This window comes from Malaclemys terrapin, chromosome 3, assembly GCF_027887155.1.
Source record: "Malaclemys terrapin pileata isolate rMalTer1 chromosome 3, rMalTer1.hap1, whole genome shotgun sequence".
In the NCBI taxonomy this organism is placed as follows: domain Eukaryota; kingdom Metazoa; phylum Chordata; order Testudines; family Emydidae; genus Malaclemys; species Malaclemys terrapin.
This window is the reverse complement of record NC_071507.1, coordinates 110,909,107-111,187,414: the sequence shown is the minus strand read 5'-3', so window position 1 is coordinate 111,187,414 and position 278,308 is coordinate 110,909,107. Positions and strand designations below refer to the sequence as shown.

General features: G+C 42.4%; 2 protein-coding genes across 5 annotated transcripts; one reads left to right on the top strand and one right to left on the bottom strand.

Annotated features, from left to right (window-relative positions):
- Positions 1-44,307: 44,307 nt before the first annotated feature.
- TMEM244 (transmembrane protein 244) lies at positions 44,308-66,380 on the bottom strand. The gene is made up of 6 exons (XM_054022874.1): positions 66,348-66,380; positions 55,709-55,794; positions 55,032-55,105; positions 47,808-47,933; positions 45,995-46,039; positions 44,308-44,402 (listed from the first exon to the last, which is right to left on the bottom strand). The coding sequence occupies exons 1-6, from the start codon at positions 66,378-66,380 to the stop codon at positions 44,308-44,310; spliced, it is 459 nt and encodes a 152-aa protein (XP_053878849.1).
- Positions 66,381-111,819: 45,439 nt separating this feature from the next.
- Positions 111,820-275,975, top strand: L3MBTL3 (L3MBTL histone methyl-lysine binding protein 3). 4 transcript variants are annotated; one of them, XM_054024216.1, is made up of 23 exons: positions 113,719-113,786; positions 115,607-115,666; positions 122,158-122,269; positions 150,022-150,133; positions 157,492-157,651; positions 158,723-158,861; positions 161,380-161,464; positions 164,709-164,800; positions 168,766-168,870; positions 170,609-170,744; positions 180,712-180,803; positions 182,595-182,746; positions 203,082-203,158; positions 209,111-209,196; positions 212,604-212,714; positions 218,579-218,693; positions 228,099-228,201; positions 241,668-241,808; positions 250,051-250,215; positions 263,850-263,941; positions 270,010-270,173; positions 270,497-270,559; positions 274,008-275,975. In XM_054024216.1, the coding sequence occupies exons 3-23, from the start codon at positions 122,168-122,170 to the stop codon at positions 274,149-274,151; spliced, it is 2,436 nt and encodes an 811-aa protein (XP_053880191.1). In that variant the 5' UTR covers positions 113,719-113,786; positions 115,607-115,666; positions 122,158-122,167; the 3' UTR covers positions 274,152-275,975. The 4 variants fall into 4 exon arrangements, with proteins under 4 accessions (XP_053880190.1, XP_053880193.1, XP_053880191.1 ...); XM_054024215.1 differs by lacking the exons at positions 113,719-113,786; positions 115,607-115,666 and adding an exon at positions 111,820-111,892; XM_054024218.1 differs by lacking the exon at positions 115,607-115,666 and having other exon boundaries at positions 113,554-113,786.
- Positions 275,976-278,308: the final 2,333 nt, after the last annotated feature.

Sequence of the window (278,308 nt, the reverse complement as noted above, 5' to 3'; positions counted from 1 at the left end):
CCTATTTCATCCTTGTTAAATTGTTTTAAAAGTCACTCCCGCTGTGCAAAGTATTGTTATTTGTTAGTCTTTTCATGCATGTTACATTGAGGATAAAATGATGCCAATTTGGACTGAACAGTCTGTATTAATGAGGGCAGGGTAATGTCTTCAGGATCAAATGCTGAATCTCTGTGCTTGAGTTCTGGTTAGTGACTCAACTTGAGATACAGGAAGTTTGGGGAGAACTATATGACAAAACCTATGCTTTGGACCCAGGTCACCTCTGGCTAGTGAAAATCAGTGTTGAGGAGCTAGGCCCATTTTCAGTGCTGACTGTCAATACCTCCATTACAGTGGGCAAATTACTGCCTTCTCTTAAGGAAGCTCTGAGAACAGTTTTAGTTCAAGAAACTACCACGTGGCCCTGACTAATGTGGCCAATTATAAGGCTAAACTAAATCTTCCAATTTTTGTTAACACAATTCTTGTCATCTTGTCTTTTGAATATCCAACCGCCTTAAATCTCCTTAACCCAGTCAAGTCTGGGTTTTAACCTGGGTATGGCATGGAGAGTGCACTGGTTGCATTAGTGGCCAATGATGGATGCAGATCAGGTGTCCATTCGAATACTGTTCTCCATGAGGAGTTGTTGATTTGCCTGCAGACTGTAGCAGGTATGGGGGAGACTGCTCAGATACTTTCTTGCTGCATGTTCCCAGAGGAAGGTTTTTGTGCAATTCCTTTCTTGCACTGAGGATGCTCTCACATGGGGTTTCAGAAGCTTCTATTTTATCTCCCTTCTTGTACAATGGGTATATGGGACCATTGTTAGGATCAGTGTGAGGCAGAAGCTGTGATGTATTCAATATGCTGATAACTCAAGTCTGTGTTTCATCCAATCCAGCCAGTGAACTGAATGCTGTATCCAGTGTCTGGTGGATACACTGGGAGTTGGATGAGAGTTAGTTGGCTCAAGCTTTAACCAAGTCAGATGGAAATGATGCTGGTAGATAGGGAGAAGCTATCTGAAAAAATCCAGATGATATCTGCTGCTTTGATTAAAGATGTGTGTCTGCCACTTGTTAATATTCGGTTCACAGGAAACCTGTGGATACAACTAGTTCTCAGGCCGGTCTTGGATGATCAGGTCTGAGGGGGCCACGCTGGCTTTTGTCAATTTACATCTGGCTAGGAGTTAGCAACTAATTATTTCAGATGCTCACTTTGCAGTTTGGCTCTGTCCTCTTTTCTTTGTTACCCCTCCAATTTTGCTGTTGCCTGTATATTTGATCACAGCTGAATGTACAGCAGAGAAACACCTGTTAAAGTAAAACATGAAGCAGCCAGGCAAGATAGAAAGGTGCTTTTTTTTTTTAAGCTTAGTCGGTCAAAAAAGCCTATGAAAATAGTGAGTTCTGGATTGGGACACAGCTATCTGGAAATGTCGCTGTGTGAAGATAATAGATGCTTCAAACTGCGAGAGAAGCAATTGCATGGACCACCATTGGTCCAATGACCACAGTTTGAAAATCATTGCCCTAATGAGGAGTCCGGTGGCACCTTAAAGACTAACAGATTTATTCAGGCATAAGCTTTCATGGGTAGTCTTTGTTGTTTTTGTGGATACAGATTAACATGGCTACCCCTCTGATACATTGCCCTAATGGGATAATATCTATTCCTCAGAAGTATTCCTCTGATCTACTACTGGTCTTAGTGTCCTAGAGAGTTGAAGTCCCCAAATCACTGCCAGTCTTGGGTTTCCTGACAAGTTGCCAGACTCATTCTTGCTACACTTGCAGATTGTAGAAATGATCAAATGAAGAAATCCAAGTAATGTATACAATATTACCATGCCTTGGGCGTAAATTGGTTCTGACAGCACAGCTGAGCACTCAAATTTTACAGTTAAGTTTGATTATAAGTATCTAACTTTATGGCACTTCAGTTTTTTGATTCTGGAGTTGAATTCTTAGTACAGTTTCTTGTAGCTAGAACTGGTCAAATATTGAACAAAAATATTTGCATACATTCATCAGAATAAAAACTGGGACTTTCCTTTGATACTATTTGTCCCCTTTTATTTGCTTTTCACAAGCATTCATCTGAGTGAAATTTATTTCACATGAATATTCATAGGAAGGAAAATCACTGTGAAGAATTGTGCAACTGTTTGCACTAGAAATCATGATGGGCATATGCAGATGGCTCTTTGTGGGTTTGGTAATCAGCAAATCCGCTGAAAAAATACCACTCATACAGCATGAATTGTGAATCATCAAAGTGACAGCTATGGTGAATTGTGTGTAGGCTAACACAACCATGTAAATTATTCACAAATAATTTTAAATAAGTAGCAGATTTGTAAAAGTTAATCTTGTTAACAGTCAAAGATTAAATTTTTGTTTGTGGCTATCTTGCCCAGCTCTGCTTACAACAATACCCACCCTATTGTGATAGGATAGGAAAGCAATGTGATAATAGTATAGGAAGGAACAGAAAAATATAGGGCACAAGAACATTATTAATGTCAGGTATTCTGGATGTAGTAAATTGAGTTACAAAAGGCTAACTTAAAGAGTTTGATCAGATGCAAACTGTGTGGTTTCTGCAGAGACAACTATTTATAGGGTTTACTTAAGATTTTCACAAAAAAAGGTTTCTGTGACATTAGTCAGACTTATTTTGACTGTCAATGTAGTAGCTTAATATTTCCTGGCTCTCACACTATCATATATTTACATGAGAACATATTGCTAACCCTGAGTACAGCAAACAGACAGCAGAAAAGATGAAACACTTGTTACAAATTTTACTTATCTGCATGCGCATATATTGCAATATATATATGCACACACAATATAAGAGTAAACCCACCCTTCCAGGAGGGAGCTAAGCAGAGGGCATGGACTGCTGCTGAGTGTTTAGTATAAGAGACTACTGCGCTCACTGGCAAGCAAGACTCAGTGAGCAACTACAACATGCTAATGAATGCATTTCTTTGCCTCACTTTGGAGGAGGAACCACATGCACCCCCCTGACCAGTACGTGCTGCTGATTCCATCACAGGTAATAGCAAATTGGGAGGATAATACACATCCTCCCTAACCAGTGGATTAGATCTTTCTGTGACAGGTGCAGTGACGGGAACTGTAGTTAGCACCCCTTCCTACAACTCTCTTCAGTGCTGTTGTCAGGGTTCCCTCCCCACTGAACTCTGGGGTACAGATGTGGGGACCCGCATGAAAGACCCCTTAAGCTTATTTTTACCAGCTTAGGTTAAAAACTTCCCCAAGGCACAAATCCTTTCCTTGTCCTTGGATGGTATTGCTGCCACCACCAAGTGATTTAGACAAAAATTCAGGAAAAGGGTCACTTGGAGTCCTTGTTCCCCAAAATATTCCCCAAGCCCCTTCACCCCCTTTGCTGGGGAGGCTTGAAAATAATATACCAACCAATTGGTTACAATGTGAGCACAGACCAAACCCCTTGGTTTTTAGGACACTAAAAATCAATCAGGTTCTTAAAAGAATAATTTTATTTAAAGAAAAAGTAAAAGAATCACACCTGCAAAAATCAGGATGGAAGGTAACTTTAAAGGGAATAAAAAGGTTTAAAACAGAGCATTCTCCTCTAGGCTCAGCTTCAAAGTTACAAAAAACAGGAATAAAACTCCCTCTTAGCACAGAGAAAATTCACAAGCTAAAACTAAAGATAAACTAACGCATTTCCTTGCCCGAACTTACAATTTTTGTAATCTTAGATGCTCATTTCAGGTATGTTTTCAGGAGATGTTTTTCCTGCCTGGTCTCTCTCTCCGTCCAGAGAGGGAACAACACAAAGAGCACAAACAAAACCTCTCCCTCCCTCCCCCACCTGTACAGAGGACCTACACTGTTGCTTTGGCAGGTGTAGGAAAGGGAAGTTGAATCATGGCCCCATTTAAGTCAATGGGAATTTTGCCTTGGATTTCAACCACAACAGAGCCAGGATTTCACCTGGGGAGAGAAGACCATTCCTATGCAGCAGATGATCTCTCTTTATATATGTATCTGAGTGAATTTAAATGTAAAGCCCTGTAAAACAAATTGGAAGAGGACCCTAAAATCTGGCTACTAAGACTCTTCTCCAACTCAGTATTTACCCAGACCCTTGCACTGCCAAATATTTAGAAATATAAATGACAATCTGCTTCTTCCTTCCCAGCCTGTAGGAGTAATAGATCAATTAGTTCACAGTGTGTTTGTTTGCTTGTGTGTGCTGGAGGTGTGGGGTGTGAGACCTTACTAAGGGAAAGCGAAATGGAACAATGAGTTTTCTATTAACTGGAAGTTAAGGTTTGTGAAAGGAGCGCCTCCTTTCCAACTAGTGAATGTCATCTGTTCAGCAATAATTCTGACTGTCTATTTTGACTGGGCTTCAAAACTCCTTTATTTTTACTTCTGCTGTTTCTGTTGACTGTCTTTGCTTACTTCCCATCTGCACAGTTTTAGTCTTGTTGATTTAAAGATGCTATTGCTCAAATTTTCTTGGAGCAAGATTCAAAGTAAGAATGTATTATAATATTTGTAGGATGTAGTATTTAGAAAGTAGACGTTAAGCCTGCTTGCAGCCTCTTTAACCATCAACTCAACTACCCTGAGAGAATCTAGCAGTTATTCATTTTGCTTTGATTTGGAACATTTTGCAAAAGTACACATATGGAGGCAATAATTTACTGTAGCTTTAATTTGGTTGCCATGTGCTGGCTGAAATATCAAAGCTCCAACCAAACTGAAGTACCCTTGCTTTACAAGAGTCTATAACTTTCTCAATTTATAACAATGCCATTAATGAATATCATGTTGTATTATGTTAGCAAAGCATTTCATGGGGTAATCCAGTCATATTCACATGAAAATGATATTGCTTTGTTTTGGCCACCTGTGACGGGGTTGGGACTCACCACCTGGCACCTCCTACTGGTTGTCTCGGGAATTAGCTCTGAACAGTGGCACACCCCCTTCTGGTGGTGTCCCGCTCGTCATCTCGCCCTCGGTTGGCGTGTCCAGACCCGCGTTGCTCCCAAGCTCGCGGCGTCCTCTTCGAGCCACTGCCCTCCGGCAGTGCTCCTTAGTCCATCCTCGCCCCCTTCTGGGGGCAGGGGGGGGGATTATTAAGCTGCCTCTCTGCATCCTGGCAGATGTGGCCAGCTGCACCCTCAAAGTCACTCCCCTCTTGGCAGGGGGTTGGTACAGCTCTAGATGGCTGCTCCATCAGCTGGGTGCAAGGCAAGGGGGAGGGGGGGGGACCCAGGCCTGCCCACTACTCTGGGTCCCAACCCAGGGACCCTCTAGTGGCAGCCGTCCTGCCTTCCTTCTCTCCCTCCATCTGTCCACGTCCCTGGGCCGCTTCCCCTTTGGCCCCTCACACTGGCTAGGCCCTTCCCCTCAGGGCCTGCAGCCTGGCAGACACCGGGCTGGAGTTCCTTTCTGCTCCCCCGGGCCTGCCCAGCACTGCACTGTCCCGGGTGCTAGTCTCCCAGCCTGGAGACCGACCTTTCCCTCTTGAAGGCCTGGGATAGCTTGCCTGCTCCTGTCCTGAGCAGCCTTCTTATAGGGCTGAGCCTGGCCCGGATTGGCTCCCTCCAATCTGGGCCCTGATTGGCTCCCTGTCTGTGCAGGCCCACTGGCCTGCTGCAGCCCCAAATTCAGGGAGTGGGGCAGCCGCCCCACTACACTGCCCCAATATGGTAATACCGTATTATCTGGATTTAAGAGGGCAAACTACAATATCCTGAGTTAAAGGTTAAAGTCCAAGAGAGATGGTGACATGTCTCTTGCTCACTCATGCAGTGTCTGTCGACACAGCCTACCTATCAGCTGTAGTTTACAATATTTTTTTTACATTCTACCTTTTGCTTAATTAATGCTACCGTAATATTTGTGATATTTCCTCTACTAAGTAGAGGAAATATTTTAACTTTTTGCAAATGCCATTTGTAAAGATTTTAAAAACAAGCAGTCTATCATGCATGCAGATAGCTATTAGAGTACAATGAGTTCATTGCTACATTTTCCAAGAGCTGGTTGTTGAAAGATTAGTTGCTGTATTTTTGCTGATTGTGAAAATCTATATTTGCAAGGAAGATTGTTACTGTTCATTGCATCAAAATAGGAAGTTGTGGAAATGAAACAGCCTAATTCAACTGTCTTGTTTTAGAATCTTGTCAATTGTTGAAAGACCTCAGAGAAATCCTGGCCCCATTAAAGTCACTGGGTAAAACACCCATTGACTTCAGAGGGGCCAGGATTTCCTTTCAGGCCAGTTCAACACCAATCAATCACGTTTTTAGCATGTTCTGGTCCACATCTGACTGGTTCCAGAACATGCTAAAAATATGCTTGCTTGATGGGCTAAGTGCTGAAAAAGCAAAGCAGTTGATGAAAGTGAATTAATGTCTAAGAGCAGGTACAAGAGACTTGTAGGCATAAGTAGTTAGTAAACGGTGCACTCAGTTATGTTCTTGTCTTTCTAGCTTTTCCTTTGGGACAATATTTGTTTGATTTTCTTTGTTTGTTTGTTTGTATGTTTTTGAGGCATAAGTGTGCTTGTGAGATGAATCACATAGTATATTCCTGGGTTTCGCCTCATAAAACCTTGTGGCATTTTTTACTGGATATGTCAGTGTTTTTAACTATTTCTTGGAAATGACACCAATCCTGCAAATAGCTCAGGTCAACCCTGTGAGTCCCTAAAGCAGTGGTTCTCAAACTTTTGTACTGGTGACCTCTTTCACATAGCAAGCCTCTGAGTGTGATTTCCCCCTCTCCCCCATCAAAACCACTTTTTAATATATTTAACACCATTATAAACGCTGGCAGCAAAGCAGGGTTTGGGAAGGAGGCTGACAGCTCGTGACCCACCATGTAATAACCTCATGACCCCCTGAGGGGTCCTGACCCCCAGTTTGAGAATCCCTGCCCTAAAGCAACTGAAAGGAAAAAGCAGTAGGAATTGGGGCAGGAGTGAATATGAATGTTTTTAAAAGGCAAGCTTCTCTTCCCCCACCTTTTCTCTCAACTATCCACAGATTCACACTGCCAGGGAGATGAAGATAGTCCCAGAGGCAGCACATGTGGGGGAGGAGCAGGGCATGAAACGCTGCAAGGTTTCACTCATTGAATTTTCCCCCAATTCTTCCACTGAAGGGAGGGAGAATCAGGGTTTGTTCCCTCTACTATCTTCTCTCCTGGAGGAAAAACTAAAAGTTCAGGTTGTGATTTTCTAAAGCACACAAATGACTTAGGGGCATAGATGCTGGAACTAGGGGTACTGGGGGTGCGGCAGCACACCCTGATTTGAAGTGGTTTCCATCATATACAGGGTTTACAGTTTGGTTCAACAGCTCTCAGCACCCGCACTATACAAATTGTTTCAGCATCCCTGCTTAGGTGCACAACTTCTGTTGAAAATCAATGGGCTTTGTGCTCCTAAGGACTAGTCTACACTTCAAAGTTTTGCCCCTGTAACTATGCCAATGTAGTTAAATCAGAAAACAACCCCAGTGTAGATGCAGTTATACCATTATAACAGTGTTTATACTGGTATAGCTTATTCCAATGCAGGAACCAAAATAAACTATACCAGCATAAGACACTCTTATACCTATAAAACTGCATCTATACTAGGGGTTTAACTGGCATAACTATATCAGCAAAAAAAAAAAAATCACAGCCCTCCCCCCACACCCAACTGATATAGTTATGCTGGTAAATCTTGAAAGGGAGACCAGCCATGAGTCACGCAAGGTGTTTTGGAAAATCTCACCTTTCAGCATCAAAGCCTGTGACTCTTAGGGATCTGGCAGAGGCAGAGGGCCACCAGCTCAGAGTCCACGTGCCTATGTGCTGCCTCTGAGACTATCTTCATCTCCCTGCTAGTGTAGATCTGTAGATAGTTGAGAGAGAAAGGAGAAGCTTGCCTTCTAAAACCATTCATCCCCCCACCCCCCATCCCTACTGCCTTTTTCCTTTCAGTTGCTTTAGGACTCACTACAAATTTAATTAAAAGTTGTTGTCAAAAATGATTACAACAGATTTGACACTGAAGAGCCCTTCCTTTTTAGAGCCCTAGCTTGAGTATTATCTATTTGTGGAAGCCTCAGGTTCTACACCTTAATCTATGCAAAGTGAACTTCATTAGAATAATCATAGGAAGATATTTTCATAAGGAATCAGCACTGTGCATAATGTGTAATATAACATTATGCAGAAGTGTATATTTAGTATATAAGCAAAATAGTTATTTCATTTCTTGAATGCTGTCTAACGTACTTGTTACATAGGCAAAAGGACACCTCTGTTGTTGCCCCATGCAGCAGGTACATCATTTCTGAAGTGCTGACATGCGAGTGGAATTCTGACACCTTAGAACGCTGTCACATTCTGCCTCCGAGAATGCCTGCCTCCAAGGGGTTAAATGTTCTGCTTGTGGATATTTGTGGAAATACTTTACATTCCCCACCCTTAACTCACTTTTATAACATGTAACCTAGTTCAATAAACCTGATTCTTCTGACTACAACTGAAATTCTTCTAGAACGGTAAGGCTGGCACTTCCTAAAGGGGCCTTAAGGTAGTTAGGCCCTTTTTGAAAATCCCAGTCTAAATTTTTGTGCACATCTTGTGTTCAATGTTTTTCCCATTTGGGCCACTGCGGACAATGTGGTGCAGAGGTTTAACTGTGGTCAGATGTGGGCTGAAATCTCCATTGGAAGTCAATAGGAGTCTTACTTTTACCTTTAATGGGAGCTGAAGGCTGACCCTCAGACCATTTAGCTTTTATTTTAACTGGTATCACTGCAGTTTGTTTCACTGGCATTTGTTTTGTTAAGAACCACAGAATGTGAGCCATTGTCTTTTTTATTTATCTCTGAAGTGCCACACTCACTTATGGCACTGTATGAAAATTGGTATCCAACAAGAGTCTTTAAAATTACTTTGTATACCTGCAAACAAGCCATTGTCCTTGGATATTCCACCACTCAATTAACTATTTAAGAAGTATGCCAAACAAAAAACTGTTATGAGAATATAAAGTTTGTACAGTTAAGCACTCAATAGTCAATAAATAATTAAATGTAGTTTGTATGCTCAGACTCAACTCTCCCCCTTGTGTGTGCATTACTATAGTCTTTATAGTTCTCAAATATTTACAATATAATGTATTCAGGGGTGAACGTAACATAAATGTCTTACCAGTACGGGGCCCCGACTCTGGGCCCCTGACTCCGGGCCCCCGGAAGGGGTGTGGCCTTGGGTGGAAGAGGTGTGGCTCTGGACAGAAGGGGTGGAGCTAGGAGGGGTCAGCCTCCCCAGCCAGCCCTTCCTTGCTGCCTGGCCTGCGCCGTCCGGGGCTCAGGCGGCGATTTAAAGGGCCCAGGGCTCTGGTCATTGCCACGGTAGTGGCGGCGGTGTCTGGGAGCCCCGGGCCCTTTTAAATCACTGGGCCCCGGGGCAGCTGCCCTTTTTCCCCTCCACCTCAGCGGCCCTCGGGGGGACGAAAAGGGCAATGACGTTAAAGCTCTGCCACAGCAGCACTTTAAGGAGGTTCTTTAAAACGCTGCCACAGCAGCACTTTAATGTCAGCTGTACACGGACCCGTACGAGTGGCCACTGCTTACCGGTACGCCGTACCGGCCCACTTTCACCTGTGAATATATTCTACAACTTTAAATACTCAGGAGTAGCATTGTCTGTGCTTTACTTTCTATATGCCAGATTCTTTTAAAGTCACTTATATTACAAAGTGCACGGTGAACTGTTCTTACACAACATACTCCAAATTAAGGACAACACCACAGAGTAATAGTGAAAAACTGTTGGCATATATTGGCTACCTGATTTCACAGCCAGGTGATTTTTCTAGTGAATTTTCCTATCCCCCAATTCCAGCTAATAGAGGCTGGGCTGATTATTGAAAAGAAAATATATCAGTCATGATTGCTGACTTAGGGCCTAATTTGGCAACCCTTGCTTATGCCAGTGATGCCAATGCCAGATACCAAAGTGGCAGGAGCAGTACACTGACCTGAATAGCTGAGAGTAAGTAGTAATCGAGTTGCAGAATTGGTCCCTAAATTAATAAAACACAACATAGCTTAGAGGAAATAGAACTAATTGTATCAATAGTCTAAGTCAGCAAGGACATACACTATTTTCACTGTCATCAGGATCTAGTAAGTGTACAAGAATAAAGAAATTACAAGTATCTAAGCCTGTAGTAAAAACTGCATATTATATTTGTATTTGAGAAATATAATCAAGTCAAATTAACTTGATGGGGGTAACCCTTTTAAATGTTTTGACCATAAATTTTCTTATTATACAGAAGTGCATCACCCATGCAAGGAGCCTAAGTCTGAGCACATTTAATCTACTGTCCCCAAGAGCAAGATCCTAAAAGTGACTCCCAAACCTGGATTCTCCCTCAAGTGATGTTCAGTTTGACCTTCCTTGCAGAAATAAAAGCAATTCGACAGCTGCATCCCCTGTAGCTGCAACTTTTTAAATACAGAATTAACATTGTTGGCATACTTATCTCCAGCCCACAGGCTTTTCTCTAAACTGCAAGCCAAAAATTTAAGCTCATAGTGAATTTTCAATGTTATCTTAATTTCAGTGAATTATGTATTAGCACAGTAAATATGCTTTTAAATTTGAACACATTTCAGTGAGGCAATACTGCAATATTTTATGCTCAGTTTGTAAAGGTAAATGTCAGAGTTGTTAATGGGCAAACAGACATCTAAAGATACAATGCCCTATTAATTTTTGACTGTTTGGGTCAGTTGGGTCCACTTAATAGAACACTTGTTAAAGGAATACGACTGATTGAATACATTTTACTCAAGTAAAATATAAATGCCTTGAAGACCATTCCATTGAGCACCTTAAAAAGGGACAAAACGATTAACTATAAAATACCCATATAGATGGTCAGTTTCTGTATTCGGAAAAATTACACATACACACTGAGTGAAGCCTAATCCTGTTCCCGTTGATTTTTCTTTCCTTTTTTTGTCACTAGGATTGGAGCCCAGGGATATATGTTAAATAAAATTATATTTTCCATATGCCAAACCAAGGTAAATGTCACAAATCAAAAAAGCCCTCTTAGGAATACTTACAAAAACAGCATCTGTTTAAAAACACATTGGCTGTGGTTTTATTTAACGGGTTTTTAGTATAACAGAGTATACCATATTTCAGACGTGGTAGCTTGACTATTAGAACAATTTCTACATTCTGCAATATCATAGAATCCGTGACTGACCCTATTATTATCTGCTATGCTCTGTGATCCTTTTCATATTGCCCCAACTGTTCATGCATCTATGCTAAGAGTCATTGTTGGGAGCAAGCTATTAATTTATATTGAAACAGTACTGCAGTATCAAATGGTTTGCTATGCAAACATTTTTCGCATGAATGTCACCACTGTGCATCCAAAGTCTTGCTAAAATGCAACTATTTTCTATCTACAAGTGGGTGTAAAGTTCAATCTACATGCCCATTCAATCCATGGCCTCTCTGCTGAAAGTGGCAACAACTAGCTCATTCAGCTGCTCAGAGCATTCCTTTCAAAAACAAAGGACAAAATTCTGGCAGGTGCAATAGGAAGGAGAGGAGGGCAGAAGGAGCCCCTTCTCCCCTTACGCTTCCACTTAGGAGACAGCCATGATCTGCCTGTCTGAACTCCGTGATTGCAGAGAGGGTATTGATTGCATTTCTGGCAGTGCACAGTGACCAAAAGGGGGGCATGTCTTGGCAGGATATGGCTATGGTCCAGTTGTCCGCCAGCAACTGTTGGGAGCACCTCAGTGGGAGGGAGTCTAAGAGCCACCACTGAGCAGCCTTCCCCAAGTCATTGGGCTTGCTTCTGACCATTGTGGGCATAATGCCTACAGTCATTGCTGCTCACACAATTAATTTCCTCCTCCTTTGTGTCTGAAGCTCTGGAATCCTTAGTTTGGTCCGAGACTATGTTCCTAGCCTTACTCTTGCACAAGTCTGGTATTGCCAAGGGTAGAAGGCTACCACCTGGATTCAAGTTGGGACTATTTCTAGGCTTTATTGGTCTCCGAAAATAGGGTTTTGGATAAACAGGAGTATACTGTATGTATTCCACAAACCTCCACTTTGTCCCAATCCCTTCCTTGTCCTCCAAGTATCTTATGCTGGGGGATAAGGAAGAGATTGCTGTAACATGGAGGTTTGGGTATTAGATCAGAGACACCTGGCCAGTGCTGCAAGGAGGAGGAAGACGATGAGCCTTTGGCCACAGGAGAGGCCATCCTGCTGCTGAATGACTCCTGCGGCAGCGCAGGGAGCCCTCTGCAGCTCGCTGCCATGGGAGTAAGTGAGTGGGGCTGTGACAGCAGGACTGCAGAGGGCTCCCTGCACCGCCTTAGGGTGATGACACCAATCCCTGCGGGTGCAAGGTGCATAGAAAGCTGTAGTCCTGGCAGGGAATCAGAGTCCTGTCCGGAAGTCCCTGCTCAGCCCTGGGTCTTGCAGGGGTTGGGTGTCACCAACCCTTCGGCAGCATGGGGAGCCCACTGCAGCACCACTGTCATGGGAGTCGGTGAGTGGGGCAGAGCAGAGAGCCCCTGCCAGGACTGTGAGGAGGAGGAAGATGAGCGCCCAGCTGCAGGGAGGCCATCCTGCTGCTGAATGACTCTCGTTCTCTTGATTTTTTCCAAATAAAAGCCATCTCCCCCATGCCAATTGGATAATGGGGAGTATGCTGTATGTCTATATTTTGAGTTCAAAGGATCTCAGTTGGAATTAAGCTGCCTACATTTATGGAGGCTCACCTTCATGGATTCTAATCTTTTATCATAAGAAGTGCCACGGCTCCTCCTTTAAATCCCTGGTTCTGCTCTTGCAGGTTCTAGAATATTTTTTTTATTTTTTTGCATGAGCCTGAAATTTGCCACCTTTGTTCTCTCTCCTGTATATTCACTCTGCCTTTCTCACTGTGACCCCAGATCAACTGTACAAAACAGCTCCTTTCTGTGTTAAGGATAACTTCCGCCAATCCATGTATATGTGGCCACTTGTCTGAGAACCATGAACTGAAGATAATGGAGATAATTTTTTAATTATATTCATAGACTATCAGGGTTGGAAGGGACCTCAGGAGATCATCTAGTCCAACCCCTTGCTCAAAGCAGGACCAATCCCCAATTTAGCATTAAAGGGCATCACTAACCCCTCCAAAATCAAGAATTGTATCTCCTGCACTATTCTACAGGAGAATGTTTTTTTCTATTTAAGAACAAATGGTCTCTAGTCAACACTGAATACCAAATATAATCAATACATGTCATGAAGACATCCTGCAGGGATGATGAACACAGAAGAGACAGATAAAAAGAGGTGTCATCTCCTTCTCCAGCTCCAATTCAGGATGTAACATCTTTTGTGGCTTGCAGAGGCTCTATGATCATCTACCTCTGTCAAACCTGCAAATGACTAAGCAATATGATATGCATTTCCTCTTCTGAAGTACTTATTTTGTATCTTCCACGTGAACTAATAGTCCATGGCTCTCCTGTGACTCGTTTTGGATTCTGTTGTGCCAGACAGCCTTATATATATATATATATAATTCATATAACTTGAAGAAAGCTTTGGTGTAGAACCACATCCTGTTCTGGGTGCACATACTAAAGTGGATGCCAAAAAGAAATAAGAATGTATTGTGTGCAATAAGGCTATGCATTTAACTGATTTCTACTGTAATAAGGAACCCAAATGTATTAAATATAAAATACAGCAGCAGCCACTAAGCTCATGGTGCAGGCAGCAATTTGCCTGCAGTTTTCCCATTTATTTAAATAGGTGATAGTTGTCTAGTGGTAATATGAATATTGTTGTGAAGGAGGGATTACAGAATTCTAGTCATCTTAATCCTAGTGCATAAGCATTAATGGAGACTTTCCTTGCATTGCAAATGACTAATGTGGAGAAAACTGACATTCGCCTGAGCTTCTGAAATCTTAACTAAGATTCTGTTAGCTGTGTTATAGATAAAGTAATGTTTCATTTAGTAAATATGTCATGCTTGGCTTCTAGGACAGCCATTTTTTTGTTTTCAAAAGCCTTTCAGATGGATGGCAACAGTTTAGCTAAAGCATGTCTAAACAGTATCTGCATATTGGGTTTAAAGACACATTTTGAAAGAGAACATAACACTCCTTAGTGGAAAAGTACTGCACTTAAATCCATTATATATAGTCAACATTATTTCCTCGTAAGCAAATTAACTGACTTTGAGGCTGACCTCGTACAGTGTATGTTCTGCTTGTTGAGTGAACAAATGCAAGGTAAACTGCTGAGAACTGGCATTCGTGAGAGTGAAGTTAAGTGGTTCAAGAGGGGAGTGAATACCCCAGCGCCGTAAACCAATTTTTCTCCAGACCTGCCTGTTCTCCAACCAGATCTCATGCCATTTTTACCCTGCATTCTAGAAGGTAAGGGAGTGGGTCTTTGTGGATCCTCTTATGTACTGTGTGTGTTAAATATCTCAGAGAAATTGATCGTGTATTTCTTTAAATAACTAACCTTAAGACATACACTAAATTAGCTTGTATCACCATTGTATCTGACAAAGGTAGTTTTTGGTTTAAAAGGTCTTTACTAATATGAACAGATACTCCTAAACTTCACTTCTTTTTAAAATAATCATTTAGATCCTTTCAGCAACTGATCTTTATAATTTTCCCCAGCTAACAGCATGGTTCACTAATTTTGTTTCACTGATAGCAATATTACGTGTATCATTTAACAGAAAGAAGAGTATTGCTATGCCATTGGTGGGGGAGGGGAGAGGAAAGCCAAGGACCAACTTGATAGTGGAGGTAGATCAAAGGATTATCACATAGTCTAGTCCTTAAGTTTTATTAGAAATTGATCCCTTAACTGACTTAACTGTCCACTGCAGGCTTTTTCCAAATCAAGTTTACTTCTTAAGTTTGGATGGTAACAGATGGCAGTCTTTAAAGGTTATTGAAGGTATAAAGCATTCCATCTTACATAATTACAAATCAATACTGGGTCTCTAATTCCCAGATAACATGTTCTTTTCTCTGTGACCCTGGTGTGCTTGTATGTTCCTAAGGCTAGTTCTAATTGCACTTAATGGCATGAAGGCACAAAGCAGCAGTTAGTGGCGGTGTTGATCTGCAGCCAAAGGTAGCTACCAAACAGAGGGTCGTACATAACACTCTGCTGTGGAGAGCAGAGGGGAACAAAGATGACTTAAATGGAACAGAAAAATTCCCATTGGAGTAGAGGTGGGAATCAAAACCTCTCTGCCATTTCCCTAGTCCACTTTTGGCAGCCCAGATTAGTCTTTCACAAGTAACTTTGAGGGACCTGTGCAGAGGAAGGGGTGTTCATGGAGTGAAAGGGTAGGACTTGCCCCAAAGCATACTTCCTTCCTAGCTGGTGGAAATATTGACTTATCAGTTCTCTTTCTTCCTCTCCTGATCTATCCTGCAGTGCAGATTGTAGTTGGAACTCATTCTTCTATTAATCCCAAGTTCCATTCTATATCTGAAGCATTACTAAATACTTTTTAAATTTTAGGTCCAATATAATAAAGGTATGTATGGCTTTTTTATTTGTAAAAGTCCTGGGAATTACTTTCCGACGGTGATGATGTCATGATTGTTCTCAAGAACTCCTCCAAAAGAACACCGAATTTCGTGCTTTTCTAATAGTCAAGAATCTAATAGCCACCCCCCGTCTAAATTTTAATTGGTGAAATATTTTGCAAGAGAAAAGAGGGTTCTGATTCTGCTATTCCTGTGCCAACTGTACCACTTAATGAAATGATTTTGTATGCTTGATTTAATAGTGACTGCAGCAGAATGTCTCTTTGACTCCCACAGTCAAGAGTTAAATGTTTATTTGCAGCATCAGTGATTTCTGTGCCAAAAAATATTGTTCCAGACATTCAAGTACATTCACTCGAGTTGAAGCTTTTCCAGAAATACTTTGTTTTTTGCCATGTTCATTCATTTCAGAGATGCTGCTCTTTTGGCAATGAATAATTTTCTAAACGTCATTGCCATATCAAGCATCAAAATAAATCTCATTCAGTGCTCCTCTCAATATAGCCAAAAGGACAAGATGATTTTCATTGTTCATATCCACTAGAATGGATGATAAAATGGAGTTATTATGGACAGCTTATGCCTTGTGATAATGAGCCTGAACTTGCTGAGTTTGAGACCACAGCCACCTCTTAAGTCAAAAGTACTTATGGCAGTGTCATCAATCAAGCCAGCCTTATTACAACTCCAAAGAGATACAGTGAGATTGTTTTATTTAGGCTATGTCTACACTACCATGGGATTGATTCTGCTGCAATCTATGCACCAGTGGTTGATTTAGTGGGTCTAGTGAAGAACCACTAAATCGATGGTAGAGCGCTCTCCGGTCGACTCTGGAATAAGGTAAGGAGATGCTCTCCCGGTGACCCAGCACGGTGTAGACCCTGCAGTAAGTCATCCTACGCTGCATCAACTCCAGCTATGTTGTTCACGTAGTTGGAGTAGCGTAACTAAGGTTGACTTACCACAGTAGTGTAGACATAGCCTTAGTGTGAAAATTACCCCAGTGTTGTGGCCCTGCCCTAAGACCCAGATTGTGAAACTTAGCCCTAGTCATGAGTATAAAGCAGCACCAAGTCTCAAATAGGCTGCTTTTGGAAGAAAAAGGAAAGGATCATGGGAATAGATATTGCTGTTTCCCTTTCTTTAGCCCATGAGAAAAGGGAGAGAAGATGCCCTAGCTCTTACAAGAAGAACCTGCATAACATGGGGGTGAGTGAGCTTGAGGGGACAGGTGTGTGTAGAGGGCGTTGGAGGGGCAGGTCATTGGTTTGGCATTCACACTTTTGGAGGATTTCTTAGCTCTTTAGGACTGCCTCAGAAATCTCAATGTTGCCCATAGCATCACTGCCATGGGATGCCACTGGTACAATGCCTACAACCATTGCAACTGTGGAAGCGACACTGAATAAAACAGAATCAAATAGAGGAAGAGCAGTGAGCTGCGTCCTGTCCTATCCTGTGAAGGCTGACCACAAGGCAGATGTTTAATGAATTCTTAACCCCACAGTAGTCTTCATAAGTGATTTTTTTTAAAATCAGTTTGTGGGGTTTCTTTTCCTCTTTTCTAGAAACAATCGCTTTTACTGGATGGCTGGCACCGCTCCCCTAGTGCTGGACCTCTTCATGTCAGTGGTGCAAATTCAGATATTTTTGGAGGAGTGAAGGGTAAATTCCAGTCCCCACCCTTCCCTCGGGGGGGGGCGGTCCTGTTCTAATTCCTGCTCATCCCCCGCCTCCTCCTAAGGGACCCTGGATCTCCCTTTGCCTGGGAGTCTCCCTTCTTGGTGGCTGTGCTGTACAGGTACAGATTCCTCATGCACCAGGTCATGATACCATTTGGCCTGGTCTCCCCTCCGTCTGAATGGCGGGGCGACCAGGCAAATTTGAGTGGCGTTGTAACCCCGTGCACCAGGTCCCAATGCCATTCACTGAAAATTGCCCTGGCTGCCCCTTTGTCTGCACAGAGGGGTACCTGGGTCAAATTTCAGTAGAATTGTGACCACGCAGCCAAAGCAGCACTCAAGGTACTGCACACTAGCAAAAAATGACTAGGGCTTTGTCTACATGGAGAGTTCAACGAGGTTAAAGGTATGGATTTAAATAAGTGCATCCTTCTGGGTGAAAACGCTTATTTTGGTTTGAGAGGCTTTTTTTATTATTATTATTTTGCTTAAGTTGATAAGGAACAGTTTTAAGCTAAACCAAAGTAAGTCAAACTTAAACTGAACTAAGGGTGCAAGTTTGTGTGTAGACAAGACCTAATCCCTCAGCTCTTATGGGCTCGTCAAGGGCTTCTTCCTGTGCTCAAGAACCTCTGAGGAAAAAGACATGGGAGTTGTTGTGAGTACCTCAGTAAAGATGACTGACCACTGAGCAGCAACTTCAGTTGGGAAAGCAAATAGATGGCTGGGCAGATTCATAGCAGCACAGGGAAGAATACAGAATTATAATAAAAGCAAAAAACCTGTTTAAAGAACACTAAGGTTGTAAAATTAAATGGACAAGAGTAAAAACTTCTGAAGTTAACAGGTAGCCATAACTATGTCTTAACTATACTTTTGCACGGGCATTATAATTCAGTATTTTAATTGTGGTCACATACAGTTTCTCAAACAATGCGATTAAGGGCCTTTAAACCCTAATACTAGCAAGAAAGGACTAGTAATGTGACTCAAGTTTGCAGGATCAGGCTAACACAATTCTGTTTTTTCTATATAGTAAGGGCCAGAATGTGGCCCGTCCTGCATGCCAGTGCAAGGCAGTAAGGCGGCTTAAGGCTCCCCTTACTCCCTCACACCAGTGTGCTGTACTGGGTCTTCCAGGGTGCAGCGGTAGCAGACTCTGCAGAGCCACTACATGCCCCACTTGTGCAGTTGGGCCAGAATGGGAGGGAATGGCTGGAAGTGGGTGAAACCTTGGCTCCACCCCCACAATATGGCCAATGGCATAGTTATGCAGGCCAGTTGGGGAACATACACTTTGCCAAGTATAGATCTCTTGCCATGTACTCCCTAGCAAGAGCAGCAGGGAGACTGGGAGGGTTATTTCTGGAAGGGAAGCACCACAATGCTGAGCTAGCTCATAACATCATGATCTACCCTAAGCGGCACATCCTACAGTCCTTACTCAAGCAAAACTCCTGTCTAATTTAAGTGGAATTTTGTGAGAATGTAAGAATTCAGTACTGGAGCCAGAGGTTGAGGGATGAAGGAAGACCTGACTAATGGCACAAAGAGAAAAGTACATTTTATTCTCTGACTCGTTTTTCTAAAAATATAAATAAAAAAGGGAAACTACAAAATCTGGCACTCTTGTGACCACTCCACAACAAAAGACCTGGCCTTAGTCTGGCTATTTCAATATATAATCTTGCAGCATTTCCTAAATTCACGTTCTAAAAATTCTAAGCCACTTTATAACAAAACATACAATTAATGCAAAATCAATACTAACATTACATTTTTTACAAAATAAAATGTATCCTGTTGTTTTCCTATTTCTTTAGCTTAATGAGTTTTAAAAACCTCCTAAAATAAAAAGAAATAGGACCCCACACAACCATGCTCTCATGAATTTACAGTCTCCTTTATATGATATACTGGAGGTATATCTTTGGTAGCATCCAGTGGCCATTCTCTCCATGAATGCTGTCTTGTCTTTATGGGTTTATTATGTCTTTGTAGTATTCTGTTTGTTTAGTGTTTCTTGGTGTTGTGATTTGGGGCTGTTCTATCTGCTTCTGTCTCCTTTGTCTGTTGTTCTCAAGTATTGATGGGCATCTGTTTCGATTTATTTAATTATATGTTATATTTTCATATGGTGCAAAATATTTATTCTCTCAGTAAATAATTATTACAAAAAAGAAAATACATGAAACCATCTGACTTGTGCTGAGTTTTTTTTCCAAACAGCCAATTTTCACAGCACAGTCAGCTATGGGAGCCTTATTTAGAGTTGAGAAGGATTTATATTTTTATTGAAGAATTAAAATATAAAGTTGTTTTGTCATCTATTTGTTTAAACAGATAGCAAGACAGTAATAAAGGTTCATAAAAATCACATCACTGGCACAGAACCTAAATATTTCCTTTTATAGAACATGGTGTAACAAGATGTTAGAAAAAAATCTTTTCCTAATAATAATAATTAATAATCTGATTAACCATGAATTAAAAATAGACATTATGGCCCAGATCCCAAAATGTGTTTAGGCATCTAAATCCCATTGAAATCAATAGGTGTTAAGTGCCTAAATACCTTTTGAAGATCAGGACCCAAGTGTCTGGTCACGTCCCACTGAAGTCAATGTTAATTTTACCATTGATTTCAATAGGCACTTTACCATTCACCTCTTATTGAACTTGAGCCTATAACATCATCAGTCCAAGTAGGTGTTTGTGTCAGGTATCTACCAAATATTCATACCTGATCTGCTTATATCTGTTAAAGAGGTATGTTTATTTTTGTTTTTTTGTTTTTGTTTGTTTCAGGAAGGATATTTTTGAGAATGTCACTGCATCAGGCAATATCCTGTTGTTCTTGCAACTACCACCTTTGGGACCCTATTTCTGGGTATATTAACTACAGCAAAGTTCAAAGGTGAATCAGGTAGGCAAAAATCCAAACATCCTTACATTAGAAGGTGCTCATAGCTCTCATCAGTAGTTATTCCTATGTGGTGGTAACCTCATTCTATTTTTCAGTAATTACTGAATATGATCTCTATATGACAATCATCTGTGACATCTGTGCTATTTCCGTAGCATAGGCTTATCTTGTCACAAATTATGTAGTTAAAATCTTATAGGATAGAATCCATGTCATCCAAGTCCTCACTATCTAAACATCTCTTTCTATTGAAATGCCAGTGTAATGTTTGTTGTTTACTTGCATTGTAGTAGCACCTACAAGTCCCAGTCATAGACCCCACTGCGCTAGACAATATAAGCTCTTTGGGGAAGGGATCATCTTTTTGTTATGTACTTTTACAATCTAAGTATAGGACAACACACACCAGCTAGGAGCAGAAGTTAAAAATGAGACAATGCTGATCAGCACAAGGCATTGGTCTCAGCACACCAATTGCCCAGCCATTCTCAAGTCACCAACATAGCTTCCTGTTCTATTGATTCCCTGCCTATTCATTTCCAACAACCCACATTCTGGTTTATATAAACAGACATTATATTGCCCAAATTTTGGGTAAGCAGAAACCTATTCAAGGTTTTTTCTTTGTTTTTTTTTTTTTTTTAAATCATGGCTCATAAATGACTTTTTTCCTTTTAACTTCCAAATGATACTTTATTAGTACATGTCTCCTCTTTGCTTTATTGTATTCTGGGTTTATTCTTATTACATTACAAGTCACTAGATAGTTGCAGCAAGTATAAGCACAATTTTACAGGGAGCCTAAACTATTGAAACTGAGTAGTACTGTTCAACTAAGTTTAGATAATAAAATATCAATGTTTATTTTTACTCTTGTCTGTTTTACAATTAGTGTCTTTTAGGGTTACAAGTTTCTTCTCTAATCTTTACTGGGAGATGAAGGGGACACACCCAAAGCAATTTATTGATTGAATGTGGGTACATGGCAGGTCACTGCTGCTGTGACTCTACCAAATTCACAGTCATAAAAAACACATTGCAGGCTGCGAAATCTGGTATCCCCCCGTGAAATAGTGCTTTTGTCCTATACTATACTGATTTCACTGGGGACCAGCATTTCTCAAATTGGGGGTCCTGACCCAAAAGAGAGTTGCTAGAGGGGGGTCACAAGGTTATTTTAGACAAGTTTCAGAGTAACAGCCGTGTTAGTCTGTATCCGCAAAAAGAAGAACAGGAGTACTTGTGGCACCTTAGAGACTAACAAATTTATTAGAGCATAAGCTTTCGTGGACTACAGCCCACTTCTTCGGATGCATATAGAATGGAACATATAATGAGGAGATATATATACACACATACAGAGAGCATAAACAGGTGGGAGTTGTCTTACTAACTCTGAGAGGGGGGATCATGGTATTGCCATCCTTACTTCTGTGCTGACTTCAGAGCTGCGTGGCTGGTGAGCAGCGACTGGTGGCTGGGTGCCCCTCTCTGAAGGCAGCTGTGCAAAAGTAAGGGTGGCAATACCATACCATGCCATACTTACTTCTGCGCTGCTGCTGGCGGTGACTCTGCCTTCAGAGCTGGGTGCCCAGCCAGGAGCTGCCACATTCTGGCTGCCCAGCTCTGAAGGCAGCACCACCACGAGCAGCAGCGCAGAAGTAAGGGTAGCAGTACCATAACACCCCCTACAATAACTTTGCAACCCCCACACCCCCGACACACACACATATCCTTGTTGGGTCAGAACCCCTACACTTACCACACTATGAAATTTCAGATTTAAATATCTGAAATCATAAAATTTAAGATTTTTAAAATCCTATGATTGTGAAATTAACTAAAATAGACCATGAATTTGGTAGGACCTTATTTATAATGCTTAATCAGCTCGTGACTGTCTGGCATGGTTAGGACATGGATGTCCCTATCACTTTTGTTATGTGGATGGAACAACAAGATTACATAACTATGTTAAAGAATCAGATTACAGGCCAGGTCTAGACTGTAATCCATGCAGGCTCCTTGGGGATGCTTGAGTAGCCTTCCTTATCCTGTTATAAATCAAAGTATGAGCTGTACCTTCTGCTGTATATTGACTCAAATTACACCTTTACTTGTCACCTGCCTTCAGATATTGCCACCCTCCACTGCTCCAAGAGTGCAACATTGTTTTCTCTGGCTGCAGTTTTGCTCCACTCATGCCCATTCAGAATGCTGCTGCAATGATCATTTTCCTAACCAGTAGCTTTGACCGTGTCTCCCCACTCTTTGCATCCCTCTACAGGCTCCCTTTTCTCAATCAGATCAAAAATAAGCTACTTGTCTTCATTTGCAAGGCCCTTTGTGGCCCATTCCCTACCTACCTGCCATCTCTCATTCACTATGGGAATGTCTGCTCCCACCTCCAATCAGTCCACAATGCTTTCTGGTGCGCAGCAAGCAGGTGCTTGGAAAGGGGAAAGGGGCAGCACGTCCGGCTCTTCGGCAGCAATTCAGCGGCGGTTCCCTCAGTCCCTCTCGGACTGAAGCGGCGGTAGAAGTGCTGATTGCAGCTTTTTTTTTTTTCCCGCCGCTTGGGGTGGCAAAAACGCTGGAGCCGGCCCTGCTTTCTGTCGTGCTGCCCCTCATGCTTGGGAGAAGCTCCCCATAAACCTTAACAAATCTAACTCATTATGTGCCTTTAAATCTCTTCTAAAAAAACCTCTCCTTTTCACTAAAGACTACAAAAAACTAGACAACGGTTAGGCTGCCAGTGTGCTCAGACCACTGCCTATCATGCTGACCAGCATTGCCTGTTTCCTTGTACTCTCCCATCCGTCTGTCTGTATCCATTTGTTGTCTCTTGTTTTATACTTAGATTGTAAGCTCATTAGGGAAGGGACCATCTTTTTGTTCTGTGTTTGTACAGCTCCTGGTCCATCGCTAGGGCTCCTAGGGACTACGGTAATACAAATAATTAATAATAATAATAATTAATAATAAATCCAGAAGCTACAGAAGGCCCACATTGCAAAGGAGCTGAGATCAGAAGGATCTCCATAGTGTCCCATTCCACTGGAGTGTGGAGGAGTGAGGCATGATAGTGGAGGTTGGAGCACAATGAATGGATCTGCACATTTCACAATTTTACTGACCCACAAATACACACAGTGAAGGAGCGGGAGCATACAGCTGCAGTTCTTGCCCAGTACCTGCATTATTTATTGATTTGACAAAAACAGAGCCAGATTTTCAGTTAGACCTGTGCAACTGCACAGATGCATTTGCGTGCTCTTAATTATTTGGGCAAATAGGCAAAGTGCACTTTTGGATCACGTATTTGTGTATTTGTGCATACACGTTCCTAGTTAAATGTCTAACTGGACGTGTGAGTGTTCATGTGCAAGACCAGCCATTTGCTTACCTGATTTGTCAGGATAAAGTGTGTGCATGCAAAAGTGTGCACACATTGTGTGTTTCTAACTTTGAAAATGTGTGCCCTAATTTCTCTTTACATATAATATTGTGCTCCCCACATTCCAATTCTTTCTTAGAAAATATTCGGGTCCATGATTTTGTAAGTATTGATATGCTCCAGTTAAATATGGATAATACCAATTTCAAAGGAGTGTTGTGAGGATTAATTTGTTGTACTCTTAATATTTTCTTGTGACATCAGATTGCTTCAGCAATTATTCAGCACCTTTAAACTTCTGTAAATAGACAGTTCTTGTGGCAACAAAATGGGTCAAACTAGAAGCAACTCATATCATGGACAATTAATTCTCTTTTGAGAACAGTGTCCATTGTAGTTATTTAGGGCCACTGACTTCAATGGGAGTTGAGGACTCTCAGCATCTCAGAAGAAGCCCAGCGCCTTACAGGAAACTTTGCAGGATCAGTTTTATAAAGTTATCCAAAATGCATACTCTAATCACTTCACCGCCCAAGAAAATGAAGGTAAGTCTCTGGTGGAATGACATGCCTTTACAATCTATATAAAATCACTGTTAATATTTAAAATTTATTTTAAGACATCTATATATCAATATTCCAGGAATCCAGCTTAAAAATAACCAACAAAAATAACTCAAATTGACCATCCAATTGTTTGTTCGGTGGTGTTTTTTCATTTATTCCTTCTAAAGATAACTGATTTTTATAAGTAAATATTTTTTAGTTAAATCCAACATTTTAATGCATATTTTCTGTTTTGAAAATATTTCACCACAAATGTCACTGCTTTTAGAAACTGGATTTCTTATCAGGAATATGCTCCCCTAAATTCCTTTGATCTATGACTATTGCAATATATGATCGTTTACCTGATCACACAATACATGCTTGTATATTTGTACCCTTACTTTCTGTCCATGGGCATCAACAATATTTATGTTCATATTTCAGATTCTAAAGGGAGTAGTTTTAAGAAAAATTGGCTCAGCAATGTTGTCTCTCCATGGCTATATTTAAAAGAAAAAAACTGAAGCATGCTTATTTAATCATTTTGTTATAAGCCAATTACACGATTATGCTGATTACAGACCTCTGTGACATAAAACAATAGCTATCACATTTTTTAAAAAATCCTTAAAAAGAACTATTTATTGTAATGAGTTTTCAATAAGCTAATCATATAGTATCAGATAATAATATATTAAAGCAATTAAGTCAATCATTTTCATTTTTTTCTCCTTATAAATTAATGCCCTTCACAACTACAGGATATGACATGGAAAACAGGCGTGATTTTTCACCTGTATTTCACTAAAATAGAAGCAAGTGAGATGACAGCTGCAAAAGTTGCTCTCCAGTTTTCTATTTAGGAACAAGGAGCATGCGGAAAATAACCTACCAGTTACAATTGTACTTGCAAAGCTAGTACCGCATAGGGGGATCTATCCCAGGTTGCATTCAGCAATCATCCGAGGAGAGAGTGGGTGGCTGTGTGGTGGCAACTGGGCGCGGTGCATTTTGTAGGAGGGGTGGGCGTCTAGGCAGAGTGGAGGTGTGGGTGGGTGGCAAGGGATGTTTGGTGGTGGGAGCAAGTGTCTGAGTGTTGGGGTGTGTGTGTGTGTGTGTTAAAGGTGTGTGTCTCAGAGACAAATGTGTCCTCTTACCTTAGATGCAAGTAGTGCACCAGCTTGGTTACCACAGTAACCATCTTGCTGGAGTCCAATTTCTCAGCCTGTGGCACGGGAATCCCAGAACCAAGAGAAGGTCAAAGCTGCCAGTGGGCTCCTCCTCCCCAGGCGGCTCGCTCCTGGCTGCTGCCTTCCTCCTTTGTCTCCCTCAGGACCAAGCACTACGGGGACAGCGGCGGCGGCTTTGCCTCTGACGCTTTCACCTGCCCTGCTTGATTAGCGCCGCTGAGCCCGTGCCTGCTGCTCATCCCTGCCGCGCGGACAGGACCCGGAGGGCAGAGGGAGGAGCGGGGCTGGCACAGCTGCGGGCGTGTGGCAGGAGCTGCAGCGAGCCCCCCTCCCAGGCAGAGCTGCGCCTCGACCCTACAGCACCGCCTCTCCCCCTCGGGGGCAGCCCTTTGGACCCCAATTAGCACCCAAGACCCCCGCCCCATTTCCTCTGCAGACACCCTGTGGCGCTGGGCTTTGGCTGAACCAGTCAGATCTGATCCAGTTGTTGATCCAAACGCTTTGATTCAGCATTCATTGAAAATGTGTCTAACACAATATTAATGCAGGTTTCAGAGTATTAATGCAGTGCACCTTACACGAGCAAAGCTTAAGCTGGCATGACTGAAATCTTCACAAATCCACTTTGTATTGTTATGGGAAACACCCTCCATCCCTTCCCTCCCCTCCTCTCGGTGTCTTTCTATTTTCATGCCTCAAACTAAAAGCCAGGCACCTGTACCAGGAAAAAGGGGAAGATTGTAAGATTTGCGGAGTCAGGCAATAAGCCTAGGAGTGACTGAAGTGACTTCTAACCAAACCTCCCCGCTTGAGCACCTGAAAGCTGGGTGTACTTGTTGCCTACTTCACTTTATATTGTGCACCATAGGGTGCCTCATGGGATAGGTGTGTATCTATAACAGCTTTTGCAGTAGCTAAAACTACAGATTAGGTCAAGATTTTCATTCTCCATTTGTTCGGGCATGCTCACAACTTGCAGTAGAAGTGTAAGGTATCTTTCCCAGGCCTGAAGAAGAGCTCTGTGTAAGCGCCAAAGCTTCTCTCTCTCTCGCTAACAGAAGTTGGTCCAATAAAAGATAATATTTCACCTACCCTGTCCCTCCCTCCCTCCCCTCTCTCTATAGATATAGATATATATTACAGACATAAAAATTAGATTAATATATATGAAAGGATATATAAGCAGGGGGATATCAAGTAGAAGTAGGAAGGTATTGTTACTACTGTATATGGAATACTGTGTCCAGTTCCAGTGCCCACACTTTTAAAAGGATTTGGAAAAACTGGAAAGGGTTCCGCAAAGAGCTACAAGAATGATTCAAGTTCTGGAAAACCTAGCCTACAGTGAGAAATGAAAGAAGTTCAATCTATTCAGTTCAACAAAGAGAAGGTTTAAAAGGTGACTTGATCATGACCTGTAAGTACCTACAGAAGGAGATTTGTGATAGCAGCGATCTCTTTAATTTAGCAAATAAAGGCATAACAAGAACCAAAGGCAGCAGAAGCTGGACAAACTCAATTAGAAATAAAGTGGGTTTTTTTGTTTGTTTGTTTTTTACAATGAGGCTATTTAACCATTGGAATAATTTACATAAATATGTGGTGGATTCTCTATCACTTAGTCTTTCAATCAAGATTTGGGCATCTTTATAAAAGATATACTCTAGCTAAATCAGACATCATGAGCTTGATGCAAGAATTACACGGCACATTTCTATGCCCTAAATGATTGTAATGGTTGCTTCTGGCCATAAAATCTATGAACATCTATTTAAAGCACTCAAAAGTTAGGAAATGTCAGATTTATAGTAGTTCATGGATCTTAATTCTGACTCCTTATGCATCCTGTGTGCTGAATGTGGCAGGAAAAATAGAAAAAATAATATGTAATGCAATTAAAGAGTGCATCATAATGTATACACACAAAGAAGAAGAATTAAGGTTGCATGGACATCCATCTGGCATTTTCTAACTTTAGATTACTTGACTTTACAACCTAAACTGTGTTGTTTTAATGTGGATGGGGTTGTTTAGAGGTAAAAGCAAATTATATTATTAGTGCTGTCAAGCGATTAAAAAAAATTAATTGTGATTCATTGCCCTGTTAATAATAGAATGCCATTTATTTCAACATTTTTGGATGTTTTCTACATTTTCAAATATATTGATTTCAATTAAAACACAGAATACAAAGTGTACAATGCTTACTATATATTTTTTTACAATTATTTCCACTGTAAAAAACAAAAGAAATAGTATTTTTCAATTCACCTAATACAAGTACAGTAGTGCAGTCTCTTTATCATGAAAGCTGAACTTACAAATGTAGAATTATATACCAAAAAATAACAGCATGTTTTATTTTTGAAATGTAAAACTTTAGAGCCTACAAGTCCACTCAGTCCTACTACTTGTCCACTCAGACAAACAAGTTTGTTTACATTTGCAGGAGATAATGTTACCCCCTTCTTGTTTACAATGTCACCTGAAAGTGAGAACAGGCGTTTCCATGGCACTGTTGTAGCCGGTGTTGCAAGATATTTACATGCCAGTTGCGCTAAAGATTCACATGTCCCTTCACATTTCAACCACCATTCCAGGGGACATGTGTCCATGCTGATGACAGGTTCTGCTTGATAATGATCCAAAGCAGTGCAGCCCGACGCATGTTCATTTTCATCATCTAAGTCAGATGTCACCAGCAGAAGGCTGATTTTCTTTTTTGGTGGCTTGGGTTCTGTAGTTTCCACATCAGAGTGTTGCTCTTTTAAGACTTCTGAAAGCATGTTCCATACCTTGTTCTTCTCAGATGTTGGAAGGCACTTCAGATTCTTAAACCTTAGTTACAGCACTTGATCCGTCTTTAGAAATCTCACATTGATCCCTTCTTTGAGTTCTGTCAAATCTGCAGTGAAAGTGTTCTTAAATTGAACAACATGTGCTGGGTCATCATATAAGATTGCTATAACATGAAATAAATGACAGAATGAGGGTAAAACACAGAACAGGAGACATACAATTCTTCCTCAAGGAGTACAGTCACAAATTTAATTAACATGTTTTTTTTTAACAAGCATCATCAGCATGGAAGCATGTCCTCTGGAATGGTGGACAAAGCACAAAGGGGCATACGAATGTTAGCATATCTGGCACGTAAACATCTTGCAATGCCTGCTACAAAAGTGACCTGTGAATGCCTGTTCTCACTTTCAGGTGACACTGTAAATAAGAAGCGGGCAGCATTATCTCCTGTAAATGTAAACAAACTTGTTTGTCTTAGCAATTGGCTGAACAAGAAGTAAGACTGAGTTGACTTGTAAGCTCTAAAGTTTTACATTGTTTTGTTTTTGAGTGCAGTTATGTAACAAAAAAATCTATAATTGCATGGTAGAGATTGCACTAGAGTATTTGTATGAGGTGAACTGAAAAATACTATTTTGTTTATCATTTTTACTGTGCAAATATTTTTAATAAAAAATAATATAAAGTGAGCACTGAACACTTAGTATTCTGAGTTGTAATTAAAATCAATATATTTGAAAATGTAGAAAAACATCTAAAAATATATAATACATTTCAATTGGTATTCTATTGTTTAGCAGTGCGATTAAAACTGTGATTAATCGTGATTAATTTTTTTTAGTTAATCATGAGTTAACTGCAATTAATTGACAGCCTTATATATTATATGTAACTATAACAACCACCCAAGTAAAGGGGTCACTTCCAACTCCTCTGATAATTAGAACATACAGATATAGATATGTAGCATAGGTTCACAAACATTTTCTAGTGTGGATCACTCTTCTGATTCATGATCCCATAGCCTACATCCTTCCATACCACATGGACCACCTCTTCTCCCAACCATAATAGCTTATTATCTCTGTGTGAACTACAATAATTGCTAATATACAGAAGTAATATTAGGGAAGAATCGTATGTGGGTTTTTTTATTCTTGTAATGAAATTCAGTTTCTAGAAACTAAGAGCCAGAACCATATCATCATCCAGGTCTTTATCAGCAAGCAGTCCATGAACCATTATTTGAAAACATTTAAATATATAATCTCATGCAGGTAAACTTTTAACATTATTTGGAACAATGTAGCTAAAAGCAGGACTCAGACTGTGGCACAGTTGTCATTTCTTTTTTAGAAGTGGTTTAGATTCTGTACACTGCATTGTAGTTTGGCTGGGATAGCCCATTGGAAATACCCAATAAACCGCTGGAATTTCAGCGTCTAGTTTGTGGTCTGTTGTATGAAGCAATAACCATCTCTTGCTGCCCACATATCTTTGGCAATACTAAAATACTTGTATAAAAAACATCAGAATTGGGCTTTGTTTCTGGATCAGTAGATTAATATTACATATAACTAAATTGTAGCTTTTTATTATAATTTATTTGCAATGGTTTGTAGTGTTGTTTCTAGGTTATAGTCCTCGTATCTCTGACATTCCACCTTCTTGTTTTCACTGATAAGGTCTTTCTAACTCTGCTCATACCTCCTGCACTTCTCAGCTCTTGTCTCCAACTGGTCCCACCTATGTGCCCCTCATTCTGCCTACTCTGCTCATATTGATGTTCTTTGCTTCTTAATCCACTTACATTTCTTGTCCTGCTTTTCTTCTCCCTCTTTAGACTAGCACAGCCTGCTTTTTTTCTTGTGCTTAATGAGCTCACTCTGCTCCTTCAAATTCTCCCTCAAAACTCACTATTTTTGCTAGCATCCAACAACTAATCTCCGTGGGGTCACTATGTGTAGCTTCTTCTGCTCATAATAAAATTATAACACAAAAACATTAATATTTTAAAAAAAGAACAAGAATTATCTATAACCTAACAAATCACATGATCATAACCGAAAGTTGCTCTGCACAAAATACAGGGGTATATAGGAATGGCCATGTTGGATTAGACAACAGGTACAGCTGGTTGAAACTTGGAATTTCCATTCCCCAGGAAATTCTGGCATTTAACTGTCCTTTCTAACTAGAATTGGAACAAAAAGTTGAAATTTCAAAATTTCCTGTGAAATAAAATCCCCCCCCCCCAAAAAAAAATATCTAAGCAACCTTATTGAAATGTTTCATTTTGGAAAGGTAAAAGCATTTTATATTATAATGTAATAGTCAAAATTAAACATGTTGACCTTATAAAAACTAAGCACTTCTATAATTCTTCATCAGATTTTGACAAAATTGATCCATTCCCACTAAACATTTGATGTCATTGAATTTGCATTTTCTGGTGGAAAACTTTTATGTTGGGAAAATTTTCAACCAGCTCTTACAACTGGTCCATTTATCCCAGTATCTTCACTATGTCAATGGCAAGTACCAAATGCTTCTGAAGAAGGTACATGGAAGCCCATAGTGGATAATTATGGCATAATGTGCCCACAAGGGAGATTTGTTTGTAATCCTGTTATTTAGTAGTTTATTCCCTAAAACCATGAATTTACATCCTTTAAAAAAGAAGCTTTTGACTTACTTATCTAATGTAACTGTGGACGTTTTTGTTATTTCTACATTTTTGGAGTGTTGCTTATGATTCTCATTGTGTGGTCCATGAATGAGCATAACAGAAGAGACAGATGATGTAGTTGTTGAAGAGGAAGTTCAATATAACAGACAGCTAATTTGGAGGTTAATATAAACAATTGTGGGTAATATAAATATAAACATTCAGAAAAAGTTCTAAAGGCGAACCAAGAGAAGCACCCTCAATTACTACCCAGTAAGACTTTCTCAGTCAGAGCTGTGGCTGCACGCTCAGAAAGGGATTCTGAAGAGGTCCATCCACAGGAGGAATAGAGCTTCAAAGGTATTGATCCATTGAACAACAGGTTCATAATATCATTACTGATTTTAAAAGAGATCATGTGGTTAAAACTTTTCAAAATCTAGGGGAGTATGTGGGATATCACAAGTATTGAACATATCACGTGCTCTCACATAAAAAATCCAGTTTCTCTAGGAAACTGACATCCATTATTTAATACAATCTATGGACATAGCGCTAAAGAATAGATAGAAGCAGATTCCAATAGCAAAACTGAGTTGCTTTTTGTAACTTGAAGCAATTTGCATTATTTGTAAGAGGCTTATGTTCTATAGCAACAGTTGTTGTCATTATGAGCTTGTACGGTTTATGTGGGATTTAGTCTTGGTACTTTTTGCATTCTGAAGAGTTTTTAATAGGGATAACAAGCTTCAAAATAGAAGCAAACCATAAACTAATAAGTGTACACAATGTTCTGTTTTTACTGCAGCTTCAAAAAGTGACCATTTTTAATGCAGTTTGTATCATGACATTTTTATGGATAACAGGATATAGGTAAATAGGTTATCTCTTAGTAAAAGTAGACAGCTGTTAAATGGCAATTTGTAGTGTGTATTTGCAAATTGGCCTTGTAAATAACACAATACTTCATAATTAGCTTTCCTCAGTAATCTGAAGGACATATTTCAAATGTTAAAATGGAATTACTGTTTTGAAAAGGCAATTGTATTTTTTAAAAAATCTGGTTTTCTAAGAATCTCACATAGCATATTTATGGATTTAATTCCATGAAAAGCATGTGGACCACAGTATTTTCTAAACTATTTCTGAATAAATGATTCTTGTTTCACATTTGTCAATCTGTTTCTTTATTGGTAGTCAGTTGTCACTTACATTCGCTAAATTCACAAGATGCAAGATGCAAGTAGAATCCATATGAAAAGAGCAATCTAACACTTACATGTAAAATGAATCTTCAGGGGGGAAAAAGGCATTTTGCAAAGAAAAAGGTGCAGTCTCACGGTAAGAGCAAGACATCAGTTCTCAGTGCTGGAAATTAACATAATGTTTTACATAATGATACACTTTATTGATCATTAAAATAACATAGTTACCTGGGCAACTGGAACATTCTGCTAATGTTAACTAGGGATATATAATTCTAAAAATATATATACAACAATATGAGGTGTTCCCCCAACCCCGCCTTTATAGGGCAGAGATTTTTCAATGAAAAATGCCTTTTTGACTAAGCAGAAATTTTTGTGGAAAAATTCAATTTTCATCAGTCTTTAGAGTCCCCATAAAAAAAAAAAACAAGAATTTTTCACTTCTTGACCAACTAAAACTGAGAAATTGTTAACTTGAAAAACTTCAAAGAAAATGAAAATGTCAATGAAAATGAAAATGATTTTCACAGGTAATAAAATACACTTCCTGATCAAGTTAAATATTGATATGCTTAAAAGCTCCTGGGCAACACAGCCTACCAAAATATTTAACTAATTAATTGGATTTATAGCCATTTCTAGTATTCATCACTTGAGGATCTGAACATCTCACGGACACTGATGAATTAAACCTTGCCACAACCCAATGAAGTAGGAAAGTAGTATTACTATTCCCATTTTACAAATGGAGAAACTGAAGCCAAGAGAGTTTTAGTGCCTTGTCCGATGTTGCAAAGGAAGTCTGGGACATCTAGGGATAGAACTCTGGTCTGCTAAGGGACAAGTTAAGTTTGAATAAGTAGAAAAACAATACTAACAAGTATTTTATAGGCAATAGCAAAAGCGAAGAAATATTTTACAAGAGGCAAGGTTTCTTGATTGGGTGGGTCAATGCATTCTAGTCTTTCATTTTCACTTTGGGGCAGAGAGCTAACTGAAAATCTAGTAAAAAGTCATCTCCAGCTACATCTATCTATCACAAAGAGCCTGGCCTCCCTCCCCAGACAGGTTTCTGCTCAGCACATGGAATGGAAATGGCTTGCTGATTAGATTATTTCTTGCCCATAGATGGGGGATATGGTCAGTTCTTATTATTAAATTGTATTGTGGCATTCAGTCCCCAAGATGTAGCTTACTGAGAAAGAACTGAGCTAGCTGAGATCCTTGCTTTCAGACTTCAGCCTTCCTGAGAAAGAGTGATGATGGGAAATTTCTCTGCTACTGGCTTGCTCATCTGTAGAGTCCCTGAAGACATCCTCTTAAATATCTACATGAAGCCACTAAGGTATTCTGGCTTCTAATGTTACTGGGCTCTATCTTTCACTCTTTCTGACAATAATAGTACTATTGCCCAACATTTCAGTTCCTGGCAAAGACTGGCAAATGGACAAAAGGCAAATGGCTGAAGGTAAGCCGAAGTAAAACACAAGTGATATAGGGTATGTCTACACTACGGGATTAATCCAAATTTACAGAATTTGAATTTTGGAAACAGATTGTATAAAGTCGAATGAATGCAGCCACACTAAGCACATTAATTCGGCGGTGTGCGTCCATGTACCGGGGCTAGCATCGATTTCCGGAGCGTTGCACTGTGGGTAGTTATCCCATAGCTATCCCATAGTTCCCGCAGTCTCCCCCGCCCATTGGAATTCTGGGTTGAGATCCCAGTGCCTGATGGCACAAAAAACATTGTCGCAGGTGGTTCTGGGTACAGCCTCACCCTTCCCTCCATGAAAGCGACGGCAGACAACCATTTCGCGCCTTTTTTCCTGGGTGAACACTGCAGACTCCATACCACAGCAAGCATGGAGCCCGCTCAGCTCAAGACAACAGTCATGAACATTGTAAACACCTCGCGCATTCTCGTGCAGTTTATGCTGAACCAGGACCAGAAAAACAAGGCGAGGAGGAGGAGGCGGCGATGGCAGCGCAGTGACAAGAGTGATGAGGGCATGGACATGGACACAGAATTCTCTCAAACCGCGGGCCCCGGTGCTTTGGAGATCATGTTGTTAATGGGGCAGGTTTTATTTGTGGAACGCTGATTCTGGGCCCGGGAAACAAGCACAGACTGGTGGGACCGCATAGTGTTGCAGGTGTGGGACGATTCCCAGTGGCTGCGAAACTTTTGCATGCGTAAGGGCACTTTCATGGAACTTTGTGACTTGCTGTCCCCTGCCCTGAAGCGCCAGAATACCAAGATGAGAGCAGCACTCACAGTTGAGAAGCGAGTGGCGATAGCCCTGTGGAAGCTTGCAACGCCAGACAGCTACCGGTCAGTCGGGAATCAGTTTGGAGTGGGCAAATCTACTGTGGGGGCTGCTGTGATGCAAGTAGCCAAAGCAATCACGGAGCTGCTGCTATGAAACGTAGTGACTCTGGGAAATGTGCAGGTCATAGTGGATGGCTTTGCTGAAATGGGATTCCCTAACTGTGGTGGGGCGATAGATGGAACCCATATCCCTATCTTGGCACCGGAGCACCAGGGTACCCAGTACATAAACCGCAAGGGGTACTTTTCAATGGTGCTGCAAGCACTGGTGGATCACAAGGGACGTTTCACCAACATCAACGTGGGCTGGCCGGGAAGGGTTCATGATGCTCACGTCTTCAGGAACACTACTCTATTTAAATGGCTGCAGCAAGGGACTTACTTCTCGGACCAGAAAATAACCATTGGGGATGTTGAAATGCCAATAGTTATCCTTGGGGACCCAGCCTACCCCTTAATGCCATGGCTCATGAAGACATACATAGGCAGCCTGGACAGGAGTCAGGAGCTGTTCTACTACAGGCTGAGCAAGTGCAGAATGGTGGTAGAATGTGCATTTGGACGTTTAAAAGGTCGCTGGCGATCGTTATTGACTCGGTCAGACCTCAGCCAAAACAATATCTCCATTGTTATTGCTGCTTGCTGTGTGCTCCACAATCTCTGTGAAAGTAAGGGAGAGACCTTTATGGTGGGGTGGGAGGCTGAGGCAAATCACCTGGCTGCTGATTACGCGCATCCAGACACCAGGGCGATTAGAAGAGCACACCAGAAAGCGCTGCGCATCAGAGAAGCTTTGAAAACCAGTTTCATGACTGGCCAGGCTACCGTGTGAACGTTCTGTTTGTTCCTCCTTGATGAAAACCCGCCCCCTTTATTGACTCATTCTCTGTAAAGAACCCACCCTCCCCCTTCGATCAGAGCTTGCTTTCAAAGGAAATAAAGTCACTATCATTTAAAAATCATGTATTCTTTATTAATTGATTATAAAAAGAGGGAGAGAACTGTGAAGGTAGCCTGGGTGGGGTTTGGGAGGAGGAGCGGAGGGAAGGAAAAGGCCACTAAAAAAAGGTTAAAATAATGACAGTCCTTTGCTTGGGCTATCCACTGGGGTGGAATGGGAGGGTACACGGAGCCTCCCCCCCCCCCCCCGCGTTCTTACACATCTGGGTGAGGAGGCTATGGGACATGGTGAGGGGGGAGGGTGGTTATACAGGGGCTGCAGCGGCAGTCTGTGATCCTGCTGCCATTCCTGAAGCTCCACCAGATGCCAGAGCATGTCTGTTTGCGCACGCAGCAGACCCAGCGTTGCATCCTGCCTCCTCTGATCCTCCTGCCGCCACCTCTCATCTCGAGCGTCTCTCCTCTCCTCACGTTGGTCCCTTCTGTCCTCACATTGGTCCCTCCTGTCCTCATGTTCACTGGCATCTTTCCTATACTTTGAAACCGTGTCCTTCCACTCATTCAGATGAGCTCTTTCACTGTGGGTGGATTCCATGATTTCTGCGAACATCTCGTCTCACGTTCTCTTTTTCCGACGCCTTATCTGAGATAGCCTTCGGGACAGAGGAGGGAGGCTTGAAAAATTTGCAGCTGCTGGAGGGAGGGGAAAAAGGAGAGAATTTTTTAAAAAGATACATTTTACAGAACAATGCTTATGCTCTTTCATGGTGTACAACACTATTCACATTACATAGCACATGTGATTTCTGTGCAAGGTCGCATTTTGCCTCTTAATATTGAGTGCCTGTGGCTTTGCTGGTAGAGATCACAGATGCAGGTCCGGGCAACAGAATTCGGCTTGCATGCGGCCATGGTAAGCCATTGTCTTTCGGCTTCTGCACCCTCCTTTCCCACATACCAAGCAAAGCCCGTTGAGTGCTGCGGTTTTCCTGTTAACCTTCAGCAGCAGAAAACAAACTAACCCCTCCCCCATCCAATTCTCTGGATGATAGCTTTATCCCTCCCCCCACCGCGTGGCTGGTATCAGGGAAGATCCCTGCAGGAACCAAACTAACACCCCCACCCCGGCCATGAATTCTCTGGGATGATCGCTTTACCCCTCCCCCCACCACGTGGCTGGTATCAGTGAAGATCCCTGCTAGCCAAATGCGAAAAGCTCAGGGCCAATTCCTCCCCTCCCCACCCCCCGCGCTTGGCTTACTGCAGGGAATGATTTCTTTTCAGCCACAGGCAAACAGCCCAGTAGGAACAGACACCTCTGTCCCCTTAATTAAATTCCTGTATTTCAGCCAGGTTACCATGAGCGATATCACTTTCCTGAGGATTACATAGCGAGATAAAGAATGGATGTTGCTTGAATGCCAGCAAACACTGGGACCATACGCTGCCAGGCTTTGTCATGCAATGATACCAGATTACTTGCTACTAGCATGGTGTGGTCAAGTGTCCTACCATGGAGGATGGAATAAGGCTGCACTGCCCAGAAACCTTTTGCAAAGGCTTTTGGAGTACCTCCAGGAGAGCTTCATGGAGATGTCCCTGGAGGATTTCCGCTCCATCCCCAGACACGTTAACAGACTTTTCCAGTAGCTGTACTGGCCGCGAATGCATCCCAAGTCCTCAGACCAAAGTAATCATTAAAAAACGCTTGCTTTTAAAACAAGTTTTATATTTTAAAAAGTAAACTCATCTGAGGTCCCTTCCATGGGGTCATGGTCTTGGATACTGGGTTGGGAGGGTACTTCAGTCAGGCTGAGAAAAAGATCCTGGCTGTTGGGGAGAACGGAGTGCTGTGTGCTCTCCGCAAGCTCGTCCTCCTCCTCCTCCTCTTCCCCGTCCGCAGAATCCTCAGGTGTGGCTAATGAGATTACCCTCGCCTCGGAATCCACGGTCAGAGGTGGGGTAGTGGTGGCGGCCCCCCCTAGAATTGCATGCAGCTTGGTGTAGAAGCGGCATGTCCGCGGCTCTGCCCCGGAGCGACCGTTTGCCTCCTTTGTTTTTTGATAGGCTTGTCTGAGCTCCTTGACTTTCACACGGCACTGATCTGAGTCCCTATTGTGGCCTCTCTCCATCATGCCCTTGGAGATTTTTTCAAAAGTTTTGGCATTTCGTCTTTTCAAACAAAGTTCTGCTAGCACTGAATCCTCTCCCCATATAGCAATCAGATCCAGTACCTCCCGTATGGTCCATGCTGGTGCTCTTTTTCGATTATCGGCCTGCATGGTTACCTGTGCTGATGAGCTCTCTGTGGCCACCTGTGCTGTCCTGTGCTGGGCAAACAGGAAATAAAATTCAAATGTTCGCGGGGCTTTTCCTGTCTACCTGGCCAGTGTGTCCGAGTTCAGATTGCTGTCCAGAACGGTCACAATGGTGCACTATGGGATAGCTCCCGGAGGTCAATACCATCGAATTGTGGCCACACTAACCCTAATTCGAAATGGCAATATCAATTTCGGCGCTACTCTGCTCGTTGGGGTGGAGTACAGAAATCGATTTTAAGAGTCCTTTATTTCGAAAGAAATGGCTTCGTTGTGTGGACAGGTGCAAGGTTAATTTGATTTAACACTGCTAAATTCGAATTAAACTCATAGTGTAGACCAGGCCATAATGTTGGTGGGAAAGGTAAGACGGTTTGAAGATCTAGTCACCACTATAGCATCTTCCATGACTGAGGGAAACTGCCCTCAGATAGTCAAGTTGGTTCATAGCCTAGGATTTCTTCTGAACTTCTCATTCCTGGGCACTCAAAGAGCTAAAACACCTTCTTCATCTGCCTTTTCCAAACAGATGTATCACTTGCTGTCAGATGCCACCTTTCCTTCTCTCACCATTACTGCTATATTTAAAAAAAACCCAAATCCCACAGAAATATACACTTTTGAGATAGTGTTATGGTAACTGTTTAGAAGACGGCTTAATTTTAAATAGTCATAAATAATAAGTCAGCTCATACCTGATTTTTTTTTTGAAATCACATATGTAAAAAATTTGACCACTGACTAAGTCAGGGGTCGGCAAACTTTGGCATGCGGCCCATCCGGGTAATCTGCTGGCAGGTTGCGAGACATTTTGTTTATGTTGACTGTCTGCAGGCACAGCCCCCTGCAGCTCCCGGTGGCTGCGGTTTGCCGTTCCCAGCCAATGGGAGCTGTGGAAAACGGTAACCAGCACGTGCCTGTGCTGCTTCCCGCAGCTCCCATTGGCCAGGAATGGCGAACCGCGGCCACTGGGTGCTGCGGGGAGCCATGCTTGCGGACTGTCAACATAAACAAAATGTCTCGTAGCCCACCAGCGGATTACCCTAGTGGGCCATGTGCCAAAGGTTGCTGACCCCTGGACTAAGTTCTCCCTTTACCTTCAATAGGAGGCGTCTACAATTTTTGCACAGTCAACCTGTGGAACTCCTTGCTAGAGGATGTTGTGAAGGCCAAGACTATAACAGGGTTCAAAAAAGAAGTTGATAAGTTCATGGAGGATAGGTCCATGAAGCTGGGAATGGGCAACGGGATAGATCACTTGATGATTACCTGTTCTGTTCATTCCCTCTGGGGCACCCGGCATTGGCCACTGTTGGAAGACAGGATACTAGGCTATGTGGACCTTTGGGCTGACCCAGTATGGCTGTTCTTATGTTCATTTACTGCCATATGACCTACCAAGCAAATTTGTTTCATATTTATTATTTTAGCCCCTATTTAAAAGTATTTCTGTGTCAGAGCCCACATTTCTTAGGGATCTTGAAAGTGGATCAAATCGAATATTCTATATATATTAAAATCTATATACAGAGAGATTTGATATAGATCTTCCAATTTAGATGTAATTTTGATTCAGGGATAACTATAGACCTTGATATGAAATGGGGAAGATGTTACTTTGTCTTTTTCCTCACATAGATGTTTTATTTAAATGACATATAATTGCTTCTAAAAGACTGACCATGGAATAACTAACAGAAGAAAAGAGATATAAACTAACCTTGTGTATTGTCCTCCTGTTGGAGTTTGCCATTGGCCTCAATGCTTATGAGTACATAGCAGCGGGGAGGTGTGATTCCCAGTGCGGATAGACAGATTTGCTCCAGCTAGCATGCTAAAAATAGCATTGTGGATGTTGTGGCACTGGTGGTGGCTCAGGCTAACCACCTGAGTCCAAGCCGGCCTGATTTCCAGGGTCCAAATTCAGGTGGCTCGCCCTGCCAGTGCCATACTGTCTACACTGCTATTTTTAGTGAACTACCTCAAGCTGAGTTAGCCCAAGTATGTCTCCCCACGCTGGGAATCACACCTCCCAGCTGCAGCACAGACATAGCCAATGGGAGCAGAACCAGACCTTTTGTCTCCAAGACTTTTTGAAAGAGGATGGCAAATTAATTAATTTAAGGATATATTTCCCTGATCCATATGGAAAACTAGGGTTAGATTGTTGTGACTAGCCTTTGGGTAGGTGCGTGGCAGTGAGGGACACTCCTCCTCTTGCATGCTCCTCAAAAAGTCCAATCCCTCCCTTGGTCCCCCTGGGACAGTGTGACTCTGCACCACTCAGGGCTATGCCTTTAAAGGCACAATCTAGCACTGAAAGGTTTAAAGCCAGTAACCAATATATTAATTGCATCATCAAATTTTACTGTCATTGCTAAGACTCTTATCCTCTATGACACCTAATGAGAGAGTGCACACTGTCTGGGGCGGTGATTACCTGACAAAATGGAGAGATTAAAGCATTAGTCATTACCTGAGCAGATGGGTCATTGCATAGGGCCTTAAGCCAAGAAATAAACATATCAATTAAGTCACATTTTGGAAGCTATAAAGTATCAGGATAAAGTCCTAAGTATATATAAAGATTAATAAGGATCTAATGTTATGGTGTAACTATATGCACATTGGATTAAGGTATATAATATGCATAATGTATCACCATCTTTTCTCCATTTATAAACTTTGCTTGGTCAACATTGTTATTTCTAGATCAGATTCTGTGGGCCATATGGTCTTCTACAGGAATTGCCTGCTTAGGAGACTGCAAACTCCATGAAGTGCCTTATCCACTAATTGCTGATTATCTGGTACAATTCATACTGTTTTACAGATACTCTGATACAGTATTTGATTCATTGTTTCATGCATGCATTATGAAGACAGATTGATGTTACTGCAGATAAATTGGCACTGATTAGCTTTTTTAAATTTGGACTCATTGCTGCAGTCCAAAATATAGAGCTACAGTGATATTTGATGATCTAGCATATGACAGAGATATGCAGGTTGACTATTGAATAACTAGTTCTTTACAGCTATGAGTTTAAACATTGTCTAGATATTTTCTCAAGTACATTCCAAATCAAATACTTTATCTCATTGTTTATATTCTGTGGCATGTTATTTTACTGATTGGTTGGTTAGAACCAAGACCAGAATTAACTGCTTGCTTTTACTTTTTGAAGTGTAATATAGTTTAGAGTTACAGTAGAACCTCAGAGTTACTAACACCTGAGTTACAAACTGACCTGTCAACCACACATCTCCTTTGGAACTGGAAGTATACAATCAGGCACCAGCAGAGAAAAAAAAATTAAAAAGTAAGTACAGTACAGTACTATGTTAAATGTAAACTATTTAAAAAAGTAAAGGGAATCTTTTTAAAAATATATTTGACAAGGTATGGAAACTTTCTGTGCTTTTCATTCAAATAAAAATGGTTAAAATCAGCATTTTTCTTCTGCATAGTAAAATTTCAAAGCTATATTAAGTCACTGTTCAGTTGTAAACTTTTGAAAGAATAACCATAATATTTTGTTCAGAGTTTTGAACATTTCAGAGTTATAAACAATCTCCATTCAAAGACAGTAAAATAACTGTCCAAATATAACATTTTCTTTACTTTCTTCTTCATAGATAGGCCACTATAGCACATGAAGAGAAAGTGAACACAGCCACTGGAAGGGTGGGTCCCTGAATTGGGGAAAGGTGTGATCCCACTCAGTGGGTAGCTGGACTGTGTGGAAGGTGATGGAATTCCCTTAGAAATCTTTAAGGTCAGTTCTACTCTTAAAAGTGATTCTGTTAGCCTGGCATTGTGAGGCTCCGTGTTTAATCTCATTGATTTCCATGCCAAATGTGCTCAGTTTACAACTTGGAACTTCCTTTCCTGCAAACTCAATTTGGGATCTCAGAATGGAGATGGGCTCACTCTTATTCACCACCCGTAATGAAAGTTCTTCCAGCCAAATTGTGCCCTTGGCGATACTCTTAGAACAGTTTTCTCTATTGTTCTAGTAGCTCTGCTGTTAGTGCTTCTGGGGTGACTGTGGAAGTGGGAACAGAAGTAGCAAAGATTGGCAGAATGTCATCATTTAACATTGCCACCTCACACACATAAATTATTAGCATTTTATCTGAATTGCAATCTATTAAATACTGCAGCTTAAGCATTATTACTAGGTAATGCATACCCATATGCTTTAACCAGTTTAATAATTTTTGGTGATGAAAAATAATGTATACGTGAGCAGCAAGATGAAATAGCAAAAATAATGATGGCTTTTCATACTGCTCACTCTTTTTGAAATACTGCAGACTGGAATGGTTTTCAATAGTAGGGCTACAGTTTTTAATCCTTTATGGATCTTCTGATCTGATCCTTTCCTTAGCACTGGCCTGGTTGTACGCACATTAGGGAAACCCTGTGGCTGGGCACTTTTCACTTTAAACCAGCAATGTTTCTTGCTGCTGATTTGATTTGATGTTTTAAATAGAAAACAAAATTTGCACAACCTATTGAAAGCTGCAGCTGGGTTGCACTCTTACTATAAAAGCCTGCCAGTTTAAAAATAGAAACTTGTTCCACTCATGGATTAATTTGTATCCTAATCCACTAATACACTGTGCCACATAGCTCCACTGCCCACACACAGACTGTGTACAGACAAGGGTAAAGCCAGGGCAGATATATTATTTTATATTAAATTGTATTTCTTCCCTGTCCAAGTATTAATACAGCTTTAAACTGGAACAAATAATGCAAAAACCTTCCATAAATACAACATCGGTCGTAGTTACTTGGACCCTAATATTTATATAGATGTGGCATTCTAAAAATGTTCTGGGGTTCAATCCAAATCTCACTGAAGTCTATAGAAAGACCCCCATTCAGACTGGATCAGGCCCCTAATAGGCATTCGTTTGCTGTCGTCCTATATTTGTTTTGTTTGTTATAGCATATAATGGTATGAACTTTGAGATATGATTTGCCTCTAAATATACTTGTGTGTCATTCATAAAAGCTAAATACACCTTGTTTGGGGAGTCCTCCAGAATTTCCCCTTTACCATGTGCACACTCGTACAACAATACAAGGTTTAGTACTCTAAAGCCGTGGTTCGCAAACTTACCCAGTATTTGATCGCGCCCCCCTTTCTTTGTGTCTGTAGTTTACACCCCGCCCCCGCCATACAAGCACATATACAATAAAAAAAATCAAAATGCAACTCTCCCTAAATATTAAAAACAGCAAGGCATTGAGTCAAACAGAGCCAATGATCCATTGTAATAAGAGCAAAAGCAAAACTGTGATTGTGGTCAATCCTTACAATTAAATGTTCACACCATGTCACAGCAAACGGATTAGTGTACAGATGGCAATGACTTTGTATAATGCTATGCAAGCCTAACCAAAATCTGTGAAAATGTACAGCGCCATCTGAGAACCTGATATGTCTGGAGGAATCAGCTATGCTAGCCATTCAGTGCTGTGGGTAAAATGTGTGCAGTACATCTTTTTTCCCCTTAAGCATCTCATGCCCCCCAGATTACATTCCATGCCCCCCAAGGGGGCCTCCCCCAGTTTGAGAACTTCTGCTTAAAGCAAATGTGAGCATTTACAATGGTCTAGTCTTGCTACCCTTACTTAGGCAAAACTCAGGCCAAATTCAGTCCTGCTGTATCTCTACTCAAGTCACTGGAGTTGCATGTAAGATGAATTTGGCTCACTGGGAGTTGTGCTTAGCATGAACTGCAGGATCAAGCCTATTATATGTAAATAGATGAAGATTCATGTCAAGGCATTATTGTGGTTTTTAAAATAATTACAATCTACAGGCTAGATCATAGGGATTGGTCATGCACCTGGCACAACTCAGGGAGTGAGAAAGGGATGGGTGCAAAAGTGACTGTAAGCTACCCTTGCCTTTCCCCATTCTAGCACCACCAAACATTTAGTGGATCAGCAGTGCAAGTTAGAGCACCCTTAGGGCTGCTCTATCATACATTCCACTCTCTATGCCTCCCTTCTCCATGCATTGCTTTGGAAGCCAGGGATCAGCTGGAGGTTGTTGCTCACTGGTTATGTCCCTTTTAGTCTTATATACCTCCTGCAAGAGGACTGCAAGATGTGGTGGTATAGAGCTGGCTAAACTAGCCCTATGCTATTCAGGGATTCCTCTGTGTGAAGGAGACCCACAGTGAAGATGGTTTTGAAATTTCTTTGTACCACTGAAATGGCACAAAGAAGCCTTAATTGAGAGGCAGACTCCGGCCCAAGATATACTGACACTTCATAAAAGAAATTTTATTTCACAATTTACAAAAAAACCCTGGAAGCTTGAAACTGATGTCTCTTTGCTTACCAGTTTTTTTCCTCTCTTCCTTGCATGCACACTGCTTTGCTGTAGGGTTGTACACAAGTACTGTGCTGCCGGCATTGATCTCTTTCTCACTTTTTGGTTGGTTTGTTTTTAGGAAAATGGGAGCATATTTAAATGTTTGCTTAGGGGAAAATGCCCTCACAAACAGCCAAAAGTAATTGCATGGAGTTTGTAAACAGATGTAAGAAATAAACGGTGCAGTAGGCTAAATATTGGACTAATAGTCTTTGTTAGTAATGTAAATTAGATAATAGAAATAATATAGACTCAGATACAAATGCCTATTTTTTGCTTTTCAAAAATTATCCAGGACTGGGTAAATGAAGTTGTCCTTGAATAAGCAGTATGCTAAAACCTGTCCTCCACAAATCATCAAAATTAAGCCAGATCCTGAAAGGAAATGTAAGAATATTCTGTATTAATATTGGCATATAAAATTTACAAGAATAATTAAACTGATCCTATTTTTATAAGCAACCATATTTAAAGAGAGTAGTTTTTGTTACTCACACACTTCTCTGGTATTACAAAGAAGAAAGTGAAACTCCTCATGCCAATGACTTTGTTTTTTCATTTTGAAAACAACATTGATTTTTCTCTTTCATTTCTAATCATGAGACCTTCTATTCTTATCTTTTTGGCCTGATCCCTCAACTGGCTCTGTATGGTCACTGGTGTCTATGCAGAACAAGTTGCAGGATTTTGTCTGCGCACTGCTGTCACTGAGGGTTTCAGCACAGCTTGGCATTCTTAACTGCTCCTGAAGAACTGGCTACCACAATTTTTCTAAATCTCAAAGTAATGGATTCCCATGTAGAGGGCAGGGATCCCTAATCTTACACTGAAATCAGTGGGAGTTTTGCCATTCACTTCAATGGAAACAGGATAAATCAGGACCCGAATCAGGCTCACCTTACAGTTGCAGTCCTGATGACTTCATACTGTTTGGTAGAGTCCAATAGATCTGTAAATGTGACTTATTAATGTACATAAGGTGAGCAGGATTTGGCCCTAGAATATAAATTTTAAGGCTTGACAAATGAACTACTTGACTGAGTCCTTTTTAAAAATAATATCAACTATTTGGAGCACATGTTACCATCTTTCTTGTTTGTTTAAACCTGTTAGGCTGTGCATGAGGTCACACACAGACAGGTTCAGGGTCTCTTCTCCCTTCCAAAGTCCTTTCGCTACTTGAGAAATTTACTCCAGCCTTTCTGAGTTCTCCACTGTGGGGGTCTCCCACATAAGGGTACACTCAGTCTCTGAGTTTCCGAAAAAAGCTCTGGTTTATTTATATATGGCAGCCTGGCACAGCTGGACTCCCAGTCAGGTTTTATCTTCAACCCCTGCCCCACAGTTATCAGCTTGTCCTGGTCTGGTAAGTCTTTGTAAGTGGGGGAGGTTTGTCAGCTCTTTCCCTTTCTGCTATGAGCTATAGCAAGAGTCAGCTATTTCAGAAGCATGGCAGCTTTTTCCTCCTAGTTACCACTTACCATACCCTCCTGTGACAAGCTGCTTCTTAAGCTTGCTTCCTCTAGCTGGAGCAGGCCCTGCAGAAGGGCCTATTTGGTAGTGGTTGAACCCAGAGGATTTCATTAGCCGCCTTCTGATTGGGATGGGGGTGTCCACCATCACATACCATACCATACATTTGATAGAGAGGGAAATCTCATAACTGGAACTGGATGAATAATGGATGTTTCAACAGTTTCAGTGAATCAAAAAGTAAAAAAAAGTTTAATTTAGATTGAGTGTTTTTAAACATTTTTCATTTTAAAAAATCTAAAGGAACTTTCCAAATGGAAAGTCATTAGAAAAAATTAAAAAAATTTTTTTTTGACTAAATGTTTCTGTGTCATTGAATCTACATTGAATCTACAGGTTTGATCAAAAAATTTCACCCAACTCCATTCATAACTACAAATACTATGAATCTACACAGTTTGTGATTATTTCAAAGTTAAATAATTGACCTGTACCTAAAGCCATCCACCAGTGCAACATCAGAGGGAATTCAGACATAACTGTAAAATGAAAAACATTACATCATAAATTATTTTAGGGTAGTTTCTCACACGAAGAAAAGCTGAGTCTTCTAAAATAAAAATATAAATGTAGATACAGTTACTAACATTGTAAAGTCTAATGAAATGTAAGCTCAGATCCTGCAAACACCTGCCCACTTGACTAACTTTACTACTGTGAGCTGTCCTATTGAAAGTTAAATACAGGTGTAATTATTTGCAGGATTGAGGGCTTAAAATGTAAACTCTGAGGCAGAGACTGTCTCTCTTTCGTTATATGTTTGTACAGTACCTAGCACATCGGTGGATGCTGATCTCACAGAGCCCCAAAGCAACATTAGCTAGAGTCACAAATGAGATGTAAATGTTGCAACACCTACAGCTCAATTCACAAAAGGATTTAGGTGCCTAACTGGCACTTTAGGTGCTTAAATCCCAGAATCCGGCCCCATCAGGATTCACAAAATCCCCACTCAGCAGCCTCAAAACTCTGTAGGCATCTAAAATCACTCAGCAGTAACAGTTTTTGCAGTAACTGTTCCTTTAGCACCTATGTTTCTACAGCACAAATAAATAATAATAATCTAATTATTTTGTTTTATTTTCTTAAAGAAGATCTGAATAAGATACATAAGATAACCATGGAAACCATCCTCCTTGGTAACTCCGATATGGTACAGAGTTATTGTAATTTTCCTTTAAAATAATTGTTTCTAAGGAAGGAGAAAATTATTTAGCAGGATTAACAGGGATATAAACTGCAGTGATGGGATGAAATCCAGTAAAGGAAATATTATACCCTGATCCTGCAAGGAGGTATTCCAAGTGGAACTCATTGCAGGATCAAGGTTTTTAGTCTGTATCAGGAAATTGATCCTAATAGTGAAGTCTATTGATCTCTAGAACAATTTCTCTTGGGAAATGGTGAAGTCCCATCCCTTGGGATATTTAAAACCAAACTGGACAAAGCACACAAATAATAACCAGAACCATTGTGCATTGGGAGGGATAGGTGATCTAATACTTCTTTCCTATTTCTAATTTCTAGGATAAATATAATAGGATGGATAGGCGAATCCCCTAAAAAAGCATTGTGATGGGATCAAGAGACCCCATGTTGGCTCTGGCAAGGATGGGGTTAAACATCTCTCCCAATCACCCATCCCTGCTAACCAGCATGGGTAGATCAGCAGGTGTTCCCAGCAAGAACTGCTGATGAATCTCATTTGCAGCATGCAGCTCTTTCCTCAGAGGAAAGAGAGAAAGTGACAAGTGAGGATGCTGGAGCAGATCGTAGACTCTGTTTTCGTTGTTGGGACTTAGCTGAAATGAGCCCCAACTTAGACCTTTTGTGTTGGACTTGGCTGAGGCAAACTTCAGTATTACATTGAACTATGGCAGGGGTATTTATGTTTGAGCCTTAAAGGGACAGGGCATTGAGGGCAATATTACTTCTTTGGTTTTATAGCAGTGCACACCCTCCAAGCTGAAACTGCAGACAGGCTGCCCTGTTGCCAATACAACCTCTAAATACACTGCAAGATAATTTAACATTTGGAAGTTGTTGCAACAAAAATGTATTAAGATTTTTAAATGGCAGTAACTCATCTACATGTGGCGCTTGAATGCAAGAAAGATGAAAATTTGAGGGAGAAACTTGAAGGAAAAAAGGCAAAATTAGTCCAATAAAAAAATTAGATCGATAGTATTTCACTAGCTCTATTCAATTTACTGTACTGCACATATATTTAATAACATGCTCACTTACCAGCTGCAGTTATGATAATATGAATAGCAGTAACTGTTATAGCATAATCCCATACCCATTCTTCCACAATCAGGACAAACAGCAGTCCACAAATAAAGTAGGTTATCTCCAGTGAAACCAGGAGAACTATAAAGGAAAACAGGGAATTTACTCCAAGCAGAGTTTTGGAAGGGTGGTTCCCATCCTTGCAACTAATGGCAATAGGCAGTTCTGATTTCTGAAGTTAACCTGTGGCCTGGTCTACACTAAAAAATTAGGTCACTTTAACTACCTCAGTCAGGGGTGTGAAAAATATGCAGCTGATCAACAAGTTCTTCCCCTTAATGGCTAAGCTATATCCCCACTCCCCTGTGTGGAACAACATGGGCCATATTGTGCCATCAGTTTGTAATGCAAGATCCCCACTGAAGCCAATAGTAGTTCTTAAAAACCAATGGTACAATCACCCAGTGGCTCCTTAGTGGAAACAATAGCCGCTATAATGAGGAGGGACAGGAATAGTGTCAGGGTATCCTATATGTTAGGTTTTTACTTTCCTCCCCGTGCAGTGCAGTGGAGGGGACTGTAGTGGGGCAACTGCCCCACTCCCGCAGAACAGGGATTAAAAGCAGCCCTGGAGAGGGCTGTAGCTAGGAAAAGGCTGGGAGGCAGCCAATCAGGGCCAGACTGGGCCCTATAAAAGAGCTGCAGGGCCAGAAGGCAAGGGAGTCTCACTCTGGCCTTGGAGGGAGATGGGCCTAGCTGCCTGGGGCAGGGTACTGGACAGAGCTGGAAAAGGGCAAGAGGAGCTTGGAAGCTCCAGCCTGGCAACTCCCCAGGCTGTGGCCTTAGTCAAGGCCTAAACAGGTACTGGAGCCTGCAGGGATGTAGCCTGGGATTAGGCGGAGGCAGCTAGTCCAACCTCCTGGCCAATGATGAGTGGCCATGACAGACTGCAGTCTGCCCCAGTGAGCAAGGCCTAGATGATGACTGGCAGTAGCCACTGAGGCAAGGTGGGTTTAGAGGGTTGGGGGTTCCCCAGGGAGGGGAGACCCAGAGAGTGGGGATACTGCTGGGGCAGAACCCCAAGGTAAAAGGCACCGGGATCCTGGAGGGATACGGGGCCAGCGGCACGTGAGACACCTGGCCAGCAGAGGGTGCTCTGAGGCTGGAAAGAGCTAATTCCCAGACAACCAGCAGGAGGCGCTGCGCCGGTGAGTCTTGCTTCGCTACAGGACCATAGGTTCCCAGTCTAAATATGAAGCAGTGACCTAGAAGGGAATGGCTCTATATTTCATTACTAATCAAAAATCTCTGTTACAAAGTTTCTTTTGGGGGGAGGGGGCAAGCGGGGGCAGGCAGAAAACATTCTGGCTATTTCTCAGTTACCCAACAACAAAAAATGAAGTACAGTCCACTGGTTTTAATTTATAATTTGGTTTTATAACTTGAATGTGCCTTTGTTTTTATGCTAAAATGGCACAGAACTATTGTCTATATTGAAAACTAGTAATGTTGGGTTTGTTTGTTTTTTAAACCACAACTTTGTATATGATAGTGTCTGCTGCAGATGAGCACAGTTATGTGCTAGATCGACAGGAAGACATCACTAAGTAGGAACTGAATGGACAGACATATCCCTTAGTATCCTAACTGTCCATAAAATAAAAATAAAGCTGTCTTTTAAGAAGTCACTATTATGGATTTTATAAATGTAACGGTTCTACAGCAAAACCAGTTAGGAAAATGAAACATGTTTTTAAAGAGCCAGTATTTAATCTGAAAGTAATTTAAGGCCCTGATCCTGCATATCCTTATGCATGTGCTTAATATTAAGTATGTGACTAGTGCCACTGAAGTCAATGGGACTACTCATATGCATAAATGTTTGCAAGACAGGACCCCACAGAATGGGCCATAACAGCTACTTTGTAGATGGTAGGGTTCTTTCAAAATATAATACATTCTTTTTCTTTTTAAAGGGACATGGTCAACTTAAAAAAATCCTACTTCAAATGTTTATCCTACCGTTACTGCAAGTAACAGTTAAGGTTACTACGACAAAAAGAGAGTAGAGAAAAATATTTTTGTTTCTTCAGTTTAATTTGTGCATTTGTATATTGTCAGTTTCATTCTTTCCCTTATATAATAATTTTTTTTAATTTCCACTGTTTTTGCAGATCTTTCACACAGCAATGTGGGCGAGAGAAAAAAATTAAAAATCAGGAAAAGGTGATTGTAAAACCACATACCCAAAAAATGACAGAAACACTTGTGTGAATGGAGTACCTGAAGCTCTTTTTAGCTCTTTTTTCTTTAATTGACTAGACTTCAAGTTGATTGTGTCCCTTTAAATTTTACTAGTCATTTTAGTGCTCATGAAAATGGGTAACTAATTTGAGCCAGGTGTAGTGCAGGGAGGTGCTGTATAAGCTTCCCAACACCTCAATCTTGACGTCTAATCTCCATTTTCAGCTTCGGGCTTCTCTTTTCTTTGGTCACAACTCGGTTTTGTAATGTGCACAAGTGAGGCCCGCTATAAGATGAGCAAGATCGCATTCATTTGTGACCTCAGTCCTACACTTTGAATCTTCTCTATCTCTGTGTCAACAGACCTTCAGCAGCTATTGTTATAGTTTTTGTTTCACACTGTTCTGCTAACAGATAAATGCTTTCCAAACTAGGGTGACCAGATGTCCCAATTTTATATGGACAGTCCCGATATTTGGGGCTTTGTCTTATATAGGGTCCTATTATCCCCCCACCTCCCGTCCCGATTTTTCACACTTGCTGAGTGGTCATCCTATTCCAAACAGAAAAGAGAATAGTGCACTAAACCGTTAATCTCCCAGTCAGATTTAAAAAGGGATCTTATTAGTGAGTTAAGGTACCCACCAGCTAGACAAATTGCATTGCTACCACGTTAGGCACATATATAGTGGTCAATGGTGTAGTTTTTCTATATCACGTAATGTTTAAACATTATCAGAATCTGAAAAAATAGCTCAGAGTTAAAATAGTCTATTTTTTTTTACCCAAATTGGCAGAAAGCTTTTAAATACAATTGATAATGCAACCATGTCCTCAAAATAGTACAGTTTTGGAAATTTGGGGAAATATTTCACCCCAGATTATATCTTGTATGTATTTTCCCATACTTTTTTGCCTTTTTCTGTAGTCTCATGACAGTATGAGCTTGTTTGTACCATGTTCCAGTGTGGTCATGTGGTTTATGATAGATGGGGTGGTGTAAATGTAGTAGAGTCACACTTCTGGAGGAGGAGAAGCCAGATATATCTCATGCCCTACTTGATAGACGGGGAGCAGTATACCGGACTGCCAGACCTTTCAGTGGTGTACGGCACAACATGGCTATCAAGCAAGGTCTCAACAAGTACTGTGGGAAGCATCAGCATCTTTGCACAAAGGAGAAGGCTCTGACCAAGTATTACCTGACTGTGCATTTTATGGTAGCTATAACAGCTATGAAACAACAGATGCGTGGAATGCAGCCTTCAGCAACAGATCTCCACAAAGAAGCTACCACAAAGTGCTTGACTACAGATGACTCTGCTGTCCGAGATATAAAAAATGTGACTGAAAGAATGACAAATTCTTTTAGCACTGAACCTGAAACAAGGCCAGACAACAGATAGCCACTTGTGAGTATTGCAAGTACAATGTCTGCTGTGCACCCCACCTGAAATCGCAGAAAGTTTGTGCATGATAAGAGAGACTGGCACACAAGAAGTGAAGCAGTTTGTAACCAGTAGGCTGCAAAGGGATGAGATAGACCTCTTTGATCCCATAAAAAGGCATCATCTCAAATCATTTGGTAATCTCAACAAAACAATTGAACAAAAGAAGCACAAGCAATTGCTTGTCAGATATTCAGCAAGCTGACAGTTATTGCCCAGTCCAGAGATGCTGATATCCAGGGTTTGATGAAGTATGAGCTGGCACCTGTCCCATTTCCATCTTTAGCTTGAACAGATCGCTATGAAAGACCCAAAAGAGCAACACGCTGGCTTGGCTGGAGAAAAATCAATCAATGTTTGAGCTATCCGCATCTGATGAGCCAACATTAGCTATTATACATGGTATGATGCTGCTGCAGATGGTGTGCACTGATACTGCCAAGTGAAAAACTTTTGGGGAGCTGTCTGATCAGGTGTTAAATATTATCCTTGGACTAAAATGTCAATACACTGCTGTTGTTGGTGACAATTTTATGCAAATGAAGAATCAATCAAATCTGGTGAGAGCCTGCAGAGGGAAAGTCCAAATGCAAGAAGTTCAGAACCCCACTGTGTTAACACCACTACCAAAGCAAAACTTGAAGATGATATCAAATCCACAGAACAAATCAAATCTCCTCCAGGGAATTGGATTGTGAAGTGTGACCAGAGATTTCCACCTGGTCATGAAGTGTATTTTGCTGGTGGGTTTCACACCATTGCATAAGCAGTGAAAGTAGCACCTGGCACCCACTCTGCAATACCAAAACTCGAGGCAGAAGACAAGGAAGCATATTCATGCTATTTTTGTATGTTGCTCATGCAAAGCAAATACTTGGATTAAACAGGGTGCTAATGCGGAGCTTGGACACTGATGTTGCATCTACATACCCATCTATTCTTGGGATAGATTAATTCTATTTCAAAACTGGTGTTGGCCAAAGGAAGAGATTCATTTTCATGCATAGAATGACTATGGAGCTGGGAAGAGACTTTGGCAGTCTTATTCTGCCAAATATTCATGCTTTCAGTGACTGTGACTACTTCAGCTTTCAGTGTCAGGGGAGAAAGAGAAATGGCTGAAGACAGAAGCTGAGTATAGAGCTCAAGGAGGGTCTGAAACATCTTGGGAGCAGTGCATCTCAGATAGAGGAAGAGACAGACGCAGCCTATGTCTCACTGGTATCTTGATTGTACTGGGGTAAGAAGCAAGCATCTTCGGATAACGTGTGCTATAAATTGTTTGCTAAGAAGAACAAAACAAGTGAGAAACTACTATCAGCAATGGACTCCTTCAGGCACCACCTGAAATGTGCAAATTATCAGTCATATATGTAGTCATGCAAACAGTTCAGTATCTTCAAGTGTCCCCTGTCAGCAACAGATAAATGATAGATAGCATTGGGCATCTTGTTCCTAAAATAATGGTACTGCCACCTGTTCTAGAAGCCATCCTCACCTTTGTGCAGCATGGCTGTGAGAGTACCTGTGCAACAGGGAGATGCAAATGCCACAAGGAGGGTTTGGTGTGGTCCAATTTATGCAACTCTGACAGTGACAAGTGTGGCAACAGAGTACTGAACACATCAGATGCAGAGTCTGAGGGGGAGTAGAAATGTTTCAACAATTTGCAAAGTACTGTGACTATTCTGTGGGTAAATATAGCTTGAAGTAGTGTTGCATTACACATTCAGCAGCTCATAGTTACACATAGGGGTTACATAAGAGTACCTGGTTATACTTTTGTTATTCACATGATATTCACACAAGACATTCTACGCCCTTACGTGAATTGCCATTGTATTCAGTGATCATTACAATTATACCAGGTGTGCTTTCTGCTTATGTCTCCGGCTGAGCAGATATCAAAAATAGGTTTTTATAATTGGGGTAAGGGTATTCTTATTTGCATAACTTCATAAAAATAGCAGATAGAAAAACTTTTCTCAAATCATTCCATTCTACAAATAATGACAAATATTTTGATGTAGTGTATGGTATGCTGTCGTGACTGCAGACTTTTGCTTTAACCGAAGACAAAAAGTATGGGAAAATGCATAAAATATATTGCCTGGGGTTTAATATTTCCCAAGCTTTCCAAAATAGTACTATTTTGAGTACATCATTACATTATCAATTGTATTTAGAAGCCTACTGCTAATTTTGGTCAAAATTAAACAGCTTATTTGAGTTATGGCCCCTTTTGTGATTGTATTGATTTTTTTCAGATTGGATGGCTGATAACATTTACTTTAGACGTTATGTGATATAAAAAAAACACACTACTTCTGGCATCTACATCCACTCTTGTGATGACCACCACATATGTGCCTGCCATGGTAGCAATGAAATTTTTCTAGCTCCTGGTTTACCCCAATGTACCCAAAATGGGTCCAGGCTGGTAGACTATATTGCACAAATGGTTAATATGTTTTCAATATATCTTGTTTAGCACCCTGCACGTGAAGGCATGTAACAAACTATAATGTTATAATTTAAATACAAATCCTATCAATTATGTTGAGATTCAGTATTTACATTGGCATTGTGCAAATGTACACTAGTTCACACTGTGTAGGATCTATATTTTTTCTAGTAACCCATTTTTCTGCTAATCTAATTGAAATGTTCTTTTTTTTTACATCTAAAATCAAATCAATAATGGCACTGAACAAGCATCCCTGCACTTTCTATTCCTGTAAGTGTTTAAGATTATGATCTAAACAATTTACATTTGAACAGCTCTAATTCCAGCTGACATGGTTTTTCTTTGCAACAAATTCCAAACCTGATGAAGCTTAATTTATGTAAATGCTTCTTTTTTCCCCTACAGAGAAACAGTAATAGCTTTGGAAAGGGTCACATTTTTTAAGATCTTGGACAAATATGTATAGTGATTTGTATTCGCTCAAACTATACTTTATTCTCCATTAGTACACTGAACTGCCATTGGGCCAAATCCTGAAGTCTTATCTTACTTTGTATTGACTCTTTGCACTGGCAAAATTGCCATTGATGTCAATAAGAGGTTTATGTGACTTAAGAATTTGGCTTATTATTTATGAGGCCCTATTGGAAGTTGGTTCGAATATGGATAATAGGAAGCTTTACTATAGTAGAGATTAGATTCAGTAACCTTACACAGAATAATTAATAGTTTTATAATGAAAATTAAATGTCTTCTTCATGGTAGAACAATTGGTTTCAATTGAGAGATGCAAATTTGGAAGAGAGAGCATGGGAAAGGCTATGGGTTACTGAGAGGACAAGAAATATGTTAATTTATAAAGTGACCCTGTGGAAGAATTATGGGGAAAATGAGCAAACACTTAAAATTCAATACAATTAAAACATCATTAAAAATATTGAAGCTAAGTGGAGAGGCATTATTAGAATGTTTTAAAAATACTTTGTACATATGCATGGGGGTGGGGGAGAATTTGGGTTTATGTCTACAAAGTGTCTATTTTCTTAGTTCTGCAAAAACTAAGAAACAAAATCAAGATACCTATGTAATTTGGGTTAATCCATGAGGGATTTATCTTAAAATCAAAAGGTGCCAAACCGTCCAACATTTCCAACCTGTGGAGATTTAAAAAAAAAAAGTTAATCATTTGCATATGCTATCACAATTAATGTGTTAGTTACATTATATAATGTAGTTTACTCTATGAGCTCTTTTAAACAAGATTACAAATCGAGTAATCTGGAATAGAGGAGTTCACAAGTGTCTGTGGTTTGCTGCCAGTGTGTGACGTAGGCTTGCCTTCACACACTGTGTCTATACTCTTATTTAATATCAATTTGACATCAAAAGTGCTCTTAATGACTTCCTAAAGCAATACAGCTAGTCTTTCTGTCAGCCACAAAAATCTTTTTTGAAAAAAATGTTATCTTCCCCTGGTGTTCAGGTTTTCGGTTAGTATATGTATGTCAACTGGTTTGATCAAAAATAAAGTGTGAGCCAAACTGGCAACTAAAAATATTTTTATCTATCCAAGTGCTAATTTGTTCATCTAAATGGAAGTTCAGGCACTCTAGCGTGTCTGATGCTGAAAACTGTGCCTACAATATAACTGAGGTCATTTTCTAGACTTCTCCCCCTCCTTTGCTCCACCAGGTTGTAAATCATAAATGCCCCATTTATGTTCAATCACATTAATTATGAATGCTAGAAATTCTTACCTAAATGCTGTGAAACAAATGCTTAGGACCACATAGTACACAGTGTAGAAAACTACTACACATATCAACAGGTTCAGCAGCACAATCTGTAAAGATAAAATGAAATTAAACCTACTTCCTTATCTGCATTTGTTAGGTGGGGTGCCAGGCAAGCGATGCTAGATTTCTATTTAGGAAATATTTTTTTGAATGTTTAAGGGGAAAGAAGTATTTGGGTATGATTTTTTTACCTCATCTTATATAAAGTCCTCAAGTAAATGACACAATGTTGTTATAATGTGTTTTCAAATAACCCACCCCCTAAAATTTATCATTTTTTTCATATTTTTGAAAAGAAATATACAGTGTAATGAACATTCCTTTCTTATTATGTATCCAGAGATTAACTGCTAGAGGCCTATGTAATCAAAATGGCCAGTGGAAAACACATTTCCTGGCAGTTAATGATCAGCAGGAGGAGTTGAGAGCCTAAGAAGATCCAGAGGTTTAATCAAGCCTAGTTATTAACCGCCAGGAAATGCCCTCCCTATAATTGCCATCATGAGGTGTATCTATATATACATATAGAAAACCATACAGTAGTGATGCTTTTATCCTGTCTGTGTCCAGAGATCCATGTGATGCTACTATATAGTTTCATTGACAAGGACATAGACTCTTAAAGGACATCTCTCTTAAAACATAAAACAATTTAAAACTTTATTGAGGCTATTTGTAAAAAAAAAATCCAAGTTTTTGAAAGCAACCATTATCTAATGGTCAAAGCAAAGGTCTGGGGGAAAAAAAGAAGGCTGGATTCCATTCCATGCTTTGCTACAGACTTCCAGAGACACCTTGGGTACATCATCTAATGCCCGTGTTCCTCGCTATCCCCATATGTAAAATTGAGGTAACACTACATCACAGCGGAGTTCTGGGGCTTAATTTGTTAGCGTGTTTAAAGTATCTTAAGATCCTCTGGTGAAAGCTGCTAGAGACATGTAAGGTATAATAGTTCACAGATTAGACGGCCAGAAGGGACCATTGCGATCATTTAGTCTGACCTCCTGCAAAACACAGGTCATCAGACTTCCCTGAATTAATTGCTGCAGGTATATTGTATTTTATAGGCTAATATATTTTGATAGTAATAACAGATGCTGGCCACTGGAGTCCACTTTGGTTTCTGTTATTCTCACTATTATGTATGATGTGCTCTGAGGTATCCATTCACCCCTATATTTAAAAAAACACACCTTGAAGTCAGGGATTTGCATGCATAAAAAGCTGGTGTGTGCATTAGTTTCAAATGCACACTTAAAACCAGCAAGCAAAAAAGTAGCACCAGATGTTTACAGCACAGTGTGGTGGGCGGGATCATCCTGGAGCAATAGAGTCAGGAAATATATGTTCTCTCCCTCAACTTCCATATTGTCTAATGTTTTCTTATGCTGGTCAGTATTTATGTCCCTCCCTTTCCTTTTCTTTAAAAAACAGCTTCTTCTTTCCTCTCACTGTTACCCATTTCAGATTTATCCCCATCTTCCCTCCCATTTTACTTTTATTCTTTCCCCTAATTCCTCCATTTTCATCTCCTGTGTCCTATTGCCTCTCCTCCACTCCTTCCCAGCACTTTCTCTCTTGGCCTCTGCACTCTCTGCAGTTCCCTGTCTCTTTCTTTCTTCACACAGGGGCACCTTTTTCTTCCTACAGAGTCTAACCCTTCTCTTTTCCTCATGTTCTTCGTCTCCCACCCTATCTCTGAGAATAAATATAGGTGTGCATGTTTAATTCTGCCACATGGTCAGGTGGCTGCCTCTCTCTAGCTCTTGCTTTGACAGCTCCTGCATTGTGCAATGACTGAGACAGATACATGCACAGTGGGAGCAGCAGACAATGAGCCCAACCGGAGAAGGCGACTGACACTCACTTACCTGCCTTGTAGTTGGAATGGTGGATGAACATTTGTTTGTTTTCTGAACCTAGTTTTTCTTCCATTGCACTCAAAGACCCATACAAAAACCAAAGGGAGATTAGAGCTCTGAGTGTTTTTAAGTATTTGCTATTAGTATCAACTTTGTACAGAGCTGAAGGCATTTGCAGCTTGGTAAATTCCAGTAATTATTTTTATATTAGTAGGCAAGAAACAGGGTTCATGCTCTGGGCCTAATTCTTCACTGCTTTTCACCTTGGTAACCATTTACACCTGTGCAAAGTGACTGTAAACTGCTAATATTCTGGTAGCATTTTACACCCACTTTGCATAGGGGTAAATGACTGCACAAGGTGCCAGGTGATGGAAAATCAGGACCTCAACATAATCATGTTAATCTTTGTTACCAGGAGCTGTCATCTATCCTGAGGGGAGATTGACTTCAATCCTCCTGGGAACAATAGGAGATGATGCGCAGTTTTGCTTGTTAGCCTTTAGCGTAACTCGTATTGAAAGCAATAGAGATGGCAGCAAGTTTGAAAGAGGGCAGTACTTTGTGGAATTCTTTGTAGAAGAACATTCTTCTTCAGCAAGAACTACAGATATTCAACAGAGAGGATAGGCAAATCAAACTTGGGGGTAGGGTGAAGGGCAATTTGCAGACAGGAACGAGAGTGAAGGGAAGGGTTGGCATATGCACAGAAAACTGTGGAGGTCATGAAATGGGGAAAACTAGCCACTTGCTTTGGTTGCTTTGTTCTGATCCAAAGTGTCGTAAAGCAGCCAGAGTAATCTCGTAAATCTGGCACTAAACGTTTTGTTGTTTGTTTGTTTGTTTTTTCTAAACCCACAATCACAAGTTTGGTACTTGAGCTGGTCAGAAATGTTTTTTCCCCACAGAAAATGTCAATGTTTTGTCAAAAACTGACATTTGTTTGGTTTGCAGGTTTTGAGGGGAAATTTTTGACCAGCCTTGCTTGACACTATATGCACGGTTAAAAACACACACACAACCTTAACTCTGTCTTGAATGACAACACAATGAAAAACCTGAACAAAAGTCTGTCTTTAAAATTCAATTTCATCTAATCTGCAACTGCAAACACAACTATACACTACTTCTAATTTCATGGTTATTGCATGGTATCTCTAGAGGGAAGAATTAGGGTTGTTTGGGTGCTTTAGAAGTACATTTCAGTAACTTAATACGTCTGAATTTCTTTTAAATTTAACTTTTAACTCTGAATTAAATATTTGGTAACAGTTGGCTAATGTGTTCTGAGCTGAGTTGTTCAGTTTCTGAAAACTCATTTCTATGAGGCCCACAAATGTTAAGCCTTATTGGCATTATGCCATGAACGTTGCACATTCAGGATCCCAATTTAAAACACTACCACACTGGTGTAAGTTATTTCCATCATCTAGGTCTGCTGGTGAGTTTTAGGGTACATCTACACTACAGCGGGGAGTCGATTTAAGATACGCAAATTCAGCTACGTGAATAGCGTAGCTGAATTCGACATATTGCAGCCGACTTACCCCGTTGTGAGGACGGCGGCAAAATCGACTTCTGCCGCTTTTTGTCGGCGGCGCTTACTACCACCTCTGCTGGTGGAGTTAGAGTGCCGATTCGGGGATCGATTGTCGCGTCCCGATGGGACGCGATAAATCGATCCCCGAGAGGTCGATTTCTACCCGCCGATTCAGGCGGGTAGTATAGACCAGACCTTAGTCTCATCTATTCCTGTCTTTTACATAGTCCGTGGCACAGAAGCTAACCATGTCTTCATCTGTGTCTGGTACAGTTCCAGTGCTTAAAAACTAATGGTATGCTGTACAGGGTTTGAAATGAAGGACTGCAGGGGGAAATAGTTTCCTTTTTTTTATTTACTATATGTGAGGAGATGAAAGGGAATAAACGTTCCTTTCATTTAAGTCTTGCTGGAACTTTTGAACTCCTGCTAGATTCCCACACATTCATAACAATAACCGATAAAAAGGAGATTCTTCCTTTCATTACACCATAATTAAAGAGGCTTAGAGAATTTTCTTTCTTAAAAATTACTTGATATAAATGTTTGCTCTTAAATTCTAGGTAAAGAACATATCTCATCCAGCGTATGGAGAACAAGAGCACTATATGAAATGAATACATATATTTATTATATATATATATATATGTATTCATTTCATATAGTGCTTTTGTTTTCCATATGCTGGATGAGATTGTGTGTGCGTGTGTGCGTGTGTGCGTGTATAGGTAGATAGATAGATCTCTCTCTCCATATATCTTTTGCAAAGGTAAATAGGTCACAATGTCACTTCTGATAGTAGTTTAATTTAATTTAATGTGGTTATTTACAGGTATGGGATGAGTTAGACTCAGGAAGATTTAGGAGTACGTTTTCAAAGAGATGTATGACACAGACACAAATCCTTTCCTTCGTTAATAAATCCTGGGCATGTAACATCCAACATTCTGCTCTGTACCGTCACTTCAGTGAAAATACCCCTTCTCTTGCAAAGAAAATGATACTTTCTCCCTTTATTTTATTAAGAGTGCTCTTCTGTTACATCTTTTCTACTAGCTTTAGATGAATCATAATGTTTGTTTGGTTTCAGCACCCTCATGATCTGACTCATGGAAAGTTGTAGAAGTTTGTTCCTTAAGAGTACATCTTAATACATACTAGAAAACTGATCAGCCAATCTAAATGGTAGTTGATAACCTATCAAGACATCTTATGTTATTATAAGTAATCTGGGGCCATCTCATAAGTCCCTGGGGCCATTGAATTACTAAGATTAGTGTTAGTCTTTTTTAACATTCTTTATGATCAGAGTGGGGGGAAAAGCACATTAACTAATTATATTTGTATATGACCCTAAGTGAGAACAATAACAATACAAAGGCATCTAGAGAGGTTACTGTTATGGGGCCTAATCCTGCAAGTTGCTGAGCAATTCTGTAAAATGCAAGACATGCTCAATTCCTAGTATCAGCTGATCTGAATTGACATCAGTGGAAGTCAGGAAGCCTCTGTTCCTTTCTGGATCAGTTCTATGGGCAGGAAAATTAAATTGAGTTTCAAACTGGAAAGATGCAAATTGATATAGAGAAAAATTCCAACCACAGATAACACTGGTCTACAATTTTTGAGAAGTCGTCTGTTTCAGAGATAAAATGTACTATTTATTATGTATTTTGATGTGCTGAATTCAAATATGACAATTAAAACAACTGATTGGCTACTGTTTCTAAGATATTTCAGTTTTTACATTTTAGGTCTATGTATATTGTGTAGATAGTAGAGTTTTAATCATAAATTGTAAACCTAGGTCTTTTCATGTGTTTATGGTTGCTTTACATAATAATATTTCACCTGTCCTGTTTATGTAACACTTTAAATATCAGCAAAAGGGTTATATAAATAAAATTTATTATGAAACAAAAGGCAAAACACTATTATGTACATAGTTTAGTCCTATTCCGTGTCTACTCGGCGCTTCTTGGCTTGTCTCTTGTATTCATTAAATGGAGCATCTCTTGTCACTGTCCAGCAATAGTCTGCAAGCATTGATGGGCTCCATTTGCCCTGATAGCGTTTCTCCATTGTTGCAATGTCCCGGTGAAATCGCTCGCCGTGCTCGTCGCTCACTGCTCCGCAGTTCGGTGGAAAAAAATCTAGATGAGAGTGCAAAAAATGTATCTTTAGTGACATGTTGCAACCAAGGCTTTTGTATGCCTTGAGGAGGTTTTCCACCAACAACCTGTAGTTGTCTGCCTTGTTGTTTCCGAGAAAATGTATTGCCACTAACTGGAAGGCTTTCCATGCCGTCTTTTCCTTGCCACGCAGTGCACGGTCAAATGCATCATCTCGAAGAAGTTCACGAATCTGAGGACCAACAAAGACACCTTCCTTTATCTTAGCTTCACTTAACCTTGGAAATTTTCCACGGAGGTACTTGAAAGCTTATTGTGTTTTGTCAATGGGCTTGACAAAGTTCTTCATCAGACCCAGCTTGATGTGTAAGGGTGGTAACAAAATCTTCCTTGATTCAACAAGTGGTGGATGCTGAACACTTTTCCTCCCAGGCTCCAATGACTGTCGGAGTGGCCAATCTTTCTTGATGTAGTGGGAATCTCTTGCACGATTATCCCATTCGCAGAGAAAACAGCAGTACTTTGTGTATCCAGTCTGCAGACCAAGCAAGAGAGCAACAACCTTCAAATCGCCACAAAGCTGCCACTGATGTTGGTCATAGTTTATGCACCTCAAAAGTTGTTTCATGTTGTCATAGGTTTCCTTCATATGGACTGCATGACCAACTGGAATTGATGGCAAAACATTGCCATTATGCAGTAAAACAGCTTTAAGACTCGTCTTCGATGAAGCAATGAACAGTCTCCACTCATCTGGATCGTGAAGGATGTTGAGGGCTGCCATCACACCATCGATGTTGTTGCAGGCTACAAGATCACCTTCCATGAAGAAGAATGGGACAAGATCCTTTTGACAGTCACGGAACATGGAAACCCTAACATCACCTGCCAGGAGATTCCACTGCTGTAGTCTGGAGCCCAACAGCTCTGCCTTACTCTTGGGTAGTTCCAAATCCCTGACAAGGTCATTCAGTTCACGTGTGGTTCAGAGGAAGAGGATGGGAGAAAATGTGGGCCCTGTGACATTGATGGTTCAGGACCAGAAGTTTCATCCTCTTCCTCGTCTGACTCAAGTGAGACTGATTCTGGTGAATCAGGAACCGGCAGTCCTTCTCCGTGGGGTACTGGGCGTATAGCTGATGGAATGTTTGGATAATGCACAGTCCGCTTTTTCTTCTTTGACACACCTTTCCCAACTGGAGGCACCATGCAGAAGTAACAATTGCTGGTATGATCTGTTGGCTCTCTCCAAATCATTGGCTCTGCAAAAGGCATAGATTTCCTTTTCCTGTTCAACCACTGGCGAAGATTTGTTGCACAAGTGTTGCAGCATATGTGTGGGGCCCACCTCTTGTCCTGATCTCCAATTTTGCAGCCAAAATAATAGGCTTTCTTAACCATAATGGTTATACTGCGCTTTTGTGATGCAAAAGTCACTTCACCACAAACATAGCAGAAGTTATCTACACTGTTCACACAAGTACGAGGCATCTCTGCTCACTTTGGCTAAACAGAAATGTGTCCATTTGCAAAATCAAACACTGACAAATAAGAGAGCACGATACTGTATGATTTCTAGAGCTGATTTAGGGCAATTTGTTCAGCAGAGTGATGTAAGCTTCGTTATGATTGCATCATCCATGACTTATAGGAATAACATGATGCAATTCATATCATGTATGATGCAATAGCAGCTTCAGATTGCATCATTCCTTGTTTTGCCTAAAAAGCAAGTACTGTCCAAACCCAGTCATAGATTTATTCATAGATCCAGTCAAAGATGTATTTTAGTCATTTCTGGTTTAAATTGAGATCCCTTCCCTTTATAACTCACTTATCCTCCGCCATTCCCAAGTCAAGGGTCGTATATACTGACCCAATAGCATATCTTGAAAACTAGAGCCAACTAACAATTTTAAGCATCATTTTCATTCTCAGTGACCCAGAATTAGTAAAGGTTGACTACATTTATTTCAGAAGCATTTTGGCTGTAGAGCAGTGTTAGTGGGTGCGAATTCCAGGAAAAGGAGCTATGCAAAAAAAAAAAAAAAAGACCAAGAAGTGATAGTATTCAGGAATTGGCTATGAACTTGCACTATAACAGAATGGCAAAAATAAGTGACAGTATGATGACATGTTGCAGCAGAGACCAGAGAAGTGAGTCCCTTTCTGTGTGACATTGATGACACCACATATAGAACAATGTAAATAATTTTAGGCAACACCAGAAAGACATTAACAAACTGGAGGGAATTTAGAGAACAGCAGTAAAAATTAATTAAGGGCTGGAATTGACTTCTGAAGAAAGAGTAAAAATTAAATGTGTATAATTGGGAAATGATAATAGTATACTTAATATTTGAAGAGGGACAGGAATTGTTTGGAGTACAATTAAGTGTCATGAGTGGAAACAGAGCTGGTCAAAAATAAAAATTCATGAGACATTTTGAAATGTCAAGTTGTTTCCATTTTGTGGAGATTAAAGGGGACTCATTTTATTTTGATCAAATTGTTCAGAAAGAATTTGATCAAAATCAGTTACTGAATATTTTCATTTCCCCTAAATAGGATTTTTGGCAAGCAGAACATTGGATTGTTCTTAAAAAAAACTTTAAATACATTTTCAAATGTTGCTAACACATTTATCCAAAACCAAAAAAAGGAAAAAGTCAAGTTTGTAACATAATTTCTTAGTTTTGAAAAAAGGCTATTTTCCAATAAAATTCAGCCACTTCCAAAACTTAATTTATTTTGGTAATTATTGCTAGATCTTTTTGAATGATCTTCTACATAGTGGAACTCATGCCTACAGAATGGGGGGACGGTATCCAGGAAGTAGTCACTCTGAATAGAATGTAGGGGTAGTACTGGAGAGACAGCTGAAGATGAGCTCCCAGCATGATCCTGTGGCAAAAAGGGCTAATGAGATATTTGGATGTATAAGCAGGAGCAGTGAGTAAGAGAGGGGAGGTGATTTTTACCTCCGTATATGGCATAGGTGAGACCGATACTGGAATACTGCATCCATTCTGGTGTCCACAACTTTAAAAGGCTGTTAGAAAAGGTACAGAGCAGAACCACAGAAATGATTCAAGGGCTGGAAAAAAATGCCTTTCAGTGAAAATTTTTAAGGAGCTTAATCTGTTCAGTTTTCCAAAAAGAAGATAGAGAGGTGACTTGATTTTGCATGGGGAGAAAACAGCACGTACTAAAGGGCTCTTTAACTTAGTGGAGAAAGGCATAACAAGAGCCAATGTTGGGGAACTGAAGCCAGACAAATTCAAATTAGAAATAAGGCACACATTTTTAACAATGAGGATGATAACCATTGGAAAAAACTACCAAGGGAAGTGGTGGATTCTCCATCTCTTGATGTCTTCACACCAAAACTGGATGCATTTCTGGAAGATATGCTTTAGCTAAACATATTATGCTCTTAGTCAAACACAATTTATTAGGCTCACTACAGGTGGATGGAATGCTATGGCCCGTGATATACAGGAGGTCGGATTAGATTATCTAATGATCTCTTTTGGCCTTAAAATCTTTGAATGTTTGAGTTACAAAGCGCTAGAGAATATAAAGAGAACAATCCTGCATTGGCAGAATCATAGGCAACACAGGCAACCTGAACCTAACATTTTTTTCAGAAGGAAAGCAAAATAAATCATGTATTCTGGTGCATGGCTTTCAATCCAAAAACTTTTGTCCTAGCGCAGTATGACAAAAAGCATGCCCATCATGTCTGAAGCAGGTTGATTTTTTTTGTCAATCTTTTATAATTTTGTGCACCAGATAAAGTCAAAAATAATCTCATCCCCTCCCAACCAGCCAATGAAACAAGCAAGTAAAATTCCTTTGTCTTGTACAGACTGAAACCATAACCTCCCACTCCTACCCCGTGGGACTTCTCCAAATTAAAGTTGGCTAAATATCTCTTATCATCTGGTCAATTCCATATAATCCTCCAACTTTTGCTTAAATGTAATATTATGAGACTTCACTGCATCCCCTGGCAGTCTATCCACCATGCTATAAAAAAAAAAAAAAAACCCAAAAAACAAAAGTACAATCTTTAGGACAATTTTGTAGATGTAGTTTACATTGCACTTAACTAATTAGATGTGCATTTCATGGAGGTCTTAACTTTATATTAGCAGCTGAATTAGGATGGCATTACATTTTATCAGCTGTGATGCAAGATTGTACTGTAATGAAAGCTGTGATGCAGGGGGAGGAGACATGGACTTAAGTGAAAATATCAGCTCCGGAGGAAAGGTGTGAGCTGATGTCTTGTTGACCCTTACATATCCTCGGTTAAATTCGGACCCTATTGAACTTCATGACAAAACTCTCATTAACTTCAGTGGGGCCAGGATTTCACCCTTTGTCCCCAGCATATCCTTAGCCACTACTTCAAGAATGGAGTAGTCTGTTATTTTGCCTTGATTATGCTCAAGTAGGCTAGGGAAATGCATTTACTTAGATGCCAGGAATTTACCACTAAAAGAATGACATCAACAATTAAAGCTCTGTCCAGAAGTATTAAATTCTGCTTCAGTTTTTAAAGAAGTATTTTGCCATTGAAATTTAAATGTAATTGTTAAAAAGTCTCAAAAATCCAACATTTAAAGTTCCACATATTTCCCCCCTTTTTAAAATATCCATTAAAAATGCATTTTCTTTAAAAGTAAAACCCACAAATAAATTGTGAGTCATAGAGTTATTTATTTAAATGTTTATGCAATTTAAGGAAAGAATGGAAGAACCTGAGGTGATATCTTGGAGAGCTCAAGGTTAGGGTTTTATTAGGCATTTATAAGAATTATATCTAGCAAACTGCACCCTCTTTACATCTGTATCAGATGCATGTTGTAGTATTCACTATCAGCATTATAAAGGAGGTAGTGCACTTTTCACTTGCTTTTTCAGAAACTGAAAACTGGAAAGTATGCTGTCACAACACAGGCAACTGTTTTTGTTTTAAATGCCTACTGTAATTGCGTAATGTCATAAGTACTATAACATGACCTAAAATGTAATACAAACTCAGTTCTTTTTACCTTGGTCTCAGGAAGGTTGATCTTAAGAGCCATGTACGCATCATAAGTAAAAGGAAGTGATGCAGTTATGTTCCTTATGTCAATGTCAGCTGGAAAAAGAAGCTATTTTTCACTCAAAAAGTGCTCCTGTAGGTGCAGTATAAGACTGAGTAAAGCAATGTTATTGGATTAAACTGGACCAAGACACAAGCCATCTGTGAGCTAACTATAAGCTGCTGTGGCCCAAACAGAAAATCCTTCCTAGCTCATTAAATGCTCATACTGTTTGTAGAGATGGTCAACCAAAACATGTATGTCTCGATCAAGTCTGCAAATAGAAAGCAGCAAATGATAATTTCTATTTTCTATGCAATGTTCTTTGATTACAGTTAATAGCAGTTTTAAAGTCTCCCACCTCCAATTAGTTTTACAGTCCTTAAAATTAATTTTATACTCCTATTTACTTTAAATCTGGAAGGGTACATTCTTTTTGTTCTTTGTTAGCACTTTTCTGAAAGCTACACTGTATTACATCAGCTAGAATTCACATTTAATCAGGTATGGTTCTGTTCTGTTCTGTGAAGAAATGCTAGTCTTGTGATATTGCCTTTCTCTTTTTCCTGAATCTTATTTTGTTCTTGGGTGACATGGAATTTAGCAGGTTTTGTAGCAGATCCATCCATTACTGAGCAGTTCTTTAATGGATTTGGATTTCAACTTTGACAGGTGACAGCTTGCTATAACATAGCTATATCTATTTTTAGGGATGAGACAATACAATGCAATGGTTCCAGAAGCTGAAAATGAATGGATTATTAATTGAATTTCTTTACCGTCATTAAAATCTGAGAAATTATCATTAAAATTTTTGGATTTTTATGAGACAAAATTAAAATGATTTATTTTAAAACATAATCTATGCTCTACAAACAAGAGTTCCTGCATGTGTATTACACCTCTCATGGTATGTGTAATCTCACGTTGTAAATACTGTAGGGAAATAGTTACATTTTTGTGGCAAATTCCCCCCAATGCCAAAGGCCAACACAATGCCTATGCATCTCTTAAGGCCTAATTTGAGGATATAAACAGTGCCCAGAGCTTGTTCTGGACCTACAGGAATAGGTTGTAAACAAGCATAACCTGGAATTAATTCACATAAATTGTAGGATTAAATAGCAAATTAATTAGTAAAAATCATAATGAATTAGTTTGTAATAATCTGACTGTTTGCAAACAGAACAAAACTAGTTTTTTTTCACAAGGAACGAATTCTACCAGCCCCAAATTATAAACTGAGATCTAGGTGCCCAACTCTCATTGAAATGTAATGGAAGTTGGGTGTCTAGTTCCTTAGGCTTCTTTGAAAATCCTAGGTTCAATTTACTTTACACAGTGTCATAAATGTCAACATTTTTAGTAAGGTGGCAGCCTGAGGTAGACTCAGAAAAGCCAAATATTCATAGAATGCCTTTGATCCTAAACGAGCCTAAAACACTTAATAAGCTATATACAGACACTGCCACTGATATGATTGTAGTCAGGTGGCACGAAAAATGCTGCACCACAGGGAAATTTTTCCTAAGACTCTTATGACGATCCCATGGCATTTTCATATATGTCCACATAGAATCCAGATCTTGTCTGCCTTGAGGTGTCTTAAATATGTTCGTTTATTCACAGTGAAAAAAGTACAGATGGGCAATTTTTTTTTTTTTTTTTGATGAATAGTAATGCACATTTTGGATCACCAAATCTATTAATAAATTTGAGTTGAATTTGTGAATAATTTCAGCTGAAAAAAATTGGATTTTTTTTTTAAAGTTGAAATGAGTCATTTCATCTGTTTCAGAATGAAACATTGAATTTTCATTTCGGAACAGCCTTTTGTTTAGAAATTGGGCTTTTTTAAACAAACAAATTTGAAGGTTAAAAAAAAAGACCAAAAACAACAAGAAAAAAACCTGAAAAAAATATTATTTCAGATCAAACTAAACATTTTTTTGTTTCAGCAAGAATAAGTGAGGGAAAATCAGTTTAGATTTAAACTGAACCATTTTTTTTTTTCTTCAGATTTTTCAGTTCGGCCCCATAATGAGGCAGAGTGGCCTCATTCCAGTACAGGGGGGGGGATTTAATCACCCTGTTGGGCTCAGCAAATTCTGTGCCACCCCCCACACAGGAAGTGTGGGGGCGGGGCAGTAAGTATAAGAACAGGGCCCTGCAGCTCAGTTGGAGCCAGCCATCCCTCCCAGGGAGCAGAACTGCCAGCAGAGCCCATGACCGGCTGTGGCAGATGATGAATGCCCTGAGCCAAACTGGAGAGTAGACAAACAGCTGCCCCAGGAGATGGAAAATCCTGAAGAGGGAATGGAAAGCAGGCTCCCCAGTAAGGAGACTGGGAAGTCCCAGCACCCATGAAGCGGCCCCACCAAATGCTGATAGGAGGTAGCCCAGGAGAATGAGACATTGGGTCCTGTTGTGGTGCCAAGAGGTGAGGCAGCGACCCCATATTTTCCCATCATCCCTGCGATGGGTTCACCTGTCACTTCTAGGTCTCTGGGCTGGGACCCAGTGAAGCATGGTGTGCCTGGGTCTCCCTACCTCCAGCCCCACACTCGAACCCTGAGATCGAAAGCCTGAGCTGCTGGTTCCTCGCAGCCAATCAGGCAGTTCAGATATAGCTCACCTGTGTTCATTAGTCTGCCTGGAGAGTGAGCTAGCTAGTCCCATGCTTAGCTGCAGGCCTTCATTCCTGACACCTTCCTAACTTGCTGTCCAGACGTATTGTTTATACATTTTATGAGTATTTCATATAAGCCCACAATTGTTCATAGTTTGGTCACAAAACTAGTCAATAACTAGAGGAACCATTCCTATAGTCATACTACATATATATCTCACTGAAGTTAATGGATGTTTTGTGCTATGCAGCTAGCAAGATATGGCCTAAGATACAGAGTTAAGACCAGAAGAGCACTTGTTTGGTAATGTCAATAAACTAAATATACCTAAATTAATGGACAGATCTGTAAATATAGAAATTCAATAACATGGAGGCACTAAAAAAGAACAAGGGTCAACCATGTGGAGATTATCCAGATTCTGTGATGGAAACTTGCTAGTGTTACTAAAGGATGGCAACATCAGAACACATGTACAGCTGTCTCCATCTGCGGATAGGGAGGCTCTACACCTACACATCTAGGGTAGCAGAATATAACTTGAAAAGGAAATTTTAGTACCTGCTAATTTTCTGTTTTTGTTCCAGTGACTGGCAGATTCCGGCAGCACAGCTGAGGGAACATGGTGAAAATCCATGTTTTAAGAATAATAGTCAAATTTTATTTAATCTGTATGTTGAATCACTATCAGGGATTAGTTTAGTTTATAAAACCACAGACTTCTTGGTTGTGACCTATTGCCGATGAAGGTTGGCACGTGCCCAGGCCACCCAGATCAGGATGGAAAATTGGGTTTTGTTTTGTTTTTTTGTAGTGTTGGCAGGTTGTACCCTCATATAACATATTTTAATATATTCTTCCCCCAGGTTGCTGGTGAGTGTAGTTTGAAAAAGGCTAGGAGAATGAGAACTGAAACAAAGTGTTCTTTTGGTGAGTGGGTCTGCCTGAGGCCAGCTCTAAGGGAGACTGGCACTGTTGGGTGAGGGCTCTGGCTGCATTAAAATTTTGTTGGACTGTTTTAGGCAATGTGGTCTTGCCTCAGTCCTTCAGATGCCTTTGATGTTACAGTATGAAGGAGGCTTCAATATATTCTGAATTATGTTAATAAGATGTGGCTATCAGGCTCAAAAAAAGTGTTCAATTTGGCCTCTACTGAGGACACCTCATGATCTCTACTGCACCCAAGAAGTTAAAAGAATCAAACTTAACTCATAAATGTCATCATACATTTTTCATTTACAACTTGCAAACAAATAGGATTTTTTTTTTTTTTTTAGTGAAGAATAACCCCAGTGGGTTATATGTCCCTAAGGAGTTGGCTTAATAGGAAAAATAGAAAACAGCATCTTTTGGTTGGTTGGTTATTGACATTGCTGGAATTACACTTTCTCTGAACAATTTAAATGAAGGCTTTGAAAATGTTGGTTGAAGAACTAATTTCGTAGGAGTTATTTGTTCAAATGTAGAAGTAAATTTTGTCGTTTGTGAAAGGTGCACTATTAACAGCACTGAAAATGAAGTCTTCCGTTTATCCAGAGAGAGGATATAGTACTGTTGCCGTAGTGAAAACTATCTACACTGGCTCCCTCCTGTGTGCCTAAACCCAAGTTAATTATCCATGTCAGAAAATTCAATATTTGGCCTTTCTGCTGAGATTCCAACCAATATACTAATTATCATAGGCCCAAATTCTGAAGTCCTTATTTTATTCTGACAGAACTCCCATGGGTGTCAGGGGGAGTTTTTATGAGGAAGGACTAAGGAAAAAATTAAGGAAGGGGCTTCAAGATTTGGCTCACAAAAGAGAAGAGATATGGGTAGCAAAACTGTTGCTACCTGCTCCATTCCTCTGACAAAGTTTGCTTCTCTCCTTGGTTTGGCAGAGCCAGAATCTGGCTGTAAGGACATGGTGGGAGTGAGAATGGGATATATTTGTTATGCTGAATACCTTAAGGGAGTTCTATTTTCTGTTAATGTTTGCTAGTTAATACTGGTATTGTTTTTAATATTTGTGCATGCGCCCAGAAACAACTGTGGTGGGCACAGTTTTAAAGTAAATGAATAAAATATAGAGCCTTGAACCTGTAGATAGCCAGTTCAAATCCATCCTAGGTTGGTAGTGAGTGGAATTTACTACCATAGGATAGTTGTAGAGACTATGTGAAAAGGCCTGGGACACTCAGTCTAGTTTATATTACACAGGTGCCCTGGCACAAAAATACACTGCTATAAGCACCGCCCTTTTTGGCACTCTAAAACTAGAAGTCAAGGTTGATCAGGCATGAATTCCTTTTTTTATTCTTCAAGGTGGTCCCACCAACTCAAGCTCTGAGGCACATTGGTAGGACAATATTAGGAAGCTTGCACTATCAATACCCATGGTGTACTTGTTAATAAGTAGAAGATTATCCTTTATTTTCCCCATTAATGTTTTTGCTTTTGTTCTCATAAGCAGGAACTTAAGTAAACTTACTTGAGACTTTTTACTCTGTGCTTTTAGGATACATAATAAATTGCATGGTACATAATTTGCCCCTTTCATGCTATCTTCCTTTTGTTGTTCATTGTTGATTGGCATCTGAGCTGGGTGATTGTTCCAGAATAGCAGGTCAGGGAGCAAAAAGAGGCTGCATACACCCAGCAGTGACCAGGACTGTAAGTTCTTATAAAGTGGAAAGGCTCTGAAGGAGACAAGCATGCATATTTATGATTATTATATTATGATTCTTGCCTTCAGCTCAGCAGTTTAATTTAATGTGATAAAGAAACTATCAACTTGGCTTAGGCTGCAGCATAAGCCATGTCAGAAATTGAACTGAAAAAATTCTCTTATCTTTAATTGCCTCGATACATAGCTATACTGCTCTTAGATTGAGAATGAAAATGTATATGGCGCCTTAACTTGGCAGTGTGTGCAATCATGCACACTTACTCACTCTTCTCTCATACTCAACAGGTCTGAAACATGACTGTAAAAATGGCATTGGATAGTTGTCCATTAGTGTTTCTATGGCTTATAGATCAAATTTCTGTGGTTGACAGAAAGAAACTCTTTTTACTTAACTTTCAGCCCTCCAAGCTCAGCTGGAATCTGAAAGTCAAACAGTGTTCTCTGTGCCCATCAACAGAATACAGACCAATTCTGCCCTCAGTTCCACCTGTTGAACTTCAGTTTATTCAGCTTTGCCTTCAGCTGAGTGTGTGTGTGTGTGTGTGTGTAGATAGACAGATAGGACCCTTCATTTTTGGTTTTTATTTTATTTATTTTTCCCAGGAATATATCCGTTTTTATTACTACTACAACAAAAACAACTGAAAATAGGTGCAAAAAAACTATTAATAATTGTATGGGTAATATCAGGGTTGATGTAAGGACAAGGGGAAAAAGTATTCAGTAGATTAATGCTTTGATGAACGGAATTCAATGTGGTTTGCTGCAGAACTAAAACAGAACTCAAAACACAATGCCACCTCTGAGTTTAAGAAAACAATCTCCAAATAAAACTTTTTGTTTGAATAAACAGTTCACTATTGTAGACTTAGAACTATTAGCTTATAAACATTTACATTTAATAATTGGGCCCAATATTTTAAAATATTTATAAACATTCACTGTCTTATGGGAAATCCTTCAGTGTAATTTCCAAAAGTTCTGTGTAGCATAGGCTCACAGCAATCTTTTTAAGGAGTCTTTTTCAAGGCCCATTCTCCTACAGTCTTGGATGTAGCCAAATTTCAAAAATACTCTCGCCACATCAGGTGAGCCAGGTGGGACACTGAGGATGCGGTGGATTTTCCACTATTCAAGAGGAGTGATGGAGCGGCTGTCCAGGGAAGGCACTGCCATGTAGGCATGGAATTCACTTTTCAGTTTTGTACTTTCTTCATTTAGACGCCACAAAGGGGGAGCATTCTCTTTAAATTTATCAGCTGAGGCCACACTTTTACAATGAGGGTCAAATAGTACCATGATTTTCCAGAATGATGATTCACTGTGAAAAGCTTCAGGGGACATATTGCAAGTGACAGTAGCTTCCCACTTCTTTGATAGCTCTTCATAAAAACTTTGGAAAGCTTTTGCGAAGTTGTCCTGCTCAGTGACTGGCAACACAGAGAAAAGATCTGTTTTTTTCCCTGGAATCTCCCCAGATGTGCTTTTGCGAGAAAGTTTTGAAGAGATATTGTTAGCCAGAATGCCATACACCTCTGTATTAGAAAATGTGCCATCTGTTAAAGAATTGGATTCCAGTTTCTTCTGTGCTTCATGTAGTGGTTGAAGTGTTTCACTCAGGAATTTGAGTTTTGTTCAAAGGTTTTACTTAATTTCTTGCATAGTTGCTTGAGATTTCAGCTTTTGGGCTTTTCCACTGTTGAACTTTTTGTGATCTAAAAGTTGCACTAAGACACCCCATGCCTTCTGAACAATCTGTGCAGCCAAATACAGACTAAATCATCTATTTGCAAACATCATAGAAGAGTTTTTTTGTTTTACTTGAATGCTTGAAAACTGCACCAGCATCTATTACGAATGTTTTAAAATCAGCCATTTTGGGAATACCTAGTGCATGAGAGACAGCAACGTGCAGTGGGTGAGCTGGGCAAGACAAACGAAGCAATTCAGGTTTTTCTTTCAGCTTTACATCTTGTGTGGACTTTGTGCAGTAAGAAGCTGAGTTGGAATTCACTGTTGCAACGTACTTCCAGGTAACTGCATATTCATTTAAAGTGTTAGAGACACAAGCTGCAACTGTTTGACTGTTTGCTGACTTTACAAACTCCAAATCTGCCAAAATGAGTTCAGGCTTCTCCACAACAAAATCAAAAAAATGAAAACAAAATCACCAGGATGGAGCAGTCAAGAACATCTGGCAAATCATAAAAAATCAAACAACTAACTATATTTCCAGCCAACCTCTCTTTAATTTTGTTGGTCAGAGCAACATCATTCTCCTCCAAATATTTCTTGGTCAGATTGATTGAATTTGGCAAGGATTTTGCAGCTGGATAGAAATTTCATACAAAGTCCCCCAAAGGACCATCAGCAAGGACTAGCAGCTGCCCTGAAAAGCAGAGGGTATGTACAAATTCACTTATTACATCGTGTTGATCTCGCTCTTTCTGCTGTGCCTGAACAAATGCTGATTCCAATGTTTGCTTGTTTCTATTTTCGCAGCCTTGTTTTAGTCTAAAGTGTCGTTTGCTCTCCAAATGTTCTCTAATCCGGTCAGCCCGAGTGTCAATGTTGATGCCACACCGTTTGCAGCGCATACACTCAACTTCATCCTTTTCTCCCGTGTTTTTTTTTTTAAACTTTCAAATATTTTTTTGTGTTCTGAAATGGATTCTGATGCAGATTTTCATTTTCTTTCCATTTTAGTGTGTCAGATTTTTAAACCATTATCTTCTAACAGCTTGAAATGTGTATATGGTGGACGTGAGATTCAATAGTACGTTCAAATGTGCATGCACTTCAGAGCTTGTGTGCATGCCTGTTTGTTTATTGTGTGTATCTTCTAGACTAATACATAGCCTTACTTCAACAGGCAGCTTTGCATATACACACAAACTAATGTATTATCATAATACATATATCTCATGCAATGTATTGTATTTTCCTAATAAAACAAGTTTTTTATATATATTGTGTATGTGTGTATATATAAGTATTATTCATTTCCCCCCCACACACAATTTTCTCCCTACTTTGGTATCATTCAAATTTATATAAATTATATAAATCTGAATGATACCAAAATAGGGAGAAAATTGAGGGGAAAAATGAATAATACTTTTTGTAAAGCCTGGGATTATTTTGTTAAGAATAGTTTAAAACTGAAAACAAAGAGGCGTGTGTGTGTGTGTGTGTGTGTGTATATGTATGTATATATATATATATATATATATATATATATATATATATGCAAACCCACTGACTTGACCCATCTGGCCCTTCACTTGGAACTTTAGTTAACAATTCGAATAATGGTGCATGGGTCAGAAAAGAATTGAAGTCATTTTCTCAAAGCTGGGTTGGCTCTGCAGGGCTAACAGGTACAGAAAGTAATGACAAAATAAGTTCATTTGTTTTTTTACTAAAGTAGACATAAGTCACTGAACACAAAAAGGGAGCAGTTCAGTAAGACCGTGGCACTTGCTACATAATCACTTCTGACCATAACTGCATTGAAAAGAGATGTATTAATGAGCCCATACACTTGATGAATTCTCTCATCTGAGTAACCTTTTATTCAATGTCTTGTTGTTACTCTGACATCAGATCCACCCTTTGATGTTCATCTGTAAAATAAGGAATTCATTTTAGAGAAATGAGTTTTGTAAATGCTTGTGTACATTTCTTATTTGACAGAATTATTGTTACCTGGCTTTCCAAAGTGTGATATTCAATGACATCCTCTAATACATATCTCACCACCCTGAATCCTCCTTAAATCCACCCTTTTAACCATAATACTGCTTGAGTCCAAAGCGATTTTAGGATTCCCCTGCCTACTTAGGAAACTTCTAATATTGGAGGACTGGTGTTTCTCTCTGACCTTTTGTCACGCTTTGTTCTCAGCTATTTGCTTAGTTTAGCTGCAGCCAGTTATTTGGCTTGTCTTCCGTATTGATTGACGTCAATTGGCTTTCAAGTCTTTAGTCTCCATGATTATGGAATCGGCTCCCAGTAGAGTTAAAACATGCAGAATAAATACCTTTTACTCTTTTAAAATTAAAATGAAAGAAACTGAAGCTTGATTTTACTTTTAATAGCTTTAACTTGTTGTGAAGGACATTGGGACTATTTGTGAAGACTGGGTGTATAAAAACGTGCTCTGCACTTGATGTATCTTGAGGAAGGACGGTTCAGTGGTTTTAATGCTAGCTGGGACTCAGGAGACCAGTGCAACATTGGCACTTGGTTGGTCAGTGACACAGTTCCCCATCTGTAAAAAGGGTAGGGTAAGTGCTATTTATTCCCAATATTTATTCCCACTTTATAATAAGTGCTATTTATTCCCAATCTCCACTGGGGTATTCCAAGGATAAATACATTTAAAAAGTATGAGGCTCTCAAATACTACAGTAATGGAGGTCATAGAAAAACAACAAGGAATCTGGTGGCACCTTAAAGACTAACAGATTTATTTGGGCATAAGCTTTCGTGGGTAAAAACCTCACTTCTTCGGATGCATAGAGTGAAAGTTACAGATGCAGGCATTATATACTGACACATGGAGAGCAGGGAGTTACTTCGCAAGTGGAGAACCAGTGGTGACACGGCCAATTCAATCAGGGTGGATGTCCACTCCCAATAATAGATGAGGAGGTTTCAATTCCAGGAGAGGATAAGCTGCTTCTGTAATGAGCCAGCCACTCAAGCCCCTATTCAAGCCCAGATTAATGGTGTTAAATTTGCAAATGAATTTTAGTTCTGCTGTTTCTCTTTGAAGTCTGTTTCTGAAGTTTTTTTTGTTCAATGATAGTGACTTTTAAATCTGTAATAGAATGACCAGGGAGATTGAAGTGTTCACTTACTGGCTTATGTATGTTACCATTCCTGATTCCGATTTGTGTCCATTTATTCTTTTGCGGAGGGATTGTCCAGTTTGGCCAATGTACATGGCAGAGGGCCATTGCTGGCACAAGATGGCATATGTAACATTAGTGAATGTGCAGGTGAATGAGCCCTTGATGGTGTGGCTGATGTGGTTGGGTCCTCTGATGGTGTCGACAGAGTAGATATGGGGACAGAGTAGGCAACGAGGTTTGCTACAGGGATTGGTTCCTGGGTTGGTGTTTCTGTGGTGTGTAGTTGCTGGTGAGTATTTGCTTCAGGTTGGGGGGTTGTCTGTAAGTGAGGAATGGCCTGCCTCCCAAGGTCTGAGAGTGAGGGATCATTTTCCAGGATAGGTTGTAGATCGTGGATAATGTGCTGGAGAAGTTTTAGCTGGCGGCTGTATGTGATGGCCAATGGTGTTCTGTTATTGTCCTTGTTGGGCCTGTCCTGTAGTAGGTGATTTCTGGGTACCCGTCTTGCTCTGTCAGTCTGTTTCCTCACTTCCCCAGGTGGGTATTGTAGTTTTACGAATGCTTGATAAAGATCTTATAGGTGTTTGTCTCTGTCTGAGGGGTTGGAGCAAATTCGGTTGTATCTTAGGGCTTGGCTGTAGACAATGGATCGTGTGATGTGTCTTGGATGGAAGCTGGAGGCATGTAGCTACATATAGCGGTCAGTAGGTTTCCGGTATAAGGTGGTGTTTATGTGACCATCATAAGTAGTAGTACTATAGAAGTACTATAAATTCCTCAAATTACAGAAAGAATGGCCAAAATTGGTTTAATTAAGTCTAGAATTAAAGGTATAGAGAAGAAATGCAGGTACTATGCTTTACCCAACTATGCTTATGCTCTGGGTTCTGCCAGAGGAGTCCTTAGCTGGCCAGCCACCACCAGATTCTGGCTCCTTTTCATTTTCTGAGCAGCTTAAAAGGAGCTGGGAGGGTGGAGAATCTGTTTCCCTCTAAAATCCAGCTGTGAATGTGCTGTGAGCAGAATTCCATTGTGTCAAATCCTTTAATGGCCTCTATCTAATACAAACCATCAGATGGGAGAAAATACTCCCTGTAACCATGTGAACTGTCGCTATTGCAGTCAATGGTACTACCCATGTGAATAAACGGAACATGATTTTGCCCAGTATCAGGCAGTATGATCAGCTCTAATGATCAGAATCACTTTTTGTGGCTCTCAGTTAGGAGGGCAAGAATGGATTCTTGTGGATTCAGTGTGGATATTTTGGCACATCTCCATTCATGAAAGACACTGTATCGAAAGCATAGCCCAGCATTATGTACAAGTAGTAATACTGCAACTGTTCGAAATGTTTTAACAGCAAACAGCCTAAGTCAAGGAAAAACTCCCCCATATGAATATACAAAGCTGGCATGAGGATGCGGTGTAAATAAACACAAGTTGATCTTTTCCTTCATTATGATATATTATGAAAAGCTCTGGAAGACTATAAAATGGCTTTGCTAAAGTCTTTGCAAACTTCAGATATTTTCAAATGTATGTTGTCATATAAAATAACAGCTTCTGCTAATAGTGTCAAGTTGTGATTTGTGTTCAAAATAGCTGCCACTAGATGGCAAGCTGATTATATATAGTGGGCTATAACAAAGGAATTTCTCTATGAATATGCTATGCTGCCAAGCATACATACTGCATCAAATTCATCCCTTGTGTAATTCCACTCAGTTCGGTGGAATTGCACTAGGGAAAATAGGGCCTATTGAGCTTTGGTACTGCAGCACCTATGTAAGATCATCCACTGTCCGATAATGTGGCAGAAGACCATACCGGCTGCTGTTTGCTTGTTTAAGTCAAGGCTGTTATACTGAATTGTTTTTAAATTCAAAAGATTTAGTAAAATGCAAGAGTTAGGCGTCTAAATCCATTTTTTGGCACCTACGTAACTGGCCTCATTCTTCACAGATGCTGAGTAGCCACAACTCCTATTGACTAAGAGAAAAGAAGCTTAAAGATTCTTAATAGTTCTACTATCATATTTAACACACAGGTGGGGCCCAATCCTTCAAGCTGCTCCATGTAGATGGGCTCCTGTGCCTCCACTGTTTTCAGGGGGTCTCTGCCTGGGCAGAGGGATCTAGCCACACAGAGTATCTACCGGGGACAAGACTTTACTCTGTTGTCCCTTCCTTTCCTCTGACTCTGTTGCTTAGGAGAGATGTTCTATTATTAAAAGATCTTGTGATTACAAGATCCTACAGATCACAACATTTTCATGCATACATGTTTGTGCATATTCTCATGTGAAAAAAGCATCAGCCTAATCCTGATCTTGTTAACATCATTGTTACATGTGTACAACTCCATATTTTCCAGTTTATACACCTTACTGCTGGTTCACTCATATTTTAAAAACATTGAGAGTATGCATCAGCTGTATTATTTTATGCCTCCAGGTATGCAGTTGTACAACAACAGCAGGAAACAAGCGGAGGCCACCTCTGAAAGGCAGGAATTGACCAGGGATTTCTTTCTGTAAAATTAGCATCTTGCTTACCATGTTTGTGTTCACTGACATTAATGGAAGAGCTGCCATTGTCTTGTGGATATACGGACAGAAATATCTTTGATTGGCTTCAGTTTGACAGCCAGATTCTCACTTAAGAGTTGTACATGGAGCATCCAGGGGATCAGTGGACAGTCCCTACGCATGCTGAGGTGAACTAAATAGTTCCTGAAGGTAAAGGATCAACAGCTGCTTCATAGTTTTTGTTGTGGAAATAAAGTCAAATCATTCTGTCCTTGGATAGATTTCTGACATCACCTTGGCTTGATGGGCTTTGTGCCACAATGCTGCCTCACCAGAGGGCAGATTGGGATCCTGGTGCTGGTAAAATTTCTCCTGGGGATGCAACTTGACAAAGTTAATAATTGACCAGAATATGGGTCCAACAGCTCAGTCCAGAGGGCTTGTCTTGGGAGAAATAGTAAGGCATCCTGGTACAAATCTAAGATATATTTGGGCAAATAAACCTGCTAGAGCATAAACTAAATACAGCTCTGTGTTCAACTGGCCAAGCATTACCACACAAGATCCTGTATATTTGCAATCAGAAATAACTGATCTGCTACAAGGTATTTTGCACCATGGAATTACATAGATTATTTTACAAAGTTAGAAATTATTGCCTCAAAGGAGAAAAACAAACTCCGATTTCCTGCTGCACAGATTAAAACTGCTTGTTTGAGAAGAAAGAAAGCTACGTGGATATTTTTTTCTCTCAAGCACAAGTCAGTTTTTCCAAGCCTTCTCCACAACTAGTTATAAAGGAACACAGAAGCTGAAACTAGCATGTTTTCTGGTGGGTTTATCATAATGTTGAAGCTGAAGTATCCAGATTTTCTGGTCAAAAATCTGGAACATAAAGCTATGTCATAGTTGTGGCTCTCTTCCCTTAAATATCCCCACGTCAGTACTGGGAGAAGTCTCCCCTCTTGATAAACTCTTTTTCTGTGGAAAGGATACCACGTGTCCCCATCCAGTTCTCTCTTTCAGTTTCGGGAAGCTCTTTTAAAATAAAATGTTTTTAAAAGCAACAGAAGGTATATGGAGTCCAAGAGTAAATTATTTCTCAGGATGTTGTTTTCAGTCCAAGGAGCTGTCCTAGTCAAAGAGAAAATCGCCTATAGAAAAATACTACACTATTCTATTCATTTCTGTACTGTTGTGCCTGTGACCCCTAGTACTGGATCAGGCCCCATTGCACTATATGCTGCACAGACACAGAACAAAAAAGCAATTCCTGCCCCAAAGAGATTACAATCTAAGTATAAGACAAAGGACAACAGTGGATACAGACAGACACAAAGGAGAACAACAATGAAGCAATATTGCTCAATGGGATAGGCAGCGGTCTCGGCACACCAGCAGCCAAACCATTGTCAAGTTTTTCTAGAGCAGTAGTCCAAAACACTACCGTCTGCAATAGTGTTTTTACAGTGTTTTGTGTTGGTATTTGGAGCAGACTGTAGTCACTTTTTAAATGAGAGATTGATAGCCTTTATTTTGATATGATCACAGAACTGTATGTGCACATTTAATTTAATACTCACATGCTTATTTGGTATAGCACCATATACTTCTTATTATTAGGTTTCAGAGTGGCTGCCGTGTTAGTCTGTATCCGCAAAAAGACCAGGAGTACTTGTGGCACCTTAGAGACTAACAAATTTATTTGAGCATAAGCCCTGAAAGCTTATGCTCAAATAAATTTGTTAGTCTCTAAGGTGTCACAAGTACTCCTGGTCTTCTTCTTATTAGACAGCCATCCTAGAAGGGGAGGGAGTGGCCTTGTGTTTAAAGCACGGAACAGGGAGTCATGAGTTGAGCTTTTTACCTCTGGTTCTGCCACAGACTCTTTGTGAAATTGAGCAGGTTTCAAACCCTCCGTGCCTCAGTTTAATCATCAATAAAGTGAGGATGATACTTCCTCTTTCATAGGCGTGTTGAGAGGCTTAGTTCATTAATTTGTGAGAAATGATTTGAGATCCTCTGATGGAAGGTGCCATGGTATGTAAGTGTGTTAGACTGGGTACACTTTAAAATGAAGGGACAGAACAGCTGCTAGTTTGGGTTCTTAGCACTGTTGCTACTGCCTTAGTACAAATCTACACTAAACAGACAAATATTGCTTTGTTACCTCCAATCCCCTTGTCAGTGAATTTGACCATTTTCTTTAAATGTGTGGGTTGTTAGAGCATGACCCGTAAATATCACACCAACATTAATATGCCCTACATGTCTGCAGTTTTAGCAGTTTAAAATCAGCCATGTTCATGTTTCTCCAGGTAAGCCAGTCTTTCAGCATGAAAGTGGAAACAGCATGAGTTATGCAGTTAGGAGCTTAGATGAGTGTGGTAATACGAACCTAGACAACTAAATAGATATAAGAGACTGTTTGGAATCTTGTCTTTACACAGTATTATAAGAAATTCCCTTCCCCCTCCCCTCCCCCAACACTTTTGGACTGAAAACATTGCTGTTTGCTATTACTTTGCAAACCTCCATTGTATAACTAAGAACTCAAGTCTAGTCTTCCTGAACTTGAAAATGAAATGAATGTGCAGTACTTAAACCATTGTTCCACCAAAATGATTGTCTACAAGTCATTTTACTGTAACTCCAAATCATTCTTTGGTTTCTGTCCAAAAGTGGAGAGTTCTATTTTAGTTACAAAACTAATTACACAGGTTATTCACTAAAAGCTAACTATAATGGTTTTCTCATTCCAGAACCATTGTTCTCTCCTTCTGCATTTAATCCAAGAACCTAGTTGATCCCCTGTGTGAAATGAATGGCCAGATAACCAAAAAGTTGCAAGAAGCCCTCTAGGATTTAGCTAACTGTTCAAGCTAGAATAAACAAATCACTGTAGTCGTCCATCCGTAAAAGAATTGTTTATTGAGTTATTCAGCATGAAATTTACTGTGAAATAATAAAATTTAAATTTTGTCTCTTTTGAAAGAGATCTGACATTGCACTGTATTTTTAGGTTTGTAGTTACTGGAAGAATAAGACTTATACATAAGACAAGCATCTATCAGTTTCATCTGTCTTGAAGTCAGTGAGGGACACCATTTTCCACCTGAGGAAATGAAAACTAGGCATGCTATGGATTTATTCTTTAGTGAATTTACATATTTAACTGATTACAAGTTGGATGTTTGAATTAAATGGTATATAATGTGTATATGTATATTAAACTCACAAAAACATGTTAAAATAACATTTTCAAAATTGTGAAGACTAGCAATCAAATTTAGCAAATGATAGAATTAAGATTGCCCATGCAACCTCAGTTTGGCCCCTTTGTGCATATGCATTATGATATAGTCTTTAATTACATGATCACATACTATGTTTTCCACAGGACTCCTACCTCACTCAATGCACAGAGTGGATGGTGCTCACTTACTGAGCAGCTATTCAGTATTTTGTTTTCTCCTTGCTGCTCAATATATGGCTCATGCCTTATTTACTATTCAAGCCCTGATCTGAAGACAGAATTATTAATGGGCTTTCCTATAGCACTCATCACTATAGTATCTGAGTGGTTCCCACACATTACCTATTTTTCACAACATTTCTGTGAGATGGGTGGAATTATCCCCATTTTATAGGTGGAGAATTGAGGTAAGAGAGATTAAGCTCAGAAGTATTCACTAAATCTGGTGCCCAGTATGAGACATGTAGGATCCAATGTTTCAGAGCACTTAGCATGATATAGAACTTTGTGTTCAAAGTAGGGCTGGCAATTAATCACAGTTAGCTCTCGTGATCAACTCAAAAAAATTAATTGTGATTTAAAAAATTAATTGCGATTATTCACAATTTTAATTGCAGTGTTAAACAATAGAATACCAATTGAAATTTATTAAATATTTTGGATGTTTTTCTACATGTTCATATATATTGTATTCTGTATTGTAATTGAAATCAAAATGTATATTTTTGATTATAAATATTTGCACTGTAAAAATGATAAAAGAAAATATTTTTCATTTCACCTCATACAAGTACTGTAGTGCAAGATTTGTTGTGAAAATGCAACTTACAAATGTAGATTTTTATTTGTTACATAACTGCACTCAAAAACAAAAAATTCAAAACTTCAGCACCTACAAGTCTACTCAGTTCTACTTCTTGTTCAGCCAATCACTAAGACAAACAAATTTGTTTACATTTACAGGAGATAATGCTGCCGTCTTCCTATTTACAATGTCACCAGGAAGTGAGAATAGGCATTTGTGTGACACTTTTGTAGCTGGCTGCAAAAGGGAGAGCAGATACCCACCAGTCTTGGGAGTAACACTGAAGTTAAACTCCCCAACCAGTGGTTCTGATTCCCCACACTGGTTATCAAGAAGCAAAAAAGAAATCACACAGCCCCCTTTATTGCATTCCAGTTCTCTGGCTCCCAGTCAGCACATAGATCCAGTACAGTGAGAAATTATTTGAAAAACTCTGCTCACGTATACAAAATGTTGTTCTGACCTCAAAGGGTCAGCCACATTATTAGGTCAGTATAGGTTTGGATCTTACCCAAAATACCACACTGCCAGCCAATCCTTTAATATCTAAAACTAAAGGTTTATTATAAATTAAAAACAAAGAACAAGAAGAGAGATGTTAAATGGTTAAAACATTCACATACATGCAAAGACTCCAAAGTCCATATATCAGGTTCCTAGCAGTATTGGTGAGTTTGCTTGCTTGAAAGTCCTTCTGGAACACATCCACAGCTTGGATGGGTCATTCAATCCTTTGTTCAGAGCTTCAGTTTGTAGCAAAGTTCCTCCAGAGGTAAGAAGCAGGATTGAAGACAAAATGGAGAAGATGCAACTGCCTTTTATAGTCTTTTGCCATATGGCCTGTGCTTCCTTTGTTTCCAACACACTGCCCATACATGGTTTGGAAGCCTTTTTTGTCCATAGGCATGCCCATGCATGCCTTGCTGAGTCATAAGGTGTATCCTCTGCTTTCTCTCAATGAGTCAATTGTATAGCTGATGGTCCTTAATGGGCCATCAAGCAGTTAGGCAGAACTGATGCCCAAACTGTCTGGGGGTGACAGCCAGAAGCGTAGCCCAAGTTTTGAAATACAGACATACATACATATCTATAACTCCTAACACAAAAGTGATACAAACATATAAATGAGATTATCATATTTGGCAAATCATAACATTTTTGCAGATATCTTACATGGCATATCTGGCACAACTCATTGCAATTTTACAATATTGGTATTCATAGTATCCTAAATTGTCCCCCAGATTCCATACTGTGTCACAGTATCAATGTGAGATTTCTAAAGACAGCTACAGCACTTGACCCAGAGTTGAAGAATCTGAAGTGCATTCCAAAATCTGAGAGAGACGAGGTATGGCGCATGCTTTCAGAAGTCTTAAAAGAGCAACAGTCCAATGCGGAAACTATAGAACCCTAACCATGCAAAATGAAAATCAACCTTCTGCTGGTGACATTTGACTCAGATAATGAAAATGAACATGCGTCAGTCCTCACTACTTTGGATTGCTATCGAGCCGAGCCCATCATCAGCATGGACGCATGTCCCCTGGAATGGTGGTTGAAGCATGAAGGGACATCTGAATCTTTAGCACATCTGGCACATACATATCTTGTGATGCCAGCTACAACAGTGCCATGAGAACGCCTGTTCTCATTTTCAGGTGACATTGTAAACAAGAAGCAGGCAGCATTATCTCCTGCAAATGTAACCAAACTTGTTTGTCTTAGTGACTAGCTGAACAAGAAGTAGGACTGAGTGGACTTGCAGGCTCTAAAATTTTACATTGTTTTATTTTTGAATGCAGTTTTTTTGTATATATTTCTACATTTGTAAGTTAAACTTTCACGATAAAGAGATTTCACTACAGTACTTGTATTAGATAAATTAAAAAATACTATTTCTTTTGTTTTTTTACAGTGCAAATACTTGGATTAAAAATAATTATAAAGTGAGCACTGTACACTTTGTATTCTGTACTGTAATTGAAATCAGTATATTTGAAAATGTAGAAAACATCCAAAAATATTTAAATAAATGGTATTCTATTATTAACAGTGCGATTAATCACAATTAATTTTTTAATTGCTTGACCGCCCTAGTTTAAAGCACAGTGTTCATTAACTTTAGTTGCAGCTGTAAGTGCTCAACACTTTTTCACATCAGACCCAGACACCCAGAAGATGAGGAAGACCATTAGAGACCATCTGTGAAAAATTCAGTGTAAGTGACTTGCCCAGCATCACAGAGGAACTCTGTGGCAAAGTCAGGAATGCAATACAATTCTACTGATGTAACCATGACACCATCTTTCTCTTCCTGTAATTTACTGCCTCATTCCCTACAACCCTTCCAACTTCTATAAAAAAATGAAGCCGTGTTCTGATAGACAACAGTCTCCTTCACTATACAACCTTGGTTCATCCTTAGAGCTGGTCAGTGTTGCATACTGAATGGAATAGGGGCCCTATGGGGGGTGTGATACAGCATGGCCGGAGGGCAGCAGGAGAGGGTTAGAAGGGAGCCTTATTCCCTGTAGAGGGAAGAAAGTTTGCTATAGATTAATTAAAGCACCTGAAGCCAATTAGAGCACCTGAAGTCAGTCACCTGATTAAAAAAAACCCTGCTTCAATCAGACAGGGGAAGGAGTTGGAGCAGAGAGGATTGGTGTTGGAGCAGAGAACAGTTTGAAGGAGTAGAAACAGAGTGAATTGGTGTTGGAGCAGAGAGCAGTTTGGAGGGAAGGAGAGGAAAGTTTGGAGAAGTGCTGTGGTGGGCTAAGAAGACCAAAACCCTAGGTAAAGGGACATCTGGCTTGTGCAGAGGGAGGGCAGGAAGCCCCCACAAGCTGAAGGGCAGGAGAGGGAAGTAGCCCAGGGGAAGGAACCGCTAGTTCAAGTGGTTTACCGCTATCCCTAGGGCCTCTGGGCTGGGACCCAGAGTAGAGGGTGGGCCCGGGTCCCTCCCTCTCCACCTCTAGGACACTAGTTGGGCAGTTAATATCCCAGTTCAGGGGCAAGAAATGGCACCCTGAACCCCCCCCCCCCCCCAGAAGAGAAAGTGCGAGACCCATCATAGTAGTGCCAGCAATTTGCCACAAGGGGAAAAAGTATATAATCATGTGATTAAAGACTGTATGCTAATGCATACAAGCACCTTAATTCTGACATTTCTTAACTTTTAAATTCTTGACTTTGCAAGCTTAACATTGTTCTTTTAGGCCTTGTCTACACTGCAGAGTTTTGTCAGCAAATGGCAGCTGTTGGCAGCAAAACAGTGGAGATGTACACACTGCAATGCCACTTTTGGCGACAAAACTCTTCAGTTTTGGCAACAAAATAAAGCCACCTTGACAAGACACATAGGGCTTTTTGAGCAAAAGTTTTGTTGACAAAGTGCCATTGTAGACCTGCGCTTGATTTTATTGCTTTAATTGGCCTCTGGAAGGTGTCCCACAATGCCCATCCTGACCGCTTTGGTCAACAGTTCCAACTCCACTGCCCTGCAGCCAAGTAAACAACTATCCACCCCTCCCCTTTAAAGCCCTGGGAATTTTTGAAATTCCATTTCCTGTTTACTCAGTTTACTCAGAGAGCTCACATCGCATGTTCCCAGCTGATAATGGCAGCTCCATGCAGCAGATGCTCTCCCCCTTGGACCACTGCAGAGCTGGATCTGCTCAGTATTTGGGAAGACGAGGCTGCGCAGACCCAGCTGTGCTTGAGCCGTAGGAATATCAATACCTACAGGCAGATTTCTCAAGGCTTGTGTGAAAAGAGCTATGAGCTAAGAGCAGACACACAGTGCACAGAAAAGATCAAGGAGCTGAGGCAGGCATACCAGAAGGCAAGGGAGGCAAACTTTCGCTCTGGTGCTATGCCGAAGACCTGCCATTTCTATAAAGAGTTGGATGCTATCCTCAGTAGCAACCCCACTTACACCGCCAAGAGCCCCGTGGATACTTCATCAGGGCTGGAGCTGGTGGAAGTAGACCTAACCCAGAGGACGAAGTCATTGATGAAGAGGTGGCATTAGTGGACTATGTGGAATCCACAGCGGGGTCACCTGGTGGTGCGTCCAGTCAGGAGCTGTTCTCCACTCCGGAGGTGTCTAGACAGTCTCGGCAGTTGCACTCCAACAAGCAAGAAGCAAGAGAGGAGACCCCCCCAGTAAGTGGTTTTGCTTTGTGAAGTGTGGAGGGGGTTGAGGGCATAGAAATGTAGAAGGTAGGCTGTGTTTCTGTGTGCTGGACATTGTCCTGTGCAGCTAAGCAGTACGTTGGAACAGGGTGTTGATGTACACCAAAATTTCACGGGAATCCTCCAGAGATCTCTAGGAAACTTTCCTGGAGGTACTTGGCAATCCTCTGCTGAAGGTTCCTTGGCAGAGCTGCTTTGTTCCTTCTCCTATTGAAGAAAACTTTCCCACGCCATTCTGAAATCACTTGTGCAGGGATCAAAGCAGTACACAGGCAACCGGCATAGGGACAAGGTCAAAAGCTGCAAGCATGCAGTAGATGCACCTTTGCTTCCTTGCTTACTCTCAGGATATCTGCTACAATGACCCGGGCCTGTGGAAAAGGGTGTGAAAATTTAGAATATTGTGCCTAGTTGACTGCACTGCGAACCTTTCATATTGCTTTTCTCTCCATGTATAGTTGTGACAAAGTGGGGTTTTATTCACCTTGTTATGTGGCATGTGAGTCTTACTGTCCTACACTAATACAGCGTGTACCTCAATTTCCCTTTGTATTGCACCCATGCCTAGACGGTGGGAATTGGGTGTGAAACTTTTGCTGAGGCCCTGAGGACAAGTGAGGCTGTTCAGAGATCTGCACATAGGTGATGGCCTATGCCTTTTGTAACGTGAGACCCAGGAGGGGGATGCGACCAGGTGACACCTTTTGCCCAGGAAGCAGGGCAAAAGACCGGAGAAGCAATGGGCATGTCGGAGGCCAGGCCTGGGTATCCAGGTCAATCTGCTGTGAGGGACTGGAAGATGGGGGAGTCCAGGCTGTCTGGCCCGGGGTTCCCCCAAGATGGACTTTGTTGAAAGTCACTGACTTCTTAGCTACCAAGCTTTGTGCTATGCTGTGTTCCTTTTAAGCAATAAGCCCTTCTGCTTTACAATGCTGGCTGCGAGGCACTGAGGAGTTGGAGTGCAGGGCCCTCTTGCTTCTCCCACCAAGGGGAAGTGTGCGGTGTGAACAGGGGTGCTGAATGCTCTGAGGTCAGACCGGGAAGGTTGTAGCTGAGGAGGCTTTTTGCCCTGGACAGCGTGACCTGAGGGGAGCCATGCTATCCAGAGTCCTGGCTGGCTTCATACCGAGCAGTTCCAGAGCATCGGATCTGTGACTCCTTCACAATGTCCCCCACCCCGGGGTAAACTCACCATGCTTGGGGTGTTTGCCAACATGTGTGCTTGTCAAGTGATTGGTATGTTACTAGAGGTGTATTTTACTATACTTGTTCAATGTTGTGCATGTACTTAACAATCATGCTTCTGTGTATTGCTCCTTGTGCTTCTGCAGATGTGGCCTTCAGAGGCACCCCATACACACTGGCAGTGGCAGAATGCCTCCGCCAGATAAGAAAGCGCCCAAGACAGAGTAAGGAGGACATGTTCTGGGAGCTGCTGCAATACTCAGCTGCAGAAAAGAGGGAACGCATGGAGTGGAGGGAAAACCAAAGGCAGGACAGAAAAGAAAATGAGGCCTTCGTTAAGGATGCTACTGAGAGGATGATTAAAGTTATAGAGGAGCAAACTGAGATGCTGAAGTCCCTCATAATGCTCCAGTCTGAGCAGATGCATTCCCGCCTTCTTCTTTAGCACATTCAGAACTCTTTCCTATGCCCTCCTTAAAATCCACCTGTGCATTCCTTTCCACTTTCTGGGACTTCTCACTTTCCCGTTCACTCCACCCCTATGGAAACCTTTTCAAACGATAGCTGGACTTACACACAGCTCTGAAAGTCAGCCCTCCCCTGGTGCCTCCTCTCTCACCACCGAGTGTGTGTGTGTGTGTGTGTGTGTGTGTGTGTGTGTGTGTGTGTGTGGTGTTTTCTGTGCAATAAAAGCAAAGTTTTTGAATGATAAGTAATCTTTATTTGTTTCCTGCAAATTGTGATAGCAGGTGCCAGTAACACATACACAAGCAGTTTAATTGCATACATGGAATCCTAGGCCACAAAAATCAGAAGTGCTTTCTAGCAAAACTTGATTTCATTAAGCATTGCAGTCCCGAGCATAGTAATATACATTAGGGCTTCTCATTTTCAAAGCATTGCCTCAAAGCCTCCCTGATTCAAATTTCCCCTCTGTTGTTCCCCTCTGTTGTACCCTGGTATCTGGCTGCTCAAAATCAGGCCAGGCGGTCTGCCATAGCAGTCCATCCCTGAGCAAACTTTTCACCCTCACCTTCGCAAATATTGTGTAACGTACAACACGTGGCTATGACCATGGGAAAATTATCCTCACTGGGGTCTCACCTGCGATAAAGGCATCACCCGCGCACCCTTAATCTGCCAAATGCACATTCCATAGTAATCCTGCGCCTACTCAGCCTATTGTTGAACCACTCCTTACTGCTATCCAGGTTTCCTGTGTAAGGCTTTATGAGCCATGGCATTAAGGGGTATTCTGGGTCTCCCAGGATCACTATGGGCATTTCAACATCCCCCACTGTAATGTTTTGGTCTGAATAGAAAATCCTCACTTGCAACTTTCTGTACAGGCCGGTATTCCTGAAGATGCATGCATCATGCATCTTTCTGGACCACCCTACGTTGATGTCAGTGAAATGCCCACATTGAACCACGAGCGCCTGCAACATCACAGATGTACTCTGTTCCAAGGTGGTCCGGTGCCAAAACTGGAATATACATGCCATCTATCGCCCCTCCACAGTTAGGGACACCTATTTCTGCAAAGTCATTCTCTATTTCGCACACATTGCCAAGAATCCCGGTCCTTTGTAGCAGGGTGCAATTAATGGCCCTGCACACTTGCATTAACACAGCCCCGGTGGTTAACTTCCCAATTCCAAACTGATTTGTGACTGACTGGTAGCAGTCTGGAGTCGCCAGCTTCCACACTGCAATCACCATGTGCTTCTCCACCGAGAGGGCAGCTCTCATTTGTGTGTCCTTGTGCCGCAGTGCTGGGATGAGCTCTGCACACAGTTCCAGGAAGGTGGCTTTCCTCATCCAAAAATTCTGTAGCCACTGCTTGTCATCCCAGACCTGCATGATGAGGCGATCCCACCACTCAGTGCTAGTTTCCCAAGCCCAAAAGCAATGGTCCACTGTATGCAGCTGTTCCGTGAATGTCAAAAGTAATCTAGTGTTGCTTCTATCCATGTCAAACAGCACTTCAGGCAGCTGTGAATCCTGTTGAGTTAGGAACTTCATGATTAACTGCATTGCCATTCACGATGTGTTACTGACAACTAACAGAGCATTGGAGAGCAGTGTGGGATCCATCCTTTCACACAAAGATGGCTGGGCGAACAGCAAATGATGGCCCTTGAAAAATGCTGCGAACCGAAGACTGAGGCACCTGGAATGCTGGGACATAAAGCAGTGCATCATGGGATGTTGAGCCCAGATCCATGACGCACTTCATTCCACTCTGCCTTCCTACAAGACCTAGCAGCAGAAGGTGGTGAACTGAACTGTAAGATAGCTACCCACAGTGCACTGCTCTCACTGTCGATGCTAGTTTCCCAAGGGTGGGTGCGCTCTGACAACAGGGGGAGCGCAGTGTGAACATGCAATGTCATTTTTTTTTACTGCTTTTTGATTGTTGACAAAACTTTTGCTGACAAAACTCTGCAGTGTAGACAAGGCCTTAATGTAGTATTTCTATGTTTAAAAAAGCACTGAAAAAACAGAAATTCCATCATATTGACATTCTAGTGGGTCATCAGCAGCGTTGGAACCTTTAGATCCACTGCATAGTCTTCTGACACTTCAGCTAAGCATATAGCTGTTAGCAATAGTAGGTTGCTGTCCTCTAGTGGACCAGCACTAGAGTGGGATGAGGGAATGGGGATGCTACATTGTGAGTGTGCTTTGTGGATTTTCACTAACAGCTAGAGCTGGGGTTTTTTCATTTTTGTTTTGTTTTTGAGATAGACACACAGGAATAGCCAATAGCCCAGTGGTCAGGGCACTCACCTTGGGTGTGTGAGATCCAGATTCAAGTCCCTGCTCTCAATCACTTGGAATGGGGGAAAAGTGTCTCTCTGGGTTTTTTGATGAACAAAAACAAATTCTGAAACCTCAATTTTTCGCAAACCAGAATTCTTGTTTTCTGGCCAGCCCTATTTATGGCAGAGGAATGAATGTGAGACAAAAATTATGGGATCTCTTCCAGACTTTGCAGGAGAGTGTTTTCCAGTGGGCACAGACTCTTCTGTCTGTTATTGCCAAGCTTGACCCCCTTTGCCCCATCCTTTCCAACCTCCCCATCCACTCCCAGTCTTTTCCCCCCATTCAGTCCCAGTCTCCTTGTTGAGCCATTCCCAGTTTCCCCCCAGCTGTATCTCCTCAATCTCTGTGCCCAGCCAGTCCCAGTTCCCCATATCCTGGTTCCGTATCTGATCTCTCTCTCTTATCCCCACTCCCAGGCTTCCAGTCGCACTATTGTCTCCAATTGAACTACTTCTAAGATTCCAAATCTTTGAGTAGCTTCAAGATTGTTACTTATAAAAAGACTGTAACCCACACACATGCACACACAAATCCTCCTTCAAATGTTCTTTCCACTCCCCAGAATTACTGAGGCCTGGCGACCACCCTTGTACCAACCTGCAGCATTATGAGATAGATATATCTGATTGTTACAGACAGCTGCAGCGGCACAGGAGCCAGCAAACAGAGCTGTAAACAGGGGAGTTTGAGTGGGAGTTTGCAAGGGGAGTTTTGGGGGAAGACTAGGAGAACCAGGCAGAGGAACAGACAGGCTAGTGAAGGAAGTGTGTGGTGTTCTGGCAGTGTTGTGGTGCTCATTGGGTGTTTGTTTTGCTGTGGGTGGTGGCGTTTTGATTTGGTTTGGTTTGGTTTCCAAGGGTATGTCTACACTACGGGATTAATACGAATTTATATAATTCGGATTTGAAAAACAGGTTGTATAAAGTCGAAATGAATGCGGCCACACTAAGCACATTAATTCGGTGGTGTGCGTCCAAGTACCGGGGCTAGTGTCGATTTCTGCACCGTTGCACTGTGGGTAGCTATCCCATAGCTATCCCATAGTTCCCGCAGTCTCCCGCGTCCATTGGAATTCTGGGTTGAGATCCCAGTGCCTGATGGGACAAAAAACATCGTCGCAGGTGGTTCTGGGTACAGCCTCACCTCCTCCCTCCCTCCCTCCCTGCATGAAAGCAACGGACGGCAGACTACCATTTTCGCGCCTTTTTTCCTGGGTGGGTGAACACTGCAGACTCCATACCACGGCAAGCATGGAGCCCGCTGAGCTCAAGACAGCAGTCATGAACATTGTAAACACCTCGCGCGTTCTCGTGGAGTTTATGCTCAGCCAGGACCAGAAAAACGAGGCGAGGAGGCAGCGGCGGCGGCAGCGCAGCGACAAGCATGATGAGGACATTGACATGGACATGGACACGGACACAGAATTCTGTGAAACCACGGGCCCCGGTGCTTTGGAGATCATGTTGTTAATGGGGCAGATTCTATCCATGGAACGCCGATTCTGGGCAAGGGAAACAAGCACAGACTGGTGGGACCGCATAGTGTTGCAGGTGTGGGACGATTCCCAGTGGCTGCGGAACTTTTGCATGCGTAAGGGCACTTTCATGGAACTTTGTGACTTGCTGTCCCCTGCCCTGAAACGCCAGAATACCAAGATGAGAGCAGCCCTCACAGTCGAGAAGCGCGTGGCGATAGCCCTGTGGAAGCTTGCAACGCCAGACAGCTACCGGTCAGTCGGGAATCAATTTGGAGTGGGCAAATCTACTGTGGGGGCTGCTGTGATGCAAGTAGCCAAAACAATCACTCAAGTGCTGCTACGAAAGTTAGTGACTCTGGGAAATGTGCAGGCTATAGTGGATGGTTTTGCTGCAATGGGATTCCCTAACTGTGGTGGGGCGATAGACAGAACCCATATCCCTATCTTGGCACCGGAGCACCAAGCCACCGAGTACATAAACCGCAAGGGGTACTTTTCAATGGTGCTGCAAGCACTTGTGGATCACAAGGGACGTTTCACCAACATCAATGCGGGCTGGGCGGGAAGGGTTCATGACGCTCGCGTCTTCAGGAACACTACTCTGTTTAAAGGGCTGCAGCAAGGGACTTACTTTCCAGACCAGAAAATAACCGTTGGGGATGTTGAAATGCCAATAGTTATTCTTGGGGACCCAGCCTACCCCTTAATGCCATGGCTTATGAAGCCGTACACAGGCAGCCTGGACAGGAGTCAGGAGCTGTTTAACTACAGGCTAAGCAAGTGCAGAATGGTTGTAGAATGTGCATTTGGCCGTTTAAAAGGTCGCTGGCGATCATTATTGACTCGCTCTGACCTCAGCCAAAGAAATCTCCCCATTGTTATTTCTGCTTGCTGTGTGCTCCACAATATCTGTGAAAGTAAGGGGGAGACCTTTATGGCGGGGTGGGAGACTGAGGCAAATCGCCTGGCTGCTGATTACGTGCAGCCAGACACCAGGGCGATTAGAAGAGCACACCAGGAAGCGCTGTGCATCAGAGAAGCTTTAAAAACCAGTTTCATGACTGGCCAGGCTACAGTGTGAAATATCTGTTTGTTTCTCCTTTATGAAAACCCGCCCCCTTTATTGACTGATTTTCTGTAAGGAACCCACCCTCCCCCTTCCCCCAGCTTTCTTTCAAACCAAATAAAGTCACTATCATTTAAAAATAATTTATTCTTTATTAATAGATTAGAAAAAGAGGGAGGGAACCCGGGTGGTATTTGGGAGGAGGATTGCTGGGAAGGAAAAAGCCACAAAGAAAAGGTTAAAAAAATGACAGCCTTTTGCTTGGGCTGTCTACTGGGGTGGAATGGGAAGGTGTACGGAGCCACCACCACCCCGCGTTCTTACACGTCTGGGTGAGGAGGATACGGAACATGGGGAGGGGGGAGGGTGCAACAGGGGCTGAAGCGGCAGTCTGTTTTCCAGCAGCCGTTCCTGAAGCTCCACCAGACGCCGGAGCATGTCTGTTTGCTCACGCAGCAGCCCCAGCGTTGCATCCTGCCTCCTCTGGTCTTCCTGCCGCCACCTCTCATCTCGAGCGTCTCTCCTCTCCTCACGTTGGTCCCTCCTGTCCTCACATTGGTCCCTCCTGTCCTCACGTTCACTGGCTTCTTTCCTATACTTGGAAACTGTTTCCTTCCACTCATTCAGATGAGCTCTGTCACTGCGGCTGGATTCCATAATTTCAGAAAACATCTCGTCTCGCGTTCTCTTCTTACGACGCCTTATCTGTGATAACCTTCGGGATGGAGGAGGGAGGCTTGAGGAATTTGCAGCTGCTGTAGGGAGGGGAAAAAAGAGAGAATTGTTTAAAAAGCTACATTTTGCAGAACAATGCTTATACTCTTTCACGGTGACCAACATTATTCACATTACATAGCACATGTGATTTCTGTGCAAGGATTTTGCCTCTTAATGCTGAGTGCCTGTGGCTTTGCTGCTAGAGATCACAGGTCTGGGCAACAAAATTCGGCTTGCATGCGGCCATGGTAAGCCATTGTCTTACAGCTTCTGCGCCCTCCTTTCCCACATACCAAGCATAGCCTGTAGAGTGCTGCGGTTTTTCTGTTAACATTCAGCAGCAGCAGAAAACAAACTAACCACCCCCCCCCTCGCCATGAATTCTCTGGGATGATCGCTGTACCCCTCCCCCCACCGCGTGGCTGGTATCAGGGAAGATCCCTGCAGGCACCAAACTAACCACCCCCCCCCGCCGCCGCCCCCCTCCCGCCATGAATTCTCTGGGATGATCACGGTACCCCTCCCCCCACCGCGTGGCTGGTAACAGGGAAGATCTCTGCTAGCCAAACGCGAAAAGCTCAGGGCCAATTTCCCATCTGCGCTTGGCTAACTGCAGGGAAGGATTTATTTTCCGCCACAGGCAAACAGCCCAGTAGGAACGGCCACCTCTGTCCCCTTAATTAAGTTCCCGTATTTCAACCAGGTTACCAGGAGTGATATCACTCTTCTGAGGATTACACAACAAGATAAAGAACGGATGTTGCTTGAATGCCAGCAAACACCGGGACCATACACTGCCAGGCTTTCTCAGGCAATGATACCAGATTACTTGCTGCAAGCATGGCGTGGTCAAGTGTCCTACCATGGAGGAGGGAATAAGGATGCACTGCCCAGAAACCTTCTGGCAAGGCTTTCGGAGTACCTCCACGAGAGCTTCATGGAGATGTCCCTGGAGGATTTCCGCTCCATCCCCAGACACGTTAACAGACTTTTCCAGTAGCTGAACTGACCGCGAATGCAAAGTCAGGCAAAGTAATCATTAAAAACCGTTTGCTTTTAAAACAAGTTTTATATTTTAAAAGGTAAACTCACCTGAGGTCCCTTCCATGGGGTCAGAGTCTTGGGTACTGGCTTGGGAGGCTTGGGAGGGTACTTCAGTCAGGGTGAGAAAAAGATCCTGGCTGTTGGGGAGAACGGAGTGCTGTGTGCTCTCTGCAAGCTCATCCTCCTCCTCCTCCTCCTCCTCTCCCCCATCGGCAGAATCCTCAGGCGTCGCTGATGAGACTATCCCCGACCCAGAATCCACGATCACAGGTGGGGTAGTGGTGGCAGCCCCCCCTAGAATTGCATGCAGCTCGGCGTAGAAGCGGCATGTCCGCGGCTCTGACCCGGAGCGACCGTTTGCCTCCTTTGTTTTTTGATAGGCTTGTCTGAGCTCCTTGACTTTCACGCGGCACTGCTCAGAGTCCCTATTGTGGCCTCTCTCCATCATGCCCTTGGAGATTTTTTCAAAAGTTTTTGCATTTCGTCTTTTAGAACGAAGTTCTGCAAGCACTGAATCCTCTCCCCATACAGCGATCAGAGCCAGTATCTCCCTTACGGTCCATGCTGGTGCTCTTTTTCGATTATCAGCCTGCATGGTTACCTGTGCTGATGAGCTATCTGTGGTCACCTGTGCTCTCCACGCTGGGCAAACAGGAAATGAAATTCAAATGTTCGCGGGGCTTTTCCTGTCTACCTGGCCAGTGCATCCGAGTTTAGATTGCTGTCCAGAGCGGTCACAATGATGCACTGTGGGATAGCTCCCGGAGGCCAATACCATCGAATTGCGGCCACACTATCCCTAATTCGAAATGTTAAAATCGATTTTGGCGCTACTCCGCTCGTCGGGGTGGAGTACAGAAATCGATTTAAAGGGCCCTTTACATCGAAATAACTAGCGTCGTTGTGTGGACGGTTGCAGGGTTAATTCGAATTAAAGCTGATAAATCCGAATTAAAGTCGTAGTGTAGACCAGGCCCAAGACTAACAGGCCTTAGGTGGGAAGACTATGACAGATACAGAGGCAGCAGTGGTAGTGACCTAAGCAGTGGAAGACACAATGAAGATGATTGGATGTGGAAGCTGCAGTATGTACATGATCCTGGAAGGGGTACCTGAAAAGAGTTTCGTCTGCAGGAAGTGTCTCCCGATAGAGCTGATGGAAGAAAAGATCAGAGGATTGGAGATGCAGGTGGAAACTCTGGCTGAGTTTAGAAGGGGGTTCGAGCAGATGATGGAGCAAAGACATGAGGAGGCTGAAGGGAAAAGCTCAGTCTTGCAGATGGAAGCAGGACCAAAGAACTCTGAGGGGAGACTGCTGGGTGAGGAAAGTGGACAGTGGAAGCATGTGACTAAGAGAACTAGGCAGAGGAAAAGACGGGCTAGTGAAGGAGAAATAGAGCTCAGGAACAGGTTTGCAGAGTTGGAAAATGAAGAAGGGGCACAGCAAGTGATCACTCAAGGTGGGAGGGCAAGGAAGAAGAGAAGAGCAGCTAGTTCTATAGGAAGAGGGGAAGAGTCATTGGAGATAACAACACCAAATATGAGCCACAGGAGGATACAGAATGAGTTGCAGAGGATTGCAAGGGAGAATAGGAATCGAGAAGACTTGCAGCCAGAGGGAACAGGGGATAGACTGGAGAATCGCACCATCACTAGGAAAAGGCAGGTCTACATGACTGGGGACTCCTTACTGAGAAGAATAGACAGGCCTGTAACCAGAGCTGATCCAGAGAACAGAAGGGCGTGCTGTCTGCTGGGTGCTAAGATACAGGATGTGGACCTGACGCTGAAGAGGATCCTAACGGGAGCGGGAAAGAATCCACTGATTGTCCTTCATGTGGGAACAAATGATATGGCTAGATTCTCGCTGGAACGTATCAAGGGAGGCTATGCCAGGCTGGGGAAGACGCTCAAGGAAATCGAGGCTCAGGTGATCTTCAGTGGGATTCTGCCTGTTCCTAGAGAAGGGCAACAAAGGTGTGACAAGATTATGATGATCAACAGATAGTTCAGGCAATGGTGCTATAAGGAGGGCTTTGGGATGTATGGCCACTGGGAGGCATTCGTGGACAGAGGACTGTTCTCTCGGGATGGACTTCACCTGAGTAGGGAGGGAAATAGACTTCTAGGATGGAGGCTGGCACAACTGATTAAGAGAGCTTTAAACTAGGAATTTGGAGGAGATGGTTGGGAGATGTCCAGGTAATCTCCACACCGGATTTTAACATTGAGAGGGAAGAAAACAAAGTAAGAAAGCATACAGCTGTGGGTAGGAGAATGGACATAAGGAGGAAGGGTAGTGTAGATACCAGTCCAATAGGTGATACTGGCGGTAGAATGTCTGTGCCTAATCGGGTAAAAATTAAGATGTTTGTATACCAATGCGAGGAGCCTAGGTAACAAAATGGAGGAACTAGAGTTACTGGTGCAGGAAGTGAAACCAGATATTATAGGGATAACAGAAACATGGTGGAATAGTAGTCATGACTGGAGTACAGGTATTGAAGGGTATGTGCTGTTTAGGAAAGACAGAAATAAAGGCAAAGGTGGTGTAATAGCATTGTATATCAATGAGGAGGTAGACTGTAAAGAAATAAGAAGTGATGGAATGGATAAGAAAGAGTCTGTCTTGTTGATCTGAATTTGATGGGTTAGTTTTTATGGCTCGCCACTCATCGCATCCGACCAAAAGATTTATAGGTTCCTATCCAATTCAGACTACAGAGTTCAAGAACTCAGAGAGTTCTATCTCGGGAGAGGATTCTTGGGGTGCTTGGCAAGAACACATACACTGAGGACAAATTGATAAAATCTTTATTGAAATTAACATAAAAATTAGAAATGCAATGAAACTTATAACTGCAAAACAGTAAAAGAATTCCAAAACTCCTGATGGTAACATTTCCATTATAAGTACCTTAACCTAACATACTCACACCCTTCCTTGAGAGCCCGGTAATAGGAAGTGAAGAACCAGCCTCACTCCTGGCATGCCCGATTATATGATGGTGCTGGCTTTCCCAATGGTTAGGAATGTTGAGTAGTTATACTATACTGCACAAACTGAGCTGATAGCGTGATAGAAAATAGAATGGATAGATAGAAGAAGAAAAGAACTAACTCCAAAGCAACTACAAGAAGAAGGTTTAAGAAAAGAACTCCAAAGCAGCTACAAGAAGGTTTAAGAAAAGAACTCACTAACTTAACTCTCTTACAAGGTATTTTATAAGATCCTGACCTATGTAATTCTGGCCCAACCTACTCTACCCAAATCTTGTTTTTGTACCCCAAGAAATGTATGGGTACCCTTCTCCTATAGGTTAGTGGATTATGACACTTACTTTCTAAATATATTAATAAGGATTATCTCACTCCAAAACTGCCAACCTAGGCTCTCTTGATGACCTCGAGTTGTGGTGTACCCTGCGGTTACCAACTGGTTGTAGAAGCTGGATAAACCTGTGATGTGATGTGAATAATTCCTCCCTTTGTTCCCCAAAGTTCAGGGACCATTCTTATCTGTGCCAAAGGTTGCCAGCTTTTATGCTGACATATTTATAACTAATTCTACTTTTTGCTATATAGCAGATCTTACCGGATCTTACAGGCCTGTAGGCTTCTTGCATTTCAGCATTTGAGCAAAACGTATTATTAGGAAACACATGCCTCAACACATTCTAATTTCCAAGGAATTAATACTGATAAAATATAAGAATAAAATGGATTAATTTGTGAAAAAGAAACATATTAATTGATACTCCTGGCTGGATTAATAGGATATAATAACTAGCAAAATAATCCTATGGGCTACAGTCTGGGCAAAAATCACATTGGGGAAGAAAGCTACTAGAGCCTCCCCTGGGATAGTACTTGGGGTGTTTTATAGACCACCAAGATCTGATTTGGATATGGATAGAGACCTCTTTAATATTTTTAATTAAGTAAATACTAATGGGAATTGTGTGATCATGGGAGACTTTAACTTCCCAGATATAGACTGGATGACAAGTGCTAGTAATAAAAATAGGGCTCAGATTTTCCTGGATGCGATAGCTGATGGATTCTTTCACCAAGTAGTTGCTGAACCAACAAGAGGGGATGCCATTTTAGATTTGGTTTTGGTGAGTAGTGAAGACCTCATAGAAGAAATAGTTCGAGCAATCATGAGCTAATTCCGTTCAAACTAAATGGAAGGATAAACAAAAATATATCTGTGACTAGGGTTTTTGATTTCAAAAGGGATAACTTTAAAAAATTAAGGAATTAGTTAGGAAAGTGGATTGGCCTGAAGAACTTGTGGATCTAAAGACAGAGGAGGCCTGGAATTACTTCAAGTCAAAATTGCAGAAACTATCAGAAGCCTGCATCCCAAGAAAGGGGAAAATATTCATAGGCAGGAGTTGTAGACCAACCTGGATGAGGAAGCATCTCAGAGAGGTGATTAAAAAAAAGCAGAAATCCTACAAGGAGTGGAACATGGGAGGGATCAGCAAGGAAAGCTACCTTACTGAGGTTAGAACATGTAGGGATAAAGTGAGAAAAGCCAAAAGCCATATAGAGTTGGACCTTGCAAAGGGAATTAAAACCAATAGTAAAAGGTTCTATAGCCATATACATAAGAAGAAAACAAAAAAAAAGAAGAAGTGGGACCACTAAACACTGAGGATGGAGTGGAGGTTAAGGATAATCTAGGCATGGCCCAATACCTAAACAAATACTTTGCCTCAGTCTTTAATGAGGCTAATGAGGAGCTTAGAGATAATGGCAGGATGACAAATGGGAATGAGGATATGGAGGTAGATATTATCACATCCGAGGTAGAAGCCAATCTTGAACAGCTTAATGGGACTAAATCGAGGGGCCCAGATAATCTTCATCCAAGAATATTAAAGGAACTGGCACATGAAATTACAAGCCCATTAATGAATCGCTAAACTCGGGGGTTGTACCATATGGCTGGAGAATTGCTAATATAGTTCCTATTTTTAAGAAAGGAAAAAAGAGCTTGGCTTGTTTAGCCTAACCAAAAGAAGGCTGAGGGGAGATATGATTGCTCTCTATAAATATATCAGAGGGAGAATTACCAGGGAGGGAGAGGAATTATTTAAACTCAGTACCAATGTGGCCACAAGAACAAATGGATATAAACTGGCCATCAGGAAGTTTAGATTTGAAATTAGATGAAGGTTTCTAACCATCAGAGGAGTAAAGTTCTGGAACAGCCTTCCAAGGGAAGCAGTGGGGGGAAAAGACATACCTGGCTTCAAGACTAAGCTTGATAAGTTTATGGAGGGGATGGTAAGATGGGATAGCCTAATTTTGGCAATTAATTGATCCTTGACTATTAGCGGTAAATATGCCCAATAGCCTATGATGGGATGTTAGATGGGGTGGGATCTGAGTTACTACAGAGAATTCTTTCCTGGGTGTCTGGCTGGTGAGTCTTGCCCACATGCTCAGGGTTTAGCTGATCACCATATTTGGGGGCGGGAAGGAATTTTCCTCCAGGGCAGATTGGCAGTGGCCCTGGGGTTTTTTTGCCTTCCTTTGCTGCGTGGGACACGGGTCACTTGCTGGAGGATTCTCTGTACCTTGAAGTCTTTAAACAATGATTTGAGGACTTCAATGGCTCAGACATACGTTAGGGGTTTGTTGCGGGAGTGGGTGGGTGAGATTCTGTGGTCTGCGTTGTGCAGGAGGTCAGACTAGACGATCATAATGGTCCCTTCTGACCTTAAAGTCTATGACTTTATTACTCTATTATGTGTTATATTCACACACATACATTATAAAGCTGAAGTCCTGTCTGTTTTAATTTAGACACTCACCCAACTCCAAGTTCTTTGGTAGAACAGGTATCCATACTACAGAAAACATCACTGCCCAGTTGGCACTCTTGTTGGCAAATGTTCAGCTGAGATGCCAAGGATTGAATGGACATTGAAATGCAGCTACTCTCTTACCCCTCTGGGGTGATCCTTCTCACTCACAATTAAGGAACATTGGTTGGACAGTGTGTGGGAAATTTGCACTGCCCTTTCTATGCAGTACTTGTTCTGTTAGATCTACAATTGATTCTTTAGTCAACCAAGATCTGAGCATATGTGTCTGTTTCAATAAGCATGTGCTGCTATATTATAAACTATTATAGCAGGAGAGGAAACAAGGCAGCATGTGCAATAGTTAAGGTTATGTAACAACTTCCATTCTAATACCATATTTTTCAGTCACTCATAATTTACCTATTTATCTTTGGCGAGAATGAGCAGAAAAATACTTTTTTTCCATTAAAAAATAATTCTTGCCATTTTTTTTTAACCCACACCACTACAGCCAATATGGCTGAGGTTTTAAAGGCAGAAATTGGCATGGAAATAGTCTGGGAGAAATTAGTTCTGATTTGACTGAGTTATGAGCACTTGTAAGTTGGCTTCTGAGCATATGTAATAATATTTAAATTTCTACAGATTGCATATGTGTGTGAAGCTAATTTGGGGGCTGATCCTGCATGGTACAATTGTTGCTGACTACCAAGAAGCACAGGATGCCCTCAACTCCCACTTTGCCACTTTGCAGTATCTAGCCTTCAGCTTTTCAGTGAACTGGAACTTTAATTGGTTGTAATGTACAATGGCATCTGGGACTTAGCTAGGACACCTGCAGACTTTGAAAAGTGCACAGGGGTAGAGGCAAGAATTCCTCTGGAGAAAGCAAGAAGTGCACCTACTAGCTCTGGTTTAAATTTTAACTGAGCATGTAACATGGCTGCATTTATTCTCAGCCAGTCTGCCTAGGTGTAACTTCCCCAGCTGCAGATTTCCTGGTATGTGCAGAAAAGTATCTTCTAGAGATATGCCCTGATGTATAATAATGTACATAAAACGGTGCAATATTCGATCTGATTTGAGAAATAGCTTGTGATCAGACCTAACTCAGATTGTACTTTTGTTATTTTAGGTTTCCACTTTTGGTCAAACCACATCCCCTTTCATGGGCTCTTCCAATGCAAATGCAGGTAATGATATTCAAACTTGGAGATCAGTCTGTTTTGTAGTGTGGCATTATACCAGAAGAGCAAAAAGATGTGAAGGCCGTTTACTGGCATTTACACAAGTAAACTGCCAAATTTCAAAGATCCACATTATAGATTTCCTATTATATGGGTTTTTTAAAATAGAAAAACAGTTATATAGATACCTTCTGATTTAGGGAAATGCCATTTTATTATAGTGTGATCCTGGCACTATAGATGTGGGCTGGCCTCTTTTTATGGGAGCTTATATAGCTCAGCTAAAATATCATCTATTCTGAGCTGAAACTTGACTTATAGTCTGTAGAGGGGAACAAACCTTTTCCTGTGACTTGGAAAAAAATATTCTAGCATTTTTATGTATTTAAACCCACTATAATTTTAAACTTTTCTTCCTCATTCAGACACATTTGGCTCATATCCCTTATTCCCTGAATGGATGCTTGGAGCTTCCTCATTCTTATGCCAGTCAAGGCAGAAATCTTGTGGGTGGGTAGAGAACATCACTGTTATGGAGTCTGGTTTGTGGAGAAGATTGCTAGGTTGGAAACTTAAGTCCCCAATCCCACAAACACGTGCTTGTGCTTAACTTTACTCACGAGTGGTCATATTGACTTAATGAGACTGCTCATGTGCGTAACATTAAGCAACATGTGCACAATGTTCCCAGTATATTCAAGTTCTCACCAAAACTACAAGTCACTTCCACTTCTGCCCATAAGGGAAAAGAAAGGAGAGACGTATCCCAGGCTTGGTGCCAAAAGCCTTAACAGCTTCTTGGATGCCAAAGATCTAAACCCTCTTTCATACCTTCCTGGGTGCTTAGAATCCTAATTGTTCCCTGACCATTTGCCAAAACCTCCAGCTACAATAAATGTATGCATTGTCAGTACAAATACCTATTGAATATAAAAAATGTGGAGACCAGGTAAAATAGGTTAGATATATCCAGCTGAATGGTGCAGTACCATAAATGTTGCAAGCAACAGAGGGTCCTGTGGCACCTTTAAGACTAACAGAAGTATTGGAGCATAAGCTTTCGTGGGTGAATGCCCACTTCATCAGATGCAAGTAATGGAAATTTCCAGAGGCAGGTATAAATCAGTATGGAGATAACGAGGTTAGTTCAATCAGGGAGGGTGAGGTGCTCTGCTAGCAGTTGAGGTGTGAACACCAAGGGAGGAGAAACTACTTCTGTAGTTGGATAGCCATTCACAGTCTTTGTTTAATCCTGATCTGATGGTGTCAAATTTGCAAATGAACTGGAGCTCAGCAGTTTCTCTTTGGAGTCTGGTCCTGAAGTTTTTTTGCTGTAAGATGGCTACCTTTACATCTGCTATAGTGTGGCCAGGGAGGTTGAAGTGTTCTCCTTCGGGTTTTTGTATATTGCCATTCCTGATATCTGACTTGTGTCCATTTATCCTCTTGCGTAGTGACTGTCCAGTTTGGCCAATGTACATAGCAGAAACTGCTGAGCTCCAGTTCATTTGCAAATTTGACACCATCAGATCAGGATTAAACAAAGACTGTGAATGGCTATCCAACTACAGAAGTAGTTTCTCCTCCCTTGGTGTTCACAAGTCAACTGCAAGCAGAGCACCTCACCCTCCCTGATTGAACTAACCTCGTTATCTCCATACTGATTTATACCTGCCTCTGGAAATTTCCATTACTTGCGTCTAATGAAGTGGGCATTCACCCACGAAAGCTTTTGCTCCAATACTTCTGTTAGTCTTAAAGGTGCCACAGGACCCTCTGTTGCTTTTTACAGATTCAGACTAACACGGCTACCCCTCTGATACTTGACATAATGGTTGTGTTATTCATTTTGTATTCAATCAAATCCTCCATTTTTTTTCCAATTTACTTGGAAGCTTCCAGAGAATTTTCATTTTGCACAAGAATCCCTCACTGGGGTATTATTCAGAAACCAGGAGTCTTTGATGCAGAATTTAAATGAAGTTTGCTGCTGACCATGTGAAAATAAACTACTTTAATAGCTGAACCCTTAGTATATAACAGTTTTGTTGTCACTGGGTACTACATTCAAGGTAAATTGTAAAGATAGAGTAACATAACATAATGGAACAGGCTATTATGTGTACATTAAAAACACAGACCTAGTAGTACCCTAATTTGATCTCTATGGGAAAACAGTAATATCATACATCTAAGGCTGCTTTGTTTTGGTAGGTGTGGTAAAAGGAGGCTGAATTCTCCACTAGAATTGGTCCCTCTTGACCACTGTGGCAAGATTAATTCACTTAAGCTGCCACACTGGAAGATAATTTCTAATGTTTAAGTTCCCTATGCACACTATGATCATAGTCTAAATACCAGATGACATTTTGGCCAAATTTCATCCTTATATGGCAGGTCAGTGCAAAGCCTCCTTGCCAGTAAAGATCCAGAGTAAAATCCTGGCCCCACTGAAGTCAATAACAAAACTCTCATTGACTTCAGTAGAGCCAGTATTTCATCCCTGGTGTGTCTACTCCATTCCACTGCAGGAAATACAGAGGAGCAGTCACTATTCTGGCCCAAAGAATTCTTAGAGTTTCCTGCACACAACCTGATGACTCAGACTTGGTGGCAATTGTATGTAATTTTCACCCATTCTGAATAGCCAGTATATAGGAGGCAGAGGAAGAATATCCCACTAGGGTTCTTTGTTTACTGCCTGTCAGAAGCTAATGGAATGTTATTTCTGTGTATGCATGTGACATGACATCATTGGAAGAATGTCAACAAGAAGGGGAAGTGCTTCCTGTTGTTCTATATTGGGTGTTGGGTTTAATAACTAGCAGAGGATATTTTGTCTTTATTTTTCATTAGAAACACATTTCATAGTCCCAGTGGATACCTTTTTTGTCATGATTCCAATTCTGCAGTCCTTACGGAGGCAAAAGTCCTATTAATGTCAAGCAAATCTTTATTTTGTTGGTCTCTTTTGGTACTTCCTCAGGTATTCAGCCTCTTGCCCTTACTCATCTTGTGGTGGGATCTCATGATTCTTCCACTCTTAGTCTGGGATCTGGGGACACTACCTCATGTATACCAGCCACTTATCACTCTATAGGCCAACTGTGTTTTGGGCACTTGCATTTCCTCCCTTTGGAAACTTGTGACCTGTGATATAATTACCAACAGCCTTCTTAAAACAAAATATTTTTATTTAATGATTGGAACAAACCATTCAAGGGAAAAAAGGATATAAAAATAACAAACAGCCTCTGTGCATACTTAGTGTCATCTAATCTTACACTTCGCTACAAGCTAAGTTAGATAGTTTTCCTCTTAAAATATAGGAGCAGAACCAATTCACATTCTCCTAGCAGGCCCAGATCTTCCTTTGTCTGTGGGTTTCTCAAACTGGTTCTCTCCATCTAACCCCCTGTTCAAGTTGGTTTCATTGCTCCACAAAGAGAAGGGGATAGAGCCATTAAGGTTACCTGCGCTGTTATTTCTTAATGACCTTTAAATTTAAGGGGTTAGATGACTATTATGGAGGGCCTTCTCCCTCTTTCCCTCAGTAGATAGGCTCTGCTATTCTGTCAGACCCCTAAGGTAAAATATCCATTGCCGTATATGGTCCAGATTCACTATTATTAGTTATTAAAGAGCACCCCCACATTTGTCACAAATGTCAATGGGAATTTTTGCTGAACAAGGACTGCAGGACAGAACCCTTATTAATGCAGCTGTGCCCTTGAGAATGTTGTTTGTCCCTGTGCTGCCTCATCAAAATGCCTTTCCTTTCATGTATTTAAAAATACAGTCCTAAATTTTCAAAAGTGACTAGTGATTTTCAGGTGACTCAGTTTTGAGCGCAAAGTTTGAACAAATCTGTCAATGTCATGCTCTGCTGCATAACAGATGTCTCATATGTAGGATGACCAGATAGTAAGTGTGAAAAATCGGGATGGGGGTGGGGAGTTATAATAAATAATAATATATGGAGATATACCTATCTCATAGAACTGGAAGGGACCCCAAAAGGTCATGGAGTCTAGCCACCTGCCTTCACTAAGCAGGACTAAGTACTGATTTTTGCCCCAGATTGGGCTCACAATCCTGGGTTTAGCAGGCCAATGCTCAAACCACTGAGCTATCCTTCCCCTTCTATCTGCACTGAGTATGAGCCTATGGTCCTCATCTGCCCCAGGTCAAGGGGCCCCTAGTGCCTAGTAGAAACAAACATAGCAGCAGCAGGGTTCCACAGAAAGCTAGAGGGAACTAGGGTGACCAGAGAGCAAAAGTGAAAAATCAGGATGGGGGTGGGGGGTAATAGGAGCCTAGATAAGAAAAAGACCCAAAAATCTGAACTGTCCCTATAAAATCGGGACATCTGGTCACCCCAGTGGGAACATTAATTGCTTTTTTTGAGGAAGAGGGCAGAATTTGAATTTTTGTGAAGCAGGGCAGAGGCAATATCTTCTTGAAGGGGAAGGGGTATTCTGGAATTCTCCATACCCCACCAGGCATAATTTGTTGCCTTTCCAAACCCTCCCCACTTTTCTTTGTCTGGCTACAGGCCTGCCTTGGTGGAGTGAAGGACAGATCCCTTAGGTGTACTGGGAGTTCTGTGCATCTCTATGTATGACAGTTTTTGCCAGTGAGAGTCCATAATCCTTCCTACTAGGTTCCTTTTCCCCTGAGCTAGTGAGAGTGGGGGGAGGGTACCATATGGGGAGATCAGCTACAATCACTGCTGAGAAAATCACATATGGAACTGCACAGAACTTGGCAGCTATACCTGAGTGACCATAAAGGGGCCTGATATTCAGAGAGCTGGTGCTCAGCACTTTCTGAAAATCAGGTCCTCTTTAACACATTTCAAGTTGGGTGCCTAAAAATGGAGGCATCCAAAATCCTTACGTCATTTTTGAAAATTTAGGTCATTTTTTTTTTTCTTCAATTTATCTTTAGATATTTGCACAGCTCCCATCTCATTATATAATGACATAATTCTAGTATCTAGCCTGAATCGGTAATACAGACTTCTTTTATCATCTTGGTATTTAAACTAAGCTTTGGGATTTGTAAGCTTTGTGAGTTCATGCACGTACTCTTTAGAAAAATGATCAGTATTTGGCAACAGCATCAACACAAACACCTATTCAACTAGAATCAAAAATATTTGCAGGGAAACCAAATTTAGCTATTCCAAACACTGTCAGTAACAATACTCCCAAAAATCACTCTAACCACCATGCAGGTATTCAGGAAATAAGTGTTCAGCATTCTCTTATTCTGAGTACAAGTGGAGTACTTGTGTTATATTAAATGGTAATGTTAAAAGAACACATTTAAATAATTAATATATTTTTACTCACTGTATATAACTAACCCATTATTTTGTTACCGTAAATTTGTTGGATTGCCAGAATAGGAATGGGGGAAAGATGGAAGAAGAGATTAAAAAAAAAGAGAAGAAAGAAAAAAACTTTAATCTCAGATTCTTTTTCTCTGATCAAACAGCCATCTACTAAAAACTGCTGAGGCAAGGTATTTTCTGTGATGCAACATTCAGGCCCAAGTTTAAATACTTGGTTTCAGTTCTAACTTCAAATTTGCATCCTTTTTGGGCTTGTTTGACCTTTATGACCAAATTCTGTCTGTGGGTGCACTCTCCTGGCTTCCATTGAATTAAATAGGAGCTAGACATGTATATGAAAGCAGAATTTGGACCTGAGTGTAGTTGTTTGTTTCATTATATTCAAAAATAATCATATGCATAGCTTTCAAACTTACCAATATTAATATTTTGAGAAATGTTTAAGCATGAATCACCATATTTTTTAAAACTAGTGAAATCTATATTTTATGCTAGTGAGTTAGATTAAAATAAAACAGAAAGTCTTAGAAACATTACTGAAGTTTTCTGTTTGCAATCTTCAAAGCAAAAAGAGGAAAAATATTTCAAATATAAATAAAATGTGTTGAGTACCTTATCGGGCATATTCCTTACACAACTTAGTAAGAAATGCACCACTGTGATATGACGTACAAGGGAAAACCAAAGTGATAGACAGAAATTATCAGTTCAGGTGGAATGACCTACACACTGATTTAAATAGTATAGAATTCTATCACTTTTAAAATGTGATATTTTCTGTAGGACCCAGTTAATTTAATACTATTAAAGAAAAAATGTCATTATTTGGTACCTATTTGCCTACATACATCTTAGTAACACTGGGCACAATGACTTCAGCTGGAGTTACGGATAAGGCTATGATTATGTTATGGAGGTCACGGAATCTGTGACTTCCAGAAACCTCTGTGACATTTTCTGCTTCAGCCCTGGGGTTGCAGGGTTGGAGCTGTCAGCCAGCAGGGATGCCAGAGCTCTCAGCTGCGGGGGCCCCACAGCTCTAAGCTGCCAGCTCTGGAGCTCTCAGCTGTGCTCCCCCCCCAGCTCTCAGTCCCCGCAGGCAGTGGGGGGCCCTGCAGCTCCCAGGCACCTGCCTGGAGCGCCAAGACACTGGAGCTCTGAGCCACAGCATGGCCCCCCACAGGTCTGAGCTACCACAGGCGGCCCCTGGAATTCTGAGCCACCACAGGCGGTGAGGGCCTCCGGAGCTCCCAGCCGTGCAGTGACAGGTGGCCCCCGGAGCGCCGGGTAATGGTGGGGGGGTCCCCCAGAGTTCCAAGCTGGGGCGGGGGCCTGGCAACTCCCAGTTGCCAGTCCTGGAACTCCAAGCCTCCACGGGCAGCGAGGGGCCCACAGCTCCCATCTGCTGTGAGCAGCAGCAGGTGGGTGCTGGACCCGCCCACTTCCCATTTTGTCAGGGTTGTTTTTAGTAAACATCATGACAGGTCCATGACATTTACTAAAAATTACCATGACAAAATCTTAGCCTTAGTTTATTGGTACTCAGTATTTGTGAAAATCATTTTCTGAATAAATTTCATCTCTTCATTCTTCACTGTGTTAAAGTAAAAAATATTCTCTTTCTTTAGTATCTTTTGGATCATTGCTCTGTAATAGTTTAAATCTATGGTTTTAAAGTATGTCGATTATCTAATTAAGCTAATACATATTCTGTAATTAGTTTCTTATTACATGTTTAATGAATGGAATTGATGCCTATGCAGAGTATCTGACCTAAACAGCTATAAGAAATGTCAAACATGACACAGTTGTGATGTGTAACACTAAGGCCCCAATTCTGCAAATGAGTCTGGGCTTGACTTTACTACCATCAATGGATCCACCCATGCTAGTAGAGTTAAACAAATGTATAAGTCACTGCAGTATGGAGCCTTAGTAAGGCCCTTATTCAGCAAGGTACCTAAGCATGTGCATAATTTAAAGCACTTGAGTAGCCCCAAGTTACATATATTCTTAAATAAATATCTTGCTGAATGGGGGCCCAAGATTGAAAGATCTTCTCCTGGCAGGGACTGTGTAATGTTATGAATGTATAGTGCCAAACACAATGGAGTCTCAATCTTGATTGGGCCTCCAGGTGTCTACTGCAATACATACATAACAAACACTATTTATAATAAAGGTGGCCATTTATTATTTTTTGTTTTTTATGTAGGCCTTTTAGCTACGTTTCAGAGTAACAGCCGTGTTAGTCTGTATCCGCAAAAAGAAGAACAGGAGTACTTGTGGCACCTTAGAGACTAACAAATTTATTAGAGCATAAGCTTTCGTGGACTACAGATCCGAAGAAGTGGGCTGTAGTCCACGAAAGCTTATGCTCTAATAAATTTGTTAGTCTCTAAGGTGCCACAAGTACTCCTGTTCTTCTTTTTGCCTTTTAGCTAGTTATCCTTGACTTTCATGGATGAGCATTTGTTGTCATGTGTTAATTTGTTGTTATTAATATTTAGTGCTGATATTTGTCATCCACTTGAAATATTTATTCCTGTTCATTATGAGTTGTGATCACCTGGGCCTGATGCTGCCATTGACTTTATTTACATTTCCAAATACAGAACAATGGAAATTTTGAGTGTGGATCATTGGCAGGATGAGCAAAAGGAAACTCAAGATGCTAAGTCTGAAGTTATATATGTTATATATACAAGAATAACGGATAACAAAATATTGAAAGCTGAAAATTCAGTTTTGATTACTTATTTTTCAAACTTAAAAGGAAAAGTAATTCTTCTGTCTGAAAAATTTCTACTTATTGTTAGACCCCTTATGATACTATAACTACAATTATTGTTCTTTTTTCAGTTTGTTTACTTTGTACATTTGAGAGCACTCTGTGTACAGTCAATTTCATTTTCTCTGTGTAGTTAATTAGGCCTTGTGCCCATGTGCTGCTGCATTGAATTCAGTGGGTTTTTCCACACTGGGACTCCATTTGGGTGCAGGGGTCTGCACTAGCAGATTAGGGGCCTTCAATTGTCAGCTTTCTTTGGACTTTTTGTACTGCAGTAAGGGAGAGTTATTGGTAAAAATAGGATATTGTGATAGTGAACTGTGATACCTGAAATTACTTTTTAAACTTATAAACTAATTAGATTTCAAGCTAACTGTGTCCCTTTATTATTGAAGATTTTAGCATTGCACAAACAATATTTTTGTGTAACACAAAATTAGGTTGATACTGTGCTGAGCTAGATAAGGGAAGACCCCCCAACACCTATATGGAGCTTCACTATCCAGTGCAAAGGTCTGCTTGTGTAGAGCAGCTTGCAAGATCAGGATCTTAATTATTGTCATGTACTCATCATATGTTTCACCTAGTTCTGTAGTTGTTTTTGTGTCCCCCCCCCCATATGGGGGCATATTCCTATATATAAAACCTTTTCCAGACTCCTGGTACTGACTGCACAGATTTAACAGTACCTGATGGGACTTATTACTATTAGATCCTCCCCCTATAAAGAAAAGTAATATTTAAAGGAACCTCAAACCTAAAAATAGTAAACGACTGCTGCATTTTTCTCCTTATTATTCCTTCAACGTCGGCATTAAATCAGTGGAGATGATGCACCTAAGCCGTAGCTGTTGTTTGTGGCTGTATTTTTGGTAACACTGATTATTGCTGCTGCTGCTTCCCGGAGGCTCAGGCGCAGCGGCAGCTAGAGCGAGGGGAGGAAGAATGAGACACCCCGGCGGCAGCGGCAGCAGCAGTTTCCCCTTTCCCCAGCCCTGACTCCACGGGCGCATGCTCACTTGTGCCCGCAGCCCTGGACCATATTTGTCAGGACTACTCGAGAGACGGAGAAAGAGAGATTGGGGGGGTAAGAAGCGGCTGGTTCTGATCTAATCTGTGACCCCGTTAGGGCGGTGCAATGCAAACGGCTGGTGATGGTTTTTAATTTCCCCCCTTAGGTGAAGATGAAAGTTAGAGAGCGCGCGAGAGATAAAGGGAGACGCACCTCCTCTCCCTTCCTTACGAAACATATCTGGGGAAGCGGAGAAGGGTGTGTGTATGGGGGGTAGGGGGCTTCTCCACCCCCACCTCTGCAGCAAGGATGGAACTTAATGCAGGGGAAAGTGGGCAAGTGACTCTCAAGTGGCTGGAGAGCGGGTGGGTCACTGGGTATCTCCCTAAATAATAAGTGTGTGAGTGTGAAAGAGGAACAAAAGAGAGAGCGAGAGAGGTGCCTTGTATTTATTTATTTTTCTTCCCAAACACACGAAGGGTGGACTAGAGAGAGGAGGGAGCTGCTGGGAAATGTGGACGGGGGGAGCGGGGGTTGGAGGGAGGAGGAAGGAGAGAAACATTTTGCAGACCTGCCCCACCAATGAGCTTGTCAGTTGGCTCCATTTAATGACACTTATGGGGCACTGTTGTGTCGCTAGGAACAATGTAACGTGGGTGCAGCGGCTAGAATTTGGAGGGGGGGGGAGTGCATGAGTGTGTGCGTGTGAGGTTCATATTGGCAGGTTCCCGACACCCCAAAGGGAAGAGAGGCGTAAGGGCTTCAGGGCGCAATGGGCAGAAGACAGGGGCTTTTTCACACCCCGATTTTCGCGTCTTGAAGCGGCGAGCGGTGGCGGCTGCCGGGATATACCGGTTGAACGTGCAGCGTGTCCCTTGTGCAAAGGCCTGTTCAGCGCACAGCAGAGAGAGTTTGCATTTTCTTCTGCTTCTACACTTTGTGTGAGTGTGTATGAGGGATATTTAAAATATCATCTCCCAATTTCCGCCATTTTGGGGAAAGTTTGCACACACACACGTACAAAAAAAAAAAAAAAAAAAAGGAAAAAAAAGAAGCTCCTGGCAATTTTTTAAGAAAGGGGTGGGGGCGGGGGGCAGTCTGGCTGGAGCGTGTTTGGTTCCTGTCGGTGGCGTGTGCGGAGCTTCTCTCTCTCTGCTGTAGACGTGGGGAGTGGGGTGGCTCCTGGCTCTCCGAGGGGGCTGTATGCGATTCATGGGGGGCTTGGCTCCTGTCACTCTAGGGACTGTAGAGTTGTGCTGGGGGGCTTCTGGAGGACGGCTTCTGTGTGTGCGCGCGCGCGTGCTGACACACGTGTAGAAATGTGTGCCGGGGGGGGGGGGGCAGCAGTTCCACAAGTTGTGGATTGTTGCTTACCCTATAGATTTGGGGGGGGGGGAGTATTCTCTCCCCCCCCCCGCTTCCTGCAGCCTGTGTGCACAATAACAGGATATCTACCAGCCACTTGCTCTAATGGGTGATGAGGCAGCAAGTTGGGGTGGGGGTGGAAGGCGCTCGCACAAAGCGCCCGCCCGCCCCCTCCCCAGCGACGGGAATGAACGTGGGACACAGAGCGGGCCGGGGAACACAAGCTTTGCTAAGCGGCCGTGGGGGAGCAGACGTGCAGGGGGCGGACTCAAGTTCCTCCCCCCCCCCGTTCCTCTTCCCCCTCCCCCCCCCCCATCGTGGGAGCGGACGCGCCCGAGAGCGTGAGAGAAAAGTTTTCGCGAGGGGCTGGCTGCGCCTCCCCAAGGCGGGAGGCTGGGGATGCGGAGAGTAGCTGGCTCCTGGGGGAGGGAGAGTCCTCCCGCAGCTCTGCCTTTACCTTCCCCTTAGGAAGGAGGGTAATTTCTCTTCCAGGGGACTCTGGAGATTGGCTGAGCACGAGCGAGGAGGGTTCACTAGCAAATCTCCCGAGTCCGCCGGAGAGCACTCGCCCTCCTCCCCGGGGGTGGGGATGGGGGAGGAGAAGGTAAGTTTCCCTCTGACTTGGGTTGAGTGAGGGAAGTCAACCTCCCCTTCCCGGATCCCGGCCCCGTCTGCAGCAAGGGGGTGGGGGTGGGGAATCACAGGGGCCCGGTGCACAAGCAGAGTCCCTCTCTCGTTATGCAACTTCCTCAGGAGCGCTTTGCGCCCAGTTCCTACCCGCACAACTGCGCGCTCGCTCCTGCGCTCACCCTCGGCGTGGGCATTGCTGCCGGGCAGACAGCTGAGCGAGGAGCGCTCCCTTCTGCCTGCCCCCGCCCCGTGCTGATTCCCTGGCGCTTTAATTGCGCGGGGTAGGCTTTGCCCGTGTTTATCTACTAAGAACCGCGTCGCTCTGTTGTTGCGCAAACCCTCCAGCAGCCTGTGCTCTGGTGGGATTGTTAATCGTGGGGACGCCAGGAAGGTGCATGCAAATACTTTCGGCGTTTTGATTTCTGCCCTAGTTTTCGGGAAGATATGGATCTGAGTTCAGTACTTGAAAGTTTCAAGTGCAGCAAAAGAATGCAGCAAAAGTGGCCAAGGAGGGACCTCTACTGGTGGAACTGAGATATCCACCCTAGGGAGGAAAATGCAAAGTCGGCCTGCAGTTTGTAGTTACCTCTGATTTCCTTTTAGATGTCAAGATTAATCTCAAAGGAATGCTCAGGCAAAAATACTGATTAAGAGCATGTTTCTTCTACTGTTCCTGTACAACTCTAGATGTACATTTTGAAAAGTGACTAGTGGGTTTTTTGGTCCCCGTGCCCCCCCTTCCCCACTTGTCACCATAAAGGGGTCTGGTTTTCAGAGGTTGGGTTCTCAGCAGTTCCTGAAAATTAGGCCCCTTAAGGTATCATTCACAGACTAGGCACAGAAAAATGCCTAGCTTTTGATATTGTAGGTCACGGTTGTTTTCTTGAATTATCTTTATTACTAATAACACCATGTGTAATAAATTTGAAAGTTTTAAAACTAGTTAACTTTTAGGCAGTTTAATTTTGCAATTTTACTCAGATTGACCACAGCTGGTCATTTTCACTTTTGTTTTTACTCATGAATTGGCACCATATTTTTAGGGCTAGCAATAGAACGGTGAGTGTTGAAATAAAAACCGAAACACCAAGTTTTCTATTCACATTGTTTTAAAAAAGCTGATTTTACCAACCCCCCCCAACCCCCCCCCCCAAAAAAACTATGTTCTAAAATAATAAAATATTTCTAAGCAACTTTAAACATAATGTGCACTTTAGGAGAGTGATTCCTTACAAAGGAAAAGTATATGATTCCCAATAGCTTGGGTAACTGACTTTAATATTAACATCTATGGGAGAAAAACTAGAGATTGAAGATGCTGGGTCATTTTGTTTAAATTCTGAGAAGTGTGGTTTAATTGGCATTCTCTGTAGTATATGTTCAACTGCTATGTACAGTCTAATTTTTTTAAATGAATCAAGCAAATGAAGTGCTATAGATCTGTCTTCTCTTTGGGAGACTATTCCATAGTGTAATAAACATATTTGTTATGAAATGTTCATTTACATTTAATTTGCTGTTAATGTTATATCTTTCATTTTAAGTCAGCTTCATTTAATCACTTTATCTAGAAGGGTGCTTTTAAAAGTCCCAAGAGCTTGTAAGAAAAAAAGGAATTGTTTGACTACATTGTGAATGTTTGTTTTCCTCTTAATGACCAAACACTTGTTGAGTTTAATTGGGCTTCACCTGTTGTATGTGGAGAGAGCAGAGGGATTGCTGATTGAATGGGTGACTTTATTTTTTGTGTTACTTTATTTACCCTTCATCTTTTTTTATGCTGCTTATAATTAGGATGGAGGAGTGTGTATGTTGTGGAGGCGGAGACTGAGGAATCAATGGCTGCACAACATGGTGATTACAAAAGACAGAGAGTGATTGTGCATATGTAGTAGTAGCTTGTTGAGTACTTCAAGAGCAGATCTGCTGATCATAAGAGCAAATGTGCTGTGAACTACACGAAGTCTGAGAGAAAGAAAAGTCTGTAAATGCAATAATGCAGTGGCTATATTAAGAGCTGGAGAGACTTGAATTCTGTGTTAAAGACAAAGTGGCAGATGGGAGCTGGTCACTGAGCAGAAAAGAATGGCCAACTATGCAGTGAAATTAACTAGGGGGATCTTATTTCTCCTAAAAATGAATATTTCAAAGTAAGTGAGATGAAGTACCGCAGAAAGATTCTATGAAGTACAGTACTGTCCAGAGAGACATCCAATCAGGAGTTGTGAAGAACCAGTACTTTTAGTCCAAGGAACAAATAAAAGTAGGCTGAAGTTTATTGTAAATCTTGGCCATCTGGCTCAAATCATTAAGAGAAACTAAAGAACGGGGCATCAGAGTTCTTTTGCTTAGAAATACTGTCTATTAGATTAAACCTCCACTCAGGACTGCATACACCATAACAGATTACACAACCGATCAAGTGGTTCACTTGAAAAATTTTGCCTTTGTGTCGTCTCTAAACAACATTGGAGATATCAGTGATAGACTTTTTTAGATTGGTGGCATAACTGTTTACTGAGTAAGTATTATTATGGTGCTCTAAACTATGGATAGTTAAAAAGACATTAAACAAGGGCTGTTTCTGTTAGAAAATATTACCCATTTTCTAGCAGTGGTGCAGCAATTTTAGTGTTAGCAACGGTGTAAACACACAAGCAGAGATGGGGCTCAGGTGCAAACATCTTATACCTTTACTAGCAGAGATGGGGTGCAGATGCATTGTTGCTGAAAAATGGGTGCCAGATTTTCTAGTATAGATGCACCTGGAGAACATCTATGGAGAAAGACTTTAAACTATCATACTGGTAGGGAGGTACAACCATATGGAAGTGTTGCTGAAGAATCCAGTGAAGAGGAAAGATGTAACAACTAAAATAAGAAAGTGGATAGAAAGGAGATAGAAATAATATTAAAGGGATATACCCTAAAAGCTACTCAGTTTTAAAAAAGAGTAAGTTACAAATTATTACAAATTATTACCTGCGCTTGGGTCCCTCTGCCAGTGTTGATGGTTTTACGGTCACAAATTCTTTTTTTTTTTTAAGTAGCTTTTCTCCCAGTGGCTAAATTAAAGACCTCCATGAACAGTTATAGGAGCCTGACTGATTAGATATGGAAAAAAGTGAAACTTTCTGTACACAAAGTGCTGTCAAATGCACAAAGTAAACAAACTGTAAAAAGAGAGATATTTTTCTCTAATATCTTTTCTTTAGTTGTATTTGGTGTTTGTGACAGTACTTTAAAGAGACTCAGGGGTGTGACTTTTTTTTCTAGTTCATGGCACCCCTGTAAGTAGTGAGGGGAAAAAATTAAGAAAGAAAGAAAACCGTTAGTGTGTAGGGGGAGTAAGAGTGTGAAATATACCCAACCTGCTTCCCACAGAGGATAATTAAATGATCACTTAAAGGGATGGTGGGCCCAATCTAGTAATTTTACAGTGAGGAAGGGGTAATTCTACTCCTAGTACTCCAACAAGTGCAGTCCCACTGCATTTGTTGTCAATGGGACTATAATTTACACAGATCTGTGACTAGAAAAGGAGGAGCCTGGGTTGTCTGAGGAGAGGCTTTTTGCAGGTGGCAATGTCTAACTTTCCCAGCATGTGGCTTTGTGGGGCATGGTGGTGCTGGTATTTTTCAGCCTACCTGTGATACTAGGTTGCCTCCTTTTGCTCTCTGTAGTAACAGCAGCCCTTGACAATTTTCACTTAGTTCAAGGGCTGAGCCGCTGCTACTTACGAGTCCATCACTGGTACCATAAGAGAAAATGGATAGCCTTTCAGCTCCCATTGGATAGAGGTTATAGATTAATAGGTTGGGAGCCCTAATGCATTGTATCGCCATCTGACCCACACACTTTCACTCTTATGCATTACAGCAAAGACATATGCATGTCTGTCTGTCTAATCTACTTACCTAGGTCCCGTATACTAAACCCATCGTAGTGGTACCTAAGTGTCTGAAAAGAGTGATACACAAGTAGGTTCTGTTGACCCGGTAGTAATATCTCTAATTTTGAGATCCACTGTCTTCATTGCTGAGCATTTCTGTAATGAATTGGGCCCACTCTCTTGCTAAAAATTATACATACAAGTTCTCTTCAAATTTACAGATAAGACCTTAGATTATCAGAACTTGGGTAGGTGACAGGTAACTTTTTCAAGCATTGACTTAAATAATGAATGCTTCTACTAGCATTGATTTTTGACGCATTCAGTACCTAACCTTACAATTACTTTTTTTTTTTTAAATGCTTGCACATTTAATTGACATATCCCTCCCATATCTTTGCTTGAAATCTTTAAGTAGAGAAACTTGCAACAGATGAGACTATCTTAATTTTTTTAACTCTATTATTCTTTGTGTCTGTTCTGTGATGCATGCATTCCTTATTGATTCCAGTTGGTAAAGATAAATGCTTTTCTAAAGAAGGTGTGCAATCTTATTTCAGATACTTGTTTGTTTTAATAAAAATGTTAAATATGTATAAAGCAGAAAGCTCATATTCAAATATTTAAGCTGTGCTTTGCCTCTTCAAACCGCAGAAACATTAATTAATCCTCACAACACATCTGAAAATACTATGTTTTACAGATGAGAAAATTAAGGAGAGAAGTGATTTCTTCAAGGCATATGGCAGATGCTGCCATAGGTCCTAATCTAAAGCCCATTGAAGTCAATGGAAAGGTTCTTATTGATTTCAATGGGCTTTATATCAGGCTTTTTGAACTCAGATGTTCTAAGCTCTTAGTGTAATCTAACGATTAGGACATAGAACCGTCTCTTGCTGTTAAGGTTTGGCACAATACTTCCATTATTTGGCCACAACTTATCTCTCTATATGACTACTATTTTCATAAAGCACCATATATGATTTGCAAAATGGGGTATTATCAATTCAAAGAACCATCAAATCAAAGCTTTAAAGGATAAAAAGAAAATAAGGAGTTGATAGATACACAGTAGTCTTCATTATTCTGTGTTATATAGATGTAGATACAGCATATGATTTTTATCCTTTCCTTTAATTTCTTCACTGCTGTTCTAATTTCTTTCATTGGCCTGTTTCTTTCTCCTTACCACCTACAGTAGAGGAAGTTGTTTAGAGCTAGCAGTCTCAGATTTTTCTTCATTTTTATAGTCAAGACCCCAGGAAGCAGAGATTTTGTCGAATACAGGTGCCTCTAGCAACTAAACTTGTTATTGGTCAGCACAATATAACAGTCCCATGGTATTATCAGCCCATGGAGAGAGGACTGTCCTGAAGTCTAGAAGAGAGTACCAGTGATTGAAAATAAAAATTGTGCCTGTAATGTTGGTTTAATTTTTTTAAAAAAGGAAAAACACGAATGAGTGTTGTTTGCATCCTGAACCCTATTTTTTTTTGCTCTGTTTTTTATGCTTGCCGAACAGTAGAGTCTAGAAAACATGTTAATCACTTCTTGAGGCCTTCAGTGGAGAGATGGTTAGCTACAATCAAATTAATATGTATATGGCCTGCTTGAGAAACACATACATATAGCCCTTTGTGGTCAATATTCCCTTTTCTTCTGTCTCTTAAAAATATATATCTTGTTTAAGAAGATTAGGTTGTAAGGGTTATTTTTCCTTCCTAATTAATTCTTCTCAAATGACAGTGCTACAGAGCATTCTCCGTGCTGAGAGGAGCACCAGCAGAGACTGGGGAGACAGCTGTAATTTCTGTCTGCCCCTCCCCAGTAAGAGGCAGGACCTTCTCTGGCAAGGTATTGGGCAACTGGGAGAAGCATGCCTCAGCAGCCTTAAGCCATTAGAACACTTACACTATAACAAATAAACCTACAGATTGGATTACTGCAGTGTGCTGTAAACGGGGGGATATTTTAAGATTACTTGGAAACTTCAGCTAATACAGAATGCAGCTGCCCATTTGCTTAGCCAAGCTACTCAGAGCACATTACACCAGTCATCTTAAAACTGCATTGGCTTCCAGTTTGTTTCCAGATACAATCCAAGTTGTTAGCTCTTTATGGTTTATGGTTTGGATCATGTGTTTCCGTGAGAGGACTGCCTCTATCTTTAGGTCCTACTATTGTATTTTAGATCAGCTGCAGCATGCCCAGAGTTATATGTCTGTAAGTTGGAGAGGGGATTCTTGGTGGGTCTTAGTTTTGGAATTCACTTCCTTCCTTGGTCAGATGGAGTTCATATCTGTTGAACTTTGGTGATATCTGAACATCCCTCTCACTATAAATGTTAGAATATAGTTTTTTTTTTTTTTTTTTTTTTTTTGCAGGTCTAGGATTTGTTTAGTTTTACACTGGGCTGGTGTAGATTTATTTATACTTTTTTATTAAAAAAGAATATTACGTGCACCTAGAACACATTTTATAATCTCATTATATTTAATCATAGACATTAGAGCTAAAAACCATCCAGTTCATCTTCCTGCCAATTCAAGATTGTAAAGTTTTGTCACAATACTCTCTTTAGGCCCAGATGCCTGCCTCTCAAGTCTCTGAACCCCAGCTATCACATGCACAGGAACAGTGGTTCCTCATTGAGGTCCTACACTCTTACTCATGTTGAGTAGTACCTCTTTAGTGGGACTATTAATGAAATAAGGCATTACTCACAGTGGGTAAAGGTGGTAGAATCAGGCCCTGGGAGAACTACTGCTAAAAATGGAAGGAAAACCTACCGAAATGTAAAGGCTATCACAATTGTGGACCCCAAAATAGAGACTAAATATTGAAATGACCACTTCTAAGGGAAAGCTGGACAGCGTAACCTAATCTAATTGCATACTGTTCCTTGAGTTAGAGCTGTTTGAATAACTCAAAACATTTTTATTCTCAAATTTTTTTTCATAAACTTTCAAAAATCCTAAATTCCCTTCTGCTGTGTTTACGCCCCTTTCTTAAACTCTGCTTTCTGTGACTGAACAAGTGAGTAAATTCACTTAGAGCAGTGTTTCTGTAAACAGCATATTTTAAGAAAAGATTGGAGAATATTTGTGGGAAATTGATTTTGAACTTTTAAACAGGAACATTCCCACCAGAAACCTGATTCTCAGAATAATTATCAAACACTTCTGGAACAGAGACAATACTGTGTGACTTACATGTCCAATTGAAACCAACCAACATTTTGAATTTCAAATATTGAATACTTGGAACAAACTGCTTGCAAACGATCTGCAAGCTAAGTTTTAGTCTCAGAAAGTATTTTGTAAATAAATATGAATAGCAACTAAAGTTGAAAAAACTGTAAGCTGCTAATGGACAGTTCATGAACCAAAAGAGAAACTAAACTATTGGCTACAAATAATTCACTTGTACAGATTATAGTAGTCTTTAAAAAAAGACTCTGGTTTCACTTTGGTTTCACTTTGAACAAACAGAAAATCAAGTGCAGTTCCATAATTTGAAGATTCTTGGGTTTACAAGAATGTGAGGAAGGTGAAGAGTTAATATCCTTGCTTGACAAATGGCTGCTAGAGATTTTGCAATTCAATGTAACTGATGACCCTTTCATGATTGCCAGGGGGATTGGATCACAACCGGGGAAAGTGACAAGTGCTGTATAACTATTATTTCTTGTGTAACTGATTTGAGAGAGACTCCTACAGCAGCAAAGGGCATTGAAATCCATCATTTATAAGGGTAAACAAATCCTTTTTCTTTTGGGTTCGCTACAGTGAAGCAAAAGGAGATCTAATAAAACAACAACGCTCCAAGTGTGTGTGTGCGCGTGTGTATAAATATATATATTTAAGAAGATGTTTGCATAAAGTATTGTATACATTATGTTCAACTTCATGCCTGGGGTAAAGACTAGTTGGAGGATTTTGTTTATTCTGAGTCCACCAGCAAACTCTATTGTGAACTCTAGAAGTGAGGTTTAATTTGAACTTGGGTAAGAAACTCACCTAAGCATATTACCAGCTATAAAGAAAAGCTAGCTTTCTTAATCAGTACTTGACATATATGCTTGTATTTGTTTCTTGCTTCCTCCGTGTATAAAAAATGCAATTTTCTCATGTAAGCCTGTGTGCAATTTGAATTTTCTGATTTCCCTCCTATCCAGCCTATCCCCATTAATGAATGGTGGATGGACTGCTGGTGGGTTTTTTTTTTTTTTTTTTTTTTTTTTTAAGGATTACCAAAGATAGGCGCCTTACTTTTGTGGCATTAGCTCATATTTTCTGCACCTTGATAAAGCAAGTTATGTGTGTTCTGGATGTGAGTGGAAGGACAATTTGATATTCATTGTGTAAAGTGTGCTTGAAGAAATGTCCATGAATGAAACATCAACTCGGAGTTAGGTTTTATCTGAAAATGTTTTCTCTTTTATTTTTTCCAGTGCATGCATCATGAATGAATCTGCCTCGAGTGCAAGTGGCCAAGAGTTTGATGTATTTAGTGTTATGGACTGGAAGGATGGCATAGGTACACTGCCAGGAAGTGACCTGAAGGTAAGATAATATAATGTGTTTTTAAAAGACTGTAATAAAAACTGCATAAATGCATAGGGAAGAGGGGGGAGTATGTATCATTCACTGGTCAGTGGGTGTTGTGTTCCTCTCTGTACCTGGTCCACAGAGGATATGAGTCTGTTACAACCCTCAGCTAAAGGTTATTTAAGCTGAAGCTGTAGAAACTCATGCTTTTAGCTCTAGAGGTCCCTGGTTTAATCCCTGGTGTCTGTTAAAATGGCAGCTGTCACATAGACACACAAATACACAGGATAAGCATGAGTACAACTCTTAAGCCAGAGTTTGAGTGCCCAAAAGCCAGTAAGTCTCAAAAGCTGAGGCTGAACAATCAACTTTAAAACGATACTGTCGATTTTAAATCTGTTGTTGTTTGCAGTGTTGTTGTAGCTGTGTTGGTCCTAGGATGTTGGTGAGGTAATGTTTTTTGTTGGACTAACAGACCTGAAGAAAAGCTCTTCGTAGCTCAAAAGATTGTCTCTTTCACCCTCAGAGATTACCTCATCCACCTTGTCTCTCTAACTTCAAATCTAATCAATTTTAAAAATGATGCACATAAATGGGGAAATTCCCCCCAGTAGGGGTATTAAATGAATACATCTGATTGTTAGGACATTTTAGAAGTTTGAATAATACTTCTGTTTTATCTTTTCCAAAGTATAGATCATGACTGCATGTTTACTAGGGTGTAATGATAAGTAACATTTTAAATATTAGGAAATACTAAAGTTAAAAAAATAAAATATACATTTATATCTAGTAGTTCCGGTTTTTCTCTTTAGGCTTTCAAGCCTGCTTGCAGAAGGCCTTCAGCTGCTTAACAAAAGATATGGCTAGTATATCAGAGACCCTTTCTCACAAAGTTGTTATTAATGAAAATAGAATTTTTATGTAATTCCACTCAGAATGATATTGGTGAGGTGTTTTTATAGTATATTTTTTAAACAGGGTCTCAGATATTCATTTATAAAACGAACAGGAATACTTTTGTCACCTTAGAGACTAACAAATTTATTTGAGCTTAAGCTTTCGTGGGCTACAGCCCACTTCATCAGATGCATAGAATGGAACATATAGTAAGAAGATATATATACATACAGAGAACATGGAAAAGGTGGAAGTAGCCATACCAACTGTAAGAGGCTAATTAATTAAGTTGAGCTATTATCGGCAGGAGAAGGAAAAAAAAACTTTTGTAGTGATAATCAAGATGGCCCATTTTAGACAGTTGACAAGAAGGTGTGAGGATACTTAACATGGGAAAATAGATTCAATAACTTGATGATCACTACAAAATTTTTTTTTCTCCGGCTCCACCTTTTCATGTTCTCTGTATGTATTTATAGCTTCTTACTATATGTTCCATTCTATGCATCTGATGAAGTGGGCTGTAGCCCACGAAAGCTTATGCTCAAATAAATTTGTTAGTCTCTAAGGTGCCACAAGTACTCCTGTTCTTTTTGCGGATACAGACTAACACGGCTGCTCTGGGTTAAAGAACTGTATGTCCACTGGTGTTTTAAGATTGTGTTGTTGGAATGAAGTGCCCTAGAAAGTGGGAAATGGGTTTCAAATATAGGATAAATATATTATAAATGTCTTTTTGACTACATTACATTTAAAAATAATATTTTGGAATGCTTAGGGAATAGGATGGACAGAGCATATTGCAATGCCATTGTATAAATCAGTGGTATACCCTTAGCTGGAGTAATGTGATTAGTTCTAGTCACCTTATTTAAGACAAGAGAGAGCAGAAACCAGGGTGGATTGCTTTGACAGTGAGTTAGGTCACCAATCTTAATAATGATTTAAATCAGCAAGCAGGAAGCCTGGATTTAAATAATAGATTATGATTGAGTCTTGCATTTGTACTTTTTAGTTATTTTCCTAGCGAGAGGTTGATTTCATTGGTTGGTAACTATTAAAGTATGTTGATTGGCAACTAAATATAGCCTTTACACTAAATTTGGTGCTTCTTTCTGCTAACTAGGAGGGTGCACTACATCTATACATGTTTTTAAGCAGTTATATAGTTTACCTTAGATTTATTCAGATTCTTAATTTTTTACATTTTTATGTTAGAAAATGGTGAATGATACATTTCCTGTTTACTAGATTATTTAATTTATTTTTTACTGGAAATTCAAATTTAACAGTGCACAAAAAACAGCTTTTAAAAATTAAATAGAACTACCTTAAATATGCTAGATACCTAAGAATTTTTTTTATCAAAAAGTTTATCAAAACATGTTTTGCATTTATAACTAATTTATTAAATGAAGACGGTATTGCCTGTAGTCAGTAAATTGAACTGATTGTTTCTGATTATCATGTCCTTCAAGTTTTTAGAACTAGTAGAATTTACCCTATTTCACCTAGTTTTTATTCATAGATTGGAAGAGGAAAACAAGCCTTCCTGTTTTTTGTTTTTTTTTAAAACTTCCAACTAGTTTATTAAGTTTGAATGTACTAGTCATTGAACTGAACTAGTTGAATTAACTGAAATAAAGAAAATATTCTCTCTGCACCAGCAGAGAAGGGTCTTGCTGTCAAAAACTGGTTCAGCACTTCAACAAATTCAAGTTCCAGGTGCTTAGCCAGTGATTTCCTTGTGGTTGGGAGTTTGATTTTCTTTAAAACTTGACAGCAAATATGTACTGCTTAATATTATTTTTGTATTTAATTTAGATTATTTAAATAAGTGTTAGTAAGTATAGGGCTTAACATAGGTTGTCAATTTCTGATTTAATTTTAAATAAGGTTATTTAATTGGTTAATTGAATTTAAATTAAAAAATCTTATTTCAATAAAAGAATCTGCTTTAATTTTTTTTAAAATAAATCATTGATTTTTATCCACTGTGGCAGAAACAGAGGTGGCTCAAAGATGGGCAACAACATTATTAGAGGCATGGAAAAACTTCCATGTGAAGAGTGATTGAAAAGATTGGGTCTGGCACCTGAGGCCCCAAGTCAGGTATGCACTAAGTATATGGTTAAGTATATCCCTCTTCAAGAAAGCATGAACTTAAATTTAAACATATGCTTAAATTCCCTAGACTTTAATTGGATTTAAGCATGTGCTTATATGCTTGGTGGATAGGAATGCTTTCCTGAATCTGGGCTTTAGAGAAGACACAAGTAAGAGGGAATACAATAAAGGTATACAAAATACTGAATGGTGTAGAGAAGGTAGATTAGGCAAATCTATTAATCCGTTCTCATAATATAAGAACAAAGGAATGTTAAATGAAACTGAAATGAAAGGCAGAAAATGTAAAAACTGATGAAAGAAAATACATTTTCACAGAATGCACAATTAGCTTGGAGGAATGCATTGGCATGATCTCATGGAGGTCAAGAGCTTAGAAGACTTCACAAACAGATTGGATGTTTATGTGGATAACAAGCATATCTAGAATTAGAGTAAGGATTTAAAAACAAGTTTTGGAAGGAATATAAACATTTATAAGTTAGCCTCTAAGTAGTGTTGGTTAGGAAGAAACTTTCCGGGTAAATAAGGTGTTCCATAGCAGCTTGTTGCAAAGTCTTGTTCCTTATACTGAAGCCTCTTTTGCTAGCCAGGTTACTCCCGGGCCATTGGATTTATCCACTGTTGCACTTCCTATGGGGAAAAAATGTAAAAGGAAAAAAATAAAAGCTATTCACCTTCTGAAATGTATTATTTCCTTGATCCTGTGTTGTTCGTCTTGGATGAATTAATTTCTGCATTTTCTGAGTTTTAAATCAAGATTGGGTTTTTTAACAAAAACCTTCTCTTCTTCAAACAGTAATTATTTTTGGGAAGTTCTATGGCCTCTGTCATACAAGAAGTCAAACTAGATGATCACAATGGTCCCTTCTGACCTTGGAGTCTATGAATACAATAAATAGATGGTGCCTGCCCTAAAGAACTTGCAATCTAACTATAAGATGAAAGGCAACAGGTAGATACGGCAAACGGGCAGGGAAGCACAAGGTAACAATAATAAGCCAGTTATGTTTACTATACTTAGGAGTGATCATAGCCTACCAACTGCCTAACTGTTCTTATGTGTTTTAAAGGAATCACAGTATAGGTGGTTTTTAAGAGAAGAAGATATTGTAGGGACTCGGTGTTTGTTTTTTAAGAGGGAGCTCCTCCCATGCATAATAGATTGCATGGCAGAAAGCATAAAAATACACATTGGAAAAGCTGACAGATGAACTGATAATGTTGGCAGAGCAAAAGCAGGGATCACCAGCTGACTAGAACATAAGGGTTCCTAGAGTGGGGATAGTCAGTGAACAACCTTAAAAGTGGAGACAAGTAGTCTGGGCTTGCGCAGTGGGAAAGAGGGAGCCAGTGGAGGGATTCAGAGAAGGGGGTTAAGTGGTCAAAGTGATAAGCCAGAAAAATGATTCTTCATAAATGAAAAACAGATTAATTCTACAACATATAAAATATTAGATATTTACATTGCAATATAATCGCAAAATCCTGTGAAAATTTCTTGTTGAAAAACACACACAAAACTAGCTCATATTCCTTACAGATTAGTCATAGATTAAGGCTGCTAGGTGTTAACACAAAAAATAGTAATAAATAACTGTAGAACTATTCTCAGCAAACAATTTGTTGCCCCTTTATCTGTTTGGAAATTGTCTGTGAGCATATCATGCCTCCTTCAGATTTGTTGGTTATTCAAAATTGTTCAAATATTTTTTGTGTAATGCTCTCAAACTATGAGTATTGTTTTGAATATTCAGTATCTCTTTGAGCTTTGTTTTTGGTCACCTAGGTCATATGGTATTTGAGTTCTCTGATCAGATGATGCATTTTTCTGTTTTTAAAATAAATCACTTTCTGTCCTTGCTCTTTCTCTACTATATTCATACCCAATCCCACCACTACAAGATGTTAAGGCGCACACTTCTAGCACAAATATGTGTTCTTGCAGGAGCAAGCATATTTTTACACAAACCGTTGCATTTACATGAATACAAGTGAACGAAAATTGCTTATGTAAATGATCAAAAAGTCTTGCGTGTAGTCAAATTGAAATGTGATTTAGAATTCCTGAAATGTTTGTAAATAACTTCTCAGTATTTGTCCACCACTCATTACAGACATTCTCTTGTTGTTCACTGTGAAATAGAGATTTTTGAAAACACAGAAAGAGATACCATTTTGTCCTGATGTAACTAAAGCATGGTCTTCTGACTCAAATATAGGGATGGGAGTTGGGTACTATGGCTTTTATTCCCAGCTCTGCTGCAGACTTTTTATCCATGCCTCACTTTCTACATTTATGAAATGGTGAGAATATAACATCATAGAGATGTTATGAAGCTGAATTATTGTTAGTCAAATGCTTTGAGATCTTTGGCCAGAACATGCTATAGAAATATATTTTCATACATATAGCTCACAAAATATAACATTAGTTAAAATCTATACAATGCTTTGAACATGCAAAGTGCTAATGAATGCCCAAAAAAAATTATTATGAAAGGTATAAATGTAAGAAATGTAGATAATTAGTATTATTCAGAGAAGAGGGAAAACTATAAATTGTAGTTAAGTAGTTTGACATTTGAAAAGGAAGATTTGAGTAGTATAGCAAGGATCCTTCTACTGTATTTTAGTACGGATAGTTTTAATGAAGTAAACGCATTAGAACTCTGGTATTTTAGACACATAGCGTGTAACACTGAAGTTTATAACTCTTCTCTTCAGTAGACTAAGTAGTATGTGCAGATCTGAAACGCTTCAATGCTTTCCAATTGCTCTGCGCTAGGCAGGGTTGAAGAGCTGATAACTTCTGAAGTGAAGAGCATGTATAAATGCCTTTTTAAAAAAAAAAAATCACTGTTTGCTAAATGCACACAGAAACACCATCACTTCAAGATTTAAGTGCTTTCATCAATTGAAAAAGCTGTAATAATTTAAAATTGCTTCCTGCTGGAGTGACTGAAGGTTTATGGAGTGCTTTAAGTTTCTTTATTTAACTATTGTGTTTCCAAAGTGAACTGTGATACACTGCAGGGATACTACTTGAGGTAACTAGCTAACAAATGGCAATTAAACTGAACAAAAAGGAACAAATGAATGTGGTGTTTACAACAAAAAAAATCATCCTGAAAATATACAAGGGTTAGTCCAGTAAAACAAACAAAAATTATACAGGACATAAACACTAGAGTGTGGTCAGTTAATTAGAGTGATGTGGGATACTCCCAGCTAAGTCTTAAAAGAGGTAACTGAGTGTAGGGTGTAGGCAGCCAAAGTGTGGCTTATGTCCATTAAAACTCTTCTCATGTACCTCAGTATTCAAGAAGAACATACTGGGTCAGACCAATGGTCCATCTAGCCGGTATCCAGTGGCCAATGTCAGATGGAATTAACAGAACAGGGCAAGTGTTTCTATTCACTTTCTCTATACTATTCATGATTTTATAGATCTTTGTCATATGTCCTCTTAGGTAGCACGTTTAAAACACACAAGAAAGTATTTTTTCACGCAATGCACTGTCAACCCGTGAAATCTGGTTTTCCCCCATGAAATCTAGTCTTTTTTGTGTGCTTTTACCCTCTACTATACAGATTACATGGGGCGGACAAGTGTTTCTCAAATTGGGGGTCCTGACCCAAAAGGGAGTTGCAGGGGGGTACGATATTGCCACCTTCACTTCTGCGCTGCCTTCAGAGCTGGGTGGCCGGAGAGTGGTGGCTGTTGGCCTGGCACCTAGCTCTGAAGGCAGCGCCCGCCAGCAGCAGAGCAGAAGTAAGGATGGCAATACCATCCCATCCCACTCTTACTTCTGTGTTGCTGCTTTCAGAGCTGGGTGGCCAGAGAGTGGTGGCTGCTGTCTGAGGGCCCAGCTCTGCAGGCAGCAGCACAGAAGTATGGGTTGCAATACCTTACCATGCCATCCTTACTTCTGCGCTGGTGGTGGCTCTGCCTTCAAAACTAGGCTCCTGGCCAGCAGCTGTCCCTCTCCAGCTCCCCAACTCTGAAAGCAGCACCACATCCAGCGGCAGAAGTAAGGGTAGCAGTACCACAAACCCCCCTACGATAACCTTGCGACCCCCCCACAACTCCTTTTTGGGTCAGGATGCCTACAATTACAACACTGTGAGATTTCAGAAGTCATTAAATTTACGATTTTTAAAAATCCTATGACTGTGAAATTGCCCAAAATGGACCATGAATTCGGTAGGGCCCTACTCATATTTTTTCCAAGTGGTCATTTTTTCCATTAATGCAGTAGCAAAGAGCTCACTAAGCGAGTCTGTATATGAGGGAGGAATTGCAGATTTCTATTTTCTCAAAATAATTCTTTTGGCTGCTAGAATAGTACTGCAATCTATTTCTTAATGTTAACTGATAATACCAATTTGTCTGGCACCCATAAAACACACAAGTTTGGAGAAGGAAAGATAGTGACATTTAAGTTTTTGAGAGAGCACAGAATAAGGTGTTCCAGAACACGTGCATTTTTGATAGGTATAGAGGATGTGCAAAACGTTGATATGTGGCTATTTGCATCTCTAGCATTTGCTATGTGTTGCCAATCTACCCTTAAGCAAATGTTTTAAAGTCCAGCAGTACCTGTTAAATATTTTGTCCTGGAAGAATTGCAAGGATGAAGAACTTGAAGTATCTTTCACAGTATGCCAGATATCCTCCCAGGTTTCTATTGAGATACTAAGCTTAAGTTCTTTTTCCCATTTTTCTTTGACTGAGATTGAGAGGGTATTGCTAAGCATTAAGTCACCTATAAGTTCTTCTTTGTGTAGCGTCCCTACAGGTGCTCCACTATAGGTGCGGCAGCACCCCCTGCGACTAGGATCGGGGATCTTTGGTAGCAGTGCTCATTGGACTGCACATTTGCTCGTCCCCGTCTTGTGCCATGAGTGGCATCTATAGGCTGAGCAGTCCAACTGCCCTTGGTTCCTTCATAACCATCTTTGGTCTGGGACAGAATCCTGAGCAGAGCCCTTCTATCCTCTGAGCCCGAAGATAGTACCCATACCTGTTTACCTGAATAGTTACTCCTTTCCTTTAAATGTCCTCTTCTCCTAAAAATAAAATAAAATAAAATAAAATTTTCCTCATACTTCCCTCTCCGTTAGTTCTTAGCTTAGAATACGTTTTTTCCTGCTTCCTGCCCTTTCAAACCTGAAAGCTCTTTTAAGGAGAGGTCCCTGCGGCCAGCCTGGGACCCCGGTCCAGATACCTTGCCCATGGGGCACTCATGCTCAGCTAGATCATCAACTGACCCTCACTCGCTGCATCCTTCCAAGAGAAAATCCTTTGTTTCCCATGCAGATGGGAAGAAACGGGCCACCACCTTGCCCTCAAAGGAACAGTCTGGCAGAACACTGTGAATTCAATACCCTCAACTTCTTCAGGGGTGAGACATAGCTCCTGTGACTGTCTGAGCACCTCCGGTACCGGAGCTAAGGAGAGGTCTAAGGACCCTAAATGGGTATTCCCAAAGGCAACTGGACTGTCTCTTGACACAGAGGAGCACAGTGTGGGACATTCAAAAATGGTACCGACCGCCCCAACCAAATCAAGTTCAGGCGCTTCGGCACTGACATCTCTATTGGCACGACATCTGTAGCAGCGCTGAGCAAATTCGTGGCACTAAGCAAGCCCTCGACACTGATGTGAACACTGGCACTGACGAGACCCTCAGGACTGGATTAGCCTTTGGTTCCAAGTAAATCTGTTCTATCTGCTGGCTGTTCCAGAGAATGCATTCTCTCCCCCGCCCCCGACACCGACACAACCAGGCGATGATGCTCCTCCCTCTTCCACAGGAGTTCAGTTACCCAAAATATCTGATGGTATCTGACATGCTTGAGTTGCCGCTACTCAGACACAAGCTCTCCACCTCACATCTCTTCTCCGGTGTCACAGCACTAATACCTTTTCCCCTCTGAAGACTGCACCATCCTTCCCCAGTAAGGAAGAGGAGGAATACTTCATCCCGTCTTTATATTTGGGACATACTCGAAAAGCATCCTCTGCACGTCCTCACAGCTTGGAAACTGGGACCGAACCAGGGCCCTGGTATGGATTCCCATGGATCCAATCCCCTCATCGGGCCATACTGGGCTATGTGCAGAGCACATTTTCTAAAGCCTCCCATAGAACAGAGCTGGATACACCTGCATTCACCATCCTCATCCATCTCTTGACCACCAGAGGCTGATCCACTACCAGTAGAGGAACAGGAATAAGAACTGGAGGAGATTAAACCAACACTCCTCTTTTCGTCCTCTTCCCCCGATGAGGCTATCATGCCTTCACACCTTACGTCAGCAGACGATTTCAGACATTTCCAAGAGCTGTTCCGCAGGATCATAGACTCCCTCCAGATCCCTCTGGAGGAAGTGAAAGAGCAACAGCTCAAGCTGCATGCCTCTACATCGGTGAAGACAGCCCTCCCTATCAATGAGACCCTCTTGCACCTGGTCAAATGCTCTGGCAGATCCCAGCATCCATCCCACCAACCTGCAAGTGGGTGGACAAAAAATATTATGTTCCCACTAAGAACATGGAATTTTTTCCCCACCCCACTGCAAATGCCCTGGTCATCAATGCAGCACATGAGAAGGGGCACCAATACTACCCAAGGTCAACTCCCTATGACAGGGACTGGAAGCGATTACACCTTTTTGGTCACAAGGCTTATTCCTCTGCCATGCTGCAGTTTGGTATCTCCAATTATGAGGCGAATAAGGCCAAATACAATCAGATGAACTATTCTAAGATACAGGAGTTCTGCCAGGATCTCCCACGATAAGAAGTAGCAACTCCGGGCACGCATGTCTGAAGGACACTTGTTGGCCCATACGGCTGTACAAGCCTCCTTGGACTCTGCTGATACTGCTGCCCATTCCATCGCGACAGCTGTAATGATGAGACGAGAATGATGGCTGCACCTCTCCGGTTTCCATAAGTAAGTGCAAACCACAGTTGAGGACCTATCCTTTGGGGGTTCCAAGCTATTTGCCAAATGCATGGATGAGTCCCTACATTCTCTAAAGGACTCTCGAGCAACTCTCTGCTCTCAGTATATATATGCCAGCACCAAAGAGATGTCTGTGGAAATACCAACCTGTCACAAGGTCCCTACCTCCACCTTTAACTCCTCATCGACAATATGACACACAATGAAGCCGACACAGGCTCCATACGAAGTTCAGACAATTGAAGCCTCAAAGCAATTGTAGCCACCTCTCACACCGCCACATCCAAACAACAATTCTGAAGGTTTGTTCAGGGCCTTGAGAAGCCTCCCCCTCTTCCAGTCACTGCAACCATCTTCAACAACCCCCCAGTTTGATGACTGCTCAGCCCCTTTCTGTCCATCCTGGTATCATATCACTTCGACAAGTGGGTCCTAGAAATCATGATCAAAAGATATTTCATCCCATTCCTATCAATCCCATCCGCCCAACCTCCTCCCTGTCCCTCTTCAGGGACCATTCACATGAAAACCTTCTACGAGAATAAATAAATCACCTTCTGCAGCTGGGAGCCAGAGAATCAGTCCCATCCCAACACCGAAGGAAGGGTTTTTATTCCCATTATTTTCTGACCCAAAAGAAATCTGGCAGGTGGAGATCGATCCTAGACCTATAAAACTTCAACAAGTTAATCAAACTACAACACTACAAGATGGTTACACTATCAACCATTATCCCAGCACTGGAACAGAGGGACTGGTTCTCAGCCCTTGACCTCCAAGATGCATATTTTCACTTCATACACCTGGCTCACAGACAGTTCCTCAGATTCATCATGGGGAATGATCATTGCCAGTACAGAGTACTACCCTTTGGACTTTCTACAGCCCCTCCGAGTATTCTCCAAAGTCCTCATGGTAGTGGCTGCGTACCTACACAAACAGGGAAACGACTGCAATACTACATTAGATAGACATCTGTACAAATCCAATTACATGAGACTCAGCTCTCAAAGCACAATAGGCCAACCCTCATTATTAATGAATGAATTGTTTTAAAAGATATATGGAGACTGAGACACCGCAAGGAGAATGACTATAAATACTTCTCTACAGTACATTCATCTTTCTCCAGAATTTTTCTTGTGTCTTTAGAACTGATTCCAGCATGCCTAGAACCAACTATTGATACTACATTAATTTCAGATCATGCTCCAATTGTACTTTCTATAGACACTGATTACACCTTATTAATGTCTTCTAGGTCAGTGGGTCTCAAGAGGGGCCCTGGGAGGCAGAGAGCAGGTTTCAGGGACTCTACCAAGCAGGGTCAGCATTAGACTCGCAGGGTCCAGGGCAGAAACCCGCCCCCCCCCCCCCCCCACATGGGTCTGAATTCCAGGGCCCTGAAGCCCACCACCTGGCGCTGAAGCTGAAGCCTGAGCAATGTAGCTTCGCGGGAGGCCCTTTGGCATGGAACCCCATTGATTGCCCTGCTTGCTACCCCATAACGCTGACCCTAGCTTTTATATGCAGAAAACCAGTTGTTGTGGCACAGGTAGACTGAAACCAGTTGTTGTGGCACAGGTAGACTGTGGAGTTTTTATAGCATGTTGTGTGTGTGTGTGGGGGGGGTGTCAGAAAGAAAAAGGTTGAGAACCCCTGTTCTAGGTGAAGCTACTAAACAATGCAAAATTTCATTGCACAGTTGATTCAGTCATTTCTAATTTCATACAAGAAAATGATCACTCCCATACCTCAGATGCCATCTTTTGGGATGTTCTGAAAGCTACTATAAAGGATCAATGCATAAAGTATGCCTTCCAAAAGGGGAGAGAGAGACTCAAGTTACAAGACTCTCTGGCCAAGAAAATAGATGAGTTGGAGAGAGTGCACAAGACTGATCCAAATAACAAAAACCTTGTAGGTCAAATCTAATCAACACCAAATATAAATATAATGAATGCTTACTCGGCCAAGTTGAATTAATACCCAGTAGGGTTAAACAAAGATAAAGCAGGTAAACTACTTGCCAGAAAACTTAAAATGGAACTAGCCAACAATAATATATCTTCCTCATTACAAGAAGATGGGAGTCCCATCCTTGAACCAATAGATATAAATAATCAGTTTAGGCAATTCTATCAAGCTTTTATAAATCAGATGTCCAATCTGACTAATAAATTTGATCATTTCACTGAAGACCCGCCTTTTAGTACCCTATCTTCTGAACAAGTGTTATTTATGGACAAAACTTTCTCAATGCATGAGATCAAACAGGTTATTAAAAATATGAATTCCAGCAATGCCCCTTGGATGGATGGCTTTCCAGCAGATTTTTACAAAATGTTTTGTAATCAGCTATCTACTATTCTTTCAAAGGTTTTTATTGAAACAGACTCCTGCCTTTTAGTACCAGGCATTCAATAGGCCCTTTCAGTATCTAATGGGGGCAGTTTAAATATGTCAGGGAGCAGGTTCTGAAGAAAACTGATAATATCCTTCTCTTTTAGACCTTCAGCAATGCCAACAGATGAAGGTTTCTTCAAGGTCTTTTATTTCTAGTCATCCTGTTTTTCTTTGAGTTTGGTCTTAATTTTGAAGAGACAGTTTCTTCTTTAATTTCATTAGCTTAAATGGCAGTCTTTTGTAGCTCATTTTCTAAGCAAGCCATTTGGGATTTCACATCATATAGAGAGGTCCCAAATATCGTTTGAGATTGAGTCCAGTTGGTTTGTGAATATTTCTTCCAGTGCTGCAGTATCCTGGGCTAGATTCTGCTGTGGCCTTGGGGGTCTCCCCTTTCATCTGCTTAAGTGATTCAGGCTTTTGTTGCCTCTCATTTTTTCATTGGAATCTATATTCAACAGTTTAAAGTTTATCCAGGGGATTAATTTAAATTTCTATGACAGAACCTTATTGCCAATTTGCTAGGAAAGTTTTATTAGAGGTGAATTTGATATGGTGGGAATGAGGAGATTCAGGACTTAGCAGTTATTTTCCTTTTGGGTTACCATGTGACCCCCATTTTTTAATCTCTCCTCTTACGTAAACTGAGCTGTACCCCATATAATTTTTGTTGCCTCTTTTTTTACCTTTTCCAATTCTGCCACCTCATTGTTCACACCCTTTTTCAGATCATTTATGAATATGTTGAATAGCACAGATCCCACTGTAGATCCTTGGGGGACCCTGCTATTTACCTTTCTCTGTTGTGAAAAGTAACCGTTTATTTCTATTCTTTGTTTCCGGTCTTTTAACCAGTTACTGATTCATGAGAAAAGAAGAACAGGAGTACTTGTGGCACCTTAGAGACTAACAAATTTATTAGAGCATAAGCTTTCGTGGACTACAGCCCACTTCTTCGGATGCAGAGGATCTTCCTTCTTGTCCCATGACTGCTTAGTTTTCTTACAAGCTTTTGGTGAGGGACATCGTCAAAGGTTTTTTGGACAGTCCAAGTACACAATATTGACTGGATCAACCCTGTCCACATTCTTGTTGACACCCTCCAAGAATTCTTATAGGTTGGGAGGCATGACTTCTTTTTCCAGAAGCCATGTTCACTCTTCCCTAACATATTGTGTATCTATGTGTCTGATAATTCTGTTATTTACTATACTTTCAACCAATTTGCCAGGTATTGAAGATAGGCTTACAGGCCACGGAAGCCGAGAAGTGCCTCCCCCCCCCCTTTTTTTTTTTTTTGGTCCCATGAAGTTGGGCACAAGTTTTGCAGAGATATAAAATTTAGAAAATCACAATTTCTCTTTTGTCCCATGCATTGTCTGCAAAATGTTAAGGGAACGCCTGACAGTAACTGAACACACAGGTTCTAATCTAAGGCAGGGCTCATGCAGTCGCTACTGCAGGAGCAGCACACACTGCATTTGGAATTTTGGCAGCAGATAGCCTCTTTGGAATGGGGGAAAGAGCGAGCTGGGACAGGCTCCTTCCCAGCTGAAAACCTCCACCCCATGACCTTGCATAAGGCCCTCATGGTCCATCCCCACAACATGCAGGCTGTACATGGAAAAGGAGCTTCCTGTTCTTCCTCGGGGGGTGGGGAGAGAGAGAAAGCCAGACTGGTCTCCCCTCAGCCATCCTTCAGCCCCAGCATGTGGCCCATTCTCTTCCCACCCAGGATAACAATCTTCTCCTGCCAGCAAATGTAGTTAGTCCTGTAGCTCAAGCTGTGCTCCATTGCCAGAGGTTTAGGATTTAAACCTGAACATAATAGAATTTGTTTTTACAATTTTCCTTTAAAGATAGGAAGTATGTATAAATAAACCCCCCTACATTAAAAGAATTGTATTTTGTAGCAAAGCAAGCACTCAGAAGTTAGGAAATGCCAGAATTTTGATTGCCTGTGAAATCTTAATTCAGCCCATTTATGTATATTAATTATGGTACAGTCTTTAATTACATGATCACATAGTAGTTTTTCCATGGGACCTTAGTCTCATTCAGTGCACCGAATGAATAAATCAGGGTTGTTTACTGAGTGGAGCTATTTCCCTGCCTCATTTGCTTTAGATGGTGGAAGGTTTGTAAGGAACAAGGCAGGAGACTGCAGGAAGAAAAAGAATGGTCTTGTGGCTAAGGCAGATGAATGCCACACAGGAAAGTATAGTCCTACCCCTGCCCCTACCACAGCCTTCCTACGTGATGCTGAGTGAGTCACTTAAGCCAAAGCTTTGGCAGATTGCCACTGATGTGTTCTTCATTTTTGGGGTTCTGAACATTAGACGTATAGGACCTGGTCGGCAAAAATCTTGAGCTCTGACAATTGTAACTGAAGTCAGTGGGAGTTCTGGCTGCAAAACACCTCTGGCAGGTGGTATTGTGCTCTGGAAGAAAGAGCATGGGGTTGAGAGTCAGGAGGGCTGAAGTTCTAGTCCTGGCTGTGCCACTGACTCAGTGTGTGGCCTCAAGCAAATCTTTGTCCCAAGTTTCCCCATCTGTAAAATGAGGATAATAATGGTGTCTGATTTCACAGTGGAGATAAATTCATTAATGTGTGTGGACCCCTCAAATACCAGGGAGAAGATTGAAAAGACTGAAGAAATGTGAGTAGTTGAGAGAAGGCATGGATGGGAGTGAGTTGGCTGAGGGTCAACCCAGGCATGATGATGCAGGGCTGGAGGACTGAGATGGAGGAGATAGTATCAGTCCCTTTGATTGAAGGAATACATCTGCAATTGGTGAGCAGGGCTTGCAATTTAGGGATGATTCTAGACCCATATCTGCTGTTGTCAGTTTAGGCAGGTGCAACCTTTCCTTTAGGATGTGGATCTTGTCACTGTTATCCGTGTCTTCATTACCTCAAGATTAGATTACTGCACATGGGGCCACACCTTACAGGCATCTGGAGAATGAAGCTGCAGCTTGCTTATTGAGAGGGCATCTCACTGGGACTACATATCCAATATGCTCTGGATTGTGCCACTGGTTGCTTATTGGTTTCTGGGATGTCAGCAGGGGCACTTGAATTGGATCCCCCTCTTAAAAAAAGAGAGGGCAACTGGCAGAGAGCTCTCTGGGAGGGCTCTGGGATTCTGGAATTTACCCCCCTTCTGCCCAGTTGTCCAAAATAACTCAGATTTGGCAATCTTCTGGGCACACCGGAAAAGACACCTGTTTGGTAGGAGTTTTGGAGATGGCTGATGATATGCTTCCCAAAACAATGAAGGGGTGGAAATAAATATTTTTTGTAGGTGTCTGGATGGTTGAGTTCCTGCCTAAAGGATTATTTTAATTCTACTGGGATTATGTTGTAATACTAATTGTTAGAGCACCTGAAGCCTTTGTATAGGCATCTTTTTTTATTATTTAAATAAAGAATACATTTTCATTGCGGGCTTTGGATAGTATGCAGTAAATAAGGCAGGGACCACTAACTGGAGGATGAGTATAAAAATATCAAATTGCTGCCTCATTTCCTGAGCACTGTCAGTCCTGTGCACTGAATGAGGGAGGGGTCCTGTGGCAAAGGTAGTATGTGATTTTGTAATTAAAGACTATAGTAATTCAGGCTACGTTTTAGTCACAGGTTTTTTAGTAAAAGTCATGGACAGTAAACAAAAATTCACGGCCTGTGACCTATCCATGACTTTTACTATATACCCCTAACTAAAACTTGGACCTCTGTGCCACTGGTGCTGGGGAGGAGACGGGCAGCGTCGCACAGCCAGGACCCCCGGGACCAGTGCTGGGGTTAGGGTGGGTAGGCCAGCAGCATGCGGCCTGGGACTCCTGCTGGTGCTGGAATGGGGTGTTTGGGGGCTTATTCCTTCACCCTCTCACTTCCCTGGTCCTTCTCGCATGAACAGAGAGCATACCCGAAGTCCAAAGGTGCAAACAATTCAATGTTTATTGGGGTGAACTTCCAGCAAGCATGATTCCAGTTTCTTTCCTCAGTGTCCCCCTTCTCAGCTCTGGCACCAGAGTCTTGCCTGTGTCCCTGTTCCCATTCCCCCCTTAGCGAAACATGATTCCAATTCCCCCACCCCCATTCCCTGTTCCCATTTCCCCCTTACTTCCTGACTGACTGCAGAATATATAGTAAAACTTGAGTTCTGCTTAGCTATACCTTTACCAATCATTTTACTGAAATTTTTAACTAACCAATCCTAACCTACTGAAACATGGTTATTTATCCAATTATATCCCACTACCTTAATTGGTCTACACCCAACGAAATTAATTATACAGCAGACAGAAACAATCACAGAACCAGACAGATTATACAGACAGACAATAGGGAAGTGGAGACTACAGTGATAGAACAATACAGATTTCACATCCCAGCTATTGATAAGTGAGTTCTTGCCAGACAGGATGCTATCAAACTAAGTTTCCTTTTATATCTTCTAGGCTCTTCCCTTTCTCTGGAGGTGATAGGAATATCAGGACAGGATTGTATTCCTAACAGCCCAGTAGCACCTTATTTCAATGTGACTAGTTTGGAATGTGAGGATGTGACCATACAATTCCCAGTTTATGGCTGGCCTCTGCTGCTTAGCTGAAGGCCTTAGCCTAAGAACCAGGCCTCAGACTGTCACAGTAAGAGAAGGCTCTTACACAGACAGACAGTGATTTTGATTTTCTTTTATACCTCTATAACTAGCCAAGTGATAAGAATACACCTACATTCTTAAAGTATAGGCCTTTACAGACAGGCCTGAATATCTATATCCTAACATGGGGGAGGGCTGGCAGGCTCCTTACCCGGCTCTGACAGGCGTGTCCCTGCAGCTCCTTGGGCTCCATAGCTCCCATTGGCTGGGAACGGTAGCTAATGGAAGCTTTGGGGGCAGCACCAGCCACAGCAGAAGTCACGGAGGTCACAGAAAGTCAGTCACAGACACGCGGCCTTATTCATAATGCATCCATACAGACAGGCAGGATTAAGGATGTATGGACAAATTCTTGCATTTCCTAACTTTTACATCTTAAATAACATTCTTTCAAATAATTTTGGGTGTAACATGTTTCTATAATATAGTGGGACCTAAGGTGTCTGTGGGTTGCCCTGTCGTACAAAAGAGGAGAGTTGCTGGAATATGCTTCAAACTGGGGCACTGCTCCTATAAACACTTAAACTTATGCTTAACCTGAGCACTTGAGTAGTCCTATTCATTCAAATTAAGCATGAGCCCTAGTGCTCTCAGGCCAGAAGTTCTTTGGACTGTGTCCTTTGCATTCTAGGTGTGGTCTCTTCTGACATGTTGCCAGCACAGCTCTCATTTACTTTAAATTTAGTTCTCTCTTGTATAGGAGGAGCAATATATACTTTGGATTCTGATCTCACTAAGATCAGTGTTAGACCAGTTTCATTCCATTGTCATCAGTTCAGTTAGTCCTTGATTACATTGATGTAAGGCCAGGATATTTGGTCCATTACTCCCAATAGTATTTTCAGTGGTATTGTACCAATTATATATATTATTGTAACCTTATTATCCTAACCTTGCCCAGTAGATGGTACTGTTGGCTCTATTTTGTGATTTCGTTTTGAAGTTGAACATTTGTTTCTTGATTTGTACCTTTTTATTTTTTCTATTTAATGTATTTTAACTATAGGTTTCCCCCTTTTTCTCTATCTGCTCTTAAGTAACTTCTGCAGCCAGTGGAGAACAATAGTAACCCCTTTACTGATTTGATCTTCACTGGTACTAGTAAGATCTAACAGTCTTCAGGCAGACTAGTCAGTGGGTTAATGGTGACTGTCCTTAGAAGTGTAGATTTCCTCTGATTCATGTTTTACATCAGGGTCTTAATCCAAGATAGGTTCACCTGAATTTTTTTTAATAGATACCTTTTAAAATTAATTTTCTTGCCATTTGGTGGGCTTTGATAATAGTGTTTTCATATTTAACACTGGTTCATTAATAGATTACACCATTTTATGATGTATTGATCATGTTAAGTGGTAGCCACTTTTACTGTAATTCCTGCAAATGTGAGTTTGGAATTCCTCCAAATGGAATTTTTTGATTACATACCTTTTCTGGAAAAAATAAATATGTTCATATACTACAGTTATGTGGACTGTAGAAGGACCTGTCAGTCAGACAGAGAAACAGCTCAAAAGCTTTTAGTGTTTCATCAGTCTTTATTTAGACCCTGTAGTGGGGTAAACATCTGCTCCAGACCGGAAGGGGTTGGAAAAGCCCTGCAGAGGGCTGGGGAAGGGAGCAAAGCCCCAGCTGATTGGGGGAAATGGCTGCAGCTGGGGCCACGCCCCAAACTAAGCAATTGGACCTTATAAGAAGGCCAGGGAAGCCAGGGGGGGCCTGGCTGCTGGGGAACTCGCCCAGGGGACCTAGAGTGAGACAGGGCTGGGGAAGGGCCTTAGGAGCTGGGAAGCCCTCGGCCAGCAACTCCCCAGGCTGCAGGGCCTAGTTCTAGGCCTTCTAGGTATGGGGCTTGCAGAGGGGCAGCCGGAGGGTGGGTAAAGGCAGCCAATCCAAACCCCTTCTTGCCTGTGATGAGCGGCTGATAGACTGCAGTCTGTCCCTGGGCAGGGCCGGCTCTAACTTTTTTGCCACCCCAGGCTAAAAAAAAGAGTGCCACCCTGCCCTAACACCCCCCCGCCCCCAGCACCACGCCACCGAAACCCCCGCCCCCAGCGCGGCGCCAGGCCGTCCAAACCCTCGTCCCCGCCAAGCGCCGGGCCGGGCCGCCCAAACCCACCCCCCGAGCGCTGGGCCAGGCTGCGCTGCCCAAACCCCTGCCCCCCCTCTGAGCGCCGTGCCGTCCTCAACCCCCCACCGAGCGCCGTGCCACCCAACCCCGAGTGCCGCGCCAACCTCCACTCCCCCCACGCCGCGCCGCTGAAGCCCCTGCCCCCCGAGCGCTGTGCCAGCCCCTGTCCCCCCAGTGCCGCGCCACTGAAATAAAAACAAACAAAAAACCCCGAGCGCCCCCCGCCACCCCAAGATTGGCTGCCCCTTCCAAGGTGCCACCCCAAGCACGTGCTTGGTCAACTGGTGTCTGGAGCCGGCCCTGCCCCTGGGCGCGGGGGCTAAACTGAGACTGGCAGTAACCACGACTGAGGCGACGTGGAGATAGGGGGTGGGGGTTTCCCTGCGGGGGAGGGAACAACCCAGTAAGACTGTGGGGTACTGCAGGAGGCAGAACCCTGAGATAAGGGCACCGGGGTCCTGGGAGGGACACGGGGGGCCAACGGCAAGCGGATCACTGGCCTGCAGAGGGCGCTCTTGGGTCGAAGAGCTAATTCCCGAGGATGACCAGCAGGAGGCGCCGCAGGGGTGAGTCCGGTGCTGTGCTACAGACCCTCATTTAGCAAAGTACTTAAATGTGTTCTTAAGTCTTTTGCTGAGCTGGGGCATTAAAGTGTTCTTAAGTTTTTGATTCGACAGCCATGCAAGCCAAAGTCCTGATTTATCTGCAGAAAAGGGATAGTATATGTGCAGTGATGTTGAAAACTTTCTTATGCAGCCCGTTCACTTTACCTGAAGGAACCTCCTTTAGGGATGAGACAGTAATTCAGGTTCTATCCCCATTTAGTCCTGGTCTCTTTTGTTGAAACTGCCAAATAGTGTTAACTGTGGTGTTATTTATGTCATGCACCTGTCCATTGGTCTGATACTGCCAGCTTGGTTCATGTAGGTCACTAACGAGCTCTTAAATGTTAGCAACTTTTGGATGCTGCTGCTTTGGCTTGCTTCTAATTAGTGACCTGACATATTTTGTTCATGATTGTTTAACCCTATGGAAACTTTGAAAGTGACTTTTTTTTTTTAATCAAAACCTTAATTTTTGCACTGCATATGTTATTGAAGGCATGCTCATAATTGTTGGACTGAACATTTCTCTCTCTCAAGAGCACTGAATCTTTCTTTTTGTGATGGGGGGCTAGGGGAAAAATCTGTATACAGAATTACTTGGACTTTGCAAACAGATGTGAGTAAAACAAAGTAAGTTTAAATTTAGGCCTACCAACCTTGATGGCGTCCCCTTTTAAATATGAAAAACCCCATTTAGGCTTCCTGGATTGGGTTTTCAAAAGCACTCAGCATTGGCCTATCTGTGCTCCTAGAGAAGCCAATGGGAGTTTTACCATTGGCTCCAGTGGGAGAAGAGTTAAACCAATGTTGAGTGCTTTGGAGAATTCTACTCTTGGGCTAGTACAGTCTGTGTGCATGCTTAGGAACGCCCACTTGTATCGAACTTCCATTTTAATTAAGATATTCTCATAACTTCAAAAATGTGCTGCTCAGGACACATGTAAGTCTAAAAAGTTTGGTTAATTTTTCTTTTCTCCTTACCTTGCGCTTCCCCCAGATTTTTGCACAGGCTTGTGCTTCTTTGTTTTATCTGAACCATTAGTTGAAATACAAAAAGGTCACAATAGGGACTGTTCTTTATTGTTACATTTCAAACCCTTTTCTTGTAAGCTTTGCTGCGTGCTTTTTAGTTCAAGGAGGTTTGTTTGAGCATTTTACATGTATAACAGAAGCGTTCAGATTTCACCCATCACTCAAATTCCTTTTTGTCATCCTTTCCATGGTAGATATTAGCTTGGACCTCCTACTGGCAACTCTTACTCTGTGGGGACCCAGAGGAGAGGGCAAGCCTGAGTCCTTCTGTCACCCCCTGCAGGGAAGAGGGCAGGGACTGCCAAAGCTCCCGAGTCAGGCTGGCTGCCCTAACATATGACTAGTGGACTTTATTTCTGTTTCTGCGTTGACTTTCTTTATTCTTCCCTGGTGGAGTAGGCAGAGAAGGGTGTCAGGCCCAGGTCCAGCAGTTGGAAGCTCATCACAGGGCACTTAGGACCTTGGAGATGAGGCCCTCTGCTACTCTGTAAGGGGAGAGACTCAAATGACCCGGCTGGAGCTGTAAAGAGAAGCCAAGTATTATAGGACACATTTCAGAACTGATAAGAAAAGGGGAATTGAGGAAATGCAGCCATTTTCAAATGCATGGCTACAAGTGGATGCGTTAAAGGACAAGAGGCATGACAACAGACACCACAAGCTCAATCTGTTTAGCTTAAACAAGGGAAGATTGGGGGTGACCTGATCATCATCTGTAAGTACCTACATAGGGAACAAAACTTAGATAATGGGCTTTTCAGTCTAGCAGACAGGAATAACATGATCCAAGGGCTGGAAGATGAAGCAAGACACATTCAAACTGGAAATAAGGCATACGTTTTTAACAGTGAGGGTTATTAACTATTGGAACAATTTACCAAGATTTATGGTGGGTTCTCCATCACTGGCATTTAAAAAATCAAGGTGGGAAAATTTATTCAAAGGCATGCTCTAGTTTAAACAGGAATTTCTTTAGGGAAGTCCGATGGCCTGTGTCATACAGGAGGTTGGATTAGATGATTACAGTGGACCTTCCACCCTTACGATGTATGAAACTCGATGTTTGCTGACTTGCTGCATCCCCACTTAAAGAATCAGCTCTGTCCAGCAAGGAATATGCTAATACCACCACCAAGTAATTGTACATCTTGTGAATTCTACTCCGAAATTGTTTTCACAGAGTCTTAGGAAAAAATGAAGTCATTGCGGCATAGAGACGTGTGTAAAGTACGTAATACCAGTTTGAGTGACATCCTGGCTCCACTGAAGTCAATAGGCATTTAGCCATTGACTTCAGTGGAGCCAGGATTTCACCTCAGGTTTATTAGCAACTTTATGAGGAAAGATGTTCTATAAACAAGAGCAAAGTATTTTTATGATTTGGGCGAAATCTGTATGGTACTGTGAATCCCCAACTCCTGTTGAAGCCAGCAAGGTAGATGTTCAAAGGCCCAGTTAAGTGTCTAAGTGTCGTCATTTGCACCTTTGAAAATCTTCCCCAATGGAGTTTCTCATGTGAAGCCTGTTGAAGGCTTTGGCACAGGAGCAATAATATAATAATGAATTTGTTTATATACCAGAGTGGGAAGGCTAGAAGCTGGAACTTCAGGGGAAGAAAGCACCTCTCAGGCTTCAGCCCTCAGCCTTTTATTATTAAGGCAAAATTAGTGGGGTGATACTGCGAAGTGTTGAGTGGGAGTTGAGAGCATTCAGAACTTCAGAGACTCATAGTCATCATTATCTTCAGCATTCCCACTCTGTCATGTTTACAATGAAGAGAGTTGGATGAATCATATCTGTCCAGAAAAAAACAGTCTGATCATACTGTCACAGAGTGTGGGGGGACACAAGGCCCTGCACCCCTGGCTTCCTGCGATTCACCATGACTCTCAGCCAGCCAGTAAAGCAGAAGGTTTATTTAGACGACAGGTATAGAGTCCAAGACAGGTCTTGCAGGCACAGGCAACAGGACCCCCCCCCAATTAGGTGCATCTTGGGGTCCCAGGGCACCACAGCCCCCTTGGGAGGTCAGAGCCCCGTCTGCCTCCCAGCCATTCTCCCAGCCAGCTCCTGCAACTCCTTCTCTTGCGTCCCCTGCGAGGTCACTGGCTGAAGTGACCCCGCTCAGTTTGATCTCGAAGGGGGGAGAGATGTGACGAACTGGGACTGTTCTTAATGTGGTCTTTGAATGCTGAGTGGGGAGTGTTGGCCTGGGAAGGCAGGGGAGTGTGCGTCCTGGGCCTTCCTCCCCCTCTGACAGGGGTCACAGGATCGGCAGTACTGTCGGACACTAATAAAGACCCCAGGCCAGTAAAAGTTTCGTAGCAGCCTCTGCTGGGTACGCCAGGTTCCCTGGTGCTCTGAGAGGGGGATATCATGGGCCCAGCACAGCAGCTGGCGGCGATACTTCTGGGGTACCACCAGCTGCCTCCTGATCCCCCCTGACTCCATTTCTCCTGGGGGAGCCCATTCTCGGTACAGGAACCTTTTCCAGCAACTTCTCCCCATGGTCTGTACCGCACTGAGGTCAGCCAGGTCCTTTATCTTCCGCAAGGAGGGATCTTTCTGCAATTCGTCCCAGCTGCTGAGGTCCAGGCCAGGGATGGCCACCTGCTCTCTGTCGCCGGCTGGGTCGGAAGCCGCAGCCTCCCTGAGCTGTGTCCCTGGGCGTTCCCTCCCCACCAGGTTAGGATCCTGCGCCTCGGCCAAGGCACCCTCACCAAGGTCAGGGCGCAGTGCCCCTTGCCGGCTCTGACTACGGGTCACAACCAGGGCACCCTGGGGGTTGCTTGGCCATTCCTCCAGGTTCCCCCCCCCCCAACACCTCAGTGGGTAAATGGTGGTTCACTCCCACGTGCTTGGAACCCTCCTTGGTCCCCCATTTCAGGTGTACCTTTGCCATGGGCACCTTGAATGGGGTCCCGTCCACCCCCGTCAGGGTCAGGAAGGTGTTGGGCATCACCTGATCTGGAGCTACCACCTCGGGCCTGGCTGGTGTACCTCAGCACCCGTGTCCCAGTATCCATAGACCTTCCTCCCATCCACCTCCAGGGGAACAAGCACTCGCTCCGCAGGGACAGCCCCGCGCCCACCCTGTAAATGGAGAACTTTGAGTCTGGAGCATCTGGCCCCCCAGGGAAGCTGGCCTGGGGCCCTTCTCTCTCTTGAGCAGTTGATAAGCTGCCAGCCCCCCTTGCCCGGGAAGCCTGCCCCTCGTCTGTCTGGGCCTCTACCAAGTTAACCCGGTGTGGGTTCGGTCTGCTCAGTCTGTCCTTGAGCTTGGGGCACTGGGCCCGAATGTGGCCTCTTCGGCCGCAGTAATAGCAGCTCATGTCCTGTTGGTCCCCTCGAACCGGTCGGTTGTCCCTGATGCTGGATGTTCTCCTTGGGAGGGTGTCTCCATATTCCCCCTTTGGGAGGTACCAGTGTGACACACTCTCTGCATCGCGGCGGGCCTGTTCCTTTGGGACTCCTCCCTGCTTCCCTCTGACCGGCTCTTCACAAACTCATCGGCCAGCCGCCCTGCGTGTCGCGGGTTCTCTGGCCTTTTGTCCTTCAACCACAGCCTCAGGTCGGATGGGTACCGCTCATACAGTTGCTCCAGTACCAGCAGTTTAACCAGGTCCTCCTTTGTCTGGGCCCCATCTGCCCACTTGCTGGCATATCCCTCCATGTGGACGGCTAGTTGCAGATATGAGATCTCAGGGGTTTAATCCTGACTCCGGAACCTTTCCCGGTACATCTTAGGAGTCAGCCCAAACTCACGTAGCAGGGCCTTTTTGAATAGTTCGTAATCCCCTTTCTCCGCCCCTTCCAGTTGGCGGTACAATGCCATGGCTTTGGGGTCCAGTAAGGGGGTGAGAACCCGGAGTCTGTCTGCAGGATCAACCTGGTGCAGCTCGCAGGCCGTCTCAAAGGCATCCAGGAAGTCATCCATGTCCTCCCCCTCCTTATGTGGGGCCAGGATGCACTTATCAAAGCTCCGTGCAGTCCTGGGTCCCCCCTCGCTCACTGCAGCCGGGTGCTCGCTGCCCCTCAGCCTCTCCAGCTCCAGTTCATGATGCCTCTGTCTCTCTTCATGCCGCCTCTGTTTCTCTTTCTCCTCCCATTCATGCTGTCTCTGTTGTTCACGATCTGCCAGCTCTCTGTTTTAGCTCTTTCTCCCATTCCAGCTGATTCCACTCCACGGATGCCGAGCATCGCTGGGAGGATCCCCTGCTCTCTGGCGAGCTTCGCCGGGAGGATCCCCTGCTGGCCGGAGGGGTAATGGTGCCCTCGGTATTTGCTGGGCTCCTCCCCACCCTTCCCCTAGGCATAGGAAGGAGGGGTCTCGGGAAGCCCTCAGCAACCGGCTGACCACTCCCAACTGGGACAGACACTGGTGCCTGCGCTGCATTTGCCAGGCTGCTTCCCTCAGAGATAGGGATCAGTTCATTCCAGCGATCTCCCTCCTCCAGCTGGGCAATGAGCTGTTCTTTGGTGAGCCTCCCACTGCGCAGCCCCCTCTGCTTGCACAGCTCCACCAGGTCGCACTTAAACCGCTTGGCATACATCTTCCTGCTGGCCACTCACAGGCCTGGGTGCTCACCGCTCCCCACAGTTTCCAGGGGGACCTTAGTGTGCCAGCCCTTCTCGAGGTCACCACCTCCCTTGCAATCCCCCAGGGGACCCTGTTACTGCAAAAGTCCTTCTCGCTGGTCACATACTCCCAGGGGTGAATCGTCCTCTGAAACCGTCTCTCTCTGACTCTTCAGCACACCTGGTCCCCGTCAATCACCCTTCGTTTTACTGCTCCCCAGTCACTTACTGCAGGAAACGCCGTCCACGGGGTGCGGTAGATCCCACATCTGCTACCAGTTGTCACGGAGTGTGGGGGGACACAAGGCCCTGCACCCCCGGCTTCCTGCGATTCACCATGACTCTCAGCCAGCCAGTAAAGCAGAAGATTTATTTAGACTACAGGAATACAGTCCAAGACCGGTCTTGCAGGCACAGGCAACAGGACCCCCCCCCCCCCCAATTAGGTGCATCTTGGAGTCCCAGGGCACCACAGCCCCCTTGGGAGGTCAGAGTCCCGTCTGCCTCCCAGCCAGCTCCTGCAACTCCTTCTCTCGCATTCCCTCCCACAGCCTTTGTTTAGTTTCCTGAGCAAAGGTGTCACCTGGCCTCTAACCCCTTCCTGGGTTCTCACGTTACATGCTCAGGTATTCTCCCTCACGGCCAGTCTCCCATCCCCCAATGCAGACCATCCTAGTCACACTCCCCTGCCTTCCCAGGCCAACACTCCCCACTCAGCATTCAGAGACCACATTAATAACAGTCCCAGTTCATCACACATACTTTGATGTTGTATTCAGATAACTTTATTAGCTGTGCTCATCGCCTTTCAGCATTTGTTGCCTCTCTGGGGAAGAAAAGCTAGTATGTGAATGGTAAGACAGATTTATTAATCTTTGTTTTTTTCATGTCTGAATATAAACATTGGCAACGTTGCCTGCTCTCACAATTCTGTCGCTCTCACAATTCTATTGTGAGATGCATGATATTTTTCTTAAAGTCTGAGCTTGTGGAGTCATGTGAATATGTGAGAATCTCTTGTCATCTTAAAAAAAATTAGTTTATAGACCTCATGGTTGCAGAGGAAAGCTTGAAAGCACAAACCCTAAAGGCTCAAAAATCAGAAGGCAAATAAAAAGAACCTAGCATTTATTATTTCTTAAAATCTCATGATTTTTTTGGGACTTGACTCATGATTTTTGAGTGTTTGGGGTTAGCAGAACTGCGTTGATGAAACCTAGTGATGTTAATACCAAGTAAACAATCATGTTTGTGGCTGGCTGCTCTAGAAGTGCACAAGAGAGGACAGGGCACTAGGAGCTTACTACTTGTACTTCTACGCAGTGCCTCAGTACAAGGAGCTGAATACTCTGTTCTGGAGTCTCCTGAGGCACAAAAATACACTAAAGAATGTGAGCGTAGATCAGGCCAGGTTGGCAAAGATGGATGGGTGAGTAGGTGGAAGTATGCTTTGTGAGGGGATTCTGAGGCATAGTTCGTCCTGGAGATCCTTCCGGGGAACCTCAGTACCAGCACCTATAAGGTGTGATTGAACTCTAGGTGACTTGCATCCTTTCAGCTAAAATAGAAGATCATTCTACTCTTAGTTACACCTGTGCAACCCATTGGACCTACTGACTTATTTATTAACTGGAAAGCGGAACATTAGTCTTATCCGCTAGCACTGCAGTTTTTACGGCATTTGGAGGATGCTTTGTTACTGGAGGCAGGATGGACATAAATCACAGTGATCTAGTATAAGCACAGTATGTGGGATATTGCTAAGCCTTGTTCCTGGCTGATGGTTATATTATATTTAGTAGATAATTAGACAGTTCATAAACTGCTCTTGGGTGTTTGCTTACATGCAATTTGTATTGGAGAAACACTCAGCTTTTGGTTGGTGCTGAAATTACAATATTCTGTGAAATACTTGTATTTTCTTGATCACTTTCAGACCTTTGACAAAAATGCTTGGTGGTAGAGCATTGGTTTACTGCCAGTGAAGGGAGATCCAAAAAGGCAGAATAAGTTAATTATCCTTGAGATTTTTGCTATTGATTTTTTTTTTGTTTTGTTTAGGATACATACCATTCTGTATGTATTTGTAAATGGTGTGTGAGAGTATATAAATATATAAAAGTTAATTTAAACATTTTTCTATAACACCATGTGCATTGTGTTTTAGAGAAATAAATACACTTTCCCTGTTGCTAGGGGATTAGCAGTATCACTGAACACTCAGATAATACAATGAAGGGCACTATTATAAGAAACTAAAAGGATAGAAGAGCAATCCTTAAGCGAGCGTCAGTCAATTTTTTTCAGAATTTCAGCCCATTTTTTTGTTTTGTTTTATCAGTTCAGAGTGAATGAGTTTGGTGCCCTGGAAGTCATCACAGATGAAACAGAGATGGAAAGTGTTAAAAAGGCCACTGCTACCACAACCTGGATGGTGCCAACTGCTCAAGAAGGTCAGAAAGAAGCTATTTAATTTTTGTATGTTATAGTTGTTGTTTTTTAATGTAACAGTGTTCCATAAAAAGTTGCCAAAAGCTTTAAAATGGCTTAGTTGCTTTTCCTCTTAACAACTTCTGTACACACCTCATGAAAAAACTGAGGGGGATGTTATTAATTACTTGAGTGTGAATGGGTGTCAAAATGTCTTTTAAATTAGAAAGAAGCACAAAATTTCACACTTCTATTATTAAACATCTGGAAGCAATAATTTTAGAGAACTGCAGCTGTATCCTTCATAATAGACACTTTTATCTAAGTTTAGAACTAACTTTTTTTTAATGTGATCTATCCTGTTATTTTTTAACTAAAAGATGCCCTAATTGCTTAATCTATTTGAATTCATCAACATTTTTCACTTTGTTGTTCTTGCTGAGGCTAGTTCTCAAAAAGAAAAGAAGGATTTTACCTATTGTCTATAGTTAACTTCAGCTCAAAATAGTGTAAACTGCAAAACAGTTGTTACAGGATATTGTTTATTAGTTGCTCAAAAAACTTAACTGATGGAAGATTATATCTGCAATATCTTTGTTACTGCTAACTATACCACAGTGAACTATTGTGACTGCTTGCAAAAATGTTCAGAGTAATAACTTTCAAGGGTTTACATGGGCATTTAACTGCATGGGCAAAGGGTTTAGACAGAATTTTCTGTGGAAATTAAAATATTGGCAAAAGGAAAATATACATTTTCATCCATAGAAAAATGTTCCACATAGTCACAGATGCTCAGTATTATTTTTGTACACATTGAACATGGGATCAATAGGGTAGCACTGAAAAGAATATTACAGCTACTTCCATGGTTTCTTGCACCCATCATTTTTTTGCCTTTGCAGATGGTACATTTTACCAGGATTCTTTTTCCTTTTTAATTAAATACATAATTATTTTTAGCATTTGTGGAAAATGCCAGATTAACAGAATGTAACTGTCAGTAGCTATCCACCAAATAGCACAAGCAATAGTGCCGAAAACTTCGCCACGCTGCCCCACTAATATGTCTTCCCCTTGACCTGGAGAGACCCTTTCTGGGGGTGAAAAGGTAGTTCTTTTTCAAGTGATTGCATATGTCAATTCCAATTAAGTATGCGCGTGGTGCGTGCACGGCAACCGGAAGGTTTTTCTCCTAACAGTACCCATCGGGTCAGTTCAGGAGCCCCCTGGAGTCGTGCCTCCATGGTGCCAAATATAGGGCCCTGCTGACCTGCTGCCACCTCAGTTCCTTCTTACCATGTGTGATGATTAGCTGGAACGCTCGTTCTCTCTTGCTTCAGAGGCGTCTCTTTCTTTCCAGTCTTCAGACTTTTCCTGTAAATAGTTAGATAATAGTTAGTAGTTAGTGTATAGTTTTCTATAAGATATTGTTTGGGGGTACCCCCCCCGCTTCTTCTCTCCCCCTCCCCCCGTACTGGGGCATGCCACAGTCCCCGGGGTTTAAACCCTGCGCAGCGTGTGGCAAACCTATGCCCAGGAGTGACCCACAGACTTCTTGCCTAAAGTGCCTGGGGGATAAAGTCCCAAAAGGAATGTTGCAAAATCTGCAGGGGATTTTGCCCCAGAACCCAAAAGGGGAGGGATCAGTGACTGAAGATTCTCCTTATGGAGGCTGCCATTCCCACTTGGACCCAAGGTCAGCCAAGACGCGGCCGAGCACCTTGGCATCGGTGCGTAGTGCCCATTCATCGCAAAAGGTTTCGACACTGAGGAAGGACTCGGAGACCCTTGGCACCGACAGAGTTCTCCATGCAGGGTAGTGGGCAGTACCGTTCCCAGTCTCCAGTACCCCACAAAAAGAAGAGACCTGACAGAGGGCATTCGTCCACGCCCAGACCGGCACGGAAGGAAGCTGGCGCAGTGAGACCCGCGTTGGGTCACGTAAGCACGGCACCACCTAGTCAGGCTCTGTTGACTCCTGTTTCACAAAGGGACCAGTCGAATCCAGGCCCCCGAGACTCCCCTCTCCGGGAAGGTCATGAGCAAGTGCTGGAGTTATCATCCATGCCAGACACTTTTGAGGTGGCCAGAGAGCTCATTGCCTTCACGTCACTACCTTCTTCACCTAGATGAGACAGGGCACCGATCTTCGCTTCAGCGGCACCCGTGAGACCTTTGGTGCCATCCTGGGGCAAGCCAGCCATGGTACCGTGCTGATCGCCATTCCCTCAGCACCGGTTCTTTCTGCTAGTGGACAGGTAGAGGAGCTGCATTGGTCCTCAAGTTCCTGACACTGCTCCCCAGCACCAGTGGGCTCTGCTCTCCCGTGGTCCTCCTTCAGTGAGTCCTCTGAGTCAGAGGTAGAGTCCTGCAGATCTAAGCGAAGCCAACACAGATCGTGTAGACACTTGACGTCAGACAAGGAAACGCAGCAATTCCACCAGGCACTGTGGCCTGGGCAAAGGCAGGCTCCGACTCAGTCGCCTTTCTGGACCCCCTGTGTATTCCATCAAAGCCAAGGTCCTATTCCAGGAGGTCTGCGTTGGTGGCCTCGGTATCTCACGTGTCTCCCACACCTCCCTCGGTGCAGGACCAGCCGCCCCACGCTGCATCAGTCACAGTGCTGGAAGACCCGGTACCATGTGACCCCCTCGGTGCTGAGGGCAGAGAGCAAGACCCAGTCCTAGCTAGGGCCTCATCCTCGTTCTCACCAGAAGAGGTGGTGGCGGGAACTTCTATGATAATAGGGTACTCCAGCAGCTACTGAGCAGAGTGGCCCAGAACCTGGGGATCCATGTTGAGGAGGTTGCCAAGACATCAGATCCTATGGTGGATATCTTAGCCCCCTCTGGTGGTCCCTCTCGGATTGCCCTGCCACTCATAAAGACTATTCAAGAGACCACTATGACCCCGCCTACTTACCACTGACGGTGAAGAAGACCAAACGGAAGTGTTTCATTCCCTTTAAGGGGTTTGAACATTTTTACACCCACCCCCTGCTGGACTCCCTAGCTGTAGTTCCTGGCGCTCCCGCTTATTTGCCGCCACATCAGGGCCATCCCCAAAAAAACGGGAGGCAAAGAAGCTGGACCTCTTTGAGAAGAAAATTTACTCCACCGGGGGTCTCCAGCTCCAAATCTCAAATCACCAGGTGGTCCTAAGCAGATATAATTTTAACTCCTGCAGGGCTATGGCAAAATTTGTAGAGCTTCTGCCAGAAGACTCTAGGGTAGAGTTCTTCTCATTGGTAGAGGAGGGCAAGCTGGTGGCCAGGGCGTTGCTCCTGAATGTGGCTGATTGGGGGTGGCAATGAGGAGGGACTCCTGGTTGCAGGCTTCAGGGCTCCCATATGAAGTCCAACACACCATCCAGGACCTCCCATTTGAGGGCTCGACCCTCTTCTCGGAGACGACAGACTTGAGGCTTCATAGTCTCAAGGACTCAAGAGCCACCCTCAAGTCCCTTGGCCTGCACACTTCGGCTACATCGCAGAGGCACTTAAAGCCACAATCCCTGTCTCGATTCTATCACCCGCAGAACAGGCAGGACTTTTCTAGGAGGCATAGCAGAAATAATAGAAGGAGGCCTCCCCCTTCGTTGGCTCTGGGCAGGTGAAACAGTCCTCAGGCAAAAAGCAGAACTTTTGAAGGTGTGCCCAGGGACGACATACCAGTCCAAACTCTGGATTCATTCATCCTATCCCATTTCTACCCTGCATGGGCCCGAATTACATCAGATCGCTGGGTGCTCTGCATGGTAGAAAGGGGATCCTCCCTCCTTGCAACCCCCCTTCTCCGTCCCTCTTCAGGGACCCCTCTCACAAAAGACTTCTCATGCAGGAAATGCACATGCTCCTAACTGTGGGGGTGGTGGAAGAGGTACCTCAGGAGTATTTCCTAATACTGAAAGCCAAAGATGGCTTCAGGCCCATCCTGGACCTGCTATACCTCAAGAAGTTCATAAAGAAGTTGAAGTTCCTTATGGTCTCTCTGGCCTCCATTATCCCTTCCTGGGATCCGGGGGACTGGTATGCTGCCCTCGACTTGAAAGACGTTTATTTTCATATTTCAATAACACCGTCCCATAGACGGTACCTCAGGTTCATGGTGAATCACAGTCATGATCAGTTCAGTCCTTCCTTTTGGCCTGTCAGTTGCACCTTGAGTGTCTACCAAGCGCATCACAGTCGTAGCTGCGTTCTTATGCAAGTGGCAGGTGCAGGTGTTCCCATACCTCGACGACTGGCTGATCAAAGGTCGCTCCAAAGCACAAGTGGAGGCGCATGTGAGCCTCATAAGAGCAACTTTAGAAGACCTGGGCCTTTTATTGAATGTACAGAAGTCAACCCTATCCCCGTTCAGAAGATAGAGTTCATAGGGGCAGTGTTGGACTCAACATAGGGAAGGGTGTGCCTCCCAGAGTCACGTTTCCAGACCCTGTGCGATGACATACTAGGGGTTCTACTGATCGCCATATTTGGGGTCGGGAAGGAATTTTCCTCCAGGGTAGATTGGCAGAGGCCCTGGAGGTTTTTCGCTTTCCTCCGCAGCATGGGGCGGGGATCGCTAGCTGGAGGATTCTCTGCAACTTGAAGTCCTTAAATCACAGGATTTGGGGACTTCAAGAGCTGAGTCAAGGGAAGGGGGTGGGTCAGCTATTGTGGCCTGCATCATGCGGGAGGTTAGACTAGATGATCATACTGGTCCCTTCTGACCTTAAAGTCTATGAGTCTCGGGCAGTTCCCTACCACCACAGCAAGGAATTGCCTAAAGCAATTTGGCCACATGGCCACTTGTACCTTTGTAGTACAGCACGCCAGACTGAGACTTCAGCCTCTTCAGGTGTGGCTAGCCTCGGTGTACCAACCAATTCGGGACTGTCTAGACAAGATTGTCACTCTCCCCTGGCTGGTTCTTGAGTCTCTCCTATGGTGGCTCGATCCACAAGTGATGTGTGTTGGTGTTCTCTTCTCCAGGCCCCAGCCATCCTTTTTGCTGGTGACGGACGCGTCAGAGAGGGGTTGGGGAGCACCTGAGAGACCTCAGGGCCTCTAGTCCCAGTTGGATCTCTTACTTCATAGCATGCGTCTGACGAAGTGGGCATTCACCCATGAAAGCTTACGCTCCAATACATTTGTTAGTCTTTAAGGTTCCACAGGACTCTTTGTTGCTTTTTACAGATCCAGACTAACATGGCTACCCATCAGTGTCAGAGAGCTGAAGGCAGTCCGTTTGGCATGCCAGACATTCCAAGTTCACTTGGAGGGGAGATGTGTATCTGTCATGCAGACCATACAACAGCGATGTTTTATATAAACAGACGGGGGGAGCACGCTCCTCTCCCCTGTGCCAGCAAGCCCTCAAACTGTGGAATTTTAGCATAGCTCACTCAATACACCTGGAGGCGTCTTATCTCCCCAGAGTTCAGAAAGAGTTGGCAGACTACCTTAGCAGGTCTTTTCACAGCCACAAATGGTCCATCCACCCTTATGTCGCGAATACCATCTTCCAACGGTGGGGATTTCCCCAGATAGACTTGTTCGCCATGCGACACAACAGTTCTGCTCCTTCCTGAATCACAGCCTGGGCTCCATCATGGACATGTTCCTCCTTTCCTGGAGGGAACACCTCCTGTACTCTCGTTCACAAGATACTGCTCAAGGTTTGAAGGGACGAAGCCTCGGTGATATTGATAGCTCCAGCCTGGTCCCATTAGCACTGGTACATGTCTCTCCTGGAAATGTCCTTGAAAAACCCGATCACCTTACCGCTGCTCCCGGACTTGATTACTCAGGATCACAGCCACCTCCAGCACCCAATTGTCTAATCTCTTCACCTCACAACATGAAAGCTCGATGGCTAAACCCAATGGAGCTGGCTTGTTCAGGTCCAGTCAGAGAAGTCCTCCTTGGCAGTAGGAAACTGTCCACTAGGGCTACCTACCTAGCCAAATGGAAACGATTCACAATTTGGTCTTCGCAATATCTCCCGTCTCCAATGCTCTCGTCAATATTATTAAGAAGATCCCCTCAGTTCTTTTTGAAGCTTCATCTTACCCATAAGTGTAGGCTGCCATGTCCACTCCGAGCCTAGACATTTGGTGCCCAGGCTTATAGACAGCTGAATACCTGAATCTAATGTTGGAAAATGTAGTTGTCCTAATCCAGAGTGATAAGAGGGAAAATATGTGTATTTTTTTTCTCTCGTAGACTACAGGAGTAGTTATGTACAATCTTTTGGAGAAAAAGGCTGTAATAGAAGAATACCTCATAGCCTAGGATTTTAGTTACAGAAATAAGTGTGTGTTTGTTAAAAGAAAACTTCACCAAATTCTCGTTTCACAGTTGGCAATAGTCCCACTAGGTCAGGAATGAGGCACGCTGGCAGGGCGGCATGGGAAAGTCTGCACAGCTGCTGCCTAGGCTGTACCTGATCCGTGGATAAAGGACCTCAGTCTTCAGTGCAGCTAATGCAACATCTTTCAGCAGCACTAAATTCACACTAAAAAAGATCAACTAAATGTTGGCATGTGTCGTTATGTTAATGGTCTCTTGTGAGGGGGGGGTTGCCCTACCCAGATTGTGAAAGGCCAATTATCTAGCCTGGGTGCACTTGGTGGGTGGGCCAGGCCTAATTAGAAATAAAGCGCAGCTGGGGGATTGCTGGGGGAGCCCATTTGCGGAGAGAAGACATGGAGTAAAGGAGGAGGGAAGTGCCTGAGAGGGAGAAAGGGAAAAAGACCTGATAGGTTTCTCCAAAGAGGAGCTGGAAGCCTGACTCAGAGCCCTAACAAGCTTTATCCTGAGTAGGGGAGGAGTGTGCCCAGCCCCTGGATTGGGGGATAGATCGAACTAGGGAGCAAAAACAGAGGTATTGTTGTGCTGAGGTGACTGCCTGCAGAGCCCAGCAGGATGAAGGTTTGGTTTGTATACATTTTTATTGGACTTTGATAAAGGTGTCTGTGGCCCCAAAAGGGACTGGGTCTGGCTGGAAGGCCGGGACACCCCTATGGCCAGAGTAGGCCAAAAGAAGGGGAGCGAGTGGGGTGGAACTGAGGCATAAGTTGCTGCAGCCAGTGAGGAGTGGATGTGCTGGGGCGGCAGCTTTGCCACACCTCTCTATTCCATTGATAACAGAAGTATAAGGTTAGTGGGCACTTATCTTTTGTTGAATGCTAAAACCTGTGTTACTTTTGAAAGCCAGCCCTTTGGAGTGAGGAACAGTAACCCATCATGAATGGTAGCCATTGGTTCTACAGCTAATGATAGTGACATAAGTAGAATCTTCCCTTTGCTTGGCAAGGTCTGTTGTATGGTTTGAAATTTCTTACTTTTTGTACTGTCGCTTGGAGAAATTACTCTTTTCCTTTCACTCTGCAGCCTTTTCAGAAAAGACTGGGATTCCCCTGAAGTTGAAGGAAGCTACAAAAGTGGATGGGCTTATTTTCTGTGAAAACTGTTATCACGATGGTACCACAGAACAGTTTGTTCCTGAAGGGAAATTTTGCAGCCAGAAATGTGCACATCACATCAAAAACAAGTAGGTGCTATTATAAGGCATACACTCCAGGAATATGACATAAACGCAGCATAACGAGAGAGAGTATTGGGATAAAACAGTAGTGGGGTCAGGTGGGGTGAGAATGAGGCAACCTAATCTCTGAATTTTCTGACTTTAATTCTCCGTTATTCATATCTACTTATATTTTTGTCCAAAATATCTATAGAATATGAGAGCTCGAATTTTGTGTAATGCAAGTGTTGAAGACTTCGTTAGTTGCACAGAAAATATTGTCTTTTACTGTTGAACACAAACAGTGAAGAACTCCTCTCTAGTCTGCATGACTAGAGTATCAGTGTCAGACTCGCAGAATGTTTCATAATCACTAGAATTAGGATGCTCAGCGATTAGGTGGTTGCTGTGGTTAGTTAATTATATTTAAGTGCAAAAGCTACATTACATACGACAAACTCCAACCTGTGACAGTTCCTCAGTTCTTTCCATTTCAGCGGTGCACTAATGCAGCTCATCACATCACAAAAGAAGATTTCTGATTACATGCTCATTGTGAATTGTACATTTCACTAGGGCAATTTGACATCTATGTTCTAAAGCATTTTTCCTCATTTTTAAGTAATTGCTTCAAAGCTGTCTGTTTTTGGTTGCTTGACTGATAATTTATGCCGTTACATATCAGCTTATTCCAATTGGATTTGTCAGTCATAATAATTACTAGTTCTTTCTTTTCTTTAAACTGCCCTGCAGTCTTAAGCATTTCAAAAGAATTGCTTCTTTATGAGTTTTGATGCCAGGCGGGAAAGACAAATTGTTTTAAACATGCAGAATCTGTTCAGTATAGGCTGACAACTTTCCTTTTGCAATTACTGTTGTATGTCTTCTGTGTTAACTTTTTTGACAGCTGTCATTTTCAGTAGTAGCTCTAAGAATATATTTTGAATGATACCCAGGGACCTACAAACATTTGGCTTTTCTTATCATTCCCTATCATTCAGGGTAGTTGCCTTTTTCCTAATTCTTCCACTTAAGTTCATGGAAGCAAGAGTTGAATTGTTGTAGGTTCTTATGTCACCATGTTTTTTCTCATGACAGAGAACCAAAGGAGGATAAAGATGGTGTGGAATGCAATGAGGAAGATGATTCTAAAGGGACTAGGAAAAGAAAAACAAAATTACCCCTGAAAGAAGAGTGCAAAGAAGATGGAGAAGACAAAAAAGAGAAGGATGAAACTGTTAGTATGCTTCATAAACCCAATCCCGCAGTTAGCTTCAGCAGGAGTTTTGCCTTACATAGGGGAGCATTTAACCTAATTTGGTTAACCAGTGTGCACTTTTATAGCATCATAGTGGATCTTGCAACGTCTCAGCTGCGCACCTGTTTCTGATGTTTCAATTTTTATATTCTTTCTAGAGTGCGGTGCACTCTGGGGTGAATAGCTCCAACATAGCCAAAATTTCAGTTGAATAATAGATTCCTCCGTTATACATTTAACTATGCATAATTAGCAATTGAGCTATCACTTTTCTGTTGTCCCCCTTTCCCCCTTTTCTTAGAAAGAAACAAAAAAAGGAAATTAAATGAATGGAAGGTGCTTAAGACAGTGTTGTTGGAACATTAAGCACAGAAAAATAAGGAAATTAGAATATACAGTTTCTAAAACAATCGTTACTTGCATTGCACATAAACTGATGCATGGAAATTAATAGCTTGTTTGCAAGAGAATCATATTACAATTATGGGAAACATAACTTTGATTTTCTTGATCTTTATTAAATGCAAAAACTATGGAAGAATATTGCTCTGATGTCTGTCTTTTCATTTAACAGGATTTTCTTTGATCCAATTGTGGCTAGTTTTTATTTTCATCATTATATGAGTAGGAGAAGGTGAATCTCAAACACTTTTGGTTCTTTCTTTGAGTACTGGCTTATGACTAGCAATGAGCTTGCACCTCCATAGAAAATTATGCAGATATTAAAGTCTAGTAGCAACTCCAGGGTGAAAAAGATTAGAAATTTGGCCAAAATCATCCATGGTGTAATATATCAGGAATGAATTTGGCTCATTGTGTTCAGGAAATGATCCAGATAATTAAAAAAAAAAATTCTGCAGAAAGCCAGTTTGCGAAATTGTATTTAGTGTAGATAAAGAAATAACCAGTATGTTAATTTACAGAGTTCCCTGAACTAGTCTCTCTATTTTGATCTCTTCAAAATGAACGTATTTTTGCTTAAAGCCATAGCAGTTTTTCACATCTCTTTGATTGCCTTGTCACTTTTTTAATTTGCATCATGTCACTATCTTCTTGGTAGTCTCATTGTCTTTGACCTATTTTAGCTATGCTTTAATACTGCCTTTGGTTTCTAGATACTCGACTGCATTGTTGTGGTGCAGTTCTTACTATGCTCTGTCGCTGTTGTTTCCAGGCATGAGTAAAATAACTCCCACAGCTTTCTGGCCTTCAGGAGAGCACATGGGTCTCTACTAGGGTTAGGCCTGCTTGCTCTGTAATAGAAATTTATCCGGCTCTGGTTTATAGTGACAGTTGTTACTTATAATTATTTGCTGACATTTAGGAGAAACATTTCTTCTATGCGTGGCATATCTTTTCTTGATACCAGCACAATTATTTATTTTTGATACAGAAGAAGCAGAATGTAAAAGGGGTGTGTGTGTGGGGGGGAGGGGGTTGATTTTTGCCTTTGCCCAGGGTGCCACATGTGCTGTAGCTGATTATAAACCTCCAGCTAGCTGCCTCTTTACATGTGTATTTTCTGAATTCCGTTGGATGTACATGCCAGAAACTGTCACTGGTCTAACTTTATGTATTATGAAACGTTGTTTGGAGCATTTATTGTCGTAGTAAAAATGAAAATTATATAAAATGTAATATAAAGTAGTAGAACAGCCGTCATAAGCATAGTATGTCATATGGCCTACTATTTGATGCTGTCTTATTTATGTTAATATATGTTATGATTTGGAGGTAAATTTTTGTTTCCCTTTTAGAGTTAAAGTTCTTCTTACTTACAACCATTCTGCTAACGACAATCAAGAAAATCTTTATACCTTGCAATAGCAGAGGGAGAGACTTGGAGTTATGGAATAGTCAAAGGCAGAAACTGCTTGGATTATGGGAGGGAAATATGCAATTGTCCATATGACATTCTTATGGGAAAAACTTAGGAGGCGGCTTCATTGCCTTCCTACTGCAGCATTCTCTCAAATGAATCCATGAACTGCGTGGGGCATTAGCAAAACTATTGATGCACAAATAATAAGTAAAAAGGAGCTGTGTCAGTTTACATTTCATAAGGAACTTTGGCGGGGGGGGGGGGAGTAGTTTGACATATGGACAAGGCTAAAATTGTTAGAGGAAAAACTATGTATTTATTTATTTTTGAAGAGGTGAGAACAGTTGAGAATGCCAGCTGGCTCCAGCTCAATCAGCCTCTGAAGGGTCTGTGATCTGGAATCTCCACAGCTCAGACCATGATAACTGATTTTAAAGAGTTTGAGTTCCAGAGTGTGAAGGTCCTTTGAATTGTCCATAGCGCTTAGTGTTTGCTGGGACTATTCCTTTATTTTATTTTTTTATTTATCATTAGAAATGTACAGCTTGAAGTTTGATATTCTAGAGCAACAACAATAAGTGTTTTTAAAAACGTAAGAACCATGGATATGTTCTTTTAGCTTGAATTGGCTACAAAACTAATAAAATTATTAAATTCCTAAATTTTGTAATCTAGGAGGAGAAGCATGAAGGGAGGATACTGAGAGTCTCTCAGAGAGCCAGAAGAAAAAGAAAAGGTGATATGGCCATTTTAAAGCAACGTAAGTTGAAATATGCGGGGGGCGGGGGGAATTCAGAAGCGTCATTTGTTTATGTATGCAGCAAGGGGAGATCATGTACTGTCTATGGAGAACTACGATTTTTATAGCACTGGATTTATAGTCTCTAATTCTACCATTTACATACTTTATAACAATTATGATATTTTTTAGTGGATTAAAGGTAATCTTGAGGAAAGTAGCCAACACTTGGAGCCTGATTCTCTTCTACACTAAGGTAATATCTACACTGCAATGTAAGCCCAGGTTTAGTGGGACTTGAGTCAGCTGACCCATGTTAGGGCACCTTGGGCTTGAACGTCTGTGTTGTATTTTAACCCTATGTTTCTAACCTGTGCTCAAACCTAGGGCTCTGACATCCACACTGCAGTGCACAGACTCGATTCAAAGTAACCATGTTGCAGAGTTCCTAGCATCCCCTCCCCTGTGAGAGAGGCCGCTCTAGTCCTAGGACTGTGGTGCACTGTGGGGAAAACTTCACTGCCTGCCCTGGACATTATTAGGAAGCAGCTTGCTTTGAAAAATTCTTGATCAGTTTGTTCTCCATTGCAAACCCAGGGACCTTTCTGATAGTGTCCTTGGAAATCAGTGATCAGAAGAGAATGGGTTAACGCTGACCTGAGCTGGGTAGATTGCAGATTGGTGGGATAGAGAGGATTAAGGAACTTGTCCCATGGAATTGTGAGATACTTCTGTTTGACTCCCGGGACCCGTGTCAAGCAGAGCTGTGTCTACGCTGCAAAGCAATAGGGTCTCGGCTTAACTCGAGCTCAGACCCTCCAACCCTGCAGGGTCCTGGGACCCTGGGTCCAAGCCCTTGGCTATTGCAATTGCAGCATAGCTGCAAGGGAAGCTAGGCTTGAGCCTGAGCTCAGGCGCGGGCTTACGTTGCCATGTAGACATAACCTAAGAGCTCTTTACATGACTTTGGCAATGTGAAGGTGCTTGTAGTAGGCAACAATGTAATGCATTTTAAGGCTCCTTCGTGCCGCCGAAGTGGTGTAAAGGGGCCTTAGTGTAAATGAGAAGCAGACCTGTTGATTTGCTGGATAAATAGGATTGCTCCTTTCACTTTTACAGCCATTCAAGGATGTGCATTTAGCAGAAGTAACAGTTTACTTTTGCGTCTTCTGGGAGTAATTTCATAACTACAATATGTGTAGGCTTGGCAGAATTTGATTTTTATTTTTTATAATTTTGATGGATAATTCTTTTAAAGCATTTTTTTCATTTTTATTTAGTTAATTTTTCACAATTGTGAAAATTTATGGGGGGGATCAGATAACAATGCAGTCAGACAATTATTTAATGACAGTAGACAGTGAGATTTAAAAAGTTATAAACGTATAACCATTAAAACACAGGTTTCAGAGTAGCAGCCCTGTTAGTCTGTATCCACAAAAAGAACAGGAGTCCTTATGGCACCTTAGAGACTTAACAAATTTATTTGAGCATAAGCTTTCATGGGCTACAAAACACAAATTGTCAACATCATATGTCAAAATATGCAAAGTAAATATCCTTAAATCAAACTAAGAAGTTCTCAGTCAGCATTTTTCTTATTTTGCCTATCTACAAATTTCGATTTTCAGTTGAAATATCTTTTTTTTGTTGTGTAGATATACAGATAAATTGATGTCTACTGACATTTACTGATAAAAATCTAATCCTTCCAAGTCTAAGTATGTGCACGAATTTAGATGCATTTATGGAAATGTTTAGGAATAATTGCTACAATCAGTCCAAAGGGTCGTATTCCACTCAAAGCAGCACAATAAAATATTTTTAAATGAGTGCAGTCATTTCAGTCCATTAATATGGTAGATATTTGTAGGAAAATCAGCAGAATCAGCAGTTATTGTATATCAGTGATGCACCACCAGAAACCTGCAAAAGGCCCTTCAAGGTAATTCTTGTGATAGACTGTGAGCTCATACTGAATGAGCCTCCATTAGCAGCAGCTGCCTGGCCCCTAACAAAGAGGGAGCCTAAAGTAGCTCAGCTACACATCAGGGAGCTGAGCCATGCAAACGAACTAAAGCACCTGGAGTGCAGAAGAGCCATCGTTGACACAACTGTAATTTACTGATGAAGTTTAAGTGGTGTTTATGCAGACATTTTGTTCCAAAGCTGAGACTGTGTGATTGGTATGATAAAGGAACTCTGGTTTGCTGATGGAAATGCTACTGTTCACTGGCAGAATGATCTGTACACATTTCTATAGTTTATTTAATGGAAGTGTGGTTTCAGCAAAAGGATTTTGAATAAAGGTTCTGATTTTTAGATTCAGAAGCAAGAATTTTAATCTATGTTATTGTTAGATAACACATCTAGAGATCTAAGTTCAAATATGGCTTAAATCATGAAATGAGCAAATGAACAAAATCGAGTTTATATTAGTCCCAAATAGTTTCTGTACTCCCAACACTTATACATAATTGGGGGTATTACTTGTTTTCTTCAGGAGGAGCCCAGAACAGATGTAGATGATGCAGATCTAAATTATATAAATGTTAAAATAATTAGATGATTGATGATACTAGTTATTTCTGTTGTGGTAGTGCCCAGTCAGGATTAGGACAGTGAGTTTACAATCTAAAATGACAAGCTGTATATGCTGCAAGGATGAAGAAGGCAAAGGTCAGAAGTGAGGTGCCAATTATATGACAAAGCTTGTGAGGCATCTGTCTTCAAAGTTCCTGGGTTTTGCTATGCTGTTAATTTCTTGCTTCCCCTTCGAGTGATTGCCCACATATATCTTGTCCGCTGTTGGTGCACAAGCTCCCAGTGCCCTCAAGCCAGAGACTTTTGGTCATTGGTACCTACTCGGCAGCACTTGCACCCTGAGCATCCTCATGCCTCCAACTGAGGATATAAAGGGCAGGCCCATTCCAGCCCGCTCCCCAGTTCCTTCTTAACCACACATGGCTGTGAGTCAGAGCTTGCAACGACTGCTGTGTTGCTTCACTGTTGTATTCTTGTCAGGGTAAATAGTAGTTAGTCTTGTCTGTAAATAGTACTTAGTAATTAATAAGGCCGTTAGTAGAGTAGTAGTTTTTGAATAGATTTTTTGTATTAAGTTCTGAGATATTAAATACATGTATATTACAAAATAGAAATTTGAAACACACATCATTTTTTTCTTTTGATTTTGCTTTCTTTGAGAAGTCAGCAATTCAGTCATTTTGCCAAAATATTTATTTTAACACTGTATGTTTCTTCACAGCTTTATATTCTAAAGGAAAGAAACCATGGTGCTGGGCTTCATATTTGGAGGAAGAAAAGGCTATAGCAGCACCTACTAAGCTTTTTAAAGAGGTATGTTTTCTTCTGAAACCCAAGTTAATTATCCATTAGCATGACATTTGTAAGGTAGAATAAGCAGACTAGAAAAAGACTTTTGTAAGTTCTTGGTTTGCTCTAAAGGAAGTCTGTCAATGATTAAAGTAACAGATTTCCATAAATAATCATGAAGAGTGTGTGGATGATAGGTCACATTTTGCCCAGCTTTTCTCAGTGAATTAATAACTCACAAATCTGACAGAGCTAAAGTTCTGATCCAGACCCTCCTTTTCTCATGTCTTGACTTCTGCAGTCTCTTCATTTTGGGCTTTCCAAATGCTGCCTTGTTCTCCTTACATCCATTCACAAGTCTGTTACAAAGATCATCTTCCTGGCTTGTTGCTCTGACTTTGCAACCCCCCAGTGACTCCCCCTTTTTCACTGCATCAAACACAACATGGCTTCATCTTGCTGGGTGCCGAAATATCAACTTCTGCTTCTCCTTTGCCAACTATGCTGACCTTTGTCACCCATCTGTCCAGTTTCCCATCAAACAACTTAGTGCTTTCTCCCGTGGCATCCATTTTTGCATGGAAGGAAGTTCCCAATAAAAATCCACAAAGCCAGTACATTGTCCTCCTTCAGATCCCTCTTTAAAACTCACCTCTAGTCGTGGTGCTTGCAAAACACTTGACAATGTCTAGGCAGCTGGTAAACTGTGATTGCGGCTGCTGCTTATTCTAATCATAATTGTCTGACTGTTACCTTGTACTACCCTATCTGTTTTTTGCATCCACCTTTTGGCATTTTTTCTAAACTTAAACTGTAAGCTGTTTGGGATAGGAAAAGTGTGTGTCTGTGAGAGAGAAAAGAGTTGTACCCCTGCAATATTTTTTTTCCTTTTTTCTTGTATTTGATTAGGGAAAGCCAGAATATCCTGCTGTTCAGTACTTTAATCAACTTTTCTGTAGATACTTTTTCTAAGCTCTAACTTCAACAAGTAGCGGTTGCTCTGGTAAAATGAAATAACTGACTCTCTTATTTTATACTTCTAACTCTCCTGTATTATGACCCCACTTCAGTTTTTTTCTCTTTTTTTATTCCTTCTCACATCGCATGCGATTGTCAAAACAGTGTCTCTACTGCATGAACCTCTATATTCTTTTCACTCTCTATGCTGGCGTCCTTGTGCCCAAAAAAATCTTTAAATGTTTGTGACAAAGGTAATGTAAATATAGTAAGCCCAATGCAATTGTATCTTAGGTGATCTATGATATAATTACAATCATGCACAACATTTTAAACGTTAGCTGTTACTGTGGTGCAACAGGAGCTGACCCGTAGTTAAAGTTGTTAAGAGTTTCAATTTGATAGTGGATGAATATCTTGTGACTTGGAGTTTTAGTAACACAAAAAATGGATTATAATTCTTGGCTAACTCCAGAATTTTTGAAGTATTGGCTATACAATTTGAAATTTTGGAAAGTTTATAACAACTATGGAAAAATTGGTGTTTGGTGAATTATTTGGGGAAGGGTGTTTCTCACCTTTCTTCCCCCTTTACAAGAAATCTAAGCCATTCTGGGTATGTCTACACTGCAGCTAGGAGCAATCCTCCCAGCCTGGGTAGACAGACTCACACTAGTAGGGGTATTGGGCTGGATGTTGGACTCTGAAGCCTGGTGGGACAGGTGGGCTTCAGAGCCTTAATTTCTGCCTGAGCTGGAACGTCCTCATTGATATTTTTAGTGAACTAGCTCGAGCCCTGCTTGTGTGTATCTGTCTACTCAGGCTGGGAGGCTCCCAGCTCCAGTGTGGACTTACACTTTGGGGCCTGTCCTTCGAGCATGTTGTTACCCCTTATATGCTGCTTCCTAGAATATCAGTTATACATCAGGATTGTTTGCTTATTGAGTATTTCGTAATTCTTTAATCATAGTGACTAAATATGTGCGCTAAGATAAACGTATCAAATTTAAATCTGATGAATAAAAAAAATGCCACTTATACTGCTTTTTGGTACCTCTTGGAGGTAAGTACCCCATCTACATGAAATTTGCACTTTAACACAAAACCTAAACAGTGACCTCATTGGTGATTTAAGGCAAAATAACTTCCCAAATGCATGAAATGTATGACAGTCAGATGTACTGTTATGTTGATATAACTAATATAAAAGTGTGTGAGGTTTAGTGTTTCCCCAGCTTCATCAAACTTATTTTGTATGTATTGCTTTTGGGTGTCTGTTAGAGATGGAAGGGAGATCCTTATGGAGCACTGAAGAGTGTTATTGAATACCATGTTGTAGGCAGTATGGAGGTGGAAAGGAATTCACTAATATTTCCTCTTCTTATTTCCCTACTTTTAAGGTTTTGGGCACATGGGTGTATCATGCTGTAACGCTGTCATTAAAGCATAGCTTTTATTTGTCAGTACATACAGCATGTAATATTTTCTTAAGATTCAGAAAGAAGAATTAAAAAGAAAAGTGTATGATCTGATCATAGGTTATATCTTTTAATGGAAAAAGCCTGTGTTTACTAGAGGAATGATTTGGGCATTGATTATTAGTTTCTATGACAATTTTTGATGAAGCTTTAATGGTACATCTTGAGATAAAAAACAGAATGTGGTTAAAGATGAGCTATCAAGCAATACTAAAATGTTTTTGATTGTACACTTTACTGCTTTGTGATTAATTACAATCATGGTGTATGTCTATGCTGGCACATAAAATGTCATTTCCAACTCAAGGAGATGTACCCACACTAGATAGAGCTAGTGCATTAAAGGTAGAAGTGGAGCTATGGATGTGAGAGTAGCAGGGTGGGCTGGATGCCCCGAGTATGATCCTACCTATGTGCTTGGGCAGCTAGCTCATCATGCCATGGCGGCTGCTTTTCTGTTTGTAGCACACTTGCTTGATCAGAGCTATACTGGAGCTGCAAGGTGTAAATCCCAACTCGAGTAGAAATACCTATGTCCTAACCCATTGTAGAAAGGAATATTGTTGGGGCATGACCCTAATTTTAAATGTTAAAACCCTTCCCCACTTTTTAAATTTTTTGTTGACCACTGACTGTGTGTCATACAGCACTGAATGCAAAAGAAATACTTTACTTACCTGAGTAGCTTAAAATCTTAATGGTTTACAAAAGATGGTGTTAGAGTTTCACTCTCTTGCTTTATTTTATTAATATTTTTCTGCTTTTTTTCTTTAAATTAAAGTATTAAGGACTGATGACTTTGACTTCTAACTTTGTCTGGAGCACAGAGAACATGATATAATAGGCAGCCAGTACCTGACTCCCTAAGACGCCCTTTCTGCCCTCTTCCCTTTATTGAAGGCTGCAGCATAGGCTTCATCCTCATGTAATCTCATGGTCTCAGTCCTCTATTGATTGCCAGAATCCTCCTGGAAAAAGAGGCTAGTCAGAGCCCAATATTTTCTCTCTACTGTACACAGCAAAGGGAGTATTACCATGTGAGAGGCCATTTTTATATATGAAGGCTGTTCTGTATTTGCTTTGTGGCTCATCTTTGTGGCCTGAGATGTAGAAACTAAAAGGCATTTCAGAGTATTTTATCTGATCATCCCATGAATGGTGATTGCCAAGAAGGTGTCACTGTACAAAATAAGTAATTAACCTTACAGTACTGTATTTTTAATTAGAAAGTAATTTAAAAAGTTGATGAAACACAGCGTTTTCTACAGTTCTGAGGTGCTTTCCCGGTTGCTCCTCCTAACAGATTTTTTTCTGCATTTTAAAGTCTTTAATGATGGCACTATCAGACAGTTTTTTCCACGGCTTGCTAAGTTCTGTTTTCCATTATATGATTTTAAAAGCTTGAAATTTACCCAAATATACTTGAGACTTCATTTTGAGCAGATGCCTGCATAAGGATAAGTAATAACAATCGTGTTTTGCACTACACAAGTGTTTTAACTTTCTTTTGAAGTATTTCTTTTGAAATATTGAAACTGTTTTTGTTCATTCCAGTATCAGTCCTTCCCATATGGCAAAAATGGATTCAAAGTAGGAATGAAACTGGAAGGAGTGGATCCTGAACACCAGTCAATGTACTGCATTCTCACTGTGGCTGAGGTAAGCACCAGGACTGTACCTGAATGAAGTGTGAGGCTGAGAATAGAAGTGTATTAAGAATACAGTAAATACTATACTGGAACTGTGCTCTGTTTAGTGCTGCATTTAGCACTAAAATTACATCTTCCTCTGACAGATTCTTCAGAGGAAGATGTAAACTATTGTTAGGCATTTAATTGCCTAATGCTATACCATGTGGAATATTTTTATTAAATTGTACCAGAAATCATATTAAAAACAATATCCAAATATCAAGGAACAATTACACATGTTCATGGATATGAATACATAATATTTTAGTGTTATGGTGATACATAAGTATCTGTATAATTCTGTAATTTTGGAGAAATCTATATTTAAAAGGGAAAATATAAAGAACATAAAGATGCATGAAAATTGATAGCCCTTGAATTTATTCCAACTACAGATGCTATGCTTATTCATAACATTATCTAATCATTTTTCTATTTTATTGAACCGTAGCTTCAAGTTCCACAGACTAATTTTACACTACAGGTTTAATTCTGCCACCTTTACTTACATTGGGTAGTATCTAACTCTGTGAATAGTTCTATGGATTTTAATTGTGTGATTTAAGAGAGACAGAATTCTCTCTCTCTTTCTTTTTTTTAATTCCTTAAGTTGGGAAATGGGGAAACAGGAACGCCTGATATTCATTGTTGTGTACTGTAATTATTTTGTACCACTATGATTATATGTCCATAGTCCTAGTTTAGTTTAGTTCTTTTTTTATTTTTTATTTTCCCCATTTCTGAACCCCTCCACAGCTAATCACATCCTCCTTCTGAAAATGTCGATTTCTGACATGTCTTCTGCTGTACTTGCTGATGTCAAAGATCAGTATAACCAAGGCCTTAAGTCCTCTGTAGTAAGCTGGACCTAAATTCTGTGGCAAAGTGCCCTGAGTACTGTGAAATTCTAATGTGGCAAACTGAAAATTCTTTCAGTTTGAGTTACATTTAAGTTATGGCAAGTTTGAGTAAATTAAATATGAAAAAGAATAGTGCAATGAGTACATTAATTCCTTTTTGTTGCTTATTTTGATACTAAATTTGATTTATTTTAAGCCATCCCTAAATTCTCAATATGCTTGGTTTGTCTTTTGACAAATTGACTGCCTTGTAGAAGATATCCTGGGGAAGCGGGATGCTTTGACAGCTGGTTATAGGATAGTAGTGGCATTTGGCACCCAGAAAAGTGTGGGAGATGGTATGGACATTTAGCACGTAGGAGACTTCAGCAGTGAAGAGGAGCTGCATTTCCTCTTTCCCTCTTAGGCACTAAGGTGACTTTTTTTTATTGCGGAATAGGGTCCTTTGGGATCTCCCCTTTCACATTTACACTTCTTCTTACATAATGACCCTCATTATCTCCTTTTTATAATGACCTGTCCTTCAAAAGAGGTTGTCTAGACATATCTCTCAGGTTTCTATTTTCTTTTAGTACTATGTTAAGTGTCACTCATACTCTGAATGAATAATAATACTATTATTATTAGCACTTCTACAGGGGTTTTCATCACAGAGGTGCTCAGATCTGTTGCAGTCTTGCTTTTTGTTCTTCCCTTTATTAAACTGCATTACAGTATTTTTATATTATTGGCATGAACAAAAATAAAAAGTTGGTTGGATGCACATTGAATATATTTAGGTACAGAGACTATTATGCTCAAGTGTACTTTTACTAAGTTGTACACTTTGCAAACTGTTGTTTTTAGGTTTTAGGCTACAGGATACGCCTCCATTTTGATGAATACTTGGATTGTTACGACTTCTGGGTGAATGCTGATTCTTCAGACATTCATCCAGCTGGATGGTGTGAGAAAACAGGTCACAAACTTCACCCCCCAAAAGGTATTGTCTGACTTTCAATTTAAAGATTTGTTTATCTTTCACACAGTTGCTCGTGCTTTTTTTTTTTTAAATGACCTGGTTTGTATTCCAAATCACAATACAATAAGGGCAGTCCACCTGTTCATTTCTCTTTTGCTTCCATCTTACGACTGTAGATAATTAGCTTCGTGAGCTGATAGCTGTCATTGTGCAAAGGTGGAAGAAAGGTAAATGCAAAGCATTAATGGATCCCGTGGAGCCAGATGAAAGAACAAAGAGACAAAGGGAAGGAAAGACTCTGCTTTTGTGTAAAACTATGAGAGACACTAAAAAGCAAAATGATCAGAATAGTTATTCAAAGGGTACCGTCAAGAGAACATGATGGGAGGACGAAGAGACCAAACTAGCCGTAAAATAAAAGCAAAACACACAGGCTGCAATGGAATACTAGCATCTTTATTGCCTTGTACACTTTAAAGGCCTTGAACTTGTAAGCCCTTTAATAACTTACAATGGGTTGCCCAAAATGAGGGCTGAAGGCCAACTATGTGTCTTTTAAATATGCCCCATGGCTAGCCATTATTATTTTGTTATTTATAAATCACCATCAGTGTACATGGAGCTGTACAGACAAATAAAGATAGTGTCCCTGCCCCGAGGAGAGCGTCTGAGATAAAGACTATGAGAGGTGACAGATCTTGGTGGGGAAATAAAGTATAAGGGTATCAGTCTGCAAAATAACAACATGCAGTATTTTATCTGTGATGTGTACTGGTTGAAAATGTGCCTTATTCATTTGCTTATTTATTTTGATTTTAAATATCTAATTATTTTAAAATGGGAGGTGGAGGCTAGTCATGTATCCTCACGAGGCAGAATGCCTTCAATCACTTCTCTGGTGCAGCTGCACTCCACACTGCCTTCCAACAATGCAACTTCTATGCTCTTTGGTTGTAATGTAGCCCGGAACAGTTAGTTCCAATAAATGACCAATTTTACACAATCTATTTATAATATTTCCCAAAAGCCATTCCTCCCTGCCCCTATCCTCTTGGAGTCATGGATTTCATGTGCTGAATGAATAGGTAGTTACATATCCAGTTGTTCAAATACTGTTGTTGTTGTTGTTGTTGTTCTGGCAGTATTCACTAGGTTTTGTACTCAGTGGTGAGGTTTTGTCAGCTTGTCCCTTATAAATCCCTGGTTTTGGAGGCTTATTCATTTCTTAGTCATAAAATACTGCTGCTGGAGGAGAGCTGCTATACAAGATCTCATCATCTGAGTCATTTTTTTCCTGAAAAGTCATAAAAGTCATTTGTGGGGAAAATTTGTTCAGGTATTTTTTTGTCAGTTTTTATATTGGTGTACCATGAAATGGTTTTTATTTTATTTTTTTAATTATTTTTGCACTGCTCTTAAGGCCTCGTGGTGGCTTTTAACTGGGGAAAACTGCATGCTATCATTAACACCCCTCTGTATAACTACATCTATTAGAAGGGGTTCATCAATATACAGTGCAGTGTGGTTCTGCTGTCCCCAAGACATCCCAGCTCTTTGGGATAACAGGGATTGTGCTACTGCACTTCTCTTCAGGGCTAGCAAATACATTCTGGGCTCTTCCCTTGGGCTGGCTTGCTTCATTCTATCCTAGGATTGCTTCTCTTCCTTGTCATATGGTCCATTGGATCTCTTCTGTTCCTGGCCAGATGAGTTCACTCCTTTCCAAATCTTCTCCTGAATAAGACTGTTAACTTATTCCCTATCTTATCCTTAATTCTGATATGCTCTTACTTCCCTGTAAGAGTTTGCCCTACTTCACAGCAGTTGCTAGGCTGAGCTTAGCTTCCAGTGCAGCTGTGGAGGGAGTAATTATTCCCCATTCACAAGGGAGCTGAGTGTGCTGCTTCAGTAGCACTGATGGCCTCTGCTGGCTCTGGTAGCAAAGGAACATGACATGAAATTGAACCTGCACCATTTCAGATGATGGTGTAGATCTAATGCATGTTTCCAAAGGAGTTGAGAAGGTTGTTACTGCAGTCGCCTTGTAGGGTCTCTCTGTGTCAGTGACAGTAGCTCCCATAATACAAAAAAGTACAATAACCCCTTTCTGGAATATGAAGAGACCCAGATAAAAGGGCTCCCTTTTTTTTTCCTGAGGTGAAAGAGATCCTCATGAGGCTTGATTTACACTAGTTTTATTGCTGCATAATTCTGTTGACTTCAGTGGAGGTACTTCTGATTTATACTGGTGTGAGATCAGTTAAGTCCACAGCCTTGTCACAGTTTGAGTCAATGCTTTTGCTTACTGTGACAGGGTTGGGACTCACCACCGCAGCGCCTCCTGCTGGTTATCTCCGGGAATTAGCTCAGTCCAGTGGAGCGCCCTCTCCTGGTGGTGTCCCGCCCGTTGTCTCGCCCTTGGTTGCTCTCCAGCTCGTGGCGTCCTCTTCAGGATCACTGCCCTCCAGCAGTGCCCCCTTAGTCCCTCCACACCCCCTTCCGGTGTGTGTGTGTGATCAGCAGTCTTTCTACGCCCCAGCCACCGTGTCCAACCACACCCCCCTAATACCTCCTGTCAGGGATCTGGCGTAGTCTGTGATGGCCGCTCCCCACGGCCAATGGCCGGGTGTACTGCATGGGGCACAAGGGGGGACCTAGGCCCGTCCTCTACTCTGGGTCCCAGCCCAGGGACCCTCTGGCGGCAGCCTCGCTGTCCGCCTCTCCCCCATCTGTCCACTTCCCTGGGCTGCTTCCCCAAAGGCCCCTTGCACCCGGTAGGCCCTTCCCTTCAGGGCTTGCAGCCTGGCAGGCTACAGGCTAGAGCTCCCTTCTGCTCCCCCGAGCCTGGCCAGCACTGCGCTGTCCGCGGTGCTAGTCTCCCCGCTCTGAAGACAGACTTTCCCCTGTCAAAGGTCTGGGACAGACTGCCTGCTCCCTACCTGGCAGCCTTTATATAGGGCCAAGCTGAGCCCTGATTGGCTGTCTCCAATTTGGCTCTGATTGGCCCCTAGTAAGCCCTTTTATTGGCTGCTGGTCTGCGCAGGCGCACTGGCCTGCTGCAGCCTCCTCTAGCGTGGGGGTTGGGCAGATGCCCCACCACACTTACCTTAGCCCAGCCTTTCTTTGTTTGCTTTTTATGCCTTTCAGCTGGACTTCAGCTCCTGCAGCCACTTATAACCCTTCCATGTAGGATTCCATCCAAATTTTAGAAAACCTACCTTAATGAAAGCATCTAACCTTGCAGACCTTGGCTGCACCTGGACTTCCTGGGACTCAGGTGATCATAGTCATAGAGTTTAAGACTGGGAGCTGGGTTCCTGTGGCCTGCTGTCTTTGTTGCCATGGAGATGGAAGGCACACTGCAAAGACTGCCATAGACTGAGAATAAACTGTTCATTCTACTTTATTAAAGATACAAATATGCATCAGCAGACATAAATAATAGCATACCGCCCCACCCCAAAACGCACTCTACTCGGCCCTCCTCTGTATCCCAGGCCACCAACACCAGCCAGCACCCGTATACTAAACCCAACAACTGAAATTAGACCAAAGTGTTCCAGCCCCTGCAATGGTCTGAATATTATTAGATGAGAGAGACCCAGATCATCCTGGCAATATAGCTATTCTCCGTCAGATGGCAAACATGGAAAAATCATTTAAAAAAAACCACTTCTTTTTAATACATGCAGGAACTATCATAGAGATTCTTCCTATGATATGCCCCTGTCCTTAAGTACTATCAGCCAGGAGAGCCACTGACACTCCAGTGTGATGCATTGAAACAGCGATTGGGTGTAGCTTTTTTGCAGGAGCAGCCAGTCACTTATGCCAACACCTTTGGCTAAAGGAATGTGCGGTGAGGGGTCTGGGCATCTGTTTGTTTTCAGTGTTTATATTAAAATGTTTGTAAAATAGGGAAGATTCATCATGATCAGTGGAACTGGAGTCAGGGGGCCCATGTTCCTTGGAGGGATTGCTATTGATGGGACACCAAGAAAATAGGGAATGCATGAAGTTAAGTTGGAAGTAACTTAGAACATGGACAGAGCAGTGCCTAGGGTTTAACAGAGTTCCAGTTGTTCAGCTTAACCTGCATTCATCGTCACTCCTTTGTTACCAGATTTGTCCATTACTTTGGGGTATGCTCATTTATTCGGGTTACTCCTCTGGGGAAGGGGGTTCTGTAATCCTGTCAATGTACTGCTTGTGTCACTTGTGTTTACATATGGAGCTCTACTTCTCCCTTCTGCAAGTCCCCTCTCAATGGAGCTATCTTGCAGGACCTAGGGTCCCTAGGGCTGGGTTACTCCCACCCCAGAACCAGATGAACACCCACACACCCACATGTACATTAACGGAGCAAGTCTGAGCGGACCGGGTCAATCAGCACTGTCAAGCTGACCCCTTATATGTCTCTGGACTCACTGGGCTGGAGGAAGCAGCACTTTCAAGCTGTCTCTCCTTATATGCCCCTGGGCTCCATGGACTGGGTCAAGCAGCACTTTCAAGCTGTTACCCTTATGCGTCCCAAATTCAGCACATCCCTATCCCCACTCCCCCAACACAATTGTACTGGCAGTAACCTATTCGATGAGCAAACCCCGCAGTATTTTGGGCGCTGCAGGGATCTTTAGCTTAGGTAAAAGAAGCATTGCTGTAGAGTGAATGGGGGAAGCTAAAAGCACAAACGAGTAAAGTTCAGCAAGAGAGAGAGAAGCAACCAACTTAACCATAGAAGTTATTTATTGAATAATAGTAATAACTACACAAGGAGGACTAAACCAACATAACATACGTGATTAAAGGTTAATACCTCAGGTAGAAAGGTTTCAGAGTAGCAGCCGTGCTAGTCTGTATCCGCAAAAAGAACAGGAGTACTTGTGGCACCTTAGAGACTAACAAATTTATTAGAGCATAAGCTTTCGTGGACTACAGCCCACTTCTTCGGATGCATATAGAGTGGAATAAATATTGAGGATATCTTTATATTTATTCCACTCTATATGCATCCGAAGAAGTGGGCTGTAGTCCACGAAAGCTTATGCTCTAATAAATTTGTTAGTGTGTATATATATATACACACACACACATACAGAGAGCATAAACAGGTGGGAGTTGTCTTACCAACTCTGAGAGGCCAATTAAGTAAGAGAAAAAAAACTTTTGAAGTGATAATCAAGATAGCCCAGTACAGACAGTTTGATAAGAAGTGTGAGAATACTTACAAGGGGAGATAGATGCAATGTTTGTAATGGCTCAGCCATTCCCAGTCCTTATTCAATCCTGAGTTGATTGTGTTTAGTTTGCATATCAATTCCAGCTCAGCAGTCTCTCGTTGGAGTCTGTTTTTGAAGTTTTTCTGTTGTAAGATAGCCACCCGCAGGTCTGACATTGAATGACCAGACAGGTTAAAGTGTTCTCCCACTGGTTTTTGAGTATTATGATTCCTGATGTCAGATTTGTGTCCATTAATTCTTTTGCGTAGAGACTGTCTGGTTTGGCCAATGTACATGGCAGAGGGGCATTGCTGGCACATGATGGCATATATCACATTGATAGATGTGCAGGTGAATGAGCCCCTGATGGTATGGCTGATGTGATTAGGTCCTATGATGATGTCACTTGAATAGATATGTGGACAGAGTTGGCATCGGGCTTTGTTACAAGGATAGGTTCCTGGGTCAGTGGTTTTGTTCAGTGATGTGTGGTTGCTGGTGAGTATTTGCTTTAGGTTGGGGGGTTGTCTGTAAGCGAGGACAGGTCTATCTCCCAAGATCTGTGAGAGTAAAAGATCATCTTTCAGGATAGGTTGTAGATCTCCGATGATGTGCTGGAGAGGTTTTAGTTGGGGGCTGAAGGTGACAACTAGTGGTGTTCTGTTATTTTCTTTGTTGGGCCTGTCTTGTAGGAGGTGACTTCTGGGTACTCGTCTGGCTCTGTCAATCTGTTTTTTCACTTCAGCAGGTGGGTATTGTAGTTTTAAGAATGCTTGATAGAGATCTTGTAGTTGCTTGTCTCTATCTGAGGGATTGGAGCAAATGCAGTTGTATCTTAGAGCTTGGCTGTAGACAATGGATCGTGTGGTGTGTCCTGGATGGAAGCTGGAGGCATGTAGGTAAGTGTAGCGGTCAGTAGGTTTCCGGTATAGGGTGGTATTTATGTGACCATCGCTTATTAGCACAGTAGTGTCCAGGAAATGGATCGCTTGTGTGGATTGATCTAGGCTGAGGTTGATGGTGGGATGGAAATTATTGAAATCATGGTGAAATTCCTCAAGGGCTTCTTTTCCATGGGTCCAGATGATGAAGATGTCATCAATGTAGCGCAAGTAGAGTAGGGGCGTTAGGGGACGAGAGCTAAGGAAGCGTTGTTCTAAGTCAGCCATAAAAATGTTGGCATACTGTGGGGCCATGCGGGTACCCATAGCAGTGCCGCTGACTTGAAGGTATATATTGTCCCCAAATGTGAAATAGCTGTGGGTGAGGACAAAGTCACAAAGTTCAGCCACCAGGTTAGCTGTGACATTATCGGGGATACTGTTCCTGATAGCTTGTAGTCCATCTTTGTGTGGAATATTGGTGTAGAGGGCTTCTACGTCCATAGTGGCCAGGATGGTGTTTTCTGGAAGATCACCGATGGATTGTAGTTTCCTCAGGAAGTCAGTGGTGTCTCGAAGATAGCTGGGAGTGCTGGTAGAGTAGGGTCTGAGGAGAGAGTCCACATAACCAGACAAGCCTGATGTTAGGGTGCCAATGCCTGAGATGATGGGGCGTCCAGGATTTCCAGGTAGAAAGGAAAACAGAGGGAGAGAGAAAGGTGGGGGGGGTCTTACCCACTCCATGAGGCTTGAACTGGTCAGGGTTCCCAGATGATGATGGTAGCTGAGGGTTCTGAATGCTGGAGACAGGCAGAGCCCCCAGCAAGATCAGTCAAGAGATGGAGTTCCAGTGGAACTGATGCATAGTGTGGATCTAAGCATCAGAACCCTGACTAGAGGGTGAGTAGGGATTTTTGTAGAGAAATTACAATGGTTCAAGGGAGAACACTAGATTTGTTTATAGGTAAACTGATGACTCAAGGGTTTTCTTTAGACTAGACAATAGGAGCTGATCACTCTTGGCTATGGGTAGTGTTTTCTTCCAGGGAGCTCACAACGCAACTAAGCTGCTTCAGTATTTGGATATCAATTAAGGATTCATTACTAGAATTGGTCTGATAACTGCTAAGCTGGGTGTGTGTGCAGGCGTAGGTTCATTAGCATCTGGAGCAGAGATTCCCGGAATGCAGTGCTTCCCTGCTTTTTCTGGTCCCAGAATTCAGTGTGGTTCTCTGTTCTCCATTCTGTATGTAAATTGAGATGTCTTCCTGTCCCATCTTTCATGCAGATGAGGCTAGGGGAGTTGTCTTTGCTCTCCATTCTGTATGCTAATGGAGATGTCTTAATCTTGTCACCCTTGTCAGGAGGGGTTTAGGTGTGTCTCCCAATGCCCTTCACTGCTCTCTGCAAGTTTTCTTTTTCTGATGGGTTTTGGTTTAAGCAGAGGCTGGGGGGGGGCTAGGGGGGAGGGGGGTCTTTCATGAGTCTGGCTGGATACTGCACCCTGGTTCCCCAGGAACACAGAGGTGTCTGGTATCACTTTGCAAATGAAACAGGAAACACCCATTTTGAAAACTGTCAGGCATGGAGGGGCCCAACATGAAAATTCACAGCGAAGACAGAATTTCCCCGTTCTGATACTTTATTGTGAAAATTAAATTATGCAAAGGTGTAATATTTGTGTTATAAAACAAAATAAACCAGTGTTACTAAGCCAACCTAAATGAAAGCACCTAAGATAACAGTGTTTTAAAATTGTCTCATATATGCTATCACCCTTTTTAAAGACTATATTAAAACAATGTATGTGATATATTTGCAGATTTAAAATACATTTAGTAAGTATTAGCTCTAATAATGATGTAATTTCAAACAAACTTGGTAATGAAATTTCAGCAAGAGATGATTAAAAATAAGAAAATTCACATAACAAAAATGTTCAAATAATCACTGAGGGCTGAAAAGAAACCCGTAGAAAGAAGAAACATTTTAGATTATTACAAGTATTATAATAAGATATTGGAGTCTAGTTTTTAGTTAATGAGTTGGGCACTTTCTGGAGTACTGATGTCAGTTGTGTGTGTGTGTTGTCTGGCAAGTAATTAAGCCAGTGGCATTATTTATTAAGCACTATGGAGTACCCACTGTGGGAAAAATAAAGTCTTGTGTTTTTGTGGCCCCTCTGAGGGGGTAATTTGGTCAGCTGGTTTGCATATAGGAGTGCGCCTACAGCTCCTCTGCTTAATACAAGAGGCCCCCATGGACCCAGAGAAGTTATATTTGTTTTTTGCAGTTAATTTAATTTTAGCTAATATTTACAATTCAAACTGTGAGGGGAGGGGAGGTCTAAAAGGAAGAAGGGGCTGCTCAATAATTTTCTTACAGTGCTTCACAAAATAAGAGGGTCCCAAAAGATTAAACACAATTATTTTCTCCTGGTATGTTTTAAATAGCACTCAGAAGGGGAATATATTGTGTGGTAAATGATTGACAGTATGGTTAAGCTTGATTTATATATCTGTAACATCTATGCCGGGGGTCGTCAATATGAGGACCGTGGGCCAAATCCGAACCGCCAGATGCTTTTGAACAGACCCCAAAATCTTTTTATTTGCTTATCATCATTGTTATTTTTTAAATTATTGTCTTTGAAGTCTGGACCTTGACTATACTTTGATCAAGAAATGTGGACCTTAACAGAAAATAATTAACTACTCCTGACTTTTATGCAGTATCTTGAAATGGCTTTATACGACTATACAACAGGGAAACACAGGAAGATATGTAACTATGCATACTAGTAATCTTTGTTGCCTTTTTTTTTAGTGACCGGGAATATAAATAGTTAGACTTTTCCCATGAGTTACATTATTTTCTGTTAAATTTTCTTCTAAAAGAAACTGAGTGAAAAAGGGGAAATTATACTAAGCAATGTTTGTGGAAACTCAGAAGCAAAACAAAATAGCTGCATTCTTGAAAAAATGGTGGTTGTCCCTACTGATAAACAATGTTGAATGTTCATGTTCTGATAATTGCTTGTTTCCTTAAAACATTTTTCTTAGTATTGTTATTTATTTGTATTACAGTAATAGCTATTGACCTCAACCAAAACTTAGGCCTCATTGTACCAAAGTGGGTTTTTTTTATATACACATAGTAAGGGACAGTCCCAGTCCTAAAGAGCTTATAATACAAATAAACGTTACAGACAAAGTGTGGAAGAAAGGAGGTAGTATTATCCCTATTCTGCATATAGGGAATAGAGGCACAGAGAAAGTTTGCCTCAGATCACCTGTGGGAGAACTAGGAATTGAACCCAAATCTCCTGAGTCCCAATCCAGAGCCTGAGCCACAAGACCAATTTCCTCCTGTATGAAGATTGGGAACAGTCATAACTTCAGTCCTGGAAAAAGATGAGAAGCTGATCAATTTCAGATCAGGAGGAAAAATAGACACTCAGGTCATCATAAAATTTTGTTCAGATACTAAAACGAAAGCTGGTCTTTGTGATAAATAAGCTTAGCTAACTGGTAGCAGGGAAGGATTACTGATTCCTCTCTGAATTACCAGGTGCCAAATAAAAATAGAAATCATTGAAATCATCAGCGTTACCTTGGGATAAAACTGGAGTAATGTAGCAGAGAAACAGGCACTAAATATTAATAGTTTTACTATAGAAGATACTTATAATATTATTATTTAATGTTTAAAGAATTTAAAACCATTTAATTTATTTTTTCCATTTGTGAAATTCTGGAATTGAATGATTTGGGACTAGGTGAAAAATAAATTGCTGAAAAAATAATTTTATAGAAGATTATGATTGCCATAATCAACCTGTGTCTCATGCATATTTTCTTGTTTCACTTTTTTGTGGAAACCTTTTAGGGTATGAAGAAGAGGAATTTAACTGGCCCTCATATCTTAAAACATGTAAGGCTCAAGCTGCTCCTAAATCTTTGTTTGAAAACCAGATCACGGTAAGTATTCTTCATTTGCCGCTTCTTCATTGCTACAGAAAGTTGCTAGCCGGTTCATTTGTATCATTTCAGTGACAGGAGATTTTGGAAATCCTGTAAATAATTTTTTCCTTAAGGTTTGATAAATGATTAATCTGTATTAAAATTCACCTCTGAAATCCACATGAATTTTATATATCTATAAATTGTGTTAAAAGAACTTTAAGGTTGCAAGGTCAAGCACTCAAGTTAGGAAATACTAGAAGTAAGATTATCTGTTTAACCTTAATTAAGCCCCCATCTGCATCTGCATTATGCTACAGTCCTTAATTATATGAATAAACACTTTTTTCCCCACAGGTCCTGTGCCTCATTCCGTGCACAGAATGAACGGTCCACCTTAAATCTGGGTATTTCCTAACTTTCGAGTATTTGACTTTGCATTATTCACATTCTTTTTACATTTTTAAATGTATTTCCTACATTTTTTAAACGGAAAAAACCCCAAAGTTTCATCATGTGAAATAATAATTTCTTATATAATGCTTTTTTATCAGTAGCCCTCAAACTGTTTTATAATCTCTCAATGTATTAATCCTTACAACATCCCTGTGAGGTAGGGAAAGCATTATTATCCACAGATGGGGAGCTGAGCCACAGAGTGGTTAAGTGACTTGCCCAAGGTCTCACAAGAAGGCTGTGGTGGAGGAGGTAATTGAACCTGGGTATTCACATCCTAAGCCAGTCCTCTAACCACTGGAATAGCCTTCCTTTCCACTTAAGCTAACAGAGTAGCTGGTAGCAGTGGAAGGCTGTTAGCATCTGTGTGGATCTGCCACTAGAGGGAGATAAGATACACACAAAAAAGGAGTGTTGAGACTCAGGAATAATTGGTTACATTCTAGGTTCTGTAGGGGAGTGTGTCTAGTAGCTATAGACCCTTCTGTCTCTGTCACCCCAGCCTCTCTCTGTCCCCATCTGCTCCTAACCCATCCCACAAGCTGCTGCTATCCCCCAGATCCTGCCATCTCTCTGTCCCCTCCCATCACTGACTGACTCCTGTTCCCCTCCAAACCTTCCTCCCCCAGGCCCTTCCACTACATCCCCGTTCCCTTTTCTCTGCTCCTTGTCCCCTTCCAGTCTCTCCCTGTCCCTTTCTGCTCCTACCCCACCTCAGCTCCTGTCCGTCCCCCACTGCTATCCAGCCTGGCTTCTCTGCTCCTGGCCTTAGTTCTTTGCATATTTTCCCATGAATCCTCCCTAAATTTTATAAGATTGTTTATACTTTTGTGGCACCACTGGATTTAAGCCTGCTTCTCTCCTTCTCAGACTAAGACTATTGACCAAAACATGGAATAACTTTTAATTGTTGTTAGGCATAAGCAACAGTTTCTCTTGGCTGGTTTTTAATCTTCCTTTTATCCAACATTTTACCCCGTTTGTCTATCCTGCCTGTTTGTCTATCCTGCCTGCCTGCCTGCCATGAACTGGCATCATACTATTTTTATCATTTTATGGGACTAGGAGAAAGCTGTCAGAGGTAGTGTCTGTCTAAACCAAAGTCTACAAATTTTGCAACATGCTCAGAAATTTTTGGTTCATAAACCATGATCTCAGAGTCTGTATCTATGTTTGAGCATCTTTCCTGTAAGCTAATTCGGCTGTTGCTGCATTGTTGGCTAGCTAATTGGTAAATTTTTAAATGATGGTAAATTTTTAAATGACAATGTATGTATTGATTGTGGACTCTGGGGAGGTTTTGGGATGTAGTGTGTGTTATTTACCTTTAATTTAAATTTTCTGTTTGAGTAGACGGTTATTCCATCGGGATTTCGAGTGGGAATGAAGCTTGAAGCGGTAGACAAAAAAAATCCAACATTCATCTGTGTTGCTACGGTAACAGACATGGTGGACAATCGTTTCCTGGTTCATTTTGATAACTGGGATGAGAGCTATGACTATTGGTATGATCTTTGTATTTGTTATATTTTAATAGGTCATATCAGAAATTTGTTAAGATGGTATCTTTCCCTGATACTTTTTGTACTCTGCATGTAGTCAGCACATCAGCTTTTAGCAGATTTTTATAAATATGTCTTCCAGACCATTAAACATTTGTAGTAGATGTTAGGGGCCAGGTTATCAAATGTAGATGTTCAGGTTGCACATACACAACTTTCATAAGATTGTGGAAAATGGGTATTGTAGTTGCATGTGAGAGTAAATCTGGTATAAGTAATTTCTCTTTTAATTTTGCAATGCATCTTCATGTTGGATTTTTTATTGGGAAATACGCATGTGGACATACCAATACCATCAGTATTAGGCACCCTAGTAGCCATGACTGAAACAGCAGCTACATTTCATCAGGGTGTTTCTAGGTCTGGCCCATATGCCCTACTAATAAAATCTGTTGAAGGGCATGATTGTCTCTTGATCCTACTGCATCACAGTTCTGTTGTGTAGTCAGAACTTCAGGCTTGTTCTTCTTTGAGTGCTTGCTCATATCAATTCCCGTTAGGTGTGTGTGTGTGCACCGCGTGCACGGCTGTTGGAAACTTTTCCCTAGCAGCTACCCATCTGGCCGGCTGTGGAGCCCCGTGGAGTGGCGCCAGTATGGCGCTCTATATACAACCCTGCTGGCTCAACCCCCCTCCAGTTCCTTCATACCGCCAGTGACAGTTGTTGGAACAGTGGTCTCTTGCTTGCAAGAGCTCCACTAATCCCTAGGTCTTCTGCTTATCTTTGTATATAGTTACTCATTGTTAGTTAATTGTTCTCTACTAGTTGTTAATTGTAGTCTTAGTGGTTGGGGGTTTTCCCTTTAACGAGTGCTTCGTGGGGCTCTGGGGCATGCCGTACCAGGGTTTCAACCCCCGTAGCTCCTGCACCAAGCCTATGCCCACGGGCAACCCACACGACTCCTTTCTCCGGTGTCTGGGAGAAGCCCATCAGGCAGATGAATGCAAGATCTGCAAGGCCTTCAAGCCTCGTGCCAGAAAAGAGAGAGACACTGATTTAAAACAACTCCTCATGGAGTCTGCCCTCCGTCCACAACAGGACCCGGCCCCAAGTGCCTCGGCTCAGAGCACTCCTCCAGCGGTGCTATCCGTGGCACTGGAAAAGGACTCGGCATGCCCTCCCAGGGGTCGGTGGTCTCCTGGGGCCCAGAAGCATTCCCCTCGGCACCACTCCTACTTGCCAGCTGCCCGGAAGAAGCAGGCCAAGGACAAGCCTCCACAATGTCCTGATTCAGAAACCGCAACCTCGGCAGGGCATGCTGCGGAACATGGGCCTACGGCTGACAGACCCTACGGTCGGGCTCAACCTCCACGGGCCCCTGTCTCCCCAGGAAGCCCCGTTCTCCTGGACTCCCCGTGGCTGCAGGTGGAGGAGGTCACACTACCCTTCACACCGGACACTTTTGAGGCCGCTAGGGGGCTTATCAAAATGATGGTGCCCAAGTCTCCAGCCTCGAGGCCTCCACTACCCCGAGGCCCAGTACCTTCAAGAGGCAAACTGGCCATGTTCATGTCGTCTGTCCCTCAACCAGGATTTCTGTGTCACTCGGAGTCTTGATGCCACTCTGAGTCCCAGTGCCGCTCTGAGTCCTGGCACCGTACGTATACATGGCACCAGTCTCACAGCCCCCACCCTCGGAGCTGTTCTCGCTCGAGGTGGTCGTCGACTGATAGGTCGTGGTCGCACTTAAGGTCCAGATCCCAATCTGTGACCTCGCAGCACTGCTTGCATTGACCACGGACTGCACTCCCCAGTCATCGCTCGACGGACCAGCACTGCTCTATGCAGCAGTACCGCTCTACATCACGGCATGGCACCCCATCTTGGCACCGCTCCCTAGCGCGGCACCTGTCCCATTCGCAACACCGGTGCTCCCCCACCATCCCGTTTGGGGTCTCACCTCCCTGAGGCAACCATCAGCCACCCGCCTCAGGATCCCTTGCAAAACCCGGATCCAACCCCACCCCTGGTGGAGGCTGCACTCGGGGCTTGGGAGGTGCCAGTCCCGGAGGATCCAGAGGCCGCCATGGAACCAGTCCTGCCAGTGGTGTCTTCCTCATCTTTGCCTGACGAGGCGGTGGTGGGTACCTCCACATCTGGTCCACCACCCATGGACTACAGGGCCCTGCAGGAACTCCTCCAATGGGTGGCTCTAAATATGGACCTCCAGGTGGAGGAAGTGGTAGAGGATGAGGACCCTGTGTTGGACATTCTGGCACCAGAGGGTTCCTCTAGGGTGGTCTTACCCATGCTAAAGACTATCCAGGCTAACGCCAAAACCATTTGGCAAATGCCTGTCTCCATTCCCCCTATGGCCAAAGGGGCCGAACGGAAGTAATTTGTCCCTGCTAAAGGATACGAATACCGCTTCTACCGTGCACGGTCCCTTATTACATCGGACCGATGGGTGCTCTGCACAGTAGAGGCGGGATATTCTATCCACTTCTGCACCTTCCCACCCTCCCATCCCTCTTTCCCATCCCTCTTCAGGAATCCCTCTCATGAGCAACTTCTCATCCAGGAGGTTCAAACCCTCCTCACTTTAAGAGCAGTGGAGGAGGTGCCTCAGGAGTTCAAAGGCAAGGGTTTCTACTCCCGTTACTTCCTCGTCCCCAAAGCAAAGGGAGACCAATTCTGGACCTAAGGGAACTCAACAAGTTTATCGTCAGACTGAAGTTCCACATGGTCTCCTTGAGCTCAATCATTCCCTCTCTGGATCCAGGAGACTGGTACGCCGCCCTCGATATGAAGGACGCCTATTTTCACATATCTATCACCCCGTCCCATAGACAGTTTCTCCACTTCGTGGTAAACAAAGTACATTATCAATTCACAGCTCTCCCATTCGGCCTATGCACAGCTCCCCGTGTCTTCACGAAATGTGAAGCTTCCTTCGCCACCATCATGTGCATGTCTACCCTTACCTGGATGACTGGCTCCTCCGCGGCTGCTCTGGTCAGAAGGTAGAATCGCAGGTGCAAATGGTCAGACACATTTGAACGCCTAGGCTTCATTCTCAGCATCCGCAAATCTGTTCTCACCCCAACTCAGAGAATAGAGTTCATCGGGGCAGTCCTTAATGCCAATCAAGCGAGAGTGTTCCTCCCAGAGGCGTGGCATCTGGCCCTCTTGCAGATAATCAGCAGCCTTTACAGTTTTCCCTCCAGCATGGCGAGGCAGTGCTTCAGGCTGCTGGGCCACATGGCGTCCTGCACCAGTGTGGTGCATCATGCCAGATTGCGACTGAGGCCTCAGCAAGCGTGGCTTGTGTCCATGTATCGCCCGGGCCGCGACAATCTGGACATGGTGCTGACCGTTCCAAGGCATACCCTCGATTCCCTACGATGGTAACTCGACCCCTGCATGGTGAGCGCCAGGGTCTCTTTCCACCCTCCCCAACCCACCTCGACTCTGGTAATGCGTCTGCGCTGGGTTGGGGAGCGCATCTTCGAAGCCTGACAACTCAGGGCTTATGGCAAGTAGAGGAGCTGGCTCTGCATATCAACATCAAAGAAGCCTGACAACTCAGGGCGGTCCATCTTGTGTGCCAAGTGTTTCTGCTTTGCTTGCAAGGTCACTGTGTCGCCATGCTCATGGACAATACCACGGCCATGTTTGATATAAACAGGCAAGGCGGAGCCCGATCATCTCCTCTCTGTCAGGAAGCCCTTCTACTGTGGGAATTTTGTCTAGCCCACTCCATCCTTCTCCAAGCTTCATACCTACCGGGCATTCAGAACGTGCTGGCGGTCAGCCTGAGCTGACGGTTCCTTACGCACGATGGGTCGATTCGTCCGAACATCATTCACTCAATCTTCCGCAGTTGGGGATTTCCCCAAATTGACCTGTTCGCCATGCCGGCCAACAGGAAGTATCCAACCTTCTGCTCCTTCCGGGGCCACAGCCTGGGCTCGATCGCAGATTGATTTCTGATTCCATGGTCCAGTCAACTACTGTACGCCTTCCCACCATTTCCACTCATACACAAGGTACTTCTCAAGGTCCGCAGGGACAGGGCAGACGTCATACTGGTGGCTCCAGCTTGGCCTCGCCAGTGCTGGTACCCCACCCTCATGGACCTGTCGGTCCAGTCCCTGGTACATCTACCTCTCGTTCCTGACCTCCTCTCACAGAATCACGGCCGCCTCCTTCACCTGGACCTTCAGTTGCTTCACCTCATGGCCTGGAAGATCCGTGGTTGAGCCAGGCAGAACTCGCCTGTTCGGACCCAGTGAGGCAGGTGCTTCTGGAGAGCCACAAGCTGTCTACCAGGGCCACTTACAAAGCGAAATAGAAGAGGTTTTCTCTCTGGTGTGCCCAAAGGCAATGCTTCCACTCCAGGCTTCAATCCCATGTATTCTGGATTATGTCCTGCACTTGAAAGACCAGCGCCTGGCATTTGTTTCTCTCAAGGTCCATCTCACGGCTATATCGGCTTTTCATCCCGGTGTTTTCGGGTGCACCCCATCATAGGACGTTTTCTGAAAGGTTTGGAAAAGATTCATCCCCCTCTTCCGGCCTAGGACCTTAATTTTGTCCTTTCTTGCCTCATGGGTCCTCCCTTTGAACCGTTAGCTTCCTGTTAGCTCCTTTACCTTTCTTGGAAGGTTACTTTTTTGGTGGCCATCACCTCGGAACGACTTGTGTCTGAGCTGCGGGCCCTCATGTCTCAGCCTCCATACACGATTTTTCATAAGGGCAAGGTGCAGCTTAGACTTCACCTGGCCTTTCTTCCCAAGGTCGTGTCCTGCTTTCACGTTAGCAAGGCCATCTTTCTGCCAGTTTTGTACCCAAAACCGCACGCCAGCCCTCGTGAACAGCAGCTGCATTCACTGGATGTTAGAAGGGCGCTCGCCTTCTGTATAGACCAAACAAAGCCGTTCCACAAAACAACCCAGTTGTTCGTCACTTTAGCAGAGCAGATGAAAGGTTTGCCGGTATCTTCCCAGCGGATCTCATCCTGGATTACGGTGTGTATTCGCGCTTGTCATGACTTGGCGAAGGTTCATCCGTCTGCCATTATGGCTCAATCCACAAGGGCATAAGCCTCGACAGCCTTCCTGGCCCATGTACCTTTTCAGGAGATCTGCAAGGCTGCAACATGGTCTTCAGTCTTCCTTTACATTGCACTATGCCATCGTCTCAGGACAATGTGGCCTTTGGCAGAGTGGTTCTTCGATCTGCAATACCTTGACTCCGACCCCGCTTCTGAGGTAAGGCTTGGAAGTCACCTACCTGGAATTGATATGAGCAAGCACTCGAAGAAGAAAAAACAGTTACTCACCCTTTTTGTAACTGTTGTTCTTTGAGATGTGTTGCTCATATCTATTCCATTCCCCCCATTTTCCCCTCTGTTGGAGTAGCCGGCAAGAAGGAACTGAAGATGTCAGGCCAGCAGGGTCGTATATACAGCACCACTCCAGGGGGCTCCACAGCCGGCCCAACGGCTAGCTGCTAGGGGAAAGTTTCCAACAGCCGTGTACGCGGCGCGCACACATACCTAACTGGAATAGATATGAGCAACACATCTTGAAGAACAACAGTTACAAAAAGGGTGAGTAACAGTTTTTTCCCTAAGGTTTTGGCAGAGTAACAAAACGGGGTTAAGGCCCTACATATCTTGCAAACTGCAGCTACTAACTTGTTTCCCTGATTTGTTAAATTTTTGCTGGGCAGAACTTTAATGTGCGGAGGTATATTGGGGGTCTGGAGTAAGAGCATGTGTGAAAATTCTGCATTATTCATTGGATGTACCAACTGTAATTTTATTACCAGTGTGACATGCAATGTTGTTATGCAGTTCATTTTAGTTTACAACATTCGTATTTGCTTTTCCTATATCTACATCTTGATCAGCAAGCTGTATAAAGAAGTAGGATGCTAATGAAACATATATAACTGCTTTTTATTTGAATCCAAAGTAAAGTAAAATATGAGTGATGAGTGTTTTTTCCAGACAAACTTCCAAAAGTTTGAAAATTATCTGAAACCTACAGAAATATTCTGTGTTTTAATATTGCTAGCGGTAGCTCCGGTCCGCAACTTTGTGTTAACATTTTACATTGAGAAACTGGCAATGTTGTGGTTAAGGACTGATTAATAATATATAATAATAAGAAGTAAAAATAAGGAATTGTTGGTTACTTACAAATAAATGGCAAAAAAGATTTTGTGTTTGAGGCATTAGGATACGATGGTGGTGGGTGCAGAACCCATATAGAAAAGAATAGAGAATAGATTAAAATACTTACTTTGTACCCATGGAGATTGTGATTGTAGCTGCTGATGCCAAAAATGAACTGGAGAAGAATTAACTTACTGAAACAGTGGCAAGCAAGTACACCTCTACCTCGATATAACGTGACCCAATATAACACGAATTCGGATATAACGCGGTAAAGCAGTGCTCTGGGGGGAAGCGGGGCTGAGCACTCCGGTGGATCAAAGCAAGTTCGATATAATGCGGTTTCACCTATAACGCGGTAAGATTTTTTAGCTCCCGAGGACAGCGTTATATCGAGGTAGAGGTGTATTTGAACCAGACAGAGGTAGGCAAAGCACTAAGTAGTCATGGGTTACTTCCACAGGTGATATGACATATGGAATTAGGGTTCAAATAATAGAAGGGTTAGTGATTATTTTTAGAAAGTCTTTTGATAATGGAGAAGTAGAAGGTGACTGGAGAAAGTTGAAAGTTTGAGGGGGAAAGCCATTTATTTATTTAGATTTAAATAACAACATAATATTAAATCTTAGCAGCATTAAAATCATCAGTTAAACAGCCTACCAGTCTTTTGAGCAACTGAATAGCGAAAACAAAGTTTTTCAGAATTTTAACTCTTTTTTGTTGTGCTCTCAAATTACTGTAAAACACAGGGAATAAAAATCTCCAGATTTCACATTCAAATAGCTATAATTGAGCTATAGTACCTTTTTATAGGACAGGGTGAGAAAAATTAAAATAAAAAATATAGAGAGGATTGAAGAAATCACTTTTGAGCATGCTCATTTGGCATGTAAGATTTTACCAGAGCCTATTTGGAACATTGTCCCATTAGTGACATCATTATGCAGTTTTCCTGTCTGGCTGGAAAGGTCCTGGGGATGCAGCTAAAAAAATGTATGTGAAGGAGGCTATGTAAGACTGAATTTTTGTAAAGTGTGTAAATGTCTCACGGAGACATACACAGGAAAATCCACCGGGGAAAAAAAAAAAAGAAATCCTTGACCAAGTAGCCCTCATGCGCCCCCCCCCGACCCCTCTTTTTTTTTTTACTAGCGTGTTCAGAATTGGCATGGAACTGGGGGGAAGGAAGGAAAGCACATAAATGAATGATTAAAACAAAAAAAAAAAACAGCAAAAGACACATACTGCCAGAAAAGGAAGTTGGGTGTACTCACTGCTCTTTGTCTGGAGTTTTAAATACCAGGATTGTAGGTGCCTTAGAAATATCTCAAGTACCTGGCTCCACATCTTTAATGTGCACTGGAGAGATGTGCCCCTGTTCTTATGTACAAGAGAAGAGTGCTATTGGGCTTTTGCAAAGTGATGGGCTTTCCACGTACCCACCACCCTAAGTACATGTCTAAATTGGTAAGGCTCCATGAGGGGAAATGTCATACGAGCACATACAGTAGATTATTGCCAAACAGTTCTCATTATTCCTCATGAGGTCTTTTCAAACTTTAAAAATACAGCCATTTTGTACGTTATCCAAGTGAAAATAAGATTTATTTTTGTAACGTCTAAAAAATTTCTTTCCTCTCTCGGATAAATGAAAAACAGCTGAATGTAATTTTACCAAACTCAACAGCAGAAGAAAATCAGCTCTAAAATTGTGTTTTATAAGCTTAACTTTCAGCCCATATGTATTTTTTTTCTGAATATTTTCTGAACATACATTAATAGCTTAAAATGAAAGTGTTTTAGCTAGAATTAGTGTCACTACAACAGCACTATAACACATTATGATAATACTTTCAGTGGCCTATAAATCCCATTAAATAATTCATTGGCATTAGCTTTTAGGAGGAAGAAAAGTGAACAAAATAGCCAGAGTAATATTTATATTCAGGAAAGTAAAATTTGCTCTGCATTCTGGAAACCTATCCATTTCCCCCCTTCTTATCTAGAAATGACAGAACATTTGGTATTTCTATGAGAACAATAGGTGCCAGGGGTAAACTTTATCATGTCAGGATAAAGTGCCTGTAATTTTTACTTCTGCAGATGTATTCTTCATATTTTAAGAAGTAACAAAATAGCTTTTCTGTATTTGAAACATAATTCTGATTAATGCATGCAATATTCACAACTAATGCAGCCCAATAATGATTAGGGTTAAATATTTTTAAAAGTTTATATGAGAGTAACAACGATCCAAGGATAGTGAGTATTTTAATGAATCAGATATTTAAATAACAGTTTCCCAAGGTGCAACCAGGGCTCATTGCTCAAGCAACGGGTGTTGGTGATCCAGTACTCCTTTTGAATCAGTACTGAGTCAATGCCTCAGCCCTGACATGGAACATCTCTTGGGTGTGACACGAAACCAAAGTCATAAATGTGATGTAAGAGTGTTCTACCAAGTGCATTAACACTGAAAGATGTCCATATGTTATCTTTAGGGCAACCAATCAATGCATATTCCTGACATTTTTTGGGGTCTGTTTCTAACATTCAGTTTGGAGATGAAAGCCACATTGTAATGGTATCTGATCATTTTTTGTGTTTTTTTTGTTTCGTTTTTTGTTTTTTTTAACCAGGCTTTGGGCCTGCAAGGCAGACAGCGTAGATGTGTAGTTGCTGTGACTCATCGAGGTGGTGGTGGTGGTCAGAGGAAAAGGGAAAAGTTTTGAATATCCTGAATGGCTTAATAGAGGTGTTCCTAATCTACTGTGTGCTCCTGGTGAACAGCAATGAAAGGCTGGGAGGGGATGTGATCCATGAGAGTTTTGTTCTCTTACAGAGTAGTCAGTAGAAGGAAAAAGTTAGAAAACAGGTGTGATTTAAGGCTTAATCCTTAACTAATCATCTCCTTTCCTGTGGATGGAATTTTCAAATGTTATGTTGGCCTAACTGCTCTCATTGAAGTCAATGGTGAAACTGAATGTGTAATCTAAAACTTGAGGATGGTTCCTGGTTGAACAGTCTTAGTGTTAGGGTTTGTTATATATTGTTATATATTTGTTATATATAGACTAATAAAAATGGCTGAGAGTTCCTCTGGAACCTGGAGACAGGCACTGGAGGTAGATAACGTTACAGCTTTTTAGACTATCCACAAAGAGCAGTCGTTGCCCAGTGTGTGGCTCGAGGCCCCACTGAGCCATTCTGTTTGTCTGCCTTGTGCAGACCAATTGACTCATGGAACGTCTGCACAGTCACTACAACTCTGCTCCCTCCTCCTCTGCCCCCTCATTGCATCTCTAGCAACAAAGAAAGCCAGAATGTAGATGTAGATTGTTTGTCTATTCCTGTGTCCTATCCTGAATGAGCTATTGGGAGCAGAATGAACACTTGGAATGGCCCTACGCAAAAGGCTCACATCCACACACTCTACACCACCAGTTACTATTTTGTTTGGTAACCAATGGGACATACCCCTTTAAAAATGGCTCTGCCTGACTTATGATCTACTTCTGAGCTCTTCTGACATGATCAAGTCTGCTCCATCATTGCTCGAAAAGGAGTCACTTTTTTTGAGGGGAGCACATTGGATTAAAAAGACCAAAGGATAATGTAGGTACAGTAAATTCTTTTAATTACCTGGAGCATTACCAGTTTTGAACATGTTTGGTATTAAAATAATATTTATGGTGAAATACTTGCACTGAAGCACTAGATGGGGCTATAAGATGACTTGACTACTGTATATCAGTATGATAGTGTCAGAAAAGTTGTACAGATAGCCATTCTTACAGTGTAATTCTATTTGCTAATTATAATGCACTGTTATGGGTGTTTATAGAAATTCCAATGTTTAGCAAAATAATATCTGCTCTAGATACAATAATATCTACATTTAATACTACTATTTCTGGCTCAAATCCTAAATATCAAAATAAAATTTTATTCAGTGGGGAAATCGGCAGTTAATTCAGAACAGCAAAAATAATGCAACACATTTAGCATATTTTTTAAAAAAATGGGTCAGTTATAAAATAAAACAGTGCTATCCATACTTCATAGTGAAGACACATTTTTATTTAATATTTTTTTCTGTAAAGAATTAACAATGATTTAGTTTCTGCCTCTTACAATCTGAATTTACTTATTGAGCTGTGGATATGCAATAGTGAAATGCAGGACAAAAATCAAAGGGAAAATTAATATGAATGATAGAAAAAATAATATTTCTTCCTCCAGAGTTGTGCCTGTAGTGCCCTGTTCTTGAGAATGTGCATGACCTGTTGTCATGAGCATATCTTCGCTTGCCCCCATATGGAAAGTTTGGATATCTGCATGTTCCCTTATGGATCCAGACGTTTGAAAATAGTCTATAAAGGGATTCAGAGTCCCAACTACCTTCAGTTCTTTCTTTAGCATGATAAACTGCTGGCAATGAAGCCACCTTTCCATTTATTTACTTTTTGCATTTTTGTTCTGTTTAGCCACATTTTAAAATTGTTAAATTTTATAAAAATAAGAAACAACATTGTGGTTTGTTCTCTGTTCTTCTTGTTCTATTATAGATCCAACTGGCTTTCAGTGATGGTTTTGGCTCTTGTTAGTGGTTCTTGGCTCAACATTATTTACTGTGAGGGGGTATCCAGGTGCCTTTGTGGTTATGAACACTGGGACTGGCACTAGCAGAGACAGGTTTTACATGATATGATTTGTATGACCTTTATAATCTTGTTCTGAACTTTAGGATCTGTTATTTGGGCGTGTACGTGCCACAACTGCACTGCTTTATGAAAGATCCCATGCTTGCCACACTACGGTTCAAGACAGTGGATTTGCAGAGGCAATGTACTCAAGCTCATATTACTAGTTACTAACCTTCCCATTGCTTTTGTATAGTGCTTCTGGATTAAGTGTTTTACAAAGCTGAGGGGTTGGGAAAATTTTTTTTCCCGGGTCAGATTGGCTGCGACTTGGTTTTTTTTTTGCCTTCGTCTGCAGTTGTGGGTGAGGGTCACTTATCAGGATAATCTCTGTATATCTTGCTTCTTCTTCGAGTGATTGTTCACGTCCATTACACATTAGGTGTGCGCGCGCCGCATGCATGGACGTCGGAAACTTTTTCCCTTAGCGGCTCCCGTCGGGTCAGCAGGGCCCCCCCCTCCCGCCAGAGCGGCGCCCCGCTCTAGGGTATATATATCCCTGCAGACCTGACCCCTTCAGTTCCTTCTTACCGTCCGTGGCGGCGTTGGAACAACTCTGTCTCTCATCTGAGAGTGTCCCTTAGCATAGTCATTAGTGTTATCTGCAACAGTTATCAGTTCTTTAGTTGTTAGTGTTAAGCTTAGTAGTTAACAGTTCATTAGGTACTTGAAGTTCTTGCTATGGTTGTTTGATCAACCCCCGCACCGGCCCTGGGGTGGCGGGGCATGCCGCACACCCAAGGCTTCAAGGCCTGTGCCACGTGCCGTAAACCTATGCCATTGAGCGACCCCCACGACTCGTGTCTCCGCTGCCTGGGGGAAACTCACCAGAAAGAGAGCTGCAAGATCTGTAAGGCCTTTAAGCCCAGATCTAAGAAAGAAATAGACTTTCGCCTCAAGCAGCTGCTCATGGAGACGGCATTACAGCCCTCCACTTTGACGGCACCGTCTGCCTCAGGGCGGAGCGCCCCGGCATCGGTTAGGGAACCGGCGCCGGCGGGTCACCCGAAGCCCACGGCACCGACCCAACGGGGGCATTTACGGCACCTGTCGTCTTCGCTGACAAAATTGAAGGGCCAACCCAAGGCCCGAGGACGCTCCCCGTATAAGAGGGCAGCGCCAGCGAAGACCTCGAGTGCGCCTAAGGCCGGCACGGCCCCGGCACAGGCCCCGGTAGTGGCTCCGGTGCTGAAAGGCCTGTCGAGCCCCGGGATAGGCGCGTCGAGTGAGGAAGAAGGGCTGGAGGAGCTCTTGGAACAGCCCTCCACTCTGGACACATTTGAGGCAGCAAAAGACCTCATTGCATTTTCCGTTGAGGACCCTCCGCAAACTAAGGACGCTCCGCCGAGACTGCCACCCAGAGGCAAGCTGGCGATGGTGCGCCCATCACGGTCGCCATCTCGGCACCGTTCGAGGCACCGGTCCCGGTCGAGTTCCGCCTCGGTGGACTCTCGGTTGCCCTCCGCGCAGAAAGCACCACAGCCGTCGGGCCCCAGTAAGCGGTCGGCACCGACTCAGCAGCCATACGCGAGTCGGCACCGGGGGGCGTCGGCTACACGTTCCCCGAGACGGACCACCCGTAGTCGTTCCTGGTCCCTTGGTCACCGGTACCGATCCAGGTCCAGGTCGGTGAGACGCTGCTCCAGGTCCTGGTCACGGAGACACTACTCCCCAAACCTGGACCGGCACCGTTCCACGGCTCTGCCGTGGCCTTCCAGATCACCGTCCGTGGTGTCGGAGACTGACTCAGGCCGGTACGGCGGGTATGCCCATAGGGCACAGGCTAGTAGAGACTACGAAGCCTCTGGCCATCCCCAATGGGGCCAACTAAGCCAATGGCCATTCTGGACACCCTGGGTCTACCACCAGCAAGGGCCCCCATCTAGGGCCTCGAGATCTGGGCCTTCAGGGTACCGATCCCGCTCTCCGCGGTACCGTCCGCCCTCTCACAAGGAGGCAACGATCCCTAGACCGCAGGAGCGGGAGGGAGTGGACTCGGCACCGAGCACGGTACCGTCCCAGTCCCACGCCATGGGACAGGCCCCAGAGGAACAATCAGTCGATGATGGGTTGCAGGAAGGTGAGGATGGGCAAAAGGCCCCGACCTCTTCCTCCTCACTGGACGAGGCAGTGGCGAGCACGACAGTGTCTGGCCCTCCCCCGATTGATCATCGGGCTCAGCAGGATGCTTCGCCGGGTAGCCCTCAATCTGGGCTTGCAAGCAGAGGAGACTGTAGAGCAGGAGGACCCCATGGTCGACATCCTGAGCCCGGAGGGCCCCTCCAGAGTCGCTCTCCCGATTATACGGACAGTCCAGTCTAACTATAAGATGGTATGGCAAACGCCTGCCTCCAGTGCACCAACTGCAAGAGGCGTGGAGAGAAAAGACTTCGCCCCATCTAGAGGGTTTGACTTCCTCTTTTTGCACCTGTCTCCTTGTTCGCTGGTAGTCTCTGCAGTCAACGAACGAGAGCGTCATGGCCAGCAACCCCCTGCTGGAGGGGCAAGGAGGCGAAATGCTTGGACTTATTCGGGAGGAAAGTCTATTAGTCTGGGGGCCTCCAACTGAGGATCGCTAATCAGCAGGCGATTCTAAATAGGCACAATTTTAATTCTTGGGCATCAGTCTCCAAGTTCAAAGAATCCCTACCTCCGGATGCACATCCAGAGTTCACGGCCCTGGTGGACTAGGGGATGGCGGTGGCCAAAACTTCATTTCAGGCCTCCCTCGACTCAGCTGATGCAGCGGCTAGGACAATCGCGTCAGGGGTAGTGATGAGGCGTTCAGCATGGTTACAGGCTTCAGCCCTTCCGCCAGAGGTGCAGACCACCCTGCAGGACCTCCCGTTTGAAGGGCCAGGCTTGTTCTCAGACCAAACGGACGCCAGGCTACATAGCCTCAAGGACTCGCAAGCGACCCTAAAGTCGTTAGGAATGCATACCCCGGTGACACAGCGCAAGCCCTTTAAGCCTCAACCACCACAGAGGCAGTACCACCCTCGCCCTCGGCACGAACCGTACCGCCGTCGTGGCAGGGATAACAGGCGAAGACATAACAATATGCCTAACCAAGGCCAAGGTCACGGCCAGGGCAAGCCGCAGCCAGGGAATAAACCAGGCTTTTGAAGTTACGCTCGAGGACAGCGTACCACATCCCATGCCGGATCCACCTCTAAGTTTCAAGGACCGCCTGTCCCATTTCTACCGGGCATGGTCGCGCATAACATCGGACCGCTGGGTCCTGCGCTATACCCTACAGTTTTCCTCGCTCCCTCCCTTCCATCCCCCTTCCCCGTCCCTCTTCAGGGACCCCTCTCACGAGCAACTTCTCATGCAGGAGGTGCAGTCCCTCCTCACAGTGGGAGCAGTGGAAGAGGTCCCAACAAACCTAAGGGGAAAAGGATTCTACTCCAGGTACTTCCTGATTCCCAAGGCAAAAGGAGGCCTCCGTCCCATTTTGGACCTGCGCGGACTAAACAAGTTTCTGGTCAGAACGTGTTTCCATATGGTCTCCCTTGGAACTATTATCCCATCCCTGGATACGCTGCCCTCGATATGAAAGATGCGTATTTTCACATCGCCATCAATCCGGCCCACCGGCGGTTCTTGCGCTTCACCATCAACCAGCGCCATTTTCAATTTACGGTCCTACCCTTTGGCCTAGCATCGGCACCGCGAGTGTTCACGAAATGCATGTCCATGGTAGCAGCCTTCCTTCGGAAAAGAAGGATGCGCATGTTCCCGTACTTAGAGGACTGGCTCCTCGTGGGCAGGTCGGAGGCTGAGGTCCGCTCTCACGTGACGCTGGCCTTACAGATGTTCGGCAGGCTCGGCCTACTGGTCAACGTGCCCAAGTCCACAGTACCTCCCACACAGAGACTGGACTTCATAGGTGCAGTCCTGGACTCGGCGACCGCGCAGGCAAGTCTCCCAGAGTCGCAGTTCTTGGCAATTCAAGGGGCCGTAAGCTCCGTCCAGAAATTTCCCACAACAACGGCAAGGTGCTGAATGCAGCTCCTGGGACACATGGCAGCCTGCACACACGTAGTCAGACGTGCCTGCCTAAAGCTCAGACCCTTGCAGTTGTGGTTTACCCAAATGTACCGCCCCAACAGAGACCCCTTGGATCTGGTGGTGACGATTCCGGCTCGGGTGTTGAGCTCGCTCCGCTGGTGGCTCGATCAACAGCAGGTCTGCGAGGGGATCCCCTTCGCTGCCCCACAACCCACTCTGACTTTAGTAACAGATGCATTGGACCTGGGTTGGGGGGCGCACCTGGGGGAACTGCGGACCCAAGGTTTGTGGTCCAGGGAAGACAGGTTACTTCACCTCAATCTGAAGGAGCTGAGGGCGGTTCGCCTTGCCTGTCAGACTTTCCACGCCACCGTAGAAGGTCACAGTGTGGCAGTTCTGACGGACAACACTACCGCCATGTTCTATATAAACAAGCAGGGCGGGTCCCGGTCCTCTCCCCTCTGTCGCGAGGCACTCCAATTATGGGATTTCTGTATAGCCCATGCGGTTCATCTTATTGCAACGTATCTCCCAGGGATCCAAAACAGGTTAGCAGACCGCCTCAGCTGATCCTACCACATGCATGAATGGACTTTGAGGCAGGACGTCCTGCATTCAATCTTCCAGAGGTGGGGCTTTCCCCGGGTGGATCTTTTCGCCACCAAGGACAACAGACAATGCCCTCAGTTTTGCTCATTTCAGAACCTCAGGCCGGGATAGTTAGCAGTTGCCTTCGCGATTCCGTGGGGAGGGAGCCTGAGGTATGCCTTCTCTCCATTCCCGCTCATCCACAAGGTCCTCCTCAAGACCCGCAGGGACAAGGCGACAATTATCCTCATCACCCCGGCGTGGCCACGACAGTATTGGTTCACGACCCTGCTGGAATTGTCCATAGCCGACCCGATTACCCTCCCGCTCCATCGCGACCTAGTCACACAGGACAGGGGTCACCTACTCCACCCGAACCTATCGTCGCTACATCTCACGGCGTGGTATCTCTCTGGCTGAACGATGCGGAACATAGGTGCTCTCACCAGGTTCAGCAAATTCTCCTTGGTAGTAGGAAGCCCTCCACAAGAGCGACCTACCTGGCCAAATGGAAGAGGTTCTCCCACTGGTGCGAGCCTCAGCACATACAGCCTCTGCAGGCCTCAGTTCCATTGATCCTGGACTACTTACTGCACCTCAAGCATCAGGGGCTCTCCCCCGCCTCGATTAAAGTGCATTTGGCTGCCATATCGGCGTTCCACCTGCGGGAGTTGGGAGAGTCAGTGTTTTCCAACCCCACAGTAGCCCGATTCCTCAAGGGGCTGGAGAGGGTGTTTCCCTACTCGCGCCCACCGGTCCCTGCGTGGAGTCTGAACCTAATCCTAACTAAGCTCATGGGACCTCCCTTTGAACCCCTAGCCACTTGCTCCCTCATGCACCTCTCGTGGAAGGTGGCGTTTCTCGTGGCCATCACATCGGCCAGGAGGGTATCGGAATTGAGGGCCCTCACTTCAGAACCCCCTTATACAGTTTTCCATAAGGATAAGGTGCAACTGAGACCGCACCCCAAATTCCTCCCAAAAGTGGTCTCGCAGTTTCACATGGGGCAGGACATTTGTCTACTGGTGTTCTTCCCTAAATCCCATATGGACCCTTGCCACCGCAGCCTCCATACCCTCGATGTTCGGAGGGCATTGGCGTTCTATCTGGAGAGGACCAGGTCGTTCCGCAGAACACCTCAGCTGTTTATTGCCGTTGCGGAACATATGAGAGGCCTGTCTATCTCGACACAGCGCTTATCAGCATGGATTGTGCATTGTATATGCACGTGTTATGAGCTCGCCAACGTTCCGGCCCCAGAGATCCGGGCTCACTCGACTAGGGCCCAAGCGTCCTCGACGGCCTTCTTGGCACAAGTTCCTATCCAGGAAATCTGTAAAGCAGCCACCTGGTCGTCTGTGCATACGTTCACAGCCCACTACGCGATCCACCATCAGACCAGAGAGGACGCAGTGGTTGGACGGGCTACAGTCAGTTGTACCTTGACTCCTACCCACCTCCAATGGTAAGCTTGGGAGTCACCTAATGTGTAATGGACATGAACAATCACTCGAAGAAGAAAGAACGGTTACTTACCTTCTGTAACTGTTGTTCTTCGAGATGTGTTGTTCACGTCCATTACACTTCCCACCCTCCTTCCCCTCTGTCGGAGTCTCCGGCAAGAAGGAACCGAAGGGGTCAGGTCTGCAGGGATATATATACCCTAGAGCGGGGCGCCGCTCTGGCGGGAGGGGGGGGCCCTGCCGACCCGACGGGAGCCCCTAAGGGAAAAAGTTTCCAACGTCCGTGCATGCGGCACGCGCACACCTAATGTGTAATGGACGTGATCAACACATCTCGAAGAACAACAGTTACAGAAGGTAAGTAACCGTTCTTTAGCCACTGCGAGGGCCTGAGGCACTGGTGTACCTTGGTCCCTCCTGTTCTGTGCCTGTGGCACTCAATAGTCTACTCTCTTGTGGGCTGTATTTTGGGTGGAGAGTTTAATGTGTTGGGTGGTATTGGTTGGCCTGTGATTTACAGGAGGTCAGAGTAGATAATCTGGTGGTTTCTTTTGGCCTTAAATTCTAAATGACTGGCCTGAGTGACAAAATTTAGAATAGAATCTAGCATTCTTGACTTCAAGTTATGTGCTTAGTCTACTAGATGACAGCTGTCTGTCTAGAAGAGAGATGATTATTTATGAAAGAATGCTGTATGTCCTACTTCAGATAAAAGTTGGCCATTTTATTAGTCTCTATTTCTCATTTTTTAAAATGACAGTAAGGTGCTCAGAGGCAATGGTAATAGGGTACTTCAAAAAACTGACCATTTTTCTCACACTTGTTTTACTCTCATCTGACAGTAATAAAGTGACTATGTCTTGGTATCAGAAGTGACTTAGATGCTTAGGAGTCTTTTGAAAGTGGAAAGTAAAAGCTCTTAAGTAGCTTATGTGCTTTTGAATATTTTACTCCAAAGCTCTTCAGGCAGCATCAATGCAATGAGTCCAATGAGGTAATGGCTCAGTCTGTGCAACTCCCCCCCCCCCCCCCCCCCCCAGCCCCTTGATGGATTTGGGAGAGAGAATACCTGTTAGTCCTTCTGTTCTTTACTGCTCTCCTCTCTGAAGTCTCTGTAGAGAGAAGGGGTTTGTGTGTGTGTGTGTGTGTGTGTGAGAGAGAGAGAGAGGGAGAGAGAGATGCATTTGAAAGAGGCATATCTCTGCCTTTCTTTGATCTGCTCCAGGAGCTTTTCTGACTCAGGTGTAAAAGACCAACTAACAGAGAGAGAATATGAACCTTTGGGAACGTAACAACCCTAAAAAGTGTTGACACAAAAGTACCATATTTTCAAAATCAAAAACCAGGGCAGTTTTAAAGTGGAATAAAGTGCTGTATAAATAATAAACTTAAATACATAAAGCATATTTGTACATTTTTTTGTAAAGGACAAAATGTTGGTACACTTGATATCAATTGCATCCTTTGCTGTTGTCATAAAGCCTTTGTTTCTAGAGAGTATTTTTTCCTCTAAGACTTGATATAGTTGAACTTGGCATAGAGAAATACTGGTGCAGCTGTTCATTTTTGTTTTGTAAAAAAAAAATTGATCAAAAAATAATTACCCTAGAGAGGTATTTCAGCATTAGGTCTGAAATCTATAAGTAGAAGTCTGGAACAGTACTTGCTGTGTGATGACAGTAATGAGACACCCTGCTTGCATTTCTATTATTTAACGCACACAATTAAATACACCTACACTGGACTTCATCTATTTGTCATGTAAAATCATTTTTAAATCATCAGTGTACTTTAAGGTCTTTTCTTTAAATTCTGAATATGAAAATATTTCTTTACTTTTGCTTTATGTAGCACAAGCTCAAAGTCAATGTCGTTATCATAATATAGTCAGTGGTTCAGTCCTGTGTTCTTTTGTGTGCTCAATTCCCCATTGAAATCAATAAGTGGTTTCTGTGTGGAGGAAATGAGGAATTAGGCAATATGATAAGAGATCTGACATGTTTAGACATCAGGGTTTGGTAATCTGATATACCTTCAACTCATGCAGAAATCCTCCTCCCTATGATAATAACAGCGAAACTCCTCTGTGTTCCATAGGAGATAAGAATGTTGGATATTCTAGAATAACAAACTGATTTTTTTTTTACTTGCCTTGCTATTCATATATATATATATATATATATATAGAGAGAGAGAGAGAGAGATTAACCTGTAGGATGCTGGCACTTTCCAGACTTCCTAACCAAGTGAAGGAAAATAGATATTATCATATAGACCTCAACCTTACAATATGATCCACATGGGCAGACTAGGGTTGCCAAGCATCTGGTTTTCAACCGGAATGCCCTGTTGAAAAGGGATCACGACGGCTCCCGTCTGCACAGCTGACCAGGCCACTAAGTCTGGTTGGCTGCAGTGCCAGTGGGGTAGGCAGGCTCTGTGCCCGGCTCCGCGCAGCTCCCAGGAAGCGGTCGGCTTGTCCCTCCAGCTCCTAGCACCAACTCCGCAGCTCCCATTGGTCAGGAACCGTGGCCAATGGGAGCTGTGGGGGTGGCTCCAGCAGGTGGGAGCAGCACATGGAGCCCCTGGCCACCCTTCTGCCTAGGAGCAGCGCGACATGCCGACTGCTTCCTGGGAGCCACCTGAGGTCAGCACTGCCCGGAGCGGGCACCCCAAGCCCCCTCCTGCACCCCCAGGTCGGAACCCCCTTCTGTACCCAAACTCCCTCCCAGAGCCTGCAAACCCCCAGCCCTGAGCCCCCTCCCACACTCCAAACCCTTCGACCCCAGCCCCGATCCCCCTCCTGCACCCCAAGCCCCTCAGCCCCAGCTGGAGCACTCACTTTCTCCCTGCACGTCAACTCCCTGCCCCAGCTCAGAGCCCCCTCCCGCACCCCAAACCTGTTATTTCTGGCCCCAGCCCAAAGCCCACACCCACAGCCCGTACCCTCTCCCACACTCTGAACCCCTCAGAGTGACCTCACAAGACCCCTATTCTTTCTGAATGCATTACTGGGATGCTTGAGATCAGCTGACATGTTTGTGCTAAGAATCTCAAGATTTGAATGTGTGGGAACTGGTTGCGGGGAGCTCCTCAGTGGAGGAGTTTTCCTTGGAATTTGCTGTCCTTATTGGTCCAGTATAATTGGGTTATTGACCTTTCAGAAGTGTTGCAAAGATCTTATACTCACTCATATGGGGTAAGATTGAATGAAGTATATTGGTATGTTTTTGTTACGGTTAAAATTTATATTTTGAATTGAATCCATCATAATTTATTTTGGATTTGTTAAATAATTCTGCATTTTTAGAGGGGGAAAAACGTGTGTGCATGCCCAGACAACAATGATGAATTCATTTTTCAATCATTTTTTCCCCTCCAGGTGTGAGGCAGCTAGCCCACACATTCATCCCATTGGATGGTGTAAAGAACATAGAAGAACTCTCATCACCCCTCCAGGTTTGTACTACACTTCAACACTACACAATTGAAAGAATTAAGGAAAATGTAGCTAGCAGCAGCATTGGCCAAGGCTCATAACACACATTATAACAACTCCATTGAAAGACTCTACTTATAATTAAGAATTGGTATTTGGAGGGGGCTGAAGTGGTCTTTTTACAGGCACTCGATATATTAAATTTAATGATGCATGCACAACTTTGATATCTTTCTGTGCTGTATTAATGACAGTTATCCATACAAGATATACTCAGGAAAAAGCCTAGAGATGGTTGAAAAGTGAAATAGAATGAGACAAATAGCCTGGCTACTTCTTTACTACCCTTTCTCTCTGGTGTTCTCTTTTGCTTTGCTTTTTCTCTAGATTTTTTTCTCCTTGTTTCTTTGGTGTGATAGGTTGAATTTATTCACAGGTTCCAAAGTCTTGGTGCTGAAAATTGTGAGAGATATTGGAATGACATGTAATATCTTTGGGGACTATATTGTATTCAATGTATAAAATGGTTTATGTATGATTGTATTCTACTCCAAGGGGAAGGATTACCACAGCTCCTACAGTAACTAAAAACAATGACAAGTGATTAAGGTGGATCACCTGAGACTTAACTATCTAGAGAGTTACACCTCCTTCCCCACCCCCACCCCTGCCCCGCTAGCAGTTTGCATACTGCTTCAAGCTGGGTTTTCCAGAGACTACGAGACAAAGAAAGGACTTTCGGTATAAAAGAATGAGCTTGAATTTACACAAGGTCTTCCTTCTGATCCAGCAAACAGACAGACTTTCTGTCCAGTGGAGGGCAAGCCATGTGGAAGGATCTAACATCCACATTTGGTTCACATGCAGATATTTGTCTAATGCAACAACTCTGTACACCTGGCATATATGCTGTTGCCATTTTTGTCACCGTTTCAGGTAACTGCACCCATATCTCCCTCCTACCCCTTTTGTGGTCCACTCCTGGAGTTCCCAGTCGGACCTCAAATTTGCAGCCATCGCCTGTCACTGAATAGAGACCCGTTATCCCACTCCCTTCAACCAGGAGTTTTTAGGGCTGTACAGCTCCCCACCTTACACTGCCTAGAGGCCAGCACCTGTACTTTGCTTTCTCTCCACGGGCTATAAACAGTGTATTGCAAGAAGTTACAAGTTACTGGTAATGGAGTATACAAATCCCACACTTGGTTGGAAGGGGTTAAAGGGCAGTACTGGGCCCAGATAGCACCAGCCCTGTAGAGCACGCTCCAGCTGGAGGAAGGGTGGAAAGGGGAGCAATCCAGCTCAGAAAGAGGGAGGCTGGGAAGGAGGACAGAGAGGCTACCCGAAAGGCTCCTGACAAGGGTGCCAGAGAAGTCTCCACAAGGGACTAAGACTGTATGCTGAGCCCAGTTGGTTTTAAGGTTTGATTGCCTTTTCTTTTGCTTGTCACCTTATATTTCAACTGGAAGCTGGAGGGTAGCAGGGGGGGAAAGAGAGAACAGCAGACAATAGGAAGTGATCCAGGGACATAACTCAGAGGGCACCTTTGAGGACCAAACACTGTTGACCCTCCTAGGGTCCTGGGTCGAAGCCTGGTGGAGTGGGTGGACCTCGGCTCCCCTCACTGCCCACCTCACCATACCTCTGATTAAAAGAGGGTCTTGACTGCAAGATCTGCCCTCAGGGAGGTAGCACTATATGTGCTAACCACTGGGCCGCCTAACCCCACCGAGGACTTGGTGACATTACCACTGTTCTTTCTAAGCAAGCACATTTATTCTTAAGGTAAAAGCATTACAAGGAAAACATAAAAACAATAGAAGTTCCTATATGCATGCTAAAAGTTTACCATAGGTCACCCATCAGTTGTATGGGGCTCTAGGAGGTCAAAATCCTTCCAACCCTTCCACATGCCCCCTGCACAGAAAGTCCTGTCTGTTTGCTGAATCAGCAGAAAGGCCTTGTGTAAATTCAAGGTCATCCTTTTATACCAAAAGTCCTTTCTTTGACTACTAGTCTCTGGAAAATCCAGCTTGAACCAGTATGCAAACTACTCCAGGAGGAGGTAACTCTTTAAATAGTTTAGTCTCCGTGATTAACCTTAATCACTTGTCATTGTTTTTAGTTCCTTTAGGAGCTGTGGTAATCCTTCCCTTTGGAGTAGAATATAATCCTACATAAACCATTGTATACATTTAATACAATATAGTCCCCAAAGATATTGCGTGTCATTCCAATATCTCTCACAATTTTCAGCACCAAGACTCCAGAACCTGTAAGTAAATTCAGTTTATCACACAAAAAGAAATAAGAAGAGAAAAAAATGTAGATAAAAGCAAAGCAAAAGAGAACTCCATAGAGAAAAGAAATAGAGAAGGAACCAAGTGATCTGTTTTATTGTGTTTTCCTTTTCAACCATCTCCAAATATCTTGATGGATAACTGTCTCATTAATACAGAACATAAAGATACTAAATTTGTGCATGCATCATTAACATTAATATATCAAGTACCTAAATCCTTTTGGAAAATGAGATTTCAGGCTCTTTTATATCAACTGAGATGAGTACAGCTATGCCAAAATACCTTTAAAAATCTGGGTCTTAGGCCTTGGCTACACTGGCGCTGTACAACGCTGCAACTTGCTGCGCTCAGGGGTGTAAAAACGCCCCCCCCGAGCGCAGCGAGTACAGCGCTGTAAAGCGCCGGTGTAATCAGAGCCTGCAGCGCTGCACGTTCGCTCGCAGCGCTGCAAGCTACTCCCCTCGGAGAGGTGGAGTACTTATAGTGCTGCGAGAGAGCTCTCGCAGCACTGGCGGCGTGACTACACTCGCGCTTCACAGTGCTGCCGCGGCTGCGCTTGGAAGTCCTGAGCGTAGCCAAGGCCCTAGTGGATAAATGGGTGGATAGCGCTGTGTAATCAAGGGAACAAAAGTGGTAAGGACTCTCAGAAAGGGAGGAAACCAAGGTGAGAATGAGCATGCAATAGAGAGAGAGAGAGCGTGCTTACTGAAAACAAGAAAGCAAGCATTTAGTTTGGGATATTATGTGTTGGATTAACTGGATTCCCCTCCATGCTGGAGATCATGAAGACTATTCTGTAGAAAGTAGCTTGAGCTATATCTTGTAAAAAAAAGTGCTGTTTAGCAAAGTTAATAAATTCCTTTAAGACAGGTCTCTAGTGCCTGTTGGTCTTCCAAATTTATGTAGGTAATTGTAGAATACTCAGTATAAAAATAACCATGAGAGAATCAATGGAAAAAACTTGGAGATTTCTTTTTTGTAGAACGTATGCCATTTAGAGTCAGTTATTCTGTCTGTTAAAGTAAAACTTAGACAACTATGGTGACTGTGTGTGGTTACTGCCCCTTTAAGGTCTGGAACAGTCTGTGTGCCAGAGTTTAAAAACAAATCTTGTCTTCTAGCAATAATTGCCACTGGTTAGAGCTTGTTTGGATATAGAACCCAAGAATGAAGTTAGCTGAATGTAGCTTGTAACCAAGGAAACCTCTGAGTGCTAGCTCGGTTCATTTTTTGTTGTTTGTTTGCTCTTATTCTGATCCAATTAAAGTCTGATCTAATGAAAGACTTATTGGATTTGGGGAAACAACAAGGTGATTGCCATGTCAGGAGTGAGGCAAGAGGTCTGTCTGAGAAGAAAAGAGGAAAATGATAATTTGTGGGAAAATTGACGAATCCACTCTGATGAAAAATATGTAGGATTTAATGCTATGTACGAATTTTATGTACAAAGGTCTCAGCAGTATTTCTATGCTGATGCCGTTGAAGAATCTCAATAAAAATTTCCATTCTTCATCTCTGTTTGGAAAGAGAGACATTTGTAGTCTTCAAAAACTTGTTCCTTTTAGGAGCGGAGAGATATGAACTATGAGGACTTGGCTGAATTATTTAAAAAGCAATATGTTCCCCAAACTAAATTCCTAGCTAAAAGGTCTGAGATTCACTTAAGAAACCAAAATAAAAAGAAAATAGGAAAGCCTATTTGATTTCGTGGCTTATCTTAGACAGCTGTCATTTTGGTTGGCATTTAGGAGAGGCACTCGGGGATCATTGTGTGTTCAGAAACAGAAATCCAGAGTTGAGGGAGCCTGCTGAATATTGTTCATAAAAATAGAACTCCTCCTGGAAGGAGCCACAGATATAACATTAGTGTTTAAGTGCACCGAGAGACATGTGTGGCAATTTCGGAGAGTACATTTACTTTCATGTGATATACAGGAAGGAAAGTTCAGCCCACACTTAGGAGGCCATCAGCAAGTTGGAGGAGGTCTATATTTTCAATGTGTGGGAACGTTGCAGGAATCAGAGCAGTGTTTCTTTAAATAAAATGAAATCAGGGAACTGTGGTGAGAGATATCCAGCGTGTTTTTCATGCATCCTGTAGGAGAGTTTCAGTGAAAGGAAGTCATTTTTGCAGAACATGAACTGCTGCACCAACTATGTGACTATGTAGGACCTCATTACAAATACCATGCTATTCCCTGTGAAGATGGTTTGTGACTTACATATCTTTACTCAGAAAAGTCAAGTTTTTGCTCCACAATTCTACCACCCCCGTGCACTGTTATTTCATACATTTGTAGTGAGAAAATAGAAATTCCTTGTTTAGAAGCCCTTTTCGAATGTCACTAATATGGTACCATTTCAAAAGCTTTTATGTAACTTGTTTAAAAACAAAAAATTTGTGTATGACTGAGAATAGTAAAATAAAAGGTATATTGGCCAATTCTGCATTCATTTGGTGTTGAAGAAAGAGGATTTGAAGTTAAGGGAATAAGCTTTGCTGCCATGCAGGATAATGAAAGCACAGATCATAGGCATCTGTGGCCTGACAACATGGAAAACTGTAATTAGCCAGCTAGACCTACTTACCAAGCTCAGAAATATCCTACTGCTCAGCAGCCTGGGGAAGTCATGAAACATTTTGAGGCATCAAATTCTAGAGCACAAAGCTACTTACAGAACAACCTCAACGTGTACTGTAAAAGTCTAATCTGTCAATAAGTTAATTGCAACCTATTATTTAGCAGCCTTCATAAAACACAAGATACTGGTGTAAATTCACTTCCATATCATGAGTCAACACTTAAATATTTAGTGCTTATACAACGTCGGGGCAAGCACTCCTTATTCTTTAAAAGAAAACACTTTTTTGGTATAGGGCATATTAAACAGGACAATCTCAAGTCCATTTTCTTAGAATGACAGTCCTCCTCCCCTCCCCCACATGATGTCTGTATCAGATATATCCTCAATTTAGAAAATATTATAATAGTTTTGGTTAAAACAACTTCACTTAAAAATGCAAGTTGGTAGATGGTCACATGTATTTTAAACTGATACATGACTATCAGGTTCTGATTAGTACACCTCTACCCCGATATAATGCGACCCGATATAACACGAATTCGGATATAACGTGGTAAAGCAGTGCTCTGGGGGGGTGGGGCTGCGCACTCCAGCGGATCAAAGCAAGTTCGATATAACGCGGTTTCACCTATAACGCGGTAAGATTTTTTCACTCCCGAGTACAGCGTTATATTGCGGTAGAGGTGTATTGGCACAGTAACCTTAAACCTGTAAAATACCGGATTAAGGGTGAAGCACTGTCTTGAATGCATAGAAGTGGATAGACTTCCAATTTTTGTAACTTATCTTCTCAAATCCAGAGCAGTTGTAGTTTATTTTTGTGCTGCTGGTTACTCAGTATTGTGTGTTGTGAGGTTTCTATTTCTTTCTTTGATTAATAGGGAGTATGTGTCACAGACATCTAGAATGTTCAGATAAGTGCTTCTTATTGTAGTTCTGTTATATATTTAAAGAATAAATACATTATTATAACAAATATTTACTTGCCTTATTATGAATTCTCTAGATTAATGTGCTATAATGTATGTTACATCATAATACTTATGACATCATTAAACCTTGCTTTTATATTTTTTCTACTAGATTATCCACATGCCAAACATTTTTCTTGGGAAAAATATTTGGAAGAAACCAGTTCTTTACCTGCACCTGCAAGGGCTTTTAAAGTGGTGAGAGAATGTTTACATAGTGTTCATGCTTCCATTTTTTTTTTGTTTAATTAATTCGCTAATGTACCGTAGATATTTTATTTTTTTATGTGAGTTTTGAAATTACTGTGAGAAATCAGAAAAAATTTATCACTATAAATCCTGAGACTTTCGACTAATTTATACTAATAATACTTAGCTAGCTAATGAGTCCTCCCAGCCAGGGCTTTGGAGCTGTGCTCCTGCTCCACTCCAGCTCCAGGCAAAAACCTGCAGCTCCACTGCTCCGGAGCTGCTCCGCGCTCGAGCTCCGCTCCAAAGCCCTGCTCCCAGCACACCTCGGAGAGATGTGAGTGAATATTATTGTCCCCACTTTACAGGCACAAAAAGAAAAGTGGCTTATTCAAGAAAGCAGAAGGCATCGTTATTGGAGCCAACATTAGAGATCAAATTCTTGGCTCCCTAGACTGACCTTCTGTCTGTTTTTGTGAGCTTCTGAGGTTCAAGTCCAACATTTTTTAATATTATCACGTTGCTAAGAAATTAATTCAACTAAAGCAGAAATGTGGTGCTAGCCCAGAATTCCAGCCATCTGCTGTAGTTCACTGAGGTTTGGTTACTGGCTTACAACACTTTTCACTACAAAACTTTATCAAGCATGGCCAAATCCTGAGTTTTCATCCAGAATAGCCAAGCCAAGTGATATGGTGCCTGCGTTTGTTGTGTGGAGGGGAGTCCTAACTCATGGCCGTGGGGCTGGTGACCATGAGAAGTTCCAGGTAGTAACACATCTTCTAACCTCCCCCCTCCTCATCCATCCCTGCCCTGCCACCTTCTTTTTTTTTTTTTTGGGGGGGGGGGGGGGGCAGAATAAGACTGGATTCTGTAGTGCGGTTGTGGAAAGATGAGGCCCAGCATGGAGCAGGGGAGAGGTTTGGTTAGTGAGTATATCCTGCACTCACCCTGCAGCAGTGGCTCCTGTCTCATGGGGCTGGCCTGGCTCTCCAGTTTGGGTGCTATGACCTAATGTTCATGGTTACAGCACCACTCACATTCGACGCATCCACCTTTCCGTTTCCATCTATAGAGGGAGGATGTGCCAAACCTGTGTGGCACTGTGACCACATGTACCACCTTACAATGCCCAGAGTGGACCCAGGCATGGGTGCCAAAAGGACTGCAAAAGTGGGGAGCCAAGGCCCTCCCCCCAGAGCCCTCGAGAGAACCTCCTCACAGCAATCCCACCCTCCTGGAGCCCCTGCCTGTTCACCTACCCCCAACAGTCTAACACTCTGCCTCCCCACCTCTCCTTACCTTATTCTCCCTCTGGCAAGCCCAAGGCCTTCAGGTAATGGGTCCTTCCTGCTTCCCAGACCCAGTTGATCCCCACTACAGAGAGGGACTACCACTGGGGTTTTGGCAGCTGGTAGGTGAGGACCTGGCTGCTGGCATTTACTATGGCACAATGGGTCACAGCCAGCACCTGGCATAATGCAGAGCAGGACCCAGATGCCGGCCAGCTGGCCTGGGCCATAGCGTGCTCCCTCCAGCCAGGTTTTAAAAAGTAGGGTGCCCTGAATTCCCTGTTTAAAAAGTGGGGAGGGCTATGGCCTTCTGGCCTCCACTGTCTCTAGCACCTATGGAGCCAGGGCAAGCCCCATGGGACACGAGGTACCACTTCAAGGTGGGTTCAGCACTGACTATTCAGATTCACAATTACCATGTGTGATGCTTCTTTGGGATACCCAGGGTTGTGAGGCACCTTGCTGTTACCTGCATGAAGAAGCCCTGTCTGTGCCTGCCAGGGGTCAGCTCCCCAACTCCACTTGCCACAGGCAACACAAGTTCTCCCTTCTCAGCTCATGCAGGCACTGCCATCAGTTTTCAGTTTAGTGATCAGTATTCTCCAAGCATGTCCCAGGAGCATGCATGCTGACCAGGGGGGCAAAAGGGGCAATTGCCCAGGGGTCTGGGCGATTTAAAAGGGCCCGGGGCCCCCCAGCTGCTGCCGCCGCAACCGTAAAGGCAGCTTGGGGCCCCTGGGCCCTTTTAAATTGCCCGGGCGGGCTGCAGGGCTCCTAGGTGTGTGCAGGGTGGTACCGGCGGCGGTGAAGGCAGCTGGGCGGGCATGTGGAAGCGCTGGTCGTGCCTGAAGAGTGCCCACTGACTGTTCCACCCTGGGGCTCAGAACTGCTGTCAGCAGGCCTGCCATGGAGAGTCCAGCAGTCCAGCCCCTGTTCCACTGGACACACTCAGAATTCACAGATGTGCTAGTCCCAACGATATAGTATGCATCAACTTGTCAGTTTTACCTCTGGATCACCACTCCACTTAACACAATGCTTAGATATGTTTATAGTGAAAACAAGCTTAAGTTTATTTATCAAAGAATAGAGATTTGAGAAAAAGCAAGTAAGATTAATGTAAACAAAGGATTACATATAAAATAAAACCATAACACACAGTCTAGAGCCTAAACTTACCTAACAAGATGCCCTCTTGTCTAATAAGGAACTGGTTACCCAAAGTCCTCCTCGCAGCATTTTTCAACCAGGATGGCTTTCATAAGACCAAGAATGCCAGAGCATCTCACTGAATCCCTTGATGTATTAGACCTGTCCTTTCTCCTTCTCCTGTAAACTGGGGCTCCCCCACCCCACCACTGTTCACCTCTTCCTGTTAATTTTCTTCTCCTGATGTCCCCACAAACACTTTGTTAGCATTTGACTCCGTATGCAGATAGACTTGCATTGTAAGTTACGCAATGGCAGGGAGATACATGTCTCCCACCACCTGTCTGATGGAACCTGCCTTTAGCTTCAAGACCTTAAGAACATAATTTCTAATATATAAACATGTCTCCTTACATGCTACCTGCACATCCATTTTTCAAAGATGATGTTGACCATTGTGACACAGGCTTTCAGTAGAGACTTTGTGGCACTCTTTGATGAACTATTATATAAATACCAGACCCAGGGGATTCCTGTAACTCTTATGCATCCCTGTGCTATCCATTAGTTGGCCCCCAGGGGCCCTTGGGTCACACTGTGACCTCTGTGGCAAACTTGTAAATGTAATCATAATTTAAAGTGCCATTTGATCTAGGATGAAAGTGTATGAGTGTAAGGAGATACAATATGTAGAATTATTGTGCAATATGCTGTTGCATAGAGGTGGAAATGCTCTTAAAACATTTGTAGAGTGCTTAGGGGAAACTTACAGCATTAGTGATGATTTTATTTACATAGGAGGCTGAAATGATGAGACTAAACTCCTAGAGAGGTAAATTATTTTTCTAGTCTGTTATTTTAATACAACAGTTTTTATGTTTTGGTTTGGTTTATTTTGGAGGGGAATGATTGCCCTTATATTTTATAACAGTTTTTTTTACATTTCATTGAAATACCCATCATCTCTCATTGTAGAAACCATCTCATGGATTTCAGAAAAATATGAAACTTGAGGTAGTTGACAAGAGGAATCCAGTACTTATCAGAGTAGCAACTGTTGTAGATATTGATGACCACAGGATAAAAGTAAGTCAGTCTCTCTCTTTCTTTCTCTAAATTGGAGGTCCTGCTTAGAGCATGTTGACTGTTGTTTTGTAAAATAAATACTGCAGTTCCAATATTAAGAACCTTGCTAGTTTGCACAGGAAGATATGAATCACATCGATGCACTGCTAAACTGACTCTCATCCTCCTCACTGATTAATACACAAGTAATTTCTTTGGAAGGGGTATCTCTATTATTTTTGTAGTCAGTGATGTGCTGAAATAGAAGCTAAGGAATAACGGATGAGTGTGTTGGGAAATTGCATTGGGAATAGTTGAGATAAAAGTTGTTTTGTAAAAGAATATTGATGACTTAATAATACCCAATATCAAAAGATTGCTGTGATTTTTGTATTAGGGCTCATAAAATATTTGGGATAGATTAATAAAATCTTTCTCTATAATTTCCACCACGCAAAAGCCAAAGTGAGACAGGGCAAATCTAAAAAGAATGAATGAATACATAAATAAAGATTTCCTTCTCCCTGTCAGGAGCTTCTGCGGTGTAGAAACTTATATTAATTCTGGACTTTTGTTTGGATTAATTTCAAATGACGTTTGCTAAAGGATTTGCTGTTTTTTCAGAAGACTTGCATGTCTGGGTTATTTTTTGCTTTGATTTATAAATCATTTTACTTACTGAGTCTTTTAACCATTAACTAGCATTTTCTGGAATGCTAGCTAAATGAATATGAAGGATATTTCTTTCTGCAGTGTGCAGAGAGGTATTATGCATACATGGTATTTCAAGCAGCAAATGCAATTGACATTTCATTTTGAATCCAAATTAACAAAGGGTGTGAAGTCATCAAAAGTAATATCTGCACACCTACACATTTTCTGCATAAACTACACATTCGTTTGGTCCTGTCAAAAAAAATCTCCAGTCTAATATATTAAAATGTCAATATTTGTGATCCTTGCAGTTTAATTAACGTTATATTGTATATTGAAATAGTCTTGTATGTACATTTTATAAATAAGATCATAAGAAATAAAGATCCGAGGTCTTCATTAGTACACTAATTTAAGTAAGTTAGTTAGGGTTGCAGATCTTTGGTCCCAACCTGAAGAAAATCAGTGATTGTCTTCTACAGAATCATACAGTTCGGTGTCTCATCTGATTTAATTCCTTACCCTGAATAGTCAAATTTTACAAGAGCTGTAGATCCCTTTGTTTTGGGGGGTGGTGAAATTCATCCTTCTGCAGAGGCCCTTTACAAAGTCTATGTATTGTTTTAACTCCTGGTTAAAATAGGAATTTGATTGTTCTAAATGTTTAGAGCCCTTTTTGAGAGAGAGGACAGAATTTGGCCCTTAATTTAAAGTGTTAGTGTGTGTATATATATATAAACATTATAACTATCTAAATGTACTCATACGTTTTGAGCCTGACAGTGTCACACACACACACACACACACACACACTCTACTCCCACTGAAGTAGACAACAAACTTCCTTTCCCTTCAGTGGAAACAGACTAATGCCCAAAATCTAGGGTATGTCTACCCTACGGGATTAATACGAATGTACAGAATTCGAATTTTGGAAACAGATTGTATAAAGTCGAATGTATGCGGCCACACTAAGCACATTAATTCGGCGGTGTGCATCCATGTACCGGGGCTAGAGTTGATTTCCTGAGCGTTGCGCTGTGGGTAGTTATCCCATAGATATCCCATAGTTCCCGCAGTCACCCTCGCCCATTGGAATTCTGTGTTGAGATCCCAGTGCCTGATGGGGCAAAAAACATTGTCGCAGGTGGTTCTGGGTTCAGCCTCACCCCTCCCTTCATGAAAGCAATGGCAGACAACCATTTCGTGCCTTTTTTCCTGGGTGAACACTGCAGACTCCATACCACGGCAAGCATGGAGCCCGCTCAGCTCAAGACAGCAGTCATGAACATTGTAAACACCTTGCGCATTCTTATGCAGTTTATGCTGAACCAAGACCAGAAAAACGAGGCGAGGAGGAGGCAGCGACGGCAGCACAGCGACAAGAGTGATATGGACATGAACACAGAATTCTCTCAAACTGCGGGCCCTGGTGCTTGGGAGATCATGTTGTTAATGGGGCAGGTTCTATCCGTGGAACGCCGATTCTGGGCCCGGGAAACAAGCACAGACTGGTGGGACCGCATAGTGTTGCAGGTGTGGGACGATTCCCAGTGGCTGCGAAACTTTCGCATGCGTAAGGGCACTTTCATGGAATTTTGTGACTTGCTTTCCCCTGCCCTGAAGCGCCAGAATATCAAGATGAGAGCAGCCCTCACAGTTGAGAAGCGAGTGGCGATAGCCCTGTGTAAGCTTGCAACGCCACACAGCTACCAGACAGTCGGGAATCAATTTGGAGTGGGCAAATCTACTGTGGGGGCTGCTGTGATGCAAGTAGCCAAAGCAATTACTGAGCTGCTGCTATGAAAGGTAGTGACTCTGGGAAATGTGCAGGTCATAGTGGATGGCTTTGCTGCAATGGGATTCCATAACTGTGGCGGGGCGATAGATGGAACCCATATCCCTATCTTGGCACCGGAGCACCAGGGTACCCAGTACATAAACCGCAAGGGGTACTTTTCAATGGTGCTGCAAGCACTTGTGGATCACAAGGAACGTTTCACCAACATCAACATGAGCTGGCCGGGAAGGGTTCATGACGCTCGCGTCTTCAGGAACACTACTCTGTTTAAACGGCTGCAGCAAGGGACTTATTTCCCGGACCAGAAAATAACCGTTGGGGATGTTGAAATGCCAATAGTTATTCTTGGGGACCCAGCCTACCCCTTAATGCCATGGCTCATGAAGCCATACACAGGCAGCCTGGACAGGAGTCAGGAGCTGTTCTACTACAGGCTGAGCAATGTGCATTTGGCTGTTTAAAATGTCGCTGGCGATCATTACTGACTCACTCAGACCTCAGCCAAACCAATATCCCCATTGTTATTGCTGCTTGCTGTGTGCTCCACAGTCTCTGTCAAAGTAAGGGGGAGACCTTTATGGCGGGGTGGGAGGCTGAGGCAAATCGCCTGGCTGCTGATTACACGCAGCCAGACACCAGGGCGATTAGAAGAGCACACCAGGAAGTGCTGTGCATCAGAGAAGCTTTGAAAACCAGTTCCATGACTGGCCAGGCTACAGTGTGAAATTTCTGTTTGTTTCTCCTTCATGAAAACCCGCCCCCTTTATTGACTCATTCTCTGTAAGGAACCCACCCTCCCCCTTCCCCCAGCTTGCTTTCAAAGGAAATAAAGTCACTATAGTTTAAAAATCATTTATTCTTTATTAATTGATTATAAAAAGAGGGCGAGAACCCGGGTGGGGTTAGGGAGGAGGATTGGCGGGAAGGAAAAGGCCACTAAAAAAAGGTTAAAAAAATGATAGCCTTTTGCTTGGGCTGTCCACTGGGGTGGAATGGGAGGGTGTACGGAGCCTCCCCCCTCCCCCGCGTTCTTACACGTCTGGGTGAGGAGGCTATGGAACATGGTGAGGGGGGAGGTTATAGAGGGGCTGTATCGGCACTCTGTTATCCTGCTGTCGTTCCTGAAGCTCCACCAGACGCCGGAGAATGTCTGTTTGCGCACGCAGCAGCCCCAGCGTTGCATCCTGCCTCCTCTGATCTTCCTGCCGCCACCTCTCATCTCGAGCGTCTCTCCTGTCCTCACGTTGGCCCTTCATGTCCTCACGTTCACTGGCATCTTTCCTATACTTTGAAACCGTGTCCTTCCACTCATTCAGTTGAGCTCTTTCACTGCGGGTGGATTCCATGATTTCCGCGAACATCTCGTCTCGCGTCTTCTTTTTCCGACACCTTATCTGAGATAGCCTTCGGGACGGAGGAGGGAGGCTTGAAAAATTTGCAGCTGCTGGAGGGAGGGAAAAAAGGAGAGAATTTTTTAAAAAGATACATTTTACAGAACAATGCTTATACTCTTTCACGGTGACCAACACTATTCACATTACATAGCACATGTGATTTCTGTGCAAGGTTGCATTTTGCCTCTTAATATTGAGTGCCTGTGGCTTTGCTGCTAGAGATCACAGACGCAGGTCTGGGCAACAGAATTCGGCTTGCATGCGGCCATGGTAAGCCATTGTCTTTCGGCTTCTGCACCCTCCTTTCCCACATACCAAGCAAAGCATGTTGAGTGCTGCGGTTTTCCTGTTAACCTTCAGCAGCAGAAAACAAATGAACACCCCCTCCCCCCCGCCATGAATTCTCTGGGATGATCGCTTTACCCCTCCCCCCATCACGTGGCTGGTATCAGTGAAGATCCCTGCTAGCCAAACGCGAAAAGCTCTGGGACAGGATTTCTTTTCAGCCACAGGCAAACAGCCCAGTAGGAACGGCCACCTCTGTTCCCTTAATTAAATTCCCGTATTTCAACCAGGTTACCATGAGCGATATCACTCTCCTGAGGATTACACAGCGAGATACAGAACGGATGTTGCTTGAATGCCAGCAAACACCGGGACCATACACTGCCAGGCTTTGTCATGCAATGATACCAGATTACTTGCTACTAGCATGGTGTGGTCAAGTGTCCTACCATGGAGGACAGAATAAGGCTGCACTGCCCAGAAACCTTGTGGAAAGGCTTTTGGAGTACCTCCAGGAGAGCTTCATGGAGATGTCCCTGGAGGATTTCCGCTCCATCCCCAGACACGTTAACAGACTTTTCCAGTAGCTGTACTGGCCGCGAATGCATCCCAAGTCCTCAGGGCAAAGTAATAATTAAAAAACGCTTGCTTTTAAAACAAGTTTTATATTTTAAAAAGCAAACTCACCTGAGGTCCCTTCCATGGGGTCATGGCCTTGGATACTGGGTTGGGAGTGTACTTCAGTCAGGCTGAGAAAAAGATCCTGGCTGTTGGGGAGAACAGAGTGCTGTGTGCTCTCCGCAAGCTCGTCCTCTTCCTCTTCCTCCTCTTCCCCGTCCGCAGAATCCTCAGGTGTGGCTGATGAGATTACCCTCGCCTCGGAATCCACGGTCAGAGGTGGGGTAGTGGTGGCGGCCCCCCCTAGAACTCCATGCAGCTCGGCGTAGAAGCGGCATGTCCGCGGCTCTGCCCCGGAGCGACCGTTTGCCTCCTTTGTTTTTTGATTGGCTTGTCTGAGTTCCTTGACTTTCACGCAGCACTAATCTGAGTTCGTATTGTGGCCTCTCTCCATCATGCCCTTGGAGATTTTTTCAAAAGTTTTGGCATTTCGTCTTTTCGAACGAAGTTCTGCTAGCACTGAATCCTCTTCCCATATAGCGATCAGATCCAGTACCTCCCGTACGGTCCATGTTGGTGCTCTTTTTCGATTATCGGCCTGCATGGTTACCTGTGCTGATGAGATATCTGTGATCACCTGTGCTTTCCACGCTGGGCAAACAGGAAATAAAATTCAAATGTTCGTGGGGCTTTTCCTGTCTACCTGGCCAGTGCATCCAAGTTCAGATTGCTGTCCAGAACTGTCACAATGGTGCACTGTGGGATAGCTCCCGGAGGCCAATACCATCGAATTGCAGCCACGCTAACCCTAATTCGAAATGACAATATCGATTTTGGCGCTACTCCACTTGTCGGGGTGGAGTACAGAAATCGATTTTAAGAGCCCTTTATTTCGAAATAAATGGCTTCGTTGTGTGGACGGGTGCAGGGTTAATTCGATATAACGCTGCTAAATCTGAATAAAACTCATAGTATAGACCAGGCCCTAGTTTATACTGCTGTATAATTTCTACAGTTTTCTCATGTTATTTCTCTAAAAAAGGCTGATATTATAAAGTCTAACATTTTGAAAGATTGTTGAGGTAAAATGACTTTATAGAGAATTTTTCTGATGGTTTTTGTTTTCCTTTTAGGTGCACTTTGATGGCTGGGATAGTATTTATGATTATTGGACTGATGCAGATAGCCCTGATATCCATCCTGCAGGCTGGTGTGCAAAAACTGGACACCCACTTCAGCCTCCTCTTAGTAAGAGAAATCATAAGCTGGTATAATTTTAAAATTATGATAAGAGGCATGTGTAATTTGTGTAGTGCTTCCTCTGTGACACAGTTCATAGGAAGGCAGCAGTTTGTATATAGAATATAAAATAAGTAGATGTGACGTTTATAACAAAACACATAATTTGAAATTTGGCATAACTAATTGTTTTTTGACTTCACTGATCTTGTAAATGAAATTTAACAATTATGCATAAGAATTACACTCGTATGCTAGAGGAATTCTAACAACCTGTGGGGAATTCCTGACCTTACTGAAATCAGTGGCAAAACTCTCATTGACTTTAGTTGGGCCAGGATTTTACCCCTGCGTCCTCTTTCCACATATTGGAATATTAACTTGTTTTCCAGGCCCAACACGGTGCAGACTTTTTGAAAAGGCACTTGATTAAAATGTGGTGCCAGATGCTCAAAGTAGGCTCAGTCCCTTTTGTGCTCCAGGCCTGCAAAGGAGGCTTGAAGCTGCCAGTTTGAAGGGGATTCCACCAGGCACATAGTGCAAACATAGTCTGTGAGCTCCTGCACAAAATGGATGTGCTCTGTGGATGAATCAAGGTTGTGTAGTGAAGGAGGCTGTATAGGACCTTTTTTTCACTTGTTGTGGAAGTTGGAAGGCGTCTAATGAATGAGGCATAGGATTGCCAGGAAGAGAGAGGCCAGTCTCATGGCTTAGTCAGTTCAAGGCTGCCCTGGAGAACTGGATTCTATCCCTGTCTCTGCCACAGTGTTTCTATGTGATGCTAGTCAAATCACTTAATCCAAGCTTCTTATGTGTGTGTTCCTCATTTTCTGGATGACTGACTTGAGACTCTGGGGTCTGATTTGCAGAAGTGCTGAGCAATCACAGCTGCTACTGAAATCAATAATATAGAATGCTAAGGAAGCAGAAAAATCAGGTCCTAAATGTCTTAGATTGGGCACCCAGAATTAGTGGATACGTTTGATCTAATTTCTCTGCCCTTCAGCTCCCTCTCTGTAAAGTGGGAATGATAATATTCCCTCATTGCACAGGGATTTTGTGAAAATATATCCATTAATGTTTACAAAGCTCTCAGATACTTGTTCACTTCCAGCATGCCTCGTCTGATTACAATCCTTTTTTAATCTTAGTAGTAGTTTTTAGTTGTTGGCTAGTTAGATTTTTGTTTTAGTGAGAGGAGTGCCTCTTTTCCTTTCTTCTCCTATCAGGGAGACTTGCCTCCTTAGGAGGGTATGTCCAGCTCCCCAGGCTTCAACTATTACCTCACTTGCTGGGAGGCTTGGAATGATGACCACTCCAACTGCATTCACTGCTGTGGAAAATCACACATTCTGCAGAAGTGTAACTTCTGCTTATCCCAGAAATCTAGGACCAGCAATAACCAGGAGATCAAACAGGCTTCGGATGATGGAGCACTCCCTTCACCCCACATTGGAACCAGATCAGGGGGACCCCCGCCACCCATACACCAGTCTCTGGGAAGGTCTAGTATCCTTTTTGAACTTGGCTCATTACTCCCCCAAGAAGGGAGAGGCCTTGGAGACCTTCAGAGGCCCCAAGAAGAGGGGCTGTGACTCGCCCCATAAGGAGTCTGCTCCAAGAGACCTCTGTCTCCTAAGTCAGCGGTCATGGAATCGTCAACTTCTAGACCTGGTACGATGTCCTGATACCAGATGGAAGCTGCAGGTTCCTCTGGTGCTGCTAGGGCTGGAAAACCAAGAAGCTCCTGCAAGAGCAAACATGGCTCTGAGCAAGCTTCAGTACTGACTGGGGATGACAAGGAGAAACATTCTGCCAGATAAGATGCATCTCTTCCACCAGTCTCTCCCGTGGAGGGTTCTAAACCATTGGTACTGTTGGCTTCCAGAGAGACTATCATGTCGGTACTGGTGCCCCATTCGGTGCCTCAGGAATTTTGATTCTTGAAGGACTTAGCTTTAGCAGAGGAACTGCAGTCCTCACAGATCATGGGCACCAAGGATCCCGCATACCAAGACTAGTTTGGTCCCCAGACTCCCATTTATCATTGGCACCAACCAGTTCACCACCATTTTCAGTTGGGGCTCCTCCACTGCTCTGAGGAGGATGACAAAGGGGACTTTCACTCAGTCCATTCAGTCTCGTCAGTCTCTGCACAGGGTTCCCCCACCCATCCTTAAACAAACCCTTTCTACGTGGGTCATAGACACAGGGAAGAGTCCAGTGCAAGTCATCACAAGTGGTGGGATCAACCCTGGATGCCACCGCCTCTGCCGTATGAACACCCGCAATGATCATACTGGGACCCTGGGCTGCTTACTGTCAGCAGTTTTCTAGGGCTCTGGGCCTAGCCCACTGGGATGAGAGGGAAGTTCAGTTTCTGTCACTTCAGACCATTCCCCAGCAGAAGGACATGTTTGAGGAATAAGAGGCTAGGGAGGATGAGGAGGCTACTCCTCAATCCACTATCTTCTCATCATCGCCTGATGAAGCAGTGATACCCCCTCCATCATCTGTGGCTGATGACTTTAAGCAGCTCCAAGACCTCAACAAGTGTGTGTCGGACTCAAGGTGGTCAAGGAATTGCAAAATAAGTTATTGGTAGGCCCTACCAAATTTCAAGGTCCATTTTGGTAAATTTCACGGTTATAGGGTTTACAAAATCTTAAATTTCACGGTGATGTAACCATTGGGGTCCTGACCCAAAAGGGGATCATGGGGGAGGGTTGCAAGGCTATTGTAAGGGGGTTGCAGTATTGCCATCCTTACTTCTGTGCTGATGCTGGTAGAAGCAATGTGGTAGAGAAGGAACTGAGGGCGATTCACTCATGCAGCCCTATAGCTTATGTAGCCTTGGTATAGGGCACGAGAGTGCGTAGGGTGCATGCCCAAGCCAAACAGATGCTGCTAATGAAAGTCTCCTGTCAGCACATGGGGTTCATGCACACCTGAAGTGGAGCCACCCATAGGGACACATCTCAAAGAACTACGGTTGCTGCACAGGGTGAGTGACCTTTCCATCCTCTTCTGTATAAATACATTTTTGTCTTATCAATAGAGAAGATATTTGAGGGACTGATTTTCGTTTTTCCTTTCACCTTTTTTCCCCATATCTACATTTAACTTTCCCCAGTTTTGGATATTGCCAAAGTGGGCTAATCTCTTTGCTTGTGTAAATGGGCAAAATTCCATTGAAATGAATAGAACCATGCCCATTTACACCCACAGAGAATTTGGCCCTTTGGCTCTGACCCTCAGCTGGCTCGGTGTAGGTGCAGGATTCCTTTCTCTTTTATAGACATACAAATAATGGAATATAGGAATTGCCATACTGGATCAGCACAGATTTCAGAGGGGTAGCCGTGTTAGTCTGTATCAGCAAAAAGAACGAGGAGTACTTGTGGCCCCTTAGAGACTAACAAATTTATTTGAGCATAAGCTTTCAAGGGCTAAAGCCCACTTCATCAGATGCATGCAGTGGAAAATACAGTAGGAAGATATATATATATACACACACAGAGGATATGAAAAAATGGGTGTTGCCATACTAACTATAACGAGGGTAATCAGTTAAGGTGGGCTATTATCAGCAGGAGGAAAAAAAAACCTTTGTAGTATTAATCAGGATGGCCCATTTCCAACAGTTGACAAGAAGGTGTGAGTAACAGTAGGGGGGGAAATTAGCATGGGGAAATAGGTTTTACTTTGTGTAATGACCCATCCACTCCCAGTCTTTCTTTCAAGCCTAATTTAATGGTGTCAAGTTTGCAAATTAATTCCAATTCTGCAGTTTCTCGTTGGAGTCTGTTTATGAAGTTTTTTGTTGGAGTATTGCGACTTTGAGGACTGTAAGCGAATGACCAGAGAGGTTGAAGTGTTCTCCGACTGGTTTTTGAATGTTATAATTCTTGATGTCTGATTTGTGTCCATTTATTCTTTTGCATAGAGACTGTACGGTTTGGCCAATGTACATGGCAGAGGGGCATTGCTGGCACATGATGGCATATATCACATTGGTAGATGTGCAGGTGAACGAGACTCTGATAGTGTGGCTGATGTGCTTAGGTCCTGTGATGGTGTCCCCTGAATAGATATGTGGACAGAGGTGGCAACGGTCTTTGTTGCAAGGATAGGTTCCTGTTCATGAATGGTCCATCAGGTATAGTACCCTATCTCTGATAGTGGCTAGTTCGTGGTGCCAGATGCTTCAGAGGGACTGAACAGAACATGGCAATTTATCAATTAGTCCAGTCCCAGCCAGCAGTCGCAGGTTTAGGGACACCTAGAGCATGGGGTTGCAACCCTAATAGCCATTGGTGGACCTATCCTCCATGAACTTATCTAATTCTTTTTTGAACCCAGTGATACTTTTGGCCTTCACAACTTCGCCTGGTAGTGAGTTCTGTAGGTTGACTGTGCATTGTGTGTAGTATTTCTTTGTTTGTTTTAAACCTACCACCTATTAATTTCATTGGGTGACCCCTAATTCTGGTATTATGTGAAAGGGTAAATAACACTTACTAATTCATTTTCTCTACACCATTCATTATTTTATAGACCTCTGTCATATCCTCCTCTTAGTCATCTGTTTTCTAAAATGAACAGTCTCAATCTTATTAATCTCTCCTCATATTGAAGCTGTTCCATATCCCTAATAATTTGTGTTGCCCTTCTCTGTACCTTTTCAATTTCTAATATTTTTTTTGAGCGGCGGTGACAAGAACTGCACACAGTATTCAAGGTTTGGGCGTAACATGGATTTATGTAGTGGCATTATGATATTTTCTGTCGTCTTATCTATCCATTTCTTAATGGTTCCTAACATTGTTAGATTTTTTGACTGCCCATTGCACATTGAGCAGATGTTTTCAGAGAACTATCCACGATGACTCCAAGTGGCAACAGCTAATTTAGACCCCATCATTGTGTGTGTATGGTTGGGATTATGTTTTCCAACGTTCATTACTTTTCATTTATTAACACTGAACTTCATCTTTCATTTTCTTGCCCAATCACCCAGTTTTGTGAGAGATGCCTTTGTAATTCTTCTCAGTCTGCTTTGGACTTAACTATCTTGATTATTTAGTATTGCCTGCAAACTTCGCTACCTCATTGTTTACCCCTTTTTCAGATCATTTATGAATATGTTGAATGGCATTGGTCCCAGTACAGATCCTTGGGGGACCCCATCATTTACCTCTCTCCACTGTAAAAACTAATAATTTATTCTTGCTCATTGTTTTTCCTATCTTTTACCAGTTACTGATTTGTGAGAGGATCTTCTCTCTTATCTCATGACTGCTTTCTTTGCTTAAGAGCTTTTGGTGAGGGACCTTGTCAAAGGCTTTCTGAAAGTCCAATATGCTATATGCACTGGATCACCCTTGTCCACATGTTTGTGGACCCCCACCTCAAAGAGGCCTGGTGAGACATGATTTCCCTTTACAAAAGCCCATGTTGACTCTTCTCCAACATTTTGTTTTCATCTATGTGTCTAATAATTCTGTTTGTTACTATATTTTCAACTAATTTATCTGATACTGAAGTTACACTTATTGGCCTGTAATTGCCAGGATTGCCTCTGGAGCCTTTTTTAAAATCTGCTTTATATTAGCTATCCTCCAGTCATGTGGTACAGAGAATGATTTAAGCATTAGGTTACATACTGCAGTTAGTGGTTCAGCAATTTCATATTTGAGTTCCTTCAGAATTCTTGGGTGAATACCATCTGCTGGTGGTGACTTATTACTGTTTAATTTATCATTGTTTCCAAAATCACCTCTATTGACACCTCAACCTGGGACAGTTCCTCAGAATTGTCGCCTGAAAAAAAATATGGCTCAGATGTGGGAATCTCTTTCACATCCTCTGCAGTGAAGACCAATGCAAAGAATTCATTTAGTTTCTCCATGATGGCCTTGTCTTCCTTCAGTGCGCCTTAAGCACCTGGATCATCCAATGGCCCCACTAATGTATAACAGGCTTCCTGCTTCTGATGTATATCAGTTAGATTCAGGACTCATAATTTGTTAGACCACTCTGTTTATTAGCACAGTGCTCTGTTAATACACCCAGATAATGTGAGCACCATGCAAGACCCACACTACCTTATTTTATACAGATAAAAAGGGTGCGAACTTAACAAGAGGACAAAGAAAGCAGAACTGACAAGTTTACCTGAGGCTAGACATACATATTCCATTTCCTTACTAACTTTTACAGACCTCTGGTTAATGTTCCACCATTAGCTTAAGTGGACTCATTGTTTATGCCTTAATGTTTCTTTTCCTGACACCTGTATTTCAACATTTCTTATTTATGCTTAAAGGTACATACAGCATTTCTTTAATCCATTCTATTTTTACAATATAATTCATTCTACTTTCACATGTACTTAAAAAAAATGCTGTTAGTTTTTGTGTCTTATGCTAGTTGCTCTTCAGATTCTTTTTTGCCTGCCTAATTATACTTTTACACCTGACTTGCCAGAGTTTGTTTCTTTCTATTTTCCGTAGTAGGATTTGACTGCCAGTGTTTAAAAGATGTCTTTTTGTCTCTGTCTGCCTCTTTTACTCTGTTTAGCCATTGTGGCTTTTTTTTTTTTTTTTGGTCCTCTTACTGTATTTTTTTTTAATTTGGGGGTATACATGTAGTTTGAACCTCAACTACAGTGATTTTAAAAGATTTCCATGCAGCTTGTAGGCATTTCACTCTCATGACTGTTCCTTTTAATTTCCGTTTAACTAGCCTCCTCATTTTTGTGTAGTTCCCCCTTTTGAAGTTAAATGCCACTGTGGTGTGTTTCTGTGGTATTTCCCCCCCTACAAAGATGTTAAAGTTAATTACATTATAGTTACTATTATCAAACAATTTAGCTCTATTCATCTCTTGAACCAGATCCTGTGTGCCACTTAGGACTAAATCAAGAATTGCCTCTCCCCTCATGGGTTCCAGGACTTTCTGCTCCAAGAAGCAGTCATTAATGGTGTCTAGAAATTTTATCTCTCCATCCTATTCTGAGGTGACATGCATTCAGTCAATATGTGAATAGTTGAAATCCCTCATTATTATTGAGTTTTCTGTATTTTGTAACCTCTCTAATCATGCTGAGCATTTCCCAGTCACCGTCTTGGGTCAGGTGAGCAGTAGTATATTCCTACTGCTATGCTGTTATTATTCAAGAATGGAATTTCTATCTATAGAGATTCTATGGTATTGTTTGATTCATTTAAGACTTTTACAAATTTGATCAGCAGTGGTTTTATATTTACTTCCAAATTACAGACGGTAATGTTGAATAACGTCAGGCCTAGAACTGATCCTTGTGGAACATTACTAAAAACACCCACATTCGATGATCCCCATTGCAACTACTTTCTCAGATCTCTGTTAGCCAGTTCTTAATCCATTTACCATGTGCAGTATTGATGTTGTATGGTGCTAATATTTAATGAGAATGTTGTTCAGTACCGAGTCAGATGCCATACAAAAATCTAAGCATATTACATCCATGTAGTTGCCTTTGTCAGACAAAACTGATTGCATTTTTTGGTGAGATTACAAGTTTGGTTGATAAAGACCTATTTTCCATGAAATCATGTTGTCGGGCATTAATTATATCCCTGTCCTTTAATTCTTTATTAATTTAATCCCACGTCAACCTTTCTGTTGTTGTTTTGGCTGGGGTTGTTATCAGGCTAACTGGATTATAGTTAATCAGGTTATCCAGCTTGTCCTTTTTGAATATTGGCACAACATTAGCACTCTTCCAGTCTTCTGAAATTTCCCTGGTATTACACAGAATGCACTGACTTTGCAGCAATTCCAGCTCCTAGAGACTGATCTAGGATCCTGTCCATGGATGAACATTGTTCTAATGCTGACTGCTAAGCTGACCTCTGTAAGAACTTGTTAGTAGGAGCAAACTTCCACCCAAAGAAACAATTTTACTTTTTTTGTTGCTCCTGGCACTGGAGTTAACACTCAGGTCCCACCTGGACTGTTACCTGGGACAGGGCAGAACAGAAGACTTTGACTAAACTTCTTACCCATAATAGGAATAGTATTTCTGCTATATAATGTGCTGCACTGTGGATCTTAACAACATCCTTGAAAGTTATTTAAATCAGAGGTGAGATCAATATTAACCTGTTAAGCCATATGGATACTCTGGGCCTGGCTGTTCCAAAGTTCAGGTGCCTAATGCATGATCAAAATGCATCTGTATCTAATTTGTGTGTGAAAGATAGGGTTTTCATCTAGTTAGCCATTCACATGCACAATTGAGGTAGTTGTGAAAGAAAGTCAGCTACACAAATTCACTCACAAAATCCAGCTCTGTGTATGCTGTCTGTCAGATTGCATTGTTGTTTATTTTTTGTTTTTGTTTTTTTAAATATTGCATTGTGGTCATGGACTTTGTTTTTTAATGTAAACAAGATAAGAATCTCAGTTCTCCATTCCATTATACCATTTAAGCCAGTGTTACTCTGATTCCAGTGGTGTAACAGGAAAATGAGTTAAAAAAATACACTTTTTTGGAATATGGCTGAAAATTAAATATATCTCTCACACAATCTTGTTTTGCTGTGAGTGAAAATATGTATGTCATTTAGGAAGATTTCTTTAAGTAAATCTTGTCTTCCATGTGTATCTCTGAATGTGTGTGTGTGTGTGTGTGTTTTCAAGAAAGAAAAATACTAAAAACAATTCATATTTGCTGATGTTCAGAAGAGATTTCTCCATCTGCTAAACTGGAGAATTTCAGTGTCTGACTTGCTGACATCATGGATCGTGTACTGCCTGTTTGATTGAGTATCAAACCTAATGTCTACAGTCATATTCTTCAAAGCCTCCACAGTCCTCACTGTATTATCCATTGATGAAAACCAGATATTGCCAAAAGTTCAGAGGAGTAAGCCTGTCAAAAATGCATTTATGACTTGCTCTTACTGATGTTATCTTCATCATTGATTTCCACCTCTTCATTTATTGGAAAATTCAAACTAAGAACCTCAAAGATCAGTATCCATTATGAACAGATCTCTGTCTTTAAGCATAAAAGGAAGTCTTAGTTTGACTCTGCTCTTTCTAAATAACATTGTTACAGCTGCAGTGTGATTAATCTAAAAGATATTACAACTAAAATAAATGCTCTAAATTGTGTGTACTTTTTTATGGACTATTAATTATGTAGCTTTTCTATAGAGATCCATTTACACAGGACATTTTTATTTCCTCTTTAAAACATACTGCATTAGTCTCCATCATACTTCTGCAAAATGTATTTAAATAAGTACTTTAAGTTGTGTGCTGTGTACCTGTTTACATCTCCATGTGTTAATGTAATCCTCCAATTCCTGCTTGTGTGTAAATTTACATCTTTTCTAATTTCTCGTGTGTCCTGATAAATAGGTCCCTTGGAATTAGTGGAAGCTTTAGAACATGGAGGATGCCCTACTGCAGGTTGCAAAGGAGTTGGACACATAAAACGAGCAAGACACATGGGCCATCACAGGTATGTGCTATAAAAAGTTGTAGCTTAATTGTTGCTTGGTATGATTATATCATTTAGAAAGAGAGCTGCATATACTTTTTTTTTTAATTGCTGTTCTCAAGAAAGCAGAGCCAAGCTGGAAAAAAAATTAAATCCACGTTGACTTTAGTTGCTATGGTGAGCATGTAGAAATTAACATTAACAATCTGTAATTTCATTGCAGCAAGGTGTGCCTAGGAAAAATATGTCCAACATTTTTTTCATTGCAAATGAGAGATGCGACTGCTCTGCGTTTTGTTCCAAAAGGGCTACTCATGTGGCTGTTCGGATTAGAAAATGATGCAAAAAACCCTTTTGTGCAGCTGCCAGTTGAAATGAACAGGGCAGTAGTTTTATCAAAGCTTTTGTTTGGGCTTTTTAAAATTCTTGTCAAAGCACTTTTTAAATCCTTAATCCATATTTCTGTCATCACCTTTGACTGACGGGACTGCTGCTAAAGCTGCCTGCTTAATGTACTTCTCTGAAGCACATTCAAGACATGATGGATTCCAGGGCCTTCCTGAAGAAGACTCAGCAAATGGAGGGAAGGATTCCTGGGGTATGAAAAGGAAAGAGGGAGAAATATCACAGAAGTCACCAGTTTTGTTGTTGTTTTAAAATATATCCAGTTACAGTACAAGGTGACCTTAGGACCCCAATAAGTGAAATAAAATCAGTGCGAAGTGTTAAACTTAGAAATAAATATCAAGCAGAACCAAAGGGGCTGGCACAAGGGAAATCCCTATAATCTTCAGGTAAACAAACCACCTGTAGCTTTTCCTGGTATTTGTCAAAAAAAAATCTGTGGGACCACTAATGTACCAATGTGTGTTTTCAACTCGCATGCGGCTAAAGGTGTGCTGTTTGGTAAATTGTTCGAATCAGTTTGCCTTTTTTTTTTTTTTTTTGGTCTTTTTATTTTGGCACCTTCTTACAATATATTGGCAGTTGGGTTCTCCTTTGTCTCCTCTTTGCTCTGTTCTGGCATATTTGCCACCTTCTCTCCATTTTTCTTTCTCTTCTGTCTTTTTCTGTCCCTATTCTTCTGTCATTCTGCTGGCTTTTTATTTTTTCTTTTCTGTGCATCTTTGCTTTTGAGTTCTGTTTTTTATGTGTTTTTGCTCTTCCCTCTTTGCAGCTGTTTCCACTTCCAGGGTGTGGGGAGGAACATTCAACAGTGGGTCTGTGGGTCCAGGTTATCTTTGCTTTTGTGACTCAGCTCAGTGATAGAAGAGCAGAGGAAAAAAAGCCAGAGGGACTATTGATTTTAGTCTGACTTCACGCATACACAAGGATCCTCCTGCTGCTGATGGGAAAACATTTGCTTCAACTTTGGTCAGAGTTGTGATCTAGCAGCCTTTGCCATCCCCTGTTTGTCTCCTTTGCCACTGCCCCTACCCACTTTTATTAGCCCAGAAACTTGTAGACCCTGATCCTGCACCATTGAATTCAGGGGAGTTTTGCCATTGACTTCAGTGAGAGCAAGATAAAGCCCTTAACTTGTCCAGTGTGGAAATTTTAGAAGGAACAATGAGGGTAAGTAATTGTTAGAAAAATTGTATCTATTCATTAATCTTCTCACCTCTAAAACACATTTGGCACTAAACATTTTTATATTGGGAGGGCGTAACGCTTCTGGCAAGTGGAGTTGGCAGCAACAAGGTCTAGGGGTTTCAGTTCAATGTCTAGGGGTTTCTCTCAACAACAAAAAATAGAACTGGCTTGAGCCCTCACCCAGTAACCTGTGAAAACTAAACACCACCCTGGGTGCCTGTAAGAGGCAGTACTTCCCCTCTCACAAGCATCGAGTCTGTGTACAACAAAATAAAACGTTTATTCAAAGGGAAAAGGGAACCCAGTATTAATTTGGGAAAACACCACAACCATAATTCAGAAGCATGTGACTGCAGGCAAACATCCACCCCATAGTGCATTGGGCAGTGTCCTTTGTCTCCATTGCTCACCTTGCGGTGTGAAAGTCCAACAAACGAATGTCCCTTATCACACCACTCCCCTTTCCCTCCTATCACACCACTCCCCTTTCCCTCCTATCACACCACTCCCCTTTCCCTCCGTGGCACCCCACTCACAGTTGGTGGTCCTTGGTTAGCAGAGACCCAGAGTTCAGCGGTGTGTTAATGGGGGGGTGGGCATTGAGCAATGCCTTGCTGCCACCACCTCTGTAACTGGCTCACAGCTGCTGCTGTCTCTCTGCTGCTGCAATGTCACATTCTGAGGTTCCACCACTTAACCCAGCTCTCAGTGATTTCAGCAGGTAGTGGGGAACCTTACTGTCAGTGCAGCTTCTGTGTTGCTTTCATTGTTCTCAAACAGGGTCTAAGGCTTAGCCCCTAGACTATGGGTACGTCTTCACTTACCGGAGGGTCCGGCGGCAGGAAATCGATGTTCTGGGATCGATTTATCGCGTCTGGTTAAGACGCGATAAATCGATCCCGGATCGATCCCGGAAGTGCTCGCCGTCGACGCCGGTACTCCAGCTCGCCGAGAGGAGTATGCGGCATCGACGGGGGAGCCTTCCTGCCGCGTCTGGACCCGCGGTAAGTTCGGACTAAGGTACTTCGAATTCAGCTACGTTATTAACGTAGCTGAATTTGCGTACCTTAGTCCAAAGTGGGGGCTTAGTGGGGACCAGGCCTTGCTCAGCAGTCAGGACAGCTCTAGAAGCAAGGACTCTTAATTGAGTCTTATCACCTCTGTCATTAAACACTGGAGAGCAGCAGGTCAAGTGGTGTTTAGGACTCTTTCTGCAGATTCTATACTGCCAGGTAGGAACACCTGTCACCACCAACTCTCCTCTCCACTGGGATTTGGCATCCCTACCCCCTGCTTAGCAAGTGAAGTTCATTTTAGGGTGACCCCCTCAATCAGGGCATGCTAAGCACAGTTCTGCTGCTCTTTACTCAAAGAGTAAGGAGAACAACATTTCAGTACTCCCGCATTCGAATACTAGAGTGATTTGTAACCCAAACCAGCCAAAATTGATCATTTTGGTAAAGCAGGTCCATCTTGCTGCGCACCTAGGCAGAGTAGTCATTTTTGTGCAAACACAGTCTGCTCCTGAAGTTTTTTCCCTCAAGGGCATCACTAGATGTCAGCGGAGAGCTCAATCAGACCCTGCCTACAAGGGGTAAGAATGAGAAAGAGATGTATATGAAATGTTAGCACATACATGCTCTGCTTTTATAACTAGAGTTTCTGTGCTACTTAAAATGATTGATTATTCGTTCTGAATATTGAGAGAACGAAAGTCCATTGCAATTTATTGTATTTTATTTTTACTGTAGTCTTAGAAATCCTATCATATGCACAATGACCAATAGCTCCGGGGATAAGAAAACTAACTAAAGGGGTTTTGTTGATCATAAAACTGAAAGATTTGCTTCTTCATAGCAAATACATTACATTATTATTTCACTGATCAGTTTGCCCTGCAAACTGGATATATTTTCTGTTTGAATAGCTCTGAGGAAAAATGAGATTTCTTGTTTATCTGAAACCTACAAGTTTGAGAATTCAGGTCATCCTAAGGATTCTAAAATTGCATCACTACTTTTTTCCTGAATTAGCTAATGTATTGTAAAAATGGTAAAATTATCCACATCCAGGTACAGTTCTTTGGGTCTTTCATTTCAGCAACCTCAAATTGTATTTTAACCATGCTGCTTTTATTTATGTATGTATTTCTTTATCTATCATGATAAGGTGCAATACGTGTGCGGAGTAAATGCCTGAAAGCAGGCAGAAGGATCATTTACAATTCTAAGCAGTTTTGAAATAATATTGATAGCTTGCTCCTTAGGAGCCAGACAAAAGCATTGGATGATTAATTGTGACAGGGTTAAAGTGTGCACTTCTTGAAAAAGTTAATGATAATAAGGACTTGTTCTCAGTAGTGAATCTAAGATTTTGAAATGAGGGTAGACGCTGTGGGACCAGTACGCAAATAGGTAGCATTATGCAAATTAGCTGCATATTTATGATCGTGAAATGTGTGCTTATAGCAAGCAACAATCTTCAAATCCTGGCAGGCATGAAAAGCAATCATTTGTATTTTGTAGTTTGCTAGTGGCTTGGGTCAACTCTTGATGAATAAACATTAAAGCTAGTCTGCTCCAAAGGTCCTCAGTTATAGCACATTCGTAGTTTTTCACTTAAGCAGGGTGGAAAAAGAACATTTCTCCATTCATCATAGTTTCAGACAATCCTTAACAAGATGTGGATGTTGAGAGAGAATACTGGCTCATGTTGAGCCAGAGTTTCAATTATAATATTGGGAATGGCCTCCTTACCTCTCCGAGCTCTGGTCAAGTGTAGTATCTGTTCTTATCTCTTGTGTTCCTTGTACTTAGTAAAGACCTAATGTTTGGCAAGTAGTGGGTGATTACAGTGATCACAATTATATTTGCTGAACTACCTAGGCAGCAAAGCAATAAAACTGGACGCAATTTTATTATTCGTTCCAAATCTGTGACTTAGTTGCATGAATGAGAGTCTCTATCAACGGGAGAGACCGCGAATGCCATAGAAACAGAAATAATAAGCAGTATATGTTTTTACTTTTTCTTAATTATTCTTGAGTCTTCCAGAGTAAAGTTTTTTTTTCTTAAAATAAATTTTGTGCTTAGCCTGTGAAAGGTGCTGGATTGACAGCTCTGGAAACAGTAGTCCTGTGTCCCCAGAACAGTTGCAGTATGGGCATCTGCAATGCAAGCTTCTTCCAACTGTTGGAACTGTTAACTTAGGTTTGTAACCTGTCCTTTAAATCTGCTTCTGTACCCAATGACTGGAAGTTAGCTAATGTAACGCCAATATTTAAAAAGGGCTCTAGAGGTGATCCCGGCAATTACAGACCGGTAAGTCTGTACCAGGCAAATTAGTCGAAACAATAGTTAAGAATAAAATTGTCCGACACATAGAAAAACATAAACTGTTGAGCAATAGTCAACATGGTTTCTGTAAAGGGAAATCGTGTCTTACTAATCTATTAGAATTCTTTGAAGAGGTCAACAAACATGTGGACAAGGGGGATCCAGTGGACATAGTGTACTTAGATTTCCAGAAAGCCTTTGACAAGGTCCCTCACCAAAGGCTTTTATGTAAATTAAGCTGCCATGGGATAAAAGGGAAGGTCCTTTCATGGATTGAGAACTGGTTAAAAGAGAGGAAACAAAGGGTAGGAATAAATGGTAAATTCTCAGAATGGAGGGGGTAACTAGTAGTGTTTCCCAAGGGTCAGTCCTCGGACCGATCCTATTCAACTTATTCATAAATGATCTGGAGAAAGGGGTAAACAGTGAGGTGGCAAAGTTTGCAGATGATACTAAACTGCTAAAGATAGTTAAGTCCAAAGCAGACTGTGAAGAACTTCAAAAAGATCTCACAAAACTAAGTGATTGGGCAACAAAATGGCAAATGAAATTTAATATGGATAAATGTAAAGTAATGCACATTGGAAAAAATAACCCCAACTATACATACAATATGATGGGGGCTAATTTAGCTACAACAAGTCAGGAAAAAGATCTTGGAGTCATCGTGGATAGTTCTCTGAAAATGTCCCCGCAGTGTGCAGAGGCGGTCAAAAAAGCAAACAGGATGTTAGGAATCATTAAAAAGGGGATAGAGAATAAGACTGAGAATATATTATTGCCCTTATATAAATTGATGGCACGCCCACATCTTGAAACTGCATACAGATGTGGTCTCATCTCAAAAAAGATATACTGGCACTAGAAATGGTTCAGAAAAGGGTAACTAAAATGATTAAGGGTTTGGAACGGGTCCCATATGAGGAGAGATTAAAGAGGCTAGGACTCTTCAGCTTGGAAAAGAGGAGTCTAAGGGGGGATATGATAGAGGTATATAAAATCATGAATGATGTGGAGAAAGTGGATAAGGAAAAGTTATTTACTTATTCCCATAATACAAGAACTAGGGGTCATCAAATGAAATTAATAGGCAGCAGGTTTAAAACAAATAAAAGGAAGTTCTTCTTCACGCAGCGCACAGTCAACTTGTGGCACTCCTTACCTGAGAAGGTTGTGAAGGCTAGGACTATAACAGAGTTTAAAAGAGAACTAGATAAATTCATGGTGGTTAAGTCCAAAAATGGCTATTAGCCAGGACGGGTAAGGAATGGTGTCCCTAGCCTCTGTCTGTCAGAGGATGGAGATGGATGGCAGGAGAGAGATCACTTGATCATTGCCTGTTAGGTTCACTCCCTCTGGGGCACCTGGCATTGGCCACTGTTGGTAGACAGGATACTGGGCTAGATGGACCTTTGGTCTGACCTGATATGGCCTTTCTTATGTTCTTATGTTAACACTGCCATCTTAATGTGGCACAGCCCTCACTTAGCATAGCTTAGTCTCCATGCCAATTCAGTCCTCTAGCTGTCTGCTCAGTTTGTCAGTTAGTACTATTTGTGATGGGGGCTTTTATAAAATTGGACGTTCGTTCACTGAACCAGCTCTGATGATAATTTAATGTCTCTAACTAACCTGGATTGAACTCAAAGCAGTGACCTAGAGTTGAATGGTTTAGAATGCCATTATAAATCCCCAGAGCTGCCGAGTTCCCATTTAAGAGAAAATCCTGAAAAACAAACTTAATTTACAAATAGCCACCTTATCAGGCCTGTCAAGTCAATGATTTCGGTTGTCTTTAAGACATATAGGGACTCATATAAAGAAAACATTTTATTTAATGTAGGTATAACAAGATTAATTATTAATGCTTCATAGCTGGCCTGTTAAATGGAAAGCTGGAGGCAGTGAGGCTCAGGAGGGATTCACTGATTGATTTAAACCTACATATCCCATAGGTAAGTTCATGCTTGCTGTGCTCTGTTAAAATTAAACTGACAAATGAAAATCATGGGAATTCTTTTTATTTTTATTCCTCTGAGTAATCCAGACATCAAGGATTACATTATGAAATGTTCCTATAACTTTCTATAGTACCTTAATTAGGAGCTGACTTGCACCAAAAAATATGCTAAAGCAAAGTGCCTTAGAGCATCATTAATATTATAACAGTTGATGATTAACACTATATCTTTAAATTTCCAAAAAATATTAAAATAAAACCCACAGACTTACTGTGTAAATAAGCGAGTTCCAAGAAGAATGAGGTTTAAGGCTGTTTAAATTCAGGTTTAAGAATTGTAAAAGTGTAAACACAGTTGATAAACAGAAGTCTGAGTGTGCAGTTGAAAGATTCTGGTGGGAGTTTTGTGCAAGATGTTTTGTAACATGTTGATGTTTTGTCCTGCTCCCCCCACACACACCTTTGTAGAATATGTTATTATTTTAGCTAAGTACAAATTAAATGTGTCCTTCAGTTTTCAGATTCCATTGTAATGTTTGTTTTAATAATACACAACCTATAATATTTAATATATTTTTATAGAAATTTCCAGCAAAGACCTCAAAACATTTCATGTACATTAATAAATCAAGCCACACAAGACCATTGCGAGCATGGGAAGCCACAGAAAGATTAAACAACTTGCCTAAGGTCACACACTAGCTCAGTGGCTGAGCTGAGAGTATACCCTACATCTCCTGACTCAGAGTCTTTTGGCCTTAATCACTATATAATGCTGATTCAACAAAGCATTTCAGCATGTACTTAAGTCCCTTTGGTATCAAGCACACACATGATTATTTTGCTGAATCAGAGCCTGTGCCTTTGTCTCCACCCCTCCCCCCCAAATGCAATACCAGGAGAGAGACATTTAAGTTAAAGCTGGGAAAGCGGTGGGGGCAAAGGCAAGGTTCTCCAAACCACAACAATGTAAAGGAGTCAGAATTAAAATATTCAAATTAAAATATGTTTTCCTCCATCAATCAACTCAAAAACCTCTCCTAGGTATAAGGAATTCAAGAGGTTGGCTTAAAATGGCAGGAAACTACAGACCAGTTAGTTTAACTTCTGTGCCAGGGAAGATAATGGAGCAAGTAATTAAGGAAATCATCTGCAAACACCTGGAGGTGGTAAGGTGATCGGGAACAGCCAGCATGGATTTGTAAAGAACAATCGTGTCAAGCCAATCTGATAGCTTTCTTTGATAGGATAACGAGCCTTGTGGATAAGGGAGAAGCCGTGGATGTGGTATACCTAGACTTTAGTAAGGCATTTGATACGGTCTTGCATGATATTCTTATCGATAAACTAGGCAAATACAATTTAGATGGGGCTACTATAAGGTGGGTGCATAACTAGCTGGATAACCATACTCAGAGAGTTGTTATTAATGGTTCTCAATCCTGCTGGAAAGGCATAACCAGTGGGGTTTCACAGGGGTCTGTTTTGGGACCGACTCTGTTCAATATCTTCATTAACGACTTAGATATTGGCATAGAAAGTACGCTTATTAAGTTTGCAGATGATACCAAACTGGGAGGGATTGCAACTGTTTTGGAGGACAGGGTCATAATTCAAAATGATCTGGACAAATTGGAGAAATGGTCTGAGGTAAACAGGATGAAGTTTAACAAAGACAAATGCAAAGTGTTCCACTTAGGAAGGAAAAATCAGTTTCACACATGCAGAATGGGAAGAGACTGTCTAGGAAGGAGTACGGCAGAAAGGGATCTAGGGGTTATAGTGGACCACAAGCTAAATATGAGTCAACAGTGTGACGCTGTTGCAAAAATAGCAAACATGATTCTGGGATGTATTAACAGGTGTGTTGTGAGCAAGACACGAGAAGTCATTCTTCCGCTCTACTCTGCGCTGGTTAGGCCTCAACTGGAGTATTGTGTCCAGTTCTGGGCACTGCATTTCAAGAAAGATGTGGAGAAATTGGAGAGGGTCCAGAGAAGAGCAACAAGAATGATTAAAGGTTTTGAGAACATGACCTATGAAGGAAGGCTGAAAGAATTGGGTTTGTTTAGTTTGGAAAAGAGAGGACTGAGAGGGGACATGATAGCAGTTTCCAGGTGTCTAAAAGGGTGTCATAAAGAGGGGGGAGAAAACTTGTTCACCTTAGCCTCTAAGGATAGAACAAGAAGCAATGGGCTTAAATTGCAGCAAGGGAGGTTTAGGTTGAACATTAGAAAAAATTTCCTAACTGTCAGGGTGTTTAAACACTGGAATAACTTGCCTAGGGAGGTTGTGGAATCTCCATCTCTGGAGATATTTAAGAGTAGCTTAGATAAATGTCTATCAGGGATGGTCTAGACCTGGGGTCAGCAACATTCGGCACGCGGCTCGCCAGGGTAAGCACCCTAGTGGGCCGGGCCACTTTATTTACCTGCTGACGTGGCAGGTTCGGCCGATCGTGGCCCCCACTGGCCACAGTTCGCCGTCCCGGGCCAATGGGGGCGGTGGGAAGCCATGGCCAGCACATCCCTCGGCCCGCGCTGCTTCCCGCCGCCCCCATTTGCTCAGGACGGCGAACCACGGCGAGTGGGGGCCGCGATCGGCCGAACCTGCCGCGTCAGCAGGTAAATAAACTGGCCTGGCCCGCTAGGGTGCTTACTCTGGCGAGTCGCGTGCCGAACATTGTCGACCCCTAGTCTAGACAGTATTTGGTCCTGCCATGAGGGCAGGGGACTGGACTCGATGACCTCTTGAGGTCCCTTCCAGTCCTAGAATCTATTAAATGTTTATTCCGCCGCCAGTCTTCAAATGAGCATTGCAAATTATCAGGATCTTTTGTCAAAATATGATTTTATTAATTTTTGTGCAATTTCTAACTTTGCTGACAAAGCTGCCAGAAGAATACGGGGAACAGTTTTTCACTTTGGTTTCCAAGGAACATATTAGACGCTGCTGATATGGCCTCATGTTTTGTAGCTGCTGCAATCTCCAGGCGGCATTCATCCTGACTTCAGGCATCTGGCATTCCAAGGGAGCAGCAGAATACAATAGAAGATTTACCTTTGGAGGGGTCTAAACTGTTTTCTGCCAAAACAGATGACACTATGCATACACTAAAGGACTCTTGTGCAGTGCATCATTCATTCAGAGTTTACACTCGGGTTACAAAAAGGAAACAATTTAGACCAGTGTTTTTCAATGTTCGGTTCGTTACCCGGTACTGGGTCAAGGCATGTAAGGCACTGGGTCACCTTGCTCAGCACCCAGGGACCCTAGCGGTGCTGGTCATCGCCGCTGACTGGGACGTTAAAAGTCCTGTCGGCGGTGCTGCCCAACTGTGGCAGGCTAGTGCCTCCCTGTTTCAACACTGCGCTGCACCCCGGAAGCGGCCAGGAGCAGGTCCAGCTTCTGGGCAGGGTGTCCACGGGGCTGCTCCCGCCCCGAGCATTAGTTCTGCACTCTCTGGGGGGGGGGGGGGCCACTGCCTGCAGGTGAGAGCCACGTGGAGCTGCTTGCGCGCATCTCCGCCTAGGAGCTGGTCCTGCTGCTGGCTGTTTCCAGGGCGCAGCAGGGTCCGTGGGGCCAGGACAGGCAGGAAACCTGCCTCTGCATCCTGGCTCACCGCTGACCGGTAAGCCCATGCCCCAACCCCCTGTCCCAGCCCTGAGCCCTCTTCCTGCACCCCAAACTCCTGCCCCAGCCCTGACCCCCCAAATCCTGACCCCCTTGTGCACCCCAAACCCCTCATCCCCAGCTGCACCCCGAGCCCAGAACCCTGACCTCCTTGTGCAACCCAACCCTCTGCCCCAGCCCAGACCCCCCTCCCACATCCTGAACCCCTCATTCCTGGCCCCAGCCCTCACCCCCGCACCCCAACCCTTTGCCCCAGCCCTGAGCCTCGCCCACAACCCAAACCTCTCATCCCCAGTTCTGTTGGGTCATGGGCATCAACAGTTTTCTTCAACTCAGTTCCCAGAAAAAATGTTTGAAAACCACTGATTTAGACTGTCATCTTATTCCAGACCCTCTTTTGAACAGTGGTCACAGTATGTCTCTAAAAGAAGCTCCAGGGTTCCTCAACATCACCAACCATCTTCATCGGCAGGAAGCCCTTCTCACCCAACAGCTGTAGCATCCAAGCAATCATTTTGACTTCTTAATCAAGGACAGCATATCTTCTCCCTTCAGATCATGCCTCTCCCTTTTTCACTTTGCTTGAGAAAGCATCACGTCAAGCAAACGGGTATTCTGCACAGTGAGTCAGGGATACATTAGCTAGTTTACCTCCCTCTCCTTTCCCAACCCACCTTCCTGTTTCCTTTTAGGGACCCTTCTCCGAGATTGTGTTACTTCAAGAACGATAGTCTCTTCTAGAACTGAGAGCAACAGAAGACGTTTCTTACCAACACAGAGGCAAAGGCTTCTATTCCCAGTACTTCCTGGTCCCAAAGAAATCTGGTAGGCTCCATCCCATTCTAGGTTTAAGAAAGCAAATTATTTAATCAAAAAAATCAAGTTCAGGATGATCATTCTTGCCTCTTTCATCCCTTCCCTGCCCTTGATCTGCAGATCATACTTACACATGGCGATACTTTCTTCAGACTGTCATCTGCCCCAGGGGTCTTCACCAAGTGCAAGGCAGTAGTAGCAACCCATGTCCATCGTTCTGGTGTTCAAGTAGTTCCATACCTTGATGATTAGCTAATTCATGGAGCATCAAGCAACCAGATCCAAAACAATATCTTAATCATCAGGAAGCTGATTTCCTGTCTGGACCTGAAACTGAATTTGGACAAATCTAAGTTACAATCAATATAGCACATAACCTTAATAGGAGCAGCCCTCAACTTCAGGACTGCCACATCTTACCTCCCAATGGAAAGGTGTCAGTCCATAGCCTTCCTTTCCCAAAGCTTCAGGTTCCACCCAATGACAACAGGGTGTGCTTGCTTTCAGCTCTTGGGTCACATGGCCTTATGGACATAATGTTGTAAAAGGTTAAAAATTACCATTTCCTTCTCTAACTTGAATTCCTCGGGAAAACATTGGTGCAGCCTGCCAAAATCAGTGAACATCCTGAGGCTGAGCTCCCATTCCTGCCAAAGCAGCTGTAGCAGCAGACATTGCACTGAACAGCTGGGAGCTGCCAAAGCAGATATAGCAGGAGAGTGGAAGAGAAAGCTGGGCTTCCCCCAGCAGCTCCTCCTCCTTGGACCTGGCACACATCCCATGCCTCCTCCCTGAGGGCATCAGATCAAGGAGGAACTTCCTTAAGCCCGGGCAGTGGGCAAGAAAGAGCCAAACTGGGCTGCCCTCATAGTCCCCTCAGACACAGAATATGGCTCCAGTTTCCTATCCCCTCCATTCCCAGGGGCAGCACATAGGCACGAACTGCTCTAACTTCTAGCGTGAAGGGGAGAGAGATGAGCTCTGTAAGTTCTCCAGATCTTACACAAGGCTCAGCTCCCTTACATCTAGGGACACCTCTTGGAACAGGAGTCCTTTGTCTCCCAGGGTGGGAAAGAGAGAGAGAGCTTGACTGGGCTCTCCTTGACCATTCTCTGGACCCGGTACATAGCATCAGCAGCCCATTTTCCTGTGTGCGATAACAGCCTTCTCCTGCTGCCATCTAATGTAGTTTGCCAGGTAGGGCGATGCTGAAGTTTCAGGGTTCTGCTGATGATAGAGGGTGGGGAGATTGTTATAGCTGCACATAATGAAATAAAGTTTTACAATTGCTCATTTTAAAAATAAACGAGGAAATTCCCAATATGAAAACTATGCTATTTAGGTTGCAAAGTCAAGGACTTTAAAGTTAGTAAATGTCTGTTTTAGGGTTACCCAGGCAATCTTAATTCATCCCCCTTGTGTGTATTATGATAATGCCTTTAATTACATGATCATACACTACTTTTTCCACAGGACCCCTGCCTCATTCACTGCACAGGATGGGCCAAGTTGTGAACAAATGTAAATCTGGCATTTCCTAAATTTCAAGTCCTTGGCTTTGTAATATAAATAACATTCTTTTAACATATTTTTTAATGTAACATAATTTTAAAAATGCTAACAGCCAATTAGAATGTGGGCCAATCACTGTTCCCAGTCACAGTTGAATAGTGTAGTGGTAACTCTTTCTGTAAAGTGTATTGCAGGACAAATAACCATGGTAGCATGATTCTGTTGATTCCAGCACAGCGGGTTTGCTTCTTTGTGAGGTAAAAAGAAATATTTGCTACTTGAGTTTGGTTAGTAGCACAGTTCCGGTTTTCACTTTTAGATGGTGTTTTAACCAACATCCATCCGTGCTTGGTTTTCTATTGGTTTCTAGAATTTATGCCATAATACTGGTTCTGTGGCAGTAAGTTGCTGTAGAAAGAAAGAGTAAGATAGATGCAAACAGGTTGGCATGTCAAAAATCTAGTGTATTTGATAATATTTTAAAGTGAGAATACACCAAGGCATTTCTTTCCATCTTTGTTGTTCGTTTTTTCAGGCTGGAATCTATAGTCAGTTCACTTTAAACTAAGGAAAGTTTGTTCAGTGTCTGAGCTAATGGAAGTATTTCTCCTCTCCTCTTCAATTTTTGGTGGTGCCAGCTGCCCGTATTCTGACGTCAACTTGAACAAAGAACAAATCTTACCAGATCGTTTAAGTGGAGAGATGCCGCTAGCCAGTCCATCTGTCCCCAAGAACAGAAAGACAGAAGTAAATGAAAGATCAGCCTCTCCTGTAATCAAGTAATTAAGATCTAAATAGTATTAACAACTTACAATAATATCATTTTATTTAAATGCTATATTACATAATTTGCAGAACTTGAAGTCTGTATTGTCTCGAAAGGCCTGTGCTTTTCTCTACATTACCATTTCCAGAGAAGAAATGGCCCTGTCAGAGCTGAGACTGCGGATGATTAAGCTGGCAAAAATTGATGTTGATTTCATTATGTATGATTTAGCAAGAGTGCATTTTCACTCCTGCTAAGTGTACAGACCATTAAGATGTTAATTATTGTTTAAAATCAGTTGTTTAATGATTTATTTCACTTGTGGAAATGATTCATTTTATTGTTACATTTGCTAGAGCAGTTTCACTGGTGTGTGTGTTGATGCTTGAAAAACAGCCCTAATAAATTTTAGAGGGGTAGACTTGTTAGTCTGTTTCAGCAAAAACAACGAGGAGTCTTGTGGCACCCTAAAGACTAACAAATGTATTACAGCATAAGCTTTCGTGGGCTATGACCCACTTCTTCAGATGAATGAAGTGGTCATAGCCCACGAAAGCTTATGCTCTAATACATTTGCTAGTCTTTAAGGTGCCACAAGACTCCTCGTTGTGTCAGCCCTAATAAATTTGGTTTTATTGGGGAGGAAAGTGGGGAATCAAATTATTGGGGGTGAGTTTTGCAAGAGCAGCAACAAGTATGGAGTTACGGCCCTGGGGCGATTTATTCTTCTTCGAGTGATTGCTCATGTCTGTTCCATGTTAGGTGTGCACGCGCTGCATGCGCTGTTGCAGGAGATTTTTCCCTCAGTGGTATCTGTCATGCTCACTCTAGTGCCCTGTGATGCTGTGCGCTCATGCGCCAATATAAGGGACCCGGCCAACCCCGCACCTTCTCAGTTCCTTCTTACTACCCACGACAGTCGCAGAAACAACTTCTCTTGCTTCAGCAAGACAATCAGTCAGTGATTTCGTTATCTTCAGTTTTAATTTCTAGTAGTAGTCTATATAGTATTAGTGAATACAGTTAGACCCCCCTCTTGTAGCTTAGAGGCGCATCCTGTGCCCCTGGGGCCAGGCGTGCCCCAGTCTCCAGGCTTCAAACCCTGCACCTCCTGCAGCAAGCCCATGCTGGTGAGCGACCTACACTCCAGCAGTCTGAAGTGTCTGAGGGAAGCTCACGTACAAGAGCATTGTCAAATCTGCTAAAAATTCAGCCTTGTACGAAAAAGGACAGGAAGGCTAGACTAAGGGCTAGCCTGATAAAAGCTGATAGGCTGGCGTTGGAGCCAAGCTAGTCGGACTTGGCAACGAGCACCTCGGTTTCGGTGTGACGTGCTCCTCTAGCAACACGCTTCTCGGCACCGCTTAACCTCTCTGATACTGAGAGAGAAACACAAGAAACATGGTCTGAGAGGGGATGCTCCCTGGAACCAAGAAAGGACAAGCAAGGGGAGTGCAGCGGAGTGTGACCCCTGTCAGGTCACTCCTGCTCCACTAGCAGCACCATCGACTCAACCCTGCTCACAGGTGCCACTGAGTCTGGTGCAGGACTGTTCACTGACAGCGGGGGAATATTGTGGCGCCAGCGGGATTGTGATGCCATCCACCTCGGAGGCCTTTGCAGTGTCCAAGAACTGATGACACGCCAGGTTCTGCTGACCAGTGCCGACGAGAGCATCAAGCAGAAGGGAACAGGTTACCCAGAGCTCCTAATGAGCACTGGATCCTCTGGTACCGACTGGGGGAAACCGGCCCTACCATCATCGGCAAAGGCTTCTCAGCAGCAGCTGGCAGAAGCAAGGGGTACTGCCCCCTCCCATGGTCTCCTCAAGATGACTCATCCTCTGACTTGGAGGTGGAGTCCTGCACACAACCAAGGGGCCGTCACTAGTACTTAACTTACGTCCCAGTGGATCTCAGCACGGGTGCCGCCCGCAGCATCTGGCAGGTCCAATGGCCATTTTGGAATCTGTGGGGTTTTCTCCCTTCCAGCTGTTCATACTCAGTGGTGTCCAAGAGAAGGACTCCCACGCCATCTGGCACCTCACCCAGACTCCGGTACCAAGCTCAGTACCGACACTTGGGATTTAGGCCTGTGTGATATGTGATCAGTGCAGAAGAGGAGGAGGAAGGCCTCCCACCAGTAGAGGTCTCTTCCTCCCATTGTGGCGTCTAACCTGGGGCTAGAGGTGGAGGTTCTTAACGAGTTCTCACATAGCCTCATTGACATTTTGGCTGCCATGGCCCCATCAAAAGTGGTCCTACCCCTCAATGACATCGTTATGGGTCCAGTCAGGTCCCTATGGCAGTCCCCATCCTCTCTGCCTCTCACCTCAAAGAGAGCAGGGAAAAGGTACTACATTCCTGCCAAGGGATATGAATACCTGAATTCCCACTCTCCTCCCGGGTCCCTTGCGGTCACAGTAGCCAATGAGAGAGCCAGACAAGGGCAGCTAGGCACGACCCCCAAGCAAAAGGACTTTAAAAAGCTGTTCGGTAGAAAGATTTATTCTATGGATGGATTACAGGTTTGCATCTCCAACCAGCAGGGCTTGCTTGGGAAGTATTATTATAACATTTGGGACTCGATGGCAAAGTTTAAGGACTCATTGCCACAGGACTTCTGGCAAAAGTTCTCCGCTATGATGGAGGAATGGAAGACCATAGCCAGGGGCCTCCTTCCAAGCAGCCCTAGCCGCAGCTGATCTGGCAGCCAGAACAATGGCTTCGGCTGAGGTCATGAGGAGGTGCTCTGACTCCAGTCTTGGGGGTTCCACTTGAGCAGTCCATCCAAGATTTTTCCTTTGAGGCAGTGGTTCCCAAACTGGGGTTCATGAACCCCTGGGGGTTCACGAAGTGTTACAGGGGGTTCTTGGGGGAAAAAATCCCTAATGGCGGACAGAGTTGTCCATAGGGACCCCGGGAAACATGGGGCAAGCAGCCCAGAGCCTCTGGACTTCCAAGAACTAAGCAGATCAAAGCAAGCATATCTATCACACTGAGGAGATTTAAACTTCAAAACTCCTTATAAGAAATGGAAAGGGAGGTGGATATTTTTTGCTGTTTTTAAAATAAATAAGCAGCTAGTATTGTTTTTAAAATTATTATGAAGAACTAGTTTGAGCTTTGTTGTAACGTGCGTTGTTTGCCTGGACTGCTCAAGACCTGAATGCTTGTGTAGGAGGAACTCTTTGAGTTGGCTTCTTAAATAACTTTATGCTGTTTCACATCTGATACTCCTCGATGAAACATAGGAGCCTTGTCTTATAACAGGCTTATTCAAAGTGATACAAGCTACAAAAGTGAGATCTTGGAAGAGTGTTGCTGTTTTCATAATGTAATAAAAATACTGTAATGATAAATAATAAATAATAATAGTGTGTAATAAGCATGTCATAAAAACACATTTTATATTTCCAAGATCACTTCTTTTTATAATTTATACTCAGGTAAAGTAGAAAATCACTGGAAATATTCATTTTTAGGAGGGGGTTCGTGAGACTTGACGTTTTAGTGAAAGGGGTTCACTGGTTGTTAAAGTTTGGGAACCACTGCTTTGAGGGAACGTCCCTCTTCTCTGAGCAGACAGACTCAAAACTCCACGGTCGGAAAGATTCCAGGCCTATCCTCAGCTCCATGGACCTCTACTCCCCAGCACCTTCAAAGAATCATTTCAGACCTCAACAGCCGACCCGCTTCTCGGCTCTGGTGCCTCGCCAGGACCCGTTTCAAAACGGAGCAGGGGTTACGAGCACAGACAGCTGCCCCCCTCCACCTTATCCTCACTACCAGATTCACAGATACCTGGGAGGCCCCAAACAACTTTTGAAGGGGCACCCGAGGGTGTTACATCAGTTCCCTTACCGGATCTTGCCGCCTTTTTGTTTTCAGATCAACTCTCCCACTTCAGCCTGTCATGGTCCCTCTTCATCTCGGACCACTGAGTACTGAGTATGGTGGAAGAAGGTTACACCCTTCAGATTTCTTCCACCCCTCCCTTCCATCCCCCATCCCTCTTATGAACAACTTCTAGTCTAGGAGGTTCTAGTCCTATTCCTGCCTCAGAATTTGAGAGGGAAAGGGATTTACACTCGCTATTATAAAGCCAAGGGGGGGTGGAGGCTTCGACCGATCCTAGACATGCGTTGCCTCAACAGTTATCGCAGGAAACTGAGATTCCACATGGTCTCCCTGGTCTCCATTATTCCCTCCCTGGTTCCAGGAGACTGGTATGCCTCGACTCGAAAGATGCCTATTTCCATATCTCCATCTTCCGGGGCCACAGAAGAGTCCTCAGATTTATTGTAAACCAACTTATTGCCAGTTCACCATCTTGCTCTTTGGCCTGTCGGCAGCCCCTCGGGTTTTCAAAAAACGCATGCCGGTGATGGCAGTCTTCCTCAGAAGGCACACCATTCAAGTCTATCATTACTTTGATGACTGGCGGTGATCAAGGGCTGGTCTGAGGCTCAGGTGAAAGCCAGCATCAGCCTGGTCCAAGCCACCTTCCGTGCCTTGGGCCTATTGATAAATGAGCAAAAGTTGACTCTCGTTCCCTCCAGCGGATAGAGGTTATTGGAATGGTGCTCGATTCTACTTGGCCCAGAGCCTTCCTCCCAGAGTCCTGGTTCCAAACAATGTCGGCTTTGATGTCACGGCAGTCCATTTTTGCCTCAAACTTTTGGGTCACATGGCTATGTGCATTTACATGGTACAACACACAAGACTACACCTCAGACCCCTTCAAGTTTGGCTGGCTTATGTGTACTCACCAAACCTGGAATAGGTGAGTACAGTCCCCATCCTGGTCCTCATCTCTCTCGACTGGTGGAGAGATCCCCATTCAGTATGTGCAGGCGTTAACTTTGTTACCCCCCGACCTTCCATATCCCTAATTTCAGATGCATCCAAACTAGGTTGGGGGGCTCACCTCAGGACCTGTGGTCCCAGGAAGAGCTCTCCTTGCACTTAAATGTCAGCGAGCTCAGAGCAGTCTGCTTAATTTGCCAAGTGTTCCTACCCCAGATTACGGACTAAATTGTATGAGTGCTTACGGACAACATGGCAGCCATGTTTTACATCAACAGACAGGAAAGAGTGTGTTCGTCTACCCTGTATCAAGAGGCCATTCACCTGTGGGACTTCTGTATGAAACACTCCGTCCACCTCGAAGCTTCCGATCTTCTGTGAGCCTGGAACGCTCTGGCAGATCACCTCAGCAGGTCTTTTTCTTTTCTCACTATGAGTAATCCCTTCACTCAGAGGAGACAGGATCCATCTTCCAGAGGTGGGGATCTCCCCTGTAGACCTGTTCGCAACCAAACAGAACAGGAAATGCCATCAGTTTTGCTCACTGCACAGTCACAGCCCTGGCTCTCTCAGATGCCTTCCTACTTGCACAGACAGAACTCCTGTTCTGTGTGTTTTCTCGCATTCTTCTGGTGCACAAGGTCCTTCTGAAAGTCAGTGAGACAAAGCAAGGGTCATCCTTATAGCCCCAGCATGGCCATGACAACACTGCTTTGGCATGCTGCTGGATCTGTCAGTAGCACCCCTGCTGCCTCTCCCAACCCTCCTGGACTTGATCTCGCAAGATCACACGTTTATTCTATTTGAACCTCAGGATCCTCTACCTGACCACGTTGAAGCTCCATAGTTGATCCCGGCAGAGCAGGCCTCTTCAGAACAAGTCCGTCAGGTCTTGCTAGGTAGTAGGAAACTGTCTACTAGAGTGACTTATCTAGCCAAGTGGAAGCATTTCTCGGTGTGGTCTTCCCAATGAGGATTCTCACCAATTCAGTAACCCTTCCAGTTCGTGCTGGAATACTTGCTCCATCTGAAACAACAGGGCCTTGCCCTGTCATCTCTCAATGTGCATCTGGTGGCTATCTCAGCCCTCCAGCGTACGGTAGGTTTGTCTTCTCACACAAAATGTCCATCTGCTTCCTCAAAGAATTAAGCACCTTTACCCTCAAATTTGCAATCCTATCCCACCATGGGACCTAAACCTAGTCCTGGTAAGACTCACGGGTCCTCCCTTTGAGCCACTGGCGTTGTGCCCTTAGTCGTATCTCTCCTGGAAGGTTGCCTTCCTGGTAGCAATTGGCCAGGAGGGTCTCAGAAATCAGGGCCCTTACATTGGAACCCGCACATACAGTGTTCTATAAGGACATGGTTCAACTGCACCCCCACCCAGCATTCCTTCCAAAGATGGTCTCACAGTTTCATAATATTCAGAATATTTTCCGGGCACGCTGGATGTTAGACACTCCCTGGCCTTCTACATTGAGAGGACCAAGCCATTCCATAAATCCATGCTCCTCTTTGTGGCAGTAGTAGACAGGATGAAAGGCCTATTGCTTTTAGCTCAGAGAATTTCATCCTGGATCACTTCCTGCATTTGTATGTGCTATGAGCAGGCAGGCGTCCCACCTCCTGCCATCTTGACTGCTCATTCAAGAAGAGCTTAGGCTTCATTAGCGGCGTTTCTGGCCAAGGTCCCAGTCCAAGACATCTGCAGAGCAGTGACCTGGTCATTGTTAAATACCTTCTCCTCCCAGTACACTATCACCCAGCAGGCAAGAGATAATGCCAAGTTTGGGAGAGTAGTGTTGCAATCCAAGGGCACGTCTTCACTACCCGCCGAATCGGCGGGTAGCAATCGATCTATTGGGGATCGACTTATCGCGACTAGTGAAGACGCGATAAAATCGATCCCCGATGGCTCTTCCGTCGACTCCGGAAATCCACCGCGGCAAGAGGCGGAAGTGGAGTTGACGGCGGCGCAGCAGCGGTCGACTCGCCGCCGTCCTCACAGCCAGGTAAGTCGACCTAAAATACGCCATTTCAGCTACGCTATTCACGTAGCTGAAGTTGCGTATCTTAGGTCAACCCCCCCCCTTTCCTGTAGTGTAGCCCTAGCCCAAGTGTCCTGAACTCTAAGCCCACCTCCTCGGGTAGCCCTGGAGAGTCACATAACGTGGAATGGACATGAGGAAGCACTCGAAGAAGAAAAGGGAGTTACTAACCTTTCCATAACTGTTGTTCTTCGAGATGTGTTGCTCATGTCCATTCCACGATCCACCCTCCTGCCCCTTTGTCAAAGTTAGCTACCAAAAAGGAACTGAGAGGATGTGGGGCCGTCCGGTTCCTTATACCAGCGCTTGAGCGCGGGGCACCAGAGGTCGCTAGAGCTGGTCTAACCGATATCACTGAGGCAGAAATCTCTGGCGCCGGTGCACACTGCGCACGCACACCTAACGTGGAATGGACATGAGCAAGACCTCTCAAAGAGCAACAGTTTTGGACAGGTTAGTAACTGTTTTGTATTAGAAGCACTGGGGAGAAAATGATTGGGGTGGCAAGGGGCTCCTTATATGTTCATTTTCAACAGTTTCAGGCTTTTACACCAAAATCAATTGCAAACACCTGGTGTGGGGAGGGGTTTGCAATATTTCTAAGGGCTATATTTGAGTGAAATGTGCTAATGGTGACCTTTTTGCACTTCAGAATTTCACTCCGTTTTCACTTATAATGCCTTTGAATTTTGTATTTTAAATGCTGTTTTCATGGAGAAGCCCCACTTTAAGTTAAAAACAAAGAGGGTGTTCAACTATTAAAAGTTCACTGTCTGGTTAAATTATCCCCAAATTGTAGGATTGTGCCAATGTATTAGAACTAGAAACTGAAATTGACTACAAACTGACTAGTTCTATTGGTGCCTACAGTAACTTCACTTCAATGGGAATAGTATCAGGTCCTAATCTATTTTGATTGTCCAAGACACAAGAATGCATACATTTTTTTTAAAGCAAAAACTGTGAAAAGAAATTTTAAAATTCTTTTGTATTCATATTATACTGGTAGGCTTTTCAAAAGCACTGTGTTGGGCAAACTCTACTCCCACTGAAGTCAGTGGGAGTTTTACCTGTGACAATACGGATAAATTTACACCGCATTTTGGAGCAAGTGGCAGTGAGCCTCCAAGCCCAGGTCGACAGCCTTGAGCTAGGAGGGCTGGTGCTAGTGCTCTAAAAATAGCTGTATACCTAGTGCTTTGAAGTTGCAGCTGGAGCTGGAGCTCCAGTTTTGTCAGTTTGTAAAGTTTTGTTAGTAGCAGGGAAGGACATTTTATTTTTCTTTAAATATATGATTTCTTGCTGTATCGGTATTTCTTTAATTACAGCAATGAATCTTCAACCACGTAGAAAATAAACTGACAGCTCAGATTTCAAAACTATCAATTTGTTTTAATAGTGACAGAAAATGTCCTAGCCCTGGTCACACTGGCTCAAAATCTTCAGCTCATAATCGATCATCTGGGAAATCTGTGTCAGAGACGACAAAGCAGGAAGATACAGAAAATAAATCTCCTTGCAAAGAGCTTCTATTATGTGATGCCAAAGACAAAAAACCTTCTAGGTATGTGTCTTTCAACTATCTTTGAAATACAGATTGTTTGGAGACTACATGTGAAATGCAGCTTGTTACATAAATACAGTATGATTTATTAGTGAAATTCCCAGGAAGGCGTGGGGAGGCACGAGGAAGCCATGCAGTTGTCTCTAAATTAAAGACTAGAATAATAGTGTGTCATAATGTATACAGCCAGTGAATAATGCAAACCATAGGGAAAATGAGGGGCTACATATATTCCTGAACAGGGAAATTATTGACTTTGTAGAGGTAAGGAATTTCCTTGCGTTCTCCTTAAAAATAAATCACATGAATGAAAAGTGCTTATTTAACTAACTGAGGTTTTGTATTAATTGTTTGGGCTGAAAGGAGCAAGGTGCGTTTAAGCTAGTTTTTAAAACAATCTAAATTTTAAAACAAATTTAAAGCTAGTTTTTAAAAGTAGCCACTTTGACTAGTGTTATAGAAAAGTTGTTATTGTCAATATATGTGAAATTAAAATGTATATATTTCAGTGACTTCAGTGGGGCTTCATGTGAGTAAAGCAATCTACTCACGTTAAACTCATTGCAAATTTGAAGCCTTATTTTGGTGGCTATTATCCTACACTAGAATGAGACAGCCTTGCTTAATTCTATGCATCTTCATGTTATCTCAAACATTCATAACACCCACATTATAAGTGGTGATAATAGCAAATTAGTTGAGATACAGTTCTGTGCCTAGGAATGTTAATCAAATAGAGTTGATATCTCAAAGTAATGTTTAGATTATTGAAGCTTACTGCTTAATTAAGAAGCAATTCAATCCCCTGAAACTTGGATCTACTCAGTGATTTCTTTCTTAATTAAAGTATCTGCAAATCTACTTTTTGATATAGATGTTTACAAATAAAAAAAGAACATAGCAGTAATTGAAAACTTCGAATAGACACAGCCATGCATTCAATTTAGGTGTGTGCTCACCCAGTTTAAATTTGTCTACCAGTACTTGTAGAGGGGCAGCACTAGCACCACGTGGCTGTAGCCTCTCCTCTGGCTATAAGAGGCGGCACTGCCCCAAACCTCCCTCAGTTCCTTTGCATCAGCCATGGCTGGAATCAGAGTTCTGTGTGGTCTTAACCTCACAACTTCTCAACTACTTTAGTTTTCTCTTGTTGTAAATAGTTAGTAGAACCCTGAGTGTTAGATTAGCATTAGTTATGATAATTTAGATTTTCTTGGTGATGCCCTCATAGGGTTTTAAACACTGATCTTCATGTGGGGGAGCAATTCCCAACTGTGGTCCCCTGCTTCGGTACTGAGGTGCTCGTTAGGTTGGAGACTATCATGGGGTTCTAAGTGTGCATCCACTTCACATTCCAGAGCAGGCACCTCTCTGAAGAAGCAGAGGAGCCGTTCCCTGTCGACTGCCAAGGAAAAGGTCGTATAAGACCAATCGAGACCGCTCAGGGTCTCGGGGTGACTCTTCCACCTCCCCCAGGAAAACTGGACTGGCATGGAGTTAGCTGTACTGCTGCAGCTGCGCCACTGTAAGGTCTCCCTTGTAGCCACTCTGTGCCAGCGAGAGAGAACTTTCCTGCCGGCATAATTAAACCACCCCAAACAAGCAGTGGTAGCTATGTTGGTGGGAGAGCATTTCTGTCTGTGGACATAGCTGTCCACACTGGCACTTTTGTTGGTGCAACTTATGTCGGTCAGGGGTGTATTTTTTCATACCCCGACCGGCAAAAGTTTTACTGACAAAAGGGCTAGTGTAGACAAAGGCTTAGTTTCCCAGACCTGAAGAAGAGGTCTGTGTAAGCTGGTCTAATAAAAGTATTACTTCACCAGCCTTGTCTCGCTAATATCCTGGGACCAACACAGCTACAAGACTGCATATTTATGGTACCTCAGATAACTCTATTGGTTCAAGAAACTGACACATTTCCAGTCGGGGAAATCAGAAAACAAAATTACTTTATGGGGAGAATATTTTTAAAGGAAATGAACTTGTAATGGAAATAGTCAACTTTATTGCAGGCACTAGGCATTTAATCTTTAAACTTCCATGCAAAGTTTAGATTACTGGAGTCAATAGAAAGTTAATCCATTTCCTGAAAATAGATACTGTAGATTTTCCATAGAAAGTAATAGAAAAATTGAAGTAATGCTTTTATCAGCAATAGTCAAGATTTTTTTATAATCCCAAATATGATTCTTCACAATAAACACTGCTGCCTAAAAGAGTACCTTTAACACTTTCTGTTTAAACTGAAATTGTGTTGGTGAAATACAGGACAAAGCAAAGAAAAATTACCATAGGGCCTCTTATTTTGATCAGTAAATGCCAACCGAAAATGGAATATAATATATATGTGTGTGTGTGTGTGTATGGACAGCACATTCAAATTCTCTTTTTTAATAAGTGGAAAAATATATCATAACTCATACATCTTGAAACATACAGAGTATAAAAATTGAGATAAGAAAAAAATTGATCCCAGCTATTTTTAGCTAGTAGAATAATAAAACATAAATTAAGTATCTGGTTATACTTCCAGGTCATTAAAGATTTTCCTTATAAAATGTAGGCAGCAATTACAATATTGACAATACATAAAGGTGTTTTTTTAATTTTATAATGAACAATTATAGCCTGATGCAAGTCTCATAGAAATCAATGGAGAGACTTTGAGTTCAGTGGGAGTTGGATCAAGCCCTTAATGAACATGATACAGTAACACTAATCGATTGCAAACAAAGAAAAGCTCACTCTTAACCTATTAGAAAGATACAGTCATGTACGGGGTAAAAGATAATTGCCTCAAACAGAATAGTCAAGGCCAAGATCTTCAGAAGTAGGAGTCTAGATTTAGTCTTCTCAATTCATACATAGGTTCTTAAATTAGTGCCCTGATTTTCAAATGTGCCGAGTCCCCACTGAATGCCACAGGATTATCTTTCAGTTTAATAGAGAAAAGGGGGCCATTGTGCCCTAACTCTGAGTATACAATAGATTTTTATCAAGATACCTGTTAAAGGAATGTGTAAAGCTCAAAATAGTTTAGCACAAAGCTGAGGAGGTTTCCAAGCTCTCTGGCATCCTGTTACATATATTATATTATATTATATTATATTATATTATATTATATTATATTATATGTTATTGTTATTGTTATTGTTATATGATTTATTAAATGTTATCACAACTCTTGGTAGGAATAGATAAGGGTATAAAAATTACACTAGTAACTACTTATTTAAAGCGTTAATTAGCATGCTAGACCCAAATTCTCTCTTTTACATGTTTGGTCGGATGACTAACAGTCACTGTTTACGATCTAGCTACAGCTGATTGGACAGAATCTGTTCATGGAACATATAATTAGGGCTCTCAAACACAGTTAACTCAAGCAATTAACTCAAATAAAATTAACTTGATTAAAAAATTAATCACGATTAATTGCAGTTTTAATCACACTGTTAAACAATAATAGAATACCAATTTAAATTTATTATAAATATTTTGGATGTTTTTCTATGTTTGTAAATATATTGATTTCAGTTACAACACAGAATACAAAGTGTACACTGCTCACTTGATAGTATTATTTTTATTACAAATATTTGCACTGTAAAAAAGATAAAAGAAACAGTATTTTTCAGTTCACCTCAGACAAGTACTGTAGTGCAATCTCTATCGTGAAAGTGCATCTTACAAATGGAGATGTTTTTGTTATGTAACTGCACTCAAAACAATGTAAAACTTTAGAGCCTATAAGTCCACACAGTCCTACTTCTTGTTCAGCCAATCGCTAAGACAAACAAGTTTGTTTACATTTACGGGAGATACTTCTGCCAGCTTCTTATTTACAGTGTCACCTGAAAGTGAGAACAGGTGTTCGCATGGCACTTCTGTAGCCGGCGTTGCAAGGTATTTACATGCCAGACATGCTAAACATTTGTATGTCCCTTCATGTTTCGGCCACCATTCTAGAGGACATGCTTCCATGCTGATGACTCTTGTTAATTTCATTAACACATTTTTTTTTTGTGACTGAACTCCTTGGGGAGAATTGTATGTCTCCTGCTTCGTGGTTTTACCCCATTCTGCCATATATTTCATGTTATGGCAGTCTCGGGTGATGACCCAGCACATGTTCAATTTAAGAACACTTTCATTGCAGTTTTGACAAAATGCAAAGACGGTACCAAGATGATATTTCTAAAGATAACTACAGCACTCAACCCAAGGTTCAAGAATCTGAAGTGCCTTCCCAAATCTGAAAGGGATGAGGTGTGGAACATGCTGTCAGAAGTCTTAAAAGAGCAGCACTGTGATTCAGAAACTACAGAACTCGAACCACCAAAAAAGAAAATCATGGCATCTGACTCAAATGGTGAAAATGTACATACGTCAGTCTGCACTGCTTTGGATCGTTATCGAGCAGAGCCAGTCATCAGCATGGAAGCATGTTCTCGGGAATGGTGGTTGAAGCATGAAAGAGCATACAAATGTTGAGCATATCTGGCATGTAAATACCTTGCAACGCCAGTTACAATAGTGCCATGCGAACGCCCATTCTCACTTTCAAGTGACATTGTAAATAAGAAGCGGGCAGAATTATCTTCTGTAAATGTAAACAAACTTGTTTGTCTTAGCGATTGGCTGAAAAAGAAGTAGGACTGAGTGGACTTGTAGACTCTGAAGTTTTACATTGTTTTGTTTTTGAATGCATTTATGTAACAAAAACAAAAAAAATCTCCATTTATAAATTGCACTTTCACAATAAAGAGATGATGCACTACAGTACTTGTCTGCGGTGAATTGAAATATACTATTTCTTTTATCTTTTTTACAGTGCAAATATTTGTAATAAAAAATACTATCAAGTGAGCATTGTACACTTTGTATTCTGTGTTGTAATTGAAATCAATATATTTGAAAATGTGGAAAATATCCAAAAATATTTAAATGGTATTCTGTTATTGTTTAACAATGTGATTAAAGCTGATTAAAAAAAGTCATGATTAATCTCTTGATTGTTGTTAATTTTTTAATTGTTTGACAGCCCTACATATATTTTTTTTAAATATAGGATGGGGAGGAAGGAATGCCATGTTATGTTGGATTCCTTAATCTCTCCCTATTTTTCTTTCACAGGAAGAAAGAATATTTACACAAGATTATTAAATGACTAGATAGGGATATTAAAATTGCCATGCTTGAACAGACCAATTTGGTCATCTAATTCAATATTCCACTTTCAATAGTAGTTTAAACTTTATGCTTCAGGCAAAATTGAAACGTCCCTCTCCTCCCCCGATATAACTATGGTCAGAAATTAACCAAAAGTCTGTAGAATGTCCTTCTCCACACAGATTCTATGGACATTTTAGGAGAATCTTGGTAAAAAGAAAATTGGAGCTTGTAGAATTAAATTCAGTCAGAGCCTATGAAAACATGAATAAATTGTTTAACACATTTATTTTATAGTTAATTTACTTTAAATAAATAAAATTGACTGTTATTTCACATAGATCAGTCTATTTTTTCCCAAAATTCTTCCCGTAAGATTTTTCATACCTCTTTCCAGATCTTGCACCTAAGATCACCTAGTGCTCAGATTTTTCCAGCCTGTTTCCATTAGAAATTTTCAGACTTTCTCTCTTTCCCTTCTTCCTAGACATCCATATATTTTTTTTAAAATTTTCGTTAGAACATTGTTATTTGCACCTTTAAAATCTGCAACTTTTTCCCCTTGGACCAACCTTTCAGATTCCTCCAATATGCATTCCTCCAACATCCTTCAATCAGTTGTTTTTTTCATGTGGATTTTTATTAAGGTGATATTGAAATATATATATTTTATTGGCATCATGCAATTTTTAGAGAAAATAATTCCCATGCTATAGATAAATAACACACTCAAGTGAATTTACGTAGCAAATGAATTTAAGTAGTAAGAACAAGACCAAAAAAAAAAAGAGGGGCAGAACAGAAAATAGCTCCATGTTCAATCCTGAATGACCTGTGCTAATATGTAGGTATAGTTCTCAGACATGATTTTAATCATATAATTCTAGCAAAGCAGACCATGTTTCTTCAAAGGGACAAAACTGTGACTTTACACAGAGACTCTCTCAAGATAGATCAGTCGGCTTGTTGTAGTGAAGAGCAAGTTCGGCTTGTTCTTTTGCCTTCCATTTTTCTAGGATGTTATTTTTTGTGAATTAATGAAGTTGTGACTACATTGGATAAATCCGCTGTCTCTTCATTGTATCAAGGAAATCAAATTAAACTGGGTAATAACCTGTTGCCAGACACTTTGAACTATCTGGCAATTCCATAGCATGTGTCTGAGTGAACCATTCAGCTCATCACAGTTTTGATGATCATTTGCATTTGGCCATCTATCCACACCTTTTCTGTAATCTAGCATATCCAGAGCAGGATCTATTCTGCAGCCCAGCATCTCCCACGATTCTGATAGGAATGGACTTATTTCCCTCCTGTCTGCAGTTTCTGGAGGCTGTGCAAAGCTGCAACATAGCCTGTGGTAGACACACTCCCCTTACCTGCCTCCTACCAAATCTTCTGCCTCGGTGGCAGTAGTCAAGTGGTGGTTTGCTCTGCTCCTGTCTTTTTCTGTTTGTAATTTGTAGGTGTTTTGGGGGCAGTTAAGGTGTGTTTATGTTCAAGCCTCCTTTCCTCCTCCTGGTCCAGGATCTGAGCCACACAATGGTCAAAGCTCCTGGAGACTCTGTTGCAGTTTCTGTCCTCACCACGCTTCCCCACCAAGCTCCTCTGCTCCCCTTTCAGGCATGGCAGAGCAGCTGTACAAGCACTGGGCAAACTCCAAAAGGTGCACTGCATGTGAGCCAGCTTTCTCAAGGCTGGCAGAAGGTAAAACATGCCCAGCCTGTACCCAGCTAGCCAATCCTGCCTGTCCTAAGGTATACAGCTCTGAGTCAGACAGGCATGTTGGGGCCGCTGTCACCCCAAGTAGCCTCAACTCTGATATAAAATTATTCTACTTAACTGCCAGGGGGCAAATTTGTCACGTACACATGGGAGAAAGAAGAAGGACAAAATGCAGAGTCAGCTATAGGTAGTCAGGAAGTTCCTTCAAGAGGAAATGTAGCCAAACTCCAAACCTGGAGACAATGGACCTTTCTGTGCCTGCGTCCTGTAGATAGCTAACCACTTAGTTTGCAAAATAAGCAAGGAGGAGGGGGCAAATAGATGAACAATAAGGGGTCATAAGAGGGGCAGATGCATGTAGCTTGCTAATTATGTATGGTAATGATGGCAAATTTTGGCCAATCATAGAGCGATAGATTATCTGCATATAATGCTTTGGTGTAAGTGTTTTCTTTGTTCTTGCTGACTTATGAGCTTGAACCCAATTGCAATTGAAATAAACGGATCGCCCCTCCCGGGGCTCCTTGCTTGGCTAGTTGTGTCCGTCTCTCCTTATTCCTCAGCTGGAACGGACAGAAATTTCTATGACAACTCCACTGCAGAAAAACCTGACCAGGAGAGAGAGAGCAGAACAGGGAGAGGCTCTGAGAAGTAGGAGGGTTTTATCTAGTAGAGCCAGGGGATAAGTCGTGGGGTAACAAGAGATTGCAAAGCTAAGATCCTTCCTGGGCTATGGGTCCCCCCACAAGTCCTAAAGTGGATCCTAGCATCCCTGGGGAGAGAAGCAGGGCTCCTACATGGCTCCCCTTCTTTGCACCGTGAATCAGGGGGTTTTCATGATACTCTGAGGTAAGTCCTGCAAAACCCAGAGACTCTGGGTCCCAAAAAGGCAAAAGCAAATGTGTCCTTCACAAGGCAGTGAGTACTGTTGTTAAATTAATCTTAATAAACAAGTGGGGTGAAAATTAGGGGTTAACCCCCTTCTCCTTTGCCTCCCCCCCCTCCCCCCCCCCCCAAGGGACTGATTGCTGGGGTTTATCGCCTTCACAGAATCTCTTTCACAGTGCTCTGTACCACACTTATCCTCTCTCGCCCCCCAACTCTGCAGTATGTCTGGGTATGCAGAGACTCCTGTGCAACCCTGCCTCAAGCTGTAAACTAAGAGAAATTGTGCCTGTCTGGCTTTCAGCCCAAGAACCCTCACTCCACCAGGGAAAGGGACTAAGCTTTGAGGCAGCAACAGAGTGGGAATTGTGCCTTCTGATCCTGAGACATAAACCCTTGCTCTGTCAGGGAAGGGAGCTCAGACTCTGAAAGGCAGGAAAGGGTCTCCCTGTCTACCCCCCCTGCTCCACAGACTGACTCTATATTAGAGCCTGGAGCACTTCAGCTAGCCTGCAGCAGACCAGAGGCGCGTGAGGATTCCACTCCCCACAAAGCTGCACCTTCATGGGATTACAGAGAGGTAAGTGAGAATTCCCTTCCCATGTTCAGAATTACCCTGATTTCTTGAGTAAAGCTCCAGGTGGTACTAGGTTGCTCCTACAGCACTTACTTGGGTGCTAGCCAGCCTGGCGAAGTAAGCAGGCAGCCTTTCAGGCTCCCAGGGACAGCTGACAAGCTATTTTCACAACTGAGATGTGTTCCAGTAACTCTCTTCTCTGGTGTGGTTCCCAGACTAGGATCAACAATGTACTGCCTCCCCCCCATAAACAGCCAGGGGATGAAGTAGCACACATGCAAAAAACCTATCGAACTTTTCTAAGACAGGATGTCAGTCATTGGCATGCAAGAAACTTATTAATATTAGTGAAGCATCTTTCTTGTCAAGCATTATGATGATATGTCTTCCCATTGTTGCCTCCTTTGAGGGCATCATAAGATCCAACGAGGACACCTGATTAAACCAAAAGTTAAACTAAGATATTTGTTTATATATGTAAATAAAAAAAATATTGAGGAGCCTACGGTTGGAGCAGCAGTAGCTGCACCAGTGAAAGACCTAGTCACAGCTTCAGAAGGGGACTTCCTTCCAAAAGATCCCAAAGACCACAAGAGTGGCACACTCTGCAGCCTCAGCTATAACTGTTCAGACCAAAGGGTTTTCTTAATATTTAGTAAGGAAAGCCTACAAGCGGCTCATCTTCTAGGAGTATGATCCTTTCTTGAAGTAAGACATCTCTAGTCCTATCTTGGTCAAACTCTTGATGTGATTTGTGATAAGCAATGGATTCTAACTTGGTGGCTACAAGGATGTTATGTTACGCCAATGAATAGTCATCACTCATCCTAATGGATATCTTGTGCTTCCAGACTTACAGGTGAGGAACTGTTGAGGGAAATGGTAGAGAAATTAGTAGCCGATGCTGCAGAGAAGCCTCAACCTTTGGGGTCAAAGCCAGCACAGCAATCCATTGGTTGCTACCAACACCAGTGGTATCCAAGAAGAGACTGTGACCTTGTCGGGGTGGGGAGAATCTGGAGCAGAAGCTTCCAAGGAAATCTCAGCATGACAAAGATTCTGCCTTTTGATCCACCCTCCCCACCCAGAGACTTAAGTAGGTGCAGCAAAGCAGAGCTCACAGGACTCTGGATAGCTCCCCCAAGCACATGGCTTGGCAATGACACCAGGAAAAGCTTCCTAGTTCTCTCGATAAACAGAGTTGGAGCGGAGAAAGACAGTAGACAGATTATAGAAGATCTGATATTCATGCTGGACAAATGCATGAGGCCATTCATAGCTCAGTGTCTCTAGCCACTGGATCTGCTGGTCTCGCACATATGGGTCTCCCCATAGATGAAGTCACATGCCAAGTGTCTCCAGGCCTTTCTTCTGAGAGTATGGGACCATTCCTCTGTATACATGCAAATCTAGAGACTGGATCACCTAAGATGATGAACAGTCCCAGGGACCATCCAGAGGGGTCTTCCCATATGCCTTCGAGGCCTGCAGGTTCTCAATAGATGCCAGTTTGGGAAGGAGGGGCACTTCTGGGACCAAGAACAATGTAGGATATCTGTAACTCTGGGGATAGGAACCACAGTTGCCAAACAAGCTCTGTTGAGATTTTAGAGTTACCTAGAGGGCAACCATGTCTTGGTTTGTCAGCCAGACAACATGACCACCGTTCATAACCAAGGGTGAACAAGAAGTGATGGAGACTATGGAATGGGCAGACAAGACTCTCCCTTAACTAAAGACAATACATGTAAAAGGGGAGCAGAACCAAAAGCAGGTACAAAGTCAACTACTCAGAGTGATACTTGAACCAGGAAGTCTTCACTCTGATTTTGCAGACATGTGGTCTCTCCTCAGTCAGCCTGTTTGCCAAATGCAAGAATGAATAACAGCCACAATTCTTCACTTGAGAAGCAGACCCCAAGTCAATGGAGTCAGATGCTGTGTTGACAGATGGCAGCAAAACCTACTATACACATTTCTTGCTCTTCTCTCTCCTAGGAATGGTGATCCAAAAGATAAATTGAAAAGCAGCAAGAGTGATAGTGTTAAGTCTATACTGAGCATCCTGGTTCTCCAATCTGATAGAATTGAAATCTGAAACACCGTTTCATCTTCCATTGAGACCTGACATCTTTTTTCCATAGCCCAATCCTCCATCCAGACCCCAGATAGTCTTCAGCTGACAGCCTGGCTATTGAAAAGGAAGCATTAGGCTGAGTGCTGCTGTCTTCCAAAGTGATCAAGACTCTGCTCTTACCCAAGAGTTTCCACACTAAAAACTACTCCTCTGTGTGGACCAAGCTCAGTTCATGGTGCCAAGAGTGCAATGAATATCCAAGGGACAATGAGATTCCAGCCACTCCAGACTTAATTCAGGAAAGTGTGGATAAGGGCCTTCATGACCGCACCATAGCACACCTAGTATCAGCCCTAAGTAGTGTACTACTCACAGGACCCTCAGGCTCCTTGGCGAAACCCTCAGATTTCTCAAAGCAATCAGATTGGCCATACCAGCAGTCAGACCGATCTTCCCAAAGTGGGACCTACCACTGGTGTTGAAAGTCTGTAACCAGCCTTTGAGTCTCTGACTTTCTTCATTCTGCCCAGGATCCATGGCAACCTCATGGACTGAAAAAGCATGCACTTCCACCACAGAGGTCTGCAGGGCAGCCAGGTGGGCATCGATTAACACCTCTATCAGATACTATGAAGTGGACTTTGTCTCTGCAGAGGTCTCCTTTAACAGGAAGGTACTGCAGTTGATGGTCCACACATAGTCTTGCCATATGAGCAATTACAAAAGGGTAGGTCTTTCCTATTTCTTATGTTCATTTTTCTATCCTTCCCTACTCCTGTTCATTGATCACTACTTCTCATACATGTCAGAATTGTGGGAGATGCTGGGCTGCCGAATGGAAAATTTATAATATTCTGCTAGCAGCATCTCCCACAATTCCAGCCACCTTGGATGGCTTCAGAGCTAAGGGTCAGCATTTTATTTGGATGGTTACCATATAGGCAGTGGCCTCCTGTTCATAGTTAGTTGGCACTGAAGTTATTGTTACTAATAATTTTGTAAGAGTTTGTTTTACAGCTTTGGAATGAATCGTCTGGCGGCAGGCAGGATGGGGTGGGGCATGGCTAGCACAAGCTGTGCTGCAGCTTTGAACCACCTCCGGAAACTACAGACAGGAGGGGAATAGTCCATGTGCATCAGAACTGTGGGATTTTTAGTTTCGGCACTCAATTTTTTAAAATGTTTTTAAAACATGATTGTTTGCATAAGTGTATGCTTGTAATGGTGTGTTTACTTAATAATACTTTTGCATGCAAAGTGGTATTATGCATTCATATGGCCAGTAATTGTGAGTGTCGAGTAATTGCAAATAGCTAGTAATTCTGGTTAATGTGCATTCAAGTGCATATGCAGATATGTGTTCAATTTTGCAGTTGAGCCCCTGTGGATTTAATTATGTTTGACTCAATCCTTGTCCGTATAGAATTTTCTCTCTATATCTCTTCATGGCTTAATGTTCCAGGTAGTCCTTTTCTTGACTGAGGTATTTTTTGAGGAACTCTATCCACAAATTTATATAAGAAGGGTTCTTTACTTAGTCCTCAGATAACGGACTCAATACTATCTTCAACTGGTACTCATAAAGCTGACTTCCATTTCCTTCAGTTACAATCCTAGGTATCCCGTGTACAAACAATTACTTATACTAGAAAAATTTTGGTTTACAAAGTATTTTCTGAACTTTAATATGTGGGAAAACTGCAGTGTTCATATGGAATGATCAAGAGATTAAAACTGAAGATAGATAAATGTGTTGGCAGGATTGGACCCAAAAGCATATTTTAGGAAATTGGGCAATTATAATTTTAAGGTAGATTTATAGCACTTTCACAGCTGCGAAGGAAACCTAACATAATAAGTACTCAGCTATGAAAATATTTACAATTAAGAAACATGAACACTCAAATTTGAGGATTAAATAGAGCCAGTTTGCAAAATAAGTCTGAGATTTTTTAATTGTAATGCATTTAACCAAACTGGATAAAGCCCACTATATGGATATTTCTACTAGAATGGCTTTCTGATAAATAGTTAAAAGTTGGCATGTACTTTGTCACTATAAGGTTGGAGTGTTAACAACCATTGAGATAAATGGGGAAGTCATGTGTCATTGTGTGTACAGTCCGTGTACTGCAGCAGTTTATATTCATAAGGCATTCTCTGCACACAGAGATAGAAACCTAATTTTTATATAAATAAATAAAAGCTTGAAATCTACAGCAACTCTTTACATTTGTGCCAAAGCATGGAATTCTTGCTGTACATATTTGCATTGCGCTTAGCTGTAATGCCTAGTTATTTTGTACTCTAATATAGCATAAGGCGTAGATTTTTCTAGTCCGCTAAGTTCACTTGTACCATTTTTTTCAGTGTATCAAGTGCAACACTGCTGATGTCAGTGAAGTTGTGCCCATCTGCCTGAAGTCTAATTTAAGACCAAAATATTTATATGTATTTTAAAAATAGCTTCTGAGACCAAGTATACACTACAAAGTTTTGTCAGCATAGTTATGTCAGTCAGGGGCGGGGGGCGGAGGGGGAAACCACACCCCCTAGGCAGTATAGGTCTGCTGGCAAAACCCCCAATCTATACACAGCTATGCCAATAAAAGGGTATTTCTGTCAGCATATTTAGTGCCATTCAAGAAGGTTGAATTGTTATGCCAACAGAAAAACTCCTTTTGTTAGCATAAGCTGCATTTACACTAGGGGATTCTGCCAATATAGCTAAACCAATGAAAGTATACCACCAAAGCATTTATTATGTAGACAAGGCCTGTGATAAGACAAAAAGGGTCTGTTTGTCATTGAGCAACTTTCTTTTGCGTTTGAGGTGATGCAACACCTACTTAATAATTGCATTGCCTGCCAGTCCTATGTACCTATCTTAATTTGAATGTTTTGCATTGTGGAATCTCAGATCAGATTTATAGCTTTGAACACAACAAACTTGCAAATGAGAGTTTTATTTACATCCTTTTTGAGCCTCCATTTCAGAGTTTGGCCAGTAGGGACTATTACACATCTGCATAAATGGGAGTATAGACTCTTTAAAACCTTTTGGTGCATTTTATGGTTATAGTATAGTGTTATTCGTGTAAGTAACATGGACTGTAATAAAGTTAATAATGGCATTTGTCACATTTAAAAGGTTTAATGTAAGTTAATAAAAACTGAACACCTTGTTTTCCTCAGAGGAGGGCAGCAAGCTAAGGACTCTGCTAAGAAGGAAGAATGTGAAGAGGAGGAGATTGAAAATGAGCTGTCAACTTTAAATGAAACTAGAGGTAACTTAGCAGTAGTTTTATGTCTGGCACTAAGATCTGCAATATAAAAGCCAAAGTGTGCTACTACTTTGTGATTCAGCTTATAGGCCAAATTCACTGTTGAAATAAGGAGGCACAATTCCATTGACTTCAAGTGAGTTGTGCCCTTTTATACCAGCAGCATATTTGACGCCTGTGTTTTTTGTCATCTTGTGGTCAGAGAAGATTGTGCCTAGCACTTTATCACAGCTGTAAAAATGAGCTCTGAATTGAATACTGGCATACAAAGTCTCATTTTTTAATATTATTTTTTTCCGCTGAGTTTGCAAATAGCTGATTGCCCATGCTGAGTTGTATAAATTTAAAATATATCTACTCCACCAAAAAACTATACTGAAAGAATATTAAGGATGCAAAGTGAAGCACTTCAGAATCAGGGTTTGCCAAAGTTAAGGTTGCCCACACAGCAGCAAAGGGACCTAAGAAAAGGAAATGGGCACCTAATTCCCATTTGCTTTCAATTGAAGTTGGGCCCCAAATCCAATTATGCCCCTTTGAAAATTCCAGTCATAGTCCTTACTTTCATGATTACTTAACATTATTTCATACCTCATCCAATTGGTAGGTTGGACAGTGCACCATGAATGAGGCAGTTGTTCATTTTTTATTTCTGTCCTCATTGTTCAGAGAGTGTACATGAAATAAGGCAATATTCCTTTGGACACCGCCTCAGTTATTATACATCCCTTCCATCAAGTCTGACCTTGCACCAGCTTTACACTGGTACAATTCCATTTACTTCAGTAAAGTTACTGCTGATTTACATTGGTAGAAGTCAGAGAAGAGTCTGACTTCTCTAGTCTTCTATCCTAGAGACTAGAGATTTAACATTTAGGCCCTATCCGTTGAGGGCCTAAATGTTAAATTAACATAAATATAGAGTAAAGCCATTGACTTCAATAGATTTACTCTGGATTGCACAGTAGCAATTGTAAACAGATTACAGGCCAAAACAAGATAAGTGCTAACCCTGTGGGAGCTTTGGGGCTGGAGCACCCATGGGGAAAAAATGGTTGGTGCTAAATACCCACTGGCAGCCCCCATATCAGTTCCCCCAAGCGCCTCCTGCCTGCCAGCAGGCCCCACAGATCAGCGCCTCCCACTCCTTGTGCCTCCCGCCCACCGGGATCAACTGTTTCACGGCTGGCAGGAGGCTCTGATGGGGAGTGGGGAAGAGCGAGGACGCAGCGCGCACTCAGGGGAGGGGGCGGAACTGAGCAGAAAGAGGTGGGGCGGAAAGAGGCGGGACAGAGGTGGGGCTTTGGGGGAAGGGGTGGAGTGGGGGCGGGGCCTGGGCAGAGCCAGGAGTCAAGCACCCCCCGGCACTTTGGAAAGTTGGTGCCTGTGGAAGACACACATCTGCAGGACTACAGTCTCTTTCACTCCACACCACAACTTTAGTCACTGTTTGCTGTCTAAACTGCTCGCTCTCAAATATCATGTGGAAAGAGGCAGTTAGTGTGAATTAGCAAGGGTCAGCCTTGTAAAATGAAAGGGTGTCTTTTCAGTTAGCTTAAAGAAATAAAGACCATGTCTGCTCCATCATAAAAAACTGATACTCTTTTAAAAAAAAATTGATTTCTGAAATATTTTATTTTCATAGTGTGAGATTCTGTGTTGCGCTCTTAAAGGAGCAGTAAAGAACTCGCAGCCTAGGGGTGGAGGAGCCAAGTTGGCATTAAGTAGGATAACCAGATAGCAAGTGTGAAAAATCAGGATGGGGGTGGGGGGTAATAGGTGCCTATATAAGAAAAAGCTCCAAATATTGGGACTGTCCCTATAAAATCGGGACATCTGGTCACCCTAGCATTAAGCCACTTTTGCACTCCACTGACTGTGGACTAGTCCAGGGCCCATGCATTAATGTAGACAGCCCTATGGATGTATCTAAATTACAGCAGCCCCACAGGGTTCCCCTCTGGGCTGCAATACTGCCCAGAATCTCTACAGTGCTGATGCTGAAACCCTTCTTCTGACATGCATGCCCCTTTTGTATCCAGTGGCATGCCTCCTGCCCCAGGGCTTGCAATTGGAGTCCTGCCATAATGCCTGTGTGGAGGAATCCTCCCACGGCCAGAGCTAGGGATTTTAGAGTGGTGTGAAAGCGCTGGAGCAGTAATGAGAATCTTGCGCATAATGTATTTGCATTATCAGCACTGTGCTAATTAATGCTTAAATCCCAAATCAAGATCTTATATAAAGGTGGTTTGGTAATTAATTATTGCTAGACTAATTGGCAGAGCACAAGACAGAACCCATAGTACTGATCTTTTTCTGAGTCCTTGGTTATTTTCAACAAAGTGATCCAAAGGAGCTTGATAGGGTCTGAATTTTCTATAGAGGATTCTGCAGAATTAGATTTGTAAAGTGAGGACACTATTACTTAACATCTATATTTAATTACTTAATCTATTCTTCTTCACCTTCTTCTTTTATTTGTGTAATGTTGTGGCATGATTTACTAAAAAATGCCCAGATAGGGAGTAGGTATCTGAGTATTATAAAGACACTTCATGATGGAGTAACAGGGGTATCTGAATTTGTGCTGACATAGAAGCTGAAATCTCAACCTATAATAACAAAACTAGAGCCCCATGGAATTGTGCTCCAGAATCTGTTGTTGTTTTTTTTTGTTTTTTTTTTTTAATTAACAAAAATTATGTTTCGAACTCTCATGGTTGTAGAGAGAACCAGAGTGTAAACTGATCGAATGCCATCTCCCTGCTTCTGCAGAAATCCTGAAACAATATCTCTGAGAGGTGTTACACCATTCATCTCAACCAGAGCCCAGTGGACTCTGCAATTCTCTGGCTGTGTCATTTGGCATTTTCCCAAGCTGCTGTGGAATTCACCATTTTGCTGCAGCCAGGCACCCAGTGTGTTGTTTACTTTCTCTACTCTGCCATGATGACACCTGCCTATAGCAGCCTCTTTTCTCCAGCTTTCCCCACTAGAGGCAGTTAATTTGATTGCAGCACATGCTCCCTGCACTGTTCCATGGAGCTAGCTACCAGCGGGCTGAGAAACAAGAACTGGAATCCAGCTTGCATCCAGGGAATGGAGGGGACAGAAGTGTAGGCTGTCATCTCTCTCATCCTACTTTTGATGCTTCTTAGTCACTCAGTTGGAGGACTGGTTACCAAATCACCTGGCAAGAGTTTGTGACTGAATCTTCCTTTTCCCCAAATTTGTAAGCTTTGAACAATTCTCTTACAAGGCAAGTTTGTCATAATATTTCTTATCAACTTAAATGGAAATCTAGTAAAAATACTGCATAAAAGAAGACTGTGTATACTGTGGATACAGGGCTCAAGATAGATGTCTTATTGACCACTAGATTACAGACAGCTAGAGACACTGGGCATAATTCAGAGGTGAGTCTGCCTAAGGAACACGAGAGGGAATGTATGTTGGAGTCTACACCCTCAAAGTGTGTGTTACAGCATTTTAGACTCCCTTAGCTTTAGAGCTTCTCTTCATGGTAAATGGAACCAAAATAATTACATTGGTTGCAATTCACACCTTCAGTTAGGTTGGTTCCAACATTGCGTAGACAAATTCTACCTTACCTGGATTTACACTGACTAGGATGTAATTTACACTTAGTGTCACCTATACGTGTGGCTCACAGAGTCTGAGTGCAAGGGGAATCCAAGCTAGTTTAGTTTATATGCCAAGGGATTCGGAGAAAAAGGCTCTAGCAATCAGGCCATCTTCAGTGTCTGTGGTGTATAAGGTACAGCTTAAATTCAAACATCGATAAGAGAGTTTGAATATAAGAGAAATAAAACAGCAGCAAACCTGTTGGCCACTCCCAGTAAAACTCAACCTGTAACAAAACGAACTTTTCACATGCATTATTTTTCCCCTGCCTATATTCAACTATAAACTTTGCAGGGAAAGGATCTAGTTCTCTAAGGATTTGTAAAGAGCTATAATAGATGTGTACACACATACATACAAACACATAAAACTACATTAAAAACCTTAAGGTTGCAATGTCAGCCTTTCACATGTTAGGCTGTGTCAGAATTAAGCAGATCCCAGCTTCTGGGTTAGGAGAGACAATGCACCGTGGTAGTCACATAGCTGTAGTACATCCAGAGAAATGAAGTCCAGCGGGGGAGTCCAGCCCATAGAGAGTAGGAACAGGAAGCACCTGAATTGCATCTCTCATGAGGCACAGTGTCAGCATATTAAAATCAATGATTAGTTTTCACTTTTCACTTTTTCAACACACAAAAGAAAAAATTCATGGAAAACAGGCATTTCCCCCCGAAAAAATTAATTGTGTTGAAAACCCAATTTTCTGTCAGGAACAGTTGATAGAAAATTTTTAGTCAGTTCTTCTGCTCAGTATAGAGGAAATGTTCGGAGATTTTGGCAGCAAGCATCTACAGGCTTTACTGAGCTTGTGCAAATGGCAATTTTCGGAGTCTTACAACTCTCTGTAAAATGGGGGTGTATTTTCATGGAGACAGCAAAAGGCACCTAACTTTAGCACTGCCCCCTACCAAATCTCAGGTTCCAGCTCCAAAGCGTGGAGGCACTAGAATGCTGTGAAGAATAGTTGCAGGGGGAGGGGGAATTAGCGTTAGCAAAACTACCCTCCCCTCCCCCCCCCCCCCCCATCCTCTGTTTTAGAAACAGCTGAACTGTTTTTGCTGAAACTTTCTGAAACTGCAGACATTCAGCATGGAAAAAATTCAGCTGGAACAGTTAAAATTTGACAGTTATAAGCTACTGAAAACAGGCTTTTAATAGGAAGTTTTAGGCAACCTTAACTATCAATGTTGATCTCTCTCTCTCTCTCTGGTTCAGAACAGGTGGTGGTACTGGGACCTCAGCTTTGGAATTTTGGAACAAGTCTTAGTTTTGGAGCATGCGCTGATAGAGAATAGTATAAAGACAATGAATAATAGAAATATCAGTCAGGAAAGGTGAAAATAGGCTGGAGAGACAATGAAAGATTGCACAGTGTAAGGGGGAATAGTATGCAGAGTGGTAGAGACACAAGTGATTACAAAACAGTGTTTAGAGATGCGGAGTGGAGCTACATTTCACTGTGTGCTACCTTCATTCAAAAAATAATTCTAGATTAGTTTCACTCAGCAATTGGGAAGTGTTTGGTGCCTGAGATTTTAACAAGTTTGTTCCTTCTGTGCTTCCAAATAGAATGCAGACCTGCTTGAAATGAACACTTGTGTCTTGTGTTCAGTTTGAGAATACCATCATTTGAGGCCTGCTCTCCACTCTCTCCTGCCACCCCCGCCTCAGACACACATTAATAATTGCTATACTTCTCCAGATTGCACAGCACTCAACCGCTCTGGCTAGCCTCAAAGCTGGGTTGCCTTTGAGGGAGCCAAGTACTGAACTGTCCTAGTTTGAGTTATGGATGTTTAATAGAAAAAGGAAAATGGACGTGAAAAACAAACCTCCAAATGGAAGAATTAAACACATTTTCCAAATGAAGTATATAACTAAAAAGCAGAACTGCAGGGCCATTGCAGATATTTATTTTTCTGTGAAAAACACTGAGAATAGCTGAAAATATTTTCTTAGACATAAGTATGGTGTGTCATGGAAATAATAGGCCTGATTTACCAGTGCAGATCTGATTTTAACGAAATTACACCACCATAAAACTGGAGTAACTAAGGCCTGGTCTATACATGCAGATTTTGCACCAGCATAATTATTTCGGTTAGGGGTACGATTTTTTTTTTAATCAAAATAGTTATACTGATGCAACCCTAGTGTGGATGCAGTTATATCGGTATAAAGGTGTTGTATAGCAGTATGGTTTGTTCCCCCTTCCCGAACAGGAATAGTTATATCAGTACAGAGCATTTTTATGCTATATAAATGTGTCCACCCTAGGGAAATTGCAGTACTTTACATCAGTACAGGTAAAGCAGAACCATTTTTTGTGCGGAAGTACATGTGTCAATAATGATGAGGATGTTTTATCGTGACTGATCTTGTTATTCATTGAGAGATTTAATGCTTCTTTGTATCTTTTATAGACATAGAAGAACCCAGCAGCCAGAAGCCTCTTCCTCAGCCAGTTTTCTTGTCTTCCAAGTTCCAAATCCCATGCCTACCCTTGCGCTGGGAACAGCAAAGCAAGCTCCTTCCAAGTGTGGCTGGAATCCCTGCCAGTAAAGTTTCCAAATGGAGTACAGATGAGGTAGGTTTACTTTAGAAGGGTTTCCCTCGAGGATTCAGTATCACAGCCACAGCATTCTGCTTCTCTTGGTACCAGCTCCTTCAGTGTAAAGTGCACATTAGTGGGATGCTTCCACTGATTGCGTCTACTCACTGTAGAGCTATCAGAGCCCTAACTTCACTTCATGACAAGTAAATAAAGAGGAAATACTGAAGATAGTTCCTTTATGTACAAATCTATCTCTGACAGTGAAAAATGTTTCTTTGCTGTTTATCTGCATTTGGGCAAGAGTGTTGGGAGAAAGCTAAGGTTTTTAAAAACTTGTTGGTATGATTTGGTGGCAGGTTTCTGAATTCATACGGAGTTTACCAGGATGTGAAGAACATGGCAAGGTGTTCAAAGACGAGGTGAGCATGATAAATAAAAAGTTTGAAGTGTTACATTTCTGTATTTCCCTGCAATCTGTAATGGGCTTGCATTCTGCATTGATAGGGTACAGCTTTTACCTGCGGGGTATTTATATACTTAACTTCTGTTACGTTCTGTCACAGATTCTCAGGCAAAAAAGGACCGTTGTGATCATCTTGTCTGACCTCTTGTATAGCAGAGGCCACAGAACTGCCCCAAAGTAGAAAAACACCCAGTCTTGATTTAAAAATTGCCAGTGATAGAAAATCCACCACAACTCTTGGTGATTGTTCCAACCCTTCCTCAGGCCAGATTTCCATGGTGGTCCATGGGAATTTTGCCTGAGTGCAGACTTCAGGATTTGGAGGAGAACTTTTTTAAAGTACTTAAGAACCATTTTCAAATGTCATTTAAGTGCCTACGTGACGTATGGAAATGAGACTTACGTATTTTGAAAAAATTGCCCGTGGTCTCCAATAAGAGTTTTGTTAAGAAACAGAACAAGAAACTATGTTGAAAAATAAATTTAACTTCAAATTTAAAAAATAAATATAAATGAATGTATCCAAGTGTGCTCACCTGCACAGTAGTACATCTTTGAAGTCAGTGTGAAATAAATATTGGGAAGGTTACATGGTTTTGCATGTCATTGAATGGGCAGTAAAATAGATCAAAGATGAGACTTGGAGCGTGATTTTCAGCAAAGCCTTAACCAGCCTTTTTATCCCTGTAGTTTTGTGGCTGCAAATAACTGTGGTTGCAATTTAAGTCACCTAGACAGAGTTGTGACAGAAATGGAACAGCTCTGTAATAAGTCATGTATATTATATGGGACCTGGTTGTTGGGATGTTTACTGTATGCAAGTTAGTTTAGTTTGATTGGCAGGGGAGGAAGCAGGAAACAAAACAATGGCTCAAGGTAAGCCACCTCTTGGTAAACATTTAAGGGTTGTTAAGAGGCAATGCCCAAACTAATAAGATTGTACTTTTTGGTTCCAACCATCTCCTCCTTAGCAAACTGGTTTTGAAAAGCAGAACCAAACTCTTATGAACTGGCAAGAACAAAGGAGCTCTGGCTGGATGAAAAGGGACTCTCAAGCGTAGGTAGTTGTTCAGGGGCACCAGACTGAAATAGACATACCTACTAGGGGTGTCTGAAGAAGTTAGGCCTGGCTAGCCTACCATCAAGGGGATATGTGAAAGAGAGAGAGAGAGGTTGGTCCATTGGGTAAAAGAGGGGGCACCATCATGGGCTGTGCTTTGAGCAGGTTCTGATCTGGTAGATAAGCTCTAAGGTGGGCACATTTACTGAATCGGGTCCTGCCGATGAGGTGGGGGGTAATGCCGACTTTGTGAATCCCACTGGGGCTTAAACATGATTTCAGGCTGCTCGATGGTGCCAGGACTGAGGCAGTTGTGTGCCTGGCCACGGCGAAAAGTTTAGGTACCTTGGGGACTTTACCAGTGGAAACCTAGGCGTCCAGGGTGTTTAGGCGCCTGAAGGATTAGATGGCAACTGAGCAGGGGTTTTGAGGATCTAAATTTGGACTTAGGCACCTATGTTCCCTTTGTTGTTTTAACAACATTCTTTTTCTCTAAATGCTTTGGTCTGGATCCACAAAAGTACTTAGATGACTAAGTCCCGTTTTGAAGTTCCATTGCAATCCACAAAACTCCTGCTGAGCTGCTGCCGAAGCCTGTAGGCACCTCACTCAGAACCTGTTTTTGCTGTAAAATTTCCCTAGGCACCATTGTGTCTGCCTCTGGGCATGCATGCTACTGCCTCCCTCTAGGGCTAGGCTATCTCCTGCCTAAGCTCCCCAGTCCCTAGGATGTTTTGTGTGGAGTTAGGAGGCCTCTGGACACACCTACTGCATTGGGCCCCACACACAAAGGATTGCCTATCTTCCCCCCAGGTCATGGAGATAGGCATCTAAGTCTGGGCTGCAGGGAGGCACCTGTCTGTCTGAGGGGAAGGGCTTAGGCCACACCCCTGGTATCTGCATCTCTCACTGGCTGTCTTGCCTAGCATGCTGGCTTTATGGATTGAATTCAAAGGCTCCTAACTCAGGCTTTGTGGATCTCAGTGTTGTTCCTCTGAGTTTTCCAGACTTCTAGGCATGCAACGCTGAGGATCACAATGCCTGAGTCCCTTTGTAGATCTGGGCCTTTGTTCCTACTGTTAAAGCATTTTTTAAGTCATCTGACTGTTCACTGTATTCACCACTGATCACAGACTCCTGGCGGGAAGAACCACAGGTGCCAAACCCAGGTGGATCTGCTGAGTAGACACAGTTTATGCCCAGCCTAGACAAGTGAGAGTTGTGAAATTCTGACACCTTAGGGGGTGCTTGCCGAGAGACCAGAAAGGGTCTCTAGTCCTGCAGAGGTGCAGCTGGCACTCTAACCATGACAAGTATGTCAGATAGCACCACAGTATCTTGATGGCTACATGACCTAAAATTCACTCCATTGTTTGCACCACAAACGTAGACAACACGTGCCTCCCCGTACTGGGGGGCACAATCTAAAGGGGAGGACACATGATGGCCCCATGTGTGTCCTCTGCCCAGCTCCCACTGTGCCCAGCCCAGGGACGCTGTGTTCTCCCTACCCCACATTATGGGGAGTGTGTGTATGTCTGTCCTTCTCCCACTGCACACACCCCCCAGGGCACATTCAGTTGTTCTCCCTGGCAGCTGGCCCGGGCCAGGAGCAGGACCGAGTTGCTTCTCATTTGGCGGAAGCTGGCCGCTCTGGGTTGCTGACTCAGTGCAGCGCAGCAGCTGCCTAAGAGAGCCTGGCTGGGGAGGCAGCAGTGGTGGTAGGCCACCCCATGCCCAGGCCCAGCTGCTGGGGATGGACTGAGTGAGCTGGAAACGTGCGGAGGCAGAGTAGGGGAAGAGGGGACTCTGGTCAACTCAGCCCCTATCCCCAGCATCCTGGCCGGGGGTAGCCCGCCACCAAACGCCCCAGCCAGGCTCTCTCAGGCAGCCCCTGCACTGCACAGAGCAGCGTCCTTGAGAGACCAGTCTGTTTTATGGGGAAGGAAAGAGCAGCTGCAGAAAGGGGTCTTAGATTATTTGTCTGGGGTGGGAGTTAAATCAGGGAACCTTTCTGTGGAGGTTTGAGGCAAGGAATAGTTGGAAGGTGGATTCAGATATGTGACTAGGCTGAAATCCAGATTCAGAGGACACAATATTTTTCCAATAAAAACAAGAAATAGGGTCATTATAACTTTGGATGTAAACCAATGACACATTTGCATATAGGGATTTTGAACCAGAAATCCTTTGAACTTTGAATTCAAGCTTCCACTTATGGCAGTCTGAAATTTTAATTGGCTTACTAGGGATTTCAGTTTAAATTATCTTTAAATATTTAAAGTACCATAGCCTCAGACTTAATAGCTTTCTTTCTGTTTTTCACGCACGTTTTGTTTTAAAGCAAATTGATGGAGAAGCATTTCTACTAATGACCCAAGCAGACATAGTCAAGATAATGAGCATTAAACTGGGACCGGCCCTAAAAATCTTCAATTCCATTCTGATGTTCAAAGCCGCAGAGAAAAACTCACACAATGAACTTTGAGATGAATGGAAATTGTTTAGAAGCCAGTTTTCTCCACTGGAACTCATGTTTTATTCAAAGCACAAAGACTTGCTAGAATTGTCAAGTAAGAACTCTAAGAAAGGAAGAAAAATAAATCAGCACTGGTGGACTATTTATACTCTGAGAGCCAGTACACCTGAACTCTTCTGGAATATGTTTGAGCTTTTAACAAGGTACTGTATAAAAACTGCATCAGCTAGTCTTATTTGCCATACTTATGGCACTAATTCTCTCATGAACTGTTAGTATTTCTAATTTTATTCAGGCGTCAAGAAAACCTTCACTAATTATTTATCCTATATTAAAATAAGGAAAATGTTAATATGATCTAAGAATTCCTGAAGTATATTTCACATATCCATTTTCCTTTTCAGTAGCCTTTACTTCCTATTATCAAAACAAAACTGATTAGCCAAAAATTAGGCTACAAGTAGCCAGTTGAGACTGTTATGGCTAATGTTAATTTTGTACCATAGTTTTAAAATGCAATGCTTATGCTACATAAGTAACACTTTGCTACAGTGTATAACTTTACAGTTTATAAAATTGTCGACTTGCTAGTAACAAAAAACATTTGGGGTTGAAATTAGCTTTTTTTTATAACTGAATGTTTTTACTTTTGCACGATACAAAAATGTTGAGTTTTTTCCACCAGCATCTTTAGTGTAACTTACCAAAAGACCAATAAAGAGATGGCTGCAACTGAAAAATAAAGCTTAACTTCCACAGAATACCTTTGGTCATGCTGCACCATGGCGCTCCCATCTTGCTACATAAGGGAGCCCACTATGTTATACAGCACACGAAGGAACATATATATAGAGGCAAGAATATAAACAAAAAGGGGAAACATTTTCTAAATCTGTATATGCTAATCTCTAGTAGTTATTGTAATAATGGAAAAGAATGGAATGCTGAGACGGGACCCCAAAGGTTTCACACTCATGAGCCCCTTGAAAGTCACCATGATTCAAGAAAAATGTTTGCAGGCAGAGGAGTGATTAAAGTGAGGAAGAAAAGGGATATTCAAAAGGAGCGTGGCACTCACTAGTTAAGGCACAGATTTCACCAGTTTGTTAGCAGGACTAAGGTGTCCTACAGCAGGCATTTAGGTAAGAGACCCTTCTTGAAGGATTGTTATAAGCATTTGGTAGGTAAGATGTTGCACTCAGTATATAAATCACAATATAGAACAGATGCACTTTAAGATAGAGAAGGCCTACCTACCTGAAAACTGAGGGCTGACCTGGAACATTCCTGGTTAGAATTCTCTTCACAGGAAGAGGGTGATTAGTTGGAGAAGTTTTCCCAGTACAATCTCTTATTCCTGGTCTTTTGTGGGGGGGAGGGGGAAGAGAGAGAATGTTCAGCTTTTTAATGCAGAACAAAAAGAACATTTCTGTCACACACAAGTCTGGGAAAATCTTCCTGTCATTTTTCCTAATTTCTCTTTCTTGGGGTGGAATTCCTTAAAGGTTTTCAAGAGCTCCATGTGCCACTTGCAGAACAGTTAGGTGACTGGTACCTGCCATAATTCCAAGTAAAACATCTCCTTCCATGGCATTGCATAAATAATAATTTTACATTTTGTTCAAAATTTGTACACTTAAACTGCAATCTTATTGTATCAACAATACAAAATAAAATTTGAATTGGAGAAGTTTATGCTCATGTACTTCTCAATACTCACAACTGAACTGCTCTGTATGGCAGTGTGGATGTTGTTAAAATGAAAGCCTTATTCAATACATTACAAATGCTTTTTTCTCTGTTTTCTTTATCTTTAATAAAAGGTTAAAAGGATTTTTAATGGTGTTTGTGCCATGATATTAAGCAGGCTGAGGTCTCTGTATACCCAACCCTCAATATTGTTGAACACTGTTTAATGTTAGACAGTGATTAGGATCTAAAGAGTTAATAAATATGCAGAAGCTGGCATCTTGGCATAGGAGACGTTTGTTTTAAAATTCTTAAATGTTTTGAGCTTGTTGGCTTTTCATGTTTCTCTTAAACTTTTAATGTTTTTGCTTTTAAAAAAAACTTACTTGTTTTTAAAGATTTTTGTATCTTTTAACTTTTTTTTGTGGGTGGGATGGATCTTTTATTTTGATGTTGGGTAATTTTAAAGGTTCAATAAAAAGGTGTTTCAGAAAAAGCAAAAGTGGTAAAATGAAGTGTTGAAGGTTAAATTGCTAAAGCAAACTTTTACTTAACAACTTAGATAACCCTCTTGTTAACAAAATGCCAGCTTGATTCAGGGCTGCTACTGCATTAACTGTGAATTAAATCTCAAAGCACCAGAACCCAAACTTTTTGTAATTGTTCTGTTTTTGAAAAATTTTCCCCTTGCTTTTGCAGTGTTTTTTTCCGGATTTCGATGTCAATATAAAAAAAATATTGCTGTTCTGTGCACGTGAGACGGCACAGTCCAACTCTTGGAGGTTAGATGGCCATGATGTCCCCACAAATGGTGGTGGTAAAAGAATTGGACAGGATCTGTCCGACTAAAATGGATGTGGATTTTTACCACCTTTCGGTGTTGCAAATGGCTCATGAATGCAAAAGTGGTTCCAAAAGAACATCATTTTGTTGCTTCTTTTTAAAGGAGGCAACATACCTGGGTAAGAATGCCATCAGGCCTAATGTTTTTCTCCAAGTGAGCAAGTTTAACCATTAGTGCATAACATTTTCATGGTTTGTGTAAATTTACAGCTTTAACTGTGTAAGCGGCAAAAGATGGGAGAAGTTTTTTCTATCTTGACCCATCCTAGACGTACAGCCAAAGAAGTGATAGGAGTCTGGTTTGTTCTTAAAACTACTGCTGTTATATGTTTGTAAGATGTTTGTTTTGTTTTAGCAACAAATGAAGTGAGTTGTAAGTTCTTAAACTGTGTTAACATCTGAATGGTTTAATTGTAATTTTTGCAATATTTGATCTGTAATTCCCAATTCTGGGATAAGCAATTTGCAAATCTTAACCTATAACCAAGTACATTTTCTTCTAAATGCTTAAACGAAAATAAGGTTTTTCTGAGTCATCTGTTTTTCCAGCATCCTTATTGATCTTATCATAGCGTCATGGACCAGGACCCTAAACACAGAACAAAAAGATAGATGACTAAGTCTGATGAGACAATAACTGGATACAGACACACACATGGAGAGTACAAGGAAACACTGGACAGTACCGGTCAGCATGATAGACAGTGCTCTCAGCACACCAGAAGCCTCACCGTTGTCATAGTTTGTAGGCTTCATGCCACAGGATAGTTTTAAGGTGAGATTTGGAGGAGGAGATAATTTTGCAGGTCTTTAGGGGGCGCTTCTGCCAACCATGAGGGGCAGCAGGGGAGAAAGCACAAAAGTTACATTTTTAAATCCGCACAAATGGGTGTTGAAGGCTAGCATCATGAGGACCACAAACTCAAAATTTCTCTCTGACATTTTCTGGGCTATGATAGCTTTAATATGGTAGAGTCCTTTTAATTCTGCAAAGAGTAGCCAATTTCCATCTGTCTGGGATTGGAGGCCCTGAAATCCCAGAGATGCAAGGGCTCTAGAAGGTAAGTGGGCTATGGAGGGGGAGGAGAAGCGTCAGCCTCGACTTGTAAATGCCTCAGCAGATGGGCAACCCTATGAGTCACTGCAGTATTTGCAGGGGTGAGGGAAGGAAAAACAAATATAGTCTCTCCTCTCATTGCAACCGCTATGGGACATTCCTGTATGCCTGTAAAACTACAAACAACTCGTTCTCACTGGCTTGAGATCTCATCCTGGCAGATTTTTATTTAGTAAGTTCAAGTAACTAGTAAAAAAGGTGAACAATGTGATATGAATGAGTGAATTTCTTCAGTCTTTACCAAATTGTGTCGTACATAGTTCTAGTGTTTGCAAATTAAAAATTGGACACATCATTTTTATGATGCAAAATGCTAATCACAGCACATTTTCAATTACCATCAAATCTTAATGGTAAAGATTTAACTCCTATTAGAGCACAGGGTAAGCACCCTGGCGGGCCAGGCCAGTTTTATTTACCTGCTGACGCGGCAGGTTCGGCCGATCGCGGCCCCCACTGGCCGCGGTTTGCCGTCCCGGGCCAATGGGGGCGGTGAGAAGCGGCGCGGGCGAGCAAT

Excerpts from the sequence above, each read along its gene's own strand:
- TMEM244 (XM_054022874.1), bottom strand. The coding sequence starts at position 66,380 with ATGGCTCTTAAGATCAACCTTCCTGAGACCAAG. Across the intron at positions 55,795-66,347 it reads TCAACCTTCCTGAGACCAAG|ATTGTGCTGCTGAACCTGTT; the intron begins GTAAAAAGAACT and ends TTATCTTTACAG. Across the intron at positions 46,040-47,807 it reads TATTATCATAACTGCAGCTG|TTATGTCTGAATTCCCTCTG; the intron begins GTAAGTGAGCAT and ends TTCATTTTACAG.
- L3MBTL3 (XM_054024215.1), top strand. The coding sequence starts at position 122,168 with ATGAATGAATCTGCCTCGAGTGCAAGTGGCCAAGAGTTTGATGTATTT. Across the intron at positions 170,745-180,711 it reads CAAACTTCACCCCCCAAAAG|GGTATGAAGAAGAGGAATTT; the intron begins GTATTGTCTGAC and ends GAAACCTTTTAG. Across the intron at positions 212,715-218,578 it reads TTGATGACCACAGGATAAAA|GTGCACTTTGATGGCTGGGA; the intron begins GTAAGTCAGTCT and ends TTTTCCTTTTAG.